This window comes from Xyrauchen texanus, chromosome 46, assembly GCF_025860055.1.
Source record: "Xyrauchen texanus isolate HMW12.3.18 chromosome 46, RBS_HiC_50CHRs, whole genome shotgun sequence".
NCBI classification, from domain to species: domain Eukaryota; kingdom Metazoa; phylum Chordata; class Actinopteri; order Cypriniformes; family Catostomidae; genus Xyrauchen; species Xyrauchen texanus.
In genome coordinates, this window is record NC_068321.1 from 8,977,141 (window position 1) to 9,207,568 (window position 230,428).

Here is a 230,428-nt window from a genome sequence, read left to right on the forward strand (position 1 = left end):
TAAATGGTAAATGACCATATTACTGCAAATCACATACAAATACACAGTACATAGTTTTTTCTATTATTATTATTATTATTATTATTATTAGGGAATGATTTAATCATACAAATTAGTTCAGATGAATTAGCCTTGATGAGTATTTACAACTTTCCATTTTTTACTTTTTGTGTTCATGAAAAAGACATCTTTAAATGAACCTGAATTGATTTATTGTTTTGAGTTTATTGAACTTCACAGAAACTTTAACGTAAAGATTGGAGATTGAGTTTAGGTTGAGGACAGGTACAATTTAAGATTGCCCAACAGTATATTTTTCCTCTGGGTTTCCTCTACTTTAAGTATTTATTTAAGTTGAGTTTACATGATAATTATAAGTTCAACTGTATCCACAAAGCAACCAGCATTGTGGACGACCCCACACACCCCTCACACAAACTCTTCACCCTCCTGCCATCTGGCAAATGGTACTGAAGCATTCGGGCCCTCACAGCCAGACTGTGTAACAGCTTCTTCCCCCAAGCCATCAGACTCCTCAATACTCAGAGACTAGACTGACACACACACGCACGTGTCCAGAGTTGCACTTTAATTACTGTCACTTTATACCTGGCTGCTACCTCAATAACTATCTAACACTATCTCATAGTATGTTATGTTTACATTTGGCATTTTTAGAAACTGTCATCTTTTTGCACCACTGTGTACTGGTCGGCACTGCACTGTCTATCACTGTGCCTATTGTCCTGTTCATTGTTAGAAATTTCTTGTACTGTCCCGTACTTTTTGCACATGTTTGCACGTGCACTTTATATAGGTATAAATAGGTATTTTATTTAGTCTGTGTAGTCTCATGTGGTTCTGTGTTTGTCCTATGTTGTTTTATGTAGCACCGTGGTCCTGGAGGAACGTTGTCTCGTTTCACTGTGTACTGTACTAACTGTATATGGTTGAACAACAATAAAAACCACTTGACTTGACTTCAGCTAAAGAGTTACATTTAAATTCAAGTGCTATTCAAATGTACGAGTTAACATACTCAATATTTTGAATTAACAGCAATGAAAATGCATGTGTTGTACAAAATTAAATTGACTTAAACTTGGGAGTTTATTAACTTTGATGGAAGTGATTGCCTCAATTATTTTAAGTTCTGCTAAATTAAGGTTTAAAGTGCCATAACATGCAGTATACAAGTATTAATGCTAACATTTTACAATAAGGCTGCATTCGTGAAAATGAACATTTCAGTACAAAATGCATAGTGTAAAAAGGGTGCATTGAGTTGAAATATTTATTTAAATAAGCTAAACTTTGCTATATAAAATGTGTTCACTAATGCCAAAGCAAATATAGTTGCAAACTGTATTGTTTGCAAGTTGTGAGTGAAATCAATTTTCAAGTTAATTTTATGTGTATAGCGATTTTCACTATACACATCATTTCAAAGTAGCTTTACAGAAGGTCATGCCTTAATGTCTTAATGTCAACAGTAAACAGCTTTATATAAAATCATGCCTTATTATCTTTAGCCCCTAGTGAGCAAGCCAAAATTGACTGTGACAAGGAAAAACTCAACACTGAAAACCCTAATAAGTTTACATTTATTCATTTGGCTGAAGACTTAACTCAGATTTGCTATATAAAAATACTTGAAAATAAAAAGTGTCCAAAATGGCAGGAAAACATACTGGCTACTTAACTTTGGAAAGGTCAGGGGTCACAAAGCAGGATCTTGAGGGCTGCACTCCTAGTATTAAGAGTAATTATTTCCTCTTTATTAGGTGAGTAGACTATGACCAAAATATTTTATCAAGGTATGAGTTATTTTATTTCACAGTAACAGTGACTTCACTATTTTTGCTGGAAATTTAACCTTTAAATATTTTATATATTGCACAAGCATGTAGTAATACCTATTTTGTTATAGATACCTAGTTTTTGTTTGGACTACAATAAAGCCAGCGATTGATTTTGGAGGAGTGATAAAAGCTGTAAGGCCTCAAATGGAAGGCAGATTCGCTTGCACATTTATACGTGTATGGCATGAACAATTTGATTTACACAAGTAAAGTCCTTTGTTTTTCCTGTAACAAAATTAATAGTGAATCATATCCTTAACAATAACCCTAACTGTATCAAGGACCATATTGATTATACCCTAAATATTTAGAAGGCATTGATTGGTTGAACATTGTTCCAAGAACACCAATCGATATTGATCAAGAACATATCCAGCTTGCTTAAATTGAAGCTCTAAAATGCAAGTACAAAAGTTAATTAAAGAATCCTATTACTGACAGTGGCCAACCAGGGCTCAGTGGTTGTCGCTTAATACAAATCAAAATAAAATTTAAGATGGCCTTTTCATAGATTGCTCTTTCAGCCATATATAATGGGCAGATACCTACTGTATCAATTTGTTTACTGCTTAATTGGGGCCAAGCACCGAAGGTGCTGTGGCACCTATTGTATCCATTCATTTTTGTAAATATTTTTCCTCCCCACTGGGAGTCTATGGCAGCATATACAACCATAAATAGGAAAATTGTGAAATTTGGCACACTCATAGGGGTGGGCATGGATAGCCCACATACCAAATTTGGGGTCTCTAGGACATCTCTATAGCTTGGCCCTGTAATTGCATCATGCATCTATATTTATTATTATTCCACTGTCATTGAAGTCTATGGTAGCCCCATGAACCGTTTGGAGGAAAGTCGTGAAATTTGGCACAATGATTGGGTTGGGCCTTAAAAGTATTCTTACCAACTTTGGGGTCTTACAGACCAACTCTCTAGTGCTCCACCATTTCAAATTTGTACTTTTCTTTTGCTTTTCAATTTTGAACCCCTTGGTCGAGAAGAGCAATTATTGTTTCTTCTGGTTTCGTGGTTGGGATTTTCAATGTATGTTGTATTGATTAGGCTCCGTGAATTTAGGCTTGGCTTGGCCCCGTCATTGCTGCTTGAAGCTAAATTTCATAGTGAAGGTTAGTTTAAATAAATAAAAAACGTGCAGGTTATCAATTTTACTGCCTATGAATTATGTGACCATTAAACTACTTTAACTCTGACTTTGAGTAAGAAAGAGTCTAATAGTTCAACAATCGTATTGACATTGGTTTACTGGCAATGGCTTTGATGAGAAATAATCTGCCAAGAAACCAGCCTCCCATGTCTACAATAGAATTTAGCTAAAAATAATGTATTTATGTTTTATAGCAGTCTTGCAAAAAATATTAATGCAGTCATCTATAAAGTTATAATAAGTTGGGACTTTCCAGAAGTAAATGGTTAATGGTATACAACTGCAGTTAATGCTCAACCAAAGCTTGACAGTAAAAACATTGTAAACATGGGAGCAAAACATTATCTGGAAAGAAATTTACCTGTGGATACTTCCTGATATTGAAATACTCTGACATCTGTGTTGGGAAATCAAGCATTTTAGTATTACTCTTTCCTGTTAACTGATAACTGAGGGTGGGGAGCACGTACGCAACTTGGAAAATTATTTTATTTGATTTATTGGAATTTTATTACATTTTTTCCCCATATTTACACAGTGATTCAACAGTGCAGTCAATGTAGAAGATACTTTACTGAGAACACATGTCAAATTCCCTTTAATATAAAATATATTTACGAGCATGATCAGAAAATCATTGCTGTTAGAGGTTTTGCTTAAATGTTAAGTAGGTAATGAAACAAGTCTCATCTGAAGTCTCAGTCACTTCGATAAAAAAATGAATGTTACTGCGTTTACAAAAAGTACTGTGGCAGTACCATTGTACAGTTATGGTATCAGCTGGTAATACTAAATGGTACTTTAAAATATATATATTTTTTTACTTTACTTATGTACCATAGTATTTACATTGTACTCAAAGAAAAATCATGTCATGGTGCAATGACTAAACAGCATAAAGACTTAATCTGTAAGAATATAATATAATATAATATAATATAAAATCAAGTCTTCATGCTTTTTTAACATGGTGTAACATATTTGGGACTTTAGTTATGTATGGATTTTATTTTAAAGTAGTTTTGGGGTCTTATCTTTGTGCTCCCCTTGATTGATCCTAGGTGTGTCTCCTTTAACTGGTTAGTATTTGGACATATATCTGCCTTCATGTTCTCTGTGTCTTGGTCAGTTCTTCTGTAAAGTAGAGTCCAAAGGAGCAGCAGGAAAGGAATCTATGTGAAGCTGTTTTTGATGAAAAAATAAAATACAAAGTAAAAGAGGTCAAGAGACATAAACAAGAACCAAGAGACAACTGATTGGGTTGTACTTGCTTTTTTTAGAATCTACAAATCTCTGCCTGGGATCAATCAATGGGAACACAGAAACAAGATCCCAAAACCACACTTCAAAATAAAAGTCAACACAGAAGTCCCAAATATGTTACACAGGGCACTACAGAATGGTTTCATATTATATATATTATAATATTACATATATACATATACAGCATATTATAATAATATAAAGAATATACACTACCGGTCAAAAGTTATGAAACACTATTATAATAGTTTTTTTCTTCACATTTTACAATAATAGTAAAGTCATCAAAACTATGGAATAACATAAATGGAACTATGGGAATTGTGTTGTGACTAAACAAAATCCAAAATAAATGAAAACTGTGTTATATTTTAGCATCTTCAAAGTAGTCACCCTTTGCCTAGAATTTGCAGAAATGTACTCTTGACATTTTCTCAACCAACTTCTTGAGTAATCACCCTGGGATGCTTTTTAAACAGCATTGGAGGAGTTCCCATCTATGTTGGGCACTTATTGGTTGGTTATCTTCATTATTTGGTCCAACTTTTTTTTATACAATTTTAGTTTTATTATGAAATAAATTAATATGGTGACAATTATATTTTTGTCTACAAAACTAATTTCAAACATTATGCATACGCCTTCAGATCAAAAGATTTTTAAGATCATGAGAAATATTTCAGTCAAGTGTTTCAAAACGTTTGACTGGTAGTGTATATACATATTTATGCTATATATATATATATATTTATCAAAATTTCAGGCTAGGGATAAATGCAGCCAGATGCGGCAGTTCGGGAGAGAGAGAGCCACACGCAGCTGCCGTGTGTGCATTTGTGCGTGTCATTTTGTTTAAGTTTACATTAAATATTACTTTGACTGTTCTAATGGGACCTCCTTTCCCATTATTCTGAGACCACTTGTAAAAATGTAGAATGTTTCTAATTCAATGCTATTTTTTAAATAAAAATATTTAATATTATCAAATTTGTTTAATTTTTTTTTTTACATGAATTTCACAATTGAGTAGTTTTTGGTATGTCACACTTTTGCTATAATGAGAATATGGACTCAAACTGCCATTGATAACATGTATAACAAGATGATACCAGATTTCCAATGTTCTTACATTTTTTTGACCAAACTGATCTTAAGTGTGTGGTCATTTACTGGATATTGAAGTGTACTGAATATATGAATCAGAGCAGCAGTATAAAAGGAGTGTCCCTTGATAAGCTTGAGAACGTCAGTGAGATTCAATCAGAATAAATAAAGATAACAACTCCTTTACCAGAGAGATATGACATCTAGTTAACACCCAAAATGTCCAAAACAGTCATTGTGTACTAAGGGTTGATTTTACATGCAGATTTATACATGGTCACAGTTGCCTTTGTGTGATTTTAGTTAATTCAAGTCTTGTCATGTCCAGTAAATAGGTAAAGAGCACAGGCAGATGAATTCATACAGTCATGCACATTAAAGTCACATTCAAAAAACAAGAAGATTTTTGAAGAAATTAAAGAGATTTGTTTAAATTACGCTTACACATCTAAATCTGATGGGTTTATCCAATTCAACTAAGTTCTTTCTACACAAAGTGTTAGCAAACATGTGGAACCACTGTCCATGATTGAATCAGGTTCAGTAAAGGAGCTAATTTTTTTAGCCCTAGGAAGGGTCACTTATGAGGTTCCATTCCAGTTATGATGCTGCCTTTGAAGGGAGCTGCCAATGTAGGCAGACAGCAACGTTTGGGAACAGAGCTTTTGTCTTGTATGTGCTGTGGAAAACCTGTTAAATTTTGCATTAAATGGGTCAAGAAATGGAGAGTCAAATTGCCCTTGATATTTAGACATATAAGAGGTAACAGTACTATAAAAACATACTGTAAATTTCAGAAATCAAAAATTCCTCCCCAGTCTAAAAAGAGCATTTAAAGTTGCCACTCTGCTGAAACATCTTATTTTGAAATCTGTCTGTTCGTGACATGAAACATTGCTCATTTGTATTTACTGGCGCGCAATTCAAGTAAAGAGAGCAGGCCTTCTGTTGTTAACTATTCCTAACATAACACCTAAGGGGACCCATCTGGTCAATTTTTGATTATTTTTGAATATATTCATGCACTAGACACACATCTTTGACACCTTGATACATATCTTGTACCACTTTTAAAAGATGTCAAGTGTCATCTCTGAAAGTGAGAAGCAATTCTCTGCAGTAAATCTCATTCAGCAGCTGCCTGTGTTGCTTTGAGCACAAACACATCATGGACACATTCTTTCACCAATCTGTACTATTTTTAATTGTTGGTGTATGTAAACATAGGACATCTTATAATGTTCATCTGACTGAGTTTGCTGAATTTGAATCTGCATGATGCTAGCCAATCAGAACAGAGGACATTTACATTGAAGTTTTAAGGAGGCGCTTAGGCCAAATCTGAGCGTTTCAGACCGAGGGCCAAACACAGCATGGAAAAAGATCATATATTACTTTCATTGTGACTGTTTTGGTGCAAAAAGCTTTCATAATATTATCAGTTTACCTCAGGGAAGATAATAATTATTATTATTTTTTTAAACAGCGCTTTATGACCCCATACTGACTTTCAGTACTTTATCTCATACAGTAGGGCTATGTGGTTTAACCTTTTCTCATAATGAACCATACTGTTATCAATAGTAGTTATTATATCTAGATAGGGGTTTTCAAATTGGGTTAAAGTGAGCCTTCCCCTAGAGAACTTGAAGACAGCCATTGATGCGCACAGGTGATTGATGCAGGGCTGCACGGTAGAAAGGAATAAATGTAAATCGTCCTCCACCTGCAGCCTTGATCAGTATTTACTTTTAAGCAGGGACAAAACGGAAAACCCGCACTCACATAAGTAAGTAGAGGTAAAGGGGATGAGGACTTTCATAGCCTTTCGAGAGAGGTGGGGAAACTCAGTCAATACAAAGAGATCCATTTTGCAACACGCATATGCATAACACACACTTTAACACGCAAGCTAGCAGGACAGATGTGTACAGACGTGAACCGTTATCAGGGTTCATACACATTTTTACCAATCATTTTCAATGACATTTCCATGAATTTGAGGCAAACTTTCATGACCATACATTTCCTAAAACATCTGTGCTGTCTCTAATTGGGAGAAATGAGCGAATGCAAGATTGGCTATGAGAGAGCAGCGGACTTGATTGCCTCAGCTGCCTTGGAAGCTGAGTTAGGATCGTCGTTATTTTAGTGTCACCGGAATCACCGAAAAGAAAACATCAAACCAATGTCAGTACGTTACCTGTTGTAATCGGGCTATTGTGCATGACAGTGGCCTTTATTGGTATCAGACACAGCCAAAGGACATGGACTGAATATTATCCTGGTGTGACTTCGTGACTGCTGGGAATCACCCTCTCCTGCACTTCATACCCCAGGGAGGGGTCTTGCCGATCCGGGACAAGGGAAGTGTTTTAAATTATTCTATGTAATGTTGTATGGATGTATTGTCTGCAGAGCCGGATTATCCATAAGGGCACTTGGGCCAGTGCCCAGGGGCACCAACCATTCACAACCACTAGGGGGCACCACATGACACAAGCTTTAAAAATATTTTTCGTAAATTGTTATATTATTAACTTGAAATTCTTGAAAGACCATACATAACTTGTTTATGAACACTAATTTAACAATAATAATAATAATAATAATAAATTATAAATAAATGAAGATTACATGACCACTATCACTCCCCCCCTCCCCAATCTGTCACAGTTGAGTTGGTCCACAACAATTACGCGCAAATGTGTCATTTTTTTAACGGCTACTACAGAAAATGAATCAAAATCCAAAATGGACAGACGGCAATTGAGTGGTTTCGCAAAAAGAAGATTAAAGAAAGAGAAGGACGCTAGACGTTTAGCTACAATAAAAAATGTTCCAGGGATCGACAATTTTTTTGTTAGATCACTAGTTTTTTGGGAGAACACGGGAATTGCAGACACCAGCAGCACTAAGTCTGACACCGCCGGCTCTGCTAGCGGGGGAGATGCAGCAGCTGCTAATGTTAGTCAGGGCGTCGGCGATGACCGCCAGGCGAATGAGGATATTCTCCTTGTCCTTGGGGGAGACAGGAGCGAGGAAGACTCGGGTGAGGAAGAGGACATTAATGAAGGTAAATATTAGGGGTGGGACGGTACATGTAAGTTATTCATATTGAACCGAAACGGTACGGGCGTCATGTCTTGTGCACGAATTTACACGGAGAATACACGGTATAAAAATAAATAAAACGAAATAGCGATACATATCGCTCTATTTCGCATAATGAACAGTCTGATCAAGATTGCAATGCTGGAGTGTGTGTGTGTGTGTGTGTGTGTGTGTGCGTGTGTGTGTGTGTGTTTGTGTGTGCGCGCGCGCGATCGAACTGCGTGTGTGAGAGAGACACTGATCTTTATAGAATGTCATTATATAGATCAGTGGAGAGAGAGAGCGAGAGAGAGGCGCGGGCGCGATCGAACTGTGTGTGTGTGTGTGTGTGTGTGTGTGTGTGTGTGTGTGTGTGTGTGTGTGTGTGTGTGACGTGAGAGAGAGAGAGCCGTGGGCGCGATCAAACATAAAAACATACTCCGTCATTTTGTTCATACAGGACATCATTCAAACTGCAAAGTGTTTACTTATATTCGTGTACACTCGCAATAAAACACAACAAAGTGCTTTTGTCACACTCTAAACTCTTGTCAAACTGTAACATACAACTTTCACCCAACAAAACACACACACACACAAATCTGTTTATTTTTTTTTTTGGGGGGGGGCTTTTGAGACACCACACTGTCTTGATACGGCCCTGATTGTCTGTCCCTGTCCCCAGTGCGGTAGCTGTATTGGGAAAGGGAGCAGGGGAGAGGGGGATGCGTCCTATGGGTGTGCAGTGATTATAGTGTTGTGGTGAATTGGGTAAATCGTGAATGAATTGAGTGGGACTAGAGTTCACTGGTGTGCTTTTATAATGTGTGCTGTGCATCGCAGACTTGCTGCTGCTTTAAATCTGATTATGTCTAATAAAGTAAACTGTCTTTTGAAATAGTCTGGGTGGTTGTGTGATTTATCTTCTGGCATTTGCAAGTAAGTAAATAAAATAACTATTACACATCTATATGACCCCATATGACTGTTAAATAATATATATGTGTCAAGCCCTGAGATCTCCATTAAACATAAATGACTCATTAAAGGATGTTTGCAGAAAAAAAAAAGAAAAAAGATAATTCCAGTGAAACAGTTGAGAATGGATAAATGAGAAACACGTGTGCAACAGATGACGTCATCATGCTTCAATAGGCAAAAACGCATGCGAACGTCATTTTCCTGTTCTGTACTGCGGTCTGCAAAACAGTTTTCATATTAACAAATTTTCATGTGTGCTCCGTTTCGGACACTGATGCGACTCTTGACAGAAAGATCAAGGGACATCAGTGACAACCAGAGACTTTTAATGATTGCTCCTCTAGAAGTGAATAATAACACTGCTCAGATTCACAAGCAAACATCACCATAAGCTTAATTAACATGGCAAGTTATTACATACAAACATTTAAAAACGTAATATATTCAAAAAAAATAACGTAAATATGAAATGCACTAATTCCTTGTACACTATCCATATGAACTTGAGCAATCGTGAGCGAACTTTTCTATAGTTCACGCCGCATGGCGCTACGCATATTCACAATCTACTCAGTTTACGCAACAATGCATTTTGCATACTGCTGCTCCGCGCGGGCTCTGAGTAGCGCTCAGGTATCTCCGCGATCGCGCCAAACTTGAAAAATTATTAGCACACTTGTACTGCTGAAAATATTTTTTTGAAAATTCCATGACTTTTCCAAAATATTAAGTGTTAACTTGTTTTTCCAGTCCTGGAAAACACAATTTCTAAATTCCATGTCATTTCCATGATTTTCATGACCGTACGAACCCTCTCCGCGCCTCCCCTGGGGCTCACCAATTTAAAACCTCTGATCTAGATGATTTGTCACTGTGATTGGTAGCATATGAACAGGGGACAGAAGAACAGCAGTCTATCAAAGACATCTCAAATGAGCACAACTACTGAGACTTTGCTTCCCTCTACTGGAAGAATCTGCAACTACAATCAAGATTTCTAGTAATTGATGAAACAATGTGTGTCGAGTAGCATTTTCGTACACTTTTTATATATCAATAGTTTTTATAACTTAATATTTTTTTATTTATTTGGAATACACTCAAAAAATAATAATTTTAAGATATGCACATTTCAATTTCATAACAATCTTAAACAAAATAAAAAAAACTAAATATTTGGTGTTTTATTAATTTAATTTTGTAAACATTACACAATTCAGTTTGATGGAAATTTGTTATGACATTGAAATTCAAACATTTTAAAAATAGACAAATATATATATATATATATACACACACAAAGGTGGAAATATGCTTTAATTTATTTTTACATTTTTGAATTAAAGCGTGCAATTTAGGCCAATAATACAAGTGACAATAATAGCAAAGTTTAAAACTGTATTCAAATTTAATACATTTATCAGAGACACTTTTCCAAACTGGCAACAGCATAGACAGAATAACCTGACCGTGGTCTACTTGATACAAAACAAATCCTATTACTGTCTATAAGTACCAAGCACGTATTATGTCCCTCTCCAGATTATCCAGTTGTCTAAGACACCTTGGGTGTCACAACAAATGCTGTGTTTATGGGAGAAAAATATACAAGAATGATCACAAACTGGCTGTGAAAAAATATGCACTTTCCTTTCTTTTGAAAAATTGACAGAACAATAGCAGGAATACTTAATGTGAAGATGTTTGGAAGTGGCTCTAAGAAATGGTTTATAAAGAAGAATAAAAGACAACGGACAAAAGGAAGAAAACCAGTCAACAGACGGAGGAAAAAGTGGGTTGCCAAGGTTCTAAAACAGCACAGAGAGATGTTACTGAAGGAACTCGATATCAACACGGTGCTGCCATACTTGGTGTATGACAAAGTCTTTTCTCTTGTGGAATACAAAGAGATACTGGGTCAGGACTCCAGCAACAAACGAGCCAAGCTCTTCCTGGACCAACTGTCTCAGAAGGGCCCGAATGCATTCAACACCTTCTGCTCGGTGCTAGAGGAAGTGTCCCCTCACCTGCTTACCTGTTTCCTGTTGGATTATGAAGGTAAGCAAAAGAGACTTTTAGATATGTCTAAAAACTCACTGAGCTACCTAGGCAGCATTTTTGGTTATATAGGTGTGTGAATCTCACAAACAGTCAGAGGCACATGTAACCCCAAAATCTAGCAAATTTTTCCTCCATTATTCTCAATAGTGATTCTTATTAGATTGTCCCACATGCGTAGATCAATTAATTTAATATCATAATGTGAACGATTTTAAGACACAGATGCTTTTGAAAGGATTTGGTAATTGAGAGCGTTTATAAATGTTCTGTTTTTGGTAGAAGAAAACACTATACTTGTGTAGATGAGAGGCATAAACGTAGCAAAATTAATGCATTTTCAATAATGAATATCATAAACAATTTGCATTATCAAACTGAACTATGAACTAAAATGAGTTGTTTACACGAAAAAACTATTTAATAATGCACTACCCTAATTCATTTTTCTGCACTTTATTCACATTATTTAACTTAACCTTTGTATTTAAACTTGTATAGTTACAAAAAACAATCCATTTTTAACTCAAGCAAATACTAGGTGAAAAATACAGACTAATGTGAATTCGGTGACAGTAGATCGAAAAGACTGCCGCTGAAATCGGTCTGTGCTTACCGAAATTGGAACATCTGTGCCAGTGGATAAAGCTGGAAGTGTTGTTGAATGTAGGGGCTCAATGTAGTAAAACTTTTCTGATAAAGCTGTACAAATAAACATTATTTGACTTGATTTGACTTTTGTTAATATGTTGTTTCTACTTTGTCAACAAAATCTCAATGTTCTCTCTTAGCACTGTCAAACAAACAAGTGATAGCTAGTGCTGAAGCATTTTACCAATCAGAAATTAGCATAATGAATTCCGATTCAAAGTTATGGCCAACATTGTCCAATCACTGTCAAATATGTTCAGTGGTCCAATCATCTGCATTTTGAAACTGAAATTTTGATAGGAAGTTCAGATTGAATGCACTTGGCTTCACAGGAAAGTTATAGGATGCTCTCTTTCTCCCTATTATGTTCATTACTTAACCTCCAGTGTGTTGTCTATCTGCACTGGTCTCAGAACAGTTCGAAAAGCACCTTATTTTCATCCTATCTCCATAAAAAGCCTCTAAAAGCAATAATAATAATAATAATAATAATTTCTCAATGTGAAAATGCACTGTAAATATAGGATTTCTTATGCTTACTTTGAGCTATTGTACACATTGTAGATTGTTTTTATCAGCGTGGCGTTTCGCTCTAAATCACTCAAATTTAAAAAATGGCAAACCGATGAAACAAGAGACTCTATTCTTTTGTATCATACAGTTATCAATATAAAAACTTAATTAGGTTTCTTATCAGATGTAGTTTTGTTGGTGTTTCTCCCAAAGACAAACTCAGCTGTGATTAGCGCCATGTTGTTTTGTCACATGACTCCGTACGTCGAACGTTTAACCTTTTACTGAAAACAAGAGTTATCTGAACTGAGATCAGTACGTTTACATTCAATTAAATTATGCATTGCATATAGCAAAGTCAAACTACAATGTCCACGTATGTGTACGCAGAGCTGCACGATGTTAGAGGGAAAATGCAACCTCCAAATGGTGCTCATAATTGATTATGTGAACGTGATTACTTTCTGGTTTCCATTTGGGACCAGAACCTTTGCCCCTGAGGCTGCTCGCACAACACACTAATAATAGCACCACAGGAAAAGGTCAACACATTTCAATTGATGCAAAAATGTCTTGTGGGAGATGGCGCTTGTCTGTGACTTGGTAGAATGGGGTCGATGTCAAGGTACCAGAACATTCAGCAACATGTTGACTTCCTACAGTATGTGATCATGTTGGGAAAATGTACCTACTTTACATAAATGCAAGTCTCAGTACCTGCATAAACACCATTATGAATTGCTGAGGTTTGTTATCTTAAGGTTATCTTAAAGTTTAGTTAAAAACAATGCTGACTACAATGAGAGTACGCACCAACCAGGTCTATCTGGCCCAGGAAGGCACTTTAATGCAGTGTGTCCCACTCAGAGCCGGCAGAAAATAGCCTGCTTATATCCGCCCACTGAGGAGATTACCGGCTAGTTTGAGTGACAAACTGTGATGGGCAGAACTCAGCATATGGCCTTAAACTAAACTGTCAAGTTTAAGCTTGTCATCTTATATAGCTTAATCTTCTGAGGTTGATGTAGACAGATTAATATGTAGATGATAAACGGGGCAAATTATGTGGAAAGCTCAGTGAACACTCAAAGCCAGGGGTCTCATGATTAAGTCATGCGATTAATCTGCAGACGTTACCCTATATGTAAAAAAATTATTAAAATTAAATCTTTCATTAAAGGTCCCTCGTGATATTAGATCAAGAGTAGCAGTTTTATTTGGCACCTGAAGGGGGAGCTAAGTATGTTCAGAATGTAGACCAGCAGTATATTTGTCAAAGCCTTGGACTTAAGACACAGTTAGTGGTGTTCAAACACTTTTTTATTGCTTTGTAAAATTAATTGGCCTGTTTCATATGTTTGTTTACATTATTATTACTGGAAGTATTTGACTTTAAAACAAACTCTTCTGAAAAAGATAAAACAGCATTAATATCACCCAATCAGATTTAAGGGTTATGTGTAGGGTTAGGTTTAGGCCATGGGTTAGCAGCTTGATAATTGTTATCCAACCAATAACTTCTCTATGGTTTTAGGGGCAGGTCAGGGTTAAGGTAAACTCAACCAGAGGTGCCTGGTTTAGATTATTATTATTATTTTTTAAATTCACTGGAGAAAGATAAAGAATTCATAATAAGGGTTCAGGTAGCAAAACTACTGAAACTCTAATGTATTTGTATTGAATACTACTAATAATAATTGTTAATTGTAGCTAACTAATTGAGCCACATGCCGCTTATTCTGAACAGTATTGTATTTTTGGACAACCGAACATTTAGATGTTTATATTATTGTTTTAATGTGAATAAATAAAGGTACATTTTGGTTTCAACATTATTTGTTCTTCAGATCTTTGCTTTTTGAACAAGAAAAACTAGCTTCATATAGTGTGATGCACATTTGGGTTTTCGACCATTCAAAATGGGTGAAATATGACATTTTACAGATAAAGACACATTGAGAGCCCCATGTCTCTGGGATTTAATCATACAGGGCCTATAAAATGAAGATATAAAAGAGGAAGTTTGTTCTGAAACAGAATATAAAAGTATTTTAAGATATCTTAAATACTTCTGGAGTTATAGGTACTATAATTGCCATTTATAGTGTTATTATTACACAATTTTGGCTTTTGAGTTTTAGATATAGACCTACCTATCTCTGTGTAAAAAAAAATAATGGCACGTACCACCCGTGCTCCAAAACCATAGGTGAAAATACTAATTTTGATCCCCTCTACAAAATAATTGATTCATCAGTAAATATTTATCCATGGCATTTCATATTTTCTTCATATATGTAGGTTGATGTGTTTGCGTTCACTTGCGTAAAGTATATTTTGGGCCTTGAGGTTAGGGTTATGTTTAGGGTTAAAAGTAGGGGCAGGTTTAGGACTGGAATAGCAGCTTAAACATAATTTTCAGTCAATAATTTTCCACTGGTTACAGGGGTAGGTTAGGGTTAGGCCAGAAACGTACTCTTTGCAAGTATGCATATGTAGACAGGAATGCTTAGCCTACACATTGCTAGTGTGCAGTCCAATTGTACATATTTAATGTCTTCAGTTATAAACCTGATGTGTTTGTATTCAAATAGCGAATTATATATTGTGTTGCGATACAAACTGAAGTCTGCACATTTGAGACTGAGCTTGAGTTGCTAGATGTGTTGTCATTCACTTCCGTACAGTATATTTTAGGGCTTGGGCAGGGATGGACTGGTAATCTGGCATACCGGGCATTTTCCCGCTGGGCCGACGCACTTTGGGTCAACGAACACCCCTCCCCCCCGCCCCCCCAATTTTGGGACAGTTGCTATGTAAAATACCAGAGCAATTTCTCTTCCCAGTCCAGCCCTGGCATTAGAGTTAGGGTTAGGGTTAAAAATAGGGGTTAGAATTTGGAACAGAATTTGGGGTATGATTGTCTGATGGGAATGTTGCTTCTTGGCTAAACCATTCCAATGATTCCAAAATGCTTCCAAAGTTTATCAGCTCTGCCATTTCTCAATACAAAAATTACACTTTATAAATATTATAATTATATTTCTATTCAGATACTGATATCAAAGTAGATTTTTCAAAGGTGTTTGAAAGATTTTTGACTCCTAAACTTGCTGTACCCAGACACGTCTCTCTGACGTTAAATAAATTCATTTCTCCTACACAGATGGCTCAGTTGGAGGAAACAAGAAGCAAGGTCAGACCAAACCAACTCACAGCCAAGAGAACGCTCTGTACAAGGGACAAGACACCATTTGTTTTCTACCTATGTACACAGACCCACTTTTTGACACAAGGTAAGATATCACATAACGGAGGCTGTAATTGTGACAATCTGTTCCTCCAAGCTCCCTTGATGTTTTTTTGCATAATGAATGTGAACCTGAAAGGACCTACTCTAGATCTATATGTAGTGTACAATGTCAAGCTATAGGCTGCTGTTGGGCAAAACTTTGAATTTAAGAATTGACTCCCTTTCAATTCATTAATTTGAATTTGAATTCGGACTGGCACACACCTGTTTCTAGAAATACCCCATATGTTGTATGCAATATAACATGTTTATGGTTAATTCTACTAAAATCAACACTTATAACAGTTATGTGAATTGTTTTTTATTTGATAAAATGTTTCTACTTTTTAAAATTAAATTTTAAAATGACAATTCTGCTTCCTTTTTGCTACGTCAAATCAAATTCAACTCAAATTCAGGAATTGAAATTGACAAGGCATTCTCAATTCAATTCTGAATAGCGCGAAACCCTGCTGCTGGTTTAATCCAAGTCACTTGTCATTTTGCTCGGTCAAGTCTTTCACATTGTCATTCACTGGGCATGATCTATCAATGGAGGGTGTCACGGTGGGCGAAAAAGCATGAAAAGTCAGTTATCTTCTGATTGGGCCTTTTTGCTTGGCATCAACACATTTGGATAGATGGGCAGAGATGCTGAGAATGCTGCGGTTTGTCTCTTTGATGTGTGAATTGCTTCTCATCAGTCTTTCAGATTTCTAGAGTCTCTCGAGATGTTGACCTTTTCTGAGGGGATGCTTATCTGGCCTGGAAGAAATTTTGCATTTCTGTGCCCTTTCTGTGCCATTTCATCAGATGTCTAAATTGCAGATATATTAAGTCTATACAGTAATAAGAGTTATGCATGTTGTGCATGTGCAACGTGTGCATGCTTCTGCCTCGAACTCCTGTTATGCACATCAGAGCAGCAGTTACTCTGCCATTGTAAATTATGTTTATTGAAGCAGATATCAATTGGCATGTGGGTCCTTGATAAAGGAATAATTAGTGTTGCCAGGGTTTGGGGCTTTGGGCGCACTAGTCTAAAGCACAATAGGAATTTCTGGTCAATGAATCCTGCAGGATTTTTTGTGTATCCATTAGTATCTTTGTTAAATTTCAGGCTTTGTCTAAAAAATTGGATTTAATAAAAATCGGATAGCCCCTGAAGTGTGAACAGACTTTCACATTGCAAGTCATTGTGGCAATTGATTTTCTCTGTTCAGATTGCAGTAATTTTCACTAGCACATCCACACTGGTGATCATAATAATGACACAAATGACGTGTAGATTCATCATGTTTGAGATTTTATCAATGAATGTTTCGCCATTGATGTTTTTCGGTAAATTTAGCAATGCATGTTTTGTTATTGATTATGTTTTTCGTGAGACTTAGCAATGGATGTTTCACCAATGACTTAGCTAATTGTTTTCCCAGCATTCATATTTTTGGTAGACTTAGCAATGCAAGTTTAAAAAAAATGTCATGGGACTTTAGCAATGGATGTTTTGCTATTGATTCAGACTGAGAATCACTAACAAAACACTGAAGACGGTGGTTTGGATAGGGCTTGTATTTGTTTTATTTCCTGTTCACATTCTGTAAAAATAATCAGATTTTTTCTACCTGTCTAGAATACGATTTGATGTTGTGCAATTTTAAGTAATGTCATTCTACTGGACAAATAAGACTAAAACGTTTTCTACAGTACACAAATACATACAGTGTTGCCGCAAGGGGCATGATAGCGGGCATTAGAGGAAACTGTCTTCAATAGTCAGGGGTTTTTTTTCTCGATTGAGTCAACTCTAGGAAGTCTATAATGCCTGTCGAGAGCTAGCATTGTCATTCATGTCGTCATGTGGTTTCCAAATGTTCCAGTATCCTGATATTAGCCCCATCATGCTGAGTTACTGACAAGTGCCATCTCCCATTAGTTTTTTTTTTGTATCCTGTGATTTGACTGATAGCCTGCTCTGAAGATAATGTATAAGGAAAACCATACTGCACTTTCCCATTAACCTAGCATAGTTTGATTGTCAACAGAGACGTCTACATTATCAAAAGCGAGTATAATTTACTGTGATTAAACACCTGTTTCTACAAGCATTTGCTAAGCAAGTTTTATATTCAAGTTATGTAGGAAATTGGGGTGATTTATGCTTTCTATTTAATTAAAAGTATATGTTTATCATTAATTTTATAAATCTCCCGGGGTGCCGCCATGTTCAAGTGACGTCATGCACCTTCATTTCGGCAGAATTATGTTTCCAAGTTGAAAGATCAAATTCAAGTGCTGTTCATTTGCACTTTTCCAAGTAGGAAGTTGGTAATTCCAATATTCAAATTTGAATATTGCTAATATATATGCTAATAGGTATATATGTAATGGGTATATATGCTAATAGGTATTTTCTTATTAGTTCTCTTCTCATTATAATGCTTTAAAACTGGTTAAACTCTTGGAATCCTATGCAAAAAGCATTCCTTTAGGATTTTGGTCTTGTAGTTGATTAGTTATTTGATCCATATTTTGTTATATTTGCACCGTGGAGTCATTCTGTTCTCGTGAATTTAAGAATTTTTGCCTTTGACTGTGAATACATGCTGACATCACTGTTACAAGCTTGCTTATCTCATCTCCCTTATGTAAACCCACCACACCTGTCTTGTGTTCTAGGAAGACAGTGCATCTGTTTGTTACCTGTACGGCCAAAAATGGACATCACATCAAAGTGTTGTCTGAACCTTTTCTTTTAAGCATGAGGAATTTTACAAGCACATATAAATAATTTGGTTGGTTTATTTCTGGTTGGTTTATTTATTTCAGACTGACAACTTAATTTCAACACAGTTGAGCTGACAAACAACAGCATATTTCCTTCAGTCTGAAACAGGTGTAGGCTGAAGCTCTTGCTTATAATGCCTACCCTTTTTAAAAACATCTCATATTTTAATCAATTAAAAAATAAAAAACGTATTGTCTTACATCAATATAATGTTGACAAACAAATCTAAATAGAATACAAAACATTAGTATTCCCTATGCAATACAATTGCACAAATCCAAACTACAACAAAAACAGCTTATTCATTTATCACTCTTTACATTGTTTCATATAATTTCCATACATTATTTTTAAATAGTTTCTTTAACTTACTAAGTGTCCCACATATTTTTAGTTCCTCATGACAGTTATTCCATAATTTTACACCTTTAACTGAAATACAATGGTATTTTGCATTGGTCCTCACTTGGTTCCTTTTAAATATACAAGTTCCCCTTAAATCATGTTGGCATTCTCTTTCTATGAACAACCCTTGGATACTTTCTGGCAATTGATGGTTTTTTGCTTTGTACATAATTTGTAATGTTTTTAGTTCTACTAATTCTTTAAACTTTAGAGCCTTTAATTCAATAAAAAGGGAGTTTGTTGGCTCCCTATAGGTGGTTTTCTTTACTATTCGTAATGCTCTCTTTGAAGCATAAATATTGGATTGGTGTTTGTTTTATATGTATTTCCCCATACTTCCACACAATAAATAATGTATGGAAGCACAAGGGAACAATACAAAGTATATAATGATTTTTCATTTAAGAAATCTTTAACTTTATATAATATTGCAATTGACTTTGAAATCTTGTTCTTAATATAAGATATATGGGGTTTCCAATTTAATTTATTGTCTATAATTACTCCAAGAAATTTAATAGCTGACACCCTTTCTATTTCAACTCCATTAATCATTAATTTACCTATAGTATTCGATAAACGATTGCCGAATACAATAAATTTTGTTTTACTTATATTTAACGTTAGTTTATTCGAATCAAACCAATCTTTTAGCAGTGCCATTTCTTTTCCCATTGTATCCAAAAGTTGTTTCAGATTGTCACCAGAACAAAATAAGTTTGTATCATCCGCAAATAATATCAGTTGTAATACTTTGGAAACCTCACATATATCATTAATGTATAACAGAAAAAGCAATGGGCCCAGCACAGAGCCTTGGGGAACCCCACATGTTACCTGCATCAGTTGTGACTTGCAATTATCTATTTGGACATATTGATGCCTTTTCTCTAAGTAATTACTTATCCAAGAGTGAGCTACCCCTCTCACTCCATATTTATTCAGTTTCTCTAGTAAGATGTCATGGTCGACAGTGTCAAATGCTTTTTAAGGTCTAAAAATATCCCAACTGTGTATTGTTTATTTTCTATTACGTTAGATATTTTCTCTACAAATTCTATTAATGCATGTGAGGTTGTTCTATTACTTCTAAACCCATATTGTTTTTTACTTAATATGTTGTATTTGATAACAAAATCATTTAATCTTGAATAAAATAATTTTTCCAATATTTTTGAAAACTGTGAAAGCAAAGAAACAGGCCTATAATTTGAAAAGGTATGTCTATCTCCAGTTTTATATATAGGTATAACTTTAGCAATTTTCATTTTTTTAGGAAATAAACCTTTTGAAGAGACAAGTTGCATATATGTACCAGAGGTTTCTCAACACACTCGATAATATGTTTTACCACCGACATATCCATATCATTCCAGTCAGTTGACTTCTTATTTTTAAATGATTTAACAATATCAATTATTTCTTTTCCATCTGTTCCTCTTATAAACATTGATTGCTTATTTACACTACCAGTTTCTCTTTCCGTTCTACTTTTCCTATCAATTCCTACAATCTCTCTAGCCAAACTGGGACCAACATTGACAAAAAAATTATTAAATTCATTAGCAATTTGTTCCTTATCACTTATAATTATATTATTCTTTGTCATAAAATAGGTTGGGCATCCTGTCCTTCCAACATTGTTTCTTACTATTTCGTTTAATATTTTCCATGTTTTTGTTATGTTATTTCTGTTATTATCCAATGTTTTACTATAGTACTCTCTCTTACTGTTTCTAATAATATTAGTCAGTTTGTTTTTATATAACTTATATGCTTGCTCTGCTTCTTTAGTTCTTTTTTAATAAAAAGCTTATATAGTATATTTTTCCGTTTGCATGATTTTTGGATTCCCTTTGTTAACCACGGTTTTTCAGCAAATTTCTGTTTCCCCATTTTCTTTACTAGAGGACAGTTTTTGTCATAAAAAGTTGTTAATATAGATATAAATTTATCATAGGCTTCATCTATATCTTCAACATAAACTTCCTTCCAGTCTTGTTTTATAAGATCTTCTTTGAAATAATTAATTGCACCCCTGGTTTTTTGTCTTATTAGCTGAACTTGTATGTCTTTATTGGTCCCCTTACAGTATGGTATGGTTGCAAAAACTGGCAGATGGTCACTTAGATCATTAATTAGAAGTCCACTTGTTATTTTTTTATCAATAACATTGGTAAATATATTGTCTATTAAAGTTGCACTATGTGTCGTAATTCTACTTGGACGTATAATAGCGGGGTATAAGCTCATACTATACATTGCATTAATAAATTCTGTTATTGTATTATGGTGTAGTGGGTTCAATAGATCTATATTAAAATCTCCACAAACAAAGCACATTTTCTTATTATTTATACTATCATACAACCCCACTAATACTTCTGTAAACGTTTCAATACAAGAACCCGGAGTTCTATACACACAGCTTATAATTATATTTTTTGCTCTCTCTATCTCGATTTCTACAGTAATACACTCCATAACTTTGTCTCTAACAAGCGACATATTTTCCACAACTCTGCTCCTATAGTTAGAGTCAATGTACAGAGCAACTCCCCCTCCCTTTTTCTCCCTTCTGTTCACAAAGAACATCTCATATCCTTCTATTTCGTACATCACAGTTTGATCATCAATGACCCAAGTCTCAGAGATTGCTATAACTGTCATTTTTTGTTCAATTTGTTGTAAACACTGTTTAATTTTTGAGAAGTTTGAATTTAAACTCCTACTGTTAAAATGTATTATGGATACTGATCCATCCGTTTTTACCTTAACATTGAATTGTTCATCGGTATAGTATTCACAGTTTATTTGTATATTGTGGAAAAAGTTATTCTCAGGATCAATTTCGTTCTCCATTTCTTGTAATTTATGCTCAGTATAATTAAATGTTCTCAGTTCTAGGCTTTCATGATCCATACAAAGTTCAAAGGTTTGACTCTTTATTTAGTTCAGATTTACGTGTCCTTTGACTGTATGTCCCATTCATCAGCATATCCAGCAATAGTCGTTATTTATATTTATCCAATTCACTGAGTTCTCTTACCATAATGTTGCTTGCTTCCTCGGGTGATCCATTCAACTTGATCCATACCTTGCAATTCCTTGTCCAGGTAGCTTGTATTTTGTTCTGTTTTTTAGGAACCTTGCCTGCCTTGCTATATCAGCGTTTTTTTTCGTTAGGTGTTCGTTCAAGTACACATTTGACCCACGCAGCTTCCTTCCTTGTCTCAATAACTCTGTTTTGGCTTTTCTGTTGGCGAAACGTATAACAATTACCGGCTTGGTTTTCCTGTCCTTTGTGGGAAGCTTATGACAGGCCGAGATCGCGCTGGTTTGTATTTCCATATTTTTACTTTGAAAAAACTGGACAACCTCTCTTTCCAGCGAGCATTGTTCGCTCGTTTTGGCATCCTCTCCTTTATCTCCGGTTACAATACCGGCAAAGGTTTGATGTCTTGTTGTAAGCCCACTTATGATTAAATCATCTATCCGAGAATATTGTTCCAAATCATCGACGCGTCGCTCTAGATCACCAATTCGTTTGTCCTTCTCCTTGATCGCTAGTTTCAGCTCTCTTACTTCCTCCATTAGTCCCAGCAATTTGGACTGCTGGTTAGCCACCTTGCTAATCTCCCCAGACATGAAGTTAAGAGCCTGTTTGATCTCTTCCATCTCTTCTTCATTCTGTTGGTTTTTCTTGGGTGGCATTAAGTATAATAGAAGGAAACAAAATTCAAAAAATTAAAGCGTTCAGGATGGTCGAGATTCCAGGCGCGTTTCAATTGTTTGGAGAATTTAGAGTGAATGAAAGGGTACTAAGAAATGAGAGACTCTCTAGATATAGTAAGCATGAGAGAGAGGGTGATAGATAGAGAGAGAAGCTTGCCAGAGGGGTATTTTGTAGCCGTGCCATGTGTAGTCGCTTTAGTTGTCATGTCAGTGTGCTGTTAGATCACCGAGTGTGTAATAGCTGACAGTGGTTGTAAGTGTGTAGTGTGTATATAAGTGAGTGGGATGTGACATGATTGGAACCCAGAGCAACCATGGGGCACTAGGAGAATTTGTGTGTGTGTGAGTGTGTGTAAGGCATCTTTACTTGGTGTGATGGAAGATATTGTAAAAATGGAGATGGGCGCTTCATTGATCACGTGTTGTCAAATGAAGAGACAGTGAGAAAGAGAGAGAAGCACTGTTCCAAAACCTAATGAGCTCCCTACCAAGACAACATTTTAAGGCATCATTGGCATGCTTCTGATTCAAAGACTGTTCCCAAAGTTTGTGCTGCCTTATTAGGCCATATCCACACAACCAGTCATTTTCATTTGAAAACTTTGTTTTAAGTTTCCTTATGTCATAATTAGCCAATGTATGTGGTAATAGAGAGCATTTTCCAAACGCTCCATTTTTGGAGGAGGAAAACGCAAGCTGAAGTGTAACTTTTTTTGGTTTATTTACTGTCTCCTGTCCCAGACTAATATGCAGAGACAACAATAAGTAAGCCATGTGAACACTGTTCACAGCCCATCCAGCCAGACACAGCAACATGGGGACTATCTGTTAGTTTGATCAATAGAAGACAGGTGTGTATTCTGAAAGCTGTTTGAAAACACTGTTTAATTTTTGCAATTCCGTTCAGTGGCGCTAGAGGGACAGAAATGTCAGCTTTAAAGCATCTCAAGGCTGTCTAAAATGTTAAATTCGAATATTCATCTAATTAAAGTTAAAAGTGCACATTTGAATGCTAAAACTGTGAATACAAATTTTGAATTTGTGTCAAGCACTAATGATGACATTCTGTCTGAATCGTTGAATAGTGCTTAAAAAAAGCTAGATGTAGTGTAACGAATACAGTTGAACTTAAAGTCCTGAGATGCGTTTTTAAAGGTTGAAGTTCTTTTTAATTTGATACGGCATCTGAAAAATGCAGTGCTCCTGCACGAGACACTAAGAAAAACAGCATAATGCAGCGCAACGGTCTAAGACGTCTGCCTAGCGCATGGTTCATAGAAAAACAAACTAAACAACTGCGCTGATGGACACAAAAGGGTATTCTGTGTAAACAGCCCCTTAGGCGGAAGTCTTGTGCCGTTGCATCTGGCTCCCTTTGCAGGACAAGCAAAGCTTTTTAAAATGCTGTGCCATGTTGAAAGGAGTTCGGAAATTTGGAAAGCATTGAGTTTTACTGCCATACATACAACTGTAATTAATGAAAACCACTGGCTCTGGCATTATTATAAAGCTTGTGTTGGCAGTAGCAACACCAAGTTACATAACATAGATCTGTCCATTGAAGAGTTTTTTCTTTAGTTTTAAAAATTTGAGAATATGAATTGGCTACATCTTTTAATTTATTTATTTTGTTTGTTTTTATGCACTTTAGTTTTAAATGGAATGCACTTTCGTTAACATCCAGGTCTGAGTTTCCCAAAAGTATCGCAAACTTAAGTTGATAGAGACCAATGGCACCAATGGTTTCTACAATCTACTCAGGCTTACGATGCTTTTGAGAAATGCAGCCTAGGTATGTTCTTTGCTATAATATGACATTGCTGTTTAGTTTATATCTATTAATTTCGCCCCCATGTGGAAGAGACGTCAATTAGAAAATCGTGTGATGTCTTGTTGTTTTTTCCCTTAACTGAAATGTCTTTAAAATTCGAAATTAATTTGAATATAATTCAAATTGAATTTGAATTTTGGTAATATTTAAGTAAAAAAATTTTGATTCTAAGCCCAGTTGACGGCACCATTTTTTTTATTGTCCTAAGATACATTGATTCGGCGAAATTCAAAGGTCTAGAATTCAAATTTTAAACAAATTCCCATAATTACATGTACCCTTCATAAAGATGGTGAATGAACTGATAACTCATATATTTCCTTCTGTTCTGCAAAGTATCAATAAAAATTGTTCAACCTAATTAAAAATGTACTATTTTACCCAATATTTGTTTGTTCGATGTAAATTATTTGCAAGTCATTATGAGTGTTCGACAGATATAGGTTATTTAACAACTGATGCAGATGCAGATACCATCAGTATTACGATGCTGATAATCTAAACATTGACAAATATTGGTCTAGCTACTAAATTGGTCAGCAACTAGCAAACTGCTAATGTCCAACATGGAGCACTCCACATCAGTTACTTACAGTATAAGGTTCCATGAGGGTTAAAATGTTGTCTTATAGGTAGTTTCCTAGGTAGCAGGCAGCAAGGTGGCTCACTAGGTTTTGGAGCAGAGAGCGAAATAAAGAGGCCTTGTCTTGGAGACTTGGTCTTTGCTTAGATAGGTCTTTTATAATGAGGCTACATTCAAGCAGGGTTTGTAGGAAGTGGGCTTGCAGTGGGAAAGACATTGAAAAGATGAATCTCTGTGAGGTGAAGGCACAGTCAGGCGTATTGTTCAACAAAGTAGGCCTCCTTTCTGTCTGACAGACAGCAAAGTCATCATGGAGACAACAGCGCTAGCGGTTTGATCCAGAGCTGAAACGCATCAAACACACACTCACTGACGTGGCAATATGACAGAATCGTTTTGGGTCACACAACTTAGGATACAGACAGATACACACAAAGCAGGAAAATTTCAAATCCACAGACACAGTAACAGCACAGAGCTGAGAAGCATGATTATGGACACCATTAGAGGAACACAGCACTATGGCCGCTATATGTAAGTACACTATTTATAACCATCTATTCTAGACATTTCAGGTTCAGAAGTCAAAGGGCTAGAGGTGAGATGTCGCTTATAGAATCAGTCTAGGAGGGTGAAAATGGAGGCAAAGAATTCAGCCAATCATAGTGTTTAAAATATGTATTCAAAATATATGACTATATACAGTATATGATCATTTTATGTGGATACTTGTATGTAGAAAAAAAGAGAGAAAATAATGTATGAAGCACCTGGTAGAATATATATGAATACTGTATACAGAAAGAACATCTAGTTTTTTTATGATGTTACCTATTTACATGTATACATGTGAAGTTATATAATGTACACAATGTTGTATGCAAACATCAATTGTATTGCATCTCTCTCAGTTGACTTTGCTTTGATTCAGATGTGAAAAAATAGCAAAGCTTTCTTTACGATCTTATGTTGCCTGGGAATCGTCACATTTTACAAAAACTTGTGTTTTTCTAATAAAGAGTAAACAGAGCTCTTAGCCAAACAATGTCTTTACAATGTTGCAAAATGAAGCTAATTTGACGATTTGTTTGTTTGAGTTGCTGCTCTTTGTGCAAGTAGGACACATCCTGCCTCCAGCCCAGTTTCATGACATCTAAGTATAAACCTAGTATGTGTGTGTGTGTGTAGTGTGTTTGCCTATAGTTGTATATGGCTTTTGGTGTGTGCACATGTAAACTGTATGCATTATGTGTGCAGTTTAATGTTTAACTTTGGTCTGAGATTTGGTGATTTCAAGTAGCTTACAACAAGTTTGTGCACCATTTATAATTTAATTGAGAATTCCTTTTTAAATACCCATTCAATCCCGAAATTGAATTGAATTTGATTCGAGGCAGCAAACAGGATGCACAATTGTACAATTGTAGATTTGAATAAAAATTATAAAAAAAAACACTTTCCGTTGTCCGTTCTGCATAACTCGACGCCTCATTTTAGCTTATCGCGGCCCATTCGGCACATTTCGCGGCCGACCCACCGACCCGCTCGGTTCTCCCGATGGCCAGTCTGCCCCTGATCGGCCCCAAAAGTGTGTCGGCCCACCGGGAAAATGCACGGTATGCCAGATTACCAGTCCAGCCCTGATTACTAGGGTTACACAAACATATTTCTAAAATAATATTATATTTATATAGAATATATTTAAATCTTGAATTATTCTCATATGTAGGTCTGTTTAAATTTGTTTGACAGCTGAAGGGTTTGTGCCCCCTAACAAATCATTATAAGGAAAAGTGTTTTTGAAAGTAACTTAAAAGTAAACTAAATAGTAATGTGATTACTTTGAAAGTAACTTATCAATACGTTTATCTGATTACAATTGTTTAATAAGTAGTTAGTAAATAAATTATTAAAAAAAACTTTTTTTAATAATTTGCCCAACACCGGGGGAGATTCTAGGATTACAATAGTGGAAGGCTCAGCCCCCAATGAAACATAAGATGTGAACATTTAATATAATATAGTCTGTTGTATAGATAGTTTGCTTTTGTTATATTTGTTTCAGCATTCAAGATAGTAAGATAATATTCATTCAGAATATTGTGATTTTCTGTAATAAACAAGCACACTTATAAAGTTATAAAAATGACTGAAACAGCTTAAAGAACCATTAAAATAATTTATTATTCTCCATTTATTAACAAAAATTGTAGAACATGAATCAATAATTTTGCAATTTACATTTTTTTCATTTTGATTACGTCCAAATTACTCTCCTTGTGTAACGAGATTACCAAACTAAAATAAACTACACGACTCCTCTCCTTCAGCCGGTCAACAGTTGCTGATCCTTACTTGTTCACGAATCGAATGGGGTTTATTCGTTCAGTGGGTCAACCAATGATACGCTCCTGCACAGCCCACACTCCAAAGCTATTGGCTCAAGCTATAGTCAGTCTTTACAAGTGGGAAAAGCAACCAAAGCTTTTGCACCTAAAACTAGTGTAGAGCTGGCGCTGTTTAAAAGATTTGCGTGCTGCTTTCTTAGTCACAGATTTTTAGGGGGGCTGAGATTAATTTTAGGGGGCTTAAGCCCTCCTAAATAGGTGTAAGCACAATACACAAATGTTGTATTTCCAGAAACATTAAACATTTATGAAATGCCACTTATTGAGATTTGTATTTAATAAATATACATTTAATTATATTTAAGAAATGTACTTTAATTTTATGGACCATCGTGGAGAAACTTCCAAGAATGCTATAATTTACCCCAATGTCAATATTTAATTTGATAAAGTGATGTACAATCTTAAGTGTGTGGGAGAATTTAAATGTTTTTATGGCTGTGTTAATTGTTATGACAGTATTGAACTTGGGGGGAAAAATTTTTACATATCAAGGAATAAATAGGAATAGTAAGACAACATTAATCATTTAATTATTTTGTTGCTGAATTAGTTTTGACCTAAAAGCTAGGGTACATTTTTTTTTTTTTTTGTGTGTGTGCCATTACACCAAACGCATGGTAGGGTGATCTGGCCTTTCAAAATATATTGTTTTGACCAGGAACCTGTAAGACTGCATTCTAACTATGACTCCTTTGTGATACTCTTTAGAACAGTCACATGCATAGACGACAGGCACATACATGTACAGGTATGTGGATGGTCCACGCTTACAAAATGTATGCCATCTGCATTGTGTGTAAAATGTAGCAGCACGCAGAAAACTAGGGGTCTATAACATTTTTATTTCCCGATGCATTGTGGTCCTCATTTGAATGATCATGATATTTATTCTTAAATCGCAAGACCGATCTTATTCTCTATGCATAACCCTCCACTACAATGAGAAGAAATAAATTTGCAACCACATTTCATGCTATGCAACTAAAAGGTACATATATGACAACTGGCTGTTAAATGTTCAGATTTCACTCACCAGTGATTGTGTAGGATTGTGGTGGTGTATTCAGCAGCGAGATCCTTTCACTCTGTGTTAAGAATAAAAGTTGTTCTGTGTAATGCGTGTACAAAGATGAGATCCACGCAACACATTTGCCATTTCGTGTTTCTTTTAATACCCTTTCTGTTCTTTACTGTCAGTTGTTGTTCAAAAGCAACCAAAAAAGAAACATTTAATTCTAATCATGCATAGCACAGATGAGATTAAGCCATTTGAGTCTCTCTCATTAACATGCGCTCACTTACAGACGCTCTTTACAGAACTGCAGGTTTTCTTAAAGAGACAGTACCAGTTTTATCATGTGTTCAACAAATCAATGTAAATACTTGTAAATAGTACAAATTCTGCAATTAACAATGAAAATGTGACAAATTATATATGCAATATCAGCCATATCATATTTATTGATTACATTTTGGTCAGAATGAGACAAAAATAATTTAAATATATTAAAATAGAATTAGATCAAATAATATTTTCATAATGTGCCTTGTTAGAAGGTCCCTGTATAATTCACAGCATTAGCTGGGAGAGAATTTATTTCATAGTAAGCAAAAGGGGAATTATAACAGAAATTTGCCCTATGAATCGATATCGAATTTAATTTAATCGAAACAAGAGCTTGTGAATTGGAATCGAATTGAATCAGGAAATACCCAACCCTACAGAAAACCTAAGTATACATTAGTCTTAATGCAATTTAAATTTAATGTCATGTAACATATTACATTTCTTTGAACTCCAATTCAGGAAATTAATTTTCCTTTCATTCCAATTCAAATTCCAGGAGGCCTTCATTATGTGAGACATGGTCAATTCAATTAAAAATCTAACTTGAATTGAAAGGGAACCAATTCTTCAATTGTAACTTCTGACATGCAGTAAAAAGACTTTTCTTTCACACACACACACACACACACACACACACACACACACACACACACACACACACACACACACACACACACACACACACACACACAAATGTTCTTGCTGAACAGAAACCAAATTGATTGATCACCACAGCAAGTTCACTGTTGTACAGGAGGATATGGTATTTATCTTTTAGGCTCTCACTTTGTTTGTGTCCATCTAATAGTTTTCAGTTTCTTGCTGACTTCGACCAAACACAGAGTTCTAAATCATAGACCAAGAATCCACTGGGCCACTCGGCTCCACTGGGCCGAGACACCATAAAAGGACACGGTCTGTCTGGACTGATCCTTGACCATCTATGTTAACTACTCTAATGATTTCCAATTGTAGAGTTCTATTGTAGAGCTAATGCATTAAATTAGGTATGCAGTTAGATTAGATTTTTGCTTGCGTTGTGTTCGTAACGCCATGTGTGGTTTGAAAGTTAGAAAAGGTATAACTTAAAATTCAATGCCTGTGAGGCAACTGCCCTGGAAAATGGAGATATTATTCAACATAATCAAAGATGCAAGCATCTTACAAACTCTCACGTGCACTTTGCAGATGCTTTGATCAAATGCATATTTACAAAGAATATTTTCATGCTATGTTTCATTTTCTGAGCTGTTAAAAGCACCATAAGCAAAATAAAAGGGGAAGTAAAATGAAACATAATTAATAGAGAGATTTTGCTTGTTTCATTAGGTAACTATCAAATGTGTTATACAACATAATCATAATTCCAACCATCTTAGGAGCTCTCACGTGAACTTTACAGATGCTTCGATCAAATCAGTCTGTGTTTGATTACAAAGGAACATTTATTGCTACTCTAACTTCACTTTCTGAGGTGTTAAAACACAATTAGGAAATAAAGTGAATGTTAAGTGAAATATGTTTGCTGAAAGCATTTTAGCTTGTTCTGAAGGGTAACCATTGAAATGATCAAATATGCAACCTTACAAGCTCTCACATGCACTTGTCTGCTGCTTTGATCAAATCACGTTTGGTTTCAAAGAAGCATTTCATGCTATGTTTCACTTCAGTTCTCATTTCCAGGTGTTTAAAGCACCATAAGCAAAATAAAGTGAAAGTAAATTGAAATTTATTTGCTGAAGAGTAATTTTTCTTGTTTTATAAGGTAACTTCTGAATGTGTTATACAACATAATCTAAGTTGACACCATCTTATACAGTCATGTGCACTTTGTGGATGCTTTGATCATAATAATGTGAAATGTCTAGGTTTACGGATGTAACCTCCGTTCCCTGATGGAGGGAACAAGACGTTGTGTCGAAGAAGCGACACTAGGGGTCTCTCTTGAGCGTCGAATATGCCTCTGATCTATGAAAAAAGGCCAATGGGAATTAGGCAGACAGTATTTGAATACCCCGCCCCCGGACTTACGGGTATAAAAGCGGGCAAATACCTCGAGTTCATTCAGGAATTTTCTGAGGAGCCGGAATGGTCCGGCCACTACAGTGGCTCAGCTCAGCGACGTGGCCAGGAGGACACAACGTCTCGTTCCCTCCATCAGGGAACGGAGGTTACATTCATAACCTAGACATTCCCCATCTGTCGCTCAGTTCGACATTGTGTCAAAGAAGCGACACTAGGGGTCCAATTCAAATCACGCCTGCCCTGAGCAGTGTACGTGTACTGCTGATACAAGAGCGGGCAGGTATATTTACGTGCAAAGGCGACCAGTTTTGTCAGTCTGCACGTACCCTTCCCCAATGCCCCATAAAAGACGTCAGAACCCTTTTGGTTACCCTAAGCAGGGGAACAAGGCGACGCTTGCCAATCTGGGAAAGGGCCGAGCCTAGCCGGGCCTCTTTTCTCTCTATGTTTCTCGCATAGAGCCAAGCAGCTGGGGCACTTACACGCATCGTGGGAAGGGGGTCTTACCCGGTTTCCTATTCTTTCAGGGGGAAAAGACCCTGCGGAGACCACACCTGCCCAGGAACGGGGAGGTAAGTGGCGAGATACATCACAAGGGCCCCTCAGGTCACATGTGTAAAAAATGGCGTGGTGGTAGATCCAGCCTCAAGGAGGGGGAGTTGCCACAGCATGGCGACCGGAGGGCAGCTGGAACTGCCTAAGGGAGATGCGGGTCCACTCTCAAGGGGACCGTACTGCGGAATATACACACAGGAGGAGTCCGCGCAGGAGTCCGGACCTGTGGAGCACCTATTCCAGTACGGGTAGATTAAGTACCCATAGTGGATTGGGTCAGCGAATTCCTCCGCCGTATTGCAACAGTTTTACCTCGACCGAGGGAAAGGGCGCTAGGCGCAAGAGATCCACCTGGTCAGTTCATCAGCATGTTACCGAATTCTACTGGCTCGGACCGGGACGATACGGGACGATACTGACTCAACCCTGAGATTGTAAAATCTCACAAAGGTATTAGGTGTTGCCCAACCCACTGCTCTACATATGTCTGCCAGGGAGGTGCCCCTGCCAGTGCCCACGAGGACGCAACACTCCTTGTTGAGTGTGCTAAGACCCGCAAGGGGGGGGCACGGCCTGGGTGTGATAGGCCAATGAAATGGCATCCACCACCCAGTGGGAGAGCCTCTGTTTGGAGACAGCATTCCCTTTCCGCTGTCCGCCAAAGTAGACAAAGAGCTGCTCAGAACGTCTAAAGGTCTGCGTGCGATCCAAGAAGGTACACAAAGCACGTACCGAAGGGGCTGGGTCTGCCTCCTCCCGGGGCAGCGCTTGCAGGTTCACCACCTGGTCTCTGAATGGTGTGGTAGGAACCTTGGGCACATAGCCCGGTCGCGGTCTTAAGATCACCTGGGTGTCTGCCGGACCGAAAACCAGGCAGGCGTCGCTAACAGAGAACGCTTGCAGGTCCCCGACCCTCTTGATGGAGGCGAGCGCGATCAGCAGGGCCGTTTTTAGAGACCTTGCAAGCACCTGTGCAGCACCTGTGCAAGAAGGCTCACTGGGGGAAATGCGTACTTGCGCAGCCCCGAGGGCCAGCTGTGTGCCAGCGCATCTGCCGCGAGGGGACCCTCTGTTTGGGCATACCAGAGCGGGCAATGGGAGGTCTCTTGGGAGGCAAACAGGTCTACCTGGGCCTTGCCGAATCATTCCCAAATCAGCTGAACCGACTGGGGGTGAAATCTCCACTCCACTGACAGAGCGTCCGCCATCGCATTGAGATTGCCGGGGATGTGATTGGACTTCAGTCGTGGCTGGCTCCAATGGAGGAGACGGCGGGCGAGTCGCGACATTTGGTGGGAGCATACACCGCCTTGGCGATTTATGTATGCTACCGCGGTGGTGCTGTCTGACCTGACTAGGACATGTTTGTCTTGAACTAACAGGAGAAACTTCCGCAGGGCAAAAAATACAGTCAGCAACTCTAGGCAGTTGATGTGCCAGCGCAGCAGGGCAACTTTCCAACGGCCCGCGGCTGCGTACCTGTTGCACACGGCACCCCAACCCTATCTGGAGGCATCAGTCATGACCAGGATGCCTCGGGACACCTGCTGCAGGGGCACTCCTGCCTGTAAAAAGTAGAGGTCTATCCAGGGTTTGAACATGAACCATTCACAAATGCTGCCTCGGTGTGATCGCAACCCAGACACACGAGACAACGCCTTTGGCAGTCTGAAGCAGAGAGCACTCTACCGCATCCAGAAACTACACAGGGGCAGAAGGGCATCTTTATAAAGACACGTCTTGAAAAGGACGCTCAACGCCAGCTGCGTATTTGCTCTTTTAGAGGAAATGACTCTTTCAGAGAAAATCACTCTTTTATAACTCTTTTAGTTTCTTGCGCTGTGGAAGCACCCAGGGGCAAACTGCACTGCCGTGCAGAGAAAGAGAAAGCTGCTCTGCACCGCTTATTCTCACTCACAATATTGCTCCTACTGGCACAGCCTTAGAGAATTTAATTAATTATTAGTTAAAAATAACCAGGCTGAAATCCTAGTCTGTCAAGTTAGCAAAAGAATAGAAGGAGGAGGAAGATTAAAGTGCCCGGGTTATGCTACACTGCTGGTGACTCACCTCATTGCACACAGGGAAAGAGCAATGTGACAGCAATGAAGTGAGACTTGAGGTGTGTGTGTGAAGAGAGAAAAGTGTGTGTGTGGGTGAGTGTGTTGAAGAAGATGTGGAGTAAATTCACTAAACAGATGTGCCACATTTGCGCATTGGTATTTCAGTGCAAACACCTGCATTTTGTTCACTAACCACTTGCAATCAAGCTTAAACAGGCACTATTGCACTAATATAGAACTCTGCCATGTGTATTTACATTAAATGTACTGTAAGCGATTTTAGCTTTTCTAGAATTTTATTCACAAAAGTTAGCGCTATATGGCAGTTGCAATTGACATTGTGCTATTACCAACCACAGAAAGCAGGCGGTTAATGGAATTTTGTTAAAAAGATATGATTGTTTACAGTTCCTTGTGATCATGGTAGTAGTAAAGTAGTAACTTTTAACAGTTGATTAAATTATGTCTTAGCAATTCTTTACCTGTCTGCCAAAGTAATGTAAAATGTTTTTACAATATATATATTTTATTTATAATTATTTAAATAAAACTATAAATAATTATATAATCATTACTGAAATATTGTTATTTGAGGGGATTTCTCAGTTAGTCATTATATAGATTAATTGAGATTCATTTGATTTAACAATTTGAATTGATTGACAGCCTTCTAATAACTTAACATTAATTAATTTATGTATTGATTTAGATCTTATGGTGGTGTATTGTGTGCATTCCCATGTGCACATATTAGAACCTCCCTCTCTTGTGTCTCTGAGTGTGTTCTCTCTCCTGGTGCAGTATGCTCACATTTGAAGAACCGCCTCCTTTTTTACCTCATTTCTCCTCTTTGTGCACTTGCGAAAAGACATAAATCACACTGCCCCACCTGGAGAGGGTTCTTACAGCTTTGATCCAGCTCTCCCTCCTCGGGGAACTGTCTCTGAATCTTATAACCCAATCCTGGACCCACATTTTTCTGTTGGTGGAAGACCAAAGGCACAGGAAGGAGGGCAACTCCTAACTTGTCCTATTTAATGGACATGTTCCTCACAGCATATCACGCTGGTGTAGTTAACGACATGCTAGGGTTGAGGAGAGAAGGTCCTTGACCAAGTTAGAGTGGTGGGCTTCCAGAAATAGATCTCTGAATGTTTGAATTTGTGTCCTATATAGAGGTAAAGAGACTGTGTCCTTTGCAAATGTGCAAGAATTTCCTCAACCCTTTTGACCTACAGAATGTAGTCGTATCACAAAAAGGTGTGAATAAGAAGGGCAGGCTCTTGATTGGTCTTGTCTGGTGTGTGTATGCGTGTTCTAGTATATGACTCAGGGGATTATTGGGAGATGTCTATGTGTGTGAAATTATGGTTCTGCAGTAAGATGTGCCATGCTCAAGATGCATTAGACCATTAGACTGCAAAAACAGTGTGTTCTTTTAATCGTCAACAGCACAGACCAAACAAACCTCAATGCTGGGTTGGTGTAAGATTTAAAATGCATTAGTTCTAAGCACAACATCTTTCCCACAATTTTAATAATATAATTTTTTCCTGGAATTCACATCTTTTTCAGTTAAACTGATCACAAGTAAACAGTGGACAATGTTTAACACCTTTAATTTAGCAGAGGAATTTGGCAAAAGTGATACGATCAAACTTAGGACAACTCATAATACCGTAATACATTTGTATGTGATGGTGAAATCGTGAGATATTTTATGACTTGGCTCATATGAAAAGTTTTGACTTAACAAACAGAACAGAACAAACTAAATTAAAAAACAGAATTTCAAATCGCTACAATACAGGCATTAATCTTAAGCTAGCCTCCTTTCCAACACTTTATTTTCAGAAATGAATCATCTGTGGACACATTTGTTTAATCGTTCCATATTTTTTATGCAACAGAGATGATGTTGTATGTTAGTAACCTGTTAATTGCTTCCCTCATCTCATTCCAAACCCCAATGTTTTCTTACTCCCATTGTGCACAAAATGGTTAGGTTTAGTTTTATGGTTTGGATTAGGGGTTAATGTTTGATGGAGACAAAAAGCTCTTTGGTCTCCATCAAGCAAACCAGCCAGTGAGGGAGTATTCACTGGAATTTCTAGCATTGGCCTCCGATTTGGGCTTCAAACAGGAATGCCTCATTGATCCCTTTGTGCAGGCCTGGTTGATCCCATCAAGTCTTGTATTCCTCCTGTTGGGGTGAAGAGGGGAGTCTTTCCGAGACCATAAAATTGGCTTTAAAGTGGGATTATTTCATCTCAGCCTGTGTCACGGAAGGCTCTCTCCAGCCCGAGGACAGCGATGCCACCTCACCGATGGAGGGTGCTGCAGCCTCTCTTCCCATCACTTGTAGGCGGAAGAGACCTTGACTCTACACCTGAGACTGTGGCTGCCCGCAAGGAGGCCAGCTTTCCCGGCCACGGAGGACGTTTCCCAGTCGCTGCTAGCACTCCCGGCCACAGAGGCCGTTCCCAGTCGCTGCCAGCGTTCCAGGCCACGGAGGCCGTTCCCCAGTCACTGCTAGCACTCCCGGACACGGAGGCCGTTCCTATGTTGCTGCAAGCGTTCCTAGCCATGGAAGACGTTCCCCAGTCACTGCCAGCACTACCTGCCATGGGGGCCGTTCCCCAGTTGCTGCCAACACTCCCAACCTCGGCTGCATCTGCACAGACTGTCCAGTTCCCTATGGCTGTCGACAAGTCTGTCCAGTTCCCTGTGGCTGTCGACAACCCTGTCCAGTACCCTGTGGCCGTCGACAACCCTGTCCAGCCCCCAGTGACCTTCGACAAGCCTGTCCAGTTTCCCGTGGTCATCGAGCCTGTTCAGTCTCCAGCAACTGTCGACCAGCCTGTTGCTGGTAAGTGGCCTGCACCCGTCAGACACCAGCTACCAGTCTGTTGCTCAGCCCAATAGCTAGCACCTGTCAGACACCAACCACCAGTCTGTTACCCAACCCATTAACCAGCACCTGTCAAACACCAGTACTCGGTCTGATAGCTCACTCCTTTCTGTTGTCTGTTGATGTGTTTGTTTCTGTCTTGTGTTTGAGCACATGGCTCTGTTGTGTTTTCTGTCTTGCATGTGCTCTCCTTAACCTGCCTGCTTGTTTCCTCTTGCCACACCTCCTTGATTAGTCCTCATCATGTTGATTGTCTGCACCTGTCCCTCATGTATGTTCCTCTATATATTATGCCTTCTTTCCTCTTGTCTTTGTCAAATTGTTTTGTTTGTTCCAGTCTTGTTCCTGTTCGGTCCTCATTATTTGTCTTTATTCTAGTTTATGTTTTGGTTTGTTTTCTCCTCCCCATGAGAGTTTTGTGTTGCCTGTTTTTCTGTTGTTTTAATAAATATATTTACTTTCACTTATTCCTGCACTTGGGTCCTTCTTACTGCTAATGTACCTTGTCAGAGACAAACAAAACAAGACCACCTACTTATGCACCTACTTATGTACTTATGTAGTAATTGTGACAAAACAAAGGTTTTAAACTAAATCAAACTAAACGAGTTAAGAAAACAAGTGTCCAATCAAAAAACTGTAAAAGGCATCATGGAACATTTTTGGTATAACTGTCTGAATCCACTGTTCGCATCACATCCTGTCAAGTGAGATACCTTCATCTCATTGATTTTTGAAGGCAGCATAGATGTATCCTTCACTGCCATCTATTCCCACAGCATGTGGATCCATAGTGGTTGAGCTGAAGAAATAAAATAGCAGCCGAAGAGGCAGCTTGTGTATAAATTTAATTTCTTTTTTCAACTTTTGATTCCATTTTAGCGAGAAAGTAGTATTGTAGTTATTTAATATACGCTTGATTATTGACAAAACTCTTGATTATGTTCTAGATTATTAGACATTTTGTGGTTCAATTGGACTGAATGAATGCTGGTATCCTAGCATCGATGTGACGTAGCACTGCCTAGGAAGCTGGTCTGAAACCAGTTTCCAGGGCTACCTTCGTACACAAACGATGTCTGTTAAGTCATTGACTGTCAATGACTGATACAATACAAGCACCCAAAAATGTTTCGCTCAAATTTATTTTTTGACATAGGCCTAAATGGTAAAACATTTGTTTTACTATGGTAATATTGTAGTAGTGGTTATTTGTGTGGTAACTATGGTTTAACTAAATGCCATGGTTAAACTATAGTTACTGTAGTTAAACAATTTTTGTAAGGGTAAACAAAACAGAAGACTAATCATTTTCTCTTTAGGCTCATAAATGTAAAAAAAAATATTACTTAAATTATGACTAAACATAATATTTTAAATTACACACTTTATCCAAAGAAATAGCAAAAAAATTAATTGTGTTGTGTTTTTCTAAGTTTAAACTATGTTTAATGTTTATGACGCGATGCAACTAAAGTGAGTTGCTACAAAAGCGTCCGAATGTTTACATTGATTTACATTAAAATGTATTGTCAGTTCTCATTTCATTTTTACATTTGCTTCCTTAATGCTATATTATTATTCTTGGAGCTCTGCAACCTTAGTTCAAATATGTTTTATAATAAAAGTTTAAAAGCTTCAAATTAAGCATAAATTCCAGCCCAAGTATCATGATGAAAGACATTGTCATATGCCAATGTGCACCCAACACCTCTTTTATAATTTTCAGTTACTCAAAAGCACAAAGCTGAAACAAATTAAGCTACATTTCTTTGCCGATATCTGTTTATACTTTGTCTTCATTTGTATGTCATTGTTTTAATGGAATGCAATTTTCTGAACGTCATGGACAAAAAAAATTTAATTATCCTTTGATTATTGGAAATGAAGTACTGGAGCACGAGTCAGTGGGCTGACACCGCCAGTGATGACGTCACAGCCATAATTACATTCTAGAACTCTCTCTGATTCAGCTACATCATTCTTCTTTATGCAGACCCATGTATAAATCACAATCTTCCTATCACGTTACATTTGAAAAATATATTTGCATAAGACCTGTGATCTAATATCCTTGGATAGAAGGAAAACTGTCTTGATAGTCTAAGCATCAACACAGCCATGTTGCGTCCAAGAATAAAACCTAGTTAACTGAAAATGGGAATCACAGCAAATTAGCTCTGCACCAAGTGCCCATTTTTAGGCTTTCTGAAGAGTAAATTATTCCCTAAATAGAATCTGCCCAAATTAAAAGGCCTATGTTGAAATCTGATGAAGCAGGCTACTTTTTTTCTGGTTAATTTGTAGCCTTGGCTCTATGAGAGGGTGATGCATATTGAAGTGAAATGACTACTCTCTAGATATTACATGAACCTGCATTTCTCATAGATTCCTCTACATTTGCCTGTTAATTTGAGAAATGCTTTCATTGACTCTATGTTAAGTTTTTTTTTCTCATGAATGAGATGTCAACATGTTATGTCAATACTAGTGTACCAGAATTTACATAGTCTGATACACTCTGCAGGGAATGTACAATATCACTGACTACTGTGATCCAGACACCTAAATCACCCTTTAACTTGTTGAAAGTGCCCTTGACTAAACCGTGCATCTGGATATATGCCGTGTTATAATGCTCTTTTCCAACATGTGATCATTATTAGCTGAATTGCTGCTGATATGATTGGGACGAGGAGGAGGGCGGGACTACAAATGCCCGGCCCCAATCAGGCCTGTCCGCGAGGGGAGGAGGGGCTCACTGCTGGCCACCTGGAGCCACTTCTGGGGGCGGAGGGGCTCGCTACCGGCTGCCAGAACACGGAGGGGTGTTCCATCCCCCAAGGGGGTGGACGACAGCCATTCCTCTCCGGGTGGACAGCAGCGAGCCCTCCAATGTTAATTGCGGCAGACAATTTTTGTGAATGAGGAGCATTGTGAATGACAATGATTTAAATTAATTGCTTCTCATCTGTGACCATACAAATGTTTAATACAACAAGTGTACAGTGCATATCTACAATATCACTTACAATTAGATTAATAAACTATATTACTTGGTGGAAGATATATATATATATATATTGTCACTATATATTAGGGGGTTGCATAGACTAGTCGGCTAGACTAAAACTAATGTAATCGACACTGTAAGCCTGAAGTCAACTAGTCGCTTTGCACGTGATTTACAAAATTCGTCTGTAGGAAATAAAGCTGGTGGAATACACTAAAATATGTTCAGACATTTGTTAACTTTTAGCTATGTTACAGCTTAACCTATGACTACCTTTTGTTGCACATTTCTAATAAAAAGGTACTTATGAGGAGATAACAAAAGGGTTGTTATGTTTCAAATTCAACTCTACTAATGTGCTCGACTAGATGACTATTGAAAATCAGAAGTCGTGCAACCCCTATTACATACAGAATTGTGTTATATTGTGTTGTCCTTAATCACATTATTATTGCTGCCGTTTTATAAAAGCAGTAAGCCACAGATAGAGGATTATATGGTTACTATGGTAAGGGGGCTTTACGCACTTCATTTTGTGCTTTGAAACATCCCTTCACTGTAGAAAAATGACCGTAATGCATGGCACCTCGTGCCTTATAAAACCCTACACAGTTCTGACCATTATGAGACACATTTAATTTCAATTATATTGGGGGAAACTATAGATTTATGATGGTCTATTCTTCAAGCACCTTGGCACATTTTTTTGAAGGTCATAAAATAGATATTTTAGGGCACACTTTCAGCTAATAATGACTTAAATTCTTTACAATAAAAATTTTGATCTGCTCCTCTTCTGTTAAAAAACAAAACAAAATTCCACTGTATGGAAAAAAGCAGCCAGGACATTCTGTATTATATCACCATTAGCTTTCCACAAAGGGGTAATATGGGGGGGTACTTTTGGTGCATTCAAGTCACGATGGAATAATCAAATTCATGAGTTGAGCACCTGAGCGGCCACACAAAGTTGTGTTTAACATTGGGAAACTTTCTTGGAGGATGCAAATTTGTGGAAATAATTCAGATTTACTGACTGTACAGCCTAGTTTGTATACATTTTTGTAGTGTTAATTAAGAAAAGAGAATTAATAAAGTTAATTAAGTTTGCCAGAAAATAAGACTTTAGCTGGTTTATGAGGTGACTGGTGTGCAGAAATAGACTGGTAATCTGGCATACCGGGCATTTTCCCGGTGGGCCAACAAACTTTGGGGCCGATCAGGGGCAGACTGGCCATCGGCAGAACCAAGCGGGCCGAAGCTAAAATGAGCCGTCGCGTTATGTAGAATGTACAACAAAACGGTGCCGCAATATGCAGAAAAGGACAGTGCACCCCCCACCCCCTCACAACAACTTTTGGGCCTGTTGCTAAGTAAAACAGTCCAGCCCTGCTGGCTGAGGCAGGTAAGTGGGCACTAACATTGTAGGATTAGTATGGATCTTGTCAGTGGCACCTGCAGTTGTATGGCCATGCACTGTGCATACCATGAGCGCTCCAATTGACCAAATTCAAACCAATTGAGAAATATTTACTCTCAGAATATCAATTTTCACCAATCATGAAATGTGTCCCTTATTTGTGTTGGCTGTTTAAAAGAACTAGCAATGCCCAATTTGCAAATGAATAATTCTTTTGAGTCGGTTCTTTTCAGTGAATTGGCAAAATGCACTGAATCGATTCGTGATTCAATACAATTCGTTCAGTGCTCTCTCACTGAATCATTTGGAGCGGTTTCTCACATGGTAAAACAGCATCGGGATATTTACGAATACAGAGAACAAACAGCGCTGAATACAGTGGAAATGTACCAACAATCAACTGAAACAAATGTCTGTCTTTTTGAGAGGTAACTTTGAGAAACTTCAGCTAGTGCTGTGTCACGTGAACAAGGGGCTGTTCAAACGGAACGTGCGTCCGCTCACACTGTTTTCAATTGTTTTCCATATAAACTTTCGCTAGATGGATGTCTTTTGACAACAGCATCACCTTTCATGTTTAATTGCTGCATTTTTAGACGCTGTGTCAAGTTAAAAAGTCAACTGATAAAAATGCGTTCTGCTCTATTCGCTCAGATTAAATCCTGCAGGCGCCCCTGGATTTTGTTTTGTTTTTTTATGAACTACTCCTGTCCTGTATTTCATACAGAAATGTGTTTTTACATAGAAAACAGTTTACAAAAAAAAAAAAAAACTCTAACCAATTGTACTGTACACACCCCAAACAAACTACACTGACAGTTATAGTAAAAGCTAGAAGTGATATAACCCCTCTTTCTCCAACCTAACCACACACACAAACACGCACTCTCGTCTCCTACCTCACGCGCACGGACGCGTGAACACAGAGAGAGAGAGAGAGAGAGAGAGAGAGAGAGAGAGAGAGAGAGAGAGAGAGAGAGAGAGAGAGAGAGAGAGAGAGAGAGTTGTAGCCAGAAGTGGCAGAACGCGTGAGTGGCGGTAAATAGAATGCCCATCTCGTGACTAATAACGAATGGATTGGCGCGCTTTCTGTTCTTAGTACGACACGCGCAGACTGTCTTTGGTGTCATGGGTGGCAGCGGCGTCCTCCCTCCTCGGGAGTTTTTTCCCTCACAGCGTTGCTACGTCTTCTGGAAATGGCGCTGTGATGTTCAACAAGGAAGACGCAGTTGAAGCCGATGCCAGGGATTCGACGGAGAAGGCAGAGAGTTTACATTATTAGTTGTACTACCTGCGCTTGTTGGTGCGGATTTTTGTGTTTTAAAAAAAGCGCTGAACAGTACCATGGTGAATTACCAGAAATACATAACTGTAATGCAGCTGGCTCTAGGGGTGACAGCCTACAACAGAGATCGTAGCCTGCCTCCGAGAAAACATATGTGGTGAGTATAATTGTATGTGTAAAAAGGGTGTTTATTGATGCAGGTTGCTGGGAAGCTATAATAACGATGTACTTTTCCTATCTGAATGTTGAAATCTCATTGGTGGACTGAAGGCAGCACACACCATGCTGTAATCGTACGGGAAAAGGTGCAAGCAAAGTTTGAAATGAGGCTGAATGTGTGCATTATGCTGTCAAAAACCTGCTTCTGTGTAGTGAACATTGTTTTTTGCTTTTCATTCACTTGTGTGCCATTTCATTCATAAATCACTCTACTACAAACCCAAGCATGAGCCAAATCATTGTGTATGTTTACTGTGTGTACTTTCAATTAAATAAAAAGTTATGTCATGAATGTGTGTTTCTTTGCATTGATTTGTTTGTAAAGGTGTGCATTTCATACACCGACCTGTCAATGTCGTTTTGTGAATTGTTTTTCTTTAAATAAGCCTTTAATTGTGAGCGTGTTTTTCTCCACATTTGCTACTACATTGTGTTGTGTTTCTATTACACTGTTGAATTCCCCATTCATTTCCATTCGGTCACTTGTGTGCCTATTCCAATACCTTTTTGTGTGTGCTGATTGCGTCTGTAATTACTATAGGATTACACTTTTAGTTGAATAGAGGACACAAGCATCAATTAACTTGCAGTGGCAGCTATAGATGGAGATCTGACATAATCTCGCCTTTCATGTGTGAGCTAAGTGAATGTATTATTGTGAATGTCACCTTTACACGCTTAATGGGTCAATAAGGTTTTCAACATGTATAAACAACCAATGTATTGTGACACTTGCGTCCCGTCCATAGCTTTTCAATAAGATCAAAGACTCAGGCCTTCTTGGTTATTGATTTAAGATTTGTAAGAACCTTTTTAATTAACCTAAACTCTTTTACAATGAACAGATTCTAGCTTTGGACCACTGTTTTTTTTTTTCTTGTATCAGATCACAGAGCTAGATATAATCATAATGTATCATAGTCATCTCATTATGACCATATTTCACAATATGATCTCCTTTTGACAGGGTTCCCATGGTTAAAAAAAAAAAAAATGTCCAGGCCTGGAAGTTAGTGAAATTAGTTAAATCTAAAAAGCAATGGAAATTTCGATAGTGAACTTGTATTCTAATTACGAAAAATGTTATCTGCTAAATATTGCTCTAGAGGTAAACTTGTTTACAAGTCCTAGTAATGTTCAATTAATGGGCAAAATTGACAGTAGAAGCAAAATAAGAACTTTTTCATTGTTAAAATACTTTCTTTTATCCCAGCTTAAGATGCAGAGAAGACTATAAGTAAGCCATTCATAGATTGATTTTCTCAAAAACTGTAAACACTATGTCTGTGGTGCTATAAAAATTCCTGTGTTTGTTTTGAGCGAACTGCTTAGACCCACCCCAACAACATTATTCAATAAATGGTGTGAGTTGGGGTGGGACTATGTGACTGTTTAAACAAAAACAGAGGTGGGACATATTTGGAAAGCTATTTTGAAAACATTGTTTATTTTTGCAGTTCCATTTGGTGCTGCTGGTGAAGCAGAATTGACATACTTCAGCTTTTAACAAAAAATAATCTGTTTACCATCATTTTAAAGCACTGCTCCCAGTTGCTGAAGGTGGAAGTGTTGAACATATGGGCACCTGTGATGCCAAAAGTGAGTTATATTTTTAGTTGTAAATGACGTAACACAACTGCTACAGGAATGCATATTGCACTAACCCTCAATTTAACGATCAGTGAAAATTTAATTTTAGAGTGAAAATGCAACCTCTGAATCATACTCACCATTGATTATGTGAACACAATTACTTCCTAGTGTCTGTGCGACAGCAGTAGTGCCAGATGGAAAGGCTATAACATTTGAATTGATGCTAAACTGTTTGATGGGGGAAGTTGCATGTCAGTAATTCAGCAGAATGGGGTCGATTTCAGGGTACATGATCATTCAAAAGCATCTTGTCAATGTCCTGTGATCATGTTGCTTGAGTCAGTTCTTTCCAAAGAATTGGTCAAAATGGTTCACAAATCTGAATGATTAATTGGTGGAACAGTCTGAATCAGTTTTGAATCTCTCTCTCTCTCTCTCTCTCTCTTAATCTCTCACTCTTCTACTGTGTGTGTATGCCATGTTTGTTGCCTGAATTACCCAGAATTATTACAAGTGGACTGGGCCATTGCCATTTACTCCTGGTAATACAGTATGCATCTCTTTTGACCACTTGAGTTGAGATTTCTAGTGGAGAGTCTTGGTTTTCATGACTGCATACATCAATCATTATCAGTGTATTATGTCATGATAATAAAGTGCAAAAAATTATAAAACAAAAAGAAAGTGTATCGTTTCTGCCAATTATACTTGCATTTAATCTAAGCACAAACATGCTTAACATGTGTGTTCTTCTCTCCTGTGTGATGCTGATATCAGGCACACTGAAAAAATGTTTGTGAACGTGTGCATACGTGCTTTTTTTTTTTTTTTAAAGAAAAATTAGACTGGGTGGTTATTTCTTTTAAAGCCACATGTAATCAGCACAGTTTAAAATTTTTGTTTTAGTGCAGCGGTTGCTTGACAGGTAGAACTTCCTCCCTAGAACTCCTTGGTTACACCACACCACACTTGGGGAGTCAAAAAGCTTTTATATATCCTATGTCAATATACTATTATAATGGATGCTACTCTCCTGTATGTATCCATAGTACATACAAAATAAAAACAAGTATGACGGATACAAATAGACCATGATGAAAACTTTACAACTCAGTCTGTCATAGCTTTCATGTAACACATATAGCATAAATTATTTTTATTACATCGCATAATGTTTCGATCAGAGACCTTCGACGAGTACTTTACAAAGATCTCTGTCTGAAATGTAGAGTGATTTAATAAAGATTAAAATTACTGGAAGGGTCATGGAAATTCATTGGTCAAAAGTGCATGAACCCTGGCTCCTACTCATTATTCTATATCTTAATTATTTTGTAGGATTCAAACAATCCAGAAATTGCCTAGAAGGTATTTGGAGTTGTTAAGGAGGCTATGGTGACTAGACTCACATAAAATAACTTGCTTATGGTTGAGAATTGTTGAAGTATCAATGGGAATTACTTGAGGTCAGGTTACATGCCCCCCCATATTCCATCAGTGGCTTGTGCATTAGGGTTAGGGTTAGCACCATGATGATACAATTCGACCCTTTACTTCATTTGTGCTAGAGGGGGAAAAATGGGATAAAAAGCCCAAAGCCCACCCCAGTACCACCCTAGATTTGGCCCTGAATCCTATATGGCTAGCAGCCTCTTACCTGCATTACAGCGTATTCTCTAGGCTCAGCAGGTCGATAGGCCACACATGGGACAAATTTTACCATAGCAAATTTACTCCGGTGCTGCTCTAAGGTTAATGGGGCAGCAAGGTTCTCTGGCTGCCACTGTAATTACATGCCAAAGAATCAAACCAGGAAAGATCAAGGACAAACTAATGAACAGAAAATCGTAAGTAAGCAGACACGGTACAACAAATGTTAAGCCAATATTGTTGTGATGGCAATTGTCTTTGTAAGAAATGGTAAAAAGGTGTCAAATGTTGTCCTTAAAGTTATTTTGTAAGTAAACTATGCAAATGGTCTTGCTTCAATGATTCAACAACCATAGGCATTTTGTTCCTCTTGGGGTCAGTAAAGGCAGCTAATTTGAATGTAGCTTGCTGGGTGGTTCATTTGTAACTAATGAGGAACAAGTTACTAGTATTTTCATCTTGTTTTCTTTGTCACTGAAAGTATCACAATCTTTTCATAGCACCCCTGCTTACTCCTATTGATTGTGTAACATTTTGCCCTTATATAGAGGATGACCTGTTTTGCTTGATTTCAGCATTACGTCAAATGCTTAAACGAGAACTCAAGCCATAGCATTCCATATTCAGGTGTTCCACGTGTGCCACTGCTACAACACCAGAACGTGACAGAAATCAACCAAACGAGCAAATGTAATTTACCATCAAGCTAGTATGCTTAAAATGACAAGCTCCAAATAACTGTAAAACTTGCCAAATCCACATAAATCCAAAAGGATGATAAAGGAACTAAACCCTGAGAGACATCCATGCGATGCAATGTTTGGATGCAGGTACTCAGCTTGTTTGACTTACTGTTAATTATTCATGGGTTTTGGAGCATGACATCGTTGCTGTTTACAGGAATTTTCTCACCTCACAGCTGTAGTGGGATTTGCATCCCATGTAAACAATTCTGGCATCACAGAAAGTTACATCACATATAATTATATATATAATTCCTCTGTTATGCTTCTTAAGGTATGATTCATTTTAATATTTGAGGGGGAGACGTGATCTAGACAGGTTTCGTGAGATTCCCCTAAAAAAGAAAAATAATTGCTTCACACAAATAACATCTCCAAAATATTTTAGCAACAGTAATTGGTTTATGGGAAAATGTAACATGGATATCACAGTTTGCATACTTAATATAAAGGAGCCTTCATACTATGAGACTCAAATGTACATTTCTCTGATCAGAGAATGCTTACGAATTTCTGGTCTTTGAGAGTTCCTACATTCGATTTGTTCCTAGGTGAGCCTCCCTGCCTGGGGTTTAAACTGTCCAATTTAACCCAGAAGACATCAGGATCTATCCAGGAAAAGAGGTAAAAGGACATATGTAAAGCAGATGAGTTCTCATGAAGTGATTGAAGATTGCTTGACAGGGCATTATGGATGATAGTCGACAGGCAACATACTTCAGTTTTTGCTTTGTTATATCAAAAGATGTGTGAATATCAAGTAACTTCATCAGTCAGATAACGTAAGCAAGAATTGACTCTGTGGGACGTGACTAATAAACCATATCTCATTTGTTTGATCAAAAGAAATCATGCCTCTATAATCATAAAGACACCAGTTCTGACAGGGCTAATTTTTGGCAACACTTAGTGTTAATAATTGGTTTATATTTAAATAAATATTTCACCTGAAAAATTGTATTATTTTATTATTTCCTCAACATTGTCTTTTTAAACCTTTATGTTGCTATTTTCCATGGAACACACAAGGAGAATTTTATGAATGGGTATTGATACAGATTTCCCAAATCAATTTCGATTCACAAGCTCTCAATTTAATTCGATCCGATATCGATTCATATGGGTACATTTCTGTTACAATGTCCATTTTACTTACATATAAAATAAATTCTCTCTCAGCTAATGCACTTAATTATAAAGGAACCTTCTTGGCAACCCTTCTAGGTATTATTTGAAAATATACTACTAATTACTAATGATATTTTATCATTAGTTTTTCATCAAATTGATCACATTTTAATTTTGGAAATGTTTTTAAATTCAGTCTTGACATATATTATGTTTCAAATATGTTTTTGTTATATTTTTATTTTTTACTTACATAACTTGTAATATTAACAAGTATTTACACTGATATGTAGAACACGCGCTTAATCGGTACTGTCTCTTTAAGACTACCGGCATCAGCCTGTAAGTGCATATAATGAGAGAAGACGTAAGTGGTTTCTTTAGTGCATCCATTTGTGATCAGAACTAAATGTTTCTTTTTATGTTGTTCTTAATCAACAACTGTAAAGACATTATTAAATGACAAATGGATCTGTGGATCTCATCTTTGGACACACAGAATGATTTAAACCAAACTTTTACTCTCAACATGCAGTGAAAGGACCGCTGTGCTAATAATTTCTTCTCTACTATTATTATCAATCACTGGAAATCTGAACATTTACTAGCCAGTGGCTTATCATAGACATTTTTAGTCGCATAGCATGAGATTTGGTTGCAAATAATGGTGATTTACTTGCATTAAAGTATTTTTACCAAGCCCTAATTGTGATCATGGCTCTCAAGCTCTAAAAAAGGACAAAAACAAAAAAAACACTGTAAATTTAGTCCATGACTTGTGCTCTATATTCCAAGTCATATAAAGTCATACAATAGTTCCTTAGTGTAATAAACAGACTGAAATATATTCATTATTCACTAATAATCTTCACGTCCAAATCTAAACACACGATAACCAAATACATTGGCACACCATCTTTGATTCTGCATGTAAAGAATCCAAAAAATGGCATCACATTCGGGTACTACACACACAAGAACCAATTGCATTGTGCCATTTTTTCATTTGGATGCACACATGATCTAAACGCAAGCTTTGGTGGTGAGAAACATTATCAGAACTTTCGTTCTGCTACAGCATATGTGTTTCAAATAATAAGAGTGTGAGTAAATAATGACAGAATTTTCATTTTTGCACAAACTATTCCATCTTAGGAAATTTCCTTTCTTAACCCTGGGCATTGACTGTCATGAGTGGAAATAGAGAGGTTCTGAGAATGATGTCTGATTTGAGTCCTGGAAGTATAGCAGATGTTCCTCTTCCCCTGCAGTCATAACAAACTAGAAATTAGCTTTAACCTGGCGTAATGAAAGTAGCAGCAGTTGCCCACCCTGAGGCGTCTTTACATGTGCGTTTTAGCATATATTCACTTATAAAAACGTGAGCTGAGAGTGCTTTGACTGACAGAAGCCACAGAGTTCAGAGAACACAGCTTGATCACGTTTTATGCTTATCTCTGGGTTCCCCAGCGCAATTCCTCACTCCTCATCATAGACGAGTACTCATTGAGACACTCAGTAAGTACCACTCTTCCATCAAAGCAAATAAATGTCTGTGCTTTCCACTTTCATTTCCATCCAGAATTATTATTTACTTCATTAGTGGGTAACGGTTGTAAACCAACAGCCTGCTAATAGAATCCCTCCTCTTGTAGAAATGTTCGTGTTCAGTCAACACACATGACTGAGCTTGTTCCTGGGTCCGTCTGTGATGCCCTTGGCCCATTTAGGGCTGGCCAAAGAGAAAATCATATTAATGTTTGTGATAATGGAAGCAAAGATAATGTTGATGGCAGTCAGGGATGAAAGCTTTGTGGTCAGCATTCTCTCAAAGAAAGAAAATATTTATGCTGCTTGCTCAGTTCACAGATAAAATGAGCAAATTCTACACACTTGGATAATTTTGTCGTAACTTCATACTAGAGCATGCAATCCAATTTTACTTGATCCAGTTTTTTGTTGCCGTTAATGTTGCGTTGCTGAAACAAGGAATTTCTAGTTCCCAGCATGCTTTGATTGCGACTGAATAGGCAGAGTAAATGTTGAAATTGTGTTAATTTATGAGTTTTTGAGCAAGATGAGAAACATTTCAAACTTAGCATTCTGTTATGTTGGGATTTAGAAGAGTTTTGTTATGTTGGAGTTTTATGACTTCCCTAATAGCACACATACATCACCCAGACGTCTATTTGATGTGTGTTTACATCTGGAAGATGTATTTTTTTAGGTTATTTGCTCAATATGATGTTTAAAAAGTATTCTGAAAACATCTTTGAGAAGTTTATTTTAAGTTTATTATAATGTAAATAGGCTCTTTTTAAGATGTTTATCAGATGTTAATTAGAATGTGATGCTTTCCAGATGAAACACGCAGACATGTCGGAGATGTACCTGTGCTATCTAGGTTACATTGTTGTGAAGAGTGGAGCTTTTGTAAATGTTGAGGATGGGTATTCAAAAATTATGTTATACTGTATGTTGCATTACTCAAAGGTCACTGGTACATATACACACACACACACACACACAAAACACACTTACACAAAAAAAACAAAAACAACTTGAGTCAGTGCATGTTGGTTAATTGGTTATAGCTGGTAGGCCAGTCTGTTGGCTGATTTTAAAGGGTTTGGGGCTATTTTCAGCTGATCAAGCTGCCATTGAAGCCAACTCAGATAGCATACGTACATCTCAGAGATGTCTGTTTTAGATTTTTCAACTTGAATGTATCACAATCTAATTAACATCTGCTAAACATTTTAAAAAGATCAGATTTATAAAACCTTCTAAATCATAAACGTCTAAAAGACATCTAATGAAGGTCCAACTGAAAGAGACAAAAAAGTCTTCCAAATATAAACCCACACATCAAATAGACATCTGGGTGATGTACATGTGCTATAAGGAAAATCAGCTGAACACCAGTTTAGCTAGCTGCCTTTATGAAAATCGAGAGTTCATGGCCAAAAGTTGTTGGGGGGTAATTGTTGATGGGTTTCTGAGCGGGGGGATCGCCAAAGTCAAAGGGCCCCTGGTGAACTGGCCCTATTGGCCTGGTCGGTAGTCCATCTTGATCAGCGGTCTGGACCCCTGCTTGGTTCCATCCAGACCATGTGACATCTTGACATTTGCTGCCCCATCTTACCGTTTCTATACTTCAAGTGATCAGTGCGACAAAATAATGGGCGCAGATAGCACTGATCTTTCAGCGCTGTATCCTCAAAAACCTTTCATTTTCAGAACACACTTAATTTAGCTTTATTATTCAGCATGATTCAAGCCTTTCACAAACAGATTCATTTTGTGAAAATTAATCAAAGATCATCTCTCACATAAATGGCAAAGAAAAACAACCAAGAATTCTACTAGTAGCATAGTGGAGTTCTCATGAGAATGTTCCATTATTTGATTTGATAATCCTTGGCCAGTTTTTAAGAGACTATTTTGACTTTGATGTGTTTTTTTCTCTTCTTCTTCATTTACAAAGTACTATTACTGCCTACTTGGAAATTTACAATTAGGCCTACTATTTAAAAAGAAAATTGCATTCCTTATGTCATTTCATAGCAATACTGACTACAAACACCATTTAAGTCATTGTCCAGACCTTTGCTGGGAAGGAAATCTAGAGAATGGACCTCTTGAAATTTTAATTGAACACCCCCAGAGGTGTAGTCAAGACCAGACCCTCCAAGACCCAGACCAAGACTAGACCCCTTGAGACCAAGACAAGATCATGACTAGACCCTCCAAGACCCAGACCATGACTAGACCCCTTGAGACCAAAACAAGTCCAAGACTAGACTCTTCAAGACCCAGACCAAGACTAGACCCCTTGAGACCAAAACAAGACCAAGACTAGACTCTTCAAGACCCAGACCAAGACTAGACCCCTTGAGACCAAAACAAGACCAAGACTAGACTCTTCAAGGCCTAGATATTAGCCCATCTTTGCAACTTTGCCCATGGATCGTTATTTCCCAGAAAGAGAGGAATTTTCTCTAAAGCACTTAAAACCAGTGAGCGCACATGGGCCTTTATTGATTGTTGTGGGATTCATTCATCTTTTTGCGTATGTAGCGAAGAGAACTGACATGCTACTTTGTACAGCTGAATTTACTGTATCTCCTGAATTCTGTTGTTCTGTGGAGACAGTGTTTGAGTTTCCAACATCAGGAAGATTTTCAGCTTCTTTGATGATGGCAATGATTATTTTGTTTTTCAAGGACAATTTCACATTCTCAGACCCAGGGTGATCTTATGCTAACCACACAAATGCATAGTTTGGATCAAGCGCAGAGGACATTGGGTAGATCTTATTGCCAAATGACTTTTTCTTTTCAGATTCAGTACATGTTTCACTTTGAGGGCACAAGTCCAAGAGCTGAAATAAGCCATTGAATTTGTGGCATAAAGAATCAAATAGCATATTAACAACTGCTACATGATGTCTTGTACGGGCTGATGTTCCAGGAGACTTTGTTTTAGACAAGTGCATGTACAGTGCCACCACAGACGGTACAATCACACTGATTGTGGCATATGTATTGCCCTGACATACCTCTGTTGCTTCAGCAAGGCTCTAGGATATCCATCAGTGCTGTTATCTCAGAATGTTCTTTTGCTGTAAAGGTCAAGTGAGACAAGTCTCAATCATGAAACATGAATGAAAGCTTTGTTGGATCAAGTTTACTCACAGCAGAGAGCAGTCTGTGAACACTGCTCCACCTTGTGACATTAGTGTTTGGTATCGACCTGTTCTGTCCAAACACGCTTTCAAAAACCTCCTTAAACTGGCAACTTTGGTGCAGCAAGCTTGAGAGTTTTGAAAATGTTGCTATTGTTGTTGTGAAGCCACCCAGTTTCTCCAGTCCATCTTTAACAACAAGTTATAAAGAATGATCGAAGCATGCCAGCCGGACGAGACTGTTTTGTGTGATCAGATGCTGCAGAGCCTTCCAAGTCACTCCACAACTCCTCATCATCAACTTAAGCACGAAGTTCATCCGTGTCTGGCTGCAGCTCAGTGATTTTAAACTCATTGAAGACAGTAAATGCTTTTTGCATGTTTGATGCATTATCTGTCATGAAGTATGTGACCTTGGAATGCAAATCATTCAGCTGAAGAACCCCATCAATGAACTCTGCAATCTTTGCTCCAGTGTGTCGACCATTCACTTGCTCAAAAGAGAGGAGGCTAGCTTTAGCAGTGAAATCTACAAATGTGTGAGCTGTTACTACCATGAAAGAATGGCACACACGAATGTCTGAATGTCCAGAGTGCATGCAACATGATGAGCCTTAGCTAACAAAGTCTTTATTTCCTGGGTCTTCTTGTAATTAAGATCTGGAATGACTGTTGAAACAATGTGGGTCCGAGAGGTTTTTAGTGTATATAGTTAATAAAGAACATTTAGCATACTAGCATGCCTCATTGCTAGCTTGGCTGGTTTAAGATTTTTTTTTCCCCAGCAGACATATAATTAAAAAAGTGAAAATTAGCATGCTAACATGTGATATTGCTAGCTAAGCAGATGATTTTTTAGCATATATAGTTAATAAAAATAATTTCGATTCAGATTCAACTTTACTGTCATTGTGCAGTGTACGCATACAGAGACAATGAAACTCAGTTAGCTTCTGACCAAAAGTGCAAATAGCAATAAATATCACAAGTTAAATAAAGTATTAACTGTAGAAGTAAAGTCCCGGATTTTGCACAGCAGTAGTAATTATAAACAGTAACAGTTAGCTTTACAAAACCCTAACCCTGTGTTTGTGCATTGTAAATATGGATGAGGCTGTGTGAAGAATGTGTTGGGGGTAAGTTAACACATTAGCTCAGAGTTCAGAAGGGCAACAGTAGAGGGAAGGAAGCTTTTCCTAAGCCGACTTGTGCTACAGTACAGGCTCCTGTAGCGTCTCGCTGAAGGAAGGAGGTTAAACAGTCCATGATTGGGATGAGATGGGTCCTTGAGGATGCCTCATACCCTCCACAGGCATTATTTATTGTAGATTTCTGTAATTGTTGGGAGCTGGGAAACGATGATATTGTGAGCAGTTTTCACCACTCGCTGGAGAGCCTTTTAGTCAGCTGCTGAGCAGTTGCCGTGCCACACTGAGATGCATTTTGTCAGATTGCTCTCAGTGGTACAACGATAAAAGTTGTACCAGTATCTGTGAAGACAGGCGAGCCTTCCTCAGTCTCCTCAGGAAAACAAGGCGCTGTTGTGCCTTCTTGACCGCGGCAGTGGAGTTAAAGCTCCAGTTCAGATCATCGGAGATATGAACTCCTAAGAACTTAAAGCTAGTCCACCTCCTTTCCATTTATGTGAATAGTGGTGTGTGCATGACTCTTCTTGGTCATGTGCCAGACCTTGTGCCTGTAGGCCATTTCATCATCATTGCTGATAAGACCCACTGCATTAGTATACTAGTATGTGATATTGCTAGCTTGGCTGGTTTAAGATGGAGGGGGTTTTTTTCCCAGTAGGGTGCACTGCAAAAAATGATTTTCTAGACAAGTGTTTTTGTCTTGTTTTCCTGTCAAATTATCTAAACTTTTAAAACATGATTTATTTACTTGTCGAGCAAAATGGGATAAATCTGACAAAATTTAGTGAACTTTAGACTCAAAACAAGGAAAAAAAAATGCCAATGGGGTAAGCAAAATAACGACTCTGTTACTAACGTAACCTCGGTTCCCTGAGAGGAGGGAACGAGTATTGCGTAAGTAGCTTACGCTATGGGAAAACTCAGTTTCTCGAGAAATATTGAAGTCTTTATGTAAAACGCATTGCAGCTGCACAGCAGACAGTAATGAGCGAGGCAGCTCGGTCATTGGCTGTGCTGCGGCAACTTGCTCGAACCAATGACGGGCGACTCTGAACGCAGCGACCAATGAGCTGCCGCTACCAGCGCTCAGAGCCCGCCAAGATTAGCGTGGCTAAGGCTATATATTAGGCGCCCGTCATGAGAGTTCTTTAGGTCCAATCGACTGAAGCGAACTGACCAAGCACAAGCACGGCAGCTTACGCAATACACGTTCCCTCCTCTCAGGGAACCGAGGTTACGTTAGTAACCGAGTCGTTCCTCTCGAGAGGTCTCTCCTATTGCGTAAGTAGCTTACGCTATGGGAACACCATGCAAAACGCCGTGCGTGCTGACTTCGCTCTATAAAGCCAGAGGCGGATGCCTGAGCCTTAAAGCAAAGTGATTATCCAACAAGCCGGCCAACGGCGAGCTATATAATGGGAAAATACAGACGCCTTTGCCCCAAGGAGGTCCATGGTGGGGCGCTCATTGTAAAAACACAAGCACATAACTTATGTACTGATTTTTCTATGTATTGATATGCATAAAAATCCTCTAAGTCAGTCAGAGACGGACCTATAAGGGAGGAGATAATGCTCAGCATATACATACTCCAGTCCATTCTACAGTCAGGCTAATAGAATGTTGGAATGCAATGAGGGGACCTGTAGGTTATAAAACCTGATAAATGTCGAGGCGAGGCCCAGCCTGCCGCCGCACAAATATCTTCAATGGGTATCCCACTCGACCACGCCCACGAGGAGGCCATGCTCCTCGTAGAGTGAGCTCTGACGCCTAAGGGGCATTGAAGGCCCTTGGCTTCATAAGCCAGCGCTATAGCATCCACTATCCAGCGCGATATTCTTTGCTTTGAAACTGCGAGACCTTTAGTGCGGCCGCCAAAGCATACGAATAATTGTTCCGTCTGTCTGAACGGGGCAGAACGTTCCAAATATACTCTGAGCGCCCTGACCGGGCAGAGTAAATTAGCGTCGCTTTCGTCCGCTGGGGACGATAGCGCTGCCAGAGATATCACCTGTACTCTGAAGGGTGTGGAGAGCACTTTAGGAATATACCCGTGCTTTGGCCTAAGGACAACTCTGCAGTCGTTAGGTCCAAATTCCAGGGGAAGCAGCGCTTGATGACAGCGCGTGCAGGTCGCCCACTCTCTTGACTGAGGCGAGCGCCAGCAAGAGCGCAGTTTTGAGCGAGAGCTGTTTAAGGTGCACGGTTCGGAGAGGTTCGAAAGGGGCACTCTTGAGTGCGTCCAGGACCGTGGCCAGGTCCCAGATCGGCACCGAGGGGGGGCGAGGGGGGTTCATCCTCCTAGCGCCTCTTAGGAAACGAATGATTAGGTCGTTTTTCCCTAATGAATGTCCTTTATCAGGATTGTGTGACACTGCTATGGCAGCCACATAGACTTTGAGCATGGAGGGTGTGCGGCCCGCCTCCAGCAGCTCTTGCAAAAAGGCGAGTACACTTGGTATCTCGCACGATTTGGGGTTCAAGCTCTTGGTATCACACCAGTCACTGAACACTTTCCACTTTTGGGCATATAAGCGTCTCGTAGAGGGCGCTCGCGCCTCCGTGATGGTTCTCAAAACTCCACTGGGGAGGTTCTCGGGAACCCATTGAAGGGCCATGCATGGAGGGCCCACAGATCGGGGCGGGGATGAAGAATCATCCCGTTGGCCTGCCTGAGGAGGTCTAGCCTCAGCGGAATCGGCCATGGGGCAGATTGCATCATCTGCATCAGTTCTGGAAACCACGTCTGGTTTTTCCAGAGAGGGGCTACCAGGAGCACTGCACATTTCACTTCCCTGATCCGACTGATGACCTGAGGTAGCATCGCGATCAGGGGAAAAGCATACAAGGGGTGGCTCGGCCAGACTTGGGCGAGCGCGTCTGTGCTCTTTGAGAAGAAAAGGGGGCAGTGCGCATTTTCCCTGGAGGCGAAGAGGTCGACCTCCGCCTTGCCAAAGGTTTGCCATAACCACTGAACCGTCAGGGGGTGGAGAGACCATTCTCCTGGGAGAACCTTGTCTCTGGACAGCATGTCCGCTCCCTGGTTCAGGACGCCTGGCACATGCACTGCTCTCAGCGAGCGCAAGTGGTGCTGTGACCATGAGATAAGCTCCCTGGCCATAGAGTGCAGGGAGCTCGACCTGAGTCCACCCTGGCGATTTATATACGATACTACCGTCATGTCCGTTCGGACAGGACGTGTTCGTTTTTCAGGTACGGAAGCAGGGCTCTGAGAGCCAAGGCGACCGCTTTCATTTCCAGACAGTTTATATGTAGGCGCTTTTCCGGGTTTGACCAAAAGCCGGAGACAGGCCTGCCCTCGTAAAGGGCCCCCCATCCTATTTTGGAGGCATCTGTCGTGATCATTTTTCTCCGTGTGTTCACGCCCAGACTCACGCCGGTTCGATACCAGTCGACGGCTTTCCAGGGCGTCAGGTCTTTTATACAGCCGTGATTTGCTCTGATTAAAAAGTGGCCCGAGCACCACGCGTGAGTGGGGACACGGCTCTTGAGCCAGCGTTGGAGAGGACGCATGTGCAACAATCCTAGCTGGAGTACAGCTGATGCCGAGGCCATGAGACCGAGCATCCTTTGAAATCGTTTGACGGGGGCGCGCGCGCCCGGTCTGAATGATGTTGCAAGGCGTCGAATAGAGAGTGCGCGCTCTGCACTGAGTCTAGCACTATTCCCAGAAAAGAGATATTCTGGCTGGGGGATAGCACGCTCTTTGCAAAATTGATTCTCAGACCCAGGCAGTCTAGATGGCTGATAATCCAAGATCTGTGCGTCGTTAACTGACTCTCTGATTGTGCTATGATTAGCCAATCGTCGAGGTAATTCAGTATTCGCACTCCCCGCTGTCTCAGGGGGGAAAGTGCTGCGTCCCTACATTTCGTGAATGTACGGGGGGCCAATGATAGGCCGAATGGTAGTACTGTGTACTGGTATGACTGTCCCTCGAAAGCGAATCTCAGAAAAAGGCCTGTGATGAGGTGCTATCGGAATGTGAAAGTAAGCGTCTTTCAAATCCACTGATAGAAACCAATCCCCGGGGCGAACTTGCGCGAGGATATGTTTGGTCGTTAACATTCTGAATGAGCGAATCATTAAAGCTTTGTTCAGATGTCTGAGATCTAGGATGGGGCGGAGGCCACCGTCCTTTTTCGGGACGAGAAAATAGCGGCTGTAAAAACCTCCCTCGCTCATAGAGGGAGGAACAGTTTCTATAGCGCCCGTCTCTATTAGTTTGAGCACCTCGGTGCGTAGAACATGTGACACATCTCTCCTCACTTTCGTCTCGACCACCGCTGAAAAGCGGGGTGGTCTGCAAGCGAATTGAAGCGAGTAACCGTGTTTTATTATGTTCAAAACCCATTTCGGCATGTCAGGGATTTTTCCCAGGCTTTTGCTCGCACAGATATGGGCTGAATGCTGGCTGGGGGCGTGTCGCAGTGACGTATGGGCCCCACCGGCAAATTGCCTTGTGCTAACACTGAGCTTACAGCTGTCAGAGGCGCGGGCGCGAGCTGAGCAGCCTTGTTGAGTGCCGAGTGCAGGTGTGCATGTGAGATTACTGGCACACGCGCTATCTCCGAAATGCTCGCAGCATGAGCTGGAGAAATGTTTGAAACTGTATGGACAGTGTTTTTGGGTGGGGGTGCATACATCGTAATAGGCACGCGCGCCACTGTCATAAAGCTTCCCGCTCTTAGCGGGGAGTTTCTTGGCTCGCGCGTCGCATCCGTGATGCTTGCGGCATGAGACAGAGAAATGTTTGAAACTGTATCGACAGTGTTTACAGGTGGGGGTGCATACATTGTAATAGGCACGCGCGCCACTTTCATAAAGCTTCCCGCTCTTAGCGGGGAGTTTCTTGGCTTGCGCGTCGCATCTGTGATGCTTGCGGCATGAGACAGAGAACTGTTTGAAACTGTATGGGCAGTGCTTATGGGTGGGGGTGCATATACCGTAGTAGGCACGCGCGCCACTTTCATAAAGCCTCCCGCTCGCGGTGGGGGTTTTTTGGCTATGCATACAGTGTTTGTGTGTAGGGGTGCATGCAGGACAGCAGGCACGCGCACTACCTTTATAGTATTTCCCGCTTTTACTGGGGAAGTGTTTATAACTGTGGGAACAGTGCTTGCGTGTAGTGGTGCATACATTACAATAGGCACACAATCTACATATATGGTGCGTCCAGCTGGAGCTGGGGAAGTATTCGGCACTGTTTGGACAGTATTGATACGTGGGAATGCGCACTTTAGTGTGGACACGTGACCCCTTAGTGACACAGGCAGAAAATGACTCTTTTTGTGATTTCTGTGTGTTGCCGTTAAAACAGCGTTTGATTGCAGGTGAGCGAGTTCTGTGACTGGCCCATTGACTGCTGTACAGACATTTCCAGCCGCCTGTAAGGGGACTGGGTAATGTTTCACACGTTTTAGAGAGAGTGGTCCGGCTTTTGCGAGACACGCACTCTCTCTTTTTCTTCCTATTGCTAGGAAGACTTACGAGGCTCCGGGTTCAGCATGATCTTGGGCCGAGGACCCCGTTGCTCAGGCGGCTTCCTTCGGTTAGCAGAATGCAAGCGGCGTCGAGCGTCCGTTTCAGGTCTGCACTTTGGCTGGGAGACGGGAGGCGCCGCCCTGGCTCGCTGCTGCTGCAGAGGCGGTCTCTGGCGGCTCTGAGACGAGCTGGAGCGCTTGGGCAGGAAGTGACGCATAGCCTGCGAATCCTTCCGAGCTTCAGTGAAGCGTTCAGCAAACTGTTTTACCGCCGGTCCGAACAGGCCGCTTGGAGCGATAGGTGCGTCAAAAATGGCGCCTTATCCGCGTCCTTCATCTCTGTTAGCGTCAGCCACAGATGGCGCTCAAGGACAGTCAGGTTAGCCATGGCCTGGCCGATGGATTGGGCGGTGGCCTTTGTGGCTCGCAGGGCTACGTCAGTGGCGCTGCGCAGGTCCTTGAAAGCCTCAGGTTCAGGTCCCGACTCGTCCATGGTGCGGAGAAGTTTGGCCTGATAAACTTGTAGAACAGCCATGGAATGAAGCGCTGACGCAGCTTGGCCGGCGGCGGCGTATGCGCGGCCGGTGAGAGCTGAGGTAGATCGGCAGGGCTTCGAGGGATGAGAAGCTTTGGCTTTCCATCCAGCGGTGGAGGCGCGGCGAGGCCCAGGGAGTCACATTCGGGGCATCCGCCCTGAATGAGAGCAGCTTCTGTGTGGTCAGGTCCCAGGCAGCGAGTGCAGATAACGTGACGGTCCCCGTCAGGAAGAAGGCCTCTGCACGAGGCGCAGGTTAAAGGCATTTGGAACAATGCCTCGAAAATTGCTCTTTTACTTAAATCAAAAGCGTCGCAGAGGCGAACACTTGTAAATTAAAAAAGGATATCAGTGATGCGCGCCGGATGGCGTAGCAGAAGGCTTCGAAGGCGGCCGGCGTCCTCTTAGCAGTCCTGTTGTAGGCTTGTCAACGGCGGGCGAAAAGACTCCAACAATCCGGAGGATCCAGCGAAGAGAAGGTCTTCGCTGAAGGAGATTAAATCTAAAGAACTCTCTGACGGGGCGCCTAATATATAGCCTTAGCCACGCTAATCTTGGCGGGCTCTGGCGCGTGAGCGCAGCGCTCATTGGTTGCGCGTTCAGAGTCGCCCGTCATTGGTTCGAGCAAGTTGCCGCAGCAAAGCCAATGACCGAGCTGCCTCGCTCATTGCTGTCTGCTGTGCAGCTGCAATGCGTTTTACGTAAAGACTTCAATATTTCTCGAGAAACTGAGTTTTCCCTTAAGCTACTTACGCAATAGGAGAGACCTCTCGAGAGGGAAACTTGTTTTCTCTTTAAATTAAGTTTATTTTGCTTACCCCATTGGCAGATTTGTTTTTCAAAAATCATTTTTTGCAGTGTGTACATTAAAGTACATATAGATAAAAAAGTGAAAATTAGCATGCTAGCATGCGAGATTGCTAGCTAGGCTGGTAAGAAGTTTTTTTTAGCAGGGTTACCTATAGCTAACATGCACTTTTGCCAGCTTGTATTTAAAGGTGAACTCAGTAAGTTTTTGTTTTTGTTACACTGACGCCTAGCGCCGTGGATGTAGTATCATTCAAACGCAATAGTTTTCAGTTACAGAGGGCAATGTATAAATTTACTTTTCATAGTCAAGCATGACAAATTTAATCCATGAGTGAAAGTTTCCAACAACAGTGTGGTAACTGAGATTTAAGTAGTATTTTAGTGTATAGAAAGCCCATTTCAAAGGTTTTAAACTATGGCTGTCTAGTTAACGCATTAATAAAGCGTGATTAATTATACAATAAATAAAGATTTACACATTTAATCACATGCTTGTAGTACCACCTGTATACTCCAGAGGGCAGTAAGTGAAATTTAAGCTGTGTGAGCAACACACAGTTTATACAGTGAAGAAAACAACACAGATATGAGTTACTAATGGTTCAAATGCGAACTAAGGGATCTCAATATGTGTTTAAAGATTGAGTATCAACATTAATCAGCGCACTTGTCGTCCGCGCCCGAGATTTACATCTGAAGTGACCTCGCAGATGGTCGCGGGGCATCTTCGAGTCGGCCTGGTGTGCATCCCTGGTTCAAAACCTAGGTAGAAGGTCAAACGCACACACAAAACACTGACGAACGACAGTTCTTCTCTGGGCACAAGACAGCTAGAGCACACATTATCAGGCCATTTAAACCAAAACAGAGAGATAAAATATTCACTCCTGCAGAGGAGAGGGTTGAAATAACATACATTTCTTCCCTAAAGAAATAATAATAGAAAATCACACTTCTACTATTCAGGTAGTATTGCATAGGACTTTAAACCATATACTTAATCATAGAAAAGTAACGATCAAACACAGAATACATCTGGAACACGTTTAACGCATTCCCCCTGACCCCCTCCCCTGAGAGGCTGGAGAGCGTCACAAATAAGCTTATCCCCCAAAAGACCTTCAGCCGACGTGCAGGACAGAGAGACTCTGGAATGTTCCTAAAAGAGACTAATTAACATTCAACACACATATGATTCAAAGTATATTTCAATTATGCATAAGAAAATAGAATTGATTATGTGATCATGCATATAGTTAATTCATCACTTTATTAAAGAGGTTAAGCAACAGAATACAGATAGATATTGATATAAAAGGATATATATATATATATATATATATATATATATATATATATATATATATATATATATATATATATATATATATATATATATTTATTGATATATCTGAAGAGCCAAGGGATTTTGACCCTCACCCTTCATGAGCATCTGTGGACCTCATCAAAAGTGAACTCCTGGTGAAAGTGAACTAAAGCTACACCTGCCAGGAGTTCTACAGTCATAATGAATGAGAAGGCCCTACTCGAAGCAGCCAGATCAGACAAAAAAAATCAATTCAAGATGCACTAAATCTGGTAAGATCGCATTTAATCTTTCTAGTCTTTAATAATGGAATTGATGTGCTTATTTGGAATTGTGCTTTTTAACGAATAGATTATTATTTTCACTTCATTATATTTACATTGAGTAGGTCTGAGCTGTTAAAATTAGTTTGTATTGTAGACCTTATGCCAAACTGAGTGACGTTCACAGCGCCGTTATTAACATTTAACATCACTGCAAAAATACATCTAATAAAAAATCAATATTTATTCACCTAGTACAATAATAGTAAGTTATCTCTCCCTCGTGTCCCACAAAATCAGGTCTGCTGACCCGCAACAGAGCAATAGCCAGGTGGTCACCCTGTCGTATGGTCTTTATATTTAATTACCGGTTAAGGAGGTGTCCTTTAAACTGTTACACCATTTTTACCCATTCAATCTTTATTTAAGAAACATGCTCCCTGAAATAGATCCACTTTGCTCCTTCTGTAATGCTGTAGATGAATCTGCCCCTCACCTTTTTTGGGAATATGCCCACACAGAAGTATCCATCCATCGTCAACCACTTATCCTGTGTACAGGGTCGCGGGGGGCTGGAGCCTATCCCAGCTAACATCAGGCGAAAGGCGGGGGACACCCTGGACAGGTCGCCAGTCCATCGCAGGGCCACACATAGACAGACATACACTCACACTCACACTCACACTCACACTCACACTCACACTCACACTCACCTCCACACCTAGGGCAATTTTTTGGAGACACCAATTAACCTAGCCTGCATGTCTTTTGGATGGTGGGAGGAAGCCGGAGTACCCGGAGAGAACCCACGCAGACACGGGGAGAACATGCAAACTCCACACAGAAAGGCCGGGGCAACCAGGGTTTGAACCCACGACCTTCTTGCTGTGAGGCGACAGTGCTAACCGCTGCACCACCGTGCCGCCCCAACTCCAAAGCATTGAAAACCATTGCACTATGTAGTGAATATAATGTATTGGCATTATTGTAAAATACAGCTGTAGTATTGTGTACTATGTATACCTCTGGCTTGATTCGAAAAAAAAAAAAAAGCATGTCTGACGCAGGTGTAAATTGACGGGTCTTAAACAAGCCCTCATAATAATTCTCAAACTGATTTGACAAATTCACTTGTGAAATGGATTGCTGTGAACTGTATGTCAATGATTGTCTTATGATCAGTAATATGGTAGTAAACAATACATTGTATTCTAAAGCTGCTTTTTATATGGTCTTATCAATGATGAACTCTTCTGCCACAAGAATGTAATGCATTTTAATAACCTGAAATGTTTTTATTTTATATATATATATATATATGCCCTGCGATGGACTGGCGACCTGTCCAGGGTGTCCCCCGCCTTTCGCCCAATGTTAGCTGGGATAGGCTCCAGCCCCCGCGACCCTGTACACAGGATAAGCGGTTGACGATGGATGGATGGATGGATGGATATATATATATATATATATATATATATATATATATATATATATATATAATTTTTTAATATTTAAAGATAACTATGTATAATTATTTCATCATTATGTATTGAATTATTGTTATATGAGGGGCTTTCTCAGCAAATATTTGTATATGCGATTAATTAATCGGGACACCATGTAATTAATTCGATTAAAATGTGTAATCGATTGACAGCCCTATTTTAAACCAATGCCTAATAATTATTGTTTGAGTGTTTCTATGTGTGTGTCTAAACCTTTCTATTGACCTGGGCTGAACACAAGAGTTGATAATGACTTATCCTTTGCTTTTATGGTATATCTTTTGTTTGGACTGTAACAGCATTAAGCATCCACTTACCACTTTGTTTTGGACAGCAAAATTATCCAGACACTAAACTGCATGTGCCAGCATCATTCCTACCGATTGCCAAATGCTACTTTCAAACTCAATTGTCCTTTTAAAAACACACTTGGGTAGGGCTGGGCAGTATGATGTTATATACTATGCTGAAGTAGAAATATGTCAACTGGTTGACAGTTTTCCTGTTGTTTTTGTACTGATGCCAGATATACAGTATAATTTATTTGTTATGAATATCTTTTGGTTTGCATCCATCAAGTTCCATATTTAAAGACTAAATAGTCCAATTTAATGAAGGACTTTTCATATGTGAAGTATATAATTCACTGAAGGTTACAAAAATAGGCATTACCACACTGTTTTTTTAATATACAAACTGTTTGTGTCAAATTGTAGCAAAAATAACTAAAGCATGATATTGCTGTGATACAAAATTAGTCATAATGTGACACAATACACATTTGTTCATGTATTTCTGTTCAAACACTCTGCATACTCACCAGAAGGTTTGTCCTTGAACCCTTTCAGATTATGTAAATGTGTTTAAATAAAACAGGTTATTTTATGGAATTCTTAGAATCAGTATCTGTAGCCCAGAAGGCTTCCACAATCTGCCACTTACAATGGAAATGAAGTCTCTGTTTTATTGGTGCCCCAGACAGCGCATTTAAATAGAAGATTTGCCATATTGAATTTCGTTTTGCAGGGGTTTTCAAACAAATCCTCTCACAAACACTGCATGCCCTGATATCAATAAGGGAATGGTTATGTTACAAGGCATTCCAATTACCTTTCCTACTGTACAGGGACTGTCTTACATTCTACAGCTACTGTAAACCATGTGCTCCTGTGGTATTACATAATCACTCCCAAACAGAGTCAGGACTTTCCTTTATCGCAGAATCATTTAAAGGTGCACATTGTTAACTAAACTGTACAAAAATATAGAGACTTTAGCTGTTATACACTCAACCCTTTTCTCACTCAAACACCCATGCAAATATGTGTATGGGCTTTTCTCGTCCATTTTAGGAAACCAAGGTCATTCCTGTTATTCCTGTTAACATTTAAAAATATGATTATGCTTTATATATATATATATATATATATATATATATATATATATATATATATCGTCTTACATAAACTGTCTTACAATAAAATGTCTTACATGTCTTACATTTTATTGTCTTTAGCCGAAGCACAAAAGATAGCCATTTCTCAGTGAGACAATGAGAGTTAGCTTACATGAGTATGTCAATTTATGTTAGTTTTAAATTATTTAGAGGTGCTTCAATTACTTACTGATCTTTCCCCTGCTGTTTTCCCACCAAAAAATTATGAAACTTAAGAAACTTTTTTGGAATACAAAAAATGTAATCCTACATTTATTACCACTTTAAACAATATTCCCAAGAAAACCAAACAAAAACCACACCTGGAATCTTTCAGATTTTCTTCTGCAAGAACAAAGATTTTTAGCAGAATATTTCAGATCTATTGGTCCATACAATGCAAGTGAATGGTGACCAGAACTTTGAAGCTCCAAAAAGCACATCCCGGCCAATGCATGAAAATGTTACATATGTAGTGGTGGTGTTGTAGTGGGCTAAAGCACATAACTGTTAATCAGATGGTTGCTGGTTTGATCACAACAGCCACCAGCATTGTGTCCCTGAGCAAGGCACTTAACTCCAGGTTGCTCCGGGGGGATTGTCCCTGTAATAAGTGTACAGTAAGTCACTTTGGATAAAAGCATCTGCCAATTGCATAAATGTAAATGTAAACATAAAGGCAGCATAATAGTTACACATAAGATGGCAGTGGTTTAGTAATTGTGTAGGAGACTACTGATGTCTAGATTTATAGTTATTTATATTTGCTTTTGTCCTCCCCAAACGATTGGATCGCTTCAGAAGACGGATTAAAACACTGGAGTCATATGGATTACTTTTATGCTGCCTTTATGTGCTTTTTTGAGCTTAAAAGTTTTGGTCACCATGCACTTGCATTGTATGGACATATAGAACTGAGATATTCTTCTAAAAGTCTTTGTGTTCTGCTGAAGAAAAAAGTCATAGACATGAGGGTGAGTAAATGATTATTCATTTACTATTCCTTTAATCATTTCCCTTATTAGCAAATATGGCAACATCTGCTCAAACCAAAGTAGTGAAATAATTACAAATTATTCTCCCACCCTATTCTCATTTAATTCTGATTAAAAAACAAAACAAATATGATGTTTTGTGAGTTCATATTTCATTCAGTTTATTAAGACATATATGATGGGGACATTATAACCTCATTGGACCCCCCATATTCCCATATTATTAATTGTTGGGTCAGAAAAGATGCATTTCTATAGAATCAACCTTGGTTTTGTCGTTTATACAATGCTAGATTCACTTGGTGCGGTGCTTTTCCTGTACTGAAATTACACTGTAGTGAATGGCAAGATCATATAATTCCTCGTGAATAATGCATGTGTTCAGCATTGAAGATGCTTCGGGGTTCAGACAGAGCAGATGGGACACTAATTATTAATGACTGAAAATGAATGAAATGACAAAAAAATAAAGAGTGTGTGTTATCAACCATGAATGTGATGGCATTTTTTATATTTAGTCACCAAAATCTTTTGTTAGAGTAACTGTTTCTGGGCTGCAAAACAAACAGGGTTTGTTGGACTAATGTTTTTTATATGATGAGGGTATATTGATGTTTGGGACATGATTATGCAGTAGTATCAGAGCTTGGCCTGTACTGGAGTTTGTGTGTGTTTTAATGAAAGGATTAACAAATATGGAGTTGATCAACTGATGAGTAAGGATTTAGCTTCAAACACATTATTCATTTTATTTGTTAAGAGGGTAACTGTAAAACAGTTAAAGGATGGGCAAGGAGGAGGCAAGAACCGGCTTGTCAACATAAATTATATTTTAATGTAAACTTAAACCAAAAGCACAAACATAAACACACATGACGGACATGCCCGTAATTCTCTCTCTCTCGAACCGTCGTCACCGGCCGCCTTTATCCCTCGCGCGCCTCATCAGGCCGAGTGTGGAGCGGAGGGGCGGGGCCGGTTGGAATATCGCGCGCCCGGTCCCCAATCGGCCCCGCCCCCCTCCGCTCCACAGTAACATTTGCAGATTTTAAGTCAAAAATAATAATTCACCATGTTTACTTTCATGTAACTATACATTGTTACTGGTTTTGAACCACTCATTGGTGCATGTTATTCAAAAGAAGTATGTCTAAATAATCTTTCATCAAAATGTAACAAATGACTAAGTTCAGGCATGAATCTCTGAACGGCGCAAGCTAACATGTTCTTTGAACTTGTTATTTGTAAGCCAATAAGCTCGCTCACATATGATATGCCAAGCCAATCGGCTCACATGGTATAAGCTGATAGGTCCTAGAAATCAGGTAGCCAATCAACTTGCGTATTCTCTCTTTGCCTAACATTTACATTTTCTCAGTTTGCAAGTATGTCGGTTTCACTGCAGGGTACAGCGAGAGTATTCTCTGAAACCCTCCACTTCCCAAGCTCCACAGTCTAGATCTGCTACATGGGGATTGTTTTTTTTTTTATTGTGTAGCAGCATCATATATACTTAAAGGTGCTGTAAGCGACTATTTCATGGAAAGGTATGCAAAACATTTTCCTACTCCCTTAAAGATATTAATGAAATAAGTGTCATGAGATATCTCACTGGTCTCTGTGACAGCTCTAGACTCTGTAAACAGCAAACCAAAATGTGTCCACAAACAATGACGCTTTTGTAAGGCAGGGTGCCAATGTGTTTGCATTCAAAGGCAAAGAGCAAATGTATGATCTTTGAGAAAATCACCAAACTAACTTTCTCACAATTAGCATCTCTTCCTGAGGCACCACACCCCACTTAGCGGAGACTGCAAATTCACACCTCATTGTCGCCCTCCCACATCTGTCCCATTCTCTCCTCTCTCCCCCATTCAGCTCAGAATCACCTAAGATCTGTATGTAACAAAAGTGTATATCTGATGTATACAAATAATGTAACTAGTGTAACATGTTTGGAATCATTTAAAATGTCTCAGTGCGTCTGGTATAGTGCTCTTATTCCCAGGTTTGTAAACTTAATGACAGCAAAGTTATAAGGTCTTTGCCAAATGCTTTATAGTTCTGGAGGTCTGTCTCCATCCCTGCTTGTATGTTAATGAAGTATGTCCCCAGGACTTCCAAACCTAACCACTCCCAAAATCCCCTTTGTCCATGGTTGGGTATTTAAGGAAAGGCGACACATTTCTCAGGGCTCTCTGTAATCAGACGATCCCAAACAGTTTACTGTTTGTAATTTATTTCAGGTGATTGCAATTCGAATTTCTCATGTTTTGATAAAATGTCTAACTTTGACTTATCACTGTCTAATTGGAATTGATGAATTGATTATGTTACCTGATCAATAAATTGTCAACATTTGATTTTATTCTGACTGACTCTGACATTGTGTTTCCCAAACAGATTAAATGATTCGTATGTTACCGCAAGCCTGCGTCAGATTAGTGACGACTAATATTTGGCATCGATTCAAGTGTACTTGGTTTGCAAAGACAAAAAGGGAATTTCCGTTTAGAACAGCGAACGCTGCTTGACCAATCTAAATCCGGGTGTCTAACCTCTGTTTTAATTTGATGTTTCTCCAGATAAGTGTACGTGGGAAACCATGCATGGCCAATCCAAAGCTATTACAAGAGAAGTTATGTTGGTCAACTTACATCTGTAAGTGTGGCCGTGACCTCTACTGAAGAAAACGTTAAGTTACATTCAAGTGTGTGCAATTCCATGGGGCTATACTGAAGTATCTTTGATTGTGTATACGTGAACGTAACCACCTTAAATTAAAAACCTTTTCATTTATGGAGTCAGATGAATAAACGAGGTAATACATAAGAGAAAATGTATTTCATTTAATATTGTTATGTTGCGTAACAAGAAAGACAGTAACGCGCAGAGACCTTCACCCGTATTATTGGAGACCGCCATTGGACCGATAAACGGGCTTACACTTTCTACCTGTCAATCAATTTGCGTATTCTCATAGTATTGTAGTTGCAGGAATTATTGAGGCATAATGCCATTTTAATTCCATGTTCTTCATTACAGTTGTCAGTTGAGGGCGCTGTTTTGCAGCTGTTGTTTTTAACAACCGTTTCTGCTTTCAATAAAGCTAATTTTGATATCTTTGAAGTTCAGGGTGAACGGTTGAAACCACTTATAGCACCTTTAACTCAGTATGTCTGTGTATGTTCTAGCAGTAGCAAGTCTCTGTACTTGCTCCACAGCATCAGTGTCCAGAAGTGTTCAAAAAGATAAATGAGAGGTGAACAAAACTGACATCCTTACCCTTAACCAATGCCTAAAAATTTAACCGATAGCATCCTAAAAGCAAATACATCATGAAAAGCACATTTATTGAAGCAACCATGTAATTTTGTGTCGCTTCTATGGCACTTTCACTTCACTTTCGCTTAGAGTGTCCTTGGGTGATCATGAGGCTTGGTCTTCTGAGTCCAAAGTCCAACACACTATCAGGTGAGCTACAGTGCATGTTAATTATACTGGAATAATTGTGTAAATGTAGGTGGGTCTGTAATACAAGAGTTAAAATGTATCGTTTTTCAAATGATGTGTCAGAGTAAAAGTGTTCAATATCATAACATAGAAGTGTGTGAGTAATAGAGCAATGTCATAAATGGCCATTGTACCCGTGATTTGTGAATAAAACACAGTTGTTGTAGTGCCTCTAGTGTTATTTTCACAGAGGAACTGCAGCAACGTAGAAAGCGACATGTAACACTCAGTTTGCAAAAATGTAGTTATAGTAAAGGTCATTCTGTTAGACTAGGTTGTATCTGACATGTAGAGATGATTTTTCCAATCCAATCAATTCCCAATATTATAAAATCAAGTCCAGTGGTATTTTTTTTCTCATTAAAAAAAATCTAATTTCACTCTGAAACATATCACATTACAGAAGTAAAATGGGTTGCAAATGCCATTTCATGTTGACTTCAAATTTAACTGATCTGTTGAATACAAGTCGACCCCTAGTCTGTAAAACTTTTAGTTTAGAACAGCTCACACCATCACAGGAATGTCCACACATATTACACCCCTCTAGCCATCTCCGAAATGTGTTCATTTTTTAAACCGAGAACATCATCAGCATTTTTGTTTAGAAATATAGTCGTACGGGAGTGTTTAAATACTGCAAAGCCCAGTGGCTAAAGTGGCTTAAAAAATTGAAAAGCCCCTGAAACCATTTTACGTTATATTAATCTTTAATATCTCCCTGTTCCTCTTGCTTCTCATAATCCTGCAAAGAGTAACAAAACCTGGTATTTCCAAACTAAAAAAGCATATTACTTAGAGTTTACACAACAGACGACAATTGAATAAAAGCAAAGTCAGTCCACTCGGTGGCCATCGATTCTACAAATCGGCCAAGATTACGATCAAAGAACATATTTGAGAATCTGAGAACACTGGAATCATAAGATGTGTTTCTTTACCTCAGATTATGCTAAAAAACTAAATCTTTCCAGCTTGTCTAGCTAATGTGCAACGTTCTTGAGTTGATTGACAGGTGATGACTGTATGTAAAAGGTGATTGACTCTTTTACCTGTAAGACTGGATTTCCTTTTCTAAATCCGTTGGGCGTTCCGATTTCTCCCACTCATTTGAATTGAAGTGGCCCATCTCTGCAAAATAGTCTCTGATAAAAAGTCATTTTTGTTGCTTGAAAATATGGTATTTCATATACTTTTTAGACTTAAGTGTTGTTGCAGTTCAACATCTTTATGCATTTACAGGTTAATGCAAATTTATTTAGGCCTAGATGCCATATTCCTGATGGTCCCACATGTGTATAATTTTTGCTCCACCAAATGTAATTGCAAAATAATGGCTAAACTCAAAATTCCATAAAACCATAGCACTCTCTCTATTTCTGGTGTTTATAGATACAGCAGAAATAGTAAGAGTAGTTTAGTAGTATGTGGTTTTGAATATAGTCAATGACTGTTTTCAAACATGCCAATTGGTCAGCCAAACAGTTCCATCCCCAAATTCATGCCATTGGATGAGACAAAATTTGCTAAGTTAGGATAAAAAAAACAGAGCAGTGTTTTGACCGTGCCGTGGAGAAACAGCATTTGTCAAATTCAACCTATGGCTTACTTATTGATGTCTTTGTATCTTAAAGTGGGAAAGGACAAAGTATTTTAACTTCAAATAAATTACAAACATATACAAATATGCTTCTTCATATGCTTTCAGATTACACGGTTGAATATGTTTTTGCATGTGAGCATCTATATGCTTTATTCATCTTTTCGCAAATTTGTCTGAATTCCTTTTTTTCTGGTCCTGTATTTATGTGTGCAATAAAATGTTCCAAAAATATACTCCACAATGTCTCCTTACATGTTTCTTGCTATGGCTTGTTTTGTTGTTTTTCTGCTGAGATTTAAAAATCTCAATCTTTCTCTTGTGCTTCAATTTTAGGGTCTTCCCCAAACACGACAAATACCAATACGGACCTGCAGTGTAAGCATATATTTCTACTATTCTCACTCCATTGAGGAACCCCCTTTTTAATGGCAATTATATTTATTCCATGTTCCAACACACACTTTGTGCCTCTTTTTTTCTAGTTATTATCCCAAGGTTCACGGCTTCATCCACACCCCAAAACTCACTCTTTTGGAAGAATCGGAGGGCTCGGTGCATGGCAAACCATCCCTACGCAGAATCAAGGGCCGAATTCACCGCAGCAAAAGCCTGGACAGCATCAACCTACTGGACTCAAACGTGAGTTAAAGGCTGCATCCACTGGCCATGCCTCCATGTGTGGTGGAAAGGAGTGGGGTTGGGGTGTGTGTGTGTGTGTGTGTGTGTGTGTGTGTGCGTGTGTTTACAAATTAGATTGCACCCTTAGATGGTGTGTGTTAGGACTTCATGTGCATGTACATACATGTGTTTACTGAGAGCGATGCCAGTGGTGTGTATATGTGCATGTACAATATGTTTGTTTATGCCCATTTACCAGTATGTCTGCTTGAGTGCTCAAGGGGATTTCTGCAAGAGTGAACATGCACAGTTGTAAAAAGTCAATTTATTCTCAATTATTCCAGGAATTATTAATAAACTCACATCTGGATTCAATTTATATGTATCCCAAAACACATATCTGGTGTAAACAGATGTGGAAGGAGCTTTTTAAAGGGAGAGTTCATCCAAAAATGACATTCTGTCATCCTTTACTCACTCTCATGTCATTTCAAACCCATATGATTTTTTTTCTTTTGTGTAATGTAAAAGAAGATATTTAGAAGAAAGTAAAAGCTGCTCTTTTTGATACTATATAAGCGGATAGGGACTGCGGACATTGAGCTATAAATTGACAAATACATTTTTTAAATCAATATATATAAATTAGTGTTGTCAGTCAAGTCAAGCGAAGTTTATTTGTATAGTGCCTTTCACAACACACATCGTTTCAAAGCAGCTTTACAGAATATCAGCATTAACAGACGATAAAACTGTAATGTCTATAAAGTCGATTAATCATCATTGTGTAATTTAGATCAAATATGATTTTTAATAGGGTTTAAAAATAATTAAATGATAATTGTATTAATAACCACAGTGAGCAAGCTGTAGGCGACAGTTTGATTACAATTTTTTTTGTAGTTAATCGCAATTAATTGCATATTTGGAGAGTGCTGAAATTTGACACTATATACTTATACTATATATATTTTCCTGTCAAAATTCATTTATTTCCATCTTAGGAAAGAAAACAAAACAATATGTAACAATATAAGAATTTGTAAAAATCCACAGTATAAAGATAGAAATGCACTAAAATAGCCCCAATTCCTCTTTCCTACAGCAAACATGAGGCCGTGTTCATGATTCACGTCAGGGTGTTGGCGCCAGCGCCAGCACCACTTTGAACTCCACATGAAAAGCGCTTGCAGACAGAAATGTTTGTACATCGTTTGTTTTGTATATCAAATAGCGTTAAGAGGTCCTTTCACTGTAATTTTAGCACTGACACTGAATCACTACTGTGTGTGTTTGTGGTGTATACATCAGTGTAATGACTCCGGGTGGACTCATTACAAAGGTTCTGCCCTTCCAGCAAGTGTTTTTGCTGTATTAACGGTTAATTTGTTAAGCGTGATTAAGAAAAATTAACACATAAAACTTTTAAAAATTGCATGAGTTAATGCGTTAATTCTGACAGCTCTAATTTAAATATATATATATATATTCCATAAACAGTATATGCACTATATTCTTTTCTTCTGAAGGCCTACGGTAGCTTTGTGTGTAACATACCACATTTTAAATAATCCCAATCATCCAATCTGGTGCAATGTGTCTTGAGTTTGAGCATGCACATGTGCAAATTAGATTTTAGTGCGATGACAGAGGGGAAGATTTTCAGTGAATAATGACTAAAATTTCAGTCTGTTTTTCACGCAAAACTTTTGTACGGCTTCAGAAAACTTGGAATAGAGCGCACAAGTCATTTGGGCTACTTTTATTGTTCTTGTATTGTCATTTTTGGAGCTCGACAGCCTCAGTCCACATTCACTTCTAAAGTATGGAAAAGAGCAGCTTTTGGAAGACTGAAAAAAAATGTGTTCAAACGAGATGAGGTTAATGAATCAGTGTTTTCATTTTTGTGTGAACATGCTGTGTATTCAGCACAACTCCCTTCCAACAAATCTTAACATCTAATATTCCTTTGAAAATTACATTTCCTACCACGAGGATCTGTGAATGTTGTAAGAGGCTGTCATGTTCGCCTTGTGCACACTGTCTGAATGCCTCATAGATACTTCATAGGGTCATACTTAATGCAACATCTTAGTGAATCCGATCCAGTTCTGGGAAACGCCGGCGTATGATCTGTTTGTTTAGGGAACACCTGGGATTTTAAGTTGCCGGGATGTGTCTCACAAATTGCCTTGCCTCCTCTGGGAAAACACACTCTACATGATTATTATTCTAATGAGCTCTGAGTGAGATTTCCATGAGCTGCTACAGTGTACAAAAATCTAGACACTTGTTTGAGTTCCTTTGTTCAATTATTGTTGTTTTAATAGCAGTCTGTAATACAAATGCTCCATTTTTTTATTCAGTCTAAATAGGCTTGTGTATATTAGAAATAGACTATATGGCTTAAACTATATGGATACATGAGCACCACACACATTTTGGGGGGAGTTTTTAAAGCGTAGTTTGTATTTGAAGCACAGTTTACAATGATTACCAGCAGAGCTTCTCATTGTCAGATTTACATAATCTCAACATGCAATGTACTTATACGTTTTCCACAATATTCCCAGATAGAGTTTGTGATTTCTTTCAAATCAATTGGTTAGAAAGTAATTGAAGGAAGTGGCCACCGCTCAGGCCATGTGCTTGAATGCTGCCCTTTTGAAGTCTATGTAGACTGAAGTATCATTACTGTCCAACACAAACATTTGAATGTTACACATGACCAGCTGAACCAAAACGGATGCAAATGATAAATATGGGTATGCAATGCATTATCTTCAGTTAACTAAGCACATAAAAACTATAAACAAGATCATCTCTAGCAGTGTGTATGTTAACATCCTGTTGTTTAAGTCACTTGTAGGTTTTGAAACACAGCCTTAAAGGTTTTTTCCTCATGTACTCCCTAAGAAATGAATTGCAATTTTGATCATATGTGTAAAATCATGATCACTCACAAGAGATAAAGACCCCAGGCACATCAGTAAACTAATAAAAAGTTTTTTATTTAATTTTTTATTCATTAGTTTGGTTTATGCAGCAACAAGTGTTTTCAACAGAACTACATTTTAATCATTATATGTGGCCCTTAGAGAGTAGAGTTAATTAAATATGCATTCCTGTTGACTGTCCTACTTCATTCAACAGTAAAATTACAATTCTCTTTTGGTACCACACTGTGAACATTTCAACAACACTTCCAGCTTCAGCCACTGGGGGCAGTAGTTCGAATTTCGGTAAGCAAAATCAATTATAAATAATTAGCAGAACTTTCTACCTCCTTTTACTGAATTTAATCTGTTTTATTTGGGCTTTAAGTTTCCTTAGACCATGCCGTTAAATCAGTGGTCCAGTCTCTGCTTGTTGACAAGTTAAGATAGAAATGTTTCAATAGCGTCTCTGACTTAAGTTGCAAAAATGGCATTCCAGTTGATATGTTTGATTCATTTCTGTGAATAAGTTCAAACTGTCCATTTTATTGAACTGAAAACAGGCATTCAACACATCTTTGAGTCATTTCTCAAAAATGTTCACTGAAGTCTCCACTTTTTTCACATACAAACATTTAGTAGAATATACTGTAGATGTAGGTCAGAGTTGTTGTGTATTATTATTTATTGCTATATTGGTGCATATAAATTAAAATAATTAAATATAATTTTTTCTAAACTAGATCTTTATTGATTGAGTTCTTACATTAAACACTTAATTTGCTTGGCAACATTGGCTGTTTGGTTAATCTGATTGGAAAGAAAATGAATTCCAATAATAATTTAAGATATTTCAGAGCTAATATACGTATATATATATATATATACACACACACATACAGTATATACATATAGTTCCACTCCTGAACATTTAACAAGCTAAAGGAGGCAGGGCTAGTTCAGTGCCAAATGATTGAGCAAATGTGCATTTCAACAAAGCTTCATCCACAAAGGCAGAAGTGAAGTGAGTTAGCACCGGTTCATTAAAGACCTTTAAAACACAGTTGCGCTGCCTGTGCTTATATCTCACCTCTCCAAGACATCTCAGTGAAATAAGGGGGTTCCACTGTCCAGGCCCCTGGACTTTAATACTCCACACATTTCTCCCTTAACAGAACACACACATACAGTACACGTACACAGGATGGAGAAACTTGCTGACTGCAACTGAATGCCAAACGCAGCTGATGAGAGTAACGTTCCGGCACACAGTGAGTGATGATGCCGCAACAACGCTTGAGTGAAGACCTTTTTTCTACTGCCACTTGCTCGTTGTTCATACAGAGGGATATAAGGAAGACACATAGAGAATCACCCACTGTAGAGGGTGTAAGGGGTTTACCTCTCATGCTAATACATTTATATAAACAAACTAGAAATGCGAGTGGTTCTTCCATAACTTGTCACAATGCAAAGTATTGTGGATGGTTGCTAGGGTGTTATGGGTGGTTACTAGTTGTTTGTGTACTGGCCCAAGTCAAAAGACCCAACCCCAAGTCTGTATGATATTCTGGTCTCAAAATATGACTTGATGGGTCAATGGGATTTTTATTTTATTTTATTTTTTGCCCATTTTATTGTCCACCAGAAGTCTTTTTTAATTATGATTGTTTGGAAAGGTAATAGCACACCTTTGCTCAATAAGCTCATCTATTTGGGGTATCATTCATGTCTGTAGCATGGGAATTTTGTTCTGAAGTTTTATACTCAGGGTTGGGGGTTTAGAACAAATAAGCAACAATTGTGTATTTTAATAGCAATAAAACTGTGATAGTCTTAGAAAGTCACTAATGATACAATAGAGACACATACAGTAAAAGAGCACTTTGTATGCACTGTATATGATATGGTACCAGTGTTGGGTATTGACTATATATCTGTCACGAACCCCGCTCCTCTGCCCCATCCCCGCTTCGTCGCACACACACTCACTCCCTCGACCTCACTCCCTCGCTCCGCCCCCTCGAGCTTTTCATGCTCTTTTTGCTCGCTCGAGCCCTCACGCCCACTTTGCTCCTACTCGCTCACATGCTCGTAGGTTATCTCCCTTCCTCGAGTTTCTCACACGCTTCCAATCCTCCTGCACATTTGTTTCACCTGCACTCGTCTCATCACCTTTCATTGTTTACACCTGCACCTTCCCCTATAAATACCACAGCACATCCGTTTCACGGGTGTTGGTTATTGTTTTTAGTTTCCCGTATCTTTGCCCCCCCGCTAGTCTCGTCTAGTTCTGACCTCCTCTTGTTTACCCCTTAGCTTGCCAGCTCCCCTTGTTCCCCTGTCTTTGATCCCGCTAGTCCCGTCTAGTTCTTCGCCCTATTGTTAACTGTTTTCCCGGCTTCGACCTCCCGCTCTCGTTTACCACTCTCTCCCGGATTTGCCCCTTACGATACTTTCATTCCCCGGCTTTTGACCCTACGCTTCCCTCGACAACTCTTCACTGGATTTGCCCTTTTTACTCTTGCCTGCACTGCTTTCTATTAATAAAGCAGTTTCATCCAACATTGTGACTGTCTCATCTTGTGTGTGTGTGTGTGTGCGGGTTACAAAATAACCAACCTCACCGTTGACAGTCACAATGCCTCGCGCTAAGGATTCGCGCAGCTCACTAGAGCGGAGAAGCACGTCACATTCGGCGCGAGGAGCTACAGTGTGGAGACATGATCACGCGCTCACGGCCCAGGGGCAGCAGGTATGCACTATTTCTGATTTGTTTCACCCTATTTCACCTGTGTCTGCCCCTGAGCCCGTTTATGCCTCCAGTGCATTTCTGAGCGCCGTGCACTCTCCACCCCCAGAGAGGTTTTATGGCTCTTCGGACGCTGACCAAGGGTTTTTTATGCGAGGCAGCGGTTGTGTAACTCATAACCCCGCCCTCGACATTATGGAGTCAGCGGCCTGACTCGTGGGGTTGCGTCAGGGGAGTCAACCCTTGGAGGTTTATGTTGTGGATTTTTGTGCCCTGGCCAACCAGGTGAATTTTAATGAGGTGGCTCTGAAAACCATTTTTCAATTTGGACTGAATGAGCCAACCTCATCATTCATGCCTGGTGGTCGCTGCTCTCTCAACCTGGCTCAGTTTATTGACCTCGCCCTACTGTACGCTGGTTCCTTGTTTACTGTGGGGGAGGCAGACACTGAACCAGCGCTCCACACCACGGCCCCCGTCTCGAGGCCTGACACGGCCCCAGTCCCGAAGCTGGACACAGCCCTAGTCCCGAAGCCTGTCACGGCCCCAGCCTCGAAGCCTGGCACGGCCAGCGAGTCAACGCCCATGCCTGCCACGGCCAACGAGCCAGCGCCCACGGCCCACGAGCCAGCGCCCATGCCCGCCACGGCAAACGAGCCAGCGCCCATGCCCGCCACGGCCAACGAGCCAGCGCCCATGCCCGCCACGGCCGGCGAGCCAGCGCCCATGTCTGCCACGGTCAGCGAGCCAGCGCCTGTTGCCTCGACCGCCCCAGAGCCAGCGCCTGTGGCCTCGACCGTCCCCATGGCCACGTCCCCTGTTGGCCGAAGACGTAAGAGAAGGAAGAGGGCCCCTTCTCCCCAGTCTTGTCTTGTGCTCAAGACCGCAGAGGTTCCCTCAGCGTCTTCCACGGCTCTGCCGGGTTCTGCTCCGCCCCCAGAGTCTTCCACGGCTCTGCCGGGTTCTGCTCCGCCCCCAGAGTCTTCCACGGCTCTGCCGGGTTCTACTCCGCCCCAGAGTCTTCCACGGCTCTGCCGGGTTCTGCTCCGCCCCCAGAGTCTTCCACGGCTCTGCCTCACGAGCCTCCCAAGGCTCCTCCTCTCGAGCCTCCCAGAGCTCCGCCTCCTTCCAAGCCTCTCAGGGCTCCTCCCCTCGAGTCTTTCATGGCTCCATCCCTCAAGCCTCTCACGGCTTCGCCTCTCAAGTCTTTCAGGGCTCCTCCTCCCCTCGAGTCTTTCATGGCTCCACCCCTCAAGCCTCTCACGGCTTCGCCTCTCGAGTCTCTCAGGGCTCCTCCCCCCCTCAAGCCTCTCACGGCTTCGCCTCTCAAGTCTCTCAGGGCTCCTCCCCTCCTCAAGCCTCTCACGGCTTCGCCTCTCGAGCCTCTCAGGGCTCCTCCCCCTCTCAAGCCTCCTAGGGCTTCTCCTCACGAGTCTTTCATGGCTCCACCCCTCAAGCCTCTCACGGTTTCGCCTCTCCAGTCTCTCAGGGCTCCTCCCCCTCTCAAGCCTCCTAGGGCTTCTCCTCACGAGTCTTTCATGGCTCCACCCCTCAAGCCTCTCATGGCTTCGCCTCTCGAGTCTCTCAGGGCTCCTCCCCCTCTCAAGCCTCTCAGGGCTTCCCCTCTCGAGTCTTTCAGGGCTCCTCCTCCCCTCGAGCCTCTCAGGGCTCCATCCCTCGAGTCTTTCATGGCTCCACCCCTCAAGCCTCTCACGGCTTCGCCTCACGAGTCTTTCATGGCTCCACCCCTCAAGCCTCTCACGGCTTTGCCTCTCGAGTCTCTCAGGGCTCCTCCCCCTCTCAAGCCTCTCAGGGCTTCCCCTCTCGAGCCTCTCAGGGCTCCTCCTCCCCTCGAGCCTCTCAGGGCTCCTCCTCCCCTCGAGCCTCTCAGGGCTCCACCCCTTGAGTCTTTCATGGCTCCACCCCTCAAGCCTCTCACGGCTTCATCTCTCGAGTCTCTTAGGGCTCCTCCTCTTCTCGAGCCTCTCAGGGCTCCGTCCCCCAAGCCTCTCGAGCCTTCCAGGACTCTGCCTCTAGAGCCTCCTACGGCTCCACCTCTCGGGCCTCCTACGGCTCCCCCTCCAGAGCCTCCCACGGCTCCACCTCCCGAGCCTCTCACGGCTCTGCTCCCAAAGACTCCAGAGCTTTCTACGGCTCCGCCTCCCGAGCTTCCTAGGGCTCCCCCTCCAGAGCATCCCACGGCTCCACCTCCCGAGCCTCTCACGGCTCTGATCCCAAAGACTCCAGAGCTTCCTAGGGCTCCGCCTCCCGAGCTTCCTAGGGCTCCGCCTCCCGAGCTTCCTAGGGCTCCGCCTCTCGAGCCTCTTGAGCCTCCTACTGCTCTGCCTCCCGGGCCTCCTACGGCTCCCCTCCAGAGCCTCCCACGGCTCCACCTCCCGAGCCTCTCAAGGCTCTGATCCTAAAGACTCCAGAGCTTTCTAGAGCTCCGCCCCTCGAGCCTGCTACGGCTCTACCCCCCGAGACTACAGAGCCTGCCAGGTCGTCACCTCGGGGACCTCCCACGGCGCCATCTTCCTTGGCTCCACCTCCTGAGCCTTCCAGGCCTTCGCCCCTAAAGCCTCCTTCGGCTCCACCTCCAGAGCCTTCCAGGCCTACCTCGCTAGAGCCGCCCACGGCGCCACCGTCATTGGCTCCGCCTCCTGAGCCTTCCAGGCCTTCGCCCCTAAAGCCTCCTTCGGCTCCACCTCCAGAGCCTTCCAGGCCTCCGCCTCTAGAGCCTCCTGCAGCACCACCTCCCTCTGCCCTGTCTCTTGGGCTCACCATGGCGCCGCCTCCTCAGCCTCTCAGTACCCCGCCTGCCGAGTCTCTCATTGCTCCGTCTTCCAAGGCTCCTTCTCCCAAGTCCTCCACGGCTCCGCCTTTCATGGCTCTTCCCTGGCCCCCTGACCCTGTCCGGTGGCCCCCTGACACTCTCCCTGTCCTGTGTCCTCTTCCCTGGCCTCCTGACCCCTGTTCCTGTCTGGTGGTCACCTTCCAGACCCCCGGACCCAGTCCCTGTCCTCCAGTCGCCTTCCAGACCCCCTGACCCAGTCTCTGCCCTATGGCTGCCCCCTAGATCTCCCGACCACCCGCCTGTCCACTATGTTCCCCCTGACCTTACCTTGAACTGCCCATGGACTGTCTCACTTCCCTTTGTCTGTCCCCCGATCATCCTCCGGCCTCCCGCGGCCGTCAGGAGCCGTCCTATTCAGAGGGGGGAGTACTGTCACGAACCCCGCTCCTCTGCCCCATCCCCGCTTCGTCGCACACACACTCACTCCCTCGACCTCACTCCCTCGCTCCGCCCCCTCGAGCTTTTCACGCTCTTTTTGCTCGTTCGAGCCCTCACGCCCACTTTGCTCCTACTCGCTCACATGCTCGTACGTTATCTCCCTTCCTCGAGTTTCTCACGCGCTTCCAATCCTCCTGCACATTAGTTTCACCTGCACTCGTCTCATCACCTTTCATTGTTTACACCTGCACCTTCCCCTATAAATACCACAGCACATCCGTTTCACGGGTGTTGGTTATTGTGTTTAGTTTCCCGTATCTTTACCCCCCGCTAGTCTTGTCTAGTTCTGACCTCCTCATGTTTACCCCTTAGCTTGCCAGCTCCCCTTGTTCCCCTGTCTTTGATCCCGCTAGTCCCGTCTAGTTCTTCGCCCTATTGTTAACTGTTTTCCCGGCTTCGACCTCCCTCTCTCGTTTACCACTCTCTCCCGGATTTGCCCCTTACGATACTTTCATTCCCTGGCTTTTGACCCTACGCTTCCCTCGACAACTCTTCACTGGATTTGCCCTTTGTACTTTTGCCTGCACTGCTTTCTATTAATAAAGCAGTTTCATCCGACATTGTGACTGTCTCATCTTGTGTGTGTGTGTGTGTGCGGGTTACAATATCCTCCTTGTTCAGTGACTTGTTAGGGGCATACAACCTTCAGCAGTCACCGAAACTCAAACAGATTTACATAATATCAGAATTTATGTTTTAAATTAATTCAACACAAATCAATATTATTTTAGAAATATGTGTATCCCTAGCAGGGCCGGACTGGGACACAATTTCAGGCCGGGAAATCCTACACCCATCCAGGCCATCCTATGCACCCAAATAAAATTTAGAAACACGAATAATTTAGGGGGTTTTTTTCCCCCCTAAATTACATTTATTTCACAGTATGACCATAACATAAAAACATAAACAACCAACCTGTAAAGCAGACCTAATATCAAATGGGTCTGCACATAACGTCCTGTGCACTGCAATTACAACTGCAATAAATAATGTTATGAGATTGATGTTTTAAATAAATGTTTGAATATAAAAAAAATGCAATACTTAAACATTAAACTAAACCGCCAATAGGTGGCGGCAAGTGACCGTCTTAATTAGTGAGTCTTTCATACAAAAGATTCGTTCAAAACGCTGAATCATTCAGTAACAAAACACCGCACTGCTGTAGCTTTCCTTTGGAACTATTTTAGTCGGTGAAATGGAACAAAAACAGTTAATATGGTTTGTGTCTAAAATGTAAGTAACTTAATAATAAATATTAACTACGCTACTTGTTTATTGAACAATAAATTCAATGTAACATTTTCAATCGTGATAATATTCAGCAAATCAGCTCCCTTAGTTGTGTTATGTTAAACTAAATCATATGTTATAAATAAAAAAAACAACAATTAGAATTTTTACCTCAGTACATTTCTTCTGTGAGTTTTCTGTGTGCACTCATTTGTTTTGATTTATCCACAAATGTAACGTTAGACGGGTGCTGCTCGCATTTTCTGTTTAACCGTTTGTCTGAGGCGTAAAGTCGAATCGTAGCCTTGCCAGTCAAGACTAACAGATTCATGTTTTTTTTTTTTTTTATTGTTATTAATATTAATAATAATTTTATTGAATGACGAATTCAAAAATGATCACTGGTAAAGGTAGTAATATAAAATAATAATAATAAAAAAAAAATAAATAAATAAAAAACGCTGGCTGGCCGCAGACCAACTTAGTCGCCAGGCCAGCGGGAATTGTCCCGGTGCTCCCGATGGCCAGTCCGGGCCTGATCCCTAGTAAAGTACTTAAAAGTGATTAAATTAATTGAAAGTAACTGTAATCTGATTACAAAAATTTTATCATATTTTTTTTAATAGTTTGCAGGAAAAAATTGCTTTGTAATCGGAATTACACCAAACACTGTAAAGTACATACATCAAACAATAGTGGTTAAAAATGATAACATTAGCGGTTATATAATAGTTGGCAATATTGTGACCCAAATTCATTATTGTTTATTATCCTGTTCCAAACATGTCATTTAGATGTTTGTGAACATTGTGAACAAATCATAAAATACTGTAATCAAACCAGTTGAAGTAAAAATAAAAAATTTCTGCATTAGCGAATACATTTTTAACAACAACTTTCAAACCTTTAAAGACAGACCTACAGTGATCTCCAAGGATGTTAACAATGGTATATGCCTCGGTTGAATTCATTAGTCTGCATTATTTCAACACAATTTTTTAGAAATAATGTTTAATAGCAGATTTCCTGTTGAAGAACTACACTACCCACAATCCTGAAGAGAAAAGATCCACCAATCACAGAATCACGGCCAACAAAGTGCGCTAAAAGAGCTCTGCAGTGACTGCCCACTCCCCTGACAAGTCGCTCTCCCTACACTCTCAAACTAATTATATATTTGTAAATATCTAAATATTTCACAATAAAAATCAATATATATTGTTTCTATTCTTATTATCAACAACTTTAAAACAATATTCTATATTTTAAATCATTTTTACAATCTAGTACGTCATTTGCAATGATTCACATGATTGTAGTTCATTCCTTCATTTAAGACGTTAAGTATGTACATAGTCAGGTACCTTTTGTCTTTTTGTCCGATTTTCAAAAGCTTTTTTGCTTTTTTCAAAGTTTTTAATGCCGTGATTTACCTCAGAGCTGGTTGGTTTGGTTCATGGCTTTGAACTCTTTAATGAAGGGTTTTATGAAATCCCTATGGAATAAATAAATTGGAAAAATTCTCCTGGATCCAAGGTGGCTGAAAAAGTGGATGGGCACTGTTGCGATATATTTCAGGTTACCATTATTTACAGTATAGTTTACAGACCATTTAGTAGTTGCAAAAATTGCATAATAGCTGCATCCGTGCATGAAAACACGATATTGTGATACAGCAGTCCAGACTGAAGCATTTGAAGCACTGTTTTTATGACACTTTGATTTGTATTTATGCATGTGCATGTGTTATCTGTGTTATTGGTCAGGGTTATAAAATTGGAGTGTTTGAAGTCGTTTGGCAGAGCGCCCACTCCTGCTATCATCTGTGTTGGCAAGGGCTACTCTCTCTCTCTCTCTCTCTCTCTCTCTCTCACGTAGAGCATGAATCAGTTTGTAGTGCATAGGTGGTATGAAACTGCATAAGAGAAGGAGAGAGGGCAAGGGAGAAATGCAGCACTGTGAAATGCATCATAGAGTTTTGGTCAAGCAAGACCCTCTCTCTCTTTTTCAATCTTTCTCTCCATCCATCTTTTCATCTTTCCAACATTCTCCTTGCTTTCCTTTATGCTGATATCAGCTCTCTGCCTCTCATTCAATCACTCCATTCATTTTTTCATTTCACCTTGAAGTCAATATTTAAGGCACGGGAGCAGAAATTATAATAAGACATAAATTGATATTGTTATCCTTCGCTGCACTTCGGTAATCCCTGCAAGGCTTTCAATGTTTTTTTTAGGATAAGTGTGAAAGACATTACCATTTCTCCAATGCATATTCATTCATCCCATTTCAATGTGAACAAAATATATCATTGGCCATTTTTGGTTATTGGTTATCTTTTCTCAAAAGGAATAGTTTGCCAGAAAATACAATTTGGTTTTTATATACTCAAATTCATGTAGTAATTTCACATCTTGCCCTCAAATCAAACATTGCATCACGTTAGAATTTAATTACATCAAACAGCATTGGGCAAGTGCAAGATTTGGGCAAGATTTTTAGTTATGGCAACTTAAATGTAGGTTTGTTCCTCACATAAAGCTATCAAATGGCTTCAGATGACTAGGAATATAGCACATGAGTTGTATGGACTACTTTTTGTGGTGCTTTTTTGTAATTTGGAGTTTGACAGCTTCCGTCCCCATTCACTTACATTACATAGAAAAGAGTGACTAGGACATTCTTCAAAAACGCAAATCTTTTTGTTCTCTGCAAGACATCATGAAGGTGAGTAAATGAGGACAGAATTTGTACCTTTAAATTGTGCCTGCTAGTTGCTACATTCATAACCTCAGGATATGATTGAAAAGGGACACGTATACAATATATTTTACATGCAGCCTTTTTTAGACTTTCTCAGCTGTTCTGCTGTGTGAAAAAGTGACACGCAAAGGTATCGTATTGCTGTACAAATCCACATGGAGCTAGCTGCAGATGACAACAATGCTAAAGCTAATCTTAATGCTAATCCAACGATTAGCTACTGTACAGATTCTGAAAGGAATTTCTTTAACCTACTGTTCACAAGTTAGCATCTTGGTTAGCATCGTAATCAATTAGATGCTATTCCGTTAGCATGTTATTTTGGCCTTTATAGGTCCCAATTAAAAAAATATTGTTTACAGTTTGGCTGCAGTCTGCTGCGAGTAGGAGCACTCCACTCGTTGTTTTCGGCAAAAAAAAAAAAAACACCAGCGTAAGCACTTAGCGCCCTGCTCCGTGTGGTAAAAGTGCTACAGCTGCAGGGACAAGACTACAGTTGAATTAACCTATCTGCATATTCAGAGATCTTGGAGAGAGAGAGAGAGAGAGAGAGAAATGGGTTGAAAGAGGTAAGACAGAAGGGGCTGCCCTTGATTAAGGCATGTACTGTGAGGAGGGAGTATGCCGAGGGTGAAAAGACACAAGGGTGTGGAGGGTGGGGTTTCCTACCTACAGTATATGTCATGGAGACAGAGAAAGGAAGTGAACTGGAGGGAGAGAGAACTGAGTGCAGTGTTTTTTACCTTTACATTGGGGGGATGTTACCTTGAGTATTGCTAGAAGCTCCATGCTATGGCGTAAGGGTCCCAAGAGCATGAGAGATAGAGAGAGAGAGAGAGAGAGAGAGAGAGAGAGAGAGAGAGAGAGAGAATGGGAGGAGAACATTTTGTTCTGTGTGGCACTAGAACACTGCTGTGTGCATTAGAGAGAGTGTGTGTCACGTTTGGTCAGTGAAAGGTATAATGAAGTATGTTTAACGTGTATTTGTTCATTCTACAAAACGGTGCTATTTGTGTCCCTCCTATACAAAAATGACTTTAACAATTTCTTAGTGATGATGTCTATTATATGTTAATATATGGGGCAAATTCACAAAGTTGTACACTTTTGTGCACAGTATATCAGTGTAAAAACCTGCATATTATTCACTTACCCCATGCAATCCATTACGATTAGAACAGGGAAGGAATTTATTTTCTGAAATATTTTTGTGTTCCCTCGCAATAGTTTGCATTCCTTTGCAATAAGTTTTGCGTTCCTTTCAAATTATTTTGGGTTCCCTCGCAAAACCCTTTTCCATCCCTAGCAAAAATAGCCATTGTTTTACTGCAGTAAACATAGTTGAACTATTGTATTTGTTGTGAAACCATAGGAACAGAAACATTTACCATTGGTTTTACTACAGTACTCATAGTTACTAACTATAGATCAACTGTGGTATTTGATGTTGATCCGAAAGTTGTTGAGGGGGAGTCCTTTTCTCTCTGTCCTTTTCGGCATATGTTATGCGCCGTTTTGTGGTCCGTTCTAAATGATCATTTGAGCTTATCGTGGCCCATTCGGCATGTTTCGCGGCTGACCCACCGGCCCGATCGGTTCTCCCAATGGCCAGTCTGCCCCTGATCGTCCCCAAAGTGTGCCGGCCCACCGGGAAAATGCCTGGTATGCCAGATTACCAGTCCAGCCCTGCTCCAAGGGAGTGCAAAATATTGCAAGGGAATGCAAACCTATTGCCAGGGTACATAAACTATTTCAAGGGAAAACAAATAACTTTGTGAGAGGACAAAACTATTGAGAGGGATGGCAATACTTACTCAGAGGGAATGCAAACTATTGTGATGGAATGCAAACCTATTGCAAGGAAACACAAAACTTATTGCAAGGCAACACAAACTATTGAATGGGAAAGAAAGACATGATATGAGGAATGCAAAACTATTGCAAGGGAATTCAAAAGTTAATGGTAAAAAATGCTTAAATATTGCCTTTTTTAACCTTAGCGGTTACCAAAGAGCTTTATACTGTGTCCCATTCACCCATTCACACACACACCAATGATGGCAGAGCTGCTGTGCAAAATGCTAGCCGGCCATTGGGAGCAATTTGGGGTTCAGTGTCTTGCCCAAGGACACTTTGGCATGTGGTGTCATGTGGGCCGGGAATCGAATCGCCAACCCTGAGATTAGTGGCTTATTCTCAAAACTCTTTCAAAAGCTTTATATGACAACAGTTTCATAGATTGACCACATCTCCAATGTAACATTTCCACCCTATCAGATTTATTTGTGTGTGTGCATACTGAGAAGTGAATGTATATCAGAAATGGTGACACTGAATGTCCTTGAATGTGCATTTCATTGCATGTGTTTGCAGAAAAGGTATGTTAAGGGACATTTGTAATGCAAATTTATACCCACATATGGGCTTATTCATTGTGAAAATCCATTTATTGAAGTGTGTCTTTGTATACAATATAACTGTATAGAGTATGCGTGTTCTGGGATGTGCAGTTACATGGTGCATATTGTATGTCCATAGGTTCTGTGTCTGCTGTATGTATCACATGTATGCCTGTTTCTGGTGGTGATGTGTCTGTGTGCATTGTGTGTATGTGCAGTGGGCTTATGGTTTGCAGGGGCCCTGCTGAGAGCAGTCCAGCTGTGAGGTCAGACTTTGTGAGTCAAGAGGACCATGCGACCACATGTCCCCCCTGAAGCTTTCCCATTCCTCAACATATGGCGGAGCGCTTAAAGAATTCTGTCCACATATAATGTGCAGACTCAAACTTCTAGTAACAATCCACACAATTATGAAGGGGTTTTCAACAACAGCATGAGTTTTTTGCATGTTTCATATACATAAATAAGCTTGAATGCCATGAGTGAACACTTTGAATGTGAATTTGAGAATGTGTCTGTTACTGTAGACATTGTGCCATTTGCATTCTGCTTTGTCTTTCGCCATGGGTGAACTATTCCTTTAATTATATTATCATTGTTAGCAATATTGTTCCCACACTTTTACTCCTAAATAATGTGAACTCTTACAGTTGAGTAATTTACAAACACTTTACAATCGAATCTGCTGTTGTGGTTGAAGACATCTAAATAGTTGAGCAAACATCTGCCAAGGACATAGATGCTTCTTACATTCCAATTATATTAGCAGTGTTCAGTAATAAAATATTAAATTGAATAAAACCAATCAATTTGAAGGAACATTCCTATTCTTTTCTTTGTTGGGTGCTTGGTTAAAATGTCACTGTTCAGTTACTGTTTAAACAACACATTGCACAATCCATTTTGTTTAAAAGAAAAAGGCACTGAATTGATTCTTGCTGATAAACGGTTTAAATACGGTTTGCCTCAACTCTACTCTACTTTACTGAGCTTGCATTTCCAGTGCCACCTCAACGCAGTTTAGTGCCACCTCAACGTGGGTGGGATTATAGGCTGATCGTCATAGTTGTGCCCACCTCTACTGCCGTGACATCATCTTAAACACGACAAAAAGTGACCAAAACAATAACACAACTGCTAGCTGTTAGCTACTAGCTCATTGTGCTGCATAAAGCAGTTGTTGCATGGTGATTTTACACAAGTGTAACAGATAAATTGGCCTGATTGTTTTAGAAGCAAGCTTTCCAGCAGCTGGTCAACTAAATAAAGTGAAGCTTTCAAGCAGAGTATAGAGTTAACTTAACAAATGTATCATCCTCCATCGTGGCTGAGTTCAGGGCGCTCTCCCTCGCATTGCTCGCCGGTTTAGATAGCGTCCATTTGGTCGAACCACTTTCACTTTTCCTTGATGGTTCTCTAGTCACTTTTAATTTGATTTATTTTTGTACTTTTCCGTAAACTGTTGGGAGGTCCGGTGGTAGCCGTGTGCGGCCAACAGCTGAGACACTTCCTCAGAGACTTTTTCGTTTCACTCATCTCTAACGAGTGGACCGTCTGACCATTTATTGACCACGCCGTGGTTTTGCGCACAGCCTTTTTTTTCACAATTCGAAAGTCGCATGAACAGATAATACTGTTATCGTTGTTGCTAACTTTAAAACTAGCATGTTGATGTCGCGTGTTGGAAATCCAGTGATGCTGGTAAGGACGATTCTCCCTGTCCATTCAGTGATCTGCAGGATTTTGACGTCACATTTAGTATCGGCTCGGCTCACTTGGAACCTCGACCGAGGTGGTACTAAACAAAGTATCAGGTACCAGTTACTATCCACAGTGGAAAACACCAAAAAAGCGAGTCGAGTTGAGTCGAGTTGTACCGTGCAGTGGAAAAGCCCCTTTAGCCTCTGTGAAATGGCACCACGAGACACCGCGCACCCACTGATCGTAAGCTTCTGGAGGTCATAGACTTGAAGTTGCAAGTGTAGATATAGGTGTGCAGCGCCAGTGGTTGTTCTGTAAGCGAGCATCAATGCCTTAACTTGACACAAGCAACCTCTGGCAACCAGTGCAGTTTGATGAAGAGATGTGTGACGTGCGCTCTCTTGGGTGCTTGAAGACCAATTGTGCCGCTGCGTTTTGGATCATTTGCAGAGGTTTGAATGTACATGCAAGAAGTCCTGCCAGAAGGGCATTGCAGTAGTCCATTCTAGATATAACAAGTCCAAGGAGTTGTGTAGCATGCTCAGTTAGGAATGGTCTGATCTTCCTAATGTTATACAGAGCAAATCTGCATGATCGGGCTGTTCTTGTGTTGTGGTCTGTGAAGTTCAAGTGACTGTCAAACACAACGCCAAGATTTCTGGCTGTCCTGGATGGTGCATGAGTCTGGCTCACACATTGCATACATTACAACAAATTGACTGATACTTGAGTACAGGGACAAAACAGGTTACAAAACTGAAACAAAACAAAAAAACGAAAGTTTATATATCATGGAATAATTTGAATTAATCTGTTTAACATGCTCAGAGGTATTCCCCTATTTCTGAGTGAATTCCAAACAAGAATTTACATGTCAGTGCTGTTGTAGCCCATCCGCCTCAAGATTCAACATGTTGTGCATTCGGAGATGCTATTCTGCTCACTAAAGTTGTACAAAGTGATTATCAGAGTTACTGTAGCCTTTCTGTCAGCTCGAACCAGTCAGCCCATTCTCTGTTGACCGTTCCCTTAAACAACATTTACATTTATGCATTTGGCAGACGCTTTTATCCAAAGCGACTTACAGAGCCCTTATTACAGGGACAATCCCGCCGGAGCAACCTGGAGTTAAGTGCCTTGCTCAAGGACACAATGGTGGTGCCTGTGGGGAGCAAACCAGCGACTTTCAGATTACCAGTTTTGTGCTTTGGACCACTACACCACCACCACTCCTACAACAAGGCATTTCCATCTGCAGAAATGCCTTTCAAAATTCCTATTTTAAAAACTAATGGCAGGTAAAGCTTTGGGACACATTTTGTTTCATGTCAAGTATCAGTACATTGCAAATAAGTCATTTTCGGTATAATTAGTATTTTGCTTATATTTGTTCACATTTACTATATAGTCTACTGTTCTAAAACATTTTAACAGTCTATATAGTGAATGTGAATGAATGTAAGCAAAGTGACGTCAGGCCCGTGGGTGGGGAGCACGAGCTTCGAATATATTGATTCATGAAGGGAGAAGTTTTAAGTTTTAGATTCTTTTTGCAGACTGAGGCTGTGCTGTTTTGATGAATGACTGTCTTAGCCAGTTTACCAGAATGCCCTCTAATACACACTGCTGTAAATCCCAGAGACGATATTGGCATCCATGCTTGATTTATGGCTAATGGAATCATTTGGAATCCAAGCCCAGCTGGGTTACAAACCATTGACTGGTTTTTGTGGCTCAGATGTGAACGCATTGTAAACTTCCTAGACTGGTCCTCAAAAATCAGGCCAAGCTTGTCGATACATAATCACTTTCTGACTGTCAATTTCTACAGTGGCACAATTAAACAACACAAATACGTTAAATCAATCTAACCTCTCTGCAATGTCTTGAGATGACTCATGCTATTGATCCATTATTGATCTGTGGTCAAAACAGACGTGTATTGATTAGATTGAAATTCTCAGATCACACTTTCCTGGTAAACATTTTAATATCTAAGGTGTATTGTTCGAAGTTCTTGTGTAGAGGATGAAATGAGTCACTAAAGCGTTCTGCCCACGATAGTTTGATTTTGATAAGTAGATTTTGGTGAGCGCACAGCTAAGCATTTACTGATGACCCCCAGATGGGCTGGTTTGAGTATTTCTGTAACTGTTGATCTCCTGGGATTTTCACACGCAACAGTCACTAGAGTTTATTCAGAATGGTGCCAGAATCAAAAAACATCCAGGGAGAGGCAGTTCTGCAGATGGAAAAGCCTCATTGATGAGAGAGGTCAGAGGAGAATGGCCAGACTGGTTTGAGCTGACAGAAAGGCTACATTAACTCAGATAACTGCTCTGTACAATTGTAGTGAGAAGAATACATCTCATAAAGATCAACACGGCAAACCTTGAGGCGGATGGGCTACAACAGCAGAAGACCGCATCGGGCTCTTTATTAGGACCATAGTGTTCCTAATAAAGTGCTCAGTAAGTGTATGTTACATATATATATATATATATATATATTCTTAAATACTTATGTTTATAATGGCATTATTATAGCATTATTTTGACTATCGCCCACCAAACTGCTCTCATAGATATTGGCAATAGTTCAAATGTATATCCATTGACCACTACTACAGAAGCATGAACTACCAAAATTCTGGCATAAACACAGTGCTAAGCATGACCTTTGACAAAAATCGTACTAGAATTAAAGGGATTATTCACCCAAAAATTTAATTTCTGTCAAAACTTACTTGCTTTCTTATGTCGAACACAAAAGTAGACATTTCAATAAATATCATACTATTATCAATGAGTGGCGGTGGATAGTGACTCACTTTAAAGCTTTAAAAAGGACCCAAATGTATCATTAAAGTAGTATATGTGACTTGTGCGCCATATTCCAAGTCTTCTGAAGGTGTACGGTAGGTTTTGGTTAAAAGTTAAAAGTCATTTTTTTGTGAAAATCTTGGTGTCATTTGTGCCCTTTACAAGCGCTATGAGAAAAGCTTGTTCATGTCGCTCGCCTGTTATCACAAGAACTTGCATTGTTTTAAAAGGATAGTTCACCCAAACATGAAAATTATCTTATTTACTCACCTCGCCCTTATACCATCCCAGATGTGCATGACTTTCTTACATCTGCTGAACAGAAACCACTGGAGTCGTATTAATTACTTTTATGTTGCCTTTATGTGATTTTTAGAGCTTCAAATTTCTGGTCACCATTCACTTGCATTGTAAAGACCTACAGAGCTGAGATAGTCTTCTAAAAACCTTAATTTGTGTTCAGCAGAAGAAAGAAGGATTTTGTGTGAACTTGTGGTTTGTCTTGTTGTGTGTGTTTTGTCATAAAACTATTGGATGGTTTTGGCCACACCTACTTCTATTTCATTCACTACTTTATCTTGACTCTCCTTGTTGTAAACACCATTAAACCACTATTTGTTTTACACTTTGTAATCTTAGTCTTTTATTTTTTCCTATTTGTTGTGGAGGTGTGTAGCTGTGGTCAGCGTTCTCTGTGTGTGCTTGTTTGTGCTGTGTTTTGTATGTGTGAGATCTGTGTGGAGCTCCCACTGAGACACCATATGCTGCTGAGACTGTAGCATCTTTTTATCTGGGTGAGCCCGTGGTTAAAGGAAGAAAGCCTGCATGCACAAAAACATATACTGAATGCCACGAACATTTCATAAAACACACAGAAATCATGCTGAGCAACATTTGAAATAAACAGTAAAGCTTTTATTCGGTCAGATGCCATAAGCTGCCCTGTGTGTCCCAAGCAATTAATCTTTTTGAAGGACATGCTGGGTGTGAGGGTGTGAGGCATTCGATTCATGCTAGAATGCCCGTTTCTCTCCACATTACTCAGTCTTAAAGCAATAGTTCAGCCAAAAGTGAAAGTTCCGTCATTATTTACTCACCCTCATCTCAATATATGTCTGTTTATGAACAAAATCTTTCATAGAACTTCAGAAGACTTGGAATATTGTGCATACATCATGTGAACCACTTTTATTGTGCTTTTGCATCCTTATTTATAGCTTAAAGCTCCAGTCACCATTCATTATAATTGCATGAAAAGAGCAAGTTCTCCTTTTGTGTTCCATGAAAGAAAGAAAGTATTACAAGAATTTAAGGACATTTTCATTTTTGGCGTACTACTCCTTTAAACACCAGGCTTATTTTCTTCTAGAGCAAAATATTATTATTATTTTTTTTTTCCATCTAGTTCTAAATCACAATATAATATAACAAAAACACTATTCAATCAGATACCATGGAGCTTGTTTGAGGGAATGACCTCTCTGCACCCTATAAAGCTAATTTATGTGTGAACTTTGTGTTTGTGTAGTGAAGTCATCACAGCCGTAAGGTTGATTTGCAGCCAAGCTCCTGTAGAGGGCAGAGTTTTACTATTCAAACAGACTTTGTGAATAATGACCTCACTGCTCAAGCACTGTGAAGTCAGCAGAGTGAATGTTCTCTAACAGAGGCTTATAGAATGTCACTAGTCTCACCTTCTTAAAGTAAGTTACATAATGTAGCTTTGGCCACACTTTCATGGCATATCAAGCATTTTCTTTGCTAGTGCATTGCACGTTGTGTCATACAGGGTGAATTTCAGGAGGCGTATGTATGTTTGGTGTCACTGTGCGTATATATTGTGACATATACTTACTTGGACTGTTTAGGGGTTTGCTTCTGCTTGTTTTCAACCAGTTTAGACTTCCAGATGTTACATTTAAAGGAACAGTTCACCCAAAAACGTTCTGGCATCATTTACTCACCCTGATGTCATTCCAAACCTGTATGACTTTCTTTATTCTGTGGAACACAAAAGGAAGAATTTATTAAAATGATCTGGCTGCTCTTTTCCATACAACAGAGGCGAATGGGGACTAGGGTTATCAAACTCTAAAAAGTCCTCAACAACAACAACAACAACAAAAACACCAGTACATAGTCGATATGACATGCAAGAGGCACACGCTGAAATCAAAACCTTATTTGCTTAAAATCTTCTCCTCTGTAGGTATGAAATCTCATTCGAAATAGCTTCAATTTAAATGTGGTGTTGACCTCAAATCTGCGGCTACTAATACACCTTGTTTCGTTGTCTGTGGACATGACATTCAGCAAATTACTATTTATATTTGAGTTTATTCCTCACACAAAGCTACCGTAAAGCTTTAGACTTGAAATATAATGCATAAGGCATTTGGACTACTTTTATGGCACTTTGAGGGAGCGTTTTTCTACTTATTGGAGCTGAACAGCATCCGTCACTATTTACTTTCATTGTATGAACATTCGTCAAAACAAAATTTGTGTGTTTCACAAAAGATGGATTAGAAGGATACAATTGTGTGTAATTATGATGAGATTTCATTTTTGGGTGAACTATTCCTTTAAATGCCATTTGATGTAAATGCACTCCAAAAAATAGCTATTGGGCTGAACTTGATTTAATCGTGGACAGTGGTTCCACGTGTTTGAAATGAGTTTTCTTAACTTAAAATTACTCTGTAATCTCTACACAAACCTTTTAACAAAAACTGCAACAATAAATGAGAAGTGCTGATTTCTGTGTGTATATAGTGTCTGTGTGTGTTTGTAATTGTCTGTTTGCATGAGCAAAAGTGTGTAGCCACTAGTTTCATTGCATTTCAATTTATCAGATTTATGCCCTGATTTATCATGATTTATCATTTCATAATATGAAATTATTACACATGACAATGAATGCTTCTCCTTGCCTTTTGTTCTCTGATGTCATCAGTTATGTCTTTCCACCACATATTTTGATGTGACATCACAGGCCTGTTCATGTTTTTAATGTCTCGCACTGTGGAGAATAAAGCAAGCTTGTCCTTTATTGTCACTCCTTTAGATGCTCATGTGAAGGGCATTCATGGCCATATGGGGAATCATAATTCATGTTTATGGGATTGAAGAAAACAACTCAAAATGATAGCCGATGTGTTCAGAGTAATTGCTTTAGGACAATCAGATCCAAATGTATTTATAAGTGAAATTCCAGATGGTGTACACATGCAATGTTTTTAATAATAATGTTTGTCTTATTTTAAAGTAAAAAAAACATCTAAACATCCTTAAAACATTAAACAAATTCTATGAGATATTTACATTTATGGGGGGGGGGCTCAATCGACAGCATTTGTGGCATATTGTGGATTACTACAAAAATCATTTTGACTTGTCCCTCCTTTTCTTTAAAAAAGCAAAAATGGAGGTTACAGAGAGGCACTTAAAATGGAAGTGAATAGGGCCAAATTTTGGAGGGTTTTAAGGAAGAAATGTGAAGCTTATCATTTAATAAAAGCACTTGCGTTAATTCATCTGTTAAATCTCATGTATTATTTGAGCTGTGAAGTTGTTTAAATCATCACTTGTCAGTGGTTTTAGGGATTGTTGACAGCACATCGTCAAGGCAACGAAGTTGTAAAATTGGCTTTAACTTTAAACAGAAAAGTTAATTAATTGGTTTAATCACACTGAAATCATGTTAACATGCATATTGTTTACGTCTTGTGACAATACTTTGGAAACAGTGAGTATTTTAATGTTTACAGATTGGCCCCCATTCACTTCCATTGTAAATATTTATTTTTTTAAAGAAAAGGACAGATGAGTCTAAATACATTTTTGTGATAATCAATATAATAATGCCAAAAATTCCGTCGATTGAGCTTAACTTGTATTGAACCTGTATCATTCCTTAAATTCCATACATATTCTCTTTAAACAAGTCTTACAATTTGCCAATAGGGTAAGAAAAATAAACTTAATTAAAAAAACATATTCTCTGAAAACATGTCCTATTATCGTACACAATATTACTTCTCAAACAATTGTATCTTGTTTTAAGAATGTTAAGATTAAACACAAATACTGATTAAAAAATTATGTTTGCAGTCTATGGGATAAGACGTTTACCCCTCGTAAGTGCTTGATTATGTGATTTGTGAGTAAGGACAATGACAGGAGCCATTTTCTTGGAATGGGATGTAATCAAGAAGAGATATTTTTAAAGCACCTGTCACTCTTTGAAGAATGACTCACTTTGTATTTACCACTGCCCTCTGATGACTAATGTACCCCACCCATTGGCCACACACACACGTTTTCCTTTCATGGTGGGAACATTCTGTTGACTTCTATTGTTTTAATTCTGAGTTTACGATTTTTTAACCTAACCCTCACAAAAACCTTTTTGCTTATTTACATTTTCAATAAGACATCATGTAGTATGTTATTTAAGCTATTTAGGCTGGTCCCCACTATATAGATGATTCCAATTTTTACTATGCTTGTGGGGAAATTTGTTTCCCACAATGTAGGGAAAACCTGACCAACCTACACACACACACACACACACACACACACACACACACACACACACACACATGTTGGTCTACCTATCATTATGAGGACTTTCCATAGACATAATGACTTTTATACTGTACAAACTATAGATTCTATCCTCTAAACCTAACACAACCCCTAAACCTAACCCTCACAGAAAACCTTCTGCATTTTTACATTTTCATTAAAACATTGTTTAGTATGATTTTTAAGCGATCTGATTTATGGGGACACTAGAAATGTCCTCATAAGTCACATTTATAGCATAATAACCTTGTAATTACTAATTTGTAACTTACAAAATTGTCCTCGTAAATCACAAAAACACGCACACTTGAATTTGTATCTCATAATTTCTCTTTAATTGTGTTGGACAGACGTTGAAACATCTGGACCATTTCTTAAACAAATCTTCAATGGAAAATGCAGGTGGGAGTTCACTGAATTGATTGGCGAAGAGAAACAGATTTATTACATTGTCGGGTTTTTTTGCGCAGTGCGGTAGATTAGCTCTCAGTTGATTCCTATTTCCTCACCCCTGCGCTCTTACCCCTGACTGCCCCCTTATCATAGACCAATAAGTGCGTTTTGCTCCACCTTCACCATATTTGTTAATTGTTTTCCCTTAGCGCCAACAAGCAATCTTATTCAACAACAATAATTGACATAGTAAAACCCATTGCTCATGAGAAATTGGTCTATAGGATAAATGAGTTGACAATGACTAAAGAGAGTCTGAATTATTTACTGTCACATGTACAGTGTGTATGAAGCAGAGTTGCTAGCATTACCGAGAGGGAGCTAGCGATTGCGTTTTTGCTCAGTGGCATGTTAACTTTTTGCCCAGAATCCATTGTTTTCTCATCTCTAGTTCATTTATAAATAGCCATTGTGTTTATCCAGATATTCCAGCATCCCTTTAAGCCATTGTGAATTGAACAGCATCTCCAAAGGATTATTATTGGTTAGAGGATATTATCTGAACAATGTATGTTCAAATCATTTGGCCCCGAGCTCATGAGGCTAATTAAAATTGGTTAATTAATCTACTGTCAGCCTCTTCAGGATGATTAATTTTGTGAAGCGCTGAAAGCTTTTGCATCTGGAGAAAGAACACCTCAGCTGAAGGAACTGAACACATACTGTAATGTACTTTCACATTACATTTAAATGTATCACATTATTTACATGTTTTTATTAACCTATATATGTATGATCAAACGTAATGTGCTTTCATTACCTCTCTTCACACATTTACCCCACTATATGAATTTCCATGCTGGTTTTTGCTGGTTATGTCTTTTGGGCAGGGTTCCCACAGTTATGGAAAACATGGAAATATCTGGTAGTTTTAAAATTGGGATTTTCAGACCTTGAAAGTAATGGAAATGAATAAGATCTTAAAAAAAACATAGGAATTTCTACTTTGAATTGGGTAGACCGAGGCTAGCTCTCACATTTTTTACTCCAATGAATATTTCTCAAGGTTTTTTTTTTTAATAATTTTAATTTTTAAGTCAATTATTGCATAGCCAAACACTTTAAAGACTTTTTCTTTTCTTGTTTTAAAATTTACACCATTATAGCCCAGGAAAAATAATACAACTCATGTTGACCTTTTGTGGCAACCAGAAACGGTCTATTTCAGGTTTATTATCAAATAGCACAAAATGGTTCATAAAGCAACAAAATTGAAGGTAACATACAAAATATCAAAACATTGTCTTGGCCAACAAATTTTGAAATGGATAAGTTAAAGACAAAGACAGTTAAAACACATGTGACAACCTGCCCAGATTAAAATGTGACAACATGCCCCCATCAGACTTTCATGAAAAATTACTTTGTCCTAAGAACACATTTAAACCAATAAAAATCTGCCTTCATAATATAGTTGGCCTTTTCTGAATGTATGCTAGTGTAGTTTGATTATCTTCGATTGTGTACACAAGAGCTAGAACAAAAAATATGATGATAGTGACTTCGTTGAGTTGCTTTGGAGGGTCGAATTCCCAAGAATTAATCTATTTTAAGAGGGTTTTTAAGAAGATGTTTGAAACCAACATACAAAACCTCTGCTAGAGAAAACACTTTTTTGCACAATTGGATTTTTGCCTCATTATTGAGATATAGTCCTTGTGACAAATTCCCGTGTGACAATTAGGCTCAGTCTGTCCGTTTTTTAGAGCTGTCGATTTAATGTGCTTATTCTGCTGATGAACTATATAAAAAATAACACCTTAAAAAAATAAAGCAATTAATCATATCCCTGAAACATAATATGGAATATTCCCACCATCAGCACAATTTAAGCTTGAAGTACCAACTGTTTTCAGCAGGGGCCAGTAAGCGACATTCCAGCTGTGTAGGCAACACACAGCTGTACAGAGAAAAAACACATTCAGGCATGCTTGACACTAGCGAAAGCACAAGATGAAAATTGATTTTTTAAGTGATTTTCTCCCCTTTTCTCCCCAATTCCCAATGTGCTCTAAGTCCTCCTGGTGGTGTAGTGACTCAATCTGGGTGGCGGAGGTCTTATCACGTTTGTTGAGCACATTACCACGTAGACCTAGCACGTGTGGAGGCTCACACTACTCTCTGTGGCATCCACGTAAAACTCGCCACGTGATCCTCAGAAAGCAAGAACCACATTATAACGACCACGAGGAGGTTACCCCAACATGACTCTACCCTCCCTAGCAACCAGGCATACTGGTTGCTTTGGAAGCCTGACTGGAGTCACTCAGCACACCCTGGATTCAAACTCGCGACCCTAGGTGTGGTAGTCAGCATCTTTGCTTGCTGAGCTACCCAGGCCCCCAAGATGTGTTTTTCTACGTTTTTAACTACTTAAGTTTTTAGCTACCAAAACATCTGAGTTTATGATGCAACATATGTGATTAATTGCAATTAATTTATCAGCATATCATGCAATTCATTTGATTAAAATTTAATTAATTGACAGCCCTATTTTTTTTAAATCCAGTAATCAAGAAGAGCTTCATGGAAAAGAAGTCATGGAAATTCATTGGTCAAAAGGTATCTTGCAGCCTTTTAAATACAAAAAGTTGACTCTTAAAACATTAGTGTCATTTTAATTACCATGCCAGTCTTCTCCAAGACACGTTTGCTCTTCTCTCTGTCTCCTGGACAGCATTCTCCCAAATTACTGTCCCCTGGTGGATTTGCAGTCTAGATGTTGATTTAGATGATGGATAGGCAGATGCCAAGCATCGGAGAGTAGGAGAGGTGGTGAAAGATGAAGCAAAAACGTTTTTTTTTTCCACCAGATTGAGAAGTTACTGAATTGTTTTGTTTTTTTGGGAGCAAGCAAGCATCCGCTTTAAAATCTGGACACATGACAAATCTCATCATTGAAGTATGTCACTAATAGGCCACTCTGTGATGTCACCTAACTTATGGTTGACTGACCAATACAACTGTTTGTGTGCTTTTGATTGGCTGTGATGGAAATGCTACTTAGTGCACCTAAATTAGAAAGTCCAACTTACCTCCTGCATAAAATCAACAATCAATACAACAGCAGAATCGTCCCACATTTATTTCCTGTAGATCATGGGTGTTAAATAAACCCAGTTGGAAAGAAGATCCCTTGATTTGGCTATAAGAGGAATTGGAGCTAAAAATAATAATAATAATGACAAAATTATTCCCCCTTTCAGGTATAGACAGGCCAGTAAGCACAAAATGAGTCTTCTTCCAAATCAATTGCTTAATTGCTTTACAGAGGAGCTCTCCTATAAGAGCTGATGGGACAAAATTCTGTCTTGTAAGATCTACATTTCCAATACTGGTGGACAGAGAAATCGAAACTAGGGAAAGAATCTAATACATGAGCTTCATTACTTACTCTGTGCTTTGATGACACATATCTAAACTATTGATGTTTTCATGAGATGTCTTAATGAATGGACTGAGTGAATCAACCGTAGACAAACATGCCCAATGTGATTTACCATTTTAAATGATTAAAAACTTGATTCACACATTGGTCATACAGCTTCTCCTACAAATGTAAACACGCTCAATGACATCATATATAGCTTTAGTTTTTTGTATTTGAACAACGTTACATGTTTTCCATTACTCCCCAACCCTGAATGTACCTCTCACTTTTCACAATCCAGTCAATGAATGGATCAAATTAAGTCCTGTCTACATTTTTCTCATTGAATATCCTGTTTCACTCAGACATATGTGAGATATGCAAGTAAAATGGGTTGCAAACAGCATTTCAGGTTGACTAAAAATCCTGGATTAGTTTTCTCAGTCTTCCCGGAAGGCTTTTGCTTTCTTGACTGATTTGCAGTTCTTTTTGGTGATCAAGTCTTGCACAGGGCCAAACGCTGAAATAGATTTAGGAATCGGCCATTGAATGCAACTCACTTTCCAGCAATTTATTGACTCATTTTTGTCCCCTTAAATGCATACTTTTAAATTGTATTAAAGAAAGGACATTTTGCTGTTGCAGTTGTATTGACACAGAACTTAAGCCTGATGTCATGTACTACCTTTATCTTTATCCTATGCCCCCCTATGCTATGTTTTGGTACAACCTTGTTCCACCCTTAAAAGAGTCAAGCCCGTCCCCTCTCCCCCAATCTCTCGGTCCTCTGCTGTAAACGGCATGAGGTCACCTTTGCTCAGCAGCATTGCTGGACCCCTGTTCCCCTAGATTGTCACAGGGGACATACAGGCTCATTAGTGGCTGAGATAAGAGGTGATAGTGGTTGCCAGGGAATTGCAAAGGGCACAACTGCCTGCTCATACTGATAGTGCTTACATTTAATAAAGGTTTGAATGCAAGACTGCATTCATGCACATTTGACCATGCTGCCTCATTAACCTACCTCAACATTTCATTGTTTACTAATCAAATGAACTATTTGAAAGCACATATTGACCTACATTTTAATTGATAAAGCCGCAAAATGGCATTTGCAATGCATTTAAATTCAGTAATGTGACATATTTCCACATGAAACAGAATTTTCAGCAGAATATACTCTTAAGGTGGGACCTAATTTTATCCATCAGGATTTGAAGTGAAACATGTTTGCGGCCGTTCACACCAACGTGACCTTCCACTATAAGAACACTGCACTAATTCTCTATCTGTTTGTAACAGTTGAAGTTCTTTGTAACTTGACACAGCATCTTAAAAAATGCAGCACTCCTGCAAATTTGACGTTGAAAAACAGCGAGATGTGGTGTAACAGTCAAAGACGTCCATCTAGCGCATGTTTACATCAGAGTATGTGAGTGGAGCGGAGTGGAGCAGAGTGGAACCAGAGCAGTGGAGCGGCATGATTTAGCCTGGAGCATGGAGTGGGTTTTTAAAAAATTGGAGTATCATTGTTTCTCTCGCTTCAAGAGCCCTCTACTAATGCTCAATCATGGGCCCAACACCTGTTAACGGCCCTCAATGTAATAATTCACCACGTGTTAAACACTATTGGCATGAAGGAAAGAAGGAACTTCTGATATAACCATAAAGAATGTGATAAAAAATTAAAATGTAAAATCTAGCGGCACTTGATAATGTTCGACCTCCAGCGCGAAGATTACTTTTGCTTTCTGTGTTCACGCTCCCTATTATAGAGTTAAGCTTGCGGTAAGGTTTGAGTTAACTACATGCTTGTTTCTCTTATTTTCTTTTTTTTCTCTCCCATTTTCTCCCCAATTTGGCTTACCCAATTCCCAATGCGCTCTAGGTCCTCGTGGTAGTGTAGTGACGCCTCAATCCGGGTGGCAGAGGACGAATCTCAGTTGCCTCCACGTCTGAGACCGTCAATCCACTCATCTTGTCACATGGCTTGTTGAGCGTGTTACCGTGGAAATATTGTGTTTGTGCAGGCTTCACGCTATTCTACACTGCATCAAAGCACAACTCACCACGTGCCCCACTTAAAGCAAGAACCACATTATAGCGACCATGAGGAGGTTACCCCAACGTGACTCTACCCACCCGATCAACTGGGCCAATTGGTTGCTTAGGAAGCCTGTCTTTACTCGCTGAGCTACCCAGGCCCCTGTGTCTCATCTCTTTATTCCTACATCAAATGACGAGACGGCAAAGGAGAACACAGGTGGAGAGGTGATTGCAATGATCAAAGGTTCATTGTGAAATCCTAAAAGACGTGTCCAGAAAACACGATGATAATCCATTCACATGTGGAGAGAAAATCTAAAGGTCAGTAATGCATAAAAATGTCTCTCTCTCCCTATTAAATATACTGCACAGAATGCGCAGGCGCCTGGAATAATTTGCACTAATTTGTTGGTCCACAAGGTCGCAACACTCACATTTGTGCCGTTAGAAGTGCTAGAAGAAGATGTAATCGCCAGTAAATAACAGGAGACGAAGGTAAAAACAACAACAGTGGTTCCCTATCTGTCACTCACTTGATGTTGCGTCTATGTAGAGACAATAGGTTTTGCCCTTGGGAGCCCCAAACACCTCTGATCTTTGAGAAAAGGCCAATGGGAATTGGCGAGTGTAATTTGCATGCACTCCTCTGGACATATGGGCATAAAAGGAGCTGGCTCGTAACCAGTCATTCAGATTTTTTCTTCGGAGATGAGCGGTTGTGTTTGAGCGAGCTGAATTCCTCTGCCGGTCCATTCCCCTCTGCATACTGTTGGATTTACAGTACATTACAGAGGTTTCTCCCCCTCGTGCACCGGTTGAGTGCAGAGAACACCCCTGGGCTCTTCGACGGCCTTCTTGCAAATAAAATAGTATATTTTCTCTAAAAGAGTGGCACTGACGGAGAGAGTCTTTTTAAAGTTGCCTTTCCGTCTGTGTGTATTTCCTGGTTGCGGTCATTACCTCTCCGCTTCTGCCCACACGGAGACAGCGTTCGTGGACGGGTCATGTGCTCACTCCGAGAACATGACCATGGCAATGTTGCAGGCATGGCTTTCCATCCTCATAGGGAAAGCCACCCCAGCGTCTCCCCGTCCCGGTCCCTTCCTGGCTCCCCGCTCACGGCCCCCTGTCCCATTCTTCCTGGAGGTGCATGATGAGCTTACATTGTTGTGGGGGGCACCTTTTACTGCCCGGACCTGATCTCTGAGCTCCTCTGCTCTCAATAACCTCGATGTTGGGGCTGCCAGGGAGTACTCTGCAGGATTCCCCAGGTGGATAAGGCGGTTGAGGTGCACCTGTGCGCGCCACCTGGTGGAACCGTCCGAGACTCCCGTCCAGAGGCCTGTAGGTTTATGTCATCACTTGCTACTAAGGCTTACAGTATTTGACACTCAGAAGGGCTAGCACATGTCACAGCCCTTAGGAGACTCTCTGAAAAACAGGTTAGGTAATAACAGCTCCTCTCATTCTGCTGATTACCTCAGTGTCCTTCACGGACTCCTCCCAGGCCTTCTCTCCTGTATGTTTTGCCTGGTCTGCGTTCGCTTGCTCTTTCTGCTTGAGGGCTCATGCCGCAGATGGAGGGCATTCATTATAGGCAACGTCACTCTTTCCCTGTGCATGCAGCTAATGATAATGACATGTCAACACCCCAGCTCTGGTTCAAGACCTAGAGAGATGCCTCGCTCCCTACATATAGTAGGCAGCTGCCTTTAATGCAGTGTCCTAACTGTCATGGAACCTCATAAGTGAGTGATTTGGAACACTCTCATAGGCAGCAACTCCACGTGCCACACAAATATCACTGCTCATGTGAAATGCATGGGAGACTTATATATTTCATGTATAGTTAGCAGTATTTATTGAATTGTGAGTATAATTATAACTCACCAATACTGTTTTAATTAAAAATGAATTGTTTATTATGCTATAAATCATTTACAATCTCTGTGGGTAATTCAGCAGCTGAATTGTGCATTCTGGAGAGCTGACTGTTGTGCCACACAGAGACACAGGTTTCAAGAGCAATTGATCTTGTTTTTTCTGAGATGTGACAGGTGGGTTAACCTCGCATCGCTGCCATTTGGAGCTCAGTGTGAATGTGTGAGGTCTGTTTCTAAAACTGCAAGACACAGAATAGCAGTGGACGTAGGGAAACTGTACGGGGCGCAGTCTACAACTGACCACAAAAGAGGGTAATAAAAGATTCCTCCATTTAGATGGTAGTGTATGGGATTATTTTTGTTTCATATTAACATACAAACGGAAAGAGATTCACAAATAGACAGTTGGTTCACAAATAAATTGAATGAGATCCACAAATAAAACGAATGAGATTTATAAATATATGTTAGGTGTTTCACAAATATAAAGTGAATTCACAAATAAATAAAATTAGATTTGCAAATAAAAAATGTATTACAAATATATTTTTTAACTCACAAGCACAACTCTGTCCAGCATTCATTTGTCAATCACGCGCATTTATTTGTGGATCGCTTCCTGTGCATTTTTGGATCGCTACACGCATTTTGTCGATATTTAAACATATCTAGCCTCAAGATGTGCACACAAATCTACAAATAGGTGGACTCCACCCATTGTCTACTCAAGCCAATCAGATAACGTCCACATTACTCGGACCAATCATAGCACGTTCTATCTTCAACCAATCACCAACTTTCTATTTGTGAATCTCTTTCCATTTGTATGTTAATATGAAATAATTTCATCTCCATAGTACCGCTCTGTTTTCTCTTTGGTCTGATTATACTAAATAACTTAAACGTCTTGTTTCACTGCACTGCATGTCTGCTCACATATATTGAAGCAATGAAACCTCAGTCTAGACAATTTCTTGCCTGTGGAAGGTTGTGCATTGTACACCTACATGGTAATCCAATGTGAAGGGCAACAATGTTTGGTTTGACTTCTACATTCTGAGTGACGGTAAATCTATCCAATATGGGGATAGCTAAAACCAGAGATGGGACCAAGTCACACATGTGCAAGTCTCAAGTAAGTCTCAAGTCTTAACCTTCAAGTCTCAAGTAAGTCCCAAGTATTTTTTTCTTGGGCAAGTCAAGTCAAGTCAAGTCACAGGCTATGTCAAGTCAAGTCCAAGTCAAGTCACAGGCTATGTCAAGTCAAGTCCAATTCAAGTCACCTTATTATTGTAAATTTACCTGCAGAATCTGATCATAATAAAGTGAAAAGACAAGATATAAGTAACTGTCAGTAAATTACAATACTCATGTTCAGTAAAATACATCATGGAATCAAACAAAATTGTAACTTCATAAAATTATTTATTTTTCACTTCTGCCAACAGTGTTTGAAATGTTTTAAATTTTCAACATTGAGTCCATAAAACAAATAACAGCTTAACATCCAACAGACTCCTCTCAGAACACCTCCCTCTCTCTCCCTCTCTCTCTCTCAAACACAGTTACCTACATTAAACTTTGTTACATTTCTCCTCTTTCTCTCACACACACTCCCTCTCTCACACACACACTCTCTCTCTCTCACACACACACACTCTCTCTCACACACTCACTCTCACACCCACACTCACTCTCTCTCCCACACTCCCACACCCACTCACTCTCGCGCTCACACACACACACACACACACACACACACACTCACTCTCGTCTCTCGCGCTCTTACACTCCCACACCCACACTCACTCACTCACTCACACACACACACACACACACACACACACACACACACACACACACACACACACACACACACACACACACTCAGAGTATATCCATTAGTCATTACCTCTTTTAAAAGGTATTGCACCTTGAGGTACCAGCGCGCGTGAACGTCATGGCAACGTACAAAACAAAGTACCTCGCGCGGGAAACACTTAACGTAAATGCGCGTAACTAAGGTAAATCAAGCAGGCTAGTATGCAGCATAAGCCACAAAGTGTTGGCGAAATAAAAAATTAATGGACAGATTTTTTTTTTCCAGAAAACTTCTTGCACAAAATAAATTCAAGCACTTTCAAGGACCTGTATCTATGTATGTTTATTTTCAAGAACTTTCCAGGGCCTTGAATTTTATTTTTCAGATTCACAAACTTTCAAGGATTTCAAGGACCCGTGGGAACCCTGCTATTATTACATTAGCTAACTACCAACTAACCAGATAAAATTAACAAATTGACAAGCACTTACTGGGCAGAATGGCTCTTCAAATGGCGGACGAAATTGGAGGTTGTCGTCTGGCTGTCCGCGATCTTAACGTTGCATGTCTTGCAAAGCGCTGTTCGTCTTTTGCCATCTTGATAATAATTTTTGAAGCCGAAAGCGATGACCCTCGGTAACGTTACCACTCGGCTGGCATGTTGATGTGTTATCTGATCTAAGTGGGCGTGGTGTGCGTAAGGTACGAGAGGGCATGGCTGATGTTAGCCTATGGTGTCGTGAGTATTCTCAGCCTGCGCTCCAGCTGGATCAACTTTATTTTTTAAAATAATTTACATATTTTATATTCAAATTGAAAACATGATGTCATTAACACTCAAGTCATTCAAGTCTTCGTGTCTCAAGTCAAGTCAAGTCCCGAGTCTTTAACTTCCAAGTCCGAGTCAAGTCTCAAGTATTTTATTTTTTGTCAAGTCAAGTCACAAGTCATAAAAATAGCGACTCGAGTCCAAGTCACCAAGTCACAAGTCCCCATGTCTGGCTAAAACTACCAAAATGAGAGAATCAATCTGTCTGTCTGTCTGTCTGTCTGTCTGTCTGTCTGTCTGTCTGTCTATCTGTCTGTCTATCTATCTATCTATCTATCTATCTATCCGTTTATCCATCCATCCGCCCGTCCGTCCGTCCATCTGTTCATCCATCTATCTATCTATCTATCTATCTATCTATCTATCTATCTATCTATCTATCTATCTATCTATCTATCTATCTATCTATCTATCTATCTATCCGTTTATCCATCCATCCGCCCATCTGTTAATTCATCATCCATCCATCCGTCCGCCTGTCCGTCATCCATCCATCCATCCATCCATCCATCCGTTAATCCATCATCCATCCATCCATCCGTCCGCCTGTCCGTCATCCATCCATCCATCCGCCCATCAGTCCGTTCATCTGTTAATCCATCATCCATCTATCTATCCATCCATCCGCCGTCTGTCCGTCCATCTGTTAATCCATCATCCATCTATCTATCCATCCATCCGCCCGTCCGTCCGTCCATCCATTTGTGCTTACAAACAAAAAAAAAATCACTAATATTTCACAAACATTAACAATAATTATGAAATCACAACCCCAATGCTTTGGAATAACACCATGGCAAAGTGGAACATCCCAGTTAGGGATGCTGCTGAGTTCCCAGAACTTCCCACCCCTGGAGAGATGCAAATGGAAATGTCCAACCAAACAGACATGTCAATGCTGTGCTGTGGGAAAGAGAGCAGAGCTCATCTCATCCTACCGCTAGTGCTGCTGCACAGTACTAAACACCACATCCCACTATCCACTTCCTCGCAGGTGTACCAACACACCTCTAAACGGATATTATACACCAGGACAGCTTATAATACACCATGATGGACGTTTTATATAATTTTTTTTAGCAATAAGAGGTGATCGCTGGCAGTACAAGCGAACTTTACGCTGATGTGACATGTTGCTGCTCATCTTTATAAGAGATCACAACACGCTTTAGCCTGACACACTGGTCAGGGGAGGAGGAAACACGGATTTTAGCTCTCCTGTGTTGATCAAGCCGATACAACCCTGTTTTTATTTATTTATTTGAGGCGACAACATTTAGCCTCAACTTGCTTCAGCGCGAGCAGCTAAGGGAACAAAATGTCTGCTCGGGCTGCTTCTAATAAGGTTTGTGCTCGTTTAATAATGTTTTGTTAACTGTTAGATACACTGACAGCTGGTGTTACAGGTAAAAGATGAAATTTATTGTAACTAAAGCTGTAAAAATGTGTGTCATCAATGCCTGAGGTCATGCATGTGCGTGTCTTGCACGCTCAGCTAACGGAGATTCCTTAACTTATGCTAACGCGCTAACGTTAGCCCATCTGTGCTTTAGTTTTGGAGCTTTACTTATTGTAATAACAATATAATTTTATACAACTCTATTTTTATGATCTCACGTTTTGTTTTGGGATTGATCTCTTCTGTTAGTGAAATTGTGACAAGGAGGCTCTAGGCGGTTAACTGCTTAACTAAAGTGGTTTCCAAAGTCAGTTGGTTTCATGACGCCTCTCTCGTTTTTAAATTTTACAAGGGAACGTTTAAACATTTTTGACATTTTTGTTATTGTAATTTTGTGTGGCATTTTAGCTTTTGAAACAGCACTGGATGAATTTCACAATATTTCTGAAAACAGGTCAGGGAGATAATGCATTTGGCGATGATCTCAATTCTCCTGAGGTTGCTATGAAATATGTGTGACGTAAAAGTGACTTGCTTTTCAGGTTTGAATGTTTCACAGTAATTTATAAATGTAAATAAGTTGGTGTGTGTGAGTGGTACCAAAACGTGCGGGTTTGAATCCCATAGCAAACAGGCATATATAATCCCCCACTGTATTGCTGTCATACTGAAGCTCACTCTTTAGGAACTTGAACTTTATTGTAAAAAAAAGTTAAGTAGTTACTATTCATTTAGGCCAATAGAAACCAAAGAGGAGGAAGTGTAAATGAGATGAGCTGTCACACTGAAACAGTTTCTGTTAGGCATGGTTTTTCATTGACACCTGTTTGTGACGCCCTTTGCCCCTCCCACAACAGGTGAACTTGCAACAAGTGTAAGTATGCCAGGAATGTGCTGCTTCTCTGTTATGACTCATGGGGTTGCTGTGCTGTGTATAATGTTGGTTTGATTGAGTGACATTAACCTGAATGACTAGATCCACTGAAAAAAACTGTATTAAGTATTCATTTACAAGAGGCATAATTGTTATGATCTGACATTATGATATTTTTTGTTGTTGTAGAATGTTACACCCAAGTATATAGGTGTAAACAGAAGCCAGAACTAGTGATTTGCCACACCTGCTGATACTGATACTGATATCTAGACTTGAATGGCTAATGATGGCTGATGTGATGCTGATATATTCAACCTAAGCTGTGTCACTAATGACACACTATGCATGTAAATATTCTATGCACTCAGCCATGTAGTATGGGTACAAGTGTAGTATCATCCCAAATGAAACACTTAATGTTTTTTACTACACGAAAGCATTTGCCGTTTAACAGCTAACCGAACTGATGTTTTAAACACGTGATGTTTTGCTGCTTGCTTTAGCGTGTTAGCCAACCTCAATTCAATACTTGTATATTAAACATTGTACATATTAACACAGCTTGGGGTAGGGGTAGACTGGACATAGGGAGATCCAGGACTATTCCCAGTGGGCTGGCCACGAAACAAAGAGGAACGGCTGAACACAATTTTGACTCAAAATGTATTTAAATCTTGAAAAATATCCATTGACAAGGATATTAATAGATTTTGGATCTTGTGATTTGCTCAGTGTCATGCACATTTGCTGTCTGATTAATGTGTATATATATGCTGGACGAAGCAGAGCTACAATTGCATTATCTACAGTTGGACTATTGGTACAAATTTGCAAAAACTGACTGGCATGATTTGTTCCCTTGATGTCTTAAAGCGAATTGTTTTAAGTCAGACTAAAATCAAACTTTTAAAGAGTATGCAAACATACTGAGTAACGGTCAGACTAGCGTTCTTTTAATGCAAACTAAACATAACTATTTTGTGATTTCTAAAAAGTTACTGGCCAACCAGCCAGTAAGTTTACTCTTTACTCGCCAACAGAAATGTCTTCTTGGCATTTGGTGGTGAGTGCTAATTTTCGAGAATTGTCCAGACTTTATTTACAGGCTAATAGCAGCACTTGTTTGAGATGTAGAAACTCGGGGTAAAGAGATTCTGGAGTAGTGTCTATTGTTTGGATATCCTTATCCCTCTCTCATGGGCCATGACTTTGGGCTGGTCGTTTCACTGGCCAAGTTTTAGTAATCCTGTTGGTCTAATCTCTTCATGAGATCAAAGACAGAACCACTACACGATTTCATGTCTAGCCTAATTGCAGGATTTTGTTTGAGCCTCGCTCATGGCCATTTCTTGGTAAAAACACTTGGAAAAGTTCACTGCCCTAAATTACATCTTAAAGGTGCACTCGGCCATTCCTGAGAAACACTGTTGATACACATTTCAGATAATTTTTTTTAAAATTAAAATAGGGCTGGGCGATATGGCAAAAAATATTATCACAATATTATTTTTCATATCATTCGATATCGCTATTTATCACGATATGCAATCACATTTGCACATTGCACATTTTTTTGAATTTCCAAAAAAAGAAGAGAAAACAAAATTCTAAACAGTCTAAATATTCTTTACAAAACTGCATTGGGGGCCCAGACACCGCCAATGCAGTGGTGTCTGAGGGATCTTCTATGAAAATATTACAATATTTTTAGTTTATCAATTGAGTGCAGTTGGATATGAATGTTATAAGAGGATCTATTCGTTTTGAATCATGATATATATATATATATATATATATATATATATATGTGTGTGTGTGTGTGTGTGTGTGTGTGTGTATATATATATATATATATGTGTATTTATTTATTTTTTCTCTTCTCTTAACATTAAAAGTATTTTCATATTTCTTTACATACAGATATTCAAGTATGGGGGCGTAGAAGCCCTTGTGACTGAGGAATGATACTGTATGGGGGTTCAGGGGTATCTCCAGAGAGAAACTTTTGAAAATGTAAAAGTCTGAATGGACCATTTTTCTATTTTCATTAAAATGAGAAAGACTAGGCTACAAACTAGTAATTGTTTTGTCTTTCATCCTTGTCAGAGATGATGACATCTGAATAATTTCACAAAATTAGAACAGAAATCTATTTGTTTATTATTAAAGGCTTGGAACATGCTGATTAATAAATCTACATTTAGAAAGAAAAAACGTTATGGTCTAAAGGTGCTCTGGAAACACACACTTCATGTTAACGCACATGTGGGGAAAAGAGGAAGCGGTGCGGACCGGGACAGGGCATCAGTGAAGCATGTTTCAGTGCTAGAGAAAAATATTCAAGAATACAGCGCAGAAAGATCAGATATGATGTAACCGGCACTGTTGTTTTGTCGCGCTTCTCACTAGAGACGATGAGATGGTGCATCCATCGTCATGATGTCTTGCAGTCAAGAAGGAATCAATCTGGGGTCTGGATCTGGAACGCGGTGACCTGTGGCACATCTTGACTTGGGAATATTTTCCCACTCTTCTTTGCAAAATGTTCCAGATCTGTCAAATTGCGAGGGCATCTCCTGTGTACATCGCTTTTCAGGTCGCCCCACAGACCCGCCCCAGAGGATTCAGGTCTGGGCTCTGGCTGGGCCATTCCAAAACATTAATCTTTTGTTGATTTGGATGTGTGCTTTGGATCATTCATGGTGAAAGGTGAAGGATCTCTTTATTTTCAGCTTTCTAGCAGACACCAGAATTTTCTGTGACAAAACTGACTGTTACTTGGAGCTATTCATGATTCCCTCCACCTTCTCTAAGGCCCCAGTTCCAGAGAACTGAGCTTGATGATTGGTTGATTCTGAACACCGCCACATACCCAGTTATAAAAGGGTGTGCATACTTATGCAATTAATTTTTAATTTTTAATTTGAACTTTTTTTTTTTCTTCTCTGAAATGTCACTTTGGTTTTCAGTGGCATTGCATAGGTTGTAATTTTTACATTAAAGTTGCAAAAATTCTTATATGATTATTTAAAAAATATATTTTACATTACTGAAACCTGCTGTTTTAACAGCGGTGTGTAGACTTTTTATATCCACTGTATGTTCTGTTAAATAAGTTTGTATTATCTATTGGCATTTACTGCTGCTGTCATCCCAGTTTAAAAAAAAAACCCCGGCCTAGACCCCTCTGACCTTAAAAATTACTGTCCTATTTCAAATCTCACTTTTCTGTCCAAATTGATGGAAAAAGTGGTTGCCTCTCAGCTACAAACCTATCTGGCCTCACATAAACTCTGAGTATTTTCCATCTTGTTTCCATCCACTCTATAGCACCGAGACTGCATTCATTAGAGTCGCTAATGATCTTCTAATGGGCGCATACTCTGGTGCCCTCACTATTCTTGTTCTCTTATATCTCAGTTCTGCATTTGACACATTCTCACACAGCATACTCCAGTGTTTCCCACAGGACTTTGTGAGGCTGTGGTGGATAGACCTTGAACCCTAGGGAGTCAAAAGTTTGTACATGTTAAGTTAAATGCATCAATCTGGTACACTTTGAGAGCAAAATTAAGAGTCTAGATCTATGAAGAACTTTGTGCTCTGTTAAACGATTTTGTGCTCCTAGTAGTTTATTTAACCAGACACATTGGTTGTATACTTATGGTGATGACACGGCAAAAAAGTCACACCTGCAAAGCATGGTAAACGAGACAGAGTTTAATGCAGTTCACAAATGGTCAAAACACAAAATCGACTAGATCATATACTTGAGCCATCAAAAAATGAAGCAAAAGTGGTTACCTGTGTTGAACTTGCTCCTCAGATGCCGACAGGTAGGAAGATGCTTTGCCGAAGCAACGGCGCAAAACACATCACTAGAAGGGTAAAAATATTTTCGGTTAATTATGAAACCGTGATGGGACAAATTAGGTTATTAATGGTAAACACTTATACTCATTTTTTCCTCTCTGCTATTGGCATTTCTGGTACTGTACTATCCTGGTTCAATTCTTATCTCTGACCATCAAAATCTACTACAGCTTCTGTTTCTCAAGATGTCCATCAGGGTTCTGTTTTTGGTCCACTGCTCTTCATCACTTATATGCTTCCCCAGTGTCACATCATCAACCAGCACGGACTTAACTTTCACTGTTATGCTGATGACACACAGCATTATATCAGTTAAATACCTGAACTGCCCACTTACCCTCAAGCTCCTTATCTGCATGTATCAATGACATCAATACCTGGATGACCAATCATTTTCGCAAACTTAACAATGACAAAACTGATGTACGTTTAGTTGGTTCCACAAATCTTACATCTCGCCACTCTGATCAGTCTGTTGATATTGATGCTGTCCTGGTCAGACCCTCCACTACAGTCAGAAACCTCTGCGTTAGTTTTGATTCTTCACTCTCCCTCCTCCCCCACGTTTCTTCTCTCACAAAATCTGCTTTCTTTCACCTCTGTAATATTGGCACACTACGCCCTATTCACAATACAAAAGATGCAGAGACTCTTCATGCTTTCATCACTTCACGACTCCATTACTGTAACACCCTCTTTTCTGGTCTCCCCATCAAAACAATCAATAAACTGCAATACATTTAGATTTCTGCAGCTCGGGTTCTCACTTATTCCAAGAAAACATCACACATCATACCCATTTTACTCAAAGTTGAAGTCAGAAGTTTATATACACCTTAGCCAAATACATTTAAACTCAGTTTTTCACAATTCCTGACATTTAATTGTAGAAAACATTCCCTGTCTTGGGTCAGTTAGGATCACTACTTTATTTTTAGAATCTGAAATGTCAGAATAATAGTAGAGAGAATGATTTATTTCAGCTTTTAATCCTAGTTGGTCAGAAGTTTACATAAACTTTGTTAGTATTTGGTAGTATTGCCATTAAATAGTTTAACTTTAGTCAAATGTTTTGGGTAGCCTTCCACAAGTTTCTCACACTAAGTTGCTGGAATTTTGGCCCATTCCTCCAGACAGAACTGGTGTAACTGAGTCAGGTTTGTAGGCGTCCTTGCTCGCACATGCTTTTCCAGTTCTGCCCACACATTTTCTATCGGATTGAGGTCAGTGCTTTGTTATGGCCTCACTGTTGTCCTGAAGTCATTTTGCCACAACTTTGGAGGTATGCTTGGTGCCATTGTCTATTTGGATGACCAATTTGCGACCAAGCTTTAACGTCATGGCTGATGTCTTGATGTGGCTTCAATATATCTACATAATTTTCCTTCCTCATGATCTATTTTGTAAAGTGCGCTAGTCTCTCCCAAAGCAAAGCACCCCAGAACATGATGCTGCTACCCCCATGCTTCACGTTTGGTATGGTGTTTATACTTGCGTACGGTTGTTTGTACAGACAAACGTGATACCTTCAGGCATTTGGAAATTGCTCCCAAGGATGAACCAGACATGTTGAGGTCCACAAGTTACAATTTTTGTTTATGTCTTGACTGATTTCTGTTGATTTTCCCATGATATCAAAGAGGCACCGAGTTTGAAGGTAGGCCTTAAAATACAGTACTGTGCAAAAGATTTTTCACAAAAGCATTTGTCTTAAGATAGTTATTTATATCTTCAGGCTTAGTGTGTCAGTAGGAAATGTAAAGGTTAGACTCCCAAACATTATTTTGCAAATGGAAAAGATTAGAATAGAAGAACAGGGAGCCCTGCAACCGATGTCATGGCCCCCACAAAGTTCCCCACTGAATGTCGTGCCAGTCTGAGATTACATAAAGAGACAGAAGCAATTGAGACAGCCTAAATAGATGGAAGAACCGTGATGAATTCTCCAAGAAGCTTGGAACATCCTACTGCCAACGACCAAGAAAATCTGTGTCCAGATGTGCCTAGGAGAATTGGTGCTCTTTTAAAGGCAAAGGTGGTCACATCATATATTGATTTAGCTTTTTATGTTTACTGCACTTTGTATGACATTTAGTGATAAATGAAAACTATGTCATTAGTTTTGAGACATCCTCACTATGCAAAATTTTTTAATGTTTCACAACAAGTGCCTAAAACGTTTGCACAGTACTGTACATCCACAGGTACACCTCCAATTGATGCTAATTGCCTAAAGGCTTGACATTATTTTCTGTAATTTTCCAAGCTGCTTAAAGCCACAGTTAACTTATGCCTCCTTCACACTACACGACTTTCAAAGAAATCGGATTGTGGTATCATTCATATTACACAACTGTCTGTCTTGTCATGGAAGCCATAGGGTTTTCAAATTACACAAGGAATCGGCGACAGGGGTGAACTCATTACAAAATATTTCACTATTGAAGAATTGCCAACAACTCTGCCTAGTCTCGTTGCACGAAATTACGTTGCACAACAGATTACACGTGAGAAGTGATACGAGATATGAAAACAAATGCATGATCATATGTTATTCATTTCAGAATATGATGTAAATGTTTTTAATCACCTTTACATAATGTGTAAAGGCATCATATATTTTATTGATTACAATATCAGAAAGTACCTCCTACTGAAAAATGTACCTATTTACTTACCTGACTGTCCAAGAGATTTGGCAATTTCTCTCCAACACTTCTCTTTCTCTACCCGGTTGTGGTACTGTTCAGAGGAAACATCAAATAGGCACTGGTGCTCCTGCCAATGTTCATGACTTCTCCCACTGAAACTTCCTGTGCCCATTTCTTGCTCTCTCTCAGGCTGTAGGTCAATGCTGCAGTTGTATTCAGTCAAAACACATTTCACATTGCACGATTTGGAATCGCAGACAGGTCCAGATATTTAATATGCTAGTTATCTCGCTGACATCGGCGACGTGTCGGCACTTCTCTAAGTTCATGTCTTTTATTCATTCATTACGCTCGTCACTCAAGGGAGCGAGCTCCGAATTGCCCATGATTTCGGTCTTTTGTCGGCGATCACCAAAAACTGTCGGCAGGTATCTTGCAGTACCATAGTAAAGTTATGGTTATGGTAATCCCATGGTATTTATTGGCCAATAAACTGTGCCCACTTGGCTGACTAACAGAAGTGGTAATTTTCCTTTATGCAAATGTTACCGTTTTCATAAAATTGTGTGCGAATAAAATAAAAATAGCATAAAATTTGTGTTTATTTAATTTCCATGGTTTTGTTAGTCTCTATTACTATCAAATATATCGATCCTCTCCTTGCTGTGCAACAATATCAAATCTGCATCAGCCATTTAAAAACCTATTGGCCTATACGTTGAAAGCATGTTACCTGTCCCCCCCCCGGGTACATTTTCAATCTCTCCCGAGGCACCGACCACACAGAGAAATACCAGTTTCTGAGTTTATAGTTATTAACATGACCTGATTCTGTATTATTTGAACTTTAATAAAGCAATTTTACTGCATTTAAGATGTTACGCCAGGATGTTTCCTTTAAAGAGCTCCGCCTCCGCTTATTCCACAACGGCACATTTACTTTTTTTTTTAATCATTCCCTAATACTTTGGGATCTACATAAAATAAACTGTGAAAGTTTAGAGTGCATCTGGACTGATCTGTGTAATTTTTCCTCCATCAGGCGTGAACTGCTGCTCTCACGCGATATCGTTACAGTTTAATGTGATTTCATGTTACGTTAAATGAGATCAAATGACTACTCTTCAACGAAAATTTTTCTCATCAATTTTGTCTTTTCCACGATGTCGATAATGTCGATTAAACGTTTCAGCCCTAATGCAAATGATAATATGCTTTTAAACTCACCTGCTTTGTTTGCTTGAATAAATACGGGTGTCTGTCTTTATTAAGTTTGATGTGTTCCCTCCTATCGTCAGAAAATTGCGAAAGCAGCGTTTACAAATTTTTTGCTGGTCTTTTGATGTTTCCCTTTTCATCAGCCTCAAATTACCTGGCTTTTTCCACTTTTAATTTCGACATGATTCAGTTGAGGCTCCGCAGCAGCTTTGCTTGTCGTCATCTTTTGCTTGTTGTGAGCGTTCGAAAGTTCCCGCCTCTGCATGGGTACCCCGGTACCTTCAGAAATTCCGGTATCGTAAATAATTTTTTGTTTGAGTACCGACTGACTACCGGTATTTTTGACAACACTACAGCAAGCTCATAGTGAGCAAAATAATAAGTTAAATGGCTACAGCAATAATTTAACTGGGACTTGGTCTGTTTGTTAGGTAGTGTTTCTTACGTAAGTCCTTTTGTCACAGTGAGAGTTTGAGAGTTGGCATGGTGAAGAGAATGCGAGAGCTGTCTTTCACAGCATTTTCACAGATATGGAGAGAAAAAGCTATAGGCTGTATTTCAACCATACTGTATTTCCTAAGGGCGACAGTGTCAGATACATTACATGTTCCATAAGAATAGCAAGCTTTTCTGCTATGTTTTGCAGTATTTAGTTAGAGTGTATGCGTGTGTGTGCTCAGTTATCCTGTATAATGATGCATTTGATACATGACTTTAATGAAGGGATCAAGGTCAGTGCTCAGTCGCTGTCTCCCTCTTACTCACTTTCAGTGTCTCACTATTCTATATCAGGTGACCTGCTTTTCTGTGAAACTTGGACATGTATTCTCTCTTGTGGATCAAGGGATTATTTTATTTGTGTTAGTGGGTTTGTGGGTAGCACACTGACCCAGTACTTTTGCATGCAAGGCTGTAATGTCATCCACGTGAGATGTTTAGTGGATGTACAGTATAACTGTCATCAGCAGCACATCAATAGCACTGCAGTTAGTTGCAGTATGGACAGTGATTTTAAACTGAAAATAAAATAGATTGCTGAAATAGTTGCATAAGTTGACAATAATGTTAATTAAATAAGTCGCAAGTGGATGATGTTGAAAAAAAATTGCAGGACTTATGTTTACATTCCATCTGCACTACTTTTATATGTCAAAAATGTATTATGCAGATTGACTTGTTGCGTTGAAGTTTTAAGATGTCAAATAAACTTTTTATTTATTTTTTTGCACACCGCATCAATGTCAACAGGTGTTGCTTGTATGCCGCGCTTTTGCTTATAACTTCACAAAAAAACAGAACATAAAATATCACATACCAATAATTGGAGGAGGCAATTATCTTTCAAACGAGCCCACACACAAGGTAGTTGGATGCATAGATCATTAGATAATTGACACAAAGCACAATGTGCACAATGCTCACACATCATCTAGATATCTGGCATCTTGCAATCTGGCTGAAAACACATTCGCTTTCCTGTATCAGATGATGTCATTGGAGTTTATGTGGCATCATGGAACACTAAGCCAATCGGATAGGGTTCAGATCAGTGTAAAAATCATCCATACTTGGGCAAAAAGACAAGTGATTGATTACTGTTACATATGGCCACCAAGTACATGACACAGACTCAATGATGACTCATATGGCACAGAAAATAACTAATTCTGTGAAATCTCATTGCTAAAATCATGTCTGCAAGCTATGAAAACTTTAAGTCATTGTTGTGTTTATATGTGTAATTGGTTCTTATGTACAATTATTTGTTTGGAAAGGCTTTTGGACACCGAGACATTTTTGTAGGATAAATTACATTAGTAATGCTATAACTTTTGATTGCTTTGTTAAACTTGATTTTACTCACAGTTGGCATGATTGTGAACAAAAGAAAAGCATTTTTTTTGTAACCACCTTATTTACACCCAAAGATACAGTTGAAGTCAGAAATGTACCTTAGCCAAATACATTTAAACTCAATAAACATTTTTCACAATTCCTGAATTTTCTCTTTAATTGTAGAAAACATTCCCTGTCTTAGGTCAGTTAGGATCACTACTTTAAGAATGTAAAATGTCAGAATAATTGTAGAGAGTATTATTTATTTCAGATTAAATTGTATTCATCACATTCCCAGTAGGTCAGAAGTTTACATACACTTTGTTAGTATTTGGTAGCATTGCCTTTAAATTGTTTAACTTGGTTCAAACTTCTTGGGTAGCCTTCCACAAGCTTCCAAGTTGCTGGAATTTTGTCCCATTCCTATAGAACTGGTGTAACAGACAGGTTTGTAGACCTCCTTGCTCGTCTGGGCTTTTTCACTTCTGCCCAAACATTTTCTATCGGATTGAGGTCAGGGTCACCTTGAATTTGTTGTGCTTAAGCCATTTTTCCACAACTTTGGAGGTATGCTTGGAGTCATTGTCCGTTAGGAAGACCCATTTGCGACCAAGCTTTACCTTCCTGACTGAGATGTTGCTTTAATATATCCACATAATTTTCCTTCCTCATGATGCCATCTATTTTGTGAAGTGCTCCAGTCCCTCCTGCAGCAAAGCACCCTCACAACATGATGCTGCCACCCCCATGCTTCAAGGTTTGGATGGTGTTCTTCAGCTTTCAAGCCTTACCCTTTTTCCTCCAAACATATCAGTTGGCCTTAAGTCCAAACAGTTGAATTTGTTTCATAGACCAGAGGGCATTTCTCGAAAATCTAAGATCTTTGTCCCCATGTGCACTTGCAAACTGTAGTCTGACTTTTTTTATGCCGGTTTTGGAGCAGTAGCTTCTTCCTTGCTGAGCAGCCTTTCAGGTTATGTTGTTATAGGACTCATTTTACTGTGGATATAGATACTTGTCTATCTGTTTCCTCCAGCATCTTCACAAGGTCCCTTGCTGTTGTTCTGGGATTGATTTGCACTATTTGCTCCAAACTACATTCATCTCTAGGAGACAGAATGCATCTCTTTCCTGTTTATATTTGTATATTATTTTTTGTGCAGATGAATATGGTAGCTTCAGGCATTTGGAAATTGCTCCCAAGGATGAACCAGACTTATGGTGGTCTAACCACTCAGATTTCATATTTGCAAACTACCAAAACAGCACGTAGACGGCTATGCCATACTTGTTACTTGTTTCAGCGCTGGCTAGGCTGAAGCTAATTTCCAATTATTGGTATGAACCCTAGCAATTATCAGTTTTTATAAAAAAATATTCTAGAGTAAAATTGTCTCCAATGAGATATAAAACTTTCTGGTAGTTAAATGAGGATGAATGGAGGTACCTTACATTCAGTTTTCATTATATTTTAAATTTAAAAAAAAAGATTTGTCAAATGAAGATGAAAGAAAACATTTTTTTTTCAGGGTGATTATTGGTCCTGAAAGTTTTTGCTTGTTTTAAAGGGGGGGCTTGACCCCAAAAAATTTAAATCCACTGGGCTAAGGGGAACCTGACTTAAACCATAATATCAAATAAGAAAAAAGTAAATTTTTGGTTAATTTGTTTTGTGATTTGTATTTTTATTTTTGTTATTTTTTTTTCAGCAGTTTCTTAGGAATTTATGACATTTTTAAGCAATTGAGTCTCAGAATTTGTCAATCTATATAATTAAAAAATGGAATTGTTTTCTTTACAATGATACCAAACACTTGACTCCCCTTTTTTGTGGAGTTATAAGCCTTTAATTTTGAGTATGCCTCTGAAACAGGAAATCTTTTTTAAAATCTTTTTTTAAACTGGATATTATTCAGATAGCTAGCTATAGGCCTAAACATGTCAACAGTTTACATTTGTTCTGACATGACAATAGTTGATCTGAAGGCGAAAACTGACCTTAGAGAAAGACATTTTACTTTAATGCCAGCTATAAACCTTGCGGTAATCCTGAGAATGCGACAAGCACTTGTGCGTTGGGTTGCATTTTAAAAAATTTCAGAGTGCAATGACGTGTGAAATTGCACTTGTGTAGCGAGAAGTGTTTGCGTTCACATACTCCCATAGAGTAGGTTTCAGGCCTTACATGTGGTACAATATCAGAGTAAGATTTTATTTTGTGTTCCATTCCATTGTGCTACATTTAGCTGTTTTTGAACATGATGCATCCTATGTGAATACAATTAAATGCTTTTAATATTTTAATTTCAAAAGATTTAACAATTGGTTCATACTCTCCTGGACAGGTTGGCTGGGAATGAAGTCACATTTTTAAAGGGAAGAGAATGAATACACACTACAATCTTTCGTGCACAATATCATTACATTTTCACTCCAGACAGAAATGGATGTGCTGAGACACCACATTTAAAAATAGTGCTGTCAGAAGAAAGACTTGAACAGTTTATATTACGATTTGTGAATGTGTGTGGAATGCTTAGCATTGTTATACAGTATCTAATGTCATCTTTTATTGCATTTACCTTTGAAGCAGTTAGGAGCATTGCAGTAATTTAACATGCTTTTTGAAAGTATGTTGACCGCAGTGGAGGCAAGTGCATCTAATCCTGTCCTGTCCTGTCCTGTCTAGCTGCTATCTCAGAATTTTGTGTAATTTTTGGATACAATTGAACTTGCGGCCTTGCTCCCTCTGGCCATTTCTCTGGCAATCACTATCTCCCCAACCATGCCAAAGTCCTTTTTTACTAACATCATTTAAAAACTGGATTTAACATTTCAATGTTAAAACTCATCTAGATCTAGAAATAGAAACCGTAAGCAATAAACTTAAATAGTTTTTTTAAATTAACGATTTCAAGACTGAGTCTTTTTAACGGATTCACTGTAGGGAACTGACTCGAATCATTTGTTCACAAGTTGGACTACTCTAGTCCATTTGAATGATTCGCAGTTCCCAACCCTATCTAGATACAATAAAAAATTAAGAAAAGTAAAAAGTTAGGTGTAACCAATATGCAAGGCAGCAGAAATCCTTGCGAACAACAAGGGGTGGGATTTCAAATTCATACTGCATACCAAGAGGGCATAGTCAGAAGTCTCTTGGTCCTCTTGGTCTCACTTTCATCCATCTACTGAAACTATTGTGTCATCTTGCCTAATGAAAGTAGAGTATATCTATATAAGGGTTTATCCCCTTTTCTTCCCAATTTTGCCCCCAATTTTGCATGCCTAATTCCCAATGTGCTCTAATTCCTAGGGTTGCCGCAGTGTATCACCTCGATCTAGGTGGCGGAGGATGAATCTCAGTTGCCTCCACTTCGGAGACTGTCAGCCCTCGTATCTTATTACGTGGCTTGCTGAGTACGTTACCTCAATGACTCACGTGCCATTCACGCACAACTCCTCACTCATAAGGGAAACAAAGCATGCACTCTATAGCGACCACGCATCCACGCACAACTCCCCACTCATAAGGGAAAAAAAGCATGCACTCCATAGTGACCATGCATCCACACACAACTCCCAACTCACCCCACCGAGAACATATATATATGCACACATTCTGTAGCATCTATGTCTGTGCCTGTCACAGTAAGGAAATACTAATGGGGCTTTTCCAATGCACGGTACAGCTTGACTCTGCTCACTTTTTGGGGGTTTACCATTGTGGCTAGCCGAGCTGATACTATATCTGAAGTCAAAACCCTACAGATCACTGATTGGTCAGAGAGAATCGTCACTACCAGCGTTACTGGATTTGCGACACGGGACATCATCCGGCTAGTTTTAAAGTTAGCAACAGTGATAGCAGTATCATTTGTACACGTGAATTTCGAATTGTAAAAAGAAATGGCTGTGTGCAAAACCACGCCATAGTCAATAAACGAGGTGCAGACGTTCTTCTCTTTAGTGACGAATTAAATGAAAAAGTCTTTCAGGAAGTGTCTTTGCTGTTCACCGATACAGCTACCACCGGACCTACCAACAGTTTAGGGCAAAGTAAAAAAAAATAAAAAAATAAAAAGGGATTACAGAAACATCAAGGGCCACAACATCCGGAGTGGTTCAAACAGAAGAAAGTGGAAGTTGTTCATCCAAATGGACGCCATCTATGGCAATAGACCGGCGAGCAATGGGTTGGAGAGTGCCCTGAAATTGGCCATGGCTTTGTTGCGGTCCACGATTGAGGATGGTACGTTTTGTTTATATTCTGCTTGAACTTCACTTTATTTAGTTGACCAGCTGCTGGAAAGCTTGCTTCTAAAACAACCAGGCCAATTTAACTGTTACACTTGTGTAAAATCACCATGCAACAACTGCTTTATGCAGCACAATGAGCTAGTAGCTAACAGCTAGCGGTTGTGTTATTGTTTATGGTCAGTAATGTTTGTGTCGCATTTAAGATGATGTCACGGCAGTAGAGGCAGAGTCGAGTTGAACCGTAACGTTCAGTGAAAAAGATTGCTTTTTAAAAACTATTGGTCGATTTTAATCCATTATCATCCTTCTCACTAGCTTAATTATCGTATCGGCAAAGTCCACTATCGGTCCACCTCTAGCAGGCCCTAGTTGAAGGGTTGTCGTATTAAAAAGCCCTGTATATTGATTTAGGGTCATGTCCATTAACTATATAATTTTATTGCACAAAATTGTTATATTCCTTGCAAACAAACTGAGATCTACGTATTATGCTTAATAATGGGAATATGTTCATTGCAGGCATTCTGAGGTCCGACAGTAATTGTCTTGAAATGTATTAAAGGTTGTGAATTTTGTTGGCTATTGCGTCAGAGATTTTAAGGGAATGTATTAAGCGTTCAATGTTTTAGCTTGCTGACAGTCCAACAGTTATTGTTACAATGTTAGCATGCTAAAACCACCTCTGAGAACTTTAAATTCAGAACTTTGCTGATTAGGAAAGCTTGAAAATGCTTGTTTGCATGTGGCCATTTTGAATTTATTTTGCCAGTATTGGATGCAGCACCCAAGACATGTGCCTGTTTGTATGACTTGAGCACAAGCACACAATTATTCTGCCTCTCTAAATAAATTAAATTACAATTTCAGCTGTAAACTGTACAAAAGATGGTCGCGTATGACATAGGCCTATTCCGAATTGCGTTTTCATTAGAGGCGGTTTTCACAAGTTAGTGGTACACAGAGTCCGTCTATCAGTGCCAAGCACAACTATGATCAGTCATGTGACCTTGTTAATCCTATGAATTAATTACGTGAAATGAGAACCCTGATATCCATATCTCACTGGTGCTGACCCTGCTGCTTTTGTATACCAGAGGTATACATATAAGGTGTGTGTTTTGGGTGGTGAAATCTTTGTCTGGGACAGCTCTTATCAGTCCATTCCTGGTCCTCCCAGCATGCACTTTGGTGTGATTGGAGTCTGTTACATATTAGTTTGGATTTAAATTTAAATCACTTCTAATAGGTCTGATTATTGTTGTACTGAAAGGATCTGTTTTTACCTCCATTTACGTGCACACTAAAGTTGTAAGGGGCTCTTTTATGAATGCACTTAGATTTAATTTCTGGCCAATACTTTAACAAGATTAATTTAAAAAAAAAAGTAATAAGATAAATGTTTAACGTTATGACGATAATTATTATAAATCTATTTGTACTCTCATCAATAAGGCTAATCTAAAGTTAGCTATGTCACAGTGGAATAACAGGACATGAGTGATCCCCAATGTGATCCTTTAGGCACAAGTGTGATGATGCAGGCTGTTATCAAAGATTCCCCCTGCCCCACTCTGATACCAACTGTGGTCCTAAAATAGTTGCCTCCAGAAAACTTTCCATACATCAGATCCAGCACATTTGCTCCAGGTACACTTCAGAAGAATTTAAAATGGTATAGAACTTTTTTAAGAGGTATGATGGATAAAGCTTTTCAATGATGCCAATCATCCATGCGAATTCAAAGATACTATAGCAACATAATTTAAGTGTTTTGCAGTGATTCAAACATTGTTCCATTTGTATTGGATACTTTTCAAAGCCATTGATATCCATTTAAAAAAATAAAATAAATTTTTTTTATCCATTTTTCTAACAATTTGGAATGCCCAATTCCCACTACTTAGTTGGTCCTCGTGGTGGCGTGGTTACTCGCATCAATCCGGGTGGCGGAGGACAAGTCTCAGTTGCCTTCGCTTCTGAGACCGTCAATCCATGCATCTTATCACGTGACTCGTTCTGCATGACACTGCGGAGACTCCACATGTGGAAGCACATGCTACACTCCACGATCCACGCACAACTTGTGAGTGAGAAACACTAATCGCGACCATGAGGAGGTTACCCCTTGTGACTCTACTCTCCTTAGCAACCAGGCCAATTTGGATGCCAAGGAGACCTGGCTGGAGTTACTCTGCACACCCTGGATTTGAACTCGCGACTCCAGTGGTGGTAGTCAGTGTCAATACTCGCTGAGCTACCCAGGCCCCCCGATATCCATTTGTTAATCATTTATGGCCTTCTCTAGAGGTCATTCATTTGAGTACATTGGTTTGAGGAATTTTGCCTATTGAAATGTATACATTCCTCATATAGAATGTTGACATCCAGCTACACATTTTCTACAGTGTGAATGTCACTGGTGGAGGTCATTCAATGGAAATTAACTACAGCATCCATCCTTCCATCCATACTGTGTCTCCTTGTTCCTGATGAAACCTGAGCCCAATCATTACCTATGGGCTCTTTATAATACTGTAGAGTCAGCAGCCTTGAGTCTATTTATAGCTTTTTCGATACAGTGGTGTTGCTTCACTGGTGTCACATTTCCCCTCCCCTTTTTCACCCCAAAGAAGACCTAGAAAGTCTACAGAAGATGTTGGATTTACCTTGAGAAGCTTTGGATTGTAGCTGCTTTGGGACCGTTGTTTTGTACCTACAACATAACCGTAAGCACACATCCATTTCCAGACCATTGCACAGTGGAAGACTTAGGATTGCTGAAAGAGGCTAATGCTGTATGCACTTCACAACCTTATTTGGACATTAGACGTGAATTCTGAAGATTGGAATTAAGATTAAGATAGCTGGGTACCAATACTTTGACAGTACTAGTATTTCTTGGAATCTCAATCAATACCATTCTAGTTCTTTCAAGATCATAATATGAACTGACCATACACACTTTATCCTAGATAAATATTGATAGATATTGGTTGACAATATATCGCCAATGCCGATACATTGGCCGATATTTGGTATTTAGGCTATGCGTTTCAATCTCCCTCTATCTCCTCAATCCAGTCTTATCTAATAATGAAAAGGCAAATAGAAATATAACTTCTGTCATAGATTGTCTGCAAATATCTTGTTTAAACAAAATGTTTGAATATCTTTCAAAGATTTAATTCTCGAACCTCACAAAACTTGTTCAAATCCAGAGATTTCTTCCTTTAAAAAACGTATTCTTGTGGATTGCAATTAGATTTTCCTGCTTGCTAGATATCTGCATCGGCCCTTACAAAACCCACATTGAGCACTAGTTGATCACCAGACCGTTGACTAGCTTGGACCATCAAAGAAAAGGCAAAACTGGTCTCAGATCAGGCTAAGAACGCTGGTCCATAATTGTTCTAAGCAGTAATTTGTTGTGATCTGAAAGAGTATTCACACTTTTAGGACTGACAAACTGGTATTTTGTTATTTATAGTAATTTTTAAGTAGATCTACATTAGTTGCTTTAGTATTGACATAGATATCAAAATGCTGCCAAACAGCTTTCAAAACAGGGTGCAGCAAGCTTGCAGAGTAGTGATGGCTTACAAAACTCTTTTGTCCTCTGCATATGTTCATCAGGGTGTCTAGCCATGGTGCTGAACAGGACAACAAAAATGAAAATGGTATAATATAATGTATGCGTGCATCTAACCCTAACCCTTGCCATACCAAATGGCATTGTCACTATGGGACATAAAGCGCATGCTACATACTTAATGAGGTAAAATAGTAAAACTTGAATTCTAAGTCTGTTCTTACTGATTAGTTTGAATCCTATCTCCAGATATGCATATTCAATTCAGACTAAACATTTTGGGTACCACTGCAAACAAGACTTTACTAACAAACACCTTTAGGACGTAACACTGCTCATATTTATTCTAGTTGTTAAGTGCTGACACAGCCTGTATGCTATAAACTGGTGGAGTTCAAATGGCACTGCTTCAGCAGTAAGACCTGTTTATTCGCTTGACGAGTCACTGTTATCAACCCCACACCTTGCAGATTGTATTTAAAGAGCAATAAACACAATTAATATAAAGCACTGTCAGCACAAGTGTTATTATGTCTGGAGTGACTAGACCATTCATAAATGAGCTCTGGTCAGCACACTATTCCTCAGCTGTCTCTATTGAAAGCAAAGCAATCCGTGTACTGCCCGTGCCAAATCATGTGAAAGAGCAAAGACAGGAAAATGTGTGTGGAATCTGTCACCTCTCCGAACTTAAGCATTCCATTGTGACAACCTGCCAAAGTAGTCACACTTACATAGTTAATTTCCGACAGCTATCATTATTATGGGTTATGGGGTGAGGTAGTTACAGAGCAAGTTTCAAGTTTACTCTAGGAAGCTTAGGTGCAACAGTGAAGCTGTTGCTTTGTTTCAAACTCATCTGTGATGTGCCGCCAATTCAGGCATTTTTTATTTGTAGACTCTGATTTAGTCTGTGGTCTTGCACTAAAATGGCCTCCTGAATTTGTTTTTATTCTTCTAAAAGTACTGGTGAAGAAGGAAAAATTATACATGCTTTGGTTATGATTGTAACGGCCAGTTATTTCTCATGGTCCAGGTAGGTACATAGGTAATTTAATGATCACTTGTGTAAAATTGTGTTCTATTATCAGCAAGATCAGGGCCGGCGCTACCTATAGGCGAACTAGGCTGTTGCCTAGGGCCTCGGCCTTGGAGGCAGGGCCTCCAAAACATACACATGCTTATCCACCAATCAAGAGCAGCAAAATACTATGCTGTTTGTCCATTGGATATAACAATTGTCATTCACCTGTAGTTAAACCAATTAATATCACCGTTTACATCACTCCCAACCTCTGAATTTATGAATGAAGAGATTGTAGATGAATAAAATCCAACTTTTCTGCAAATTTATCTGATGGCTCGAGCGTAACTCATCCTTCAGGGGCTGTTAAGCGTAAGGCTAAGCAGGCACGCAAAGAAAGTGCAGCTCGTGATTCAGGTATCATCTATTTTTGAGTGATTGTAATGTATTGTAAAAATAAACTGATTCTAACGATCAGCGTCATTTTGAGATAGATCATTTGACGGTTATTTCCAGTTCAAAAGAGCGCGAGCACCGTTGATGGACTGAATTCGCTTCTGACACTTTGAATCCGAGCGTATGTAGCTACAATCGATTTCCAGCCCTAGTCAGGAGCTGACTCGCAAAATACTACAGAAAAAGTAAAGTTTGTCAGTCAAAGAGCAAACGCACTATACTAAAGCATTGTTTATTATGTTTTAAAACAGTCTGTATATCTTCTAAAACGCAGATGTTTAGCCTACATTAACTGCTCTAGTCTATCATAATAGACTATAGACCATAATAGACTTCATTTTTTTCGTTTTCCAATCATAAATACTGTTGCAATATTTATTGAAAATAAGTATGCAATCTTAAGCATATGAATAAGCACACAATTACAGTTGACTGAAATTAACTTGTCTTTTCACTTCCACTAGCAGCTGATTTAGTGTATCATAAGGTATTTCTCTACAATACATACCTAATATGACTATATTTAGTCTATCAAAAACAAAACTGTTCATTATCCCAAATAGTGGGTTAGTGTGTTACCATAAATAAATTACTGAACAAATTACTGAATAAAAAATTCCTGACTGCTAAAAAAAAAGATGACTTTTCAGATGATTTTTTTTTGTTTACCTTAATTAAAGTTACATTAATATGCACATTTAAGTAAAAATATAAAAATACTGACTAACAAAGTTCGGGAGGAGCACATTCAGATAATCAACGAGATAAGAGGTATATATACTGCAGACTTACCTCTGTTCATTGACAGTTTATCAGTATCCTTCCACCACCCCCATCTCCTCACTTTGATTTTTAATAATCTCTTATTGGATGTAAACAACACAATCCAAAATACAATGCAATCCAATGTAATACTGTGTAAATCTGGCCAAAATTCAGAGCCTGGAGCCCTCCCCTGGACAGCATGCCAAATACTCATAATCTTTACTCTATTTAATTTGATGTAAGTGTGAACTCGTGAATTCTGAAAGGTGGAGGGGAGGAGGGCATGGCGGGGTGGCCTCCAACATACATTTTGCCTAGGGCCTCCAAATGTCTAGAACCGGCCCTAAGCAAGATGCAACCAACACAGGGCAGTACACGAAAAGGGTACAGCACATTACAGTTAATACAAAAAAAGTAGATATGGACTATGTACTGTATAAGGCTCGTTTACACCTGGTATTAAGATGCGTTTATAATGGGATGATGGTAAAGAAGGGTCTAAATGGGTTACAAAACTTTTTGAGATTTTTCCACTTTCTTAACACATCCAACCACATTCGGAGGGTGTTCAATGTGGTCATTGTGATGTAGAACGCATATAACAACATTGGGTTTGTATTGTAAATGCTCATCAATTCAAATGCATTGTGACAGCAACGAAGAACCAAGAGTTTTACACAGATGCATTTTTTAATTCTATTGCCAAGATGGGTTTTTAATTGCACACCGTACCTTTTAGAAAAGTGTTGCAAGAAAAATGTTACTTGAAGACCAAAGAAGAGATCTGGACGTAAGATACGCAAAAAGAATGTTTGATTCAACAACCTCAAAAGTGCATCTATGCCTAGACGAAGTGATTTCTTGCTTAAGACTTCCATTGCATTTCTCTGCTATTGTCTGCTTCAGAGTTTGCAGGGTTTGCCTGCAGGCTTCATAGCCAGTGGAGGACTTGAGGGATTTTGAAGTCTTGTTAGCCCTGCGGCACTGAAAGTGTTAAGACCGATACAGTACATTGTACTGCAGATGGATTTGTGCTCCTACTGAGCAGAGCAGTTCTACAATGAAGCACTGCTGCAGATCGGTACACACACACTTGCTTACTCACTCGCTGAACATTGTCAAGCCACAGGGATTTACTTCAATGCTTTGTGTTTGGAGTGGGTTTGAGGAAGATATTGCAGAAAAAGATAGATGATTCAAATGGAGAAATGCAACTTTACCAGTGTTTCAAGACATTCACAAAGTGTATAGAGTACCTTTTAAATGTGCCTGGGCTACTTGAAGTGGATCATTGAATCAAAGCTTTAGTGGATACACCTCTATAGTGATTGAATAGTAACTCTTGGCATTTTCTGTGGGCAAATGCTTGATACATTGAGGAAGAGTTAGGACTCTTTTTGTCTGTACCTCTCTCTTCCTCCCTTCCCCCTCACTCTGTACTATCTTCCTCCCTCCCCCGCCTGGTGCCGATTGAATCTGGGATCTTGCCGTGATCAGGCAGGTTCAGTATGTTAGCTCGAGGGTTGCCAGCATGCACATGGGTCTGCAGGACCCTGGATTTATATCACACATGGGACTGAAGACTACAGATATGCCCCTGATTTGATTTAAGGAACAGATGTAAGTAACATCTCTAGTTGTTAACATCAAGTCACTTACATGCAAGTTGAACAAGTTTTGGCTTATGTTTTGAATGCAGAATTCAACATATCATATTTTTGGTGTTGTTGCATTTTCTTAATACTTTGGTGCAGTACAACAAGTGCTACAACAGTTGCACAAATTTGATGTTGGAATCAACGTAGGAAAATTCTGTTTTCGTTTAGCTGCAATGATTGAGGTTGCTTTAGCTCCGTAATTCTGCAGCGTTGATGACGTTGGCAAGGTGCGTATGGGCAGGATGTCACTATGTCCCTTTGCTGTGGGCTTTCCTGCTTCTTCATTTGAATTGGGTGATCACAAGCTCATGGATGGGCACTTTTAGCCACAGTCAGCACTTTGAGACACATCTTTCTTAATTTCTAAAATCATCAGTCATCATCTATGTATTGCAGTCTGATGCTAGACCCAAAAATGGTGTGTGTGTGTGTGTGTGTGTGTGTTTATGTTTGGATGTTTTTCCACCCTCCCTCATTTTTTTTGGCTTCCATTCAACATACGCAATGTTTGCAGTGACCAATGTTTTGTGCAGTTTCTTGCATCTAGCTACTTTCCACTGGCACTAATTATGACTTCAAGACAACACTAAATCATAATTGACCCTATTTATTTAAATACCCTTTATTTTTAGTGATTGGAATCGTAAGGAATATATTGAATTTAACTGCTTGTTGCATAATAGACGTATTTTATTTTTTTAAACAACAGAGAAAAGTTGTAGCAGAAAAAACCCGACCCATGTTGTCCAGCACACGAGAGCACTTTATAAACTATTCAAAGATTTGAAGATCATAATAAGCATACAGTTTAATGTGGACCAGTTGCTGCGTCAGGTGCGTTTACAGAGTGATTGTGCTGTGTGCTCCAGCGCATCACTTACATTTTACAGCTAATGTCTGTTTTATAATGTAAACGTGTTATGAATTCTAAATCAGCCGTGTATATCGCTGAACTTTTTGTTACCACAAGTGAGTCTCTGTTTAACTCTAATGAGCAATCGAGCGCACATACATCTGCGTCAATCAAATTGATCGCAATGGAGAAAGGGAGCGCTATAATTTTGATTAGACTGTTCAACATCATGCCACAATTTCAGTTTCAATGTAATCAACTGTACAGCTTTCATGGATATCAGACTGAAGTGTGAGCAGTCAAGGTGTGCATGTTTTCAAAGTATTTTCTCCTGCCCATGTAAGCGTATGCAATACAGTGAGTCCCAAACTGGGATGAGTCTTTTCAGCATGAGAGTGAATTTGCAATTGGGATGCACCGATCTAATTACCTGGATCGGTATCGGCGCCGATACTGACATTTTAAATGGATCAGGTATCGATCCGACAAGCCCGATCCAAATCCAATACTGTGTGTTAGTCATGTTCGTTAATGTCAAGCTCAAAAAATTACATAAAAGAACCATTAAATCACAATTAAAGTGGTTCATATGACTCGTGCATTTTATTCAAAGCCACTTTAAGATGAGCGATAGCTCTGTGAATCACAAAAGGCTGTTTTATAAGTAAATATATCAAATGCATGCACTGCTCCAGCGCGTTATTGATATTGTGCTATTTTTTGCCTTCACAGAGGAGCACAATATTTGAGCACTACTCACGAACAAAAACTCAGATGTAGATGCTCAATAGTTTGGTCCACTTATAATATGCATTTAGAAAGGCACCGGTGGTGCATTTTAGCAGAATTTGAATTAAAAGTAGGTCTGGGTATCGAGTTCTATACATTTTAGGCACCGACCGAATTGCCTCTAAACAATCGAGTATCGAAAAATGTCTTGTCGTTCGGTACCAAATTTCTATACCTAAGGGATACCTAATCTTGTGCTGGTGATTGGCTGTGTTTTTAGGCATCAAGGAAAAAAAACTAGCTTATGCCAGTTACACCCAGAGATGTGGCTCACACGTGAGGCTGTAGTATGTATGCATCTCAACGCCCATAGATGTAAAAGATGTGGAAAAGAAGTGTGGCTACGTTTCACCAGGCTCAATGCCAACAGTGCACGATGCAATATTTGCGACAAGATATTTGCTGCCAAGACCGACAACAGTGCACGGAATAAACTTAATAGCAGAAATTTGCTCCGTCTTCGACTGCAAGAAGACTGAGTCGATGCAGTCATCCTCTCAGCGTCCTGCCACAGAGCTTCCTTCAACATGCCCACCACACGAGTCCTCCTCCAACATGCCCACCACACGAGTCCTCCTCCAAAACTACAGATGAATGCAGCGGCGCTATGACAGGGACACCGACAGGTAGGTTAATGTTTAGCAAACAAACCAACTAACAAAATCGGCTAACTTGTAGTGGTACATGCTTGTGTACATGTTAAATTAACATTTCTGTGTGCGGTGACATAGTCCTATAAACTGGGACCTATGTAACGTTAGATATTGTTTGGAAGTATGGCTATAGATAGCTAGCTAAATCGATGCTAACAATGCTTTAAGGTTGACAGTAACTGATCAAGTTTAACGAACATTTAACTAGTTATCTTGTTAAACCGTACTTATCCTTGGGGTTGGCTGAATTAACAGTTTACCTTTCTTTTTTTTTTTTCCTCTTCACATTAATGTTATAGCCCCTGCCGACCCTGGCATGAGGAGACCAGAAGTCTTTGAGTCTGTATAAAAAGTAAACAAACTGAAAAAATAAAACCTTAATAATCAAACCAAATAATCTTATTAAAACGGATTTCATAAAATTGGTATCGAAAAAAGTATTGTATCGATATCGAAATGTTTTGAATACGATACCCAGAACTAATTAAATGTGAATTAAACAACTGTGAACTTGCTTACAAACAGACACATACAGGACTTCCTGGAGAGTACAGAATGTCAAAATAAAAGTGTGTGGGTTTAAAAAGTTAAAGATGTCACGGGGAGACCCACGGAGTCAGATATATGAACTCAGTAGCAGGTTTATTGAACAGATGATTGAAACAGTGATGTAAACATTGTTAGTAAATCCAGTTGAGCAGAGTGGCAAACAGCAGGTAAGTAATATCCAGACAGGGTATAGACACGATGAACCGATAACGCACAACAGTCTTATGATACTTGCAGGCAATAATGAAAACAGGTATGTTTGACATAGTAGAAAGGTGTGGAGTGTCAGAGATACTATTGATGAGAACAAACAAAGTGTGTGTGTGAAAGCAGTGTATATATGCAGTCCTTGATTAGCCACTAGTGATATGCAGGTGTGTGTAATCAGAACTCCGGGGAGAGTGAGCTCTGTGACTGCAGTGAGAGAGAGAGAGAGAGAGAGAGAGAGAGAGAGAGAGAGAGAGAGAGAGAGAGAGAGAGAGAGAGAGAGAGAGAGAGAGAGAGAGAGAGAGAGAGAGAGAGAGAGACCAGTGGATCTGTGACAAAAGGTGCACGATTTAGATATATCAACTAAATTGAACAAGTAAAGAGATCTAAATCCTTTAAAGTACAGATAGAAAAAACGGCTTCTTTTCTACTGATGACTAATACTGGAATTACTGTTAATTTTGGTGCTACATTATCCAGTATACTAGTGAATAATAAAGTGTTTCTTAAATAGCTACACATTTATATTGAAATAATGTGTAGTTAGTGATTTGTGTTTCTTTACATATTAAAGAGCACATCCAATTATTTCCACACAATAATGTAAAGATATTCTAAACTGATTATGCAAAAAAAAACAACACCGGCATCAGAAAGGGACCGGTATTGGCCGATACTGAGATATCCGATATCGTAATCCGACCGGAAGAGAAATGTGGTATCGGTGCGTCCCTAATTTGCACAGGGTTTACATATGACTGTACTATATTAAACCGTATGTAATGTTGAATATAATGCTAAGGGTCCTGATATTTGAAAGTCCTCCTGATAATGCCACATCATGTAATGTCTGATTTCATTAGTAAATTTATACAATGGCAAACATTAGTTTACTTGATAAACATACACAATGTTTTGAAAAGAATAGTTTAGAAGCATGTCATCAGTGAAAATATTAACTGTAAAAACTGTAATATTAAAATGCTTAAATTTATATAATCAGTGTGTAAAATAGCTCAAGGATGGGCAAGGAGGAGGCGAGAACCGGCTTGTCAATATAAATGATAATTTAATGAAAACTTAAACCAAAACACATAAATAAACACACACGACGGACATGCCCATAATTCACTCTCTCCCTGACCATCGTCACCGGCCGCCTTTATCCCTCGAGCGCCTCATCAGGCCGATTGGGGACCGGGCGCGCGATATTCTGATCGGCCGCGCCCCTCCGCTCCACACTCCTCCCGGCGTTATCTCAGGCCGGGTGCCACCGGCATGACGCACACCCCCCTATCCCTGGGGCGGGTGTATCTTGTGTCCCGCGTGGTCATCCCCGCCTTCCTCACCCTGGGAGGAGAGGAGGGAGAAAAAAACAAACAAACAACAAAATAGGCGAGGAAAAGGCCAACTCGGTGCGAAAGGGAGAGAGAGAGGAGAGAGAAAAAAACTCACTCACCGGTTCTCCGATGTACCGTCGCGTGGTCCTCGAACACTCTTCCACACTCAGGCGGACGACAGCCGCTCCAACCCCGGCAGACCGGTGACACCTTCGACCCCCAGCGGGCAGAACGCGCCCCGCTTTCTGGCGGCAAATGGGGACACTCCTCCGCCCCTGGCAGCGGCTCTACCGCTCCGGCGGTCGGAGAGATTATTCCATCCTCCTCGCGACGGGCGGTCTCCCTCGACCCCTCCGCGTCTCGGGGACGGCAGGGCACTCCTCCGCCCCGGCAGCGGCTCCTCGCTCCAGGAAGTCGGGTTATCCAGTCCCCATTTGCCCCGCGGACGACGGCCGCTCCCGCGATCCGGCGGTCGGGCTACTCCGTCACCCGGAAGATGGCAGCGGCGCTCCCCAGGGTGGACGGCAGTGTCGAGGACTCTGTGACGGGCATCCCTCCTCCTTCCCGGCTTTCGGCACCAATGTAAAATAGCTCAAGGATGGGCAAGGAGGAGGCGAGAACCGGCTTGTCAATATAAATGATAATTTAATGAAAATTTAAACCAAAACACATAAATAAACACACACGACGGACATGCCCATAATTCTCTCTCTCCTAACCATCGCCACCGGCCGCCTTTATCCCTCGCTAGCCTCATCAGGCCGATTGGGGACCGGGCGCTGATATTCTGATCGGCGCGCCCCTCCGCTCCACACAGTTTAATTATAAAAACATAATTATATATTTTTCAGTTGGGCAGAATTATTAACATTTCTGTTCTCATGTCACTATTTCCCACTGCTGGGCTGCGAACCACATTATAGTGACCCCGAGGAGGTTACCCCATGTGACTACCTTCCCTAGCCACCTGGTTTGGCCCTAGTTACTATAGTGGATTACCTGTATTAAAGGACATCAGGTGTTTGTGCTTGTCATCTGTGTTGATATCAGACACACTAAAGATGACCCTTGAAGCTGTCGTGATTGTGTATGTATCCGCTTTTTAAAATTTTCCGATTGGACGGTTATTTCCTTTTAAAGCCACCCGTAATCTGCAAAGTTTAATATCTTGTTTCAGCGCAGTGGTTGATTGACAGGTCACACATTCAGGATGAATTACCATTTTCACCTCAAATGCGATGTGGACACATGCGTTTTTGACCACATTCGTATGTGGTTTCTAAAATCTTGTATCTTAAAACCTGGTGGAAATGGGGCCAAAGGGACACCGGATGAATCTGGAGGACGATATGGTGCAATCTAAAATTCGGAACCATTATTTTCTACAAAGGTAAACACACACCGGCAACAGGACTCAACTTGCATAGTTTTCCCCATTTAAGTTCGACCAAAATCATTATCAAAGGACAAAGATTATTTACATTAGCCACCACTGGATGGTATATTGTGTATGTGTATCCTTCATATAGCCAGTACAATTTATTTTCAGTTGCAAGTATGTCGTTTTGGAGTTTGACAGCTTGAATGAAACCTCTTCAAAGATACATACAAAGAAATTGCATGATAGACGTCGCCATTTCTAATAGTTCAGTTTGCGCAGTAACACCAGTTTCACACACTAACCTGCAAACTCATCAAAGTCACTTTGTACATTCTTGCAGAAGTACAAAAACCTTCATAACTTTGGACTGCCATCTGCTGCGCCACATCAGCTCATCCCGTGGGTGTGTTTGTGTTTGTATGATTGTACCATCTTCAGTAAATGGGATATCACCCTCTTGTGGTCTCCCAAGATATAATGCCAGATGTTAAACAGCGGCCAACTTCTGATTAACATTTTTTTTATTGATTCATATAGATGAAGCAAAGCAAAGCAAAACGTATGAATCAACTTAACCCCACCCTGTTCCTCAACAACATCCCTGACACAAAAAAAACATATATATATATATATATATATATCACACACAGATTTAAAACCACACTTCCTTTTAAACAGAGGCCCACTAAGTGAATTGGAAAGCATGCAAATTAGGCTTTTAATTTAAATGTCGGCTGATTTTAGTATATCGATGCCTCAAAAATATGTTGATAAAATAATGATATAGATGAATATTCGATGACATCCGGCTACATTTTAATACGATTCTTGTAAAACTTGTAAGGGTGACTTTTACAGGCATAAATGCGATCCAGTAATTTAGCCTATCTCTGCATTTAATAATAACAAATACTAAATAAACAAAAAGGTATTGCAGGTATAGCTGTGTTCACTTTTGGATAAGCTTCATCTCTCAGGCCTGCACTCACACTGGTCACAGCATTGAAGGAACCAAGGAATGCTGTCAGTTAAATCTTTCTCCAACTGTGCGTCTCTTAGCAGCACGATGCCACTACCGTTTCCACTGAATGTCATCTTCCTGTTGTCCTTCCATCGCTGCCTTGCCAGTTCCCCGCATTTGAACCTACCATTGACAACCTGAGAGCTATTTTTAGTTCCTCCCTTTGCTCTCTCTGTTTCTCAATTATCTCAAATTCACTCTCCTGTGGTAAGGGATAGGGGTGCACCGATCAGTCGGCCACCAATCTAAATAGGCCAATATTCATCTTAAATACGTTATGTGCGAGTGGCCCATTGTGCCTAGAATCAGGGCTGATCTTTTTTGCAGCGTGCAGGGAATCACACATGCACTGCTACTCTAATGAATAAGTGTATCTCAGCCCTTGAAGCATGACAGAGTGGCCTCTGGCGAGTGCGTTGTTGGCAATTCTAAGTATTCACAAATTTAACCTTTCAGACATGATGTAATTCACATGAATATGCTGTTTTGTTTTTAAAATGTATAAGAATTACACATGTATGAATATTAAGTTGCCCATTTTCTAGTCATTACGGTAGTTATTCTGACTCTGTGCATGGAGAGGATAAAGAGGCTGCTAATGGGTATAATATTAATTAAATAATAAATAAACATGCAAATACAAATCTGAGTATACGTGATGTAACAGGAGTTGTGACAATTAGACGTTGTGTTGAGCAATAGAGACTGTTTGAGTGATCATGAGCGCTTTAAGCTTTACTCTCTTTAACATGTGCGCTCTCTGTGTCAATCAAACATGCGGCTCTCCAGGATCCCAATTCAAATCAGATTAATGTTGGCCACAATACCACTAATAACAGTTATACGTCTTCATGCATTTTCTTAATAATTAGAGATTTGTGTTACAGCAAAACTTCAAAGACAGTAAACAAATCATGGATATTAATAATGTCTCATTGGAGCAGTTTTAGAGCTTGTAATGGATATATTTGTCTTATTTTTGAAAGTACCTCTGCTGTGTGTGATGCTCTCATGGTTTTTGGTTGCCAGTATGTCACAATGACTTTTTGATTTCGACAACAGAACTATTCATAACTGTTTTCAATACAAATAAATGTTAGCAATTCACAATTAATGTCATTTTAATGTAACTTAATAAAAGGGTTTCATTTCTTTAACATTGGTTAATGCATTAGATATCATGATCAAACAATGGATGAAATGGACAATTCATCAAAGTAAAATCATGACATGTCCTAGTGTGATTTTATTAAACTACTAAAGGCTGCAATGTGCAGTCTTACTGTGGATGAGCTCCAGACTTTAAGTAAATCCGACCACTCATCTACTAAAAACTCCACAGACATTGAGAATAGTTTGCGTTGTATGAGATCACCGAGCACTTATCCATTGTGAACCAAGCAACACATGTAAAATGTATATTTATATAATTAAAATCACAGCATTTGCGCTTTAATCTCAGCTCTGCTTTATTTATATCGCATTTAAAACAACAGAGTTGACCAAAGTGCTTCACAGTAATAAAATTGAAAATATAACATTTCAAAATCACCACATACACAAACACCAATAATATAATATGCAAACACTTCAAAACTGTGTCCTGAATTTAACTTGTCAGACTCAAAGGCCAGTGTAAAGAGATTAGATTTCAGATGTGACTTAAATGTCTTCAGTGGTCACACTGGGCGTGTCGCAAACTGTTTATCCGGAAAAGCAAAGCATCCGGCAAAAAACACGTCATAATAAAAGCACAATTCAAAATAAAATCTACATGCCTGAAATTGAATACAAATATATTACAACAGTATAGTCAAATGTAATATTCACTAAATGATAATTATAATAATAATTAATGAATATATCACAAGCAAGACAGCTGTTGAATAAAAGTTTGGCAAAAAATGACATGTTGAAAAGTAAAAAAAAAATACTTTTAAGTTAAGAATTGATAGATTAGATGCCATTTTGATTATGAAATTAAATTAAACTGAAAACAATTCTGGAAATTTCTGGAAAATAATAAGATGAAATTATAATTATTAAAATAATTATTTAATAATTCAGAATAACTAAACGTATGTGTTCAATAGCACATTATCATATCATATTTTTGCTGTGGTATCAGAATTTTTATCTAGTACCGTGAAATTTCACTGGTATCGGTACCAACTACTGAAATTTTGGTACCGTTATAACACTTAACCACTAGTAAGGGATAATGTGCTGTATATCCAGATTTAAAAAAATACATTGTACGATGAGCAGCTAAACTGAGCTAAACTGTTTCTAGTCGCAATGTCTGAGTCAGTCATAACAAAGAGACGACTTGGCGCTAAGTAAAGAATCACTTGCAAAACGGTCACATTTCCACCCTAATGATGCGGGTAACTGTTTTGGTTTTAATGGGATATCTCAGGCCTTGGCATAGTCTCCAGAGTCCCATAAAGTTTTGCCATTAGAAGGCCAAGTGTGAACTTGCACACAAAATGCATGGATTGTTTGCATGCTACTTGCTGGCCAGTTATCCTGACTGGAAGCCTAGACCCAAGTTTCACCATCCTCCCTGTCAGATTGCCTCCGTCCAGTCGTTGTCATGAAAAACCACAGATACGTACACCATCTGTGCATCTTCCTTTTTATAATTTACTTTTTCCAGGTCCGTCTAAACTAATAACCCTTTCCACCTCCTCAGTTTTGTATCATTAAATAGAAATGACTTGGATAGCCTCCTCTTGGATGGTTGGGCCCTGACCGCTCGTTATGGCTGTGCTCAGCTGTCTGATCCATCTGTGAGGGGGTCCATTGCTGCCCAAGCCTCCAGACCTCTGACAGTATAGAGCATTGGCTGCCTGTCAAGCCAGGATTCTTCCTACAACATGAAGCCTTGATTGACCAAAGCATAGGTGCATAAATGTGCCACCAAACCTTCTGGTAAGGCAGTACTTTCTATAATATTGCAAAGAAAAGAGTGGAGCTACACTAGATGCTCATAATGAATATAAATAGTAGTGAAAGTAGTCTTCACTATGAGCAAAGAACCCCAGAAAGCCATTTTTAGGTAGTTTTAATATATTTAAATTTTATGTATACATTCAAATGAATAGTTCTTAAAACTAGATTTGTATTTGGACAGAAGATGACTAGAATGTCTCACATTAACTATGCTAGTCAACTAACCATTTAGTTTCCGTTAACCATTGTAAGTACAACGTTTAAGATAACATACCAAAACAACCAAAAAACATGTCAGTTTTTGGTTAGACTCCAACATTTTGAAGAGCGCAGCAGTCGGTTTCCAGAAGTAAAATTCCAATAAATTTTCCCAGTAGGTGTATTAATTTTTAAAATTACATTTTAGAAGTCTTTAAAGCAGGCACGGCGTTATGGGTGGGCCTGACGGGCCTAGGCCCACCCACTTTTCAACAGGCCCACCCAAAACGTTTCTTCAAAAAACTTTTGTCAAGAATTATAAAAAAATCGGCAATTAAGCTCATAATTTGTGCTAAAATAGTCTAAATGTTTAGTTTTAAAAACAATTTTAAACTGGTTATGTCTATTTTGATGTTACTGCGCAAGTTCAGCAGACAGTGTTCGGGTTTGTTCCGATCAGAGCATGTGAGTGGAGAGCGCATTTCTGAATATTCCGCTCTGCTCGCTCATTCTGCAGGGTCGCTCGCTCAACCCAGAATGGCCTGCTGGTTCGAACTTCGAAGATATGTGGAATAAGGCCTCCGACTATTTTTTTTTCCCCCCTAGTCGACTAAGCCATTAGTGGACAAATCGCCTCTTTATATTAATTTAATTAGGCTACTAGGGCAGGCTATAGCCTAGTATGGGAGATATAAAATCAGAATTTCGTGAACTAAAGTCGCAGTTGCGTGAAATAAAGCCGCAATTGCGTGTTATAATGTCAGAATTGCATGAAATAAAGTCGCAATTGCTTCTTTTTTTTTTTTACCCATAGTTTATATCTCACAATTCTTCTGGCTTTGTAACACGCACTTTATATCATGCAATTCTGCCTTTATATCTCCCAATTGCGTAGGCCTATTATAAAGTCAGAATTGCGAGATATATAAACATGCAATTATGTGAAAAAGCCAGAATTTCAAGCTATATTTCTCGCACTTTATATCACGCAATTCTGACTTTATAGCTAACCTGCAATTGCCACTTTATATCACGTAATTCTGAGATAAAAAGTCAGAATTGTGAGATTAAAAAAATCTCAATTACATTTTTTATTTTTCACTCTGTGGCGGAAACGCTCCAGTTCTCGTGCAATGCAAGTGATCGTGCCAGCGCCTTATTACATTGTCTGCTATATATTTGCTTCTTATTTATTAAATACAGGCAATGGGTTGATAAAACATTGATCAAAATTAAGATACAATTTAATACAAAACGAAAAAACTCAATTAAGTGGTCAGAATAATGTTTTACCCACTCCATGTATCCAGAAATATTAGCATCTCATGATGTAGCCTATCATCTCTCTCATGCTGCATGCTCACTTTCATAATCAACATTGATTAAATTAAAAAACATAATGACGTCACATATTTTCCAACAGCGCAGCCCCGCACGCATGAAACAGCTTCAGCTTATCATTAGCTTGTATAAAAATAAATTCCAGTAAAGGACAATGTTGCAACAGTCGTTGTTTAGGTACCTTAAACGCCAGACGTACAGTCTCTGAGTCATCGCTGCAACCAGGAGATGAAGGAGAGCTGAGATCCACATCACCTAGCACATCTTCGTCTCTGCCACCCCAGGATGCTAGTGCGGCTATTATAGTGTAGATAATTTTTATAATATCCCATGAGTCCTAATAAATGCAATTTCAACTATTTCTGAAGTGCTTATTTTATAAAGAACACCGCTTTTCTTTTTATCGGAAACGCAGCCCAGGTATGATGCGTAATGGAGATTCCAAAGCTCTTCTTTGGTCAGAACCAAGGAGAGCGATCGTGGATAGGTCCGTCCTGACTCTATATGCACCGAAACTTTTTAACAATGCAACAAAATATTTAAAGAGCATCAAGCTATTAAAATCTATATTATGTATAGCCTACGTACAGATAATATAGCAGTATATTAGTCAGTAACTTTTATTAGGTTAAACAGTGATTGGATAACGTTTTTAATTTAAGGCCCACCCACAATTGGTCTGGCCCATCCAAACCTGAAATCCTGGCGCCGTGCCTGCTTTAAAGACAGACCTACCATGAACTCCAAGGTTTTTAATAGTTGGAATATGCTTCTGTTGTAGCCATCAGTCCTTGTTATTTCAAATAATTTTTAATAGCACAATTACTGGTGGAAAAAACTGCACTATACAGGATCTTGAATGGAAACGATCCACTAATCAGAGAACTGCAATACACAAACCAAGGCAAAAGAGCTCTGCAGCGACCGCCCACTTCCATGTTGCACTGCGAATGATGCAACTGAGTCGTTCTCCCTACAGTCTCAAGCTACTTTGTATATCTGAAATGTTTGCAGTAAACTTGATAGATATTGCTTCTGTACTTATAATTAACAACTTTAAACCATTAGTTTTATATTTTTCCATAATTTTATTTTGTTTACTTATCATGCAATGCTTCATGGTATTGTAGTTAATTCCCTCATGAAAGATGTTAAATACACAGTCTTGTAACTTTTGTCTTCTGGAAAAATTGTATGAAATCTCAATTGGAAAACACTTCAGGAACTAAGATGGCTTGAAAAAGTGGGTGGGCACTTTTGCGCTCTATTGTTCAAAGTTGGGTCAACCGTCGATTTCGACAAATTGATTTTTTCATCCATTATACAAGCAGTTTGCTTCTTGAGTAAGTAGATTGAATAAAATCACTTGATAGAGGGAAATCCATCAAAATGAATATATATTTGTTTAATTACCTGCTTAGCTTAATGCTAATACAGTGATTGATAGATAAAAATAGGAAAATATATTTGTTCTGAGTGTTGTTCAACACAAACAGGTTTTCTCTCTGAGAAGTTTCTTCTCTTAAATTCTTTACATTTATTCATTTAATACACCACTGTTGCAGCCATCAAAGTGCCGCTTGTTAACTGTTGGACGTAAAATCCTCTGCTATAGGTAATGTTCCTGTTACTATGCATAATCCACAGATTTATTTGTGAGGTGCTGTGGAGAGTATTTGTCAGGAGTCATTCTGCAGATTCTGTCTTACAATGCTTTAATAAATAGTTTAGGTGTATAAAGGCTTATCAAACTGTTGAATGCCGTGAACATGTTGAGCCCATGCAATATTTATAATCTAACAGCTGTGCACTTCTGAATGTGGAGCCAATCGGTATGTGACTTCAAGTGCTCCGGTCCTGATGCGCCAGATCACATTGATCGCATCATTCATCGTCTAAGATGTGCATAAGTGAATTTGTGCCCCTCTTATTGGAGTTTTTCGTGTTTCATACTTTTCTTACTCAAGTAGTTTTTGGGATAAGAGGTTATAGTTATTTAGCCTATTTAATAGTTGACTATTTTTTAATTATGCTGTTAAATGGCTGTGCTTAGAATCCATGAGTCCTTATGAAACACATCTGATTGGGTAACATGGACATTTAATGCAGCCTAATATACATGGGTTCCTTAACACAGACTAGTCAACTAATAGCTCAGACAATGCACAGACTGGTCGATTAGTTGTTTTAAATTGATAGTTTTACACATCCCTACCTGCAAATTCTGTATTACAGGGTGAAACAAATGTCATTTCAAACATAATTGTTCTTCAATAGACATTTCTTCATGAGAAGGAGCTAGCACGCAATACAGAATCCCAATACTTAGTCACAATACATATTGAATCGGCATGAAAATATCGTTGTAATATCGAATCGGGAGGTCTGTGGCCATTCCCAATCTTAATGTTTTACATCAGATGGTTGATTGCAGCCTGTGAGCATCCAGAAATATGTGCCATATTGCATTTTTAGGACAGCAGGAGTGACAGCTTGCTGAGATTATGTCTACTGTTTTCTTTTTTTCAAGCAATACTTATTTATATTTTTATTGAATTCTACTCTATTGGTGTTTGGTTCCTGTTGAAATGATGCAAACCAACTGTGAGGATCGAAGCGGTACAAGAAACTCAGTAGCTTATCAAACCAGTATGTGTGTTTGTGTTTTAAATCTGTTTACATGTGCAGAGTGCATCAAAAAAAAGGAAAAAAAAAGCCAAATTTCACTACTTGTTTTTCTGAATATTACCATGTGAAATGATAAAAATGTGATGGCCTTTATGTAGACTCAGCATTACCCTAATGTGTTGGCATTGGTTTCTCTGTTTCTAAGCTCTGGGTGAGTGCAAATTTTTTTTACTTTTAAATCTTTTTTTATTATTATTAATACATATTGTTCATTTCAACATAGTTTGACCTTATTTTGAAAGAGGTCTTGTAATGTTTGTAAATAAAACTAAATATACATTTCATGTTACACATACTTGTTACTTGTTATTTTTAACTTGCGTTTTAAAAAAAACGAGTAATCAATTACTCGTTTTTACGGATTAGAGTACCCGACTACAAAAAAAAATTAAATACCAATCCCTAATTCAGAAAATGTTAAAGTCTAGTTGTCTCAATCATTAACCATTATCCTTTTTCCCTTAAACCTTATCTCTGTTTCATCTTATTTTTTTGTATCAACCCTTTTAAAGGGTTAGTTCCCCAAAATGAAAATAATCCCATAATTTACACACCCTCAAACCATCCTAGTTGTATATGACTTTCTTTTTTCAGCCAAACATAATCGGAGTTATATAAAAAAATATCCAGCTCTTCCAAGCTTTAAAATGGGATTGAATGGTACCTTAGATTTTTAAGCCCAAAAAAGCACATCCATCCATCAAAAAATAATCCATACGGCTACAGGGGGTTAATAAAGGCCATCTTAAGTGAAGCGATGTGTTTTTAAGAGAAATATTCATATGTATAACTTTATAAACTATAATCACTGGCTTCCAGTAATGGCCTTCCACGCATTCACGAGAGAGTCGAGGTCTGGCATATGACATAGCTCCGGTGAGAAGTGACGAACGCAGAAGCGCAGAGGATAGAGGAAGCCAGTGAACGTGTGGACGGCCGTTACCGGAAGCCAGCGATTATAGTTTATAAAGTTGTAAATATGAATATTTTTCTTACAAAAATGTATCTCTTCACTTCAGAAGGCCTTTATTAACCCCCTGGAGCTGTATGGATTACTTTTTTGATGGATGGATGGGCTTTTTTGGTCTTCAAAATCTAAGGTACCATTCATTCCGATTATAAAGCCAGGATATTTTTTTATATAATTCCGATTGTGTTTGGCTGAAAGAAGAAAGTCATATACAACTAGAATGGCTTGAGATAATTTTCATTTTTGGGTGAACTAACCCTTTAATGCTTTAAAGTCATTTGAATAAGATTGGTGTGAGACAAACCAGTCAATTAGGAAATGAAAGGGGACAAACTAGTCTCCCATCTTTTCTGCTCTCAAGATCAATTAGTGCGAGTAGCTTCCACACTACAAATCTTTATATTTACAAACACGACCACAAAATGCTGCCTCGTCTGTAAAAAAATTAATTTAGCTGTTAGCCCAAATAAAATTGGACGCCTTTGCCAGCAAAAGCAGTCGTCGTGCTTAGTCATGGAGCTTGAGCATATCCGCCTAAATTGGTTTATAGCTGGTTTATAGCTGGTTGAAGCTGGTCTTCTAGCTGAAAAATACTTAAAACCAGCTGACCATACCAGCCAAGACTTTGAAAATGTAAGAAACTATGTTGTGCCTGCCTGCCCTTCTTGAACAAAGCTGCCAGTGAGTTAATAGCTATGTTTCCATCAACGCTTTTTTTTGTGAATTTTCGGATATTGCATAAAATCTGCTGGATGGAAACACCAAGATGCAAATAAAATCTCTAAAATGCACATGGAAAACTTATACGCTCGCTCGGTGGTTTTGTTTTTTATTCGATTAAAAAACTAGGATGGAAGCACAGTTACCAAATAAACTCCTTTTGAATTTAGCAGAAATGCAAGATGTCCATCAAAAAATCATGTGACTGAATAATTCATTCATAACTGGACGAACCAGGGGACCAATCATTGGAAATGAATTGTTGGCATGGTCATTCTGAAATACTGGTGTCCTGAAAATCCAAAGCCTGCAGAGCAAATAAGTTAAATGCAAACTTGCACTTTTTCCAGAAGAGCAGGTTTATTGATACTTTTAAAGAATATCTTCTAGATCCACAGCACAAAGTCATAATGGAGACAGACACACACACACACACACACACACAAAGCTCCCAGAACTGTGTGATGCGCTGTCATTTCCAGTCATGAAACGAGTTATTAATGTGTTTTGTCTGCGTGTCCTAAACCGCAAGTATTTTATTAATAAAAGAGTCACACAGTTGCTACAGTTTCCATCTTCTTTTGAAAGCAAGGGATGGAAACACTGCTTTATCAGCACATTGTTTTTGCGATATTCTGCTTTCTCGCATAAATTACATTTGCAACATGGATGGAAACAAAGCTAATGCAAGTAACGGTAGTGCCCAATCAAGTACTGCTGTTGTAATGCATAAAAGACTGCTGAGATCTCCAAAGAACACCGTACCTGCATGTTCACTTAGCCGAAACTTCAAAAGAAACTGTGAACCAAGATTTAGTGTCAATTGGAATCAAGTGGCCCCTTTGTTAGATTTTTGGCTGGCCGATGAAAACCACCCATAAATTCTTACAAAATGGTGCAGGGTATGTTGCATCAACGCTTTTACGGTGGCAATCAACCATAAGACGTGCATAAATCCTCCCAACCCCCTTCCACTCTCCAAAGAGCAAACTTTTCCCAGCCTGACTTCAGGCTCTCCTGCATTTTGCATTCTTCTGTTTATGAATATTTAAGCTTCCTGGCTTTCTGAAGTGCCTTATTGTATTTTCCATCAGAGGGCTTTCTGCTTATAGTGTCTGTGTGTTTAAAATGTGTGTACACACATATGCATTCTTTTAGCAGTTTATTCATTTTTAAAGCTGTTTGGGTTAAGACAACAAATTGTTTGTATGCCCTCTTGATGCTTTGTAATTCCTCTGTAGTTTCTTTCCATGCACTGTAATGGTGGAACTAGCTGTCCGAGCCTGACAGGAGAAAATGAGGTACGGATGAATAATGTGGTGGTTGTTGGAATAGTTCACTCAAAAATGAAAATTCTGTCATTTTCAATCTCTTTTGTTACAAACCCATTTTTTACTTCTGTGGATCACAAAAGGTGAATTGTTTTAAGACTATAGTGGCTGCATTTCATTTTATTTCATATAATGAAAATAACAAAAATATCATCAAAGTAGTCCAAGTCTTCTGAAGCCGTTCAATATCTATTCAAACAGTTTGAAAATAAGTTATTCTTCAATGCAGTCTTTCAGTGAAAAACAAATTATATTTATGTTCTTTACACAATGCCATTGTACGACTTCAGAAGACTTTAGATATAGTGCATAAATAATATGCACTACTTTTATGATATTTCTGTGGTGCTTATTTATTCATTTTGGACTTTGACAGACCTATTCCCCAAATACTTTCATTATATGGAAAACTGTGGACAGGATATTCTTTGAAAATTGAAAATACTGTCTCCTGCGAGATTTCTCTGATTCAGCCTGTTGTTCCAGAGAGTGGCTGTCTAATGCCCCAAACTACAAATCTGATAAATCTCCAGTGTGCTTGTTCAAATTAAGTAGCATTCATCTTGGATTTTGGCCATCTCTATTTGGATGCACAGTCTGAACATTTACACCTCCTCTCATGCATGTTCTTTTTAACATTTAACAAGAGAGAGGGAAAATATCCTTCAAAAGGCAGTTGGACTCTCTAATCCACTTCCTTCCACATGATGTAACAAGCTTGTTTGCTGACAGAGGGAATGAGTGCAGTGATTTGGAGGCACTGACTACATCTGAGTGAGCTTGAATTAATACTTCCAAATCTGAATGCTTGGATCGTTTTGAAGGTTTTACCTGGATTTTGTTCACTCTTTTCTTTTTTTTGCATACACTCATTTCAATAGATTGTACTGTACTGAAGTTCGTGGACCTTTTTTGTCCAGTGTAAATTTGTTGGAATTAGAATAGAATCCTTTGAATAGAATCCTTTATTTTGGTCACACATTATACACACAGTTTTTTGCATATATACAGTGAAATGTATTTGTTTTCACATATCCCAGCTAAGCTGGGGTCAGAGTGCAGGGTCCCTGGAGCAGATAGAGTTAAGGGCCTTGCTCAAGGGCCCAACAGTAGCATCTTGGTGGTGCTGGGGCTTGAACCCCCGACCTTCTGGTCAGTAACCCTGAGCCTCAACCACTGAGCCACCACTGTATTTTCAACATTTTGTTGGCTGTGTGTTTTAGCAAGCCTTGGCTTGCTTACATTTCGTCCAATATGCCACGGAAAGGCCAGCACAAATGTGGCAGAGGATACTGCTGAGAATGGCAGTGGCTTTAACAAGCCTCTGATGATGCATGATATGCTAATAGCGTACAATCAATCCAAGATGCTCCCCATTGCAATGCTGTGCACAGGTGAAGAGTTAAGCTTGCAGTAATTGTCCCCCAGGTCAGCACATTTCCCACAACGCAATGTCTTCTCCTTCCCCTCTTTCTCTTTTCTACATCCCCATTTATCTTCTCTCCAACTCTTGCTGATCTGGGTTTTACTTTAATTCAAAATCCATTAGTCATGTTTCATTATGCTATAATCGTCTTCTGAATGAACTTGTTTGTCTGGTGTGTTGACGTTACAATACTTTCAACATTCAACCTTCCTAGAGGGGTACTTTTCGTTCTCCCACCTTGCTTTAGGTGTCCAGATAAGGGATGGTCAGCCAGTCACCCAATCACCAACTGGTCGATTAGTGAGGTCAACAATTTTATTATGTTTTTTTTTTATGTAGTTGTTGTTTAAGTTTTGCTATTTGTAGCTGCAATGCTTTTCTGACAGCATGTTGAGCTTTATCTTTTTGTAGGGCTGCACAATTAATTGAAAAATTAATCAAGATTGCAAATGCAGCTTCCACAATTAATCGTGAAAACTGCCGAATACAGAAAGTCTACTTGTGTTGCGTTTTTATTTATAACGTGATTTTGTAGTGGTTGAGTATTCCATCCAATCCCAGACATTTCCGTTTAGCAATGAAATGACAATGGCGAATCGGAGACTATTAAGTTAAGAGCTATTCACGCCAAGCCCAAATTTTCTTTGTGATTGTTGATTGTGAACAACATTTTGATTTGAAACAATGGATTCCTATGGAGCTATTGGCTAGTTGCATAAAAGGCCATGTTACGTTCCCATTTAGTGAGTGTGGGCATAGCTTCTTTTGGTTTCGCCAGGTGCCGGGCAGAGACCGCTGAAAATTCCATTTTATATAAGGTGTTTTCAGAGTCTACAAAAAAAAAATCCCCACAAAGTAAATCAAATCATCCAATCCACCTCTTAGCTTTAGCCAGAGACCAATAATCAGAACTCTCACTGTCAAATCTGAGTAGACCTATATAGAGGTTGACCGATTAATCGGCCGGCCGATTAATCGGCCGATTTTTTTTTTTTTGTTGCATTTTTTTACATAATCGCCATCGGCCAATATCCACGCATATCAAGCCGATTATTAGGCAGGCGCATCTGCGGGCAGCCTAGTGTTGTTGTGGAACACGTGTTCGATGCACGCTGCCCCTAGAGTCATTTTCCAGCAGAGTGAGCAGACCTCATCCAGTGCTTAAGGAAGGAGCTAAGTTCCTTGGAGAAAACAGTAAGGGTTAAATTTGTATAACTTCTTTAGATTTAATGAAAAACTTTTGATACTTTACTGCCAACTTCAAGAAAAACCGTGACAAACGTGATAGTTGACATGACGTTCGGCTACTTTGGATATTGATAGCGTAGTTGAAGTTGCATTATCACAGCAGAAGGGTTGCTATCATGTCACAATAAGGAAGCAAGAATTTTGCAATTACAGTGAATCTGAGACTTTTATTTGTTCTGTTTGTGTGTCTTATATTTGAGAGGGTTGTCACTCAATGCAGATAAATAAGTAATAAAAAACATACCAACGCACTATAGGCTATTGAAGGACTGGCTTTGGTAAGCTCGGACGTTATCGGTTCTGCTGTCGGTACTGGAGAAATTAAGAAAATACATACTTTATTGCTATAAAGAGAAAGTTATTTTATATCACCAGCCATTTCTATGTATAATAATATGAAACCATTTGTCTGTGATGCAATTTAGCTATTCGCAGTCAGAGAGAGAGAGAGAGAACTCGCTCACGCGGTGCCACAGCGAGCACAAAACGAGCCCAACATGAGCCCAGCATAATGAGTGACAGAACTAAACATTCAAACATAGCCTGGTTTAGATATGTGATTAATAGTCTGATTTTATTTTAGATTTCGCCTTCCAAAGATTATAAAAAGAATATTTATACATAAGCCGCATTCTGTCTAGCACAACTTCCTTCCCTTCACAGCGGTGCACTGACATTTCTCCCTAAAACTCAAACTTAACGTCAGAATCAGCACGATCGGAGATTGTTGTAAAATGCAGTCTAGCTACTGTTGCTAAATTGCGGGACGCGTATAATAATAAAAAGAGCGCAAGAGATAGGCTACCGTTCCCAAGGCGGCGCGCGCTCCGAAACACACCGCAAAGAGACAAGCAAAGTATAGGCTATTTTGGGTTTCATGCATCTAAACGATCAACTATACACAAAAATATGTCAAAACGACCGGCTTGGAGATTCACTTAAACACAGTTTATGTCTTAAATGGACGTAGTTATGGAAATAGTTGGGGAGAAAATATGCTGCATCAGGAGTCTATTAGATCTGAACTCTGTCTTAAAGGGGAAGCTGTCTATTAAACATGTGACGATTGAGCCACTGCGAATCAAACAACAAAAGGCAAAGAGAAAATCACAGCTCTTGAATGAATAACTTCTGCATTAATAAGCATTAATCTATCTATGATAAACTATGCAGTGTTATTTTACAATTGATTACTTTATTAGATTTCTTTTTAGACCACACCTGAACAGTAATGTTAGTAGACCTTCCTGAAATAAAATTTTATATATGTATATATATATATATATATATATATATATATAACAAAAAGAACCGTTAAGAATACCGTTAAAGTACCGGATCGATAAGCAGTATCAGTAAGATAGTAATACCATTAAAACCTTAACGATACCCATCCCTAGTTATGCCTGTGCTTCTCTTGGATGCTCTGAATATTGGATTACGTGTCTGGATTGCCCCTTAATTAAAGCTGCATTTGGATCTCAACCTTCGTGTCTCGGAGCAGTTCAGTAACACCTGCTTTGTTTATTTAATATATTTGTTATACATTATTTATACAATATGCTTTTACATTATACATTTTTAATTTAAGTGTACAAGTGCAGATTGGTCAAGTGTTCAATAAATGTATTTGTTGAGAAATGTTGTCTATCTTAAGTAATTATGTGTGTTACATTTTATCTTTCAAATAAAAGGTTCAAATAAGAGGTTAAAAACAAGCACATATCGGCCAAATATCGGCCAAAATAAATCGGCAGCATTAATCGGCCATCGGCCGACCCGGATTTCAAAAGATCGGCATCGGCCTGAAAAAACCAATATCGGTCGACCTCTAGTCCTATAGTGTAGTTAAATAGCAGCATGCAAACAAGATCTAGTGAACCTTTTAAGATTGGCCCAGTGTAAAGAGATAATTCCAAGAAAATGTCAACCATACTATGGAAAAATGCAGATTCAATCTTATTCGAGTCATCATGTAGACTTGATTGTTTTACAATATAATATATCTCAGATGTCGAAGTCTGCGGATTTCAAAGCGTTTTGGATAGTTTCCCATCATGATGCAAGTGCTGCTTTCACAACTGTCACGTCCGTAACAAAGAGATGTCATATTCATAATGCAGGTTTTTCCCATTTAGGTAACAATGACAATGAATAAAAAAGAAACATTACATGTTCTTTGTAGTGCCAACCCTCCTACATTCTGTGGCTATTATTATTTCTGGATTGTGCATTTCAATTCAGAGTTTTACAAAGTGTGTGTGGTCTCCCAAAAACTGTCTATTTTTGTCACATCCGTAACGCAAGTTCATTTCCCGGTCTAAACTGGGGAAAAAAAACTTGTCCAGACTTAAACTTTTTTGATGTCTGGATTCTATCTTAAACTTAATTAGGGATTTGAAAAATCATATTTTTGTAATAGATGTGATTTGTTAACTAGGTGGTTTTGAGGAATTCCCTGTATAATCAAGCTGGTTAAGGGTCAAGTCCACCAGACATGATCAAGACTAGTTGCTTAAAAGGCATTTATACAAACGCTGCTTTCTAAAACATCTAGATTAAGGGAAAAAGAATAGGAAATGAAGCAGGGGTCTTGAGATGAGTTTCTAAAAGTTTAAATATTTATTATAGTTAATTGACAAATAAGGTTGTCTGAGATGATGATAATAATGAGAAATTAATGTTGGTTTAATAAACTTTGTAAATCATTTATAGCACTTTCTAAAGTGTTTTTAAGCGCAATTAATGTGGATGGGCTACAACAGCAGAAGACCATGTCAGGTTCTAGTTCTGTCAGCCAAAAACAGAAAGCTGAAGCTGTAAAATCCAGATTTGTCAGACCAGGCTATGTTTTTCCAGTCTTCAACTGTCCAGTTTTGGTGAGCTTGTGCCCTCTGCAGCCTCAGCTCTCTGTTCTTGGATGACAGAAGTGGAACCCGACGTGATCTTCTGCTGTTGTAGCCCACCTTCCTCAATATTCGACATGTTGTGCATTCTGAGATGCTATTCTGATCACTACAGTTGTACACATAAGTGGTTATCTGAGTTACTGTAGCCTTTCTGTCGCTCAAACCAGTCTGGCCATTCTCCATTGACCTCTCTCTTCAACAAGGCGTTTCCATCCGCAGAATTGATGCTAACTGGATGCTTTTTGTTTTTGGCACCATTCTGAGTAAATTCTAGAGACTGCTGTGCGTGAAAATCCCAGGAGATCAACAGTTACAGAAACACTCAAACCAGCCCGTCTGGCACCAACAATAATGTCATGGTTGAAATAACTGAGATCATATTTTTACCCCATTCTGATGATAGATGTGAACATTAACTGAAGCTCCTGCCCCATATCTGCATGATTTTATGCATTCCACTGCTGCCACACGATTAGTTGATTAGATAATTGCATGAATAAGTAGGTCTACGGGTGTACCTAATAAAGTGGTTTGTGAGTGTATATATTTTATTTATAATTATTTAAATATAACTGTATAATTATTAAATTATTATTTGAGGGGGATTTCTCAGTGATTATTTATACATGCAATTAACCGGCATACCATGTTATTCGATTAAAATTTTTTAAAACACACTATTCAAAACAATTGTTTCACTGCTTATATTTTTTATAAATAATAATGAAACTTTCATTATTTCACACTACTTGCGCCAACATTTAAATATTTCAGCTTGTATTAAGACTTCTTTACTGTCTCCCAATGGATGCACCAATTAGACATTTTAGACTTTTAAGAAGAAAAAAAATATATATAAAAATGACTTCTCTACTATAATTCACTTGTTTTATGAGCATGGGTTTGATGTATTCAAGTAATTGTTTTGTACAAATTGCATTTGTATTTTTTCAGACAAAAAAAAGTTACACTTATTACTTATTTTTAAACTAATTTTCAATTTTGTCTTAACTGAGTGCATCTTGTGCGTGATGCTGCTAAAACTTTAAAACGCAACAAGTGCTTGACGGTAACTATTTTGAAATGTATTGTTGAAGGCAGTGGATTTAGAACAAAAGTCACACTTGTGCACATTGGTGCATTAAAGGGGATGAATTTAGAGCTGCGACTTCTATTGTGAGATATTTGAGTGTGGTGAAAGTGTCTTGTGCTTTAACATGCTAACAGTAAAACAAAGAGAAAAAAATAAAGAAAAAAAAATAATAGCTCACTATTCAAACTCAATTGAACGTCGACCATCCTGATGTATCCCTAGTTTAAACTGCAACATGTGAAAACACAGTGGATGGTTTACCAAAGTTTTCCCCTCCCCCTGTCTTACATATGGTAAACGATAAACAAACTTGTGAATATAGGTCAAAGTCTTCGCTTGTATTAAGGTTTTTACAGGTGGTCTTGTGGGGCGGACAGTACTTGTGTCTTACAGAGGGTTGGCAGCTTTTCTCTATTCCGAAACAAGGAGTCTTGTAAAAAAACCTGCGATTTAAAGATAGAGAGAGTGAAGAATAGATATTATTAGATTAATATATGTCTGTGTACATAAAAGTAGTGGATATCCTGCCAGGTGCAGCCTCCGGTCCTGACATGAATGATATTCCATATCCTTCATGAATTTCCTCACTCAAGGTCTTGCCATGGACTAGCCAATTTCGTTGTCGAGTGATTGTTTGATCTCATTTAACGTAACATGAGATCATATTAAACGCTAATGATGACACGCGAGAGTAGCGCTGCATTTCGTGCCTGACTGAGGAGAGGAAGAAAACAGCTCACAGTCCAGATGACCTTCTAAACTTTCCAAATAGCTTCAGGTGATGTAGATCGCAAAGTATGAGGGAATTAAACAAAAATACCAAATAAGTAAAAAGTGGAGCCAGAGCTGCTGCTCCATTGAAGCTAAACTTGCATGTTGAGCATCTTTAAAGGAAACACCCTGACATTAATTCTTTAATGCAGTTATATATAATGTGTAATAGCTTTATTAAAGTTCAAATAATAAGGAAGCAGGTCATGTAATTAACTATAAACTCTGAAACTGGCATTTTTCTGTGCGGTCAGCACCTCTTCTATGGGGAGAGATTGAAACTGCACCCGGCTGATGCACATTCTGTCGCGTGGAGGCTGATCCATCGTGCTCGCACGCTTGCTGCAGCTAGATTATAACGTGATTGCTCGGGACTTAATGAATCATAATATACGTCACTGTGCATTTCTTATCATGAAGAGAATTGGTAATAAGCAGGTTTATTAATAAGAGAGAGTTTGTTTTCTGAGTTAAAGATGGATTGAAGTGAACAGAAAGGTGAGAGGGGGTAGTCTTTATACACTGCAACAAAATATGTTTTTGATTTGTTTTTGTTTTGGCTTGTTTTCCAATATAAATGTCTAAAACTCCTTAAAAACAACACACATTTACTTGAGCAGCTATTCTGCAGAATAAAAAAGCAGCATAATATATTTAGACTTGCTTTTAGAGAATAGATCTTGAATAGAAGTATATCTTTAATGCACTCGCTTAAGTATAACCAAGTAAAAAATCAATTTATATACAAAATACACTAACATTTAAGATACATTCTCTTAAAGCAAGACTAAATATCTTATATGTTGCTTCTCAAGTAAATGTATCTTGTTTTAAGGATTTTAGACATTTTTAAATGGAAAACAAGACAAAAACACTTGATAACAACAGGGTTTTTGCATTGAATTTCTTAACTGAATTAAACTTAATAAAAAAAATGTTTCCCTTTAGTTCAGTGAATGTCATTTAGAGGTATTTTTAAAAGATGATGTTTCCTCTTTATTGTTAGTAAGCACGTTTAATACAACCTTTTAAGTCGGAGCACAAGCAGAATAATTGGTTAAGAGCTAAATAAGTAATCGTTGCAGTAATCATTTTAATAATCTTTTAGATTAATTGATTATCAAAATTATCATTAGTAGCAGCCCTAATCTGCATGTTAAGCTGTAATAGAAGAAATTAATTTATCGTAAAAGACATCTCACTTTTTCATAATCCAATCCATTCCCAATGGTTTAAATCAATTCCCTTGGAAATACGTCACATTCCGGAAATGATTCTTATGTGTTGCGAATGCCATTTTATTGTTGTCTTTCAAAGTCATGCAGGAAATGTTTTCTTTGATTGTGACTGAACCAGTTTGTTTGTATTGTTTTGGTTGGAGCTAATGATCCACAAAACTGTGGCACTGGAATTATTGCCATCACTGTGTGAAACCTATAGATGACTGCATTGCAGAAGCCATGTAGTAATAAATTAATAAATCAATGCTTAAGCACCTCAAGTGGCTTTGTTGTAGGTCTCTCCCTGTCCTTCTCTGCTGGAACACCATTAGAGGTTCAGAGACTCATGAGATTAGCCTGGTGTGGGGTTTCATCGCCTTTGTTGTTACCTTGACTGTTGTGTTACAGGATTTACAGATTGAGTTATATAACATGTAGGAAGGTCATTAATACCTATATGCATATAGGGTTTACAATAATTTTTGCTGTTAAACACCGAAGAAATGCTTTCAAGCGTTTTTCAAATATGCGCGTTGGTTTCCTCACTTTTAATGAGTGTGTCTGCATCCTTTGGGCTGTGTGGGAACATTACCAATTAAAGTCGTTGATGTTAATCTAACAATTTTTGTTTCGCAATTAATTGTTTTCTTTCTGTCTTGATTTTTTTTGTTTCTCAATACAGAGTGCAGCGATGGAGGAGACGGTAATATGGGAACAACACACTGTAACACTGCACAGGGTGAGAATTTAATTCTGATTGTTCATCTGCGTAACATCTCAGATCTTACATAAAGCCTCCCAGAATTTGCAGTTAAATAATATTCAGAATAAAATGGCTTCTTGTTAAGTTGGAGTGCTGAGTTGGGGGGGAGAAAATTATCTCTAAATTAACATGTAATAATAAACCACTTTATGGAAAATAATGTGTTTATAGTTAAGTTGCGTTATAGCTTTGTCACATCCATCACTTGCTTTGTACATATGGGCATATGGGCTATGTTCGGAATAGCATACTACCATTTCTGCAGGATTTTCTATGCATAGTATGCACGTTTTCTTCAAAAGATGCTGTATACAACATAGTACACTGTAGCATTGCATACTGTATCCCACAATGCAATGTACTTAACATAGTAGTTGCACACTAAATTCTAGTGTGACTAATAAACTGGAAGTAATATTCACCACCATTTTTCTTTACTTATTTTTATATTTGATCAGACTGCCAAGAGTTGAGATGCTTTCACCAGAAAATATTTAATTAAACATGCACAAAATAATGTCATGTGACTATGTAGTATATGCAGTGTAAAATATTTGTGTTGCTTGCTGCATACAGTTTCACACTATATGTAAAAAACAAATATATACAGGTCCTTCTCAAAAAATTAGCATATTGTGATAAAGGTCATTATTTTCCATAATGTAATGATAAAAATTAAACTTTCATATATTTTAGATTCATTGCACACCAACTGAAATATTTCAGGTCTTTTATTGTTTTAATACTGATGATTTTGGCATACAGCTCATGAAAACCCAAAATTCCTATCTCAAAAAATTAGCATATCATGAAAAGGGTCTCTAAACGAGCTATTAACCTAATCATCTGAATCAACTAATTAACTCTAAACACCTGCAAAAGATTCCTGAGGCTTTTAAAAACTCCCAGCCTGTTTCAGTACTCAAAACCGCAATCATGGGTAAGACTGCCGACCTGACTGCTGTCCAGAAGGCCATCATTGACACCCTCAAGCAAGAGGGTAAGACACAGAAAGAAATTTCTGAACAAATAGGCTGTTCCCAGAGTGCTGTATCAAGGCACCTCAGTGGGAAGTCTGTGGGAAGGAAAAAGTGTGGCAAAAAACGCTGCACAACGAGAAGAGGTGACCGGACCCTGAGGAAGATTGTGGAGAAGGACCGATTCCAGACCTTGGGGACCTCGTGGAAGCAGTGGACTGAGTCTGGAGTAGAAACATCCAGAGCCACCGTGCACAGGCGTGTGCAGGAAATGGGCTACAGAGAAGCAGCACTGGACTGTTGCTCAGTGGTCCAAAGTACTTTTTTCGGATGAAAGCAAATTTTGCATGTCATTCGAAATCAAGGTGCCAGAGTCTGGAGGAAGACTGGGGAGAAGGAAATGCCAAAATGCCTGAAGTCCAGTGTCAAGTACCCACAGTCAGTGATGGTCTGGGGTGCCATGTCAGCTGCTGGTGTTGGTCCACTGTGTTTTATCAAGGGCAGGGTCAATGCAGCTAGCTATCAGGAGATTTTGGAGCACTTCATGCTTCCATCTGCTGAAAAGCTTTATGGAGATGAAGATTTCATTTTTCAGCACGCACCTGGCACCTGCTCACAGTGCCAAAACCACTGGTAAATGGTTTACTGACCATGGTATTACTGTGCTCAATTGGCCTGCCAACTCTCCTGACCTGAACCCCATAGAGAATCTGTGGGATATTGTGAAGAGAAAGTTGAGAGACGTAAGACCCAACACTCTGGATGAGCTTAAGGCAGCTATCGAAGCATCCTGGGCCTCCATAACACCTCAGCAGTGCCACAGGCTGATTGCCTCCATGCCACGCCGCATTGAAGCAGTCATTTCTGCAAAAGGATTCCCGACCAAGTATTGAGTGCATAACTGAACATAGTTATTTGAAGGTTGACTTTTTGTATTAAAAACACTTCTTTTATTGGTCGGATGAAATATGCTAATTTTTTGAGATAGGAATTTTGGGTTTTCATGAGCTGTATGCCAAAATCATCAGTATTAAAACAATAAAAGACCTGAAATATTTCAGTTGGTGTGCAATGAATCTAAAATATATGAAAGTTTAATTTTTATCATTACATTATGGAAAATAATGAACTTCATCACAATATGCTAATTTTTTGAGAAGGACCTGTGTGTGTGTGTGTGTGTGTGTGTGGCATCCTGGAAAACCTGGAATTTTGCAGTCCAGTTTTCCTGTCATGGAAAATTAGAAAAATGTCTTGGAAAATGATGATTTGTCATGGAAATGATTTGAGTATTATAGAACTGTTTTACTGTGTTGCTAACGAGGTTTCTGTTACATGTACAAAAACATTGTAATGATCGGGACTCTGAATAGGAATCAAATACAAATTTGTTTAATTTTGTCACTGCCTGCGGCTTCTTATTTTGAGACAATGTGTATGGGTAACTGTCATAAATGAAGCCCTGTCACATAATTTCTCTGCTTATCTGCTATAATATTAGTTTTTTTCCAACAAAATAGTTTAAGTATTAATATAGTACAAAATATGATTTTTTTGTTCCAACATTGCTGTTAAAACATTTGACCTCTGGTTGGACCACTGATTTTTTTGAAAACATACACCCCACCAAAATTTCCTGGAAAATTGTGCCTTGAAAAGAGTGGGAACCCTAAAAAAAAGTATTTAGTGTATACTGCATAGTATGCAGTGAGCTTTTGTTCTAGAGGTCGACTGATGGTGGATTTTGCCAATACCGATAATTGAGGTGGGGAATCAATAATTTGAAAGTAAACATTTCGCTTAATGTAGCAGTGCTGAAATTTATTACAGAATACACAACACTACCGGTCAAACGTTTTGAAACACTCATTCTTTATTATAATTTTTCACATTTTACAATAATAGTAAAGTCATCAAAACTATGGAATAACATAAATGGAACTATGGGAATTGTGTTGTGACTAGACAAAATCCAAAATAAATGAAAACTGTGTTATATTTTAGCATCTTCAAAGTATTCACCCTTTGCCTAGAATTTGCAGACATGAACTCTTGACATTTTCTCAACCAACTTCTTGAGGAATCACCCTGGGATGCTTTTTAAACAGCATTGAAGGAGTTCCCATCTATGTATTGGCTGCTTTTCTTTATTATTTGGTCCAAGTCATCAATTTCAAAAAAAGTGTATTTTTTATTTATTATTCAATTTTAGTTTTATAATGAAATAAATTCATATGGTGGCACAATTATATTTTTGTCTACAAAACTAATTTCAAACATTTAAGCATACGCCTTCAGATCAAAAGATTTTGAAGATCATGAGAAACATTTCAGTCAAGTGTTTCAAAACTTTTGACCGGTAGTGTGATGACCATTAATTTTTTCTAAATTAAATAAATTGTACATTTAAATACAGATAAACATCCGAACTGACCCAAAAAGTAATGTCAAATAACATAAACTCCAAATCAGGGACTTAAAAACTTTTATTTTCATTTCGGTTCGTTCTGAGCAAATACAGTATTTTTTATTTCGGTTCAGAAGTTCTGCAGCCTCCTTTCCAAAATGTTGCCGGTTAGAACTAAATAAAAGAACAGTAATAACATTCTTTTTAAAATGACAGTACTCTGCGCTAAGGGGCGGGTGAAATACCAATTGCAGTGTTTCCAGATCTCGCAAGAGAAACGAGCGAACTGGTCTGGAAAAACAACCTTAAAATAAGCCACTTGCCTCACCAAATAATAACCAGTTTGTTTTTTTCCTGTGTGGGGAATTTATAGTAGAAATCATAACGAGCAGTTAATTAACAGTAAGTATAATTTTAATTACTGATCTGCTTCTCAGTCAAAACCCGGCAGCATCAAATCTGTATTAATGCATCATATCTAAAAATAATTCAATGAAGACTTGGAGACTTTTTTTTTTACCTCTAATGCTTTCCTTGTGTCTAGACTAGCCGTGCATGTATATGTAGAATTTATACATAGTTGTTAAAAAGGTCTTCATTCAGACATTGCAACATCCACAAAGTGTAAATTGGAAAAATAAATATTTGATGTAGCAGTTTCCTTCAGGATCAAAGCACATTTTTCATTTTTTCAGGCTACTTGAAGTGGTGAAGTTCCAGAAATGTTCTGTGATAAACCCTATGGCCTTAATTTCATGAAAAAATGATCAGAACAAAATTAACTGGTTATAACTGGTTACCAGCATTTAAAAATAATGCTTTGTGATCACTTTGTTCCAGTTTTCGGTTATGTTCCACTAAAAATTGTATTCGTTTTTCTTTTTTGTTCCTTGAACCGTTTTTATCCCTGCTCCAAATAACATGACTCAATTTTTAGGAATTAAATGGGTGAACTTTCAACAGCCCTTTTAAAAAAACTGCTACTGAACAATAAAACGTCTTTGTAGCACTCAAGTTTACAACCTTACTCTTACAAATTGGACTCCCACCTTGACCCCTGAAAATGAAGTAATTGGATCTGAACAAACATGTGACATGATGTGGCAGAATTCATGTTTTGTGCTGTTGTTTATCCTGTTTTTAAATCTGTGATAAGGTCTTACTATCTCTGTGCCCTTCTCTGCTCTCTCTCCATATCTCTCTGACCATCACATCCACTCATTTATATTTTCCCCCTTCTATTTCCTTCCCTCTGATCTTATCCTTTCATTCCCTTTATCCGATTCTGTCCCTCTCTTCCAACATGAATGTGATTTGAATATGTTGCCCCACTAGCTGTTAACTTGTAGATGTGTGTTTCACAGGCACCAGGGTTTGGCTTTGGGATCGCTATCTCAGGTGGCAGGGACAACCCTCACTTTCAGAGCGGGGAAACATCCATCGTCATATCTGATGTGCTGAAAGGAGGCCCAGCTGAGGGCTTGCTGCAGTAAGACTGATCTCTTATCCTCCCTACTGTTATGGCACTTTCCACGAAAGGGTTCAAAATAGAGCCAGAAACTCTGGCTGTTAATACGGTTTAATTCTTTGCATAATAATACAGTGATTTGTGTGATTGTAACAGGACCAAATGTTGGTTAATAGATATTGAAAAACATGTGTTTTTATATATACAGTATATATAAATTAATAAAGAAAATATTTGTTTGATTGTCTTTCAACTACCAGTTTGACTATCATTTTACGCTAATTTTTATTTGTGTAAAATACATTTGTGCTAAATTGAGACTTTTATTGACATGCTGTAGAAAGTTCCAAATGATGTTACTAGAGTGTCAAAAAGTAATGCTCTGTTTATTGTAATAGGTGGAAATCATTTGGTAATGTAGAAATATCAAAAGCCAAATACATCTAAAAGCATTTCTTCACAATTCCTGACATTTAATCGTAGAAAGTATTCCCTGTCTTAGGTCAGTTAGGATCACTACTTTATTTTAAGGATGTAAAATGTCAGAATAATAGTAGAGAGAATGATTTATTTCAGCTTATTTCTTTCATCACATTCTCAGTTGGTCAGAAGTATACATACTTTTTTTAGTTTTTGGTAGCATTGCCTTTAAATTGTTGAACTTGGGTCAAAATTGTTGGGTAGCCTTCCACAAGCATCTCACAATAAATTGCTGGAATTTTGTCCCATTCCTCCAGACAGAGCTGGTCAGGTTTGTAAGCCTCCTTGCTCGCACACAAAATTAAAATGAATATTTTCATAATGTACCTAGTCAGAAGGTCCCCGGTATAATTCACAGCATAAGCTGAGAGATAATTAATTTCATATGTAAGCAAAAGGGACATTATATTTCGTGCCTCAAATGCTTTCAAGAAAGAATGGGACACAAAATTGTACCCTATTTGTGGTAAGTGCCTTATTGAGTTTCATAACCTGTAAACGGTTGAGCACACAGTACTGCTGATGAAGCTTTGCTTTGAGATCAGTACTGTAAGAGTGGCACTTTTGCTTACTGTCTTTTGCCCTCTGCAGGGAGAATGACAGAGTGGTGATGGTCAATGCTGTCTCCATGGATAATGTGGATCATGCATATGCAGTGCAGCAGCTAAGGAAAAGTGGGAAGAATGCAAAAATAGTATGTATACCAGTCTTTAATTTATTCATTTGCTTTCCCTTCCTGCATTAAGATACAGATGCCTCATCCATAATAAACAGCAACCGTGACGTGGAGATAATTATCCCATGTGAAATTTGCATAGAACTGCATAATAGCGTGCAAGGTCATTTGCATACAATGCAAATAACAGTAAAGTTTGAAAATTAGAAAAGTTTAGAACATTACCTAGCTAGCATACATAAGTTATTATGCATCATGTAAAGTGCATTCGTTGGAAAGCATTTTAAGAAACATTATAGTGTAATATTTTGGACTCGATGTGAAGAGTTCATAGAGATTCATTTTGTTTGGAATATGTTGTGAAAAGGCCTTAAATCCGTTTCTCCCTCCATCCAGACTATCAGGAGAAAAAGGAAGGTACAGGTCCCCATGGGCCGTCTTGATGAGCGCGAGACCATGTCTGAGCACGACGAGGATGATGACAGCTACGAGGACGAGATCTACGAGTCACGGAGTGCGCGGAGCGGGACCAGTGCATATAGCGGGGGCGGGGCTACAGGCCGGAGGAGCGGCAGAGGCGACCGGCTGAGTGGGAGGAGGGACCGGGACAGAGAGCGCAGCGGCTCCAGAGAGAGGAGTCTATCCCCACACTCGGACCGCCACTCTGTGTCCTCCAACCTCCCCCCACGCCCAGCCAAGGTCACCCTCATCAAGTCCCGCAAAAATGAAGGTGAAGATGACCGTGTCGGCTCTGCAAGTTAACTTCGTCCAATAGCATTCAGCTATTTTGAATTGCTATTGTAAATTACAACTTTACCATGCAATTTCATGTCATTTGAGCTTAACCAGATCCAAGTTCCAGCAACAAGTACATTTTCCATCCTTGGAGGTGAAACTGCAGCGTGACGTGACACAATCAGTCAATCGGAACGTATTTGATGTTTAATAGACCATTTTCTAAAGGGGGTTTTAGCTCACTGTTGCAACACAGCTGAAATGGAATCCAAAGTGACTGAAAAAATGTGGTCTTGCTCATCGCTGTAACTGTTTACAAAAAAGGACAAAGTTAGAACATAATAAAATGTTGCATGGTGTTAGAACATAATAAAAAATTCATAATGTTTAGCCAATAATGTGCTAACATGGCTTTTGTTTCTGCATTTTGCCTTGCAAGTAGAATATGGACTTAAAGGAATAGTTCACACAAAAACAAAAATGTTCATTATTTACTCACCCTCATGCCATCTTCTGCAGAACACAAAGATTTTAAGAAGAATATCTCTGCTCTGTAGGCCCATACAATTCAAGTGAATGGTGACCAGAACTTTGAAGGTCCAAAAAGCACATAAAGGTAGCACAAATTAATCTTTACGACTCCAGAGTTTAAATCCATATCTTCTGAAGCAATATAATAGTTTAGGGTGAGAAAAAGATCAATATTTAAGTCATCCCTTACAATAAGTTCTCCTCCCTGTGCAGTAGGTGGCGATATGCAAAGAATTCAAATTGCTAAAAACAAAAGAAAGTGGAGATTTATAGTAAAAAAGGGCTTTAATATGAATCTGTTTCTCACCTACACCTATCATATTGCTCCAGAAGACATGGATTAAACCACTGAAGACATATGCATTACATTTATGCTGCCTTCATTTGCTTTTTGGAGCTTCAAAGTTCTGGCCACCATTCGCTTAAATTGTATGGACCTACAGAAATTAAATATATTCTTCTAAAAATCTTCGTTTGTATTCAGCAGAAGAAAGTCATAGACATCTGGTATGGCATGAGGGTGAGTAAATGATGAGAGAATTTTCATTTTTGGGTGAACTATCCCTTTAAATTTAATATTGGCATTGAAAAAAACTACCTCTAGCTAACCTATACTAACATGGCGTGTGTATGTTTGCTGCTTTTTACTCTGTAAGCAGAATACGGGCTTCGCCTGGCCAGCCACATCTTCGTGAAGGACATTTCCCCCGAGAGCCTGGCGGCCCGAGATGGAAACATACAGGAGGGAGACGTAGTGCTCAAGGTAAGATAAATTACAACCTCTAGGGGAGGAAACACAATGAGGAGTGAGTGGATAATATGGAGAGGAGGAGTCTATTAACCTGGGGGCACTTTGATAGATTTTGATTTTACTTTGTTAAACTGTTTAACAGAAGTCGGAGTCAATCGATTCAAATAACTGCTTATCAGTTATCTCACATGTTTGTTTTTTCAGTTCCTTTTTAAGGAAAGAAATAAGATGTGAGTTTTGTCAATTTGTGTGGATGACACTCTAGCATAGCAGAAGCCTGTGGTCTCACTTAGCCAGACCATTGAATAACGCAAAAGTTTCTGCTGATGGAGATGAATGATAGTTCTGATCACTGGATGTCTCTGATTGAATCATTCTTTCTTATAGATTAATGGCACAGTGATGGAGAACCTGTCCCTGATTGATGCTAAGAAGCTCATCGAGAGGTCAAAGGGCAAGCTGAAGATGGTTGTGCAGAGGGACGAGAGGGCGACCCTGCTCCATATTCCCGACATGGACGACAGCATACCATCAGCCAATGCCTCTGATAGAGATGGTGAGGGAGTTCTCTGTGTGTTCTCCATTTCTACCTGCTAATTTCTTTTAAATGGTTAGTCCACCCATTAATGAAAGTTGTCATTATTTATACACCTGCATGTTCCAAACCCATATAATATATTGAACACAAAACAAGATGGTATGCAGAATGTTAGGGACAAATTAAATTGAATGGATCTGAAAGTAAACATTTGGCATAACATCTCCTTTTGTGTTCCATGGATGAAAGAAAGTCATACAGGTATGGAATGACATGAGGGTGACCAAATTTGAATATCGGGATGAACTATGCCATTTTCGTAATGTTATTGAGAAATCTCATAGTCATTGTGCCGTACCTCAGTTTAAATGATTGTAATTGTATTCCTGTTGAGTAGACGCATTAATTGGTGTAAAATGGTGTGAAATCATGGATTTGTTAGATATTTCAGACATCCACACCGTGGCCTCCGATCATTCCAACCGATCCCATGACCGGAAGAGGAGCAGCCGCTCGCAATCTCCGGACCGCCGGTCAGAGCCCTCGGAAAACTCCAGACACTCTCCGCCACAGATCAGCAATGGCAGGTCTGTTTAAATTTGTTTACTTTCTACTTTTCTCTCCTTCACTTCTTTTCCTTACAGGCACGGAAAACCTGGAAATATCAATTGTGTTTTTCAGGCCTGGAAAGTCACTGAAATGAACAATCTTAAAAGTCATGTATATATCTGTAATGAAAAGACATGCATATATTTGTAATGAATGTACATTTTTCTAGTTTTGCTCTGCTTTAAAATATTTCCATGGTTTGATATTGCTCTTGTATGGGGCTTTTTTGGAGTGAAACTTGCTCTCATTCTTGTGTGATTTGTGAGCGAATAATTCCAATCATTTTTTTTCATTCACAGAATGATCTGTATGATTTATTAATGAATTGTTTTGAATCTAAATTATTTTTAAATATTCTCATCCAGTAACCACAAGCCACTAGAAAAGTAATGGAAATTCATTGCTTTAAAAAGTGTGGGAACCCTGACTCTTGATTCAGTAAGAAACACAAATTTCCACTCAGGTGTACTCAAACCTTTTTTAAGGGCAACACTTGGGTGCAACTCTTCTTTATTTGCATTGGTGATTTTCGGCCTGCTCATTGCTGATATGAGCACAGCCCTGTGATAGACTCTTTCAGAATGTATTACAAAATTTGACAATGTGTAATTTGGAAGTGGCCTAGATAGATAAACTGAAGTGTGACGGTGGAAGGGATGAGAGAAGACCAATTTCATCCAAAACGGTCCTAGCATCCTAAATAAAATCCTAAATTTAAAAGGGAAGTGTGGAGTTTTCCGGTGTTCAAATATTTTACCATATCTCAGTTTCATATACAACTCTAAGCCATTCATAGTTTGATTTCTCTGAAAAGTGTAAATACTCTGTGGCGCTTTTAATATATTGCTCTGTTTGAGCCGTCCAACGCACAATCACTGGTTTAACCAATGGCAAGAGTTTGAGGTGGAACCATCTGTAATCAACCAATGGCAGATTAGGGAGCGTTTGGGAAAACCTGTTTTGAAACAGTCATTATTTTTGCAGTTCCGTTTGGTGCCACTAGTGGTGCAGAAATGACACATTTCACCTTCAAAGAAACAGCCCAATCCCAGCATACTCCTGTGAAATCAGTCTTCATTCACACTTTCATTAATCATGCAAAATCGGTTCTCTCTTTCCATCAGAAATGCTCTCAGCTGTGGTATGATGGCGCTGGTGTTTGTGGCATGCCGTCTACTACGTGCTCTAGTTGTCGCATTTTTTCTTTTATACTTTTTAATTCAAGATGTTACTACTGTATTTGTCTACGATTGCCAAAACTTTTGAATCTCCAAAACACTACTGAAGACTGGACTAAATGTGTTCTACGGGAGCCGGGTACCTACCCTCCCCCCTTCTTAGCATCTGTACCTGCTCATCTGCACCAACTACCTGGTGGTGTCCCTCAGAAAAAAAACGCTGTAGAAGACGGGGAAAGCGGGATGGTGAGGCTGTTACTTCTAAGCTGATTTGGAAGTCCCGGCGTATGCGACAATCCTACTTTTTCCTCACGGCGGATGATGACTGTCGTGGTTTCGTCCCCCGTTGCTCGTTGGGGAACCCTTGGCTTGGATGGGATCCATTATGTCATGCTCTCTTGTCGGGCTTCCTCTGTGAATATTGCCATGGCTTCGCCGGAGTGGAGTGGCCCATCGGAACCTACGTTCACTGTGCTGCATACTGCTGCCAGTTTGTGATGTACCACCGATTAATATGGTGCTGACCAACGCCAGATCGCTAGTAAATAAGACCTTTATCCTTAATGATTTTTTCACCTTGCGTGGTATAGATATATTATGTGTGGCTGAGACTTGGCTAAATGTATGGGATTCTAGCCCCTTCTCGGAACTGGTGCCGCAAGACTAATTTTATCAACTCTCTTTGATCACAGGACGGGGCAGAGGGTTAGCCACTATTTTCAAAAACAAGTTTCTCATTCGCACCCTGCCGACTGAAGTTTATCATAGTTTCGAACTGCAACTGTTTTTATTGGACTCTACAAATCAAATGGTGGTTGAACTTTATTGATGAATTTGCTGACTTTTTAGGGTGTACTGTACCAAACTATGACAGAATTTTACTACTTGGAGATATTAATATTAATTTGTGTTGTTTATCTAATCCATTATCTAAGGAGTTTTTAAGCCTTATTCATTTATTTAACTTTTAACAATTGGTGAAATGCCCTACGCATCTACAACTCCATACTTTAGATCTGGTTTTATCCCACGGCCTATCTGTTAATGAAATTGACATCTGTGATATCAACTTTTCTGGTTACAAACCTGTTATTTTGAATGTCTGTCTTACTTTCCAAACTGCTAAATCCTGTTCCTTTGTTCGTCGGTTTCGGATGATCTGCCCTGCCACACCTGGAGTTCTCTGTGGCGTTCATAGATGCTTGCAAATTCTTATCCTTGGACTATCCTTAACATCATATAAGCTCTGATGGCCATCTCACCTTATTTAATTCAACCCGTTTAAATATTTTGGATTCAGTTGCCCCACCAAAGTCTAAACATGTGAAATCTAAGTCAGATCCCTGGTTGAATAATTCTGTCCGCTCGCTCGACAGATTTGTAGGAGAGCCGAATGAAAATGAAAGATAAATTGCAAGTTTCTAATGAAATTCTTAGTGATGCTGTTTCTAACTTTCAGAAAGTGGTGAGGGACGCAAGGAATAAATATTTTTCAGATAACATTGCTGAAATCTGTCATAAGCCAAGGTTTCTTTTTCCACTATCAAAGCTGTTTTGATATTATTCCTACACATTTTCTTAAACCGATTGTTGATACTGTTGGGCCTAGCATTCTTTCCATCATAAACAGGGAGTCCCACATGCTCTTGAACCATTTTTGGCTTGCCTAAAACTTATAACATTATGGATGTCTTCCAGCCTTTTGCACTTAAATGAGAGTAAGACTGAAATTATTATATTTGGACCTGCGCATGCTAAATCAAATCCAAATTTTTACTTGGATCAATTTGCACTTCATATCAAACCGCATGTAAAATGTGTTTTTACTGGACCCCGAGCTCTAACTCGATAAGCAGATTAATGTGGTTATTAGAGGAAGTTTCTTTCAACTCAGGCTTCTAGCTAAGGTAAAGCCCTTCTTGTCTTTTTAATAACTTTCAAATAGTGATCCATGCTTTTATCTCCTCATGTCTGGATAACTGTAGTTCTCTTTACATCGGGATTAACCAGGCATCCCTGGCCCGATTACAATTAGTCCAGAATGCTGCCGCCAGACTTTTGATGGGTTCACGGAAACACGTGTTTCATGAAAGTCACGTCACTCCGATTCTCGCCTCACTTCACTGGCTACCGGTCCACGACTGAGTTGACTTTAAAATACTTCTACTGGTTTATAAATCTTTGAACAACTTCACTCCTTCCTAGCTCATGGAGCTTCGATCTGCTCATAATCCATCCAGAGCTCTTTATATCATCTGACCAAGCGTTGCTATAGGTTCCTAGATCTAAAGCATAGAGGTGATCCTGCTTTCACCGTAGCTAGCCCTAAGCTTTGGAATAGTCTGTCTCTACACATTAGGACTGCTCCAACACTAACGGCGGTTTCACACTGCATGCGTTAGCAGAGCATAAGCAGCGCAGGAGCAGGGCGTACGGTGAGCGGAAGCAGGAGGGAGTGCTTTCATACTGGCAGCGTTTGACGCGCGCGGCGTGTTTACAGACAAAGTAGGCTATGGGTAAGTTGGCATTGCTTTATTTCGTTTTCAAATACATTTATATTATATTATTATAATAATATTAATATAATATTATATAACTTTTGGTTCATCTTTGTTTTTGTTGACCGTGTAGTGCGAGTTGTTGATAGAAGGAAGGCCATTGCGCTGTATTTGCTATTACGAAGACTACGGAAAAGACGCAGACTTTGGGTTCACTCCATGAACCGACGAAGGAGAGAATATGGTGCATATTACCGTCTTGACCGTGACCGACACCTAAACTACTTCAGGATGAATGCAGAGCAAGTGGATCACATTCTTTCCCTGATTGGAGGCCAACTAAAGGCAAACAACAAACTACAGGCAGTCCATTGAACCCAAGCAGCGACTTGCAGTTACATCTGCTTCTCTTATTTATGTGTGCTTACTGTGTGCAAAATGTAAATAAATGCTTACATTTGTTGTTTCTTGGAGAAAGATTTTTTATTTAGATTTGTTGAAATGTCTGATACACATCTAATTTACAAACATTACCCATCATGAACATCTTAAAGATAATTCATAAATGTGTGTAATAACAAACAGCACAGTTTCTCGAAAATTTAACAAAATCATGCATACTGAATGTGTGCTATAATAACATGTCTATTCTATTTCCCTTTCTATATTGAGTTAAGTTGTTTGGGCCAGGGAAAGGTTGTCAAAAACACTTTTAAATTACTTACCATCGGCACCAAGAGCTACTGCAACTTCATCCCATGCCTTTCCTTTGCCTGTGAGTCTTTATAAAGCATATTTTGTGGATCATAAATAACTAAACGTTTCTCAACCTCCACAATGAGACGAGTGTCGTCCATTATTATATTTTCAGGTGCACTCGACCATGCCACCACGTGCTTTTGTTTATGATTGTCAGCATGACATCCTTATGACAATATATATATATATATATATATTAGTTATGTGTATATACATTTATACATTAAATTAATCTAACTTAAACTAAACTGGCAGTATAAATTTTTGTAGTTTGGGCAACAAGTTTGTTTTTGGACATTTGTTATCTTTTTAAATTGATGAAGGTCATTTGATTGACTGTTTAAAACACAATAGATATCATCAATGCGCTTTTGGTAACTGCTGTGTATTTTTGCCATGATCAATGCATTGTCACTTTAATTCAGCGTAAGCCGCGCGTCAAAAATAGACAGGACGCCGAAACGATCGCGGCACTGCTGCTCCTGCTCTGCTCCTGCTACGCGCTGCCGCGCCGCCTCTGCGTGCGGTTTGAATGCTCTAATCTGTTAACATGGGCGCCGAAAAAAATACGCGCTGCTAACGCGTGCAGTGTGAAACCGGCGTAACTATTTTTAAATCAAACTAAAAGTCCTATAATTTCTCTCTGGCTTTTGAACATTCTTAATGACACATCTTAAACTTGTTATATGTGATTATGTTCAGAATCTGTTGACAGATTTGCTGGTTATAATGGGAGTCAACTAGTTTTGTTGCGTTAGTCTAGCCAAACTGCTGAGTTTTGAAGACATTTTTTGTGAGAACATTATCACTGATGTTAGCAGCCCCAAGCAGGTTTAAGACACTAGTGCAGAGCCCCAGAACTCCCTTTTTTCAAGTGGAAGCATGTTGAACGGGGCCATTTTGGGTTTCGTCTCTGTGTCGGTGGAAAAGGGTTGTAAGAACTTGAAGCAAAACTTCCTGTTTGACAAGGGAAAACATAAGGAGAGAAGATAGAATTTCTTGTTCAAAGTCCTCAGTGCATGTAATGGAGGAAGTGATGGTACAAATTAAAGACAATACACTCTGCCTTGTTCCATTTATTTGCATTCGCCACAAGATTCGAACTTTGTGGGTGAGATCCTGGAGGAATTGGAACATTTTCTTTTTCCACTTGCTCTTTCATGGTAGATTTTACCAGGTCTGGTTCCAGCTTGTCAGTCTGTTAACAATGGCGTGTGCATGTGTGTCTGTGTGTGTCTGTGTGTGTCTGTGTGTGTCTGTGCGTGTCTGTGTGTGTCTCTGTGTGTCTCTGTGTCTGTGTGTCTGTGCGTGTCTGTGCGTGTCCTGCAAAGCTTCTCCCTCCATTTCTCACCTTCCATTTTCTCTTTCCAGAAAAAACTAGACGCATGCCGTCCAGAAATTGACACTTGGCTCAGGCATGTTGCCAGTTAGAATTGTTACTATAGGCTAATTTTAGAAGTCCATACCAATGCCAGTACATTTTCAAAATACTTGATTAAGGATTAAGACATATATATATAAAAATATATATGTTTTTTTATTATTATTATTATTATTATTATTATTATTATTATTATTTTTTCACATTTTCAGAATGTTCTAAGTTAGAAGTTATCATATAAATGTTATACAGAATTTCTTTCATGTAAGCAAAATGGACATTAAAACCAAATATACCCAAATGAATCGGAATCAAATCTCTGTAGGAATATGCTGTTACATACACTGCCTTTTTAGATAAACACATAACTGTTTACATTACTACTCTGCTGAAACTAACATTTCAACCAAAAAGCGCAAGGTATAAACGTACTTCTCAGAGCACATGCAAATGCTGCCTAGTTGAACTACCAGTACTGTAGAAAGACTGGTAATGTTACTTTTTTATTTAGTATCGAAGTACTTGTACATTTGATATTCCTATTGCCAGTTACAAAGATCTAGATCCAAAAAAAGCACCATAGTCCAGCATCAGAAATTATCAATAGCATCAATAGTTCTCTGTGCTGGAACAACATTCTTTTTTGAGCCACCCCTTCAGCGCTGAGCTTTTTATCTCTCTTAGTTTGTTTTATGGATCATAACATTTATAAAGACCCTCGTGCGGGCCATGATGGCTATAATACTGCAAGGCATAGTGCGTTATGCCACACACTTATCCTCAATGTCATCAGCCAAGCTGTTTTATTGAGCCACAATGTAACTGCTGAGAAGGATATTCGTCAGTGTCGTGAATGGTGGCATGACATTGCAGAGATTAAAAAAGAGATGCTTCTGCAGTCTTTGAACATTGCTTGCTGTTTTTTACCCTGATAGCACACGTGCATCATCGAGACGTAAACACACACATCAAATAGACATCTGATAATTTATGTTTGCTCATCTGCAATACATCTATAAGACGTATGTCAATAAGTGTGTCTCGCATGTCAATAAGAGATTCATCAGACGTCTTTGAGACGTTTATGATTTAGAATGCTTGTAAATTTGATCTTTTTAAGATGTTTAGCAGATGTTAATTAGATTGTGATGCTTTCCAGATGAAAAGATCTAAAATAGACATCTCTGATATGTACGTGTGTTAACTGGGTAGCGTGACAAAGATCACAGACCAGACCGCCATCTTTGGCCGATTGACGATTTTGGCATGCCTTCATGCATTAGGGATGTGCAAAAATACATAGTTTCAAAATCAGCTAAATGGTTAATTGGATGAATGACTAGATGACTAAATGTTCTTTAGGAAGACCTGTATAATTATGTGATTCTCACAAAAACTGTCAAATAAATGTCCTGACCCTATTTTACTCTAAAATAAAAAGAAACGTATAAGACTTTTACTGAATTTTTAAACCTATTTTTAGGACCTTTTAGGCTTTTGAAAGTGTGGCATTATTTTCATGGTACTTTTTACCCAATTCTCAGGGCTTTTTGGCTTCACCTGAACCCGATCAGACTCGTTTTCTTGGGGAGCATTTACGTAAGATGCGTTCTTGCATTTCAAAACAAAGTTAGGCCGAGTGGAACGAATTGGAACACAATGCATGGGTCTTAAAATGCATTTTTAAAAGTTGGACTATTTTCAAACATGTCAAAATGCGTTCCATGAAGAGGATTTCCTTAATTCTAGGATTAGTAACAGACCTTTCAGATGATGAAATAAAATGGGACTTGTATTCTAATTGACCATTGTGACCTATTGCTATCACCAATAGCTCTCTGAGATGCACCTGGAGTCCTTTTCTCTTTCTCTGTTCGTTGTCTTTGACTCCTCGATTTCTCTCGATCAGATGGGCTGTGCTAAATTTAGTCCAACAAAGGAGCAGCAAAGCACAGCTGTGACCTTCAAGACTGCCTAGATTCAATACACAGACCTCCCTCCCTTTCTCTCTCCTCTCTATAACCCTCCCTCTCATCTGCCATTTGTCTTTCAGTGTAAACAGTGTTTTGTCAGTTGTGTGCTTAGGCTTGATATTGTGGAAAAAGCGGTGTTGTTTTTAGTTGTCCTTCTGAGTGCAGAGCATGCATTAATCATAAAAAACTGAACAGCATGAAGCTTACATTATCATTGCACATGGTTTTGTATAGTATCTACATTTACAGGTGTAATATATGATGTAAATTGGTCTGAAACATGCTTTACGCAAGTACGAGAATGCAAACAATTGTAGCTACACTAGCTTGATTTCATACTTTGTAATGTTCCAAAACGAGAGCGCAATTCATAGGGTAACACATTTCATAGCTCATTTCAGCGAGGGGACGCTAACACATCTGGTTAAATGTAATGGAAGAATACACATCAGTTAGTGACTCCATTGAGATAGTGTTTCAATTACGCTGTCATTACTCAAATGTGTTTCCAGAGGCGTGGTGCTTTATGTACTTATTTAATCAAATAAATATTTGGTTAAAATATATATGAACCCCAAATCAATATGAAAAAAAAATAATAATAATTATATTTTGCAGGAAGAAAATAAAGCCTACTATTAGAATCATTAAGATTTTTTGCTTTGTGACAATTCTTTTCATGATACATAGGATTGCACATTTTACTCCCCAATTCTCTGAGTTTTTAGTGTATTACAATAAAAAAAGATACTGTTGTACAGTGACATTCTATATAAAAATAATCTCAAATGAAAGGCAGTACCAAGGGAGTAATACTTTGAAGTATAAAAATGTTACAATTTAAATAATTTATATATATATATATATATATATATATATATATATATATATATATATATATATATATATATATATATATATAATATATAAATGCCAAAACCAATATCTAGAGAGCTGGGTGGCCAATATAAATGCAGATACCGAAATCTAGATAGCAGGATGGCGGATGGCCGTTATAAATGCCGAGACAACATCTAGCGAGCTGGATGGCTGATGGCCTGTATAAATGCCTATACCAATATCTACAGCCGTGGCCAAAAGTATTGGCAGGGACATCAATTTTGTGTTTTGCAAAGTTTGCTGCTTCAGTATTTGTAGATAATTTTTTCATTCACATGTTTCTATGGTATACTGGAAAACAATGATAAGAGTTTCATGAGTTTTAAAGGCTTTTATCTTCATAACTCTGCAATATACTCTGGCATGCTTGATATCAGCTTCTGGGCCAAATCCTGACTGATGGCGATCCATTCTAGCCTTATAAGTGCTCGGAGTTCATTTGTGGGCTTCTCCTTGTCCACTCGCCTTTTGAGGATTGACCACAGGTTCTCTATGGGATTAAGATCTGGGGTGTTGCCTGGCCACGGATCCAAAATGTCAATGTAATTATCTCCGAGCCACTTCATTATCACTCTTGCCTTGTGACATGGTGCTCCATCATGCTGGAAAATGCACGGATCATCACCAAATTGCTCCTGGATCGATGAGAGAAGTTGCTTTTGCAGGACGTTTTGATACCATTCTTTATTCATGGCAGTGTTTTTGGGCAGAATTGTGAGAGAGACCACTCCCTTGGATGAAAAGAAACCTCCCCCCAGGATGCTTCACTGTTGGCACGACACAGGACTCATGGTAGTGTTCACCTTTTCTTCTCCGGACAATCGATTTTCCAGATGTCCCAAACAGTTGGAAGGGGGCGTCATCAGAGAAAATAACTTTGCACCAGTCTTCTGCTGTCCAATCCTTGTAATTCCTGCAGAATTTCAGTCTGTCCTTGATGTTTTTCTTGGAGAGAAGTGGCTTCTTTGCTGCCCTTCTTGACACCAGGCCATTGTCCAAAAGTCTTCGCCTCACTGCCAATATTGAGCAAGCTCTGCACTGGCGGTGACACGAATTCCGTAGCTGTCTCCTCAGGAGGAGACGGTCCTGGCACTTGCTGGACACTCTGGGATGTCCTGAAGCCTTCTTCACTACAGTTGAACCTCTCTCCTTGAAGTTCCCGATGATGTGGTAAATGGTTCTTTCAGATGCAATATTCTTTGCAGCAATTTCCTTGTATGTGAGGCCATTTTGATGCAATGCGGTGATGGCTGTATGTCATTCTTTAGAGGTAACCATTGTGAACAAGAACACAATGATTGAAAGCAATTCTTTCCTCGTTTATAGCAATCAGTCTGCTCGTATAATCTAATCAAAATGATAGTAATTTCACCTGACTAGTACTCGTTAACACTTTCCCAGGTGCTGCTGATATGATTAGTGAAATGATGTTAGCTGGTCATTTTGTGCCATTTTGAGCAGGATGACAAATGGCCGATATAAATGCAATACCGATATCCAGTGGGCAGGCTGGCCGATATAAATACTGATACCAATATCTAGAAAGCAGGTTTGCCAATGACCGATATAAATGTGATACCGATATCCAGAGAGCAGGATGGCAAATGGCCAATGTAAATGCGATGCCGATATCCAGAGAGCAGGATGGCAAATGGCCGATATAAATGCAATACCGATATCTAGAGAGCAGGTTGGCCGATATAAGGTTGGCCGATATAAATGCGCTACTGATATCTATAGATCGGGTTGGCCGATATAAATGCGATACCGATATCTAGAGAGCAGGATGGCCAATATAAATACAGATACCAATATCTAGAGAGCAGGATGGCAGGTGGCCGATATAAATGCAATGCCGATATCCAGAGAGCAGGATGGCAGGATCCTCAACAAACTAATTTTAAAACAATGCTGCATGTAGTAGAAATGCAGGCTTTGCCTAGGATGCGTTAGTTTGTTTAGATAAATTACACTTCATTCAAGGTGTAAATACTTTAGAACTTTATCAGTCCATGCATTCCATGGGAATTGAACCAAAGACCTTGACGTTAATAGCACCATGCACTTCCAGTTGAGCTGCGGGAACACAGCTAAGTTTGATTTCGTCATCCTATTGGAGATCTGAATATTTTTGTTCCAGATAAATACCAGAAGAAAATATTGTCGAATACTGTCAAAAACATATATCTTATAATTTTGCTCCCAAACAAACATCTGACATACAAACATTCTGTGGATCTAGAAGGACTCAAAAAAACAAGTTTTATTCATTTCCAAATCATACATCACTGCATTAAGAATGAAAATACTATTTAAAGACAAACCATCTCTGCTGGATGTCATTTCCTGTGTAGTATTCTAACAGCTTTGCTTTGTGTTGTCCTTGTGTCCACACACACAGCCACAGAAGTCGTGAGGAGGAGAGGATCTCGAAGGCTGGGCCACTTCCCCTACCTGCTAAGATGGTGGAGGAAACTCCCAAAGAGCAGACCGCTGTCAGAGAAGAGAAACAGCTCCCCCCTCTGCCAGGTCAGAGGTCATTGCACATGCACACACTTACAGGAGCATACATATACACTTTTAAAAAGCATTCCTTCAGAAGCAAATTGTACACATTAATGGCAAAAGCTTTCCAAAAAATCAAGTTCCAATATACTTTTGATTATGTATGTATGTACTCCATTTAAATATTGATTGTGTTTCAATCCCCTCAGAGCCCAAGCCAGTATACGCCCAACCCGGCCAGCCTGATGTGGACCTGCCCGTAAGTCCAGCGGATGCCCCTGTGCCCAGTGTCACCCACGACGACAGTATCTTGCGGTACTACAGCTTTCCCCAACTCAGTGTTTTATGTCCACACCAGTGTGGCAAACCAAAACATTTGGTCTTTAAACAAATGTCATGAATGTGTTTAGACGTGAATGTTTGTGTCTACCTGCAGGCCGAGCATGAAGCTGGTGAAGTTTAAGAAGGGCGAGAGTGTTGGTTTGAGACTCGTGGGCGGTAATGATGTTGGTATATTCGTGGCGGGTGTTCTGGAGGACAGTCCTGCTGCGAAAGAGGGCCTGGAGGAGGGAGACCAGATTCTCAGGGTGTGAATGCTCTTTACTGACCATCTCAATCCAGAAACTTCATAAAACTGAAATTAATTACCATTAGAAACTTAATAGTGCTTTATGAGCATCATACTATTTCCACACAACACTTCTGCTCTGTTCCAAAACCTGGTACATTTCCTTGCTCATCTATTGTCTGTATAGACAGCTACTTTTTAAGGAACCATATTAGCCAAAATAGAACCTCATATATGACTGATTAAAAAACCTTTACGTGGGAAACAATTCAGTTAATCCATCCAAGTGTTGTGAAACCACACAGGTTCAGTTTTGAAAAATCGCATAAGTAGGCATGGGGAAGAAAAGATTCTGAGAGGAGGGGCCAAAAATAGTCCAAATAAATACCTAAATTGAAAATAACATATACTATCATGTTATGTCCATATTATAGGTATCTGAAACAGCCTTTACATCAGGAACATGCCATTATGTTTCACCTTTTTTATGTTATGTTTTGTCTTATTTTGATACCTGCTTGGTGTGTACTCAAAGCTTTGCATCTCTTACTGTAGATGTGATTTTGGCCTTAGAGCTTCTAAATGATTGTGGTGGCTTTTAGCTGTTGTGATGAATAACTGGAGTGGGACTCTTAAAGGTCTGCGGGTGGAGGGAGATTTGGTGTCCCCTCTTTTATAACACTGCTTTTACGGGCTCTTTAATGGCAGCATTAGTTTTATGGCTTTTCCTGCTTCCAAAATGTCCCTCCACTGCTATAAAACTGCTGTTCACCTCAGTGTGTGTGAAGATTCTTGCCTTCTCACGGGATGGTTTCCCTGGTGACGTCGATGCCCTCTCCTCTCTGCCAAATTCTGCCTCTTTATCTTTCTTAATGGGTTTTTCTTTATTCAGAACAGTGTTTGTCACCTTATCTTTCACAAAAGAACACACTGCCAACAATATACACAATCACACTTTCTGTATGCTGCACAGGCCTGTTTTGGAGCAGTTAGGACAAAAATTCTCGTTCATTAAGCTACCTTCTGAGAGGCTTTAAGAACATGTTTTTTTTAATGGCTGTTCTCAGGTAAACAATGTGGACTTTGCAAACATCATCCGTGAGGAGGCAGTGCTGTTTCTGCTGGACCTGCCCAAAGGAGAGGAGGTCACCATACTGGCCCAGAAGAAGAAAGATGGTGAGTAAATTATATATTAATATATCTTATATGATTAAACATACTGTTGACGAAAATAAGGCAAGAAAAAGGCTTCAAGATATAAACAATGCATTATCAAGATTTTTTTTTATCCTTAAAGAAAGAATTGCTTGAATTAATTCAGTCATAGTAAATGAAAAGACATGCGGTTAGATTTGTAAAATCATGCCATTAATCGCTATTAACAATGAAAAGACATGCGGTTAGATATGTATAATCATGCCATTAATCGCGATTAACAATGAAAAGACATGCGGTTAGATATGTATAATCATGCGATTAACAATGAAAGACATGTGGTTAGATATGTATAATCATGCCATTAATCGCGATTAACAATGAAAAGACATGCGGTTAGATATATATAATCATGCCATTAATCGCGATTAACAATGAAAAGACATGCGGTTAGATATGTATAATCATGCCATTAATCGCGATTAACAATAAAAAAGACATGCGGTTAGATATGTAAAATCATGCCATTAATCGCGATTAACAATGAAAAGACATGCGGTTAGATATGTAAAATCATGCCATTAATCGCGATTAACAATGAAAAGACATGCGGTTAGATATGTATAATCATGCCATTAATCGCGATTAACAATGAAAAGACATGCGGTTAGATATGTCTAATCATGCCATTAATCGCGATTAACAATGAAAAGACATGCGGTTAGATATGTATAATCATGCCATTAATCGCGATTAACAATGAAAAGACATGCGGTTAGATATGTATAATCATGCCATTAATCGCTATTAACAATGAAAAGACATGCGGTTAGATATGTAAAATCATGCCATTAATTGCTATTAACAATGAAAAGACATGCGGTTAGATATGTAAAATCATGCCATTAATCGCGATTAACAATGAAAAGACATGCGGTTAGATATGTATAATCATGCCATTAATCGCTATTAACAATGAAAAGACATGCGGTTAGATATGTATAATCATGCCATTAATCGCTATTAACAATGAAAAGACATGCGGTTAGATATGTATAATCATGCCATTAATCGCTATTAACAATGAAAAGACATGCGGTTAGATATGTAAAATCATGCCATTAATCGCGATTAACAATGAAAAGACATGCGGTTAGATATGTATAATCATGCCATTAATCGCTATTAACAATGAAAAGACATGCGGTTAGATATGTATAATCATGCCATTAATCGCTATTAACAATGAAAAGACATGCGGTTAGATATGTATAATCATGCCATTAATTGCTATTAACAATGAAAAGACATGCTTTTAGATATGTAAAATCATGCCATTAATCGCGATTAACAATGAAAAGACATGCGGTTAGATATGTAAAATCATACCATTAATTGCTATTAACAATGAAAAGACATGCGGTTAGATATGAAAAATCATGCCATTAATTGCTATTAACAATGAAAAGACATGCTTTTAGATATGTAAAATCATGCCATTAATCGCGATTAACAATAAAAAGACATGCGTTTAGATATGTAAAATCATGCCATTAATCGCGATTAACAATGAAAAGACATGCGGTTAGATATGTAAAATCATACCATTAATTGCTATTAACAATGAAAAGACATGCGGTTAGATATGAAAAATCATGCCATTAATTGCTATTAACAATGAAAAGACATGCTTTTAGATATGTAAAATCATGCCATTAATCGCGATTAACAATAAAAAGACATGCGTTTAGATATGTAAAATCATGCCATTAATCGCGATTAACAATGAAAAGACATGCGTTTAGATATGTAAAATCATGCAACTAACTATGGGACATTTTTTTATAATTGTGATTAATGAAAAAAATCATGTGATTTAGCTATGAATAATCAAGTGACTAACTATGATAAATAATGTGATTTAACCGTGATTATAAAAAATCATGCAATTAATCGCAATTAAATATTTTAGTCGACTTACATCATTAATGTTTGTGTTATTTCCATCAACTAAAATCATATGCCACTTCATGTTTCTCTGCTGGCTGATTCTCATGTCCGCTTTTTGCATCGCAGTATACCGGCGCATTGTTGAGTCAGACGTGGGTGACTCATTCTACATCAGGACCCATTTTGAATACGAGAAGGAGTCGCCCTATGGTTTGAGCTTCAATAAGGGCGAGGTCTTCCGAGTGGTTGATACCCTTTACAATGGCAAGCTGGGCTCCTGGCTCGCCATCCGCATCGGCAAGAACCACCAGGAAGTGGAGCGGGGCATCATCCCCAATAAGAACAGGTATCAAGATTATTTATTTATCAGTTTGTATTTTGTATTGAGTCATGCATGTTTGATGTGATGTTGCTTCAGCATTTTTATTTACTTTGCAGGGCTGAGCAGCTGTCTAGTGTACAGTACACTCTCCCGAAGACCCCAGGAGGAGATCGGGCTGATTTCTGGAGGTTCCGTGGCCTGCGGAGCTCCAAACGAAACCTGAGGAAGAGCAGAGAGGATCTTTCGGCTCAGCCTGTCCAAACCAAGTTTCCAGCTTATGAGAGAGTGGTGCTTAGAGAAGGTACATACAGCTGAATGCCAGTCAAACTGCATCCGTTTTTAGCCCTGCTATGTCGTTGCCATGGTTATATCTCATTTGATTATCTATTTTTGAAGCATTTCACAGGTTTGTCTTACAATGCTTTCTGTGTCACCTTATAAACTCGAATGGTTATTCTAATTAATCGAACTAATAATTTATCAGTGCATGTTATTTCAAAGACATAAAAAGTTTGCCTTTGTAATCTTTCATCAAGATGTAATAATGTTCTCTGTCTCTGAATCAACTTTTCTGTTTTCGGCCCCATGGGTGTGGAAAATGAAGTTAACCAATAGCTATTTAGGTATGGTTTAAGGCTACTCTTGTAGGAAATGCAGCCTTTGTAAACTCTTGGCAATAATTAACAGTATTTTAATGACTGTTAATGTTAGAGTATAAAAGCTTACGGCAATAATAGCAACCATAGAACCATTAATATGGTGATTCATTGAGATGCTCTTTAGTGTGAACATGACCCTCAGCCTCCATGTCCCAGTCAAAAAGATTCCTATTTTTTAAAATCCAATCTTGTCTTTAATTTTTCTCATTAAATATTATTTTTCACTCAGAAATACAACACACTATGGAAGAAAAATGGGTTGCATGAGTTTCATGTTGACAATTTAAGTTGTGTGTGTGTTGTTTTTATTTTATTTTTATTTTTTTAAGTGCCATGTCTTATTTATATACATCTTTTGTTGTTTCTCCTGCATTATAAGCTGGTTTCCTGAGACCTGTTGTCATTTTCGGACCCATTGCGGACGTTGCAAGAGAGAAGCTATCCAGAGAGGAGGTGGACCTATTTGAACTTGCGAGTAAGTTTTATTCAAAAGCATTTAAATCATATCTCCTTCATACACTGACGATAATCTGTAGAACTGCTGCGCTTGAGTTCTCAAACAACGCTGTCTCCTCTCCCAGAGAGTGAACCCAGAGATGCCGGCACAGACCAGCGCAGTTCTGGAATCATCCGTCTCCATACCATTAAACAGATCATTGACCGAGTAAGTATGGACATATAATTCAGTTTACAGCCATCCAGTGGCAATTTTAGCCATTTCCCATATGTCAACTCTATTTTTGCAAGGATAATCCCACAAAACAGACCTCTCAACTGCTTATATTGCATAATTAACTGAACATGATTATTTGATTTAATCGCTATTATTTTGCTATAACAACAGTTATTGTGCGCTTTCAATTCCAGTCCAATATTGCCATCCAATTCCCTTTATTCAGGCAAATAGTTCTATTGCCTATTATTATAGTAATACCACTATCAACAACAACAATAATAATATAAACGAATAAATATTAAATAGTCAATAATACATTGTTATAATTTCCAGTTTGACTGTGTTCCAAAAATAAAACTTTATGACTGTAGTGGACCCAAAAAGAGAAACATTTAAAACAAAAATATTTAAAATATTATTCTGCATGCAATTCTACACTTGTTCAAAATTTATTTATAGTAATTATTGATTTTATTTTTCAATTGTATAATAATGTGAATTAAGGACTACTACTTAAAGGGATAATTCACTAAAAAATGAAAAACTCTCCCTCATACATCCCAGATGTGTAACTTTTAGAGTTTCAGAAGAATATCTCAGCACTGGATGTTCATACATTGCAAGTGAATGGTAGTCAGAACTTTGAAGGCCCAAAAATCATATAAAGGCAGCATAAAATCCATAAGACTTCAGTTTAATCCATATCTTCAGAAGCGATATGATAGGTGTGGGTGAGAATATTTAAGTGCCTTTTTACTATAAATTCTCCTGCCTGCCCAGTAGGTGGTGATATCCACAAAGAATGTGAAACGACAAAAACAAAAGTAGAAAGTAAAAGTGGTGATTGATAGTAAAAAAGGACTTAAATATTCATCTGTTTCACACCCACAACTTTCATATCGCTTCTGAAGATGTGGATTACTTTTATGCTTCCTTTTATGTGCTTTTTGGAGCTTCAAAGGTCTGATCACATTTGCTTGCATTGTATGGACCTACACAGCTGAGATATTCTTCTAAAAATGAGTTTGTGCTCTGCAGAAGTTGTACACATCTGGGATGTTATGAGGGTTGAACTTTAAGGTATACATGTATTAAAGGAATGTTCTGGGTTCAATACAAGTTAAGCTCAATCGAAAGCAATCGATCTGTTCCTCTTTTCTTTTTTTTTTTTAAAGCAAAATTCAAGGTTCCAGTGAGGCACTTAAAAGTGACAGACTTTATTGCTACTTTATTGCTACATGGCTTTGACATCTATCTCATGATTTCATTGTGCGGTTAGGACAAACATGCAGTGCTGGACATCACCCCTAACGCAGTGGATCGGCTGAACTACGCTCAGTGGTATCCCATCGTGGTGTTCCTGAATCCGGACAGCAAGCAGGGCGTGAAAAACATGAGGACCAGACTCTGTTCTGAGTCCAGGAAGAGTGCCAGAAAGCTGTACGAGCGCGCTCTCAAACTGAGAAAGAACAACCATCACCTCTTCACCAGTGAGTAGAACGAAAGAGAAAGCAAGCAAATGGACCGCGAATGCATTGCACTTCAAGAGCCCAGGACATGTTTTTTTTATTAATGTGTTTAATTCTGATGTTTGGCAAGGCTTCTGTAATGAATTGCATTGTTACTTCATTTTAGCCACCATTAACTTGAACAACATGAATGATGGTTGGTACGGTGCTTTGAAAGAGAATATCCAGCAGCAGCAGAATCAGTTGGTTTGGGTCTCAGAGGGCAAGGTAAGCTTCTATAGTTCTAAATCTATGCCAATATACAGATCTCTTGGCCTAAACGATAAAAGATCTGGTCCAGATCGCAGATTATTCTGGTTAGAAGCTGTACTTCCTACCTAGTGAGGAAGATTTACTGTTTAGGGGGAGATTTATTAAAAAACTTATAGTTTCAATTAATGGTGCAGCAGTCTCCACAAATGGTTGTACAGAAAACATTGCAGAAAGTGCATTTAGGCTTTGTTATTAGAATTTATTTCCTCCCAGAAGTACTGATTATTTCACAGACATAGTATCCACTCTCACCCCTCCATCATTTAATCTCCACTGCTGTGGGGCATCAAACTCATCCTAACATCAATACATCCCCAATTCTCTCCACCTGCAGGCAGACGGTGCTCCTGACGATGACCTTGACATCCACGACGACCGCCTCTCCTACCTTTCGGCACCAGGCAGCGAGTACAGCATGTACAGCACCGACAGCCGCCATACTTCAGACTACGAGGACACTGATACGGAAGGCGGGGCCTACACCGACCAGGAGTTGGACGAGACAATGAACGATGAGGTAGGCCTGCCTAGTGAGCCAGCCATCACGCGCTCGTCCGAGCCCGTGCGAGAGGACCTGCCCGTCATCCAAGACGCAGCCGGGTACCCAGGCTACCAGCATGCTGTGCCACAACCAGAGCCAGTTAACCTCATTGACCCAGCCGGATTTAAGATGGCAGCGCCCCAGCAGGTATGGATTATACGGAATACCGCATTGTTTTTAGCATGGAGAATTTAATCTCTATTTTTGTTCAGCATAATTTTGTACACAACCAAATCAAAAGTTCGGACACCTGCTCATTCTTTAGTATTACTATTTTCTACATTTTAGAAGAATAGTTAAGTCATTAAAACTATGAAATAGCACAAATGGAAGTTTGGGAATTATATAGTGAAAAATATTAGGATAAATGCATATATTGAAAATGGAGTCAGTGATATTTTTTATGTTTTTGTATTTGTTTAATTGTTGGTTTTACTGCCAGTAACCTAAACTTTTATCTGCAAAGATTTATCGGCAAAAACGATAAATTCTCTCAACCAAATTCATAAGTTGTCACCTGGGATGCTTTTTAACCTCTTCCACTCTGCGGTCCCCCCGGTTGATCCAAAAAGTTTACGCCTTAAAATTTTAAAGTCTCTGAAAATAAATAAGTCAGGCATAAGTGGTACCATTTGTAAGCTTAGAATCTGAACTTTTTATACATTACCATGTTGCAAATCAATATTCAATATTAAAATGAATATAAAAGTCTATGAAATAGCACATAAATATACAAATCATATATCAAATGAAAGCTCTCATTTTCAGGAATGCGACTGTATAGTTCTTCGTCGCCCTAATATCACAGCTCAAAAGAGTTTCAAAAGAATCACAAAGTGAGATATGATTTCTGTAAGACATCAAATACTCTCAAATCACTGCTGTTGTAAGCCCCAAATAGTTAAAAACATTATAACTGCTTCTACTTTAGGTAGTTTTCTAAAAAAACAATGAGCCATTTTTGTTATTGAGTACTTGTCTGTGAGCTTGCTTGTGTAAATAATCCAATGTTATATCTTAGATATCCAGAACAATATATGTGGTCCAGCAGGAAAAGTATGCTAAACAGATCTTTTTTAAAAATATGTTATTGACTAGTGATGATAGAATATTATACATCAGCACTCGCTAATGACACATAGATTGAACTTCTAGTCCACTCAGAGGTTGAGATAGTCAATGAAACAATGTGGGTGGTGCATAAACTGAAAATTAGACTGAATGTCTATGGACGAGCACATATGTTAGGGCGCCGCCTACATTTCAGATCGGCATTTTGTGATGGAAGGTGTGTGAGGAAAAAATAAATGTCTACTACTTGCTGCCATCTAGTGGAATTGCCCTAAAATACCCCAGAGTTGAAGAGGTTAAGCATTTTTTGCAGAAACATTTAGATCTTTTAAATATTTTAAATATCAAAAGAAACATAAATTCACTCAATTGTACCCAAAACTTTGACTGGTTGTGTATGATAAAACTAAACCGGTTCTCCTTCCTCTTTGGAATACTTTTTGAGGCATGCTTTTTGTAAATACATTTAGTAAGTCTTCATTTTCTGCATCTTTCTAATTTTTTTGTGGGGGAAAATAAATATATATATATATACTACAGGATTGACTCGCTTCTTGTTTTTCTGCGACATGTTAAACTAAAGTCATACCACTCATTCAATACCAGGAGAAATTTGTTCAGCTTTCAGTAGTTACCAGTTAACCTGGTCATGGATTCTTTTGGTGGTTGTAGCTACTTGTTTTAGCTGGTGATGTTGGCAGCATTTGTCTGTAACCTTTTTGCCCCGTACTCCACAGCAAACTGAGGCCACGCTGGCCTCTCCACCCCCTCCCTCTGCAGTGGCAGCATCGCCCCCTACTGTCGAACCTGCTACGCCACTAGCGGGTACGAACCCCGAAGAGCCACCTGGCACCCCTCAGGCCGACTCCCTTAACAGCCCTGTCCCCGTTCCCGTTCCCGACCCCCAGCCCGAACCCGAGCTCGCTCAGCCCCCAACACACGAACCCCACCTGTCGCTTCCTCCTGGCCCAGATCCAAAGGTACCAGCACCACCCAGCACAACCGGAGGCTGGATACGCTCCCGGGACATTCTGGCCTGGTTTTACCTCAGCTGTCTTTTCAACCTTGCCTGTCGATCACTTTTTCTTTGTCTCCTCCCACTCCACCGTCTGCATGATGCTCCGCCCACCCCACGCGTGTGTTGTGTGTGTTTCTCTGACACGACGACAGAGACTGTGTAACTGGTACACATGCACCACAGGACAACAAGGGCCCATTGCATTTGTCTTTTTCTAAGCCGTAGAAGTGCAGTATTCTCACTTGTTGCCTTGTACTTCCTCCTCTTGCATGGCTCCTAATGTATGACATTTTTTTCAGCTTGTTGTGTCTGTAGTAGGGTTGGGCGATATATTGTATATTCGTGATGAGTTTCTGCCAACATAAGATTAAGCAATAGTGAGAAACCAATAATTGGTTTGACCATTAATTTTACTGACATTCACACTTTTCTGCTTAATCAGTTAACAATTCTTCAGTATCAGGTCTACCGTTATATGCTGCCATTTGAGTTGCTTAATAATAGTGCCCACAAAATCCACTACAGCACTTTGTATTTAACTGGTAAAACAATGTTTACTGGTGAAGTAACTTGCTCATAAGTTACTCAACTTTTTACACAACCTCCCTTAATTTCAAGTGAGAAACTTTTAGCATTTTGAGTCCTACCCCAAAACAAAGTAAAGTTTTCAACCACTTAAACAAAAAGAATTTGTATCATAGTTGGACGCAAAAAAAAATTGTTGACCTCCATTGAGCAACATGATGAATATTGCAATGATTCTGATGCAACATGTAAAGACATGTTGTAATACTATCTTGGATTTAAACCTTAGTAGCAAAAAACGTGTTTGGTGGGGGGGATTTCAGAGCAATACATAAATATCTGTATATGTATAGATGGTCAAAAAGTATCAAGATATAATTGTATTTGCTATATCGCCCAGCCCTAGTCTGTAGTGATAGCCATAACTGTAGCATTTGGCTTTGACCTGAATCACAGCTGTAAATATGGCCACTGGATGCACTGTAGAGTTGTCACTTAATTGCAAATGGACCTTTCCCTGATTTGCAAGAATTGACTTCTTTAGTTGCATGTTCCTTTAACCTGCAGACAGTATCTACAGCAATGTAAAAGGAAAATAACTGAACTAATTCTGCATAATGTCTTCAGCATTTGCTCTCAAGTATGTGAGATGAAGATTCACTTGTGTTTTTCACACTGTAAAAATGTGTTGTAGGAGCCATTAGACCTTTTACAGCTCTACTGTCTTCAGGATATACTTTGAAGTTTGAGAAGGAGCCTTTCAAGGACAGATGTTTTCAAAGCTCCACTTGATCTTACTATGTATTTATTAGATATCACACAAGATGCGTAACCAAGTGGAGGAATTATACATGTCAATGTTGAAGGGCTTCTTATCAAATTGTAGAGCTGTGTAGTAAACTGATAAGATGCTTGTTTTATTGCATAATTAATCCATTATTCATATTTTCATATTCAGTCAGGAGTCATTTTTATTATGGTGCTTGCAAGGCAGAACTTGATATTCCACAAAACATTTCTCAAGTTTCTGCAATTCATTTTGTAGATAATGTCCAGTCGTTGGTATATACAGTATACACCGATCAACCACAACATTAAAACCACTTGCCTAATATTGTGTAGGCCCCCCTCGTGCCGGCAAAACCGTGCCAACCCGCATCTCAGAACAGCATTCTGAAATGATATTCTTCTCACCACAATTGTACAGAGCGGTTATCTGAGTTACAGTAGACTTTGTCTGTTCAAACCAGTCTGGCCATTCTCTGTTGACCTCTCTCATCAACATGGCATTTCCATCTGCAGAACTGCCGCTCACTGAATATTTTTAGTTTTTTGCACCATTCTGAGTAAATTCTGGAGACTGTTGTGTGTGAAATTCCCAGGAGATCAACAGTTACAGAATACTGAAACCAACTCGTCTGGCACCAACAATCATCCATGCGATTATCTAATCAGCTAATCGTGTGGCAGCAGTGCAGTGCATAAAATCAATCAGATATGAGTCAGGAGCGTCAGTTCATGTTCATATCAACCATCAGAATGGAGAAAAAATTGTATCTTAGTGATTTGGAGCGTGGCATGATTGTTGGTGTCAGACGGGCTGGTTTGAGTATTTCTGTAACTGTTGATCTACTGGAATTTTCACAACACTCTAGAATTTACTCAGAATGGTGCAAAAAACAAATAGATTCAGTGAGTGGCAGTTCTCTGGACGGACGTTCTCGTTGATGAGAGAGGTCAACAGAGAATTGCCAGACTAGTTCGAACGAGGGGGACCTACACAATTTTAGGCAGGTGGTTTTAATGTTGTGGCTGATCAGTGTGTTTGATAATATTTATATATATATATATATATATGAGAGAGAGAGAGAGATCCTTATACTTTAAAAAACAAAAGTGACATTTTAAATTAAAGCCCGTTGAAAGAAAATGTTTACTTTTATTGCTTTGGTCTACGTCTGTTAGCTTTGAGACCATTTAAATGCTAGTGTACTCCTAACATTGACAAAATGTACTTTTAGCAGATAATCACTTTGAAAAATGTTTTTCTCAAAAACATGGGTGACTGATCAATTTTAGTTAAATAAAACAGTCAATAGAATGAAAATGCCCCTTCTCATATCACCTGGCAACGAATAGCAATAATGGTTCATAGCTATGTTGTAAACTAAATCCCATTTGGCTATTTAAAAAAATAATCAACCTAAGCTTTTTATTTCCATAGAAAGTATGTCAACACAATGAACTGCTCAAGACGTTTAATGGGGCCTTTGCAAATGTCCCATTGACTTTCATTGTTTGAATGTTCACCATTCAAAATCTAACCAAAAATGAGGAATATTTTCGTATTAATTGTGATTTGGTCTTGTTACTTGTTTCTAATAATAATAGAGCATAGTGTCTTTTCTTTATTGCATCTATTTGATCATCTGTAGCCATCTTTACAGTGCAAAGATGGTATCACATTATGTTGATTCTCTTGTGCAATCACTATGCCAAAGCAGCTCTGATGTGGCATTTCATTTAAGCTGAACCAAATCCTCAAACCTAAACTTACCTGAAACTTTAACACTATTGTTTTGCTGCCTTGCAAGCACTAGTATTTCCTTCAGGAAATGCAGATATTATTGCAGTTGATTTAAAACCTTAGGATTGTTTTATTACCCTTTAAAATATTATTATTCTTTCTCTCAGATGTGTTTGTTTTTCAAATTCCTTACCTCTAACAATTAAGTTTCTTTTTGTTAAAACTGCACATTCATTGTGAGCACTCTCCACTTTTGTGGCTCACTGGCTCTAATAGTTGATGCTTTGTCCCTCACAGATGTATAAAAAGGATCTGTACAGCATGGATGAGCAAGTCAGAGTGAACCACGGCGTGAAGCCCACCCCTCCCCTGCAGCAGCAGCCTTTAGGCCCCCCCACCTCTCTATCATACAGCCACCAGCCTGTCTACCAGGACCAACAGCCATACCGCCAGTACAACCACCCACCTTACGGCTACGATGGTGGTGGCTACTCTGAACCAAAGCCTAACAACTACGACCCACACCTGCACTACGACAACCGTGGGCCTCACTACAATGAGCAGTGGCCCCCTTTCGACCAGCAGCAGACTGTTTCCGGCTACCATCAGGGCCCCCAGCCTCCTCCCCATCTGGGGTACGAACCCCGCTCTCCGTATGAGGATGGCCCCACCAGGGATTTCAGTCCCCTTCATTCTCACCACGATGGGGCGCCCCATATGGGCTACGACAACCGGCCACGGCACCCTAAACCCGCACCGGTCCGCTACGACGAGCCGTCAACTCCGCCCCCTCCCGCAACCTCCTATGATGCTCGCTCACCTTTTGAACCCGAGATGCATGGTTTCCCAGGCAATGCGCATCGCTTGCCAGATCCACCAAAGCAGTATTACAGTGACGCTGCAATGAGACCCTCGTACAACCATGGACCCCTGAACCAGCCATTCAAACCAGCCCAGCACGAACCCATAGTGAACTCAGAACCTCCCGTTCCGCCACCCAAACCAGAAGCGGTCATGTCTCTAGGGGAACCATCTCACCCAGCAGCACCCAAACCTTTGCTACCTCCCCCCAGAGATGATAAAGATGACCCCGCAATGAAGCACCAGTCTGTGCTAAACAGGGTCAAGATGTTTGAGAACAAGCGCTCCGTGTCTGTAGACCGAGCCAAGGACACTGGAGACATAACGGGTGTCAGGGTATGTCCATTTTCTTAAGTATATGATGACATTGAACCCATACTTTCTTATTGAGTAGTTTATTTGTTACAGTTTTCGAGAATATTAACCAGCGGATGGCTTATTTATAGTTGTCTCTGCATATTAGGCTGTGATGGGAAAAAGTATTTTAACACCCAAAAAAGTAATGCTGTCAGAATTAACGCGTTAATGCATGCGATTAATTGAAACTGTTTAACGCGTTATTTTTTCTTAATCGCAAATACTGCTTTACTGTTTATACAACATAAACACTGTTGTGAAGGGTGGAACCTTTGGAATGTGTCTGCCCTGAGTCATTACACTGATGCACATGCCCCTCACTAGGGCTGCATCTGATGGTTATTTTGATAATTGACCAATCTAACAATTATTAAAAGGATTATTCGGGTGATTATTACAAAGAGTAATCATTAGCCCGTAACTGATTATTCTGCTTGTGCCTTGACTTAAACAGTTGTAATAAATAGGCTTAATAACAATAAACAGGACAAAATCATCTTTTAAAAATATCTCTGAATGACATTCATTGAATTAAAGGGAAAAATACTCGATTTAAAAGTATATAAAAATCCTTAAAACAAGATACATTTACTTGAGAAGCAACATAGAAGATATTTTGACTTTCAGAGATTGTATCTTGAATAGGCTTATAAGTGTATTTTGTATATAAGTGTATTTTGTATATAAGTGTATTTTGTATATAAGTGTATTTTTTCACTTGTTTATACTTCTGCCAGTGCAGTAAAGACAAAATATAAAGTACTGTCAAACATTTTACGCACTTGTGAAAAATGTTGCATAGTGACGATGTCTTCAAAAAATAATGCCATAAATAGTTTTCATTGATCAATTAACATCATACAAAGTCCAATAAACATAAAAAAGTGAAATCAATATTTGGTGTGTCCACCTTTACCTACTGCATTGAGGAATGCCAGTTTCGGAGTTTGTGCTTATTTATACAAACCACTTCCTTATTATTTGGACTTTAATAAAGGATGCATTAAAGATATAATGCAGGGGTATTTCCTTTTTAGATGCTCTGACAGGTTTTGCTTCACGTCATGGAAAATGAACTGGGTTTCTCTGAGACAGATCTAGTTTCAGATGAAAATCGTGTCTTTGCAAGTATGTGCAAAACTATGAATGCTGCATCAATAGATAATCCATCATCAGCTGGCTTGTACAAAAAATTTAATTAAACCTGGATCATTACACATGAACACTTTTTCCTCATGTCAATTTTTCTGTTATTGGATTTTAAAATAATGGTCTCGGCCAAGATTTTCAGCCTTCTTTGTCATTCAGCCAAAAAACAAAAATGACATTTGGCCGAAGATATTGGTGCATCCATAGTGTTAACAAGAGTACTGATTCAGTTGTGCCTCAACCTGCAGTAGATGTTATGTAATTTGAATATAAAGTGTTGATTGAATGCATGTACCTTTCTCTTCAGCCCACGGATCTTCCCAAACCTGTGAGCACTCCTGGCCCTGTGTTCAAAGCCAACTCTCTCAGCAACCTGGAGCAGGAGAAACCCTCTTACAGGTATAACACACATAGATACAAACATCATCCATAATCAATACTAGTCAAGCACCAAATGCAATTACTTTACTCAACAGCTAATTTTATTAAGAATTACAGTGTTTCCTACACAATGTTTACCACACTACACATTGTCATATAAACAAACAGTACCGCTCTGGCAGATTCACTGAGTAATTCGTTAGATTCGTTCAAATAAACTGATAATTCAGATGATTGTGAGTATTTTTGACCTGTCTTTAAATGAACTTGCTCATTCGAGTCTGCTGTTTGTTTGATTTTGCTTGCTGCCACCAAATACAACGCAAGTGGATGACATGTTTCTCAGACTGCAAAGTCAACTCTTTGCCATGATGCTATAGATTCAGTAATGGTGCATGGTACTAAAGATGTTGATTTCTCCCTTTTATTGTTGCAATTCCAGAAATCAATGTTGAAGTTTAGCCACCTTAAAGATACATTTGGAAAGTGTGTAGTACAAATTATTTAGAAAATGTGTAGTACACATTTCTCTCTCTCTCTCTCTCTCTCTCTCAGAAACGTTTTCTGAGTCTTTTAGTGAAATAAAAACAATCCGCAGAAGTCACCCATCAATATATTTAGGAAATCTCCAAACATGCATTTGTTCTTTAGTGGGAAATGGTTTAATACTCTTAAAACAAAAGCTATCATTGAGTGCCCTCTGCTGGTAGATGATTCATACTGAAAAGTATCATTAAATAGTACATAACATGAACTTGTGATTTTTCTAGTATAATTATTATGCACTTTCCATTACTAGTCATTATTCTGCTCCTAGAGCCCCGGAGCCCCAGAAACCTCAGATACGTGTAGGGGATGAAGTGATCCGCCCCAACCACCATGATCCTGAGGAAGATGAGGAATACTACAGGAAACAGCTGTCTTACTTTGACCGTCGCAGTTTTGACAACAAGGCCATTAATCAACCCAACCCTGTAATCAACCGCTTCATTGAGCCCCCCAAACCAGCACAGCCCCAGATAGCATACCCGTTCTCCAGGTACATCTTACTCAAGGTTTCTTTCACCAATAACAGTTAGCATTCAGTTTTTACTACCATTTTCACCTTTCCACTGGCCTTTAGAAATAAACAGGCTGTTTTTGCTACTTTACCTTTTATTACTTTTGTATGTTAATGATGTCTGTTATGATATGAAATGAGCCTGTCAACTTGCTAAACTCTGGTGAGCTGTTGATATTGAAATGTGGTCTGAATGACCGGCAAGTCATGGAAACTAATTCCACAAGCCGCTCTCGTGTGGCAATAAAGATTTCAGTCTAGATTCTGATTCTTCACATATCTTTTGCATCAGGACGGAGTCTGCAGAGAAGGTGAGCCCTGTGGACAAGAGATACGAGCCTTTGCCACCCGTCAACCCGTCGCCTGCTCCATATAGCCAGGCCACCCCTGCTGCTCCACCCACATCCCTGCCCAAACTCACCAATTTAGATGGTAAGACCAGTACTAAAATGTTTTAGAAGTACAACAGCTACATAGAATGGTGATATTGGTGCCACTCAGATTTTGTCATTGTGGTTTCAAAATGGTTTCAAACATGTTTCACTATTTATTCAGTGAAAAAAATAATCATCATCATATTGCATATTAATGTTGTGTTTATTTGTATCATCCCTCTCTGTTCTATCCAGTGAATTCAGTGCCAGATCCTCACAGTTCTCCCAAAGCCAAACCGGACCTGTCCGCTCTCAGAGCTCCCGCTCGGGATGACCCCATCCAGACCAGCTACCTGCCCCCGAAGTCTTCTGTCAACGGCACTGACGTTCCTCCCAAAACACTTGCCGTCCCTACCAGCTACAACCGCTACGTCCCCAAGCCTTACACCAGCACCGCCCGACCCTTCGAGCGCAAGTTCGAGAGCCCCAAATTCAACCACAACCTGCTTCCCAATGACACGCAGTCCAAGCCCAGTGTGAACAACAACCTGAAACCTCAGATCTCGCCACAATCCCTGGACACTGACAGTGGAGTGGACACTTTCACACGCACCATGGACAACAGGCCCAAATATCAGCACAACAACATTAAAGCCATTCCCAACACCATACCCGTCAGGTAAGATAAGGAAATAGGTCAGCCGATTGGGTTGGGCAACTATTTCAGCCAGCACTGGCTTTTCACTGTACAAACCTCTCTCTTTTCTAATCGTGTTTTTCATTTCGAGTGCATTGAATCGTATCTTTGCCTAAAAAGTCATAAACATAAACATGCTCATGAGAAATGTTTTATATATAATATATATATATGGGTAAATCTCATGAAAAAGGGTCATATGTTAGCCCAAAATCAAAATGAATAAGTACAGAGGCAGGAAAGGAGATTTACAAAATGTGCAGTGTTGTGGGGCCGCCAAGAACAGGGTTGGGAACTACTGCTGTAGGATATCTTGATAAACTTGGGAATTCATTTTCCCCTTGATGATGGCAAGCGGTCCAGCCCCAAAGCAGCCCCAAATAATGATGCTCCCTCCACCGTACTTAACCGCTGGGAGGATGTTTTCATGTGTGTTTGCGGTGCTCTTTTTATGCAATATGTGGTGCTGTTGTCCCAAACAATTCAACCTTCCTTTCATCAGTCCACAAAACATTTTCCCAGTAGTGCTGTGGAGGGTCAAGTAGGGTTTGAGACAGTTTTTAAAACTGTGGACAGATGAATATGTAATATCTCTTCTAGATAACTTTGTAACCATTTCCAACTTTATGCAAAGCAACATTTCTTGATCGTAGGTCTTCTGATATCTCTTTTTTGCAAGGCATGGTCCACATCAGCAGATGCTTCTTGTGAATTGCAAATTCTAAATGTTTGAGTGCCTTTTATAAGTCAAAGTAGCTTTAACCCACACCTGCAGTCTTGTTTCATTAATTGGATGCCAGGCTTTCCAACTCCTGCCTCTAAATTAGCTTTTGTTGACGTCATTAGCCTAGGAGTTCACATACTTTTCCCAACCTACACTGTGAATGTTTGAATAATGTATTCAAACCGTACAAGAACAATGGTTTGTGTGTTATTAGTTAAATCAGATTGTGTTTGTTCATTATTGTAAGTTAGATGATCAAACCAGATTTTAAGACAAATGCAGACATAAATGTAGATCATTCCAAAGGGTTCACATACTTTTTCTTGCCACTGTGTGTGTGTGTGTGTGTGTATATATATATATATATATATATTGCATATAGAAAATGAAGCTTAGTTTAAAGGCCATTAAGTATTTTTTAATTGTGATGACATTTGAATGAAAATTTCATGACACATTTTCAAATTCCCATTTAAGTGTCCAGATGCTTGACTTTTGAGTTTCCTTGTAATTCACATTATTCTGATTGATGAATCTCATTCACAGCATGTTTAACCGTGAGGTCAGAACACTATTTTTGTTCATGCAGTTGAGACGATATGTCTTGACACTCTCATTAATGACTCACTGTGATTTGTTTTCTAGCCCTAGTGCACTGGATGACGATGACGAAGATGAAGGTCACACGGTGGTTGCCACAGCGCGAGGCATCTTCAATTGTAACGGTGGGGTGTTGAGCTCCATAGAGACCGGAGTCAGCATCATCATTCCTCAAGGAGCTATCCCAGATAGTGTGGAGCAAGAGATCTACTTCAAAGTGTGCAGGGACAACAGCATTCTGCCACCTCTGGACAAAGAGAAAGGTCTGAATCTTTCACAAGCGTAGACTTGCATTTACGTTTGTTACTTTGTTTTTTTTTTCTAGATTGCGAATTTTGTGTTAACTTTGAGAACCTACTTTGATAAACACTAACTTGGACAATACTTTGAATACTTTTGATAAAACGACAAAGAAAAATAATGTCCGGTACCAATACATTCACAAAGCATTTTGTTTGAAGCCTCTTCACATCGGCATTTGCACTATAACTAAATTGTTTTGGTCTTTAAAGCTCATTTTGTGTTTGTGTGGTCTCACAGGTGAAACCCTGCTCAGTCCCCTGGTGATGTGCGGCCCTCACGGTCTGAAATTCCTGAAGCCCGTGGAACTGCGTCTCCCACACTGTGCGTCTATGACCCCTGATGGTTGGTCTTTTGCTCTAAAATCCTCCGACTCCTCGTCGGGTACGCTGTCCTTTCTCTGTCTTTCTTTGGGTCTTTTGGGTTCATGATTGAAGCTGTTTGGAAGGGGTTAATTCATTCAACTTTTGGTTTAGTTTCATTTTCTAGTGTCTCCGAATTAACATTTCATGCTCAAAGCTATTCTGATCACATGATGCTTTTACTAAGAGGCTTTGGTGAAGTCTCTGGCTATGTTCAGAATAACATACTACCATCCTACACATGCTATTTCTATAGTATACAGTATTTTACATTTGCATAGAAAACCCTACTATGTTTGATGAAATGTCCAGTATACCACAGGTTTTCAAACTGGTGTCTGGTGAACCGCAGCCCTAGTTTTTAACTGTAAGAAATATGACTAAAATAATCAGCATTTAGGCTTTATGATAAAAATATTTCTTGCAGGGTTTGTACAAGGTGATTGAAGTACTTGAATTTGGCTTTTTCAAATTTAAGTCCTGGAAAACCCTTGAAAACCATTTTTACCAAGAGTAAAACTTATTAAAATCTATAATTATCTTGAGTTATTGAAAATCGTTATATATGTTGCTTAAATCAGTTAATAAATTAAATGTATTTATTTTTTGAAAAACTTAATGATAGACTGCTGAAGCAGGCAGCACATAGACACACTGTCACGTTGCACCTGTTACTTTTTGCAGCGCTGTTTAGAATGGGCCAATCACAATCAATTACTGGAGGATTTAAAAATATATATTTTATAGATAGTGCTGTGGTGATTTAACAAGTTTTAGTTTCCTTTCAACTGTCAGTTTTAATAAAAAATTATTCTCCAGAGTGAAAAAGATGAGATGTAAAACGAGATTTGAATGCAGATCAACGGAGGATTCAGTTTTGTGAGCCATCTAGCGCCCCCTTGTGTAAAGAAAACAAATTAGGATAATTCTGACAACATTTGGGTCAATATCAAAATATGTTCTTATATTCCCTGACTTTTTTAGTCATGAAAAAGCTTTCAAATAGCGATTTAAATAAATAAAATAAAAAATTTAAAGGTATCATTCTATAACCTAACCTTTAATGGTATGAAATGGCTTGAATCTGTTTTGCTAATTTTTTGAAGAAAATATATGTGAAATTTTTCAGTTTGTGAAAAGAAAAATCCTTTTCATCTTCATTTGGTACACCACTTCTGTGACATGTAAAGTTATTTATGTATTTTTATTTTCTCTCCTTTTCTCTCCAATTCGGAATGGCCAGTTCCCAATGCGCTCTAAGTCCTTGTGGTGGCGAGTGACTCACTTCAATCCGTGAGGTGGAGAATGAATCTCAGTTGTCTCCGCGTCTGAGGCCATCCATCCACGCATCTTATCATGTTGCTTGTTGAGCACGTTACCGCGGAGACATAGTGTGTGTGGAGGTTTCACGTTATTCTCCACGGCATCCACACACAACTCTCCACGCGCCCCACTGAGAGCGAGAACCACATTATAGCAACCACGAGGAGGTTGCCCCATGTGACTCTACCCACCCTAGCAACCGGCTTAGGAGACCTGGCTGGAGTCTCTCAGCACGCCCTGGATTCGAACTCACAACTCCAGGGGTGGTAGTCAGCGTCTTTACTCGCTAAGCTACCCAGCCCCTGTTTTGTAATTATTTATAATTAAAGCATTAATTCAAGGCTGAACAAGTGGGCAAAAAAAGCTAAACTAAATTATTATTAATATTTAAAAAGAATATTTGTCCCTTGATTTCATGGCATTGGTGTTATCAATGTTAAAACTTTTTTTATGTTTTAAAAAAACTATTAAATACAAAACATTGTGGCAAATAATTTTGAAGGTCAAAGTTCAGAGGCTGCTTAAATATGCATATAGTGATTTTTAATAACAAGTTATTAATTCTATTAATATTTTCACACACAAATATTTGGTGTTATAACCCATTTAAACCTAATTAGTGTTAACTTGCTTCGTTCGTTAAATAAAAGAACAACAGTCCTTTATGAATAAAAATAACGTCAACGTGTTATAAAATGTTTACCCTTAGCGTTTATAGCCAAAAACTGAACTGACCAGAAACATTTTATATATTGTAAATTGGAAAGTAAAAAAATTTTTGAGAATGAAATATTTGTGATTTCAGTCAGTTCCTCACATAAGTCTGATGTGTGACTGTAGAAAACATGGAACGCAGCACGAGTCATATGGACTAATGTTTACGGACCCAGTTATTCACTTTGGTTGGAAAGTGAAGTGCAGCATTGCACATCAGTTTCATCATGAATGAACCAATATTTGTTACTAAGAGAATGTGTAGTTAAAGATGCACATTGAGATATGTTGTACTTGTAATAAGTGCCGTTTTATAAAACTAAATTAACTGAATGAATAAAATATTTGTAATTAAAATTAACAAATAAATAATTTGTTTTAATGACATCTCGAGCATAGTCCTTGAAAACAAATATAAATGTGCTTGAAAAGTCCTTGAATTTAACTTTGAAGCATCTGTACGAACGCTGTTCTTGAACATGCAGAAAAAACAAGTGTGTCCAGGCTGCAATTCAAAATAAACTTCCTGTCACATTTGAAGGCAATTATGTCATAATTTTTGCGGATTTCTTCACCTGTTTTCACTACAATGCTTATCCACTTGGGAGATCGCTTTCGAAAAGCTTTGTTTTTGTATTAGTGTGAATGTTGTCTCAGTAAAGCTGCTTTTGAATAATATTTATTGTGAAATAATAAATATTCAAGCTTCAAAAGTAGAATTCAGAAGTCTAATATATTATTGTTTGAGTCTCATGATTGTTAAGAAAGCGTACAATAAAACTTGGTGAGAAACAAACTGAAATGTAATGTATTTTTAGTGAAAATGTTCACTGACCATTGATCTCCTGTGCGCTTTCATGATAGGGCACGAGAGCAACAGTTCACACAACCCCCTCATGACATTGGGACGTTCAAGTGAAACTCATTTTGTTTATCTAACAACAGATCACCCACAGTGATAGCGACAACACAACATAACACAGCTGTACATCAAACAGAGAACAGAACTTACTAAACATGTCTGAAGAGTTTGTAGATGAATAATTTATGCATTTCTATGCCCAGCCTTGATTTCTGAGTACTCCCAAATCATACCGAATCATAGAGGAGGCTACAGCAGCCACAGCCATACCGTCTCCTAACCTGATGGCAAACAAAATGTGATAAAAGCTATATTTTTATGGAAATCAGAATATTTGTCCTAACCAGCAGTGATGAGCGATGGTACATTCTATTGTGAAATAACACCAGTCCAAAAACAACAAAAGAAATTTAAAAATAAGGCTGAGCATAGAAATGCATAAATTCTTCGACTACAAACTCTTCAGACATGTTTAGTAAGTTCTGTTCTCTGTTTTATGTGCAGGTGTGTTGTGTTCTGTTGTCACTATCACTGGATGAACTATTTTTAGATAGACAAACAAGTTTTTGTTTGAATGCCCCAATGTCACGAGGGGGCTGTGTGATCTCTTGCTCTCGTGTCCTATCATGACATCAACGGTCAGTTAACGTTTTCACTCAATAATACATTAGATTTGTTTTGTTTCTCACCAAACCATATCGTATGCTTTCATAACAATCTTGAGCCTTGTGGAATAATTAGACTTCTGAATTATACTTTTGTGTCCTTTTGAAGCTTGAAGAGGTGGTCACTGTAAACTGCCATTGTATGACATCACTGAGCATAAAATGTTTCACAATTCCTCCCTTTTATGTTAAGAAAAATAAAAAGTAATATAGGGTTATAACAACACAGAGGTGAGAAAACAATGACTGGATTTTAATTTTAGCATGAACTATACCTTTAATTTTGGGCATCATGGGCATCGAAAAGTTTGAAAACCCCTGCAGTATTCAATAGAGCATACTGTAAGAGTACTGTATCAGAAATGAAAATTCACTCATTTACTCACCCTCATGCCATCCCAGATGTGTATGACATTCATTCTTCTGCTGAACACAAAGATTTTTAGAACCATATTTAATCTCTGCAGGTCCATACAATGCAAGTGAATGGTGGCCAGAACGTTAAAGCTTCAAAAAGCACATAAAGGCAGCATAAAATTAATGCATATGACTCCAGTGGTTTAATCCGTCTTCAGAAGTGATATAATAAGTGTGGTGAGAAACATATCAATATATAAGTCCATTTGTAATATAAATCTCCACTCACATTCTTCTTTTGTTTTTAGTGATATGCATAATTCGTGCTTATTGTCACCTACTGGGCAAGGAGGAGAATTGATTGTAAAAAGGAATTAAATATTGATCTGTTTGTCATTCACACATATCATATCACTTCTAAAGACATGGATTAAACCACTGGAGTCTTATGGATTACTTTTATGCTGCCTTTATGTGCTTGATGGAAAAATGAAAAATTGGTGCTGGAAAAAGTACTTGATTTTCATTCAGTTTTGACCGTATGAACCCTGCTCTCTGCTTGCTGTGCTTTTTATCAATTTTATCAGCAGTATCAGAACACAAATGTACTTGTTCTTTAGCCCTCGTTCATAACTAATCTGTGAAATAGCGTTTAATGTAACTTGAACAGTGACGCATTGCTTACGTTCACTGTATCAACTGATCAAAATGAACTCCATAAAGTTCAGACAGAGTGTCTATTTATATTACATTCCTCATGATGTAACCTGTAATGTCATCATCCGCAGGTGACCCCAAATGCTGGCAAAACAAGTGTCTACCAGGGGACCCCAATTACCTGGTGGGTGCAAACTGTGTCTCTGTGCTGATCGACCACTTCTGAAGAGCGCAACAGCTGGTCTGTTACTGAACGTGAATGTTTGGACTGAGGATGTTAGGAAGACCCCTCCCTCCATCACCCCCCTTCTCCCAGTACTACTACTCAGGAGGAGGGATTTGCACCACTTTATGAAGTATTAATTATTTCCCCTTTGACGGGGTGAAGCGCCGAATATACCTTGGAGGACAAGGATAGCGCTGATAGCACAGTGCTGTGGAGATTTTCCTTTTATTTTCCATTTGTTTTTTCCTTTTTCTTTACCTTTTGGTGCTTGAAGACTTTCTGAATAAATGAATTACTGAAGAAATCGAACTGTTAACAGAATGCATGACCTGTGCCACAATCAATCCATTTGTTACATTTGTAGCCTCTTTTTCTCCAAATTATTAGAGAAGTCTTGAGCAGAACTGGAAAAAAGAAACAAAAAATTGAGCAATTAGTTTCTACGTATTTGAAGTGAATCCTACTCTTGTGCTCACAAACAGGAAAGTGGATGTATGTAGAACTTTTGTTTATGAAGTCCACGGTCATTTGGTTTTCATGGAATGCTGTTACGGATCTTTTGCAGATCTAGAAAAATACACAAGTTAGGTCTGGGAAATGAAGAACAATTGCAACGTTGTGATGTGAAGAACTGCTTCTTGAAGAAATATGACTGTTGCACTCACTTGCTGCAGGACTTCCCTTTCTGGCGAAAACAAAAAATGGGCTCTCTCTCTCTACACGTTTTGAAGCGATCTTTTCTAGTGATGTTTTACTGTAGATCCCATAACTGACTGGTTTTCCCAAAACTCCTGCTGTCTAGAGATCTCTATGCATGTGCTATGACTCAGGTCCAAACGCCTGCTACTAAGTTGAGTACTCAAACCTACCCATCATACACTGCAAGCAGTGATGCCTTATCTGCATTTTTGATTTTGATTTTTTGATTTTGACCCGAAAGATTAGCAAACATCGAATTTCTGTTACAGCAGTTACGTGTCGGATTTGAAATTTCCGCACCATAAGTCGGTTAACTGGGATATTTAACACACATATAAATAAGTCTGATCAACAGGTCTGCTTTATTTCACTGCTATGCATACTAAGTCAAAGAATAAACAAGAACACTAGGATATGTTTCAATTACAGCTGTAAATATTGTGCTAGCATATGGCCTTGGTTTGCTGTAAATGACCTTTTGTACATCTTTGTTATTTTCTAAAAAAAAAAAAAAAGGAAAACTATAACATTGGTTATGTTTGTATTCTGTTACACTTCTGAGCCTTGGAATTTAACTTATCAGTACGAAAGAAATTTAAACGAATAATAAAAAAAGTCACAAAAGGAAAAAAGGTTATCTTTTATATAAACCTATATACAAACACTACGTAATGGCATTTTTAACAATTACGAAAACATTTTTAATCTTATTTACGAACTAGAAAAGTGCTCGGTTTAAAAAATGTTATGACTGTACTTAAGAAGGGTCCGCTTTGGTGGGTGGACCTTGACTTTATTTGTGATACTGGATGCTGTATTGTGTGCCCTGAAATGTATTTTTTTACCAATAGACAGTTTATTAAGGCACATCAGTACTACTTTGTTTTGATATAACACAGCTTCAACCCAGTTTGTTTATTTTCTTTTTGTGTGGCGACTTAATTTTTCTTTGCAGCACATTTCTAAATATACAACTGTATTAATAAATTAATTTTTAAAGTGAAAATTGTTTTTACTGCTTGAATTAACATGCCATCAGACGTCAACTGTATTGAACCATCTTGATGATTGTGAAATGTAAATATACAGCATTTTATTTCCAAGGGTTAATGACCCATGTATTTAGTACAAAAGGGAACAAGTTTATTTGTCTTTGCTGTTTCTAGAAGTGCTCATTTATGAGCTCAGGGGTTGATGGGGGAAGGGTGGTCACATTTGGTTCACTTACCCTTTCACCTACTTAAAACAGGGCTGCTACCACAGCTGTACACATCTCTCAACCTATTTTTTTTAAACCCATTATGTCAGTGAAAACTAAACATGACACGATCTTTCTAGATTCTTATTGAGTTCTTTATTAAAAGTTAAGACAATAGATTGCAATGTACATTATTAACAAGGTTAAGTGCTAAGGCACTGTTAGGCATTCTATACATTTTTATTGCTGATGTAAAACATTTGACTGTACTGGTCCATAAAGGTAGATATGAGTTACAAACTGACAAATCATTCACTGTAATCATACTTGTTTCCCTGAGATTAGTGAACAGCTACTGGTTAGTAAACTTCTAAATGGTCGGTTTAGATTTTATTTATGCAGTTTACAATTTAATGTCATGTGACGTGATTGACTTGTAAAGCTCCTGAGTGAGTGGAATGTATTTCTTTTGAGTCAAATCCAGGAAGTAGAGTGGATCTTGTATTAGTCTGGGGTCAAAGCCTTCCTCCACCAACTTAACTTTCTTTATCTTGAAGGTTCCCGTGACTTCAAAGGAATTCTGGAAGAAAATGTACATTTGCTTAGTATCCCCAAGTAAAGCCACGATTGGAAGGAGTGCATCTGCTAGTAAGATGGTAATGGCTAAAGGTCAGACCTCTTACCTGAATTCGAATGAAACGGGGTCTGGCGTACACTGGGAGATAGTTCGCCAAAACACTGCAAGTGGTAACGCAGTCAAACTCTTTGCCCTCTCTCAGTTTAAGAGCCGCCATTCCTATCCTTCCTTCATGGCCTTAAGAGACAAAATATGTTTTTGTTTTATTTTAATAGCAATGGGAATTGTGAATAAGTTTCTTTCTTCATCAAAACAGAATTTAAGATTTTTAGGATTTCATTTCAGGCCTCCTCCTTTAAACAATGCAAGTGAATGTACTCCATTTTTTTGACTGTGCAAAATGCATATTTATGGTGAATCAAAATAATCGACATGACTCCAGTCGACAAATAAAGTTTGTCTGAATCCAAATGATTGGTCATTTTTAGAAACAAAACAATACTTATGTACAAATGTTCACTTCCGTACATCTCTGTGACATGCGCTCGTGAGAGGGATGACGAAAGCTCGTTGATAAGGTCACGCGTCATGTGGAGGAGTCAGGAAGTGCGTCATTGTTTACATTGTGTGTTTTTTTTTTTTTCATTATTATCAATCGTTTGGGTTTGAGAAGAAATGTATTTGTTGACTGGAGTCGTGTGGATTATTTTGATGCACCCTAAATATGCATTTTGCACAGTCAAAAAAATGAAGTACATTTACTTGAATGAAATGAAATCTTAAATTCTGTTTTGATGAAGAAGAATCTCCAATACATCTCAGATGGCCTGAGGGTGAGTAAATTATCAGAAAATTTTCATTTTTAGGTGAAATATTCCTTTTAAGCACAATTTATCCTCAGAAATCCTATATTTACTGTGCATTAACATATTGAGAGTCAATGGATTCATCCAAAAACTGAAAAATGTTGCTTTCAGAGGCTTTATATGTAGTTAGGATGAAAATATTGTGCATTTCAAACTGTTCTGAGACCAATGTAGACAGACAGCACTCTGGAGGTTAAGTCATTATTCAAATAGGGAGCAAGGGACCATTCTGTAGTTATCTATGCAGCTAACTGAATTCAATCCAAACTTTCTATTTAAAAATTTTTTTAAATCAAATTGTTTATTGTGGTTCCAGGAGTGTTGGTTATTCATGTTTTTGAGACATTACATCAGAAATTAGCATAATTAATTCTGATTCAAAGTAATGTCCAGCATCATCTAATCAATCCTTACTCAATATAAAACCTCTGAAAGTGAAATTTTACAACTTTTAAATGAATCCATTAATTCTCAATGTTATAATGTACAGTAAATATATGAATGCATTTACTAATGTTAATGAATAGAACCCTACTGTACAGTGATAACAGAATTAAACATAGTAACACAATGTATATTAAAATTAAGCTAAATGACCCACAGATGTGTTGGAGTTGAAAGTTATTCAAAATAACTAACAAGTTGTTTCTACTTTTGAGGAAATGCGGTACCAGTTTCATATGGCACATATGTGGACATCGTGTTTATTAGTGTTCTGATGCGTGAAATTAACAGATCTTTTAAAGCGGCATCTCAAACGAAACTAGAGACACTACTCTTTACAAACAAATAGGTTTCAATGAAAACATTTTGAGATTTCTTATCAGAGGCACTTTTGTTGGTGCTGTATCTGTAGGAGTGCTTCAAGGTAATCGATGGCATGCTGTTGTGTCATGTGACTCGATGCGGCAGAAGTACATCCCTTTAAATTTAAATCAACACAACCCAAAATATTCAAGAACCGTAAATGGAACTGAACACCATGAAAATCATTTGGTTACATTATGTCTTACAAAATCAATTCTCAACCCTATATTTCAAATCATTGCTATATGCTAATCTTGAAATCTACCTTCTACTTTGACTCCATATACGTTGGCCTCCTCGATGCAATCCACCATGGTGAGAATATCTGCAACCTCAGTTGTAGCCACATTCTCTCCTTTCCATCTGCAAGACAATGTTACAATATTTGAAGCACAAGTTACGAATATGTGTGCAAGCGTAGACCAAATGTAGTCACAAACAAGATGGTACAACCAAGTCAAGAACCTGAAAGTGTCTCCAACTCGATCTTGGAAATAAACAAAATTGTCGTGGTCAATCCTGAGCAGATCTCCGCTGTTGAAATACAGATCTCCTTTCACAAACACATTACTGAGTCTCTTCTTCTCTGTCTGCTGCTTATTCCCGGCGTAGCCAACAAAAGGAGAGTGCCTTGTAATTTTCCCCACCAGAAGTCCCACCTCATCTGTAAAAACATTTAATATCAACAATCAGCGCATAAAACTAGCTCAAGGTAAAAATGTAACTTTTTATGACAGAGTTCTTATCGAAAGGTCAGTAGGACTGGGTTTTCTCAGTTTGAGCCTTTCCATTGTAGACAGTGAACCATCCCTCTATTGAGTTACGGTCAGGGTTAGGTTAAGATTCGGTTTAACACTGAGGACATACCAAGACATATCCTTCTTATGCATTATATAAACATGAACTCATTAGATGCAAAGTTGCAATACGAAGTATTACAAAGCAAAACTGCTCACTACCGCATTGTTGGAAAACAGGGACTTACCTTTGCCAGCTGGGATACACAAGCCCTCAGAATTCCTCACAGGCTCTTCTTTCTCAATGTCAAACTTGATCAGTGCAAAAGGGAAAAATATCTGTGGATTGCAATTGGAATTTAGCTGACTTTGCACACAAATTGAGTAAAGTTGCACTTTCCAATGCTACCAAACGACATATTGCCTAAGAGTTCATTTTTACCTTGCTGAGAATATTGACACGACCAATCACTCCGACTTTACTGGTGTAATTGATGAAACCAACATTTCCCTCAGTGGCAGCATAAAGTTCCCGGACATGAATTTCCCCAAAGCGGTTCAGGAATTCTTTCCAGATGTCCGCACGTACGCCATTCCCAATGGCGATCTTCACTTTGTGGTCTCGATCATTGTCTTTCTACAAAGAGGAAATGTCACAGAGTAGAAAGAGTGACCTAGTTTTAAGTGATTTTATCTTTGGACTGTCCCAAATCTTTTCAATACAAAAATGTAGGACACACTAGCTCTGTTTCAAAACCTAGTGAGCTGCCTTGCTGTCTACTACTTGTAAAGACAACATTCTAACTAGGGAGGCACCGATATCAATGTTATATGTTTGGTTATTCCATGGAAATATCAACCGAATCAAAAGTTCTAATAAAGTTTTAACCAAAAGAATAAAAGCCCCTTTTAAATTCTGTATTATAGAGGTAAAATGGACAATGGATAATGCCATCCAAACCACTAGAGGGCGCCGCTTGCTCACACAGCACTGACTGGGGCACTTAATGCAGGAACGCAGTCTTTTAAAGTTTAGTAATCACACAAGGTCATATTGCGATTTCAATCTGAATTCACTCAATCATGCAGCATTAACAGATATACCAATATCTCAGTAGTCAAAGTCAGCATGTTTCAAAGGGTTTTGGATGGTTTCCCTCATCATGTAGCCTATAGGTAAGGGCTACTTTCACAACTGTTTGTACATTTTTCCACATTAACGTGAAAATGAGAGAGAATAAAAATTGAATGATACTTGTTCTTAGGAGTGCCAACCCTTCTACATATTGTGGATATTATTTCTGAATTCTGCATTTTAATTCACAGTTTTTACAAAGTGTGTTACTAATTAATTATAAATAAATTGGGATGCACCGATGTGAAAAACTTTTAACTAAAACAATATATCCAAATATACCTATACTGATACTGATATTTTGCCATTTACCTTATTTTATCATCAGTTCACGGTTTTACAGAGGAATGCTTAAAGAGGTACAAAAACTTTTTTACTGTTCTAACAATAAATAATTTCCATGCACTGTATATCATTTCCAATGTCTCAGAAGTCTGACTCTGCTGTTTTGGTTGGTTTCATGTTGCCTATAGGTAAGTGCTGCTTTCACACGAATCACGTTCATTTTTACTGCATTAACGTGAGAACGAGAACTAATAAAAATGTAATATTACATGTTCTTTTGAGTATATAGTGCAAACCCTTCTACATAAAGTGGCAATTATTATTTCTGGATTGTGCATTTTAGTTCACAGAGTTATTTACAAATTGTGTTACTAATAATAAATAAATTATTGGTTTTTTATATCAGCGTTTTCATGCTTATATCCGATATGCTGATGGTTTTATTTTGGTCGATAGTTGGCCGATAAATATCAGAAGGTCGATACATCGGATCATCACTATAGATAATGTGTATAACCTGCATTTTTCTTGGGCTCATCACAATGTTTCTGAGATGAAACAAGGGATCTTATAAGCAAGCATAATTTTGCTTCCTACCTTTAAGAACAAACAGCCTTTGCATCAGGAGTGTGCCAATGATTCCTACAATGCTGTTAGGTAGGTAACCCAATAAGTTTTCGAACAGAGATAATGACTGTTTAAACTTCAAAAACAAATAAAAAAAACAATAATACTTCTACTATTATAGAATATGATTATCATTGCCAGGAGAGTGCGTTTACCTTTGGCGTATTGCAAAGGTATCGCATTGTTTCTCCGATGTACTGCATCACAGTTATGTTGTACTTTCTGCAGTCGTCCCAGAACTGAGTGGCCGAAAACTTTCTTCGCAGAACAATGGTGTTACCTAGTAAACAAATTTGTTGAGGTGTTATAGGAATAGTTCCGCTAAAATGGAAATCTCTCATCGTTTACTCACCCAAAACTTTTTCTGTGGATCACAATGATTTTTTGAAGAATTTATTAGGTGTTTTTGTCCATACATTTTGTCCAGTGTAAGTGAATATGGTCCAAAAGTTCCAAAAATGACATAAAGGCAAAAGTAAACCATATGACTTGAGTGGTTTAATCCAAGCATTTTGAAGTGAAACACTCACTTTGGGTGAGAAACAGACCTTATCACTAACATTGAATTGACAATAACACCTCTTCATTTGTGTTCCGCAGATAAAGAGAATTATCATTTTGGGCGAAATTGTCTTTTTTTTTTTTTTTTTTTAAGCTGTTAACATAGTGTAAAACTCTGAACTGGACAAACAATCAACTATATAATGCAATTATACCTCTTTCAATGGATCCAATAAGGCCGATAAGAAATCCAGCACTGTGATAAAGTGGCAGATTGATGTAGAATATGTCTTCAGATGTCACCCCAGTAACACCCTGGATAAAGGATGCAGCCCAAACTCTCTCGTGGGTCACATATGCTGCCTTTGGAAGACCTTCAGAGAACAAAATACCAATTTAGATATTTACAATGTATCACTATATTGTTATTGGTCAATTTATCATCAGTATATCGGTACCAGCTGTTAAGTATATGTGTGAATCGGCAGATTCTCAAACAAAGATTTTTAGAAGAACATTTCAGCTCTGTAGGTCCATACAATGCAAGTGAATGGTGGCCAGAACTTAAAGCATAAAATCCATATGACTCCAATGGTGAAATCTATAATTCTGAAGCAATATGATAGGTGTGGGTGAGAAACAGATCCGTATTAAGACTTTTTTTTAATATAAATTTTCCTGCCTGCCCCATAGGTGGCGATATGCATGAAGAATGTGAATCGCCAACAACAAAAGGAATGTGAAAGTGAAGATTTATCTGTTTCTCACCCACACCTATCATATCGCTTCTGAAGACATGGAGTAAATCACTGGAGTACTTTCATGCTGCCTTTTTGTGCTTCTTGGAACTTCAAAAAATTGGTCACTATTCACTTGCATTGTATGGACCAACAGAACTGAAATATTCTTCAAAAAAATCTTTGTGTTCTTGCAGAAGAATGTAAGTCATACCAATCTGGGATGGCCTGAGGGTGAGTAAATCATTTTTGGGAGAGCTATCTCTTTGATAAAATTGGATTGATTTGTATTGATTCTAAATCACAGAAATAGTAACTGAAATGTCCTTTTATATCTTGTGATTTGTTTGAACTCACGGTGAAAAGGTTTGTAATTTTTTTAAAACGATGTATTGAGCACAACAATTAATTGGCCGATATATAACCATGCCTACTTGGTCAATTAACAGAAGTGTTGCAAATGGATAATAAACATGTTACATTTTCAAATTCAGTTTTTGAACTCTATTATCGGCATTATATTGGCCATCAGCCTATCTGATTTTTAGATATCGGTATCGCCCATTTAAAAACCCATAATGGCTGACCTCTAGATTGAATCTTTACCATGAGTGAAATATGACAACTCTCTGTATGTGGCCTTATCAGATACCTGTTGTTCCAGAGGTGTAGATATACAGTGCTGTACTCCTGATGTGAATGTTGGACCTAAGAGACGGGGACAGCGGTTTATCTGAAGCCTCTGCAATCTTCTGAGAGATACTTTTAATGCCGTCTGTACTGCACTCATCCGACAGAAGGTACACAGTTATGCCCTTCTCTTTCAATGCAGGCAAGATCTCCTCAACAGCATCACGAAGCTCTACAAGAAAAAATTCTTTATTATAAAAGCCTACAGTAAACTACTCATTTGGGATTATGACAATTCAATAAGCACTGCCACACATGAAGCCTTTGTGTACATTTATCAGCATTGTTTCCATTTAGAGGTGTTGTGAATCTCGACACATGGGGGACTAAATCATTATTGACCAATATTATCTTTTTTCTTTTTTAAATGATCTATAATGATAATACAGACAGTATTCTGATCTGACTGAAAAAATCTCTAATACTTAATAGAACAACATACTATTTCAATGGATTCTGGACATGCTCAATGACATTTTGTTTTGTTTTGTTTTTTGTTTAGGGGGGGATGTACCATGGGATTAACTGATATACCTTGATGAACCATGTAAATACACTGAAAAAAACTTTAAATTACAATTACTTAAAAAAAATTATAAACTAGGAGACAATTTCCACACATTAATTGCTAGTACATTTAACAGATCAAATTTTCAAGTTAAGACCTAAACACTTGGTGTATAAAACTCAATGATGTTGACAATCAATGGAATAAAAAAAAAAGATCATAAACGGGCAATTTTTTGGTAGAAAATGAACTTCAGACTTCACAAAACAAGAAGTTACACAACTTAAAATCTACAATAAAATCAACTTGCAAATAAAAACGTCCTAATTTAATTTACCCATTAAATTTACTCAAATTAGCAAATAAATATGACAAGATTTTCTACTTTAGGGTTGATACATGATGACGCATTGTAAAGATAATAAACAATCATAAATAATATTTACTTGTAAGTTAGAACATGAATTTCTACATGATTGAATTGAGTACAAATGCAGAATTTACTTAATATTAATTAATTACTTAATAAGTTCATGCTTAAACATACTTATTCAATGTAGATAGTATTTCATATTTTCTGCTATACTTATTTGACAACAAAATATTTTTTCAGCACCATAGTACCATGATATATAGGCAGTTTACACAAAACATGTCCATGTACTTAAAAAAAATGTCAAAATGTAGTTGAATGAAAAGGAACGTGTATATTTTACGCCATTTATTACAAAAATAAAATAAATAAATGTAGACACTAATGGATTGTTAAAAGTACAAATATTTCACTTACTCTATTAATATAGTCATAAAAGCATCATTCCCAATAATAATAATAATCGGAGCTGCTGCCCCCGCGACCCGACTTCGGATAAGCGGTTGAAGATGGATGGATGCATGGATAATAGGAATTGCTAAATATATATATATATATAAAATGTTTTAATAGTTGGAGATCGAGTATAGCAAGGACGTCACACACAGCTGGTCATGTCAACTTCCCAAAAGCATGGTCAAGTCTACCCATATAAAAAAATACCATGGTCCTTTATTTTATTTGTATTTTTTTTATATAGAAATGGATCCCATTAACCTCCCATAAAACTGCACACCCCCAATGGACACTTGCATGAAAACAAAACGTTTTATTGCAAGTGTTTGCACATCTGAATGCACAGCAATGAGTAAACAACGCCATTTACAAGCAGGAAAAAATATATTTTTCCCAAAAGAAAGAGGCTCCTTTTCTCATGCACAGCACGTTCTGGAATTCTTCTAGGCCTTGCAACATGACTTGACATTCCACATCCATGTATAATAACTGTACTATGACAAGTGCATTACAATCTCACCAGCAGCAGCGATGAGCACGTTTGCACCGCAACAGGAGAAGCAGTGAAGGAGTGATTTGGATCGGATATTGAAGTTCAGGAGTGCTGCGGGACAGCCCAGCTTTGCCAGGCCGAGCCAGGTCCACACGAAACAGGGTTCATTCCCGAGGAAAAGCGCAACTGTGTCCCCTTCTTTGAGCGCGGCCACCGTGCGCAGCGCATTCGCCACTTTATTACTCTCTCTGTCCACATCCGCGTAGGAGTAAGTCTGATCCTCGAAATGAATAAAGATTTTTTGCGGGTGTTTCCTTACCGCATCCAAAAAACAGTCCACAACACTATAGAATGGGGTTTTCCTTTTGTATTTATTGAGTCTGATCCCGAATCCGAGAGCTTTATAGATGTAAATTAAGTCGTGGAAAAAATACGGAAAGAAAGTTTTGAGCAGCGCGGGCAAAAGAGCCAAACCTGCCAGAAGAGTAAACCAGATATACATGTTTGCAGGAGTCTGTGCACAACACAAGGATTTACAAGATTAACTAAAAGCCATAGCCTGACACTACTTCAAGAGTCTTACAATTCACGGGCCACATTCTCTGGGTGCAAGTTCAGCCCATTGGGGGCTCCAGAGAGAGATTTTATCATTGTGGTCCTCCCCCGATCCTCAGCGGGTTGCCAGATCATCAGAGATTCACGGGACGCTACCCTCTTTATTGGGAAACTCGATGCTTTTGAAAGGGAGAATTAGCATTTTCCATTCATGAACTATTGTAAGTGATGCAGTTTAAAAGAGGAATGCTTTGTTGTGCTTTAATGAGTCATTTCAAGCAGCACCGTAAATAATGAATTATGTAAATAATTACATATTGAGTAGTTCATTGTAATATACAATAGGAAACTAATATGCGCATTGCTATGAACATTATTATCTTTATTGGCAACTAGGGCATGTTTTGAGCATTTAGGGGCTCACTCACTGCACTTCAATATTGAATGTTCCCCAAATATTGATATAATTACAATATTTATACACATCATTTCAGACAGGCTTTTTAATAACTAAAATTAAATGCAAAAAAATAACTAAATAAGCATCATAGAAAAAAAAACTGGATATATAGGTCCATCCATGAGTCATATACAGAATATAAATGGTCTGAGATGATACAATTTATAAATACTTATTGTTCTGTTATAAACATGAGTTAAGTTAGTAGAAATGTAATCTTTGCGTCTGTGCTGGTTTCATTAATATTTTAAAAAAACATTTATAGCATTTAAAAGAAAATCTATCAAATAAAGATATTTAAATACTTTTTCACACTCTCAAACATAATCCTTAATTTGTTTTTCAAGATATGAAATGTGTTTACAAATATATAATTAAAATTAATATATACCCCCAAAATGATTTAATCATGAGTGTGTTAAGGTCCTCTTTGTTTTTAATGACACTTTAATGTAGTTTTACTGTCTCCAGACTATGGAGGATGAAACCTGCAAAAATAATAAACAAATAAATAAACAAAATCCATACATAAATAAGTAAATAAATCAATTTATTTGTGCATAAAAAAAATTTAATGTGCGAGAAATACAAATAATTATATAAATACATGAATAAATGCACCCATTAATGCAAAATAACACAATATACAACGTTTGGGGAAATTAAAAAATGTTAAAGCAAATGTAAAATTGAAAGTTGATTTTTAATTCTACATTTCATAAATCATATATATAATGTGTAACGCTCCGTGAAACATGCTATTGAGAGGCTGTCAATCAAACATCAGTAAGCAGACTTTGACATCACTGACTGATCATTGTCAAAGTGCTTCGCTTGACTATGACATAATAAGGACAATACCAAATGTTCACATTCAATCAATAAATAAAAGTTTAGTAAATTATCTCGCTTGTATGATTCTCCAAACTATATTGCCTTGGGGAGCAACTCTGCAATTGACCTTTTCTTCACCATGGTGAAACGGCAAACTCCTTCTGCACTTCTTATTTTGACTGTGATGCCTGAACAGCTGTTGAAATACTCTCATTAGCATATTACACTAAAGAAAAATAAATACGGAACGGCGTACAGAAATAAATGATTAATGAAATATAGAATGAGAAATAAAAAAAAAAAAGAACTTTCAATTTTGCATTTCCTCGACCATTTTATATTTTATTATTATTTTTGCATTGATTGGTGCATTTATTTATTTGCACATTAATTTTCATGTATTTATTTATGCAAGGATATGCAGATTACTTTATTTATTTATTTGTGTATTTTAGCAGGTTTCGTCCTCCATACAGTAAATCTAAGTATTTAAATAAAGCTGACCTACATTGAATTTGTGGATAATTTGGCAACCCTCATACTCCAATTCAACCTTTGAGACATGAATGAGTGGGTGGTTTTCAACAGCAGCCAATCATCTTACAGAAAACACTAGATACTTACTGCAGACCACAGAGGAAAGTTAATGCATCAAATTATTCAAGATTTACATTTCAGACTGACAATTAAGCACTTTCGTTTTCTTATTATTTATCTTTTTGAGGAAACTTGTGATTTCGAAATATTATACAATAAAAAACAGTTCCCTCAAGAGTTTTCTAATACACAAAATAAGCAATAAGCATTTTTCCCCATCATTACAGTGTTAGCCTAATATCCTGTCTTTATAAAAATCTGATCGAAACAATGCAATCTCTCATTTAACTTATAACAAAAAGCTAAACCTACTCTTCACAATTTGAAGTGACCCTCAAGTATTGACTGGTATATCTCATGTGTCAGAGGTCTGTAGCTTTTCACTGTCTCATCTAAGATAAACAGCGGGTCATTGATTACTGCAGGGTTGAAGCCTTCCTCTACCAGCCTCACTTTGAGCAGTTTGAAGGTGCAAGTAACAGCCAAACAGTTCTGCAATGAGAAGTATTTTGAGAAAAATTAAACAGGATTTATTTAGGATTACAATCATGTATCAAGGTTCACACGATGGGCAAGGAGGCGGCAGGACAGTCTGCATAACTTTAATGACATAAATTAACTTAAAACACACACACACACACACACACACACACACACACACACATGTTGGTGCGGCTATCCTTATGAGGACTCTCCATAGACATAATGATTTTTATACTGTACGAACTATAGATTTTATCCCCTCAACCTAACCCTAACAAAAAACTTTCTGCATTACATTTTTCTTCCCAATTTGGATTGCCCAATTCCCAATGTGCTCCAAGTCCTCGTAGAGGCTTGTTGAGCACGATAACGTGAGATGTAGCGCATGTGGAGGCTTCATGCTATTCTCTGCGGCATCCACGCACAACTCGTCGCGCACCCCACCGAGTACAAGAACCACACATTATAGTGACCACGACGAGGTTATTCCATGTGACTCTACCCACCCTAGCAGGCCAATTTGGTTGCTTAGGAGACCTAGCTGGAGTCACTCAGCACACCCTGGATACGAACTCGCGACTCCAGGGGTGGTAGCCAGCATCAATACTCGCTGAGCTACCCAGGCCTCTGCATTTTTGCATTTTTACATTTTCAAAAAAACATAGTTTAGTATGTTTAAGCGATTTGAATTATGGAGACACTAGAAATGTCCTCATAAACCATTTTTATAGCATAATACCCTTGTAATTACCAGTTTGTAACCTAATAAAATGTCCACTTAAACCACCCAAACACACACGCGCACACACAATGGCCAAGTGTGTTTCTCTCTCGCTCTCTCTCGAACTGGCGCTTCTGGCTCTTCTTTATCCCCCTTCCAGCTGATTAGGACAATTCAGCGCTGGGAGTGCATCCTCGCGGCCTGTCCCTGTCCTCCTCATCACAAATCAATATAAGCCTTCAAATGAAACATTATGCTGTATACAGGTTAATTATTGCAAAAATTATCTAAAGGCTTGACATAATTTTTCTGGAATTTTCCAAGCTGCTTAAAGGCACAGTGTATGTAAACTTCTGACCCACTGGAATTGTGATATAGTCAATTAAAAGTGATACAATCTGTCTGTAAACAATTGCTGGAAAATTACTCATGCACAATCATTGCACTCATCTACTTTGTGTAATGTCATGCACAAAGTAGATGTCCTAAACGACTTGCCAAAACTATAGTTTGCTAATATGAAATGAAGTGGTTAAAAATTAGTTTTAATGACTTGTAAATGTAAACTTCTGACTTCAACTGTATATGATTTCATAAGACAATGAAATCCCATCTCAAAATAAAATATTATTTTTCATTACATGACCCCTTTAATACATATATAAGGCATTATGATGTTACCTGAATCCTTATGAAACGTGGTCTTGCGTAAGAGGGAAGGTAAGTGGTCACATGACTAAAAATACCATCACAATCAAACTGTTGTCCTTCCTTTAATACGATGACAGCCATTCCTATCCTACCCTCGTGTCCTTCAGATTCCATAAAAATACAAAAAGTGTGAGTAGTGTAGATTAAAAGGGATACTGGTTAGTGGTATGACTGTCAATGGGATGCTTTAAACGAGTAAAGAAGCATTAAACCTGGAACTGTTACACCATACACGTTCGCTTCATCAATACTCGTTGATATTGTCATCATGTCTGACACCTCATTTGAAGACACATTCTCCCCTTTCCACCTGAGAGAAAGAAAATCAAGCTTTAATTTGATAGGACAGATAATTGTATTCCATTAATTGAAATATGATAAATGTTTTGTGCTATTTCAATTTATGGAACTACAGAAAAGGATGACATCCTCAATACATGTTGCCCCCAACTTCCTGTTTCAATCCAAAAAATATCAACACAAGACGCATTGTGTTTATATATTGTACAGATTTACCTAAAAGTGTCGCCCACCCGATCCTGGAAGTAGATGAATTTTTCCTGGTCTATACTGAACAGATCACCAGAGTTGAAGTAAACATCACCCTTCTCAAACACATTGTACAGTTTCTTCTTCTGTGTCTGTTTTGGATCCCTGGCATATCCATAAAAAGGAGACCTCTCGGTAATCTTTGATACCAGGAGACCTATCTCACCTGTATTACAGTAAAATACAATGAAATGACATACAATACTTGATACAGGTACAGTAATGGCATAGTCTTTAAAGTAGAATGCTAACAATTTAGGTTTATTAATCACATATACATATATATATATATACATATACATATATATATATATATATATATATATCTATCTATAGATATATCATATATATATTAATCTTATTAATGGGCTTTTTATGCCAATAACTGACAAGAGCACCGAGGCTCCAATATCTAACATGCTCCTTTGGCTCAACTGGTAGAGTATGAGCTAAAGGTCATTGGTTCGATTCCCAGGGAACGTACAATCATAAAATGTTTAGTTTCAAAGCACTGAGTTGATTTGGATAAAAGCGACTTCCAAATATAAATGTGCATGTGTTTTGTTAAGAATGACATTAAAATGAGCGATCTGACTTGCCTTGAGCAACTTCTTGACAAAATCCATCTGCATTCCTAACAGGCATCTCTTGCTCCAGGTCATACTTGATAAAGGTATATGGGTTCAATTTCTGAAACAACATTACTGTATTCAGGCAAATTAAAAATGATTTTGTATCATCTATCTCATTCATTTTCTCCACAGAGAAAATTTTAGGCAATAACAGACATGTAGTCTAAAATACATAACCAGATTACAAAAGGGTAGTTGATTGAATTACATTTTAAAATGTGTGTATTCAGATTTCAGTTACTTTTATGGATTACATGATTTTATATTGATTACATTTGTGTTGGCCTCAGTATAGACATTTGTTTTAGTTTGATTTCATGTTTACTAATATTTAATGAAAGTGTGTAAATGGTGTGAACTGGTACTTCGTGCGATCCTGCATACTTTGCTATATACAACACGTCATTTACATACATTTTAACCAACAGATCTCAGTTCAGGAGAATCTGGGCTGTCATTAAAAGTTCAAGAAAACAACATGGTGCTGATCACAGCTGAGTTTGTCTTTGGGAGAAACGGCAACAAAACTACATCTGGAAAGAAACCTAATTAAGTTTTTACATTGAAACCTGTTTGAGTGAAAAGAAACCAGAGTCTCTGGTTTCATCCGATATTAAATTTTTAAAATCTGAGCAATTTATCACGAAATGCCATGCTACTATACACAATGTACACTAATGTATACTCAGGGTTGGGAGGGTTACTTTTGAAACGTATTCCACTACAGATTACTGAATACATGCTGTAAAATGTCATTTGTAATGTATTTCGTTAGATTACTCAATGTCAGTAACGCAATCTAAATACTTTGGATTACTTCTTCAGCACTGGTAGATTTTTTTTTTTTCACTTGTTTTGACTATAAAAACTGTCAGTACAGTAAGACAAAAAGCAAAAAAAAAAAAAAAAACCATGTTCAATTCATTCTCTGAAAAACCTAAATATTGTATCCAGTGTTGCTTCTGAAACAAGATAAAACAAATTGGAAAATTAAGGACTTTTAGATATTTTTTTTTCAGTAAAACAATACAACAATTCTGATCAAGAATATGACTTTTGCCCTAATATCAAAAGGTCTTATTAGAGAATAAATAATTAATGTTATGTGAATTTTCTTGATAAAAAATATGATTGTGTCTGGTAACATGTGCATGTAAAACGGCTAGAATTAGCATTTTAGCTTAGCGTAAAGCTGACAATATACACATGGTTTATTTCTATTTCTTCTGCTCTAAACTTACTTCAAACTTACTTCTCTGTCTGCTCGTATGAATGTAACACATCATAAGAAAGTGTTTCACTGCTGTTCAAATGCACTTTAGATCACATCATTTATATGTATAAATGTTTTCCATCTGAAAGCACTAAATATTCAATTAAACAAATGACAATAAAATGCAAAGTAATCTCTTCAGTTATCAAAATACTTTTTGAATGTAACTGTATTCTGATTACCAACTATTTAAATTGTGACTGTAGTGGAATACTGTTACTTATATTTAGTATTTTATATATGTAATCCCGTTACATGTATTCCGTTACTCCCCAACCCTGTGTGTCCTTATGCACTGTTTTTTTATATATATATTTTTTTTACATAGAAATCCTATATTTACTGTGCATTATCAGAATCAGAATGAGCTTTATAGGAATTAGTCATGTTGACAAAAGCCTCTAGTGCAAGGGTGGGGAACCCTGCTCCTGGAGGGCCACTGTCCTGCAGAGTTTTGCTCCAACCCTAATCAATCAAACCTGAGGACACTTATCATGGTCTTGATTACTTGAAAAATGTAAGGACAGGTTTGTCTGATTAGGGTTTGAGCTAAACTCTGCAGGACAGTGGCCCTCCAGGAGCAGGGTTCCCTAGTGCAAGAGAATGCAACATATATTTATACATACAAAAATATACATTTAAACATATATACATATAGTGACAAAAACATATATAAAATAGGATGTAACCGCTAAAAAGGAGAAATATACAATTGTTATGTTGTTAGAATATTTTAAATACAGTTATGTGCAGGTGATGTAATGTGTTGAAGATTATGTAAAATATGTTTAAGAATATAAATGAAATATGGATGTAAGAAGGAATGGATGGATTGACCAAAGGAAAGTATCTGGGGCAGTTTTAACTGTTCATGAGGTGGATGGCCTGAGGCAAAAACTGTTCCTGTGCCTCACATTGAGAATCAATGGGTTCATCCAAAAACTAAAAAATAAATTGCTTTTAGGATGAAAATAAGGTGCATTTCAAACTGTTCTGAGACCAGTGCAGACAGACAGCACACTGGAGGTTAAGTCATTCACTAAATAGGGAGCAAGGGAGCATCCTATAGCTCTCTATGCAGCTAAGTGCGTTGACTCTTAAAATGTGACCTAAAGTTCAGTTTCAGGCTGCAGATGATGTTTGGACCACTCAACATGTTTGACAGACATGGGAGAATGATAATCAGTACATAGATTCAGAATTTATAATGTATAATTTTATTTTAGCATGGTTGGCAGTGATTGGATGATGCTGTACATTATTTTGAAACAGAATTAATTATGCTAATGTATGATGTAATCTCTGTTACATCAGAAGTTTAATACAATTAAAATTGGATTTTCATCAAAACATGCATTAAGTATCCCAAAAGCGTTTAAAAGACAATCAGATTAGATTACCTTCTAGAGTAATCTAAAGGACAACTTTTGTTTTGTAATTTGTAATCAATGTGATTACATTTCCCAATACTGACTGCAGGTTTCCGAATGTAAAAATCTCATTCATTTTCTTCATAGAGAAATGTTTAAGCAATAACATCTTGTCCGTTTTAAGACCGACCTACAGTATCATAGGCTCTGACATTGTTGAATCATGGTATTTAATGCTGTATAAGACACAAGTCATTGTGATTTCAAATAAAAAAAAATGACTTGTATGATGACATTTTCATGACACCACACAAGCAATCGCACTTTCATAAGAAGCAGCTTTTAGTGCTGGCTATGAGCAGCGCTGTGGTTATAAAAATGTGTTTATCATAAGTGCTTGTTAGGTGTTGTTTAGCATATGATTTTGATGGATATGTAACAGGATGTTAATACACATGGGGTTTTTAATAGCCGATAGCAAGAGAGCAGGATGGTCGATAGTGCTGATACAATGCCGATATATTACACAATTTAACATAGTAAATAACAAACACAAAATTGCTAATATATATATAATATATATACACACACACACACACACACTCTCTCTGGCAGCCAAAAGTTTGAAATAATGTATTTAATGACTTTCCTAGTCGACTAGTAGTCATTAGTTTAAGCCATTTAGTCGACAAGTCGCATATTTATGAGATTAATTTAATTACTTAAATATATATTTTCGGAGGGGCATCAGAAAATGGTTTGAGTTCCAGGTCTTAGAAAGAATGTTGTAAGTAACACTGCTAACACTGTTCTTCTACATTACAGAGAAAAACTAAACTGTAACAATGAGCCTTTAAAATATACATTTATACAAGCGCACACGGAGCGAGCCTCAGCGACACCGGCAAAAGCGGTAATGATTCTGAATGTGTCGGAAAAAACAGCAAAGGACTGTTTGAACATTTTGTTACTATATAGAGAGAAATGCACTTTAGGGTTGTGCCGACAGACGATGATCTCAGGGATCGACGATGGTCAGAGTGATCACCAATAGCTGATGCCTTTTGATGTCAAAATTATATTTGGTTCGTTTTCCCATGTATTAAATTATTATTATTATTATCAAATGAATATTACAGATAATTTGCCCCATGGCACACAGACACCCACTTGAAGAAACACACTTTATAATATTATTAAGAACAGATGACAGAAAAGCCGTCTATGCACATGTGTGACACACTGTTTGTACAGTCTCTTGGAACATGCATATGTGAAAGGTTATTGTATATTGATATGTATATATATATATATCGTGAAGGAGGAAACAAAACAAATTTAGTCACACACACAATGTATTTTCCCGGATAACGAAATATCTGACCGGTAGAGAATGCACAGATGAAGAAGGTTCTTTGCCAGAGAGATGTTTCCCTTCACTACTGTTGTAAAACCATCTTTCAAAATTATTTTAATTTGACTTATTTTTCTTCCAGTTTCATTTCAATTGTTGAATTGAAAATTGCAAATAAATACAAAATAAAGTTCAAAGTTTGAAATCAAGGTGTCTTGCTGTATTGTGTAGGCTTAACCCTAACCCTGCTTAACCAAAATTACCCCATAATACAACCTAGCGTCCAACCAGCGGTAATACCGGTGTTCATTTGTTTTTTTCTGTGATCAACCAACCAATCAAAACTTGGTCGTCTAAGACCCTTCTCGTCGACTAACCTTTGTTCGACTATCAGGGGAGCCCTAAAAGTTACTATTACAATTTGAATTTTTTTTTCAGAACTTCTTAAACTACTTCAAAGAGTTCTCATAAAAAATCCTCCACCTGCAGCAATGACAGCTTTGCAGATCCTTGATATTCTAGCTGTCAGTTTGTCCAGATACTCAGGTGACATTTCACCCCACACTTCCTGTCGCACTTGCCAGAGATGTGACTGTATTGTCGGGCACTTCTCACACACCTTACAGACTAACTGATCCCACAAAAGCTCAATGTGGTTAAGATCCATAACACTCTTTTCCAATTATCTGTTGTCCAATGTCTGTGTTTCTGTGCCCACTCGAACCTTTTCTTTTTGTTTTTCTGTTTCAAAAGTGGCTTTTTCTTTGCAATTCTTCCCATAAGGCACCCCTGAGTCTTCTCTTTACTGTTGTACATGAAACTGGTGTTGAGCGGGTAGAATTCAATGAAGCTGTCAGCTGAGGACATTTGAGGCGTCTATTTCTGAAACTAGAGACTCTGATGTACTTATCCTCTTGTTTAGTTGTACATCTGGCCTTCCACATCTCTTCCTGTCCTTGTTAGAGTCAATTGTCCTTTATCTTTGAAGGCTAGTGTACACCTTTTATATCAAATCTTTTTTGGCAATATCAAGCATTGTAAAGCCTTCATTCCTCAAAACAATGATTGACTGATGAGTTTCTAGAGAATTTTGACCTAATATTGACCTTAAGACATGCCAGTCTATTGCACACTTTGGCAACTCAAAAACAAACACAAAGACAATGTTAAGCTTCATTTAATGACACAAATAGCTTTCAGCTGTGTTTGATATAATGGAAAGTGATTTTCTAGTATCAAATGATCAATTTATCATGATTACTCAAGGATAAGGTGTTGGAGTGATGGCTGCTGGAAATGGGGCCTGTCTGGATTTGATCAAAAATGACTTTTTTCAAATAGTGATGGTGCTGTTTTTTTTACATCAGTAATGTCCCGACTATACTTTGTGATCAGTTGAATGCCTCTTTGGTAAATTAAAGGACCAATTTCCTTCAGAAACAGCAAAAACTGTACATTATTTCAAACTTTTGGCCACCAGTGTATATAAACTCATATTTAGCACTATATTTACTCAATGTCACACAAAACTAAAAAATATTTTATTTTAAATGGTAGATCCCAGTTTCTTCTGAATTCTGTTTAATCATCAAATTTTTGTAATTGATCTGCATATGAAGAAATTGTTAATATATTAGGAAGAAGGAAATAACAGTACACACAGTAGTATACACACCATAGATAGCATGTGCGCATTAACAAATCGCATTTACTAAAAAAATACTGAATCAAACCAATTGAACATACAGAGCATAGTGAATAAGACATTTACTTATAGCACATGTGAAGCAGTTTTACATGGGTGCATCCTATGTAAATATAGGCAGCTGACTTGCTGCCTAATCCGTTAATCAGTTAATCCAGGCAAAACAGGAAAATGTATTAGCCAATGCCGATAATTAAAAGTCAGAATATCAGCCAATTTATCGGCCTCTGCGATATATCAGTCGACCACTACTTACAAGTATAACACTTCTAAAGAGAAAGGTTGCATATAGAGGTAATAATTTAAAAACACCACCTTTACCGCTTAAATACATATTAGTTTACATAAATCACTAAAGTTCAGGCATGAAACATGACATGGCACAAGCTGAGATTCTTTGAACTTATTATTGAACTTGTTATCTGTTAGAAAATTGTCTCGCTCACATGTGAGATGTTAAGTCAATAGGCTTGCATGGTGCAAGTTAATGGGTCCTTTGACATGTAATCGGGTAACCAATCAACTCATTTACGCTCTCTTTGTCTAACATTTAAATGGCTCTGTTTAACAGATAAGCCATTTTTCTCTGAAACCCTCCTCCTCCCCAGATTCAGTGGTCTATATTATAGTGTAATGTCGCTTTTGATTTGACTGAGTCATTTGCATTGTTTCATCCCATGAGTAGTTCATTCCCTCATAAAAGACACAGAAAAGAGATTCAGTTATATTCATTTTTGGGGGAACTATCCTTTTAAGTACACAGCCTTAGTTTGGTTCAGTGCAAAGAACTCTTTTTTTATGGTTATGTTAATGGAGTAAATAAATGGGGGAAAACATTTCCAGAACCAATGCCACTTAAATAGTGGGTTGTTTTGTTTTAATACTCGAGTCCTAGAATGACTGTTCAGTATACTTGAATCTTGTATTTTGGCCTAAACACTATCTGACCAGCTAAACAATGTTTTTATAATAATGGCATACCTTATGAAAAGGGTTCACTCTGCCGACAGCCCCAATTTTGCCAGAGAAGTTCAGGAAGCTCATGTTCCCCTCGGTTGCACCATAGAATTCTTTGATATCAATTTGACCGAATCTGCTTATAAATGTCCTCCAAACATCTGCCCTGAGCCCATTCCCAAAGGCGATTCTAACGTTGTGTACTGGGTCACTAAAACGCTTGGAAGAAGCGAGAAAAGATATGAGAACAGCAAACAGAGATGAACACATAGCACTGCAGATGGGGGTAATCTTCGCCACCAGGAGACCTGTTTCAACTGTATTACTGTGAAATACAATACTTCATACAGGTACAATAATAATAATATATTCATCAAAGTAGAATGCTCACATTTCAAGTTTATTATCTTGTTTTTGTATTTTATATTATTTATGGGTTTTTTATTCCAATGTTGCAGAGTGGAGTAATACTGTACGTGTCATTAGCTAACTTTCTAGGTAGATTTTTCTTCTTTTTTTTTTTTGCTACTGCATGTAATAAATGACTAAAAGAGGGATTACCTTTAGTCACGTGTGCTGTTTGGCTACTACATTTCAGACACTTTGAAATGCTGAGATACCTTTGGTGTATTGCAGAGGTAGCGCATTGTCTCTCCAATGTACTGAATCACTGTTACATTGTATTTCCTGCAGTCATTCCAGAACTGAGAGGCAGAGAACTTTCTCCTTAAGACCACAGTGGCTCCTAAATACAAATAATATATAATTAAAATTAAATCAATAATAAAAAAATATCAAAGCACAAAATACAAAACAAACAAAAAACAACAACAACACACACACACACACACACACAAGAATCCAACATAAAACCAAATCAAACAAAGACCAAACAAAAAAAAGAGAAACAAAGCAAAAAGTATGAAAGAAAGAAAACAACACAAAAAAGACAACACAAAACCAAATCAAACAAAGACCAAACCAAACCAAAGAAAAAAAAGCCTAACAAAAAAACAACACACACACACAAAACCAGATCAAACAAGGATCAAACCAAAGAAAACAAAGCAAAACAAGACTAAACAAAAAACAACACACACACAAATTCCCCCAACACAAAACCAAATCAAACAAAGACCAAACAAAACCAAAGAAAAACAAAGAAAAAACCAAAAACACAATATCAAACAAACCAAAGAAAAGTAAAAAAACAACAAAATGAATAAAATGTAAACTAAACAAAAATACCTATTAATACACACACATACAACTATCAAACGTGCTCATATACATATAAATGTACAGTAATTTATTTCTAACGACAACCAGGTGCTTTTGTGACAAAATATTTTTACAAACACACAGACACACCCACACAAAATATCAAACAATACAAATCATCTGAAGTGCATTTGTGTCAAAAATATTAGAAAATTGATTCTTAGATTGGTTACGCATTCTTTCTTTTTTTTTTTACTTACAATGATGTTTAGTTTGGATAACCAATACAAAACACAAAAAAACTCAGTTTATCTCATACCTCGTTCAATGGATCCTAAAAATCCAAGGCAAAAGCCAGCACTGTGATACAAGGGAAGGTTCACATAAAACAAATCATCAGAGGTCACTCCACACAGGAGCTGGAAAAAGGCCATTGCCCACAACCTTTGATGATTAATCAGTGCTGCCTTTGGAAGACCTGCAGGGGACATGGGTTGTTAAAAACCAATGGTCCAACGGATTCAATAATTACACATTTGTAATGTATTGAAGATGCCTTCTTAGCCTGACAAAGTTGGGGAAACTGCAATATCTCATATTTCCCTGCAACCTTGATGGTTGAAAGGTGAAATAATACGCTCTTAGCTTGTTCAGTTCTATAAATTATCTTTATGTAAACTTTTCTCAGAAAAAAACTGTTTATAAAACTATTTTAATGCGTCACAATAAATTCTTTCGTATTTTCTCCCCAATTTGGAATGCCCAATTCCTAATGCTCTCTAAGTCCTCGTGGTGGTGTAGTGACTCGCGGAGGACGAATCTCAGTTGCCTCCGCATCGGACACTGTCAATCCGTGCATCTTATCACGTGGCATGTTGAGCACCTTACCGCAGAGACATAGTGTGTGTGGAGGCTTCACGCAATTCTCTGCGGCATCCACGCACAACTCACCATGCGCCCCACTGAGAGCAAGAACCACATTATAGCGACTATAAGGAGGTTACTCCATGTGACTCTACCCTCCCTAGCAACCGGGCCAATTTGGTTGCTTAGGAGACCTGGCTGGAGTCACTCAGCTCATACGGCTTCACAACATTTCTGCATATTAAAATCCATCCTGGCTGGTTTACGGATATCATTGTGTAAATAGGAATAATATACTGTGCAATAATTACCAAAAGATTCACCTTACCCCTTGACATTGCACAACTGTGTAATAGAGTTCTGTTTTTATTCAAGCCAGTATTACCTGTTGTGCCTGATGTATAGATATACACCGCAGGGCTGCTGAAGGTAACATTTGCTCTCAGATCTGCAGGAATGGACTCATCTGAAGCATGGCTGATCTTGTCGGTTAGACTCTGCATTCCCTCAGTGTTAACATTATCTGTCAGTATATAAACCAAGACCCCCTGCTCTCTCAGTGCAGGCAACACCTCCTCAACAGCATCCTGTAATTCTAATTAATTGTGTTTCACAAAAAAGAAAATTATTGTATCAGATGTCAGTCAAAACCATGATGCTCTGATCATGGTATTGCCATCAAAGCTTTGGACAGAAGAATTATACAGTAGTTTATATTTCTAGTAAAGGCATCAAACTATGAAATAACACAAATTAAAGTTTAAAAATTATGTAGTGACCATGAATAAAATGCGAATGAAAAGACAATAGTTTGCTACACCCTTAAGGTTTGCGAAATCACTGGTCTGATTTTAAAGGCAGCTGGTTAAAGTTTATAATGACTTTCATGAATAAATCATTCACACATTATATAATGTGCAACAAAACCCTAGATAATGTGCATTCAAATAAAATTGTCAAAAATATATAAATTGGCAAACAATTGTTTGTTATCAGAAATAACAAACAATACAATTTTAACCCTTCTATTGTCTTCTGTCATTTTTGACTGATTTGATTATTATTTTTTAAATAAAAATGTTTTTCATCATCAGAATGATGCAATGCGCACACAAAAAAACTCGGAATTGATTCTTTGATTATAGGTGTAAATGTTACCCCTGTTGTGTTCCTGGTCATAGCAAAAAACTTAAAACAAAGAATTAGACTTTACCACACTTTAAAAACAATTATTGCTGTTCATTTTCTTGCCATTTACATACTTCATTTAATTCATCTGATTTTGAAATGAATTTTCATGTTTTAAAAATAAATAGTTAATAGCCACATTTTCACTCTAAAGACGGTTGCACTAGGACATGGCACAGGTATCAAACAAAGGGCATGTCGATGCGGGTCAGGTTCCAGACAGTTACAAAGTTACCAAGGTTTTCCCTTGTTCAAGATTGAAGAGCGCTATATAATCTGTCCTTTGATAATGATTTGGCTTGGATTTAATGGAAAATAAGAGTTGCGCTTTGTGGTGCGGCAGAAATTCGAGCAGCCTTCAGTTTCATAGCTGAGTGGTGGCGCCAGTGTGCGTACCTTAATTGAAAACAGAATTTTAGAATGTGCCATGTCGTCCACCAGATGCATCTGGTGTGCGACCCACTTAAGTCTTCTCTTTGTAACACCATGGTCAAGTTTGACTGCAAACATAAAAAAATGCTACTCTTTGACAAATAGTCTTTAATCGTATCTAAATATATATCCAAATTCATAACTTAATATCTACAACCCTTTCGCAGGTACAATTAATCTGGTGTGATCATGCTATGCTGGGCTCAGACACGTACGATCAAACCGGTGTGATCTGCATTTGTGCTTCTGTTTACCAGCAAATAGGGACTCAAGAGATTGTCATAATGAACCAGCTGCTCAAATTGCCTTTTCAACATCACAATATCTTTTTTTTGTTACAAACATTCAAACAAATACTAAATAAAAGTTTAAAGCGGTTACCATCGGAGCACACTGTTTTGATGCAGCAATGCGGACGTGTTTTTTGACGTCAAAAAAAGAACAAACAAACTAGTCCGTCCACACGAGCCTTCTCCCATTCTGTCAGTCACTCATTCTAACCACTTCCAGAGCTGGGAAAGTGGAATGGCTAGGTTTTTAGAATCTTCTACGCTTCTATGACGAACTCGGAGTCTCATGCTGCATTGCATGTAAACAATATGCACGCATAGCTGGCAAGCGCATTCACAATCAAATCTTAACTATCATAATCAATCATTGCAAACATCTAAAAACCATATTATATGTTTGATCATTTATAATCTGACCTTCAGTGCACCTGCCGTGATGTAATCTGTCCTCCAGTGGAACTGCTGTGAAGTGTAAGGTAAGGTTTTTTTTAAATTACAGTGCACATTAAAGAACTCACGCTGGGGGGTTCGTCAGTACAGGAGAAACTCACACGCGAAAAGGTTAACTTTGTTGCAACATTGGTCAACAGGTGTATGGATCGCCATCTACTGGTTATAATTGTCATTTCATGTTAAAAAAATAAAAAATAAAAAATGCCCAGCAGATGCTCCAAATGCATAACATATTTAGATATTTTCTTATTTTTTTCAGTTTAATTAAGTGCATGTTTTTAATGAAGTGAAAGTAATATAAAATGTGTTTATTTTATATGAAAATAAATGGTTTAATTTAGTAATTTATAGGAAAATTAGGCCTAAATTCCCTAAAATTCCACAAATAAATGAATAAGATTAGTGTTATTACATTAGTGAAGTAAATTTGGGGATTCTAAGAGCATCACCTGTAAGGAAGACTTATGACTTGGTCATAAACTTGTAGTAATAAACAATAAGTAGGAGTGTCCAAACTTTTGCCAGATAGTGTGCGAGCTATCATAAAATGTGTATTGTTATAGTAATAATTAAGAAAAAAAAACTGCATTGTTATATTGATATATGCTATATGATTATATCTGTTCCAATTATTTTACAAACATTATATAATGTTGGAACAGATGTTTTTAAATCAAGTCATTTTATTGTCACCAACAGTTGACACAGATTTGATCAGGTCAAGGACGCATCAAACACTAGTGCACGGGTTAAACTGCTAACATTTTACTGTCAGCAAGCAGTGATTGCGTTTGACATAAAACTTTGAACTTAAAAAGTCACAGTACCTGCAGCAGCAATCAACACACCGGCCCCACAGCAGGAGAAACAGTGCAGCAGTGATTTCGATCTAATGTTGTAATTGAGAAAAGCAGCTGAACATCCAATCTTGGCCAAAGCCAACCATATCCACAAGAACATGGGCTCATTCCCCATGAGAAGCGCAACTGTATCTCCTTCATGAAGATTTGCGTGCTTTAACAAAGTCATCGCGATTTTATTACTCTGTTTATCCGAATCCAGATATGAATATGTGTCATCCTGAAAGCGAATAAACGCTTTGTTTGGGTTTTTCTTAACGGAATCCAGAAATCGATCCACTAAGGTATAGTATGGTTTGGATGTTTTGCGTTTTGACAGGCGATATCCAACTGAGAAAAGCCTGAACACGTATAGTGCTTCTTTGATGAAGTACGGATAACGATATCGCAATGCATATAAAAGTAAAACAGCGCTTAACGTAAACCAAAACATGGTACAACGTGATCCTATCCTTCCCGCTATGCCAACTATTTTCTATGGACGCAATATTCGATAAAGAAAAAAAAAAAAAAAAAAAAACACGTATAATTGTGGGCGTTGAAAAGGCGGCGCTTCACTTTGGCGGGAATGAACGGTGATTATACCAGTTAGTTTTGAAGTGCAGCAATTCATATTAACAAACTTTGCTCAGCACTTCCACTGCTCGCGACAAACTAGAGCGCTCCCATAATAATTAATGAAGTATGACGAAATTATTTACAGGCCATATTTGGCCCCAAAGTAATAATATGGGTGTTTTCAGTTTGAAATTATCAATTGATGCTTTTCATTAACATAATAATAAAGAAAATCCTACAATTCATCATGTATTGTTTTCTTCCTTTTTAATCAGCATAAT

At 38.4% G+C, this 230,428-nt stretch overlaps 3 protein-coding genes across 10 annotated transcripts; 1 reads left to right on the forward strand and 2 right to left on the reverse strand.

The window, feature by feature from the left end:
- Positions 1-10,834: 10,834 nt before the first annotated feature.
- LOC127637945 (tight junction protein ZO-1-like) lies at positions 10,835-203,096 on the forward strand. 7 transcript variants are annotated; one of them, XM_052119212.1, is made up of 31 exons: positions 10,835-11,529; positions 15,860-15,989; positions 71,353-71,394; positions 71,502-71,658; positions 156,483-156,539; positions 161,312-161,436; positions 162,487-162,589; positions 162,968-163,301; positions 164,494-164,600; positions 164,976-165,144; positions 165,569-165,713; positions 176,826-176,953; positions 177,139-177,244; positions 177,366-177,516; positions 178,565-178,673; positions 180,729-180,948; positions 181,041-181,225; positions 181,963-182,058; positions 182,165-182,247; positions 183,539-183,749; positions 183,895-183,995; positions 184,375-184,728; positions 186,390-186,632; positions 190,020-190,919; positions 192,397-192,488; positions 193,288-193,509; positions 193,823-193,962; positions 194,160-194,583; positions 195,971-196,188; positions 196,466-196,609; positions 201,297-203,096. In XM_052119212.1, the coding sequence occupies exons 1-31, from the start codon at positions 11,172-11,174 to the stop codon at positions 201,389-201,391; spliced, it is 5,949 nt and encodes a 1,982-aa protein (XP_051975172.1). In that variant the 5' UTR covers positions 10,835-11,171; the 3' UTR covers positions 201,392-203,096. The 7 variants fall into 7 exon arrangements, with proteins under 7 accessions (XP_051975172.1, XP_051975173.1, XP_051975174.1 ...); XM_052119213.1 differs by lacking the exons at positions 10,835-11,529; positions 15,860-15,989 and adding an exon at positions 42,063-42,515; XM_052119217.1 differs by lacking the exons at positions 10,835-11,529; positions 15,860-15,989; positions 71,353-71,394; positions 71,502-71,658 and adding exons at positions 102,151-102,318; positions 102,418-102,492; positions 104,046-104,192.
- Positions 203,097-203,403: 307 nt separating this feature from the next.
- LOC127637946 (long-chain fatty acid transport protein 2-like) lies at positions 203,404-212,702 on the reverse strand. Its single transcript, XM_052119219.1, has 10 exons — positions 212,108-212,702; positions 210,213-210,422; positions 209,039-209,197; positions 208,478-208,602; positions 206,718-206,912; positions 206,524-206,614; positions 206,004-206,202; positions 205,804-205,901; positions 203,972-204,102; positions 203,404-203,868 (listed from the first exon to the last, which is right to left on the reverse strand). Exons 1-10 carry the CDS (start codon positions 212,580-212,582, stop codon positions 203,692-203,694), a joined length of 1,860 nt encoding a protein of 619 aa, XP_051975179.1. The 5' UTR covers positions 212,583-212,702; the 3' UTR covers positions 203,404-203,691.
- Positions 212,703-212,960: 258 nt separating this feature from the next.
- On the reverse strand, positions 212,961-230,068 carry slc27a2b (solute carrier family 27 member 2b). Of its 2 annotated transcripts, none has more exons than XM_052119221.1 (10): positions 229,557-230,068; positions 226,752-226,889; positions 225,822-225,980; positions 224,902-225,026; positions 224,306-224,500; positions 217,590-217,680; positions 216,958-217,156; positions 216,654-216,751; positions 216,412-216,542; positions 212,961-215,018 (listed from the first exon to the last, which is right to left on the reverse strand). In XM_052119221.1, exons 1-10 carry the CDS (start codon positions 230,020-230,022, stop codon positions 214,842-214,844), a joined length of 1,779 nt encoding a protein of 592 aa, XP_051975181.1. In that variant the 5' UTR covers positions 230,023-230,068; the 3' UTR covers positions 212,961-214,841. The 2 variants fall into 2 exon arrangements, with proteins under 2 accessions (XP_051975181.1, XP_051975180.1); XM_052119220.1 differs by having other exon boundaries at positions 212,965-215,018; positions 226,752-226,961.
- Positions 230,069-230,428: the final 360 nt, after the last annotated feature.

Bases quoted from the DNA above. Each gene is read 5' to 3' on its own strand.
- LOC127637945 (XM_052119212.1), top strand. From the start codon at position 11,172: ATGTTTGGAAGTGGCTCTAAGAAATGGTTTATAAAGAAGAATAAAAGA. The intron at 71,395-71,501 runs GTAAGCATATAT...CTTTTTTTCTAG, and splicing joins TACCAATACGGACCTGCAGT to TTATTATCCCAAGGTTCACG. The intron at 177,517-178,564 runs GTGTGAATGCTC...GGCTGTTCTCAG, and splicing joins AGGGAGACCAGATTCTCAGG to GTAAACAATGTGGACTTTGC.
- LOC127637946 (XM_052119219.1), bottom strand. From the start codon at position 212,582: ATGTATATCTGGTTTACTCTTCTGGCAGGTTTGGCTCTTTTGCCCGCG. The intron at 205,902-206,003 runs GTTCTTGACTTG...ATTGTCTTGCAG, and splicing joins CGAGTTGGAGACACTTTCAG to ATGGAAAGGAGAGAATGTGG. The intron at 203,869-203,971 runs GTAAGAGGTCTG...ATTTTCTTCCAG, and splicing joins CCCGTTTCATTCGAATTCAG to AATTCCTTTGAAGTCACGGG.
- slc27a2b (XM_052119220.1), bottom strand. From the start codon at position 230,022: ATGTTTTGGTTTACGTTAAGCGCTGTTTTACTTTTATATGCATTGCGA. The intron at 225,981-226,751 runs GTAATACTGGCT...TGTCCCCTGCAG, and splicing joins CTATACATCAGGCACAACAG to GTCTTCCAAAGGCAGCACTG. The intron at 215,019-216,411 runs GTAACATCATAA...TTCTCATTGCAG, and splicing joins CACGTTTCATAAGGATTCAG to AACTGTTTGGCTGTTACTTG.